General features: G+C 39.2%; 5 protein-coding genes across 18 annotated transcripts; all 5 read left to right on the top strand.

The window, feature by feature from the left end:
* Window positions 1–14,278: 14,278 nt before the first annotated feature.
* Window positions 14,279–31,522, top strand: c9orf72 (C9orf72-SMCR8 complex subunit). 2 transcript variants are annotated; one of them, XM_040137702.1, is made up of 12 exons: window positions 14,279–14,408; window positions 15,466–15,961; window positions 17,875–17,970; window positions 20,160–20,224; window positions 20,836–20,908; window positions 21,745–21,861; window positions 22,857–23,092; window positions 23,251–23,308; window positions 24,125–24,234; window positions 24,479–24,530; window positions 24,616–24,660; window positions 30,327–30,422. In XM_040137702.1, the coding sequence occupies exons 2-10, from the start codon at window positions 15,515–15,517 to the stop codon at window positions 24,525–24,527; spliced, it is 1,251 nt and encodes a 416-aa protein (XP_039993636.1). In that variant the 5' UTR covers window positions 14,279–14,408; window positions 15,466–15,514; the 3' UTR covers window positions 24,528–24,530; window positions 24,616–24,660; window positions 30,327–30,422. The 2 variants fall into 2 exon arrangements, with proteins under 2 accessions (XP_039993636.1, XP_039993635.1); XM_040137701.1 differs by lacking the exons at window positions 24,479–24,530; window positions 24,616–24,660 and having other exon boundaries at window positions 30,327–31,522.
* Window positions 31,523–36,030: 4,508 nt separating this feature from the next.
* Window positions 36,031–109,870, top strand: kiaa1109 (KIAA1109 ortholog). Of its 9 annotated transcripts, none has more exons than XM_040137647.1 (90): window positions 36,031–36,151; window positions 39,112–39,247; window positions 42,012–42,128; window positions 43,583–43,661; window positions 43,777–43,841; window positions 44,743–44,917; window positions 45,616–45,697; window positions 45,876–46,069; window positions 47,266–47,345; window positions 47,671–47,821; window positions 48,283–48,439; window positions 48,900–48,978; window positions 49,934–50,025; window positions 50,214–50,331; window positions 50,506–50,661; window positions 51,316–51,413; window positions 51,680–51,864; window positions 52,754–52,860; window positions 53,013–53,242; window positions 53,450–53,668; window positions 54,154–54,291; window positions 54,967–55,143; window positions 55,931–56,059; window positions 56,683–56,802; window positions 56,939–57,270; window positions 58,112–58,362; window positions 58,702–58,942; window positions 59,159–59,650; window positions 61,117–61,390; window positions 61,492–61,629; window positions 61,790–61,860; window positions 62,056–62,229; window positions 62,899–63,019; window positions 63,224–63,373; window positions 63,935–64,062; window positions 65,461–65,663; window positions 66,001–66,201; window positions 66,340–66,551; window positions 67,339–67,490; window positions 68,076–68,226; window positions 68,434–68,586; window positions 68,837–69,077; window positions 69,283–69,431; window positions 70,112–70,343; window positions 71,004–71,165; window positions 74,052–74,236; window positions 74,695–74,870; window positions 75,019–75,616; window positions 76,945–77,143; window positions 78,118–78,381; window positions 78,785–78,878; window positions 81,141–81,347; window positions 82,056–82,291; window positions 82,595–82,839; window positions 82,945–83,050; window positions 83,655–83,752; window positions 83,951–84,139; window positions 84,287–84,455; window positions 84,948–85,159; window positions 86,221–86,304; window positions 87,287–87,485; window positions 87,803–87,862; window positions 88,018–88,244; window positions 89,266–89,442; window positions 90,022–90,152; window positions 90,299–90,422; window positions 90,579–90,691; window positions 91,207–91,297; window positions 91,719–91,778; window positions 94,131–94,399; window positions 94,575–94,790; window positions 95,092–95,272; window positions 95,366–95,555; window positions 95,900–96,061; window positions 96,194–96,333; window positions 96,825–97,020; window positions 97,666–97,866; window positions 98,178–98,354; window positions 99,430–99,567; window positions 100,155–100,400; window positions 100,598–100,751; window positions 102,349–102,506; window positions 103,442–103,631; window positions 104,098–104,315; window positions 104,657–104,908; window positions 105,103–105,306; window positions 106,126–106,320; window positions 107,018–107,152; window positions 107,935–108,118; window positions 108,910–109,870. In XM_040137647.1, exons 2-90 carry the CDS (start codon window positions 39,142–39,144, stop codon window positions 109,124–109,126), a joined length of 15,549 nt encoding a protein of 5,182 aa, XP_039993581.1. In that variant the 5' UTR covers window positions 36,031–36,151; window positions 39,112–39,141; the 3' UTR covers window positions 109,127–109,870. The 9 variants fall into 9 exon arrangements, with proteins under 9 accessions (XP_039993581.1, XP_039993586.1, XP_039993583.1 ...); XM_040137652.1 differs by having other exon boundaries at window positions 95,366–95,462; XM_040137649.1 differs by having other exon boundaries at window positions 86,221–86,277.
* An 8,510-nt stretch (window positions 109,871–118,380) lies between these two features.
* Window positions 118,381–124,184, top strand: zgc:113274 (uncharacterized protein LOC552925 homolog). The gene is given in 3 exon segments (XM_040137376.1): window positions 118,381–118,636; window positions 118,639–118,752; window positions 123,886–124,184. Coding segments are annotated over 3 exon segments (669 nt in total).
* On the top strand, window positions 124,003–202,833 carry sntg2 (syntrophin, gamma 2). Of its 3 annotated transcripts, none has more exons than XM_040137656.1 (17): window positions 124,003–124,498; window positions 145,615–145,752; window positions 145,849–145,924; window positions 146,080–146,133; window positions 148,287–148,330; window positions 150,465–150,506; window positions 151,671–151,758; window positions 153,905–153,993; window positions 164,104–164,228; window positions 174,666–174,795; window positions 176,681–176,719; window positions 177,854–177,970; window positions 183,799–183,870; window positions 184,196–184,405; window positions 200,453–200,545; window positions 200,998–201,108; window positions 201,755–202,833. In XM_040137656.1, the coding sequence occupies exons 1-17, from the start codon at window positions 124,430–124,432 to the stop codon at window positions 201,881–201,883; spliced, it is 1,626 nt and encodes a 541-aa protein (XP_039993590.1). In that variant the 5' UTR covers window positions 124,003–124,429; the 3' UTR covers window positions 201,884–202,833. The 3 variants fall into 3 exon arrangements, with proteins under 3 accessions (XP_039993590.1, XP_039993591.1, XP_039993592.1); XM_040137657.1 differs by having other exon boundaries at window positions 145,868–145,924; window positions 146,080–146,137; window positions 201,755–202,832; XM_040137658.1 differs by having other exon boundaries at window positions 145,873–145,924; window positions 201,755–202,832.
* A 3,805-nt stretch (window positions 202,834–206,638) lies between these two features.
* Window positions 206,639–229,886, top strand: tpo (thyroid peroxidase). 3 transcript variants are annotated; one of them, XM_040137150.1, is made up of 13 exons: window positions 206,641–206,901; window positions 208,291–208,375; window positions 208,478–208,638; window positions 208,959–209,082; window positions 210,936–211,065; window positions 211,974–212,174; window positions 212,844–213,335; window positions 221,316–221,574; window positions 224,988–225,158; window positions 226,265–226,502; window positions 226,616–226,824; window positions 226,945–227,118; window positions 229,598–229,886. In XM_040137150.1, the coding sequence occupies exons 1-13, from the start codon at window positions 206,811–206,813 to the stop codon at window positions 229,609–229,611; spliced, it is 2,349 nt and encodes a 782-aa protein (XP_039993084.1). In that variant the 5' UTR covers window positions 206,641–206,810; the 3' UTR covers window positions 229,612–229,886. The 3 variants fall into 3 exon arrangements, with proteins under 3 accessions (XP_039993086.1, XP_039993084.1, XP_039993085.1); XM_040137152.1 differs by lacking the exons at window positions 208,291–208,375; window positions 208,478–208,638 and having other exon boundaries at window positions 206,639–206,901; window positions 210,901–211,065; XM_040137151.1 differs by lacking the exons at window positions 206,641–206,901; window positions 208,291–208,375 and having other exon boundaries at window positions 208,525–208,826.
* Window positions 229,887–237,358: the final 7,472 nt, after the last annotated feature.

The following is a 237,358-nucleotide window of genomic DNA, read 5'->3' on the forward strand; positions in this document are numbered from 1 at the left end:
GGGCTCTGGGTATTTAATAGATGGCAATTTGAAAGTTGTAGTGGAATCTTGTATTGTTTAGTTTTTTTGTTGAAAATGTTTTCAATGTTAAGGGAAAAAAAGGAAAATTAAGGGCAATTCTTTGTATTGCAGGGATGTGTTTGTTAAACTTGTGTGATCCTGTTGTGATAAAATGTTCAAGGTTGTATAATTGTTTTCATATGACAAATTTATGGGTATATTTTCAAATTGAAATAAATCTTAATCATACCCCTAAGATTGGAGTTCCAGTAGTTTAAAATTTTATTCAGTGACTTTTCAATGACCTGAATATGTTTTAAATCATTTATATACTACAGTATTATTATATTATTCATTATTTCTAATTCTAATATCGCCATGATATTTAAAAATATTCCTAAAGTTAGTCTGAGTATCACTGAGTATTGTATTAATACAGTGCAGTCCTGAATTTACCAACTTTACCCTGATTTTTGCCTTTTATATCAAGTCACATAGTAAACGTTATGTTGTAGCTACACAGTGTGTTTATGGCATTTTTACTCATGAGGTCAGTATAGTATTGATTTGTCTGTTTATGTTTCTTCCTTTGATTCTTGCAGGCTGTTTTTACAGCGGACTCGACGTGTCCTGTCTGAAAGGTTAAAAGGGCGGAAAAAAAAGGGGGCTATTTGTCTACCAGTTAGCTGGTACAGGTATTAACGCACTCGTCAAGCTGAGACACTTTATTCACTGTCTTAACAGGTCAAAATTTGAATTTTTCCAAGCAAAACTAATGGCATTCCTGTCAGCCTCAGCTCTACTTTGTGCATAGTGCATACACAAATGTTAGTGTGCTAACACACAAAACTAAGATCATGAACACCATGTAAACATACCAGCATAACATCAGCATATTTGCATTATCGTCATTGCGAGTATGTTTGCATGCTGACATGTGGATGTTTGAGGCAGGAGTTGCTCGGTGACGTCCCCAGGCCCGAGAAAAATGGAGAGCGACACAGAATCGCAAGGCTCCTATGCCACTGAGGGCTGTCTTGAAGGGGAGCTCTTCTCCCCTCGAGAATCCATGGTGGTACCGAGCCGTATCAATATGAGCCGTTGGCTTCAGCCCCAGTATTGCCCAAAGCCAGAGTCTCAGGTGTTTCTGGGGGTTCAGGATGATTTAAGAGAGTAAATGGCGCGTTGGGCCATTTTCAACCCAAGAAAGGCCGATTTTTATCTGGCAAGAACTGACAACATCAACACCAGAATTGGATGTTCTTCATCACAGCACAGGCATATCATTTAATTCATAGCTGAAAAAACATGTTTAAGTGTGTAGTACCTCTTCAAAGTGTGGGTCGCCCACTTGATCTCTAAAAAACGCATAAGACAACATTGTCACACCCCCAGCCAGTGTGGTCTCCCGCCCAGGTACAGCTTCACAGAGCTGCTTGCGTGGCCGTAGATTGTAGTAACACAAGACCTCCCCTCTTATATCCTTATGCCTCTCCAACCTCTTTCCCACATGCGTGCCTTCTAGCTTGGACTTAATTGGCAGGTCTCCTCAAACAGCAACAGAGACATGGCATTGCTGGCCTACAATCCGATAGAGATTGCACACCCTGAAATCTGACGTTGCACCACGCTTTCATGCGGTCTAGATGGCAATTGGAAAACTGCGACTCTGTGCAGCTTTTTGCCGTTCACACCGATCGGAAGACATCAAAACTGGGACACGTGAGGGAAAAACATCAGAACTGGGACACTCTGAGCTGCGGCATGTATGTAGCCTAAATAGCCTGTGAGCAAGCGAAACCTGCCACATTACATGACCTAACACCTGCTTAAAGTGAAAATCTACATGACCTACCGCAGGTCATATCAGTATATCCTCCTCCAGGCCGCATGCTTCACTGAGAACAGGCCTCAACAGCTGCCTTCCTCACTGCCCCACATGACAGTCAGATGAAAGGAAATGCTAATTTGGCATCCTGCTCTAACAGAAAGCTTCCTTTATCAGACAGCATTTGATGCCACAATGCTAATTGTAAAAAGAATTTCTGCCTTTTGTGTGTGGAAGCTCACAGGGGATATTCAGGCTGCTGCTGTGGCATTATGAAGACAAGATCAAAGTTTCTCCAATGGGCTTTTATTTCCGTTGCAATTTCCCTTTTACCGACAGTGCTGTAAACAACAGAGAGGAAATGTAATGGATCTATTACTGTATAGTATCCTCACATCATTTCTCTCGTAGACGGAGGATTTCCGAATCTGTTCTTTAATGATCGGAGCTTATACAAGCAGTTAACAGTCTCTAATTTATATTAGAATGTAAAAGCTTACGCAGCTCAGTGATCTGGCAAAGAAACACTGTGTAATTAGCTTCGATTTACGCCTGCGATTAAGTCCTGACTCATCATTTACCGCAGTAAATATACAGTATTATACCAGCAGTTTAAGTGAATTAAAAGACTGAAGACTGAAGCGTGTGTTTGCTGGTGATCAAGTAGAGGTGCGCACGCTCGGGGCCATGCGCTCCCTAAATGAATAATTTCACACATCATGAAGGATCTTCAGAAAGAATCACAACCTCGCAGCTGCATAAAAGACCACGCGTCAACGTAAATCAGAGACTAGGTGCTGGGCTGCAGCGTCAGTGTTGAGTGTAGCTTGGTTGTTAAAGAGGAGCTTCGCCACACTTGACATCCAGGTTTCCAGGCCATCGTAACACGGGATCTTTGATCTGTTGGCCAGTGACTGAAATGTAAAGAATTTGTTTCGGTCTGTTAGGTAATTTTGCAGCGGGGGGTTATAAATTCATCCTGGCTTATGAGATCATCTGTCTGATATTTGTGTTTTCACCTGCGTTTTTCTCACTGGGTTTAAGTGGCACCTTTGGAAAAAGCTGATGACACATACTTCTGTGATCACCCACACAGTCCTGATGAAGCAGGTTACAGTTTTTGAGTGTTAGACTTAAGAATAATACCTCCAGATATTTTTATTTACAAACTATAACTTAAAATTGAAAGTTGAATATTACAGAGAAATACTTAAGATTTGAGACCAAATGTTTAGGGGCTTTAAAGGTAAATTCTACTGTTTTGTACATTTGCTATCTTTAGGTTAAAATAAAATGAAAGAGAAAAGATTCAGTGATTCCCCATGAAACTATATCCCTGCTGATGTGCATAGGCTTTTGAAACAGATGATAGATTTTTATGTAGGAAAATTCTATTTACATAAAATTTAAATGTAACAAGTAAGTATATAAACAAAATGTGAAAAAAAAATCAAAATTTCTACAGACTTTTTTTTTTACGTGTCCAGTCACATTTTTGAATGGGGAGGGGTTTGCACTAAATTTTATTTAAAATCCATATTTTTTTCCAGAGTTAGTTTATTTACCACCGACCTCGTCACAGCTTATCAAAACTTACATCCCTGTAATCAAACTTACTAAAATACTGATCTTCTTCCAGACTCCCCCCGCGACGTCGGTGCCGGTTTTCATGCACGCTTCACAGGAACCCCAATCGATAAAAAAATGCTGGAGTTTTGGTGCGGTGGCTCTTCCCGGTGCTCTGGGGCTGGCTGATGATGTTCAGACGATAATGAAAGGTCAGTCGCTAATCGAGCTGGCCTGCAGCGATGGCGGGTTCACGCCATGCAGGATCCCAGGAGGCCCTCAGAGAGGAGCTGCAAAAGCGAAGTGTTATTGCTTCCTGGTTTTGATGGTGCTGGTGTTGGACTGTTGTCAAAGAAGCTGCTGCTCTATAGCCACACAGCTGATCCAATTCTCCTCAGACCATCCATCTACACAGGAGCCTTCTTTGCATTTACAGTATATTATTGCAGATGAAGCAGGCACATTTTTATCACTCTTCCCCTCACTCTTTATAAAAACTACAAGAGTACTAGTCCAGTTACTGGTCTATCAGCTCGCACACAATTAAGAATCAGAAACGCAAGAAAAAGCGTTTTGAAACTTATTTCACTGATCATTTTTTCTGTGTCATTTTGGAAAGAAATAGGCACATATTCAGACAGAAGTGATCATCCTTACTTAATGGTGTAAAACTTAGACAAGTAAAACAGATGGAGCTGCTTTGTGATATTGTTTAAAGCTCATAAAGTTTAAAGCTCAGCTTGGCTTCTTTCACAGCGTTTTACGTTTATTCATCTGAAGGCTGCTTCAGATGATATCATTTTGTGATCAAGATGAAAACTTTCACATTGCTTTTATGGGACTTTTAAAAGACGAAATAACACATTATTCATCTTACAAATAAAAAGTTAAAGCTATAAACAATATAACACTTAATACAGTCAAGGATTTTGCCACTAAGGCCACTTGGTGTAATATGACCAGTAACTCGGTGGCTAATAGTAGCTAATTGTGGCTAATTCTATTACTTAGTCAGTTTCCAAACTTTTTGACTCTTCTTTACATGTGTAAGTGTTAATGTGTGTTCGGACCAAATGCGAAGTGAATTTTCCACCCCAGCCAAGCATAAAAAAAAAGGAAAAAGCACATAAAAACAGGTGGATGGAAACATACTTTGCGACATTAGTGCAGCTATTTTCTTTTTCAGTGGAAATTTAAGTATGTTTCATTTTATTCTGATCGTCAGTGGTAGTAAAAATAAAAAAATGCACTATCGCCATTCCGCTCCCCCCATTTAACCCTGCGCTGATCAAAGTCGAGCACCACTCACCTCATCTCTGTGGAACTGCCCCATTAAAACACAGCTTGTGGCAAGTGTCGGCGAGAGGTGAGGTGTGAAAGATGAGAGCAATAACAGAAAAGAAGCGCATCACATCGCACCAGGAGTCGACCCCCGGGGTGCGGCTTGAATTGATATGTCGTCCAAAGCTCTGGATGTAGAAAAGCTTCAAAGTGACGTCATTTTAGACACTTCTCCCATGAGTTGTGTTAGCCTGGGCGGGGAGCTAATGAAGACACCCTCCCCTACGGAGCGTTATATCCGTGTAAAAAAAATTACAGCTGGGTGCCTGGAGGTATGCAGTGTGATTTGTGCGGAGGCCATGGAGAATTACAGTCACATTACAGATGTCCTCTGGGCTTCACTTGCACGCTGTGGGAACACTAGCCCTGTAGGCAGCTAAGTGTTAAGCCGGCATATACTCAGCAGCACTGCAGTGTTGCGCTTAAAAAAAACCAAAACAAAAAAAACCCCCGGAGCAATACCTTTATTTTGAAGGATAAATTACGGAGGGACACATGTCATTTACATATCGGCGTATCTTATCAGTGCATGTTCGTTCACTTTTCACTGTTGAGCCGCTGTTAGCCAGCGAGGGAGATCAATGATTATAAATGATTAATTTGCGAGTTATGACTCCCTGCCCCGTTTTCTCCCGCAGACACTAAATCACTGAGGAAGAAAAGCAAAGCTAGGTCCTGATTAATTCAAACATTAATTCTCCTTACAACAAGCCTCCCAGTCAGCTTTAAATAGGCCCATTGTTCAACTGAAAGTCGCTCTCACAAGGCAGAGTCGTCTTTTCATGGCAGAGTTCTTGTCAGTGAATCACCAATTAATTTGGTGCATTCTGGGGGGCTGGCCAATGGCGGTGTGTTTTACACCAATCATATGTATTGCAAGTGGGTTTAAACTCAAAGATGTGACCTACATGGAGTCCGCTCGGACTTTACATGGGACGCTGACAACAAATTTGCTAACTGTTTGTAATTAATTAACTTAGGAATAATTAAAACTCTTTTGAAAGTGCAAGAAATACCTTGTTCTAATTGGTCCGAGAAAGGTCCTTCCCCCGTTTAGCGCTGGTTGCGTGTCAGCCAGCAGTCGAAGTGATGAGGCAGAAGTCAGCGCCTTTACCGGATGAAGAGGTCACGGCCATGCTTAGGGGGTCAGGAGAGCTAATTAGACAGAATGAATGATGGGGACCTGAGGGGCTAAATGCAATTACCAACAGAATGAAAGGCATAAGTAGAGCAGATAAACCCATGAGATTTCTGCTGATGAAAGTTTAAATTTTTTTAACATTAAGCCCTGAAATACCTGAAGTTAAAATCAAATATATGCAGCGCAGTAACTGTATGTGGGTAGAGCTTGGCGATAGCAGGAGGCTCGCCACACTAATAGTTTTTGGCTCATTACCACACAGCACACACTCTGATAATCGTTAATGCATCAGAGTTAGTTGCGGGGATGAATATGCCTCCCTTCTGCCAGGGAATTTATAGACGATCTGACAACTACGATGACTATGTCAAAATTTGCCTGCCTGCCAAATTAAATGATGAGCCAAAAAGCTGTGGTAAAATCGGGGTAACAAGGATCACCTGCTCCTAAATATATACGTCCCTGTCTCAGCAGGTGCTGCAAGATGAGTTGGACTGAGCCTGCAGATGGCAGAATGTCACTTCAAGCACGTCTGGAGAGCGAAGCAGCCTGAATAATCATTATAGCCCGTTCAGCTCCTTCCCAAAAAAGGGAGCAATAAGCAAAAGAAGTAGAGGTGCTGCATGTTTCATGTTGATTGTTTGATCCAGGATCAAAGACACATGGGAAATCCAGGCGGCTGTCTCCGCATGGCCTGCTTCCAAAGACAGTCACCATGTAGAAACCACTGGGAGTCCCTTAATGTCTTGGCAGTGTATAGGAAGGATGTCTGGAGGAATTTAAATCCGCAGAAATAAGACTGGGGTTGACACTTCACAGCGTCTGAAGGCACAATGGTAATAAGAGCAACAGGGCATAAATGAACCCCTAAAGAAAGATCTCAACACATAAAACAAGAAGAGTAGTTCATACAAGTAAGTCAACTTGTCGTGTTTGTGATGTAAATCACACTGGCGTTTAAAAAAAAAAAAAATCATAAAACATGGATGCTGACATTGGACAATTCTGCCTGAAACTGAATAAAGTTTTTTTTATGTCCAGTACCAATGTTTCTGAACTTCTCACTTTGCATGGCAACTACAGTATCATTAAGGCTAGGGGAAGACTGTGGTTATGGCAAAAAAGCAAACAAAAAGGCAAATGTTAAATGCAAATGTTCGACTGACAGACATTCTACACGCCTATCCACTTACCAAAACTCCACAATTTGACTCCCTGCCTTGCTGCATATAAGGTGCTCTATTTTCTCCCTTGTCACTGAACGTTGGCACTGGGTGTAAAATGTGAGGCGTCAAACCATCCAAAATTGGCCGTCGTTCCTAGGATACTGGGCTGATGAAAACCTACGTGCGAAATAGGACTACACAGTGTTGTTGCGTATAGCAATAGAAAGATATATTAGTAATGTTTTTTTTTAAAACTAAAATTTAGTGAATGCGTAAAAGTTCTACAGAATTGCAGTGAATTCTGTGCCTGGCAGCGCAGGCCCGAGTCCTGAGTAAAGCAGCCCCACCAGTTCCCTCTGGCTCTTGGACATGGGGAATTGGAAAACCACCTCAAAGGGATGGGGGAAGCTTTTGTCTTGACCCAAGAAAACCTGCGAAAAAAACACTTAGAAAACAGCAGGTTGATAGTAGTGGTGGTACATTGAAAGGGGGATGGACTGGGAAAACTTAGAGATGGGAACTTTGCTGTAGAGTTCTGTGTATCACGGGAAAACGCATTAAATGACACGTGAAAGGGAGACGCTTAGACACTGTTTGCTGAGTTCCTGGATCAGCTGCTGGTGGAAGGCATTCTCCCATGGAACTTTTGGTAATATGTAACTGCGGCCTCATTCATTTCCACTGCTGAGTTTGGGGTTCATAGCCAGAGATGGCAGCATGTTCATGTCCTTTTCACCATGCATCATCCCGACTCATTCAGAGAGAATCAGCGAATGTTAGCCGCAGATACTCAACTTAGCACACAAATGCATATTTGCGTAAGCGGGTGAGCAGGAAACACCAATATCAACAAATGATACAATCCCGGCCGAATGATAGAGCAGATTCAGGTGTTTAAAGGGCTCACAGCTCACAACAAATAGAGCATGATGAGCACATGTGAGGCATGAAATCCCTACACAAACACAGCCAGCAGGGCTGGACCAGACAATGACTGGTGCCTTTGAGCCCGAGGTGCACACTCAGTTCATGACTACAGCAACAAAAGCTCATATTAAAATACATAATGGCACCCGAAATATAAAGACAGACAAGAGGTGTCTGAGGTGTGTGCATGAATTCTGTCTGCATTTGAAGCGGAAACTGATCAGACCTGAAGTGATGCATTAAAAATCAAAGAAGGGCGGAGCTACACTGTTGTCAATAGCTTGTCCCGCTTTTAGGGCTAGTTCAAGGTGAAATGTGTCACTAAGTTTAAAGCATTCAGATTGTCAGTGCAGAATATTGGCTTTTAATTTCTGCTCTCACAACCTGCCTGGGATGGTTTGGGGGTATTGAGCAGCTACTGATACTGACACTGACACTGATTTGTATCGATACGGTCAAAAACTTTTGAGGGGTTCTGACAGATTTTCGGGAAACAGAGTGCTAAGCGCAACACTAAGTTTTCAATGTTCATATAATGTAACATTTAATAGTCAGATATTATTAGATGCGTTTATAATGTCTCTGACAGTTCTTAACATTTAGCAACCTGGGGAGAGCAGATTCTTTATATCATTTACACAGGCTCCTAATACTATGAGTTCTGATTTTCATTTTGTATTATAATCTACGCAGAGACTATTAAAGCTCTTCTCATCGATCATCATAACATCTCATGATCAGTCTTTGAAAGAGCATTTGAGACATTCTGTACAGTAGCTTGCAGCGTGACTCTGTTTAGCTGCCTATTCCAAAATACTTTTTTTTTTTTTTTTAACTCATTATAATGATTGGCCCATGGCAGTGAGCCACAGTGCAGCTGGGCAAGAGAAAATGAGGTTCTTTGAAGTTCTCTCTTTTGAATGGCAACACAGATCGTTGTTGTTGTGCCTTGTTTCAAACCTGGAGTCTGCTTTGAAACCACACAAAGGGATCGGGCTTATTATGGCCCAGTAGCCTGTCCATACTTTGCCTTTTTTAAAAATCGAGGCGTAATTGGAATTGGCAGGATCAGCCTTTACTGAGCATGATCATGAGCTTGACAGACTTTGGATATTCATGATCATACTCATATGATTCATCTGTATCATTTGTGTTCTTCTTCCCACTCTATTTGCAATGTGTAATCATGTCAGTGCTTTTATGTTGTCTAATCTTATATGTCATTAGGCCCAGCGCAGCCTGTACTCAGCATGTCTAGTTTTACCACCAATAAGTGTGATATTTTCAGAAGTAACCCAGGAAAATAGGAGGTTATTTCACAAAGGGAGGGGAATAGGGTGGCAGAATGAGGGAAGCTAGGATTCATGGAGGCCCTAGAGGCTCCTCTGAGGGCAGTTTTGCCCCATTTCTCGTGGCCATGTAGGTTAGTGAGGAATGGACTGAGGTTAAACAGATCCTAATGGATGTTGGTGGTGGGCATCAGGCTGCTGGCCTGGGCAGAAACAGGAGCCCGTCTGTCTGTCTAATGTCAGATGAAAGGAGATGCTGTGCTGTCACTGCGCTCAATCACATCTCCCTAAGCAAAACCCGTGACGCTAATGAAGTGAACCGCAGACACAGACACAGCCGCAGACTCCATAACCTCAGAGCTTTTAGCACAGATCACTGCTCAGTCATCCAATTTAGCTCTTTGTACTTAAAAATCCCCAATTAATTGTATTAGCAATTCATAGGGTATTTACTGTGCCAAACACATTACAGATTCATTTGAAATGACTTACCGAGATGCTATTAACTGACTAGACTGTCTTCATCAAGGCTAGAAAATTAACATTCTTACCTTAAAGCTCAGCTGGCAATAATGAGATGAAATTTATTTGAAATTAAAATGATGACTGAAAATGAACTTGAAGTGTTTTTGAGTGTTATAACAAGGCCTTTGTATCCAAGTCAAAAGGAAAAAAAAAAAAAAAGCAGACCGCCAGTTAAAGGGATGTCACATAATGACAACTAGTGCCTGTTGTGATTTTGCTGAGAAATTTCAGTTTTAACAGTTTAACAAGTCTAAAAGTCTACATCCATGCTAACAGCTCTGTGAGGCACAGCGCTATTTGGAGCTGAATGCTGATGTCAGCATGCTTGCTAACATGCCAACAAGGACAGTGATAATATGCTTCCGTTTAGCAGCTATAATGTTTTACCCTGTTAACCATCTTAAATTAGCATGTTAGCATGCTAAATTTGGTAATTACCACTCAACATGAAATGTTGAGGTAAATCTTGAGGCAAATCAATCAGTCAATACAATTTCATGGCAGTCTCTCTGATAATTGTTGACATATTTCAACTCAGAACCAAAAACAGGAACCTCGTGGTGGCACTAGAGGAAAAGTCAACGAAATCCTTAGACTTCATCCTGTGGGGACCATGAATGTCAGAACGAAAAAAGCTTGTAGCTGTTGAGATATTTCGGTCCAGAACTGACAAACCAACAGACCGACACAGAGCCATGCTGCTCGTTTTGCAAAAAAGAAGGGATCAGCTGGACAGCTATTTGCTATTTTTATAGTGAGTAATGCAATATTTTCTTCATCCGATGTGAATTAATAACCCACACACTTTTCACTAATGTAAAACGTCAGCTGCAGGAAGTCACTGCTGGGTCAAATGTACTGCAGACCGAAACAAGCTTATAGTCATTAGCATGCAGGTCAGAGCGTTCGCATCTGGCTAATAATGTGTAAAACTATGAAATGGAAGGTTTCATGTAGTGAGTCATTATCATGACAAAGAAAAGTGGCATAATGTGGAGCCAGGGCTACTGAAAGTTAGATAAATGACCAATAATTCTTCCCACTCATCATGGGCTGTGAATGGTAAAAAAGGCAGCGCATACAGATTTGCCTCCCTCTCATTAGGGCACATGAGGATAAAATGACAACTGAAGACAACAGCACCACTGCAGAAAAAGTCTGCTCACCAAGTTGAATGATGAGCGAGGACGAAAGCTGACTCATACAAATTTAAAATAAAGCCTCTCTGCTGTCAAAGGGAGCAGAGTCTACATTCACAAAGTTGCTAACACAATCAGAGAGGCTGAAAAGCTGAGGAAGATAGTATAATGCAATCTTTACAAGTGAAGAGTAAATCCAGGTGTTAAGAAAGGATGTGGGAAGGTGTTGAGAGTGCATAGAGAGACCAATAACACTACATAAACTATAGCTATGGATACAGTGCTGGAAGCAGCGTAAGACTGATATAATTTTGCCAATATATCACACAAATATTTGCCTCTTTATTATGGGCGGTTCTTCCATGAATATGACTATGTAAAACCGTGTGTACATTTTTATTTAATGACATGTAAACAGTCAAATTAAGGACAGTGAATATCAGGATACTGGGAATGAGTAGTTTTAATGCAAGAAATATTATTATCAGCATCAGCTTTAAAAATTTAGATTGGTTAAGGAAACACGTTGACATTTTGGGAAATACACTTGCTTTTTTTTCCAGCTGAGAGTTAGATTAGAAGACCGATACATGTTTGTATGTTAAATATGTGGCTACAGCCAGGAGACTCAGGTTAGCTTAGCCTAGCATAAATACAGGAAACGGGGAAAACAGCTAACCTGGCTTTGTCGAAAGGTAAAAAAAAAAAAAAAAAATCTGCCTACATCTCTAAATATTACTTTTTAACATATTATATCTCATTTGTTTAATCTGTACAAAACGTTAGTGTAAAAATAACAAGTTCTGGTTTTACGGGGGTTTATGTGTTGTCCATTTTCTTGGTCAGCCACAGAAACTTCCCGGAGCTTTTTGTATGGCTAAAAAGACCAAGATATAACTTGTTAATTAGTGAGCTTTAGAGGTGTGGGTAGGAAGATTTTTCAGGCTAGCTGTTCTCCCCTGTTTCCAGTCTTTATGCTAAGCTAAGCTAACCGTCTCCTGGCTGTAGCTTCATATTCAACGGACAGATACAAGAGTGGTACTGATTTCTCAAAATCAGTACCACCCAAAAAGCATATTTCTCGAACGATTCTCTTAAACCCTAACCTAAAGTATATGAGATAATGACAACATTTTCACCTTTCACATCTCTATCTTTAACAAAATAGCGAGTGCCATTACTTAGCAATGTATTGTATAGTTAGGGAGTTCTTGTTTTACATCTATTTAATAAAATGATAAAGATCCAAATTTGTGACTTTAATACTGCGGTTAGGACCTATTCAAGCCACTGAGAAGTAACAGACCTCTAAAAACAGTGGTACTGAAAGACACGAGGATATTGTGGATGACATACGTGATTATCCAAGCCTTGGTACTGGTGCAAAGAAACTGTGCAAGCAACAAAGTAACGCCATTACATTGACGGTAAATTGGTTATTGGTTGAGTCTGTTCTGACTGTGGGTTGTTAGAGAGTCTGATTTCATCTTTGTGGTAGTCTCCAGCCACAAAGCGATCCAGGAACCTTAAGGTGCTTTTGAAGATGAAAAGAATTATAACATGGAGGGAAAAAAATCTTGAGGCACTTTTATGTAAAGTAAGGTGATGAGGTACATTAAAATCCTTTTAAGCTGGCATGATTATCGTTGAAAATGAAGACCACTTTTTACTTTGCAGGGCCTTCATCAGGGCAGAGATAATAAAAGACATACAAATAAGACCTGGTTCGATGTATAGACAATCCACCAGTAATAAATTAGAAAAAAAAACTAAATAACATAACACATTAATATTAAAAATGGCTCTACAAATATGCCATCGTTCCTTTTTGAAAAAATGTGTCCCTTTTGTCTCTGAAAAATAAAGAGAGGTGGGAAGACTTCACTGAAATCAGCCTCTCACCTCTGTTGCAGTGACGAGGCTGCAGGGCTCAGAGTGCAGTCATATCAGTGGGGCAGCCAGGAGGCACACAGTTCGGAGTGGCTGTTGACAGTCAGTGACCTTGAAAACTCCAGCAGGAGCCAACTTTATCTCAGAAGATTAGCTGGCTGACCGTCCAGAAATTGTCCAAGTTTGCTGTCGCTGAGCTCTGTGGAAAAAAAAAAAAAAAAAAGGTCTTTCCGTGGCTTGTTGTTCATGTGGTTCGTGGACATTCAGTCATCGAGAGAAGGGCTGGCAATGGGGCAAACACTTTGACAGGATGCAAAAGGTTAGGCAGAGAATTCCTCAGGAGAAGAATAAATAATGTCAGCACTGGGAAAGGATGGAAGGAAAGACACATAGAAGGATACGACACAAAGAAAGAAAACTTAGAGCAAGTTTTCTTATGTCCTGTATATTCAGAGACATCAACACCTAACGACTATACCTACTCCTGTCTGGATGCAAAATGAGTCACTACATTAACATATGTTTTACTCTACCTAAAATCTTTACAGGAATAGATCGTCATTTTGAGAAACACGCTTATTAGATTTCTTGCAGAGAGCTCGATGAGAAGATCCACACTTCTCTCATGTCTGTCCGTTAAATATAAAGCCACAACCTGCAACCTGTTAGCTTAGCATAAGGACTGGAAGTGGGGAAGCAGCTAGCCTGGCTCTGTTCAAAGGTGACAAAATCCACCTACCAGCACCTCTAAAGGGACCCGATTAACATGTTTTACCCGGTGCATTTAATGTGTACAAAAAATGTAAGTGTACAAATGACAATTAGTGCTTTTGTGGGGTGTTATGTTTGGGTTATTTGGGTATAAAAATGTGAATTAGGTGTAAGCTCAGGTGTGTTTACGGTGCACAGATTAATATACAGTGCTGAGAATGGGGGTGAAGGTATTTGTGGTCGTACATTAATTCAACCAAGTTTCCGTGAGGGGAGGGGCTCCCTGGACAACTGCAATGGATGCACTAATCCTTAAGGCATAGGAGGAATGAGGAGATTTTAAAGTTCTTATAAATTTGATGATGTCAGATATATCCTCAAGGAAAATAGCAGCCAGATTCTCTTGGGAGATGTCAGGAAAGCAATTTACAGTGGTATGATTTAAGGGGGAGGAAAAAAAAGGGAAAACAGTGTTAGGTCTCCAGGAGTTAAGTGGGGTGCCATTAATGTGGTCTCACAGTACCCTCAGAATGATGGACTTAACACAAAGTGTTTTGCCTGCAGATACAACCATTTATATGGGCTGGCTCCACGTAACTGAATTTAAATAGCTAATGTTTCTGCGGGCGGCCGCCTGGCATTGAAAATGACATCATTGACTCAGCGTCCAGTGCCGCGCCTCGCTCGCTAGGGGGAGCCGTGGCCCCCCTGGCCACTGTTGACGTAGCGCTGACGTTCCAGGAAGTGTCTTCGCAGCTGGCTAATCTCCGTTGAGGCGCCGCGTGCTGTGGCAGTAACAGAAAAAAACTGTAACGATGACTGGACGGCAACACTTGAAACTTTTCCTATAGAAGCGCTGTGGTCAGCACCAAAGAGGCCGAACAAGTAAGTCACGGCGATGTCAATCCAGTGCTTCCCAGGTCACTGTTGGTTTGGCTGACGCTAGTTAGCGGGCTAGCCTGGTTTCAAAAGCCTGAGTTAGCCCGACTACAAAATATTGACTGGATAAATACCCGAGTTAACGTTCTTTCGTTCCTTACTCCTCCTGTCTTACTGACATTAAGCTGTGTATGTTAACTAGCCCAGCCTTAATGGTTGCGTTACTTTGCGATACGTTAGTCTGGGGTGTAAGGCTATTTACGTGCTTTCTTATTTGTGAAAATAGGTTATTCCATATGCATAAACTGTCAAAATAAAGCCACATCGCTCGCCGCGGATATACATAGCTACCTGATCTGAACAGGACAAGTACAAACCTTAATCACTAGGGGATCCTGGTAAATTCGAACTGCATTCTGTCAATCAGACAGCAGTTTCATTTATTATTTATCGTCATTTAAATGTGTCTATTACGCCTGATCTGTCAAGCCCTCAGGTAAAACACCTAACACTTTAATCTAGGGAGTGGTTAGAAAAGTAAAAATAAAAGGAAATATTTTGCAGTAATGCAGTTCTAATATATATGTAATATATGCCGACTTCAACAGAAGACCACAATGGTTAGCATAGGCTTTTGGCTGAGTATCCAATAGATGTATATTTTGTTGAAAATGATAAAAGCTTTGAATTGCTACACCTTTGAACGGAGTTTGGTGAAAACTTGCAGAAGACACGCATTCATTCATGTTCAGGTTTTCACATTTGTCAACCTAGACATTGTCAGAGAAGGAGAAGTTGCTTCTGGGTGCGAAGCACAAAACAAATCACTTTCATTTTCACAGAGAAGTATTATCAGATTTACTAGATTTCAAAGTATGTTTTCATTAAGCCGACAAAGGTTATATCTGATCATTGTGCAATTCCAGGATATGGCTCGTGGTATTGGTAGCTGAAATTCAGCTGTTTAATAACAATCTACTCTTAACTAATTTGACAGTGGTGTAATTTACTGGTACCATAAACACAACTGTTGTTTTTTTTTTTTTTTTTTGTGTTGGTGTAGGTTTAATATTTAGCTGTACAGAAGACACTAACTCTTCCAAACCACTCCAATGTCTTCTGGCTGTCCGCCCCAGTCACCTGCTGTAGCAAAGTCTGAAGTAGCAGTAGAAGGAGAATGCCCGTTGTTGGCTGCCACCTTCGCCTACTGGGACAACATCCTGGGACCACGGGTGCGCCACATCTGGGCACCAAAGGGTGACCAACTGATGTTCCTCAGCGATGGAGAGGTCACCTTTTTGGCCAATCATACACTTAATGGGGAGATTCTGCGTAGTGCTGAGTGTGGCGCCGTGGATGTGAAGTTCTTTGTCCTGGCAGAAAAGGGCGTCATCATTGTGTCTCTAATCTTTGATGGCGAGCTGAAGGGGGACAAGAACACATGTGCCTTGTCCATTATCCTGCCTCAGACAGAACTGGCCTTCTACCTGCCTCTGCACACCATCTGTGTGGAGAGGCTAAAACACGTCATCCGCAAGGGGCGCATTTGGATGCAGAAGGTACCAGCTGATCCCTTGACTTCTCACTCCTCGACATGAGCTTAGTGTTTAAAACTTTATCTAACCATAGCTCCTGATTTTAAAGGGGTATTAAGTAATCTTTCACCTCTGTTCCATCCATTTGGGGTTGCAGCAACATTGGCAGAATAATAAAGTTGCAGTCTCCTAACACAGAGGAGTAAGTTAGCTAATTCGGTCTGACAGCTCCTACAGAGAAAGCTAGTGAGCAGGTAATAATAGGGGTAGACAAAATAACTAGACTAGCAAGGCATCAAAATACATCACCACTGCAGACACTTCTGTATGGGCCTGTTTATCATCTCCCGTGTTCCCGTGCATATGTTTATCACATCCAGTGGCCTGTACTACAAATACCCAGGATATCGTTTTGGTTATCTGGCTTCACTAAGCCTAACAACCGCAATCATGCTAAATGTTCAAAATTACAGTGGTTATCAGCTCGGTAAGTCAACGCAGTTTTTCCTGCGCGTGTTCACGTGAAAGGAGCGGCGTTTGCAGCATATGACCAATCGCAAACATGGACAAGTCTACTGGGAGCAGAGCGGCACATTTTACAAACGAAGAGCAAACTATAATATTAGACAAATGCGAAGAAGTTAAACACATAATCCAAGCTAAAAGAAACAGTTGCAGCTGCCAAATGCAAGGAGGATAGCTCGGCAAAAAATTGGCGACTGTGTGAATGCATAAGTTAATAGGCTTATGATATCCCTGCCCCCTCATTAGGGCACAAGTAGATCTGACTATAATTACATTTGTGCAATCCATTAAATTAATGTGTTGCTTAGATGTATGCTTATGGCATGTTTGACAATTTTAGCCTTATTCTTTCAACTGCAACCCCGGTGGTGTCAAACAGACTTGGGAGCAAATAAAAAATAAATATAAAAAAAGATTTAAAACCATAAGTAGGTTTACTTTCATATCTTATATCTTAAGTACAACAAGTACAAGGCTTTAGTGCGTCACTCAGTCTCTGTTGTAGGATGATATTGGTATACAAAAGGACAAATGCACATTGCCTGCAGCCAACAGGGGGAAAAAAATGAAATGGAGAAGACCACCTCCATAGATAGAGTATTTTAGTAGGTTTTTAGTTTTTCCTGATACACCTGTCACTTGGCCAGTTTGGAGCTCTTTTAGCAGTTTTGTGTTGCTTTGAAAATTGTATACTGTACGTCATAGCCCTGGTTGGCGGGGCCCTTATAGCTGACAAATACTGCCTACTGGCTTGGGTCTTCATCCTCAGTACTTTTTTGGCACTGACCAAAAGTCAGTTCTTGCATAGCTGCTTGCTTTGACATTTGGGAAACTGGACTCCTACTGTTAAATAAAGAAGGGTATTGTAGAAAATCATTTCTTAATGTAACATATCGACAGAAGCATTGTTTTGGTATTGGTACCGGTATTCCCACTAAAATTTTCAAACAATATCCAACCCTGACTGTTCTTTAACCTATTATAATAAACATATTTAGGAGCGTTTTGTAAATGCGAATAATAATTGATCATTTACTTAAGAGTTGAAGTATCTTTATGTGTTTTTTAAATCTGACCTAAAATCTTTTCTTTTCTTAACATAAATACTTAATGTAAACAGTGCAATAAACAGTGTAATCAGTGCTCTCTGGGGGAGTGTAACATCGACCCGGCTGCTCTATCGGTGTAAATCTAATGTGTATTGCTTTGTCTGCCCCATGTATATCGCCATGCAAAATATTTCTTATTTTGAGAACGAGGTGTCCGGCTTTCGAGTACAATGCAGAACAGGTGCACAAATGAGTTATGAAATCCTGAATGATAAAAAGGATTATCAATGGTTCTCACACTCAGCTGGTTTTAGTATTTGTGCCGTGCTTCCGTTCACTGTTTCTTCTTTCCTTCAATGTCAGGGCTACAACATCATCTCAGTGTTGAGCTTGGAGATTGTCCCTATCATGGAGCTGTTGGCCTCTATGAAGACACACAGTGTGCCAGAAGATATAGATGTGAGCAGCAGCAGACAGACAGGGATAGAGAGACACACACACATACACACACACATTCACATTCTCATTCTTACCCACTTACCATACTGATGATTACTGTTTGTTAAAAAAAAATTGTTAAAAATTAATGGCTGCTCGCATAGTTATCATTCATTATTTAATCCAATAGCTTTCAAGAATCTTGCCACCCAAATTTTTTTTTAAGGAGAAGGTAGAGTTAATACAGTTAGATACATAAGTATTTGGACAGTGACACAATTTTCGTAATTTTGCCTCTGTACAGCACCACAATGGGTCTAAAATGAAGCCATCGAGATGTGATTGATGCGTAGACTTTGAACTTTTATTCAAGGGGTTTAACAAAAATACCACATTAACCCTTTCGGAATTACAGCCATTTTTATACATAGTCCCTTATTTTCAGAGGCTCAAAAGTAATTGGACAAATCGACATAATTTAAATATAAGGATTATTTTTGATACATGGATGAAAATCCTTTGCTGTCAATGACTGCCTGAAGTCTGGAACCTGTGGACATCACCAAATCCTCACTTGAGATGCTTTGCCGGGCCAGCCATCCACCTTCAGCTCCTGCTTGTTTGTGGGTCTTTCTGCCCTCAGTTTTGTCTTCAGTAAGTGAAAAGCATGCTCAATTGGGTTGAGATCAGGTGACTGACTTGGAGATCGAAGAATAGTTTTTCAATATTTCTTTGCCTTGCGAAACTCTTGGGTTGCTTTCCCAGTATGTTTTGGGTCATTATCCATCTGTACTGTGAAGCACTGTCCTATCAGTTTTGCAGCATTTGGCTGAATCAGAGCAGATAGTAAAGCCCTATACACTTAAGAATTCATCCTGCTACTTCTATGTGCTGTCACATCATCAATAAACTCTTGTGACCCAGTTTCATTGGCAGCCATACATGCCCATGCCATAACACTGCCTCCATCATGTTTGACAGATGATGTGGTATTCTTTGGATCATGAGCCATTCCTTTCCTTCTCCATACTCTTCACTTTCGGTAATTCTGCTACAAGTTAATCTTGGTTTCATCGTCCAAAGAATCTTGTTCCAGAACTGGGCAGGCTTTTTTAGAGGATCTCTGGCCAAGTCCAATCTGGCCGTTCTGTTCTTGAGCATTACTATTGGATTGTACCTTGCGGTAAACCCTCTGTATTTACATTCATTAAGGCGTCTCTTGATTGCAGACTTTGACAATGACACACTTATCTGTGTCAAGAGCGTTCTTGACCTGGCTAGATGTTGTTGTTCCAGGTCTTTTGGTGTTGCTGAGCTCACCAGTGCATTCCTTCTTTTTAAGAATGTACCAAATTGTTGATTTGACAACTCCTAAAGTTTCTGCTATCTGTCTGATTTAGGTTCGTTTTGTTTTTTCAGCCTACTGATGCCCTTCTTCATTTGCATCAACACCTCTTTGGACCGCATATTGAGGGTTCCCATGAACAGCTACCAAATGCAAATTCAACACTTGGAATCAACTCCAGATCTTTTATCTGCTTAATTTGTCATTAAATAATGTGAGAACAGGCCACACCAGGCCATGAAATTGATTCAGTCAATTGTCCAATTAGTTTTGAGCCTCTGAAAATGAGGGACTAAGTATAAGTACTTAATACTATATCTTTGTTGAACCACTCGAATTAAAGCTGAATGTCTACATTTCAATCACATCATGATGGCTTTCAGATCCACTGTGGTGGTGTACAGAGGGAAAATTAAGAAAACTGTGTCACTGTCCAAATATTTGTGGACCTAACTGTAGCTTAACATGTAGATTTCATGGTGGCAGGAACTGAAAGGAGCTCAGTAGCATTTTAATTCTGAACAAAACCTGTGTCTCTAACTTTGGTAAATTTCCATTGTTTAATTCGTTCACTCATTTAAATTACCTCTATTTCCAAGAGATTTGAGTTATCCAGGTTTTCTGCCTAGATTACCAACCAATCTGATTCGACACATTTGATCCTTTCTGATATGCAAATACATGTAAAAAAGCAGCACAAAGAAGCTCCCCAGAATCTTTTTTGCTGTTTCCTACACTGTTACACAATGTTGTTTTTGCATCTTATTTTCATGGCAGGGCCAGTAAATGTGCCCATCAGCACTTTTGTCTTTGTTGAGTCCAATTTTTAAAAAAATGACTCATTTGTTTTACTCCCGCTGAGTAGATAAAAGACACGGTACTAAATGATGATGACATCGGGGACAGCTGCCACGAGGATTTCCTCCACAAGTAAGCACTCCAGCACAGGCAAATGGAGACAGATGATGAACCATCACCATTTAACACCCATCAACCTTCCAATGATGAGTAATGGCTCTCCACTTAGCCAAAGTTTCCTCCAGAGGAAGGATGAAAAGCTAAATCACTGTTTAGTGTTGAGAGTCCGGAAAGTCCATCCCGGCAATGAAGCTCCTAATTGCTCAGAGTTGAAAAGGATTAGTTCAGAATCCTGTGGAGAGGACAAAGTATCTGTAAACTGGTGCTTATTTACTTGGATCTAAAGCATCTTTATAGCTGATGTCTAAAGATTCTTAATAGGAATAAAATGACAATCGCTGTACTGTTATAGTATTTGAGCTAAGATTCAGTCTAAAAGTAATCATGCTAGAATGTCAGCCAAACTACACGAGTAAAAGGGCAAATTTAAGGATTACTAGGCTAATGTAACTTGCCATTGGCCCAGAGCCAGTTACCATCTGAATTCATCCTCCTCATCCTCTCATAAATGTTTTTCGGAGTCAGTTCCCAATCATTATTCCCAAACTCTGTCATTAATAATTAGAGTAATGCTAATCAAGCTAATTGTCTTTAATTTGCATGTCTTTGTCTCTTCGGTTCAGGGCCATCAGCTCTCATCTGCAGACTTGCGGCTGTTCAGTAGTAGTTGGAAGCAACCCAGAGAAAGTAAATAAGGTAAATATACGATTGATTAGTGGCTGTACACAGTCAAAATTTGTGACCCATCTGCATAATTTAAAATGTTTTTAAAGTGTGCTGTTGTTTTGAGTTCAATGAGGCCCTCGTGCAATTTTTCATCCTGTTTCTGCTTGTGTCAGTATTTTTGAATGTCAGTCTGGGCTTGGCAGTACAGTTATAGCTCCAGTTGTGTCCAGAAAACCCAAGTTGTATTGTGAAAACATATAGGCTACTGAAAATGAGCAGATGTCTGAATTAAAAGAAGACAAGTTGGGCACAATAACCGAGAAAGAAATCTGATATTGCACATCATATACTGTTCACAGAAGTCTACAGTTGAAGGTAGCTACAAGCAGTTTGCCCAGTGAATTTTAAAAGCCTACATGGTCTTCATTTGTAGTTTTATCAACTTGAGGCCTGAATTGAGTGCCAGTTAAATCAAGACTTTTGCTTGTATCTAACTGCTGGCCTCAAGCGTAATAGCAGATTAAAGTCTATAATCAAAATGTGGCTTCTTTAGTAAATTTTGTGCTGATTGTGTAAGAACCATTAAAATCAAGATAAAAATAACAGGCCATTTATTTGCTGCCTATATTTTAAAAATGTACAAATAAATAAATGTATAATTTCCTTACCTGTTATAGTGGCAAATAGTTTTGATTATGTCACATTGGATGTGTTTTGTTCCAAAATACGCTCAAACCTGTTTTTCCTTCACCTGAAATCTAGTGGATTGACTTAGTTAATAATCAAAAGCAGGATTTCTCCGAAGGCCTCTTCAGCTGAAGAGTTAAACGGTCACTGTGTCGATTGACAAGTCTGTTTTCTTGCAGATTGTGAGGACTCTCTGCCTCTTCCTCACCGCGGTGGAGAGGAAGTGCTCTCGCCTCTGCAAGGCTGACTCTTCCTTCAAATATGACACAGGCCTATTCGTTCAGGGTCTGCTCAAGGTAGCAACCAGTTCCCTTTCATTATACAGTATGATGTGATTTGAATTAGAGCCTGGTTATTGTTCTCTGTTGTGTCTGTTTGTCTTACCCAGTCTGTTGCTCTGATTTCTTTTTCAGACCCGACACTGTTGCACTAAGATCTTTTTATTACTACATATCACAAGATCCAGATCTGTTTTAATACATTGAGCTTTTTTACGTGGTCTTCAAAGGTTTTTATTTTTACTCAAGCGACTTCAATGTGCACATTAAGGTATTGACATATCTAGCTTTGTTCTTAGTTTGCTCTACTCTGTTTAGCTTAAACCTGCAACAACGTTTTCTACTATTACTGGGGGTCAAACGCGGAACAGAATTTCATGAAAGTCGGCAAAGTTTAAGGTTTTTTGAGAAATTGCCACACTGTGTGCCGCTGTTCTGGGAGGCAGGGAGCATATAATGCTACATAGGCAGCAAGTCAACAAGAGCAGATGAGAACACCTAAAGAAGCAGCAGAGAGCTTGGTAGAGCTTATTAGTTCAGTCACAAAGAGCCAGTACGGTACACACTGGCTGTGTGGGGGAGCTCCTGCAGGATCTCATTAAGGATTTCCATAAAAAATGCAGTGTGAAACAAGAAAATCTGGCCACGGAAGACAACCACAAAAAAAAGATACCGGAAGCTCCCTGCTTGCAAAATATAAAATTATTTATTTAAACCTCTTTGCACACATGACATGGATATAGGATGTCTGTGTAAACCTACTCTGATGTTCAGCCTTTGCTTATGGCATTTCTATATATGCGGCTGCTTGCTTTCCGCTTTTGTTTCTTCATATATAAACAAAGTGTTCTGTGCTGTCTGCTCTTTAAATTGGGACAAGACCTGAATACCATGAATTTGCTCTCACACATAAAAATATAACCATACCATGGTGTAAGATTAACCTAGAGTTGACAGATTGTGAATTTGTTCTTTTTATTTATTTATTTATTTATTTATTCAATTATTCCCAGGACTCCACGGGCAGCTTCGTCCTGCCCTTCCGCCAGGTGCTCTACTCACCGTACCCAACCACTCACATTGACGTCGATATCAACACAGTGAAGCAGATGCCGCCGTGCCACGAGCACACGTACAACCAGCGGCGCTATATGCGGTCCGAGCTAAGCACGCTGTGGAAGACAGACAGCGAGGACGACATACCCCCAGACACAGTCATTCACACTGACGAAACCTTCACTCCTGACCTGTAAGCCCCGCACATATCTCTCGTATTTCTGTGTGAGATGAAAGTTATAGTTCTACATTATTAATACTCAGCTTTATTTGCAATATAATACATACACTATGTTTACATTTTTTTCCCTCTTAAACTAAGTATCATAACCAGTATGGCTTTTTTCTTAGGAATATATTTCAGGATGTCATGCATAAAGACACTTTGGTGAAGTCGTTTATAGATGAGGTAAGAATATAGCCACACTTCTTTACATATCATTCTTTATTGTTTCTATAGAAAGAGAAAAAATATAATAACAAACGTTAATTTTCAATATCCACTATCATTTAGAAGAAAAGTTACTTCTATATCCATGAAGGAAAAAAGTCATATTCTCTATACTACGAAACCTGCTTAAGTTAACAACCATCCAAAACCAAGTACTTTGAAATCAGTTCACTTTTAATTTGATTTGAGTCGTCATAGAAACCAAATTGGGGCATATTTTGAGTGTTTCCAAATCTCATTATCGTTCGAACCATTAACAAGAATGTTGCAACTCTAAGTGAGGTTTCAACCAGCTGTTGCTTGTTAAGTGGTTTTAATGTGAAATCACCAAGTGGAAATTAATTTAGTGGGTTTTTTAGTTTTTGTTATCTGTGACAAACCTGTTTGTTTTTTGCAGCAGTCTATAGTATTGTGAAGGTGAAAGTGGCCGATTCCCATATCTGCCACACATCTAATTTTGTTTGAGGTGGGCTCAATCAGACCTTGATTTGTATTTGGCTGCAGCAAATACTTTAAAAACATGCTTCCACATCACTGATGTAATCTCTAGAGCCCATGGATACAAAACCTTAGAATTTATTCCCAAGGGTCACAACCCACCATCCATTCCCTTGTAAGTGCTCCTGGACTTGCGGTTACAAGTTTTTCTCACGACAACAGCAATATGTGTCTTTCTCAAGGTTAGCACAAAGGAAGAGGGAGGGTGTATTATTCCAACCTTTTGCAGCCCAGTTGTAGCCTGAACTACTAACTGACATCCTGTGTCGTACCCAGGTGTTCATGCTGAAGCCGGGCCTGTCCCTGCGGAGCACCTATCTGGCCCAGTTCCTGCTGCTGCTCCACAGGAAGGCCCTCACGCTGCTCAAGTACATCGAGGACGAAACGTAAGAGCTGCTACTAATAAGACTTGAAAACAAATAACAAAAAGGATTAATGTGTGATGGCAGGCAATAGACCACCACACTTGCACACACTGAATCACACCATATAAAGAAACAAAAAATGTAAATATCAAAGCTGATAATTCACTTGTTTTCTGCCATTGTTTTTGCTTTACTTTACTGCACATAGTCATGTCAGTGATTTTCTGCATCTGTTAATATTATCCCCACGGTTTCGATCTACAAGGGGTGAGGCTATGGAAACTCCCGAGGGACAAATTACAAACACAGAATGATAGGTAATTGACAACATTAACTCCAGTTGAGAAACATCTGTTGGTCCTGGGTGAGGACCCAGCTGAAACAAATCTCAAACCCCTCTAGGTTGATGGACAGTGGGGATGCAGGAGCGGAAAAGACTCATGCAGGGTGAGAACACACTCTCAGAGCTCCAGGGCAGAGAGGTGCATCCTTTTACTTGCAATACCTGTGCACTGCATTGAAACGCATGGGAATATGGAAAAAGTTACTCTGATTCAGTTGACTGGAGGTGTAAAGCAGATACTTGACACAGATGAAGATGAAGAGCAGTACATCAGACATAGAGAAACTGAAACATATGCTCAGGTTACCCTGCAGGCTACTTTTAGCAGGGGAAGTATTGCAAAGAACACAGGTACCTTTCTGCTGAGCAGTAGAAATAACTGATATGATCACCCTCACTCTGTTTTAAATGTATAGCCCTGATGTGCTGCACAAGACATCTACAGGATTTTAGACACAGTTTATAACATAAATACATACACAGTGAATACATGAGGGATTTTACCATGCTAATTTCTACAGATAAGTCTTGAGACATTTGAAGAAAGTAAGGTCTGAACACACAGACACGACACACAATTTTTTAGATCCAGTGTGACTTGCAGCTCCGGAGGATCTCATTATTTCCAATGTCCACGGCGAATAAACTTCCATCAGTGCACTTAGAAATCATAGATAAAAAAAGGCTTCTTCTAACTCCCGAACATGCTTGAGAATCATCACATTTTTAAGTTTTCTTCAGTATCAAAGTAATCCAGTGATAGTTGTCTGTACATCCATGGATACATTGCAAACAGTAACTGCTAATAGCTAATTTGGCATACACTTAGTAATGCACTTTTGCCAAAATGTGAATGAATATAGGCTAATGGGGCTCAAGTTGTAGCCCCAAGCTAATCTGCTGGCTCCATGGCAACACTAAACATCCTGTTTATATCCCCCAAAGCTCCCAAATTATGAGAATTGTGGTTCTAAAACTCAGAGCATGATTATGCCCCAAATAGAAATAAGTTGAAAGAGTTGTTTTTTTTTTCCCCTTCCCTTCTTCTTTTTTTTTACCCCACCAGTGTCAGATTTGTAAACCTCTGATGTAGGAAGTACATACTTAACCGCAACCGGCAGTCTACTGTCATGATCTGACTTTCTGCCTCTGTGCAATACCACAATAGCAGACATATTCTCACTTGAAAAAAATACTACGTCATGCTTTATCAGGAAAGGGCTAACATCATGCACAATCAGAGGTGAAGTTTCCTTTCTACTAAAAGATGTGTGGGCATCTGAATAATTTCAGTATCCCCTCGTTCCATTTTTGTCCTTCAAAATGACAATTCTCATTAGGTATATACAGTGTATGTGGTGAAGCGCACAAAAAGTCTATCCCGGAGTTTAGCACCAGCAAAATGAATTTCCAATTTGATAGTAATCCAAAGAGATTACTTAGGTTTGAGGACATTTGCAAAGACCTTTAGGAGGTCAGGGTCTTAGTGCATAGAAACAAACTGTGAAATATTAGATTAAAAGTGAATACACTGAAAATAATACATTCAAGGGCGAAGGACTGTAGCAATGTGCTACACTTGGCCCTACTGAAAATATGAATAGTAAGACTTTCCATCCAAAACACTAATACAAGACAGGAAGGTACCAGTATACCTGTTTTAATTGGGTGGTTGTAGTCAGTAGCTTTTTTTTTTTTTTTTTTTCAAGCACTGAAGATATGCAGAGCAGATTTAGGCTCGTAGAATAATCGCAAGAAACTAAATGTTTTGGTTTTGGTTGATTAACTGTTAAAGCCAATTATGCAAAAATTGCTGAATGCTCGCTTTCTGCAGTATTTTGGATCTTACGATATGCATCTTTTCTCTATTTTATATCATTTTAAATTGAATAGATTTGGGTTTGGACTGTTGGTCAGATAAAGTTGGATGTTCAGCAGTTGGAAAACATCACTTTGAGCTGCGGTAACTTATGACTGGTGACAAAGAAAAGGAAGAAAAGGTTTAGCTGAGTCATAAATGAAGAAAATAATTACAGTGCTAGTTTGTATGTAGGAAAAAATGTGCGAAGCATTCACATTGGGAAGAAACAGGGAAGAAGTGGCAGGCTGTCTAGCTACACAGGGTAATGAATTCTCAGCATCACCCGAGAATGGTAGCTTCCCCATCTACGTGTAACGTAAGTGTTCAATGAAGTGAATAATGTGTTTAGTAAGAAAATGTTGCAAAGCGCATGCCATTACTTTCCCAGTCAAGACAGCCACGCAAGGCTGAGAGACTCTGGAGTGGAATCAGCAATGACAGTGCCCCATCATCATCAAAACACTAAATGATGTTTTTATGATCATCATTTGATCACTGACAAGAACTTCTCCTTTCTCTGGCCCCCTCCGGCACAGAAATGAGACCGTATGCCAGGTTGCAAGGTGACCTAGTGACTTTTGATGACCTTACATCATATTTGCGTTAATGCACCTTTAGACAGTTCACAGAACATTCACTCAACAATAAAACGAGTTACAAACCAGTACTGTAGCTTTACAGTCTACAGTCCACCGAATTCCCCTCCTCTCAGGCACTTGGTTCAGTTCCTTGTAAAAGAACTAGGAATAATTGTATCTCCAGTCACGCTCTAGTCCCATCAGGGTTACAGTAACCACCTTCTGGCTTAGCCCCAGAAGCACCTCCTTAAGCACCAACTATTCATCTGAAACTCTGCAGTCCACCATGTCTTTAGCTTCCCCAATTTTTTTAATGCTGACCTCCCTGTGGTGACCCGGTCATCGCTCCATCTGGGCTTGACTCATCTCCTTCTGTGCCTCCTATCATAGGACTGACCTTCCCACTCCTTCTAGGACAGTAGTCACTCCCTATTCCATCTTCTCGTTCTATACAATCTTGCTGTACTTGTTTGCTAGAGACATGTGAAGACCTCAGCAAGTGCTTCTTTATTGTGTATAAGCCTTTAAACACTCAAGAATATTTGTAACGCCTGGCCCAGGCTTAATTACTTATGATTGGTTACAAAGTTGATGAACTTCAGACTCTTGTTCAACTTTTAATTCAAGAGAAAAATTACATTCTGTAAATGTTAGTATTCATTTATCAGTGTCTGGATGCTCAGGCTCTAAGAAAGCAAACCAAAGGATTCTCTTTTTTAAAATTGTGAGGACCTGTTGCAATTATTTGCACTCAAAATGAATTTCGTCAAACACTGCATAGTACTAATTAGCTACTTGGTGAAAAATGTTACACTGGGCTTGTCAAAAGTGCTTGAATTGCATCAATGAAGGCAAACAAGCCTGCATGCACACAAAATGCTTATATAACTAAAATTACATGCACAAGAAATTTGGCTGTACCAGTTTTTGTATTTTGGTCTTTCAAAACAGAAAATTGATTTTGTGTCACCATGTCAAACATTTTTAAGCTGTACCGTATAAGATTTTTTTTAAATTAACCATGGATCAAATGGCTGCACATAACATGGGAGATGTTACTTAAACTGACAAACTTAAATAATGCAAAGGTAAGAGTGAAAGTGCCCAAGGAAAAAAGAAAAGTTTAGGTCACCAAAAACTGAAACATAATGTAAATTTCATATAAACTAGCTTTTTCAGGGATCAAGTAATGGGTTAACTTTCTGCTTTTTTGTAGGAATGCAAGTAAGTGAAACCTTGACAGTTGTAGCAAACATTCCTATAGGTGCCCTAACTTTTGTTGATTACTTACTAACCCTCTGTCTGTACAAAGGCAGTGTTGGAACAAACTGTGTTCCTACATCCTCTGATGCATTATTAGGGTCAACACTGCATTGCAGCAGTACAGTTGTATTGTATATTTCCATTAGAGGAACAGAACTAGACGGTTGCTTCACATGATGGAAGACCAGCACAGTCTCCAGACATAAACCCCCTGGAGCTGGTTTTCGATGAACTGGACAGAAGATGAAAGCAAAGCAAACTACAAGTGCAACACATTCTTGGGAACTTCTGCAACAGCAAACTTTCCAAACAATGTTTCATTTCCATTGTAGAAACAATGCTATGAGGGTGTTCGGCCGCTGGATTAGTCAAATATTTTGTTTAACAACAAGATTCCATGATTTCTTGTTTTTAAAATCTTCAATTGTTTATTTGTTCTGTGTGTTCTGTATTATCAGAAACACTGAGACATTGAATTATGTAAATTTAAAAAATTTGGAAAAAAGCTGGAAAAAATTGAGGCATTCTAAAAATTTAGATGAGTAGTGAATATCAGCTGTACACAAACTCAACTCCAAATGAATGCCAGTATTACTTTGTATCGGCTGGATTTGTAAATTAGCAACTGTTTGCTTACATGTTACCCATATCAAATTTATAAGGTGTTAATCTGTCAATGTTGTGATTATAGCTTGCTTTGCTGCCTCCAAGTGGCCAAAAATTACTTCAGGAAAGATCTAGGAAGTCTGCAGCAAAAACTTTTAAGGTGTGTTCAGACAGAAAGTGAAGTGAATTTTTGCTTTGCGTCATTCACGCTATTACAGCTACGACGTTTGTTTTTTATTCAACTCAAACAGCCAGTGTAGCGAATGTACAAACGTTAGCTGTAAACTAGCTAGCAGCAGATGCACCAGCCATGCCTGGGGTTTGGAGCCTGTCTGTTTGTATTCTCCTGAGCCTCTGGCTGAACTCGTGAACTCACCACAGACTCCAGTTCTTTCTGTTGTCTCTCCATAATTTCTCTGTAAATTTATTACACAGATTCATAAAGCCCCCAGGCAAGTGCATACCTTTTGCTCAAGTTTAAATGTTTTCAGTTCGCGCAGCTCCAGGCATAATCGAGTCTAATTGTGTCTTTCCGTTGACTTTGCATGGCATAGCGCTGCCTCTAAAATTCTCTTCGCATCCTTTCTGTTACATTCGAAACCTTGAAATTTCTTGGAACAGCGATTGTGAAGCTCAGATTTTTTTGGAAAGATTTACTCATAAACGGTGGTTGATCCACAATAGTAGAGGCACAGTTTTAAGTTCACAAAGAAGAGGTTTCTCTGAAGTTGAAATTCAGGAGGAAAAACAGTACAACATAAGTGTTTTACCTTAGAACCAACATATCAGACATGATGCATAAAGGGAATCTGTATTATTGGAGCGTACAGTGAACGAAAATTACAGCTATGCACCAAGTGATCAAAATTCTGACACGTTCAGCTTGATATGTTCAATTGTAGATCAGGTGGGAAATACATAATCCTTTTTACTCTGTGGGGATTTCCTAAAAAATTGCCATATTCTGTCATTTCTGAATTAATATCATTTATATAATACAGATATTCAACAGATTATTTTTCTGAATAATAAATTACACAAAACATTACTTTGACTTTTTTCTTCTTCTTATGTCTAAAACACTTGAAATATCTCCAAATATGTTTTGAATACCATGTTTTTTTTTCTCCCCATACATGGTAAAAGCTTGAACATATCTCACTCCAGAGGCAGCACTAACTACACAAGCAAAACCATCATTCGTGTGCTCGTGTGAAAGCATAAAAGCGGTTTTGTTTATGGTGTTGCTACAGCCTGAGGTCTAAGGCCGTACTATTTTACAGGTGCCTTGACAAGATTGTTTATGCTCAGTTGCCATCCTGTAGCAGCATACATAATTCATTGTGGCATGGAATTCCTGTGCACAGCTGCAACCCAACTAGATGCTAATGCAAATCCTCTGACCCTGTGTATTGTTAACAGTTAACCCTTCAGTAAAATGTCTCCCCACCTCTCTTCACAGGCAGAAAGGGAAGAAGCCATTTCGTTCCTTGCGCAGTTTAAAGACGGATCTGGATCTGATGGTGGAAGGAGACCTGAACATTGTAATGGCCTTTGCTGAGAAGCTGAGGGCAGGACTGCACTCGTTTGTGTTTGGAAAGCCATTCTACACCAGCATGCAGGAGCGAGACGTCCTCATGAGCTTTTGATTCTTATTCTTCACCTGCACTTTATTTATTAGACGATTAATGAAAACAGATGTTTGTGTGTGATTGTGTATTTGTTTTTATTGTTACATGAAGGCATGCAAATGTGTTTTCATGAGATAACCATTAGTCTGAATATTTCTTTCCGCTCTGCCGAAATGAAAATAACATTTTGTCTTCCTTTTGTATCTTGCTCAATACAGGGCATGACTTCAAAGATTGATTGTTACTGCTATTATGAGCCATTAGAATTAAAGTTTTGATATATTGCCTTGATCAACTGTAAGCATAATGGGAATTTAATGTTTTTAGAAGACTTAAATTATACTCTGCGGGATGAATTATTCATGTATTCTATGCCTTCTGTTAACAGAGGTTCTGTATTAATTTATGGTGTTAAAATTGGCCGAGGTGCTCACCAGGACATTTGCAATTTAATTTAAATTATATTTATGAAAATATTAGTTATCAGTTTCTTCACTGCCTTTGTTATACAACAAACTCAGTTGGCCTTTGAACCTTTTGAACTTTTGGATTGCCCTTTAAAAAAAATTCAATCAATGACCATTTGTGCTCATTGGGAATGGTGCAGATTTGGGTGCCATTACAAAAAGGTTGTGAGTAATCATAAAGCATGAGGATTTCATTGAAGAAATTAAAAGGGCACTCTAATCAACCAAAATCAAACAACATACACCAGACTTCAGAGAAAAAAAAAATTTAAAATTCATAGTAAATGATCTGGATCTGCCGCAAAGTGTAATGGGTTCTTCTCTGGCCCATGCCCCGTCCCTCCACCAAGGTGGGTGTAAATTGGTTCAATACTTTTTGCGTAATCCTGCTGACAACCAGACACAGGTAAAAACATAACCTCCTTGGTGGAGGTAAAAATACAAAAGCACCGTAAATTAAATCTTATCACAGTCCCTCCTGGTAAAGCAGATATCTTTTTGTAGCTGACTGAGAATGTAAATATCTTTACCCAGTTGTGCATTAAATGGATTTGCACTGATTTTTTTTTTTTTTTTTTTTTTTCTTCTCCCACAGCAACAACCCAGCTATTTGCTGTTAGGATTATGAGGAAATTTGCATGTTAAAGACAATTTATATTATTTGTTTTAAGCAAAAATACTACAAATTGAAATACTACTTGTTTCCAAAAATATTACGTTTATTACAAATGTATGAAATACCAGACATCTTACCTATTTTGTTCCCTTTCTTTTTACTTTGACTTATTTTACTTTGTCTGAACAGTGAATTTCTGTCTGTTTGTTCAGACGGGGCAATGAGTAATAAACACTGTAGTAACAAACTTCACATCTTTTACACTGTTTTCAGTTCCTTTAGAATTATTGAAACTGGCGCATGGATTGCATAAGAATGGACAAAACAAATGTTGACGGTTGCCATAAAAATTCGCCAACCATATCAACCAGCAAGCTCTAGATTCTAGAGCTTGCTGGTTGATATGGTTGGGCTGGCAAAATTTAGTACATTTTCAGCTTCTAGAGTGTAGAAGCTGAAAATGTACTTTTCCCAAAGTCTCTTTGGATTTAATCACAAACTTTGTCTGCTCATTTGGATGGAAGAGGCAGCCAATCAAAAAAATAATTTAGGAAATTGCTGTTGTGAAAAGGTACATTAATGGTCAGGATATATATTTTGTCTATTTATTCAGCCAATTATTTATTACATAATGTCTTATTTTTATTTAACATTGAAAACTTTAAGTCTCCATAGAATCTGACCTAAAAAGCAGAATCATTAAAATACCAGGAAGTATTCTGACACTAAAAAGCAGCCACAATAAAGCAGGGTAAAATACATGCAAACTGATACTGTTTTCCAGTTTTGGTTTTAATAATTACACACACACACACACACACAGTATATAGGGAAATATCTGGGCCCCTCTAACTGGAATTTATGTCCATCCTCTCCAGCTGGGCCCTCAGAATCAACACCAACTTTTACAGCGCTGCAGATGAAAATGGAAATCTTACTCAAACATCACTGGCAAGCTCAATTTTTGGTTGACCTACTTGACAAGGTTAATGGAACTGGGTGTGCCAAATGTACTCTGCATTTTTTTGTTCAACCGCAGAAAAGTTTTTTAAATGTTCAGTCCTTGATGTCCTGCTGTAAAGGTGTTGATAAATTAAGTCATAACATCTAGCAAACTGTTGTGTGTGTCACGGTGGAAATACTGTAGATATCGTGTTGAGACCTGTTGGAGGTCCGCAGTATGGATTGAAAGCAGCACTGGTCCTGAATCAACCCTGAGAATACCCCACATATCAGATCAGTCGGATGAGGTCCATTTGGGAGCTGTATCTGTGACTCTAACCACCTTTTCAAGATGTAGCTGAATAACATTTAACAATATTATAATAGCATTGGTCTTTGGGGTCAGAAAGTATTAAGATTGAAGTAAAACAGTAAATTTATCAGTGAGTCATAAATAATTACCAACTTAATTGAGGCAATTCATGAACAGTGAAGTCCTTCAAAACCAGACTGCAGTTTCTCTGAGATGTGGTTATCCATAAATGATATCATCTATAAAGAAACTGCTTTCTCTAAACCACTGGATGAAAAAAAGTCAGCTTAAAGATTGTAGTCAGTCTATAATTGCCTTGAGCAAGAAAATTATAATTAGGTGTCCCCTAGAGGGCCTAGAACTGCAGCACATTTAACTTGAGGAGAATGAACCAAAAGTGAAGGAGGTGTTAATTACTAATAGAATATCAGTAGTGACTATACCAAGAACCCCCTTCAGGAATTTAGTAGAAATAACATTCAGAAGACAGGAAAAAGAATTCATGTGAGAGGTGGTTTCTTTTAAAGCCACAGCCAAAATAGGTTAGTCTTGGGGGGAAGGCTGGACTGGCAGGGAAAAGCTTTGAGGCTGATGTTTGGCACCTTTTCAGTAAAACGACTCCTACAGGTTCTTTGGGAATGCTTTGTTGTTGTGACTGGAGGAAGGCATGACAGCAACTTCTTTTATTAAACAGTACCCTAGTGTTCTTTCATTTCTTAGAGATAACACAGAAGTTCGTGTTTTGTCCTGTTTTAACTGTTTCTGGTGCTTTGACATTCAATTGTTTTTGAACAGAACAGAAAAATCAAATGGCCCCTTTCTATCCCTTTTCAGCTACTTAAGATTCAAACCACTTTAATATCTAATTTGTGTTAAGTTGAGAATTTTAAGCCACTTTAATATCTAATATGTGTTGAATTGAGAATTTTAAGAGTAGTACTGATAGAAGCTGCTAAAAAATCAAAGAACCATAACAGCCTAGGTGAAGTTGTCTGTCAGAAGGGCTCAAATGAATAGACAAAGCAGAGCTCCAGCTCCTGTGATAGCATTTCTAGCCATGCTAGCGGCATAGATGCTTTGGTCCAGACTGAAAAGCTATTTGACAACATGGAATTTTGCACAGAAAATCATTGTCCCCAGAGGATCAATTGCCTCTTGTGTCACCATGAGATTGACATTTTTTATTTTTGTACTAAAAATATCTTGATAACTATGGGATGGATTGCTAGATATTCATGCTACCTAGAGTATGAATTGTAATAATTTTGATGTACACCTGAATTTTCCTTTAGCGCTACTAGCAGGTCAAAGTTTTTACGTATTAAGTGAAATATCGCAACATCTACTGGATCGATAAGCACAAAATTTAGAATATTCATGTTTCCCAGAGGATGAATCTTAAAGACTTTGGAGATCCCCTGACTTTTCTTGTAGTGCAACAATGAGGTTAACATTTGTGGTTTTCTGTGAAATGCCTCAACATCTATTGGATGGATTCCCGTGAAATGTGGTACAGACATTCTTGTTCCTCTCAGTACGCATTATTATAACTTTGATGATCCCTTCATTTTTCATTTAGCACCATCATCAGGTCAAATTTAAATATGTCCAATACAGTATTGTGGTGTATAACCAAATAATTGGCAAACTAATGACATTCCTATACTGTACTTTGTGTTTAATGCTAATTGGCCACTTTTAGCATGCTAATACTCCAAACTAAGATGGTGAATATGCAACATTATACCTACTGAACATCAGGATGTTACTACTGTCCTCTCAATCTTTTTTAAATGAGTCAGAAACCTGACATCAAATGTTAAATATTTTTATAACATTAATAAAGAACAATACATGTCCACCACATGTCCAAATATCAATATTAGAGTATCTCCTTGCTTTGAGAGTGAAGCAGTTTAGTTCCTGAGTTGCTCAGAAGGTTCTTGGTCCCCTGGGAAAGTCTCTGCTGTGAAGAGCCCTCCTTGTGAGCATGTTGCCTTGCTAGCATTAGCATTTAGCTCAAAACATCACTATGTCTATGTATAGCCTCACACAGCTGCGATGGCTGTAGACTCTTAGTCTTTTTTTAACAACTGTACAAATCTTAATCAACATGTAAGATTTAAAATATCCATAGCTTACATATGGGCTTGGTGGCAAACTAAATGTATCCTTAAGAATACAGTAAATACTCTAATATTTGTATATATGACATATATTCTTTGGCGGTATATAACCAAAGAGGAACATTGTAGAAAAATGTTGGGACTATTTACGAAACTAACATACACAAATATTAAAATGGCTGGAAAAATGAAAGCGTAATTGTTGTATTTATTTTTTTTAAATAAAAACCTTCACTGTTCCAGAGAAACAGGATTGGCCTAATGGAAGTCAGAGGAATATGATTAAATCTTGTCAAAAGGAAATTTATTTGACAAGAACCTTAAAGTACAATTTAAATTAAATATCTACAATAACAGAATGGGGAACAGCCTGAATTCAGAGTGTTAATTTTGTTGGCCTGATCAGCTTATACATTACAATTTCAGTTTCATTATGATGGCAGGTAACAACACTATCAGTGTACTGGAAAGGCTATATTTAGAGATGCAATATTAGTGAACAGTAAAGTTTTAATTCAACGCCTACCATGCACAATTACCCTGCTGAGGACTCTTTGAGACATGTAGGCAGGGGATGGTCCATCCAGCACCATATTTCACTGCTTCAGAAACTGAACATTTAGTCTTTATCAACCTACTGGCCAGAGGCCTTTTTTTACTTAGATGGAAATCTCCAACCCGTCTGTATCATATTCACAGAATAGGGGAAATATTTTCAGCTTAGAAGAAAATGGTCCACATTGAAAATGAATCCCCTCTTCGTTTATGCAGAAAAGGGCTTGATCTACGAGCTACACGGGAGATATTCTCTCTTTGCTTTATGCTTTTAGTTTAACACTATGAAAAATCACCGGCTGATCAAGTGCACCAACACAGCACCAAAACAATGCTTGTAAGATCCCACTACTATAAAAACATTCATGTTGATTGGTAGCAAAACTTGTCCGTCAACTATGTGCGTGACCAAGCTCACGCTTTCTTCTAATTGGTCAGTCTCTGGCTTCCCATTTTTCCTATTGGACGGTTTCATGACAGCTCTTGACAGAACAGGAAGAGTTTTTAACTGGCTGTCTGCCAGGTAAATATTCAACAGAGGATGCTAGCAATACCCATGTCTGACACGACAAAGGGACAGCAACTCCTGAATAACTGGAGCAAAGATGAAACCACATGCTTTATCGAAGACATTAAGGTATTTTACGATCATTAAGAGACTTGTTTTCACAGTTTGAATTTGGAGAAGTTAAAGGGTGCGGCCTACTGTCATTAGCTTTTTAGCTAACCACCATGCTAACGTTATAATATTTAGCGGTTAGCTTAATAACTGCATTATCCACAAGCTAAAACGTCATTAGCTAAGGCGCTGGCTGGTTGTACTGGACGGACCAGCAACCTTTTGTTGCAAAGATAGAAACACCTAAAAAAAAAAAAAGAAAAAAGAAAAAGAAAACATGTTAGGCAACAGTTCGTCTTTGTTACTAGTGCTGAAGTTAATGCTAAGGAAATTACTCAAGACCTCGGATTAGGTAGGTGTGTGCTAAATTAGTTTCAGGTATGGCTTTGGGTTCAAGATCATATCTAAGTCAAGTGAATCATTAATATAGCAATCCATGTACGACTGGCTATGTTGAACTTTAGCTTAGCATATAGCGTTATGTCAAGATAGAAAACTGTGGCGATGATAGCTTTACCAGTTAAATATGTAAACAAAGCCAGAGACTGTCGAATAGCCAAGATAAGTTACTGCCCTCTGTTTCCTTGTCATCGGCATCGTTTTGTTTGACGTTAAGCAACATACATACCCAAACAGCACCGAAAGTTATTTAGATTAAATGTTCAAACTGATGCTTTTTGAAACACATCTGTCCCGAGTAAATCTCTCCAGCAAGTCCGAGAGGGTCAGGTGTCATTTCAGTAAGGTGTGTATTTTGCTGATAAGCAACGGCAGGTTTAAGTAAATTCGCAGGTTTTCAGTGCAGTTTGGCGCGGTGAGCTGAGTTAAACCTGCCAGACATCTTTGCTACAGACTAGTATTGGTTTCGGGTCTATCCAGTTATTTCTGCTATGTTGTAATGAACATTGATATGCTTACAACAACAGTGACAACATTATAGTCTTGAACGTTAGCTTGTGTACCTGAGATATGTTTTGTGATTATCTATGCTTCTGCAGTTGTTGCCAGACTCCCAAGCAACATTGATTTTTTTTTTTTTTTTTTTGGTCAATAATAAAAATATCTTGGTACATAATCCAGTAATTTCTGTTAAGACGTTCTGTATGTTTCCCTGTTATGTCTGTACCTATTATATAAACAGTTATTTCCCCAAACCTTCCTCAGGTCTGTTGATAGGTGCTGTGTTTGGTCTGATGTGTACAGTATCTGTTGGGATGCTGACATAAAAACGTTTGGGTCCAGCTGTGGAAGTTAATTAAAAATGGGCAGGTAGTTGTTGTGGCTGACGGAGTTAGTCTCCTTGGTGTACATAAGTCACAGCTTGTAAATCACAACTAAAAACGCTCTGGTAACTGTGATGAGTCACAAACAGCAGTGATCCTTCTGGGATGGCAGCATAATCTGTGCATCTTGCATCTCATAACTCATGTAGGTGATTACCTAAAATCTGAATTTGCCTTACAGGAATATCTGTGCTGTGATCCACTCAGATGGACTGAATCAGAGTTGGGTAGTGTGTAAACAGAATTGGATTAGTATCCGGCAGGCAGCTTGGTGTTAAGTCCCCTGTGAGATTTTAGATCCTCGGTTGAATTACAGAATGTTAACAGATAATCATATTTTGTTTTGTAAAATAAGGTATCTGTCAAAAGGAGAAATTTAGAAACAGTATTTTCTGTAAGAAAGAGAGCTGATTTTGGTTACATCGCAGTGGTTTTACTGCCAGCGTCATTTAAAGTGGATTAGATGAGGATTGAGGTGGATTTTGTTTGTGTGTGTTAGTTTGTTTGTGTCTCTAACAGTATTCAAGCTTTTGACTCTTAAGCATGGGCTGACGCACAGCATACACTTGTATGCGCGCACATGCGTGCAACACCCGTCCACCAACCCCTGCTACACGAACAAAATAAAATAATCCTTCCTGTAGAAGCAAAGTTCACGTCGCTAGTTACAGCCAATGTCCTCATGACATGCAAAGTAGGTGCACATATACAGTTAGGTCCATAAGTATTTGGGCAGTGACACAGTTTTCGTAATTCTGCCGCTGTACACCACCACAATGGATTTAAAATAAAGCAATCAAGATGAGATTGAAGTGTAGGCTTTCAGCTTTAATTTGAGTGGTTTAAAAAAAATATCAAATGAACTGTTTAGGAATTACAGCCATTTTTATACATATTCCCTCATTTTCAAAAGTAATTGGCCAATTGACCGGCGGTTCATCAGTTTCATGGCCAGGTTCACTCATTATTTCATGATAGATTAAGCAGATAAAAGGTTTGGAGTTGATTCCAAGAGTTTAATTTGCATTTGGTAGCTGTTCATGGGAACTCTCAATATGTGTCCCTCAAAATGAGGGATACATATTGAGAGCTGTAGCTAGTTCTGATCACGTGTTATGCATAACAGACATTTTGTTTAAGTTCCCAGTGCTCAGCTCTTTTGAAGGGGGGGTACTATACAAATGAATTTAAGTCTTTAACAATAATTTAAAAACTGCACAGTACTATCTTTTAAGTGGTTAATGCATTCATCCATGTATTTTCTGCTGCTTATTTGGGTTTAATAATTAATTAATACAATTATTATTAGGAATCAATACAGCTGGGAAGTACTAAAAAATGTGATTATAAAGTGATATCTTTAATACCTTGGGTGGTGAAACAGGTATTATATAGCATTATATTTGGTATTAAAAAGGTCTTAAAGTCTTATATTTTATATATATATATATATATATATATATATATATATATATATGCCACCATTTTAATTTAAGACTTTTTAGTTTGCTGTCTTTTCCTGGAAATCGAATGCAGTGTTAATCTGTGCATTAAAAAAATTAAAATATATTTTCTCTGTAAAAGTTTCCCTCTTTGTTTTTCTTTGCTGTATTGCACATATTCTTATTTGTTTTTGTTTTTCCACTTAGTTTTGTTCCTGTGCCACAGCAGTAATCTGACAATTGACCTTTTTAGTTTCAGACACCGCACTGAGAGCCTGTAGCCATGGAAGGGCATTTTGCAAAAAACAATGAAAGCACCTTCCCCAGCTTTGTGGATCTGGATGACTTTCTTACCAAGCACAACTCGAACTTCATCTGGCTCCTAGTTGGTAAGTGCTCCGTCTCTGCACTGTGGTAAAAATATTGATATATTTACTATCAAGTTGTATCTTAGCGGCCTAGCAGTTTCATAGAAGATGTGATGTTGCTTCCTTATGTATAAGCTATTATGGAAACTTTTTACTACTTTTATTTGTACCTCATTTATTAAACAAAGTTTTTGTAAGATGTTATCCTGTTAGGTACAATTATTGATTATTTGGAGGATGAATCATATTATGTCAGTCCCTTTCACTCTATATGAGTGTGCTGGCTTTCGATAAGACAAATTTAATAATGTGTTAAGCACAAGAGATTGTTTCAATTTCATTTTAGAGTAAGTTGTTTTTGAAATTGGTTAAATTATGTAAAATAAACTGAAGTTTATTGCACTGAGGGAATGGTATAAAGTATGATACAGCTCTATAATATTCCCTAAAGTGTTTAAGTTTATCTCATTTCATCAAAGATTTTAATTAGGATTTGCTTTTAATCACTTAGTCATCCTGGCTGTATCTTTACATTGTGATTTAATTCAATTACAGTATGACAAATGATAGTTTCCAGTTTTTGCTCAGTCCGGGTGCAGCTCTCAGTAGGCCAGTGACATTGCATGACTCACAGAAGCTGTTTTCTTTGTATCACCGGAACATCCTCAACCTGGGGGAAACAGGAAAAACAAAAATTTTGAGAAAAAGAAAAAAAATCAAACAAAACCTTGAGTGCAGCAGTGAAACCCAACTGGTCAGCCAACATATGAAAGAATGCATTAGCATGAAAACGTTTGGGCACCTCTGGTCAAAATTTCTGTTGCTGTGAATGGTTAAGTGAGTAGAAGATGAGTTGATCTCCAAAAGGCATAAAGTTAAAGGTGACACATTCTTTTCAACATGTCAAGAAATATTAGTGTATTGTTTTTGTTTTGTACAATTTTACAGTGAAAAAGGGAAAGGAGAACCATACAAAAGATTTGAGCTCAGATAACTTTTACCAAGTTCTCTGACCTTAAGTAGATTATTAGGGCTACGGCTGACTCACAGTCATCATTAGGAGAGGCCAGGTGATGCAAATGTCAAAGCTTTATAAATACTCTGATTCCTCAAACCATGTCTCAACAATCAGCAGCCATGGGCTCCTCTAGGCAGCTGCCTAGCATTCTGAAAATTAAAATAATTGGCGCCCACAAAGCAGGAGAAGGCTATAAGACGATAGCAAAGAGTTTTCAGGTAACCAAAATGGAAATTAACAGGAACAATGGAGATTCGAAGTTGAGGTCAGGAAGACCAAGAAAACTTCTTTTTTTTTGATTTGCTGGAAAGGCAAATCGAAACCCCTGCTTGACTGCAAGGACCTTCAGGATGATTTAGCAGACTCTGGAGTGGAGGTGCACTGTTCTACTTCCCAGCAACACCTGCACAGATATGACCTTCATGGAAGAGTCATCAGAAAGAAACCTTTCCTGTGTCCTCACCACAAAATTCAGCGTCAGAATTGGGCAAAGGGACATCTAAACAAACTCGATTCATTTTGGAAACGAGTCCTGTGGACTGGTGAAGTTGAAATAGAACTTTTCGGCTGCAAAGAGCAAAGGTATGTTTGGAGAAAAAAGGTGCAGAATTTCATGAAAAGAACACCTCTCCAACTGTTAAGCACAGGGGTTGATCAATCATGCTTTGGGCTGATCTTGTGGCCAAGTTGCACAGGGAACATTTCACTGGTAGAGGGAAGAATGGATTCAGTTAATACCAGCAAAATCTGGGAGTAACCATCTGTAAGAAAGCTGAGGATGAAAAGAGGATGCCTTCTGCTACAAGATAATGATCCTAAACACACCTCAAAATCCACAATGGACTACCTCAAGAAGTGCAAGTTGAAGGTTTTGCCACGGCCCTCGCAGTCCCCTGACCTAAACATAATGGAAAATCTTTGGATAGACCTGAAAAGAGCAGGGCATACAAGACGGCCCAAAAATCTCACTGAACTAGAAGCCTTTTGCACAGAAGAATGGGCAAAAATCTCCCAAACAAGAAGTGTAAGACTCTTAGCTTCTACAAAAAGCGTTTACAAGCTGTGGGGTGTTACAAAGAACAGACCATGCAGGGTGCCCAAACTTGTGTTATTTTGAAACTTTAAAAGATTGAAAAATAAAAGTAATCTTGCTTAAAATATTAAAGAGATGTGTCATCTTTGACTTAATGCCTTCTGGAAATCAGTTCATCTTTCACTCATTTAGCTACTCACAGTAACAGAAATTTTGACCAGGGTTATCCAAACCTTTTCATGCAACTGTAAGTAGTTACTATATTATTTCCACCTGCATTACTATATTCCTTAAATAATAATGTTTTTAGGTGGAATTTCTCTGTGTGAATGGGTCTTTGTCATGTCAGGAAAAGTAGCACCTGGAACACTGCATTCGGAGGACATATCATGGTTTGTTGACCTTTATAAATAACAAGGTCATTCACAAGTATAGTTAAAGATTTGGACTTAGCAGAGGCAAGTCAGCTTTACTGATCATACTTGAAATTATAGGCCTGTTTTACTGTTACTGTATGTTCACAAACATTACTGATGTAAACAAACATTTCCAAGCCTCAGAATTCATTAAAAATGTTGTTTAATATTATTTCTTGTATTAACAAACTTACTGTATCAAGCTGAGAGTGATAGCAGAACTTCTAATTAAAACTGAGCTTTAGTTCACATGAGAATTCATCATCTTTTACTGACAGAGACCACGTTGTGTTTTTTCTTTTTTTCTCTCTTTTCTAGCCACCATTCTGTCCTGTGGATGGATTATCTACTTAACTTATTACAACTCCCGCAACATTGGCCTCATCCTCACCCTCATCATCAACAGACTCTACAAAGATGGCTACATTCACATTGGTGTGTTCATCAGGAGCTCCGACACAGTGATGAATAGGCAGGGGAAACGCTGCCAAAGCTTCCAGTTAAAGGCGTTAACTCAGGCTGCTGAATATTTCATGATGAGCCAGGTTCTCTCAGTGATTATCTCCAACGAGCCTGAACAGCAACCAACACCTGACTGAATTTCTCTGCATAAATGACACAGGAATAAATTTCTAAAGCACCTTGAGGCCATTAATTCAAGTGTAACTCAGTATTCAGTTATTTTTTAGCAAGTGATTAGGTTCTTCCAAAAACATCAGTTTCTTTACTAAAGAGTAGATCTTGTCGGGTACAACTGCTCCGAAATACAACCCTAATTACAGTACTCTGCACTCCAAAAATCAACCAAAACAGAGGCCAGAATATGTCTTAGTCATGCCTAGTGAATTGGCAAATCCTTATATTTACTTAGCATCAGAGCAGTGTATGGGGACAGGAATCTGCAGCCCACTGGCTGTGAGTAAATAGGAAGTACAAGAACCATTACCAAGGCAGCATTAAAATTCTATGAGGAGTACATGGCTTAGTTAACGTCTCATGCCAATATGGGTTTTTATAAAGTGAGCAGTCACCTGTGTGACCCGGGTGACTGATAACTTTGTAATTTCTTTTATTGATTTTTCGAAGTTCTGAAGGAGGTTGTTCCACTGTCCATAGGTGGCATTTACAAAAAACATTGTAAGGGCACCAACATTTACAGATAAACAGAAGCACAAAACGTCAGACAAACAAAACAAACAAAATTTGCTTCTGCTTAGCAGGTTTGAACATGCTTTAAGGTTTGTCTTTTCATGGCCAAGCCTGACTTGAGTAAAAAGCCCTGCATAGATTTACATAGGAGGCACTGACCAAAACGAGCTTTCTAATGATATGGTCTTTGGCCGAGTTACATACCCTGTCTTCAGTCAGACAGTGGAAAAGTAACAAATAAAACAGGAGGAAGCTGGAAGCTGGGATGATTATAGTTGAACCACTCAGGTGTTATTTTTCTGGCATGAAATAATTAAAACAGAGGAAGAAATGTTATGAGCCACAAAGGATTAAAGAAAGAAAATCATGTTCAGTTTCCTGCTCATCTGTCTTGCTCAGTGACAGTCTGTGACCTATCTGTTGTACATTGAGATGCTAATTAAGATTATTTTTTTCTCAATGATAAGAGAGAGAGAGAAGGTAATTAAATATCCCAGCAATTCACAGACAGTTGTTTTCACCAGGGCTTGCAAAACCATCTAATTACATCTTTTGTTTAACATTTTAATTAGCTGGTGTGTTGACCTGAATTCAGACCACTGTGATCACACGCAAACGGGTTTAGACTTGCTTTTGGAAACTGTGATAATGTTGCATTTTTCAGTCAGTATGATGAACAATATTATTATTGTTGATGAAAATATGATCCTAACACTCTGTGTCTGACCCCTTCTCAACAGGCTCCTTCTCCTTCTCTGTGCTGTCAGGGAAAGTCATGTTCAGAGATGTCTACTACATCAACCAAGACATGTCTATCAGGTAACCTGACCTTTGGTGCCTTGTTTGCTTCTCCTCTGTACCTCTATCTTATAATCTTATAGCTTTCCTACTGATTTTTTTGGTCCTTTTTTTTTTTTTTTTGTATGTGTAACAGGATACAGGATGGCTTCCTCATATTTCGTTGGTGGAAAATGTATAACCCAAAGCAGAAACAGCATGGTGAGTTGACTGTGACTATCCTCTGAACAATTTATGTTGTTTTTTAGATTCATCCTAATAAATGCTGATGAACTCAACTGAGGAGTTTGTAATAAGCCTGCAGTTTAGGATAAGCTTTAATGATCTCTGCTTGGATATTTATATATGAATATTTGCTTGTTTTCTTACGCTTCTAAGATAGTAACTTGAATATTTTCTGATTTTGAATTGTTGTTTGAACAAAATAAGAATATGTCAACGTGGCCTTCAAGATATTGTGATTCATTTTCACTATTATCTGACATATAGATCTAATGATGAAACAATTTGAGCAAGAAAGTAACTGTTAGATTATGAAAGTAATTTGTAGTAGCAGCCCCAGTGTAAATCTTAAATAGGTTTTTCCTTTTTTGATTCTGTTGATATTTTTAATAAAACTTAATATTTTAAAGCTCCCAAATTCTTGTTTTAGAGAGAATAGCTGTATAAATAAATAGGTTATGGAAGGACACATGAACTTATAGAGGGGTAACAAATTAAAGGACAAACCAACAGTAGGGGACTTTTTGTGTTGGGCCACCACTAGCGGCCATAACATCTTCTAGAACACCATTCTTCCAGAAGATATTCCCTCGTTTGTTGTTTTGATGATGGTGGTGGAGAGCGCTGTCTCACATGTCAATCTGAAATCTCCTATAGGAGTTCAGTTTGGTTGAGATCTGGTGATTGCGAAAGGCCATATATGATTCACATCATTTTCATACTCATCAAACCATTCAGTGCCCTATGGATGGAGGCATTGCCATCCTGCTTATCCACTTATTTTCAGCTTTTTCCTTTAATTTGTCACCCATCTGTAGATGGAAGAAAGACCGATGCCCTGATGATGACATTTGAGGTGTCTCTTATCTTTTGTCATCAGACCCCAAGGCAGAGACCAGGCTTTACGTGACAGTTAACGGCTTTGAGTTTCACGTCTACAACCGCACCGACCTCTATGCCCGCCTGCAGGAGACCTTCGGACTGGAACCCACGCTCATAACACCCAAAAAAGAAGATGAGAGGGGGCGAGAAGACAGAAACAAGACCCTGGAAAGGTAAAACTAAGGCTTCATCAAGCAGATTTTCCTTCTATTAAATGTTAGGCTTTTTTGAGGGAAAATCAAAAGTGTCCCTAACATTGATTTGAAGCATTAAAAATAACATTTTATGAATAGAAATTCCTGATTGCAGAGTACTTACAGTATTTTGCTTCTGTAGGTGTCTTAACTTAGAATGATATAAAAATGTCTCTGAGTAAATGGCCTATTTTTTTGATTAATAATCCACAAATCGGAGCAGTAAACCAAAATAGAGGGTCATAAATATGTATTTATTTATTTATGTTCCATGTTTATCATCCTAAAATCGTCTTAAAATGAAAAAATATATACTCACATTGGTAATTGCTTAGTGTGAGTTTGATACTTTGTTTTCTTACCAGTATTTCACTTCACTTCACCAGCACAATAATTTTTGTGAAAAGCTGATGATGTTGTTGGGAAAATTTGCAACAAGGCCAGGATCAGCAGCTTTCCATCAGAGAAGATGGAAGTATGGAGATGTGTAACCAGCAATCTGAATAAGCTGAACATACGTACTCCCTTTTCTCTCTGTTCTCACCAAATGCATTGGAAGTGGAGGCACAGAAAACATCTCTTATCATTTCCCTCTGAAAGCCAAATTAATTGTACTAACTGGAAATGTAGTACTACTAAACTGTTGTAAGACTGAATGTCTTCTGGTCTTTTTGTAGTGTGAACATCAAAGCAGAGAGTCCAGACCCCACGTCGTCTTGGCGCTCCCTCATTCCTGTCATCAAAGTTAACATCAGCACCGTAAGTACCTCAAGAAATTCACCAAAAATTGCATGGAATTTGGTCTAAGGGTCTTTGGGTCTAAGAAAGGAAGCAGGATTCCAGTTTTAGAAATAGCTTGTTTAGAAAAACGTGAAGAAGCATCTTTAAAGCATGTAGGCATCGTTATTTTATTGCATGTGTGTTTGTTCTCCTGTAGGGTCGCTTGGCATTTGGGAACCACTACCTCCCACAGACTCTTTGTGTGAACTTTGAGGATGCCTTCCTGACGTACGCCACCAAGCCCCCATCCAGCCACCTGGACCAGTACATGCACATCGTCAGAGGCTCACTGGAAAATGTGCGTGTCATGCTGGTTCCTAGTCCACGTTACTTGGGCATGCAGAATGATGAGTAAGTCCAAGTCATATACTTTTTAATTTATCTGAGTTTCTCTGTAAAATAGCCTATTTTCCAAGGCTTGTAGTTCAAGGAGTTTTGCCGTTGAAATTCAAGGGTGAAATTTATATTAAAGTAATACCAAATAGATTAAATCATGTAACACACCCTCAAAATTTAGTATTTATTTATTCAAAGCAATTTTTGCAACGTGTAACCATCATCATTTTTCAACGTATGTTGTTGTCAGCACTAAAACTATTGTCTCCAAAATGGTTTTAGAGATAAAGCTCTTGCCTGAAGAATATTAACTTCAAAATATCCTTGGCCAGTCATTTTTTTTAAGCATGCCATAATAACTGCAGAAAATTAGATCCTTATACAGTTTTAAAATGGGTAATTCGGTGCAGCTCTGTTTCTTCCTATTTACATTGCAATATGTAATGTGTGTTATGAATCTTAAAAACAGTCAGACAGAGGACTCACTCTATATTTCTCTGCTTGTTTGTATGAAATAAAAACAGAATATAAACTTTTTGTGACACATTTATAAGGCGTTCATTCAAAATAAATAGTGTTATTTGAGTTGTTGAGTTTTTTGCTCTGAGCACTCTTCACTGCGCTTAATGCACGACTGCTTTTGCTTTGCTGAGTGAAGGAGCTACAGCCTTCTTAAAGGTTAAAGCTACTGGATATAGAATAAAGATTAGGATGTACGTGCCTAAATTGATCAATTTTAATACCAAAAATTTGGCAGAATGTGTCACCAGGCAGCTTTAACTGCACTGCGTAATAAGCTGGAATGCCATAAAGCATTATCCCCACTTAAACGGAATGAAACCACTTGGAAATAAAAATTGCCTTTTAAGTTTAAGGAGTCAGTCTCAATAAAAACTTGGCAACTGTAGCCTTTGGAAAAGCCATCAGTGATTTCAGCCCCCAGCAGTTCTTGTCATCTCTTAAAGCTTTATTGGACTGTCCAGTGAGATGAAGTAAAAATATTTAAGAGGAAAGCCAATGCATTTATCAAATCCAAATTGACTGTCTTCTTGCCAGACTCGAGCTTTAATACGGACTGAATATTTAATTGTGTAATGCTTTGGTACCTTTGAGGTACCTGCTAACCTGCTGTGAACATACTTGTGATTATTTAGAATTATCTTAGATTAGGCTACAGGGGTCATACTGACTCAGTGGATTTGTTTTTCTAGACCTCCCAGGCTGATGGGTGAAGGCTTTGTGGTGATGCAGTCCAATGATGTTGACATCTATTACTACCAGGATGAACCCGGTATGTACGCACACACTAACACACACAGACAATTGAAAAATGTAATCCGACAAAACTAGCAGTGGTGCAGGATTGCAAAAAATAGTCTTTTCTCTGAATTAATTCAAAATGGGACATTTGGACATACCGTATTTATCTCTGCACTGAGTGGGACAGATTGGCAGTGACTGATTGATGATGTCAAAATTAATGCTGAATGTACAATATGTCAACCAGTAAACTTTTAGTAATAAAGGAGTTCTTTGGGATCAACTTTGTTCGCAAGTCTTTGCGTACAGTTGTTTGACATCCGTTCGTGTGTCTTTCTGTGTGTGTGTCATCGCAGGTCTGGTCCCTGTGGAGCAGGAGAGTGGGGAAGAGGCGGAGACGTGCAGTGAGGATGATAAGCTCCAGGATTTGCCTCCATGTTGGGGTCTGGATATTGTCTGTGGAAAAGGAACTGACTTCAACTATGGGCCTTGGGCAGATCGCCAGAGGTGTGTAACAAAAACAGAGAAATAATAAATCTATTAGTCAACCTCAGCGTTATCAATAGCATTAGCTATAAAAGCTGTTAAAGTGTATAGTGTATAAAAGCTGTTAAAGGCTGTTAAACCGAAAATTCTGCACCACACCTGCACCATTTGTTTTATAAGTTGATTTTCAGAGCCAGTTCTCTGAGCTTTTGAAGGACTGACCTTGGCAGTTACACACCAAACACTTTACCTGGAATGGTAAAATCTATAAATGACATAAGCTGGATAGGACAGCACAATCTTTTGTGTGTATTTTAGCAGCATATTACAGATATAAATATAAAAGATGTAAGGTGAGGGCTTTTTTTTTTTCATTTTAGACTGATGTTGAAAGTTTACAGCTCATACTTTCGAGGCTTTAGATTGGAGCTTTGCAAACGTGGTCTTGCATTTACATGAGCATACTGTATCTCATTGTTCAGGGACTGTCTGTGGAAATTCTTCATTCCGGCTGACTACCAGCCAATGAAAGTGACCGACGTTGCCCAGCCAGGAAAACCCAGGCAGATCCAGGCCTTTGAGCTCCGCATGAACATCATTGCTGACGCCACCATCGACCTGCTTTTCACCAAAAACAGGGTGACTCTTTCTTTCTCTCGTGTGCTTTCTTCTCTGTCTCTTCTCTGTCTTTTTTTTCTTTCTTTTTTGCCAAGCCCTTTGATCTTTCTTCCTCTCCCTGACGCTCCCCTTGTCTTTGTCTTTATGCCTCACAGTGTTTTTAGCTATTGATATTGGTTCATGTTTTATGCTTTTTCAAATTTTCATCCTGCAGACGTGCAGGGATTTCCACAAAGCTAAGTATGTGAGGTGCATACTAAATAACAACATAAATGCGTGTTGAATAAAAACATAACACGGCTTGTGTCAGGGATGACCATAATTTTGTTCAGGTTAGGTGCTTTTCTTTGGTTTTTATTTATTTATTTATTTATTTATTTTAAGGCAGTGGGGCACCCTGTCTAATATTTGGACATGTATGATTTATCTGTTTGCTCTTACCCCCCCCCCCCCAAACCCTCATCTTCATCTCTGTTACTAGGAAACCAATGCCATCCATGTGAATGTAGGTGCAGGCTCTTACTTGGAAGTCAACATCCCCATGACTGTAGGAGAGAACGGTAAGTGTGTGTTTCACAGAAATAAAACCAGTGGACCAAAATGTGATGTCCCACTGGCTCGAGGACAAATCTTGTTCATATATAAGCACACATCAACTCAACGGTTTTCCAAGTCATTTGGTCATAACACAGTTATATACATTTATATACACTGATTAATGGCTGAACTACACTTATGATTTCTCAAAAGTCAGGATGAACACATATTTTAGGATGTCAAAAAGTGATGTACAATGAGAATTAAATATTTTTCAGGCTGATCATGGCAACTATCTATTTATTTAACATTTATTTACATTGAAATGTATCTTGTACATGAAGGATCTTTTTTAAAATGTGTGTAAATGACATTGAAAACCTTTTGGTGGAGACCAAGGAAGGAGACCAACATTTGGTGGAGACCATGGAAAACCCAAGTCAAAATGGGCACGACTCTGAAACAAGTCCAAGACATCACAGAAGTGAACGTACTATCACTGTGAATTGTACGCCAGTGTAAATGTCTTTCTTTGCAGTTCTCCATTGTTCTACGTTTTCTGTAAAACCATGCATGCACTTTGTAAAGTTTGTGCCTACTAGCAAGTTGGGATGGTATTCCGTTAGTGAGCTTAAATTCAGTAATGAAGTTTTCCACACATTATACAGAAATGTAGACCAAAGATCAAGTAAAACCATCAGAAACCATCATTAAATTTAAAGCGGTATCCAGAATAATGCAACTGAACCCCGGGAACATCCACAGTCTTACCACTGATAGTTTGAGACACATCTTATAATTTATCACACTGAGCAGATAATATTTCGGCAGTCATCAGTCAGTGCTCTCCCCTGTCCCCTGAAATGTAGTTAACATAAGTAGCTTTTGAAGTTTTGTTGGTAAAAAGCATCATTTGCAAGAGCTCCGGCTTTTGAGAATTGATGGTCTCGCCTTTCTGCTTCTGTCTTCTGCTCGCAGGCTACTCTCCCACCATCAAAGGTCAGCTGCTTCACGTGGACACCACCAGCAGCATGCAGTACAGGACTCTCCTGGAAGCCGAGATGTTAGCTGTGAGTAGCAGGCAGTTATATAAGGAGCCTTTCAGTTGACTTTTCTGCAGAGAAATTGGAAATGTTGGCACTTGTTAGCTGCGTTAAGATGAAAGGGAGATTTCAGCAAAAGCAATGTCCAACTTGTGAATGCAGAGCAGTCGCTCCGCCAGGAGTGAAATCATGTCCTGCATCTGCCTTCATTTCAGTTCCACGTGATAGCCAGTTACCCTCGGGTGTGGAACATGCCTCAGTCATGGCAGTGTGAGATTGAGGTGTACAAGGCCACCTACCACTTCATCTATGCCCAGAAAAACTTCTTCACTGGTGAGTCCTCCAGCAAACACACAGGACAAATTACAGTACATCCTGTGCACGATAACACACGTATTCGGACATTCTGTAATCAGATAATTAGTATTTAGTGCTTACCATTTTAATAGTAAAATGTATGAAACTTCCCCTTTTTCCATCTCATCACTGTTTCTTCTTTCTTGTTAGATTTGATCCAGGACTGGGCAAGTGACAGCGCCCCAGACATCTACTCCTTTGTGCCCTATTCCTGGAAATTCAAGATTCTTTTCCACCAGTTTGAGATGATCTGGGCGGCGAACCAGCACAACTGGATTGACTGTTCCACCAAGCAGCAGGAGAATGGTAAGAAAGATGCTCTTCTAGATACAGATGTTTTCTACTGTACATTTTTTACTCAAGAGCAAGATTTCTTATGACCCGATGTTTTTGCCAAAATTACATGTAAACATGGTGAAAGAAAACATTTAACTAATATATTCGACTTTCGTAAAGTATTTTATACAGTTTACAAGTTAAAGTTGGCAGTAAGTAAGATGGAGGTGTTAGGCTATAGAATGTATCCTATATTAAAGTACTAGAAATTCCATGTTTGTTCAGTCAGATGCTTCATTTTCTGCATTAAATGTTCTTAGTATCTACATTAGATTTCCGGGACATTTTGCAAATACAAAATGTTGAGTCAGACCACAAATCATTAGCTCATGTAAGACACATACTGTATGTACAGATGTTTCTGTGACAAAAAAATAATAGAAGATGATAGTAGAGAGAACTAATTTAACTGTAATCTTTATATCCTCAACAATGAAATGCCACAGAATTCTACACGTCTTACATTTACAGCAATTTTTATCTAATGAGCCATTCACTCAGAAAGGAATGATTTCTAAATACCTATTATGAAATAAATTGCACAATTTTGTCCAATCTAGAAGAGATTTTATAATCTGTTAAGATTGAATCGTTCAATTTACCTGCATTATCGATCTTTTATAGTGTACCTGGCAGCGTGCGGCGAGACGCTCAATATCGACTTCACTTTGCCTTTCAATGAATTTGTTCCAACCACCTGCCACACCCGCTTCAGTTTGAAGGTGAATATATGTTCCAAAAATAGATGTCTGTTCAGTGTCCATATTTTATTTGAGTGTCATTGCAATGTTTCCCCCCCCCCCGTCTGGAAAATATATCTATAGATGACTGCACATACTGTATTTTTTCATATTGGTTAGATGCAGATTTTTTTTATTTTTTTCTTAGATTGAAACGCTTTTGCTATGCGCCCACAGATGTGAAAACTTTGACACCAGCTATGAATATGTTTGGGTGCGTGAACGTACACATGCTTTGTCCTCCTCAGGCGGAGGATACAGACATGAGACTGTCCCTGCCAGAGTGCCACCCGAGCCGCTACCCCCTCCTCACCCTGGCCAAAGACTACCAGAACGTCAAGCTGCCCCCAGATATGTTCATGCCAGGGGAGAATCAAGGTGCCCCCCCTCCCAAACCCACAAAGTCTCGCTGGAGGAACATCACCCACGCAGAGTGAGTTAGACCTGCGATTTCTTTCTCTCTAGCAGTGGGCAAAAAGTGAGCATGGTAGCAAAGAGCTGGGTGACTCACCATCGTAACACTGACTCACATCAATACTTAGGTAGAAAGGTTGCCAAGGTAGTAGGTGGTAACCTTCACTTTTCATGCTTTGGTTAGTTCAGTTGCTGTCTGTTGGTTTTTAAGTCAGATGTAGTAGCCTGTTGAATAGGGCTGTTTGAACATTTTGGATCCAGTTCTGTAAAAAAAAAAAAGTGTTCCATGTAGTGTCCTCAGTTGTGTGAAAAATGATTACGTTTTTGACCGACTGTCTAATGTTTAGGTATCCAGCATTTCAGTTGAAGATATGGGATATAAACTCTTTCTTTTGTTGGAGCTTGCACCAGTATCAAATGAGTCCTTTTCCATTTAGACCCTTAATTATGTATAACACTAGTCTACATCCATCTTAGTCTGCATCCCCTTTAGAGAACGTTGCAAAGCAGGGTCTGTTTCCACATTGTAAGCACCACTGTAAGGGTTAGCGAAAGTTCAAAGACAAGCTGTAGAAGCATGCATTGTGCACTCTGTACAAGATAACTTAACATTGAGATAATTTATTATGTATCGCCCAGAGCCAGACTATACTGATGTAACACCGCAGGACACCCACTTACCCCCTGGGACGTGTCGATCGAATTCTGTGTGGACCGGTGCACTTGGTGCTGCAGTGAAGTCAAGCGCAGCCCATTTACCATCGCCTGTCTCTAGTAAAAGTCCACATGTTGAACGGTTCATAAAGCAAACAATGAGCTGGAAAATCCACTTGAAATGGCGATAAATTCAGCCTTATGACTGTGTACTGAGTGTACGTGTTTTTTTTTTTTTTTCTTCCTTATATTAGAGGTGGCTGGGTGGATTGCTGGAGTGTGCCTAACTTTTTGCTCATCATTGACTACACCTGGCACCCCATTTATCCCCAGAAGGCGGATGAGCAACTCAAACAGTCATGTAAGCTCGCTGATCTAGTATCCATTTGTTTCTAAACTGTAAGACTGTGGCCTGTGTAACTTAAACTATTTGAACTATCTTTAAAATCCTCTGTTGGTCACCGTATCAATGTTTTAAATAATCTTATCTCACTTGCTCGCTTCGTTACCTAGTGTCTGAGATGGAGGAATCAATGCTGTCAGCTCTGCGTCCCCCGGAACAGACATCCGTACCCCACAATGCCACGCCACGCTTCACCACCTCTTCGTCAGCTGCTCACAGCCGGGTGCCCACTGACCCCTCAGAGCTGCCCCCTGACAGACTCCATGTGGAGATGGAAATGTCTCCAGATTCTCAAATCATCCTCTACGGGCCTATGCTCCGAGCACTGATTTCCATCAAGGTAAAGAAGTCTTTGAATTATTTAGTAATAATCTTTTTTTAGTCAAAAATCTGTTTTAATCAGTGGTCCAATTCATTAACAAAGAGACACAATGTAGATTTTAGTTAAGAGCCTACAGTAAGCACCAGGAAAGAACTGGTATAAGAGAGTAGAATTTTCCAATCCATCAAACAGCTTTCAAGCCCCCCCCTGCTACTGTTCCCACAGGAAAACTATTTTGGTGAGGATGACATGTACACAGACTTTGAGGAGGCGGTAACCAGCCCTGTGTTGTCCACCTCGACCTCCTCGGGCCTCGGCTGGTCTCCTCTGGGCATGGAGGACAGCGAACAGAAGGAAACTTCAGACCTCCATCCCCTGGACCTGCGCCCCTGGGACATCACTGTGCTCATCAACCTCTACAAAGTCCACGGCCGACTGCCAATGGTAAGATTGATGACTGCCAACAGTTCGGTTTAATGGTTTGGCTTTAAAAAAAAAAGAAGAAAAAAAAAGAGGGAGACAGAGAGATCAGTGTAGAAGTAAGTACAGCAAGTAGGGTTCTATCAAAGATAATGAAACAATTCAATCACCACAGTGTGAAATAAAAATGATGAAAATGTGCACTGTATGCAAGAGAAGCTATAGGGACATAAACACAAAATTTTAATATAAATTTGAACTATATCAATAGATGAAAGACATCAAGATGCTGTATGCAAGTTATAAAAAAGAACATACGAGAAAATAAAGTGTGCAGATATACATTTAAGCCCACTTCATTTACCCTCCACTGTCTCCTGGCTTGCAAGAAGCAATTTTTTTGATTTAAACCTGCAAGTCAAGCTTTTTAATTCGATTCATGTTTATGTTATGAAAACTACTTGATGCACGACTCCATGGTGTTTGTTTACTTTCTCGGGTGCCTCCAGCACTGCAGCAGCGAGGGTCCCGAAGGTCCATCAGGCTTCTTGGAGCGGCTGTGTTTTGAGATGAAAAAGGGTTACAAGGAGACGATGCTTCAGCTGCTCTTGTCTCCCATTCACATCTTCATCAGTGACAACTACCAGGTATGAAACACAACTACACAGCTGCCTGATACTGCTTGTTCTGGCCCCGTATGGTGCAGACATTGTTTTACCTTTAAATGTTATTCGTATGAGAGCATATAGTGAAAATAAATATGTGTCTTAGAAACACACCTAATGACATAATTCTACATTTTTCAGTTAAAAGCATAAGAAAGACGGTGTTATAAAGTAATACAGACTCAAAAAAACAGGGAGACAACACAGTCTGTGTGTTTGTGAAAGGGTGACTCAGTCCTTAAAAAACACCCTGAATAAAGCTGCAATCAGAGTTACATAATGTGAATCATGCATGCACCAGCCACATGTTTGCATAAGCAGCTGTATATTGTATAAACCTCACAGAATTTCTAAGCTTTAGCCATGAATTGGATCCTGTTTCCTGCTCAGAGTGAATAACTTTTCCCTAATCCCTTGTCAAAGAATGTGTTCTCCTCATCTCTCTCCACTGGTGGAATAACAAGCTCTTTTTACAGCATGTGTAGGATTATTATGGAAAAAAGTCATATATTTCACTTCAGCTTACGATTGCTTTTAGCGACTGCAAATTACCTTGATGTTTTTTTTCAGTTTCTGAGGTTTGACCCAAACTTTACAAGGCAATGATTTAAGCTGAAAAAAAAGTGTCGGTATGTGAATCCGTACTTTTGCCCCCAGCGTCCCACATCAGACGGGGTCTTGAGGGACGGCCACCTAAGTCTGTCTGGCCTGCAGATGAGGGCCCATGCCATGTTCTCCGCTCAGGGCCTTCCTCTGGGCACTGACACGCTGGAGTATGCCTGGCTCATTGACATGCAGGCTGGGGGGCTGACCGGCAGGGTCACTGTTCCACAGGTGTGTGTTCCATTGGCATGTGGGAGTGATAAAGGGTAACATGTATGTATGTGCAGCCTTATGTTATGATTATCTTATGGTTCTTTGGGTCAGCTGTCTGCGTGAGTGGAAGTGAGAGTGTGTTTGTACTCGTACTTCTATCTGAGGACCAGTTTGAGTTATAGACCTTAGAGTGAGGACATTTTGGGAAAGTGAGGACATTTTGGCCAGTCCTCACAACATCAAAGGGCTTTTTGAGGGTTAAGACTTGGTTTTAGGGTTCAGGTTGGAATCAGGTTTATGTTTAGGTTAGGATTAGGGTAAGGGTTGGGGTTTAGCATTCAATTGTGATGGTTAAGGTTAGGGTATGGGGCTAGGGAATGCATTAGGTCAGTGAGTGTCTTCACAAAGATAGAAGTACAAGTATGTGTGAGTATGTGTGAGTGTGTGCGTGTGTGTGCGTGTGTGTGCGTGTGTGTGTGTGTGTGTGTGTGAGAGACTCTGGTCAGATACTTGCTTGTATGAACCACCTATACAATATAATACTATCCAAGAATAGCTCGCCACAGATACTACTTTTATGAATTTATAATGTTAAGTTTTTGTTGAGATTGTCAGAAGAAATCATATTTTTTATGTTATAGCTTGTGCTGGTGTTATATTTGTTTTTGTATCAGGTTTTCCTTATGCTTTGCACACCCTGCTCAATGTCTGTATTTATTTTACTCTTGTTTTTTTTTATTCTGTGGATTTGCTCTTGCAGTAAGTGTATTTGATGATGTTTTGCTATTGTGTCTGTGAATATTAGCTGGCCAGTATGATAGAGTGGGGTGAAACTTTCCTTTTCCACGTGGTGTCCCGAGAGTTCCAGCTAGAACAACCCAAGCCTTCTGTCATCTGCCAGCATGGCGTTGACCGTCGCATCTGCGATGCCAAGGTACAAACACACAGTATACCATGAAAAGTCTGAGCCTCATTTCTTGACACATTTTCACTTCCTCTGCTGTACCTTTCCAGCTTTGTTTTAAACTTGTTAGCAGCTGTGAGTGTCTGAATCTCACACATCCAGCTACTAAGTTAGCTCATTATTGCTGAAAGCTTTTTTTGATCATATTTAAATTTTTGGTCAGAACTGTCCATTGTGAAAGGAAATGTGCAAATGACATCAGATAAGAAACGGAAACTTCTGTAAACTTTTCTCTAACGATGCATGACTCAGAAAGCAAACTTTTACACCGCTGGAAAAACGGAACAAAAGCCTCTTACACTAACTTATTGATCTACTCACGGCAGCCATACATAGCATGCATACAAAACAAAGAAGTTGAGAGAAAGCTTCATTTTGTGAAAGTTTCTTTCACAAAATGTCTTGTTTGTATGCGAATATAAACAAGGATATTTTTAAAAACTCTGTCTGAGAGCTCTCATTAGTTTTTGACAACTGAGCAGTTGTCGCTACAGGGTTTGTAGGGGTATCTAAAGCTCATTCAGACTAGGCTGGAGATGGCTTCCTTGTAACCATTGAAAGGTTTCTGGTACTAAATGATGGTTTGCTTTCAGCTGAGCTGCCTGCCGGGTCACTGTCGCACATCAGAGGAGCTGAAGTACACTATGACCAGACTGGCCATGGATGGAGTTGACCTCTTCATTGTGGAGCATGGCTGTGCTGCCAACATCAAGGTAATTAGCACCAACAATTTTTGTACTGTAAAGTCATTTTTTCTAACTGTTCAAACCCATGTCAATTTAAAAATAAATGGAACATTTTAGGTATGTTTTCAGATCTTTCAATTTTCCTTTCTCTCTGCCTTCCTAGACGGGTATTATTCGTGTAGCCACCTGCAACCTGCACAATCAGGCAGTGGGAGAAGGCATAAGTGCTGTGGTGCAGGACGTAAACATCCGGCAGTACATTGAACAGCAGCAGCACAGCGAGGTGACCAGGCTGCAGCCGTCTGGACAGGGTCAAGGTCTGGGTCAGCCGTTAGGTCTCGGGCAGCCCCCTTTGCTCCGGCGCTCTGTCTGGCTGGAGGCGGGTTCAGTCAACCTGAACCTCATCACAGCAGACATTGCCTTGGCTGCTGACCACCCTGCCAAATGTGAAGTCCAGAGGCATTTTCTGGAACTACACGATGCTCAGACCAAAAGGTAGGAAGCACACAATGTCATTTGTTATTTACTTTTCCAAGCACTTCTCACATTGTGTGCGCTACCCCAGAGCATCTCTTCAGCATTGTGGTGTCCCTTGTTTAGGTCATAGGCAACTATTTTTCACCCTTACTTCAATTTTTGAATTCACTTATGAGTAACAGCACTCTTTAATGTAATCAAGGGACTGTGGTATTGGTAAAAACACCATTTATAGACATGTCAATGCTGAAAATTCTTTTTAAAGTGGAAATGACTAATTTTCTGTATCACACCTCTGTAGAATGAGTCACCAGCACTAATCATGGTGATGTTCAGCTCATAATGTAAAATAGATGTACTTGAACAAAAACATTGTGGATTCTTTTCCTGTCATATTCAGTGATCCAGCTCATTATATGTGATAATTAGGAAGAAGATTGTCCACCTTCTGTGATAAACTTAATAATTTAAAGTCTCATAAAAGCTCTGCAGGGAAGCATTATCAGAAGAGACGTTCTTTTTCTAGCTTGTAGTTGGACATGACATTTCTTATTACTGTAGCTAAATGTACTGTATGTGGGTTATGAGAAAGAAAAACGGAAACTTAACAGAACAAAGAGACGTAAAAAAGGATTAGCAGATGCTGACCAAGAAAGGCAGACTAAGGCAGACATACCAGGCACTTGTAGATACAATGATGCAAGACTGGACAAATTTTTACAGACAGACAGCAACTACATCAACAAAATGCCATTCCCTTACAGCGGCCCCCACTACCCAAAATCCTGTCTATTTTTAATTGCTGCTCTCTCCAACATTTTCTATTATTCTTTCTTCCTTTTTTCCCTCGTTTCCTCAGACTCTGGTTCCTGTGGCCAGAAGAGGCTGGTGTTCGGAACAAGCGCAGCAGGAACCGCTGTGGCTGCCTCGGAGGCTGCAGGTTCTTCGGAGGTACCAACATGGGCCTGGACTTCTTCAGGCTGGAGGAGCTGACGCCGTCTTCCTCGTCCGCGTTCTCCTCCTCCAGCTCTGAGTCAGACATGTGTTATGGCCAGTCCTTGCTGCAACCTGGGGAGTGGATCATTACAAAGGAAACACCCAAAGTGGATGGTATGGATTTGCTGTGATTTATTCTACATTTCCTTATAACTTGAAGAGGAGTGTTTCTCCTGCAGGAGTTGCTTTAGGGGGTTTTTGGGGATCCCACAGAAAATGAAGAATAGTTACATCGACAATGCTTTAATTAGTTACTAAAAAAAGAGTAAGAATGTTGATCTTTGTCTATCTGGGGGTTTATTCCATGAGAATTTTGGAAGTAAGTATAAGATCATATTGAGCTTTGCTTATTGTCTTATCTGTATGTATTGCATCTAGAAGAGATTTAGATATTTGTTAACTTAAATCTAGTTAAAATACCAACATGAGGGTGTTCTCTCCCTGTTTTCTTAGGGAGAGTTGTCGGACTAAAAACAGACATACACTCGCCGTGTCTGCCTCCTGAGCTGCCTGAGAGGCGGGGTCAGCAGCACCTTAGTCTCCAGGTGCCCCAGCGCTCCCACAGCTCCGCCTCCTCGTCTGAAGAAAATAGTTCATCCAGTGCTGCGTTGCCCCTGCTTGCCGGAGAGAGGGACACCCCCTCGCCAAGCACAGAGGAGCGCATTTTCCCCATGAACAACAAAAGCCCTGCTGAGTGAGTAACATGCAGAGTGACATACTTTTTTTTTATTGTTGTCTACACCAAATTTACTGTAAAATGTGATGTATTTTAACATGAAAAAATGTTTAGCTGACAGAGCAACTATATGGCATCACAAGCAAGATTTTCAGCTTCTTTAATTATAATCATTGATTTTTAATGTTAGTAATGCTTTCTAAATATTAAATTTTTTCCTGGTACTTTTTGCAGCACCCTAGGGGAGGTCCCAGAGATCTCGCCAGTCTCACCCAACAGTTCCCAGGACCGCTCCTCAGTGCGCTCACCCCTCTGCTCTCCTCTCAAGCGCCAGTCCTCTGTACACTCAGGTCGGTTGGGCAGCACCAAGAGCCTCTCAGCTGCCGTCTTCACCGACAAGCCTCCTCCAGTGCTGTCCGGAGGCGTCCAGTTCAGCAGCGAGGTCTCCCGCAGCGATGAGAACGTCCTAGATTCACCGCGTCAGCGCAGAAGCTACGGCTCCTTTCCCTTCACGCCCTCAGCGGACTCCAACACCTTCCATCAGTACCGCTCTGCTGACTCGAGCATGTCTGTGGCTGACAGCGAGGCCTACTTCTCCGCCACTGAGGACTTTGAGCCAATCAGCAGCGCTGATGAGGGTCCAGGGACGTACCCTGGCCGCAAGAAGAAGCGGAGGCAGCAGATGCAGCAGCCACAGCAGCCTCCATATCATATGGAGAACTACAGGTCAGCTGAGACAATAACATAATGTAGAAAATGTAGCATGGAATATTCTGCTAATGGCGCTCAGCTTCATTGGAGCTCTCAAAAGTTCTCAAAGATAAAAACTTTCAAAAATTTGAGAGGAGACTGGTTGGATGGCCAAATCTCAGGTACAAGGTTAAGTGTGGCATTACGGTGTTGAAAGATTCAAGACTGCTCTCAGTAACATCAAAGAGTCTCTTATTTCTCATCTGTAAGACCAGATGAATCATGAGCTGTCTAGCAAGTTCTGACTCTGCCAGACTGCTTCAAGTGTAACCCCTTATGAATAATATTAAAGGTCAATTCTGAAGGGATTTTGCCCTTTACGATTTACATGTTAAGATTGTGATGATTGCACTTATTTTTTATTTTTTTTCCCCCCCAATTTGTAAGTTTATATTTAAGGATGTTGCTGTGGAATTGTGATGGTATATTTATAGTTTTATTAAAAAAATCAAATTTTTTACATTTTACAAAAACAAATACTGTATTTCCAAACTATATTTGAATAGAACAATAGCATTTTGCCTCTTTTAAAGTTTTATTATAGCTAGAGTTAGAAGCAAATAACATAGACAACCTTTTGCCTCTTGAAAACAAAAAATAATCTGTTGAAGATACTACAGCAGCGAGAAACCACTGCAGATTGGAATGAAAAACAGGCAGTACACACTTGCGTCAAATGACTTCTGATGACTCACACTGACAACTTTGCAATGAATGTAAAAAATGTCTTTATGGCACATTATACAGGAATACATAAATGGTAATATGACATTTTTTATGTTTACTCCCCAACAAGTTTTGAATTTTATTGTGTAAAGGAACTCTGCCCGAAGTGAAACACATTGCAGCTTTTATTTATAACTTTGATTTGATCATGTGTGGATGGATGTGATGAAGAGGGGTTGTAGCAAATGAGATGTTTGATCCATGGGCAGCCACTTACTGCTGGTGTGTTCTGCAAATTGGATTTCAGTCTTGTTATGCAACTGCCTTGTCATTTTTATATTACCCAAAATGTTCTCACTCTGATTTCAGCACACTTTTTGATTGATATAGCCGCCACACAAACACAAAGAATCCATTCGGCCCCATGAAAAGTTTCTACTGGCACAAGCCTGTACAAACATAAGGCTAAATTCAAGAACATTAGAGCATATACAGAGAAGAAGGGTCATAGATTGTGGCATGAATGCTTAAAAGGTTATTTTCAGCATTGTTTAATCATTGCTGATATATTGCACCTAAATGGGAATGTATAGCTACATTATGAAACGGAACACTCAAAACAGTTTTGAGGGTTACAGGTGTGTCATTCAAGTGCAACATAATGTCATTTTCCACCAAATTATCTACGGTTGTATAGTCAAAAGTTTAGGCAATGAGTGGCTGACACCGCACCATGACATCTGATGCTCATATTTCAATATTTTGACTTCCCGCAGCCGGAGCTCCATCTACCACAGTGTTGAGGGTCCCCTCACCTACGTTCTCAATGGAGAGTTGATCACTGAGCCCCGTCCTCTGCCACTGCCGCCAACGTTGCCCCCAATTCCGCCCCAGCCCCTGCCCAGCCACACATCCCAGGCCTCTTTTGTCTCAGCCCTGGCCATGGAGGAGGAGAGCTCAGTGGAGGCGGAGAAGACAGCTGAACCTGGACCGGTCACCCGACAGCCACACGTCATGGCGTGCTACCAGAACTACCTGGCCCACTACCAGGTAACATATTTCACTTTTGGCCTATATCGCTGCTAATTCTTAATGTCACTGTGTTGCCTTTTTTTGTCCAGTTTAATATATTTGTACTTCACCACTGCCAGGTGTCAAATTGGTCTGTCAAGCAGCCCACAAATAAGAGGACCTCCAAGTCTTCTCTGCACCGCCCCTTAGATCTAGACACGCCCACCAGCGAAGAGAGCTCTGCCTCCTTTGACCAGCTCTCTGTGCCCAGCTTTATGGTCTGTGACCAGTGATTAAAAGTCTTTAGTATTTTATGTAACATTTATTAGAAAATTTAGAGTTTTGTGCTGGTATTGGATGTTAAAAGATGGTATCTCTGCATCCCCAATACACCAAGTACTTCAGTTGTAGGACATAACATTTTCTTTTACATTTCAGGTGATAAAGCAGGGTCTGTCAGCCAGTTCTCTACTGGATAGAGGAGTTCAGCTGATGGGAGAGAATAACAGGTATTTAAGCCATGTTTGTTTCTCCATCTCACCTTTTTAAATTTCCAATAAAACCATGGCCACTCACTTTGTTTGTGTTTTTTGAATTTGTATACTGATTGCTTCACACTATTTTTTTCAATTAGCAGCCTGTGTTTTGATTGCTTTCTTTAGCTGTACTGCATAATCAGAGATTGTGTCATCGTTTGTCCACAGCACACCATATACCCCCCTGGATAAGAGAGCCATGGAGAACACAGATGAGGACACAACAACAGATGACTGGACCCTGGAGCAGCCTTTAGCTCAGACAAGGACCACTGCCATTGTGGAGGTGAAGGGGGCCATCAATGTGGTGCTCACGCCCCTTGTGGCTGAATCCCTGGACAGGTAGCAACCTGGCTTCATACCGTGTTTTTGCACATGTTCTGTCATCACTCATTATGTCTTGATTTAAAATGTTGTTTGTCTTTGTTCTGCAACCTTTCTGTTTCTCTTCTGTGCTTTCTAGACCAGACCTCCCTTAAAACTAGACTTTTAATCTCAGTTTTAAAATCCTAATTAAAAAAATAAGAAAAACTGATGGTTGACTCAAAGTCTTTCTCACACTGCACATTCTTAGTAAAGGGTTATTTTTAGCCTCAGGATGGGATTTGACCTTAAGTCAATTTAATCCCCATGCATACTGCATCTTGGCTCTAAAATTCTGCTGACAGTGCTTCAGAGTCTGATCTCGTTCTTGGTTGTCTACCAGTGTGAATCTTTAATTTGCCAAAGGCTAACAGTGCTAGGCTAACAGTGTTCTTACAAGCACGTAGCTCCTGGCGAGTACAATGTGGAGATGGATAAACTATAGCTAGAAGGTTGAAGACTGGCGAGACTTCAAGTTTTGACAAAGTAAATTTGATGATACTTTTTATGGCTAAATGAGATCTGATAATGACTGTGCAGTTTGCGTTTGTGAAGTCTTTGTGTTTTTACTAATGTGTTTAAACATCAACAAAATAAAACAAAATATTTCTGCTGTGAAACCGTGTCTGTGTATTTGCTATGTTCCAGATATATAGAGTCCATGGTCCACTTTGCCAGTATTCGACACCCTGCAGCAATTCTGGACGACCTGCATGGGAAAGTCCTCAATGAAGCCTACCAGATCAGCAAGTCCACAGTCACTGAATCTGTAAGTATAATTAGTTGATCCAAATCAGAAAGTAAAGGTTGTTCATTTGGTAGTGACAAACCTTTCTCTCTGTTATTTCTAAACAGTGTGAGATAAGTGTTTCTCTTCTAGATGTGCCATGATTTGACAACAATTTATTGCATTGAGGCCCACTTATCTGCCTTGTGACTGATGTCTAACCCATTTGGATCTGGATCCACACAGAGCCAAACAGGCAAGCAGGAGCACAAGCTGTCCAAGACAGAGGGCACGACCCCTGCCTCCATCAACATCTCCCATGGCCAGACGGACCTGTCCGTCAAGCCAGATAATGTGAAAATCAAGGGCCTCCAAGCCAACGTCTCCATCCCCAAGGTGAGACCCATGACCCTGAATAATAAGAGGCCAGCTCTGACCAAGAGAGGTTCAAGCGCAAGCACAGAATCATGAGTGTTGCTGTACATCACTTTACATTTTAAATGTTAATATATGAAACACTGCAGTATGTAGAATAATATAATGGCTCAGCTCATAAAGCCACATTTTTCCATTTTTCAAAATGTAGATTTGAAAACATACTAGTTGCCTTTCTAAAAATACTGTTATCTATTATGTCTCTAAAATAAAATAGAAAAACCCACTTTTTCTTTTTCTGTTCCACTGAATGGAGGTTAAAGTCTGCTTTTTCTAAACGTTTGACTGGATATATAAATTACTTTCATTTGCAGCTATTGCAGTATTGATTTTGCTTTTGCCCCCTGTATATCTTCATTTAGTGAGGAACAAAACAATATTATATTTGGGAAAAGTATCCTCACACACAGTATGACAAAGGACTTTTAAGTTATTTTTTAGAGAACAATAATTTACAGCACAGTGGTGTTTCTAGTACAGCTTGGTTTAGTTGTCTTTTTGTTTTGTTCTCTTTTGGTGCAGGTGAACCTTTGCCTCCTGCAGGCTTCTGTAGAGGAGGGGTCACCGTCATGCTCCAGTAAGTGTGTCACACATGTGTCTCTTGTTGCGCTGTGCTTCGACAGGATTGCCACCCAGTTCAGAATGAACAGGTAATGCCTCAACTACTCCTCTTGTCATTGTGTATGTGTGTGTTTGTGTATGTGCACACTGACTAAGCTTTTTTTAGAGCATGTCCACAGGGCTAATACACCTGCCATAAATTATGCTTTAAATGCTTTAAACTGCCTGCTGGTTGGTCATTAGTCAAGAGTGTCTATAATGCACAATTTGGGAAAGAATTAACCTTAGGTACTTAGGTAGAACAAGCAACGAAGAATTGGACACATAAAGTGACTGAAAGCAAGTTTCATGACTATATGACTGTAGAACTGCAGTTTGGCAGGGAAAGTCTGTATCAGTTGAGCAAACCAAAATCTGACCGTCACTGGAAGCAGCTTCACCCGGTTAGCAGAAAAGAAAGTGTACTACTCGCGTGTCTGTGGAACTGCTAATTTAGCATGGCGGTGTCCAGAGTAGGGAAGAAGGTGATGATGCAGTAGCGGAGGTTTGAAGGTGAAGATTCTGTTGAAGTTGAGATTAGTGGAGCCACGCAGAGACAGAATGGGACACCTATATCACGGGTAACAAAGGAAATCCGAAGTTGCATTCTAGTGACTGTCTTTATAGGGAATGTTTGGGACAGAGGTTCAGAGAGATACCTGGCCAATGCGTGGTTGCCTTTCCCTCTCAGTGGTGGTGTCACGCTTACACCCCTTCTGGACACACTGTCCTGTAGAGGCCAGATGTCGCATGCTTAGTTGTCTTACTTTTAAGGCATGTTCCTAAATAAAAGTATTTTATTATCAAATAATTAGAATGAATAAATTAATATTCAAGGAGTTGGGTTCCCTTTTCTTAAAATCCCACCTTGAAGGACAATCCAGGACAAGGACAAGCCTCTATGGCAGCTGAAGTAAAGTTGTAGAGGTCAACCAAGAGTCACAGCAGGGTGCAGCCCCCCTGCTGCTAAAGATGTCTGTGTAGTGTCCAATAGTCTTCTCCAAGGGAATTGCAGGGTCGTTATCTGTCACTTGTGAATCCGGTCTTATCTTCTGCTTCCTCCAAGAGATCTTTAATTTTCTTTGAATGTAAACACCAGATAGGTTTTAGAGCAGCTTGATGGGCTCATGACTACTTTACAACTTTGGGACAGGAAAAAGTCCTGAAGGGGGGGTTCATCTTCGGGGGTAGCCTGAAATGCATTACACCTGAAAAACATCTGTCTCTTGTATTGTGCTCTAAGGTATCCTTCATCATTTTTGTTCCTATTCAGCTATTCATCTTAGATCCAGTCAGGTCAATTGTGTTTTGTTTAACAGATTTTTTTTGTGCGCAAGTAATCAGAGTACAGAATTTAAAAAAAGAAAAATGAAAATTACCCTTCTCCCTGATATCCTACAGCAGTCAAACTCAGATACAAACACCAATTTGCTTTCTGCTTCTTTCAGGGGTATCGTAGAAGAGACACCCAACACCACAGAACATGGCCGACCCTCCGTCATGTTGGAGAAATACGCTTCGGCCACCAAGATGCAGCCTCAGTCGTCTGGCTCTCTGCGCTCCAACGCCGGCATCGAGAAAGGCAAAGAGATCGCCGCTAGGCTCAACATCCACCGTATCCACAGTCAGCTCCGAGGCCTCGACTCCACAGGTTGGTCCAGTAAAATTACTGCCCTCTTTGATCCCTTGTGCCCCTTTTTTTCAAAGTTGGACATTAGACTTTTCCATTACCTTCAGCCTGTAAAAGCTATCCCATACACAGTGTACCCGTACAGTACCAAGTAAATAAGTGTTCAGACCTTTTGACTTTTTGTACATTTTGTGCGTCACTGTGCAAAGTTGTTTAAAATGTTTCCTTTTCTGATTTTTTTTTTTTTTTTTTTTTTCCCCCTATTCCCACTTTTTTGTGGAAAATTTTCAAAATTGCGGGAAAGAATACAGAAATATGGAATTTTCGAAGGAATTTTCAGTTCCTTCTCTTTCCGCAGATATTGGCACATGTGCTATCACAGCCATCCCCTTTGAGAAGTCCAAAGTGCTGTTTGGCCTGGAGGAAATGGAGGAATTTTCACTGGTAGATGAGACAGATGCCCAGACAATGTCAGGTGATCTGGGCCGTTCCACAATATCCCTTGAGAAATGGGGCTGGATCATGTTTGAATGTGGAATTGAGAACCTCACAGTCAAAGGTAAACCATCCCAAACTCTTTGAGCAGCAGTCATCACTACATTTAGGTCTTAGGGATATGAAAAATTTAAAGATGAGTCTTATCAAGAAGTAGGGAATTTGTGACTAGCTTTTTGAATGATTACACTTTGTGTTACAGGGGGCCGCCAGTCGGGAGCCATTCTTTACAATGCATTTGGTGTGATGGGACGCTCAGACACTGGGGGGAAGACAGGAATATCCAAGTCCAACGGTTCAACAGGCTCTCAGACAGGAAGTGGTTACAGCACTGACGTTTCTGATGACAACCTGACACATGATGCTATCAGCCCTGCTTCTGATGTCAATGAACACTCGGACTCAGACGACCAAGTGAGTTACTGGAAAATGCTCATATAGTGAAGAGGATAACCCCCCCCCCTCAGATTTTAAGCTCAGGTTTAAAAAAAAAAACTAGGTCCAAAGATCCAAAGAAAGATCAAATTTTCTATAACCTTACCCAAACCGTAAACTCTGCTGTATTTCAGGAGCTCCAACCCAATTAATATCTATATTTTACCATGGTATTTGAGTACTATATCCCATTATAGAGTTGAGCTCAACAATTTCTTTTACCAGTTTTTCATAAGGTCAACCTATGGATATCTTTTTAGTACTTCTGACAATGATGTTAGATTTGTCCTATATCTCAAAATTTCCTTAATGTGAGAAAAAAATTGGTACCTAGTATTTGCACCCATTAGCCTACTGTGTTCAAAAAGACTCTAAGGCAAGCTAACAAGTTCCTAAATGTCACATAAAGTGCAGGTGGATGTTCACAGAGAATCAAATTTGAAACAAAAGGTCATTCTCAGACTAAAACTGGAGAAAATGGAGAAAAGCTGATAAATATCCCCCAAACATACAAATATAACTGCCTATTGCCAGTCTTTGATTCAGATTAGAAGAATTGTAATCTTAACACAAAATTAGTACACTAAGATTGTTTCGTGTGTGTATAAAAAAATTAGACATTTTTGAAATGATCAGCTTGAGCGTGATCAGAGGGAGAAGAAAGACATTTGAGCAATCAAACTAGATCCACTCTAATCTTAAAAACAGGTCTTGATAGCAAATAGTCTCACCCACCTGTTAAACCCTGTTTTCCTCTGTTCTGTAGGATGAAGGGGTCGAGTCAGACGACCTGAAGAAAGACCTCCCCCTCATGCCCCCACCACCTGACTCCAGCAGCATGAAGCTGACCATCAGAGAGATCTGGTTCAGTTTTGCTGCTCCCACCAACGTGCGTTCACCTTCACAGGCCATCTCCAGGTATGACTGCACTGACCCACGTGGATCCTCTTATATAAATGCCTTCACATTGTTACAGGAAGTCAGTGATTTGTGCTTAAACTACACAAATACACAGTAGGTGAACTCATTGGTGAGTTCAAAATAAAAGCAACCACATTTCACCATCATCTGGATGAAGTACAGAAAGCTCACCAGTCGTTTGCTCTTAGCCTCAGTGGTGTGGCAGCAGGATATTATCACAAGGACAATATTATCTGTTGGAGGAGGTTTTGATAAAAAACCTCCTCTCTTATGTGCCCCTGGCAACGGTTGTCTGTGGTTGTCAGATTTGTCAGCTTCACAGGCCATCAAACTGGAAGGGTCCACAAGCAGATAGTGCACCATGTAACTGGTGTCTGTAGATGAGAATAAAGGGAAAAAATGAGTTCTGAGCCATTGCAAGAGAAAAAAAAATTTACATATTAACTTTAAATAATACATTTGTTAGAGCTATCAGCATTGTATGTGAAACATGGGAGAAAGCAGGAAAAAATGTTTCAGAATATATCAGAGAACAGTAATTATTCGGTGATTAAAGATCTTCTGACTCTGTTGTGTTTACAGGCAGTTGAATCTGCTCAGCACAGCCACACCTGCCATCGGAGCCTGGTTGGTTCCCATCGACCAGCTAAAATCTTCTCTACGCAAACTGGACATGGAAGGCACACTGCGCGTGTGTGCTGTTATGGGTTGCATCATGACCGAAGCTCTTGAGGTCAGCATGGCATGTGTAGACACAAATAAATAAATACACTGGGTAGCCCATGAGAATGTCCAGTATCCTCTGGTTGAATTATTTAAGTAACTTTTTGTCAAACAAGGTTTTTATCTCCTTGAAGTTCACTTGACAAGTTTACTTGATATGTTTGTGAAATAGGCAATTTTAACTTTGCTTGTATACATTGTGTCATTCCCCCAACAGAAAAAGAGCATCCACATCCCGATCCGGAGCAAGTACAACCGCGTGACTAAACGAGCTCGCTACCTGCACGAGAATCCCTCCTGTATGCTTTGTAATATCCTGCACCGCTATCTGCAACAGGCTGACTACTCTGTCATAGAGGAGGCTACCATGGTTAGTGTGAGGCTTCTGAATCTCATACTTTTTCATTGCTTCAGTTTTGCACAGCTCTTAAACTTTACCATGTATAGTTAAATGGCTCATAAAATTAGGTAATATGGTCTCATTTGGACCCAGGTTTTAAAACACCAACTGGTAATTATTGTAAGTGCTCTTGGCTCCCACTTCACAAATTAAATAATCCTTTATCAGGCTGAAACCATGTCAATAATCCACCTCTTTTCTCTTCTCCTTTCCACCACAGAATGACGGAGTCCCAGCCCTTGTGACGCTAAAGAAAGGTCTGGTAGCTCTGGCCAGACAATGGATGAAATTCATTGTGGTAACTCAGGGCTTCAAGGCTATTGGTCTGATGAGGCCCAATCACCTCACCAAACCCAAGGAGCCTCAGCAGAGCCTGGGTGAGACCATCCTGGGTCTGGACAACGGAGCTGCTCTGCAGAGTGACACCAGCGCTGATGGAGCTGAATTTGAATTTGACGCAGGTGGGAACTCACAGCTTTCTATATTGTGTTAAATTATGTTATGATATTATGTTGACCAACCCGTCTGTTACCACAGATGGTCTGTTAAACTCCGAACCTCTACCTCTTCAGTGTTTGCACAGACATAAGTATGAATCTTCAGATTTACTTTTATAGCAGTCACATGGGTCTTCTGGGAGTTTTATTTTATATAATTATTGTGAAGCCACAGTGAGTGAACACACCATGTTGCTTGAGGGAGCATGCAGTCGTCCCCCACCAAAAGAAGCGAACTCTGGTCCTGTCAGCGGAGTGGAGATCATGAGGAAACTGTCCAAGACCCACACACACAGCGAGTCTGCACTCAGGATAAAGGTATCCATTTGAGAATGAGTGTAACTGTGTGTCCCAGTTATGTTCAATCACCTAATGAATGTAATTTATACATGAGCATACACATTTCCGTGTGCATTTACATTAAATGCCAAAAAAATCAGATGTTCCAGCTTCTTAAATGTAAAAATTTGCTGATTTTCTTTAGTTGTCTATGATAGTAAAACAAAAAACAAGCAATTTGAAGACATTACCTCAAGCTCTGGAATTCTGTTAAAGGCCTTTTTCACTATTTTCTGAAATCTTATAGACCAAACAGGCAATCATTATTGATTATCCACAGATTTATCAATAATGAAAATAATCATTAGTTGCTGCCTTTAAAAACACTTATGTGAACGTTATAGAATTCATTAAGGAAATGAGGTTGGTGTGAAGCAATCCCACTGTTGGAAAGCCAGGAGGGATCAGAGCTGAGTACGGAGATGTTACTTTCCTCTCTCTGTCAAATTAAATCGTGATGTGTTTATTCCATTTTGGGATCTGTTGAGGCTGTTGAGCTCTTTTGTCAGTAAAGTATAACTTGACTTTGGGGTTTTTTTTCTTTTTTTATAATGGTGCTAGACACAATGAAATAAAAATAAAGCCACTATTAGCTTGGAAAAAGTGATCCAGGGTTAATATGACCTCCTTTCAGTAATCTGGACTTTTGTAATACCCAGGGCTCCCATCCATACCAGTCGCTGAGCTACACCAGCGGTGACACAGCAGCTGACTCACCCGCCCATGTGAGCCGTGCAGGCCTGCCAGCCAAGGACAGCCCCAGGAAGGAGAGTCTACTGAGCAATCTGACAGGCAGCTTTCGGAGTCTGCACAACCTGCTGGAGGGCACGCCTCAGAGGAACGAACTGTCTGCCGCCACTGCAGCCAAGAGCAGCTCCCTCACTCGCACAGGTACTCGTGCCTGAACCACTGTGGCGTGTGGAAAACACAGCGTGTGGAAAATTCTGGCAGCCATTGGTTACAGGCGTGAACTTGATTTTTAGTACAACATGTAACAGTCTACTGGCCATTTTTGCTGCAATGCTGACCTCTATCGTTCAGCAGTGTGAACAATACAAAACAAAATAGACTCACAGCTCGGTCCCTCCTCGGGCACATCCCCACTGTGAACAAATATGCGCAGTCAGTGTGCCATGAGTTATTTACTTTGTTTCACTAACATTCAGTAAACCCTGCTGATATCACCTTGCGTCATTAAAGCCGAAATACTACATTTAAGCTTTTTGTGCAACACTGATTGTCTAGGAAATAAACAGAGGAAAAGAAAAACACCTACATGTTTTGAGTCTGTATCGAAGTGTAAGACCATGAATACTTATGAGATAATGTCTGTTTAATGTAAGAGCTTGAAAACTATACAAACCCTGTCCTTGTCATTGCTTTTGTAACCCCAAATCAAACACATATTAACCGCATGTGCCACTGCGATGCAAGATGAAAATTATCATGAAACAGCAGTTGCTAATTGTGTGATGTCCAGTATTTTTTTTGTTTTTTTTTTGTCTGTAACATGACGTAATGTGCTCTCACTGTCTTTCTTCTTGGTCTTAGGAAACAGCTTAGGAACAGACATGCTGACAGAGCACCCGCTGCTGTCAGAGCCCTCCTCTGTCAGTTTTTACAACTGGATGTCCAACGCTGTGGGCAACAGGACTGGAGCTGGTAACCATGAGTCCCCGGTCAACCGCTCCCAGCACAACAGCCTACAGACAGGTCAGACATCGTGGACCCGAGATGAGGGGGGACCATGTCAAATTTCCAAAATATGTGCATTATTAAAACTAGTTACAACAGGACTAGTTACAACTAATACAACAGGACTGCGATAAATCCTCCCTTCCTTAGGGTTATAAAGTTGAGTTTTTACTGAATCTCTTGGAAAAAAGTGTTGATTTATTTTAATGGTTATTTTGGAGGCTGCTGTTTGTGGCGCTGTTGAACTGTACTGGGTTATACCGAGAGGTGTTCCCAATATTTTGTCGATCCCACTGATGTGAATTAAGGTTGACAAAATATTAGGTACACGATTTTATCTAGCTGTACCTATATAAATAAACTGGCATAAATAAACACTTGCCATAAATCGGAGAGTGAGTGTAGATGAATTTAAGCACTTTCCCTGACCTAGAGAAACTGTATTTTTACTGAAGAACTTGACTCAAAAATCAAACTGGGTCTGATATGGATTTATTTTATTACTTGAGTAAGAAAATCAATCGCAATTGTATTTTTGCATCAGCAAAGAAAACATTTGAAATGATTTACAGACTGTGACATCAGTCTGTAACTTTGGGTAAACCATTTTCTCACGCATACAGGGCCGGTAAGGGAAACAGAAAATATACAACAGCCGAATAACAATGTTAGATGATATGTGGTGTAGATTAAATTACTTATTCCGCCTGTTAATAATCCTAATAACATGCTTGTGTGCTTGCGCTCCAACACGATTTTGCTTCTAGTGACTGTGCATAGTAGTTGTACTGCTGTGATAAACCATTTGCAGTTTGCAGAGCTTGGCTTCCTGTCTAAAATAGTCCGACACTTTAGATGATCCTATGCGAGGTTTTGTAGCTGCAGCTTGGTTTGACCGGGCGCAGGGTCCTCAACGAAACACACGAGAATTTTGAAGTCGATCAGATGAGCTGTTGTTGAGAAAATTGAAGGACAGACAGACTGACAGACAGAGATTCCTCCATTTATAGTTAGATGTAATTTTTATTCAGAGAATCCTCACAAATTGGGGATTTCAATTCATTAAAATGAATTAATTTCTTTGGAACCTAACTGGCAAAATGCTGCTAATTTTTTTTGTTTTTTTGTTCTAATGCTGTTAGAATAGATACTAACACCTTCACACCTCTACTCCAGTAGCTATAAGAGCTGAGGAATTCAGTTCAATGTCCTTATAATGTTGTTTTACTAGACCCGCTGGATTCTCCTGTCAACCACTACCAGTATCAAGCATTGAACACAGTTAACAGCCAAGGAGGAGGTCAGGCATTGTTGCTCAGTGTTGTGCTGATGGTGTTGGTGAACTAATTAGCTCGCTAACTGAGTAGAGTAGTTTGTGTACTGTCTTAGCTAAATGTAGAACTCTGTCAATCTATCCTGCTAAAAATTAAAAAATAAAAAAAATAAATAAAAAAAAATCAGGAATGTTGTTGTGTGAAAAAGACTAGACTACCTTCATTCCTTTTGGGGGGATATTTATTTGTTACAGAAGCAAAGACATAGAGAGAATTTTAACAATAAATACTGTACAACAATGTTGGTTAAAGCCACTACATATAGAAGCTTTTCTGTGATTACAGTGTGTTTCAAGTTCTTCCGAGGACAGAGTTCTTTTTTTATTTACGATCGAAAAATGATACAAACTCAGTGACAGTGTACATTACTGTCTGCCACCGTTTTTGTTTTTGATACTGCCATTGTCAGAATTTTCAAACTCTACACATAGTGCCTTTAAAGAATAAGGCCCAGAGCAATTTCTATTTGCAAGCTAATCTCAACATCGTCTTCATGAAGCGCTCTATAGGTGGGTAAGAGGTCACAGCAGTTAAAACCAGCATTTCTTTAAGTCAGCATTCAAGTAGAATGCAAGGATACCATTTTTCCTTCTCCAGTACCAGTAAGGATACCTTATGCTGGATTAGTATTGAGTACCGATCAAGTACAAAGGCTCTTTTCTCCTTGATTGGTTTTCAAATCTCATAGGTTAATAGTGACCATCTAGTGCAGCAGCCTGCTCACAGCTCAGTAAAAATGGTCTGGTTGATATAAAATGGTGTTTGATGTCATTCAAGTTAAATGTTAGCTTGACTCTGTTAGACTCTCTCGAATCCCATGCCTGTTTTGATGCATAGACAAAGTCATGTTGTTTCCTCCCTGACACCTTCCCGCTGACCACACTGTGAGAAACCAGAGCAGAGTTTAGTGACCTGAAATTTTGTGCATCCCTCACAGTGGTGCTCTTTCCCACTCTCTACTCCTCTGCACTCCCACTCATCCTCTGAGTTACAAACAGCCTCACTCTGCATTTGTTTCATCCTGACTCAAAAGATGCTCATCACGTGGAATCCACCACATGGGTGAAGAGATATCCCTTATTTTACAATTTAGCAGAGCAGTTTTGATTTGTGTGGGTTCAATTATGTGTGAAATGGCTGGATTTGTGCCCAAAACAATGAGCTTTATCATTATCTACTTACTCAGGTGTCAGTCAGTGACAGCGTAGCAAATTAGACAGGGCAGTTCCTCACAGGCAAATTAGGTGAATGTGATGAGGCTGTTTAGATTGTTCATCAAATGGCCATAAAGTTTGTCTTAACACTCTCTTAACAGTATTGTGATTGTTGCCCTCTATTTATTTCCCTCTAACATCTTTGTTATGAGGAGCTGGAGTCCTTGAGTGCTTCATCCTACAGCACTCACTGTCGTTGATACTGTATGTTCACAGCCACGCTTGAACTGCACACACTGCCACTGCTCACATGCTCTGGCGAGAACACATTCTACCAAGAAAATGCAACACTAGCCCCCAGGGCCTGCCGGATCTTACAGAACATGTATCCCAAACTTCTTTTCCACCACCCTCAGGTGGGACGTGTAACCTTCCCACAATTCCCTCCGCGTCAGACTTCAATACAGTGCTCTCCAGCGACCAGAACACCCTGGATGGGACCCACTCCCAGCATTCCCAGCATAGCACCAGCCAGGACGACATGGCTGACATAGAGGAGGGCAACCAGTGTCCGGCTGCTGTTCAACTGGCCGATGCTCAGGTATTATCATTATGTCTGTCTGAATTACTATATTTGTTGAATTATTGTGCTTTTCATCTAAACCTTCATTAGGCAGGGAATTAACATATTGTCTGCAGCTCACGTATAAATCCGCAAACATCTAACTTTGAGGTTTTAAAATTGGTTCAGAAATTTCTTTTTAAATGACAAATCACAAATTACTATCATCAATTTGTGATGATAGTATGGAAGGCAGAAAAAATTGAAAAACGAGGAATCCATTTCTGAATAGTAGTTTAAACAGTATAAGAGTATTAGGCCTGTGTGACCGTTTTTGGTGATTGCGTGTAGTACATTACTGTGTGTCACATTAGGCTTTGTCTTATCTTACCAATTTTTATCTCGAATTCATAGGTAGATGCTGGAAGCTCTGTTGAGTACAGTTGAGTACAAAGACCTGTCTTCATTTTGTGTCTTTACGGGATTTCCCCCCTCAGGTTGTTTTCAAGCCTTTGCTGAGCTACACAGGCATCCAGGCTCAGGACACTACTCCCCTTAGTTACAAGATGTATTTTGGAGAGCACCTGTCTTTTTCTGGCAACCTCGAGTGTCTCAGAGCAGACATCGTCGACTCGGACACCTCCAAAGATCGCAAAAACAAAAGATCAAAGAGGTAAAATGATTCTGAAACATATCATACCAATATTACAAAAGTTACTTGCTTCTTATATGGTGGTGTGTGGTATTTGCTCCGAATGGAAGTATAGAATGTCTGCTAACTACATACATAACCATTCGTCTTTGCCTCCGTCTGTCTATAGACAAGGCATGGTGAACCTTCCTCCACTAGAGTTCAAGCCAGCACTGCTGATTGAGACATTCAGCCTGAATGCAGTGGTGATGGAGAAGTCAACGAGCGCTCCGCAGGGCCCCACCGCAGCCCCACTCTCCTTCCACGACCTCAACCGCCGCCACTACAACACATTCCACTGTGATTTCACTACAGCCTGCCAGGCCATCAGCCAGCGTGTGGACATGGCCCTGGTGCGCCTCATCCACCAGTTCAGCACCATGATCGATGACATCAAAGCCACGCAGACTGACATCAAGCTGAGCCGCTACACTGCCGGCTCTGCTTCCCCGACGCCCACCTTCAAGGCCCGGCCCTACCGCCACTTCAGGTCGTCAGACTTCAGCCGCAGCTCCCGGGGCAGCCTGAATGGGGCAGGGCGCAGCGGAACCCAAACGCTGAAGAGGAAGAGAAGCGGGGCTGGAGGAGGTGGTGGAGGTGGAGGAGGAGGAGCAGGGGTTACAGGGGCTTTACCACCTAACGGACCTCCATCAGGCGTGGACACGTTGGGGAGAAGGGAGCCTCGTGGACGTAGCTCCCTCGGACGTTCCGAGCGACGCACCTCCAAGGTAATGATAATGATAAATTCAGGTTTACTTGCATTATGCATATCACAGGTTCTCTGAGTAGCATGACTGAGATGTCTCACTAGGGGTATGCAGGGGAGTGTTTGTTGTTGTGAAAGAGAGCTATTACTTAGGAAGCTCTTCTGAAAACACTGGCACAAAGCACTGGTTGAGGGCGTAATTTCCACAGTCACATAATGGTAATGACAAAAAGTCCTTAAATGGACAGACACATTAATAAAAGGACATTACATCTGGTCTTTTGTATTTTATATAATTTTTCAAAAAATCATTTAAAAGACTATAAAACTCTTCATTGGAATTAGATTGCTTGGCATCAGCCTATGCTCAGACTTTGTTAAAAGTCTAGAGCTTTTCTATTTCAACACCATAAGAACTCAAAATGAGTGGAAGGTTGTTTTACCAACAGACATTGATAATTACAAACACTGCAACGGGAAATAAACTTGGGATCCATTCGAAACAGTGAGTACATTTCTCAGACACAACAACCACGCACTTTGTCGGATTATGTTAAATCGGTTTATTTAGAGACCGCATTCAAGATCAAATAAAAAACACAGGAATGATCAAATTAAAAACGCACCATAATAAGGGGATGTAAGTAAATTAGTAAAAGCATAGAATATCCTGATAAAATCCTAAACACAACAGAATTGCACAGAGAACACGAAAAATACAAACCAAAGACAAAGGTCTCTATTATTCCTCAGTGACATGCCTGTCTAGACCTTTGAATATGAAGCGTAAAATCACAAAATTCATTCATTTTCTACATATAAACCCTAGAGGGAGCCAGTAGATTACAAACGCCTCTCAGAACAGGCAGCATTCACTGAAACCCTTCCTTGGTAAGGAAGTCTTTCACTCAGTCTAGCTGGACAGTTATTAAAAGGAAAGTTATTTTGCCTTAGCAGTGGGATCATCAGCTCTAATCTTTGAGGAGCTAAGCACTTTATGACGAAGAAGAAGAGGTTTTCATTAGAGTAATAAGATGTATCAGAGGGACTCATGACAGACTTCAAGCACCTTCCACGGACATGATCTAAACCAGGTCTGTTAGGAACCTCTGTGTGCTGACATAGCTGAGTTACCTTCCTGTACTCTGAGGTTCATTTCACAAGTAACTGTTGTCAGATGGCAGGTTTCATCAACTGTGACTTTCGTAAAAAGCTTACAGTCTCATAACTATACGGTTACAGGTGATAAAATCAGAAACAAGTCAGCCAGGGAGATTGTTTAGTGTTCAGCAAGATGATGCATATTTCTATTTGTAATTTATAATGTGGAATATTGTATAACGTCTTCAGGTGTCGAGGAAGGGCTCCCGTGACGTGGCGGACCACATGGCAATCCAGATGGACGACTCAGACTCCATCACAGTGTCAGAGCAGAGCGAGCCATCAGCAGAATGTTGGCAGAACATGTACAAGCTGCTCAACTTCTACTCCCTCATCTCCGATCCCACCGGCATCCTGGAGAAAAGCTCCCCAGAAAACTGCCTTTCAGGTGGGAATCCGCTTGCAGCAGTCAGTCAATTCTTTATTTTTGTCCTCTTTTCAGACCCCTGCACTTTCTTTCTGCTTCACTTTCTACTTGTACCTACCAAACCGTTTTTCCACACAGTATTTGCACAAGATCTTGCTGTACTTTTTTTTTCTTCCCTTCTTGGCAATTTTTATCCTTTCAGTCCTTCTTTACATTTGCCCCCTCTGCTTCTTACAAGCCTTCCTGTTACATCTAGCATCATTTCTTGACACTTCATTTCTTTTTTCTTTGCTCTTTTTTTGTTCCCACCTTGCTTTCTTCCTGACCTGAGGTACACATTCTTTCATCTTTACTGTTTATCACAGCTTAATTCCTCATACGGTCATATTTAACACGTTCCCATTACATTGTATGCATCCTACCTGTACAAATGCCCTTGTACAAAATTCCCTATTTTGTTAGACTGCTGTTATTTTGCACACAGTTAAAACTTGCTGTATTTATTCATCTTTAATTATGTATTCTTGGTTATTACATCATAATCCAGTACTTTTCTGTTGTGTCATATTTAATACTTAGCATTTGCTGTATCATTTATTTCTTTCCAGTCAGTTTATCCCTATTTTACCTTTTTCTGTTGTTTCTACCTCACTTTCCCCTGAGGAGTATAAGACAGTAGCTTTTAGTGGTGGGACAGTGTTTACTTGTTTCAGTGAAAAAATGGGTTCCTGAGGGACTAAAACTTTGCTCAGTCCTTTTTTAAATTTCTGGTGCAGTTGTCATCACAAGTGAAATTTAGGTCATTCGAATATGCCACTTTTTTTAAACCTGCAGTTCAACAAAGACTGAAACATGGTGTACTAAAATTACTCTCCAGAAATAATGACTAATCTTCACAGAAGTGTTTCTAAGAAATAGGTAACAACGGTATTATTGTGTAATGTGTGAATCTGCATCACATGAGATCAGCTCTTCTACACGTATACTTTCTGCAGAAGGTGGGCGTCGGCCCTCAGAACCGCTTTGCAAAGTGATCTTTGAAAACGAGCAGCAGGACCCCACCACACCCAACAAGCCCCCAGGTACAGGCGGGAGGCGACGTAGCCTGGTGAGCTCTGAGCCCCAGCACGTCACGCTTATAGTGTTCGGCATCGGCATGGTGAACCGTACCCACCTGGAGGCCGACATCGGTGGGCTGACCATGGAGGCCGAGCTCAAGAAGATCCATGGAAGTTTCACTCTGAAGGAGAAGATGAAAGGTGAGGCACAGATCAGTTTGGATATTACTGGGTTAGTGTGTTGTATTGGCTTTTTACTTTTTTACTTTGTACTGACCTTAGTTTCCCTACTTCATTATGGAAAAAGGATTACTAGAGTTGTAGTTGTAAAAGTTAGAAATGATTTCAAGCATTAAAGCCAGTCTATGGTTGATAGATTTATTTTTAATTATAAAATCTACAGTCCTAACTTCCTCTCTTCTTCTGTTTGAGACTTAAAAATTTTAAAGATACAAAATACAATTCTTATGTGTTGATTTAATGGTTGATTCCATACACAAAACATATTGACATCAGGTTGGTTGACGCATTCCTGAAAAAAACAGTTAGACAGTCGTCTACCTTTTTGTTCTGTTTGATCTGATCTTTCTTTTTATGGTCGCAGATATCCTGCATCAGAAAATGACTGAGACGTGTGCGTCGGCTCATATAGGAGGGGTAAACATCGTCCTCCTGGAGGGTATAACCCCTGACATCCAGTACGTACAAATTCTCCTTCAGTTCAGCCAACTAACAAAGTGATTTCACAATTATTTAAAAAAATCAAGACTTTTAAATGTGAAGGTTTTTATGTCTCATGTCGAAAGAGAGTTTTTGAAAAGAACGTGTAATTGTACTTTGATTTGCAACTTCACCTAACATTTTTAAGAGAGTGTATTGATCCCAACCATCTCTGCATGATGGTTTTTTGATTGAGGTTTTGTTTTTTGTGCATGTAATAATGTTTCTCAAATTAGTTGGAAATTTTTAATGGATTGCACTGATGGTTTTTTTTCTTTTTTTGCTTTTTATTAACAACTTATCAATATTTTAGGCATTTTGATTCAATATTCTTTTATTTTTATTCGACTTTAACTGTGGTTGCTAACATTTAGAGCTTCATTAGAACTGCAACTTGGCCTAAATGGTTACGTGCTTTCTGAAAGATACTCAGTACTATCAAAATAGTGAGTGAAGTCAAGAAATGCCTTGCACTAACTTGCACAAGAACAAAGCAGCAGAACCGTACATGGATGCTTAAATGTTGTGTCTACAAATACCTTTGAGAATCCCTGAGTTTAAACCAAAAAGTAAGTGCAGTATTTTTAACAAGCACTGGCGTTCAAACGACTCCTCTCCAGCCAGGTAATTTTAACAACAGCAGTTTTTGTTTTTTATTGAAACCAATTTCCTCAAAACATAAACCCTCTAATCAGGTTACAAGCCTTGTAGTCATGCATTCAGACAGGCTGATGTATCTCCACACTGCTTTGATTCAGTTTAGAACGTACGCTGCTGCTTGAGTAAAGTGTTTTTCTCATCTCATTCTATTTAACGGATGCTCCCTCTGTTAAATTATAACTGAAACTTTCCATGTTTTATGCTTCAAACTGTGCCCATGTGTTTAAATTTGTGTATGCCTGACAACTTGGCACTTTCTAGTCTTTAGTGATGTGTAGAAATGCCCGAGATCCAGATGTAAGTAAGAATGATTGCAGTCCCACTCACATATTTCCCTACTTGTCTGCTTGATTCAGATGTACCCAGCTTCCAGAAGCCCTTCACTTAAGCTATAACCTACAACAGGCCCCAGTGCAGAAGTAGTGGGCCAAAACTAAAGTATGGTGTTTGCCATATTAGCAGGTTGTCAGCAGTTGTTTTGACATAATTGTATTCCAGATGCAGGTTAATTATAACATTAAATTTAACACTTGTCCTGTGCGATGGCTCAGCTAACCAGAGCATTTTAAAAACTTAACCCAGTGCCTTGTTATCGTATATAGAGCTAGTCATCTAAAACAAAAACAAATTCAAGGGAGCACTAGCCTCAGAGCTGACCACATTTTCACTTGTAGGGGCCTCGTCAGTGTTTTGCCTGTGGAAAACTACTTTCTCACCTTATGGTGTCTCAGAACTGTTTCACACTTTTTACTGCTCTTCTTCTTTTTTTCTTTTTTAACTTTCCTTTTCTTGGCTTTGTCTTCCAACTACTTGCATAGACTGGAGGATTTCCCAACATCTCCCACCAGCACAGCTAAACAAGAGTTTCTGTATGTTATTACTACCATTTAGAGCCCACATGCATTAGTACATCGAAAACTGCTCTAACTGTACATCCTTCATTTGTCTGCATCACCCGTCTACCACATATATTTTCAGTGAAGTTTCCCAAGACTTTCCTCATTAAAAGTTTGTGAATGAAGCCACTTTCACTGGTTACATAGACTTAAGGGAAACTATTACTGGTGATATAATGAAAGCAGAAAGTTGACGAGTTCAACTTTTTTGAAGTCAATTGTGAATTTCATGTGAACCCGTGCAAGAAGTGCTCCTTTCCTAATGTTTTCAGTTTAAACAAAGACTGAAATATCTTACAATCTGTCTGATATTTCAGCATTCTATTTCAGTTTCAGTTGATTAACTCATTTGTAAGCCGTCTAAAATTGTAAGAACTGTTGTATTTGCTACAAAAGCCAGGATAAGAATCTGACATACGAGACCAGACATTCAGCTGCCATAGTGTACAATTCATTGCCTTATTCATTCAGAATGAAATGTCAGTGTCAGTGTCGTGATTTCTCATTCCACCTGCGCCCAGAAATCTCAATGCTTTTCTGAATTTGCATGGTGTTTCACTGTTTAATGTCCTCTCAGTAATTCCACCTACGTTTCACATTCATTCATGTGTCGACATCAGCTGGGGGGAAAAAAAAGTTCATTTTTTAGTCCTGTTGCTCATTCCAATTCATTCTGTGTTTCAGAACTGTGGTCAAATGCAACATTGCCAAGTCCCAGGCCTTGTACAGCGCCCAGCGAGGACTGAAGACCAACAACGCAGCTGTCTTCAAAGTGGGGGCCATCATGATCAACATCCCTCAGCACCCGGCCACTTTGCACAGCATGATGGTCCGCAGCTCCCACCAGCTCTCCAAACAGATCTCTGACCTCATTCGCCAACCCTCCAACATGTATGTTTTCCTCATGTATCTATCATTTCATTTTATTTTTTTTATTTTAACAAAAAGTCTCATTTTTTTGGCCTTGAGATGAACGAGAAACTAACGCTAAAATGTTGTACACTTAAAGCTATATTTAAATCCAAACCTTTAAATACAGCTACATATGTATGACAGATTCATATGTTTCATATCTGTCATACATATGTAGCTGCATTACACATATGAATCTGTCATGCAGCAACTAATGTCTTTAGATTGTACTCCATACTTTATAAAATCCTCCTAAGAAGTCTTTCATCTACATAAAGGAAAGGTTACTACAGCATACCCACACTGCTTTCAAAGCCTGCCTGTGGTCTGTTTCCATGGCAATACTGAAATATGTTAATATATTGTAGAGTTGTAGGTGTGCGTAGGATATTAAGCAACTCCCTATAATTTGCTACTCACTGGAATTGAAGCCAGCATCTGCAAGGCTCCGGACAATAACAACCTTTTAGCTAAATCAAAGCAGAAGCATACAGTTTTTCAGTTTACAGTCTAACAACAGTTTGCCCAAAAAGTGTGGGATTGATGTGATGGCAAATTTGATGCTCAGTCCAGTCCAACCATTAACATAGCAAAAATGTGTTGACACTGCACTTCCTTCACTGCATTAGTAGTTAATGAGCCAGTCCTGACTGAGTGAATGTTTTTTTTTTTTTCCTCCACTTACAGCCAGCCTCCCAACAGAGAGGACACCCCCACCCCACAACCCTCTGACAAAGCGTCCAGCATCAATCAGACCCCCGTAGAGGCCAACGAATTCCCCCAGCTTCCTGAGGGCCTGGAGAAGAAGCCCATCGTCCTCAAGTTCAGCGCCATGATGGATGGCATCACCATCGGGGCTGCCCTTCTGCCCTCACTAAAAGCAGAGTACAAAATGGGTCGCATGAAGAGCCATGGCATGACAGGTGTGTGCGAGAAGACACCTGTATGATTTCCGTTTTTAAAAAATCATAAGAGAACAGCTTGTTTTTCCCCTAACATTACTTTACTTTTAACTGCCTTTGTGCTTTAATTACATCCATCTCTCTGTTTAAAAAGTTAGATTTTGCTCCCGATATATTCTTTTTTTATTCTTAAAATGCCATTTTAGCGGAAAAACTGAATGCAAAAATTCAACTTTTTTTTCCTTGCCTGTCATTAATATCACAAGGCAAAAGAGCAAGTTGTAATATTATAACTTTTCCTTTCCGTACTTCTCTTGAATTTAGGGGCACAAACCAGTTTCACCTTTGAGTTGCCGAGCCACAAGCTTTGCTTCCAGTCAAAAGTGTCCCCAGTGGACATGTCCGCCATGCCACCATCAGCCAGCCTCACCCTGCCTCCAGTCACTATGTCAGGAGAGTACATCATGGAGGACCACGAGAGCCACTCGGACCAGGGCTGGGGACTCGACGACTTCCCAGCAAAGCAAGGAAACTACCTGCAAGGCAACTACCTGCGCTGTGTGGCTGAGGTAAGATGATCCAGATGGGATATTTCACATTTGTGTTCCAGAACAGAAAGTAAGAGCTAATTAGCCACCACGATGGACCACATACTCGTCTTCTCTGATGTGCAGATTGGTTCATTTGAGCACAACCTGACCACAGACCTGCTCAACCACCTGGTCTTCCTGCAGAAAGTTTTCATGAAGGAGGTTAATGAGGTTATTCAGAAGGTGTCAGGTACTGTAACTTTTACAACTTTTCCATAGATTTGTTATACTTACTTCAAACTTACCTCATTTACAAATTCTAAGACAAAACCTAAATATTTCAGTGGAAGCTGTACAGAACTATATCCTTTTCTTTGCTTTTGTAATGGCCCAGTTTTCCACTCAGATCAATAAAGTTAATCTAATCTTAAACATCTTACTGTTCCCCACAGTATTCTGTAGCCTACAGCTGCTGCTTAAGTCACTGAAAAAAATCAAATTCCACACAGCAGAATGCCCAAGGCACTGGCACAAATCCAGTCATGTTCATTTCCACAACAGTATTGATATTAATTTGTTTAACTCCCTAAGCTTGATCGATGTAATTCCCCAACTGAGAGAGGACTGTGATTTTTATGCCATTTTATGGTTAAGATTAATGGTGTAGCCTTCAGCTGACTGTGTGGCAAGTATTCACATCTAGGAGTGGTCTTTAAATGTAGTTGCAATGGATCACTTCAGCAGATATTAGACCTCACACAGACACTATAATCCTACCATATCACGTTATCCTGCATTTTTCAACAGCCTATGAGAGCTTGTGAGGTTGATTTGTAAACTTCCTATTCATGCAGGAGGAGAACAACCCATCCCATTGTGGAATGAGCACGACACCTCAACTGACGCAGACAAGCCAAAAATCCTGCTGTATTCACTCAGCCTCATGTTCAAGGTATTTCATGTTCTTCCTTTTGCTATGAAACTGCAAAATAGCACATCGGTCACACTGGGAGAAGCAACCAGGTGAAGATTTTGGTCCAGACCTTGTGCTGCTTTGAGTTAAAAAAAAGAAAAAAACAGTAAAGTGTTGTATTTTGAGTGTCAGTTGAGCTTTGAGGAATTTTCTGAATGCCATTCTTCTGGTTCACAGGGAATCCAGATGACAGCAACCACTCCTTCCATGCGAGCTGTGCGCTTTGAGACGGGCCTGATCGAGCTGGAGCTATCCAACAGGATCCAGTGCAAGGCTCAGCCCGGTGGCAGCAGCAGTTACCTGAAACTGTTTGGCAAATGTCAAGTAGATCTCAACCTGGCCCTCGGACAGATAGTGAAGCACCAGGTACAGAGCAGCCTTACACTGGTCAAATAAGTGTTTTCAGGCAGGTTGGCCTACCCCAGTTACAGACACAGAATCCAAGTTTTGCTCCTCTTGTACTTAATTATAGTAGATGGCTATCTGACGCCCATCTCCTATCACTTTTTACAGGTGTATGAAGAGGCTGGCTCAGACTTCCACCAGGTGGCGTACTTCCGAACTCGGATCGGTCTCCGGAATGCTCTGCAGGAGGAGATCAGTGGCTCCTCAGACAAGGAGGCTGTCCTCATCACACTCAACAGGCCAATTGTTTTTGCGCAACCGGTGGCATTTGACCGAGGTTCGGTTTACTTTTAGTCTACATCACACCTAACTTAAAAGGTTAATACTGGTACAGTTTACCTTGATGAACTGTATGAAAGAATCAGTACCATTGGTATATACTGTATGTATATTAACTACTGTATATTGAAGTCTTTTATCATTGGTGCTCACTGTCTGGATCATGCTCTTAAACAATTAATCTACTCAGATTTGACATAAAACTTTGTTCTTCTCAGTTATTTTTGTTGTGTGGGAAGAAAGCTGTGAACTTGTTTGTTGACACTGAAGACATCCTCGAAGCAGCAGGAACCTGGAAGTTTTGTATTTTGACACTAAATATAGCTCCTATAAGTATTCTACCAAAGGAGGGCATGTTGATGGAATGGTATCTGATTTTCACACACAGCAAAAGCAACCATGAATATCTCTAAACCCGACGCGACTTATTTACATGACATTCACAATCCAATTTTATGTTCTCTCTACCCTCCTGTGTGCCCCCCTGCAGCTGTTCTCTTCTGGCTGAATTACAAGGCAGCGTATGACAACTGGAACGAGCAGCGCATGGCTCTCAACAAGGACATCCACATGGCCACAAAAGAGGTGGTGGAGAAGTTGCCGGGCATCCAGCAGACCTCAGCTCAGGCCTTCAGCACCCTCTTCCTGCAACTGACTGTGAACGACCTGGGCATCTGTCTTCCCATCACCAACACATCCCAGGTACACTGCTCTGCTTGGTTTTGATCTGCCAAAGTCACCATTGCCGAATTGTAACATTTTTACATCTGACCTTCTGGTTGTAGAAGTGCAAATTCATATATTGTGCTTGCTTGATATGTAAACAATAGCAGGTTTACAATCTGCTCGCTTCAGGTTCATTTAGTAAAAATGTAATACTTACACATGCATTTTGATGGTGAATGCAAATAATGTAAACAGAGGGCTAAAATCTCTTGGATAGTTTTGTCATCTTTGATGATAGGTGTTTTACCATTGTTCAATGTCTATCAGTGTTTTCACCGTTTGACATATAAGCCATGGTTTGCTTCCTTTAAAAGCATGTTGTTTTTAAGTGTTAAAAATACTTTCCCTTGCTTTCAGTAGGAATGTCATTCTAGCTAAAGTCAAAAGTTAAAGTATTAAATAATGTTTTTTTTTTTCTTCTCTGCGGGCACTTCACAGCATTTGCCTTTGCCATTGTTCATGTAGCCTTGAGAGGCACAGTTGCCATCTTGTTCTTTATTTTCCTAAAAAGAGCAATTCCTCTGTTTTCAGTTTTGATATCAGTGTTTCCCCTACCGTAGCTGCTGGTAGGCTGGCCGGCCACAAAACATGCGTTCCCTCCCACTAAACTGCTGCACCACACATTCTTGCTCTCAGTGACCTCCGCAATTTCATCTTTTGATGCAAAGCAAACAATACACACATCCAACATGCGTTAGATTTACCGCAGCGTAGATTTAGTTAGAAAATTCATGAGAGAATAATGGTAGTGCTGTGGTTGTTTTTTGTCCATATAATGCATCTTTGATTCATGATAAATTCATCCCTGCACTGTCAGCTGCTCTAGTATTTGCCAGACTGTGGTATAATTCTTCCAATGTAGAAGGTGCTGTCACATTCTTTGTTTTCTACTTAAATGTTAACCCTACACACTAATACAATATTTTAGGGGAAACACTGGATATTAATGAATGGTCCATGTCAGTTGTCTTGTTATACTTACAGTATGTCCATAGAGACGAGATATACCAGCTGTTATGTCACACTTATTTCCATAGAGAGGACAAGTACCAGTTACGGAGGGCATCAACTCTGAAGCTGGGTCCAGCACATCAGTAGGCCGGCATAAAAATGCACGAAAAGTAACCCACAATTTCTTACATCTCTTGTGATGGCTTGTTGTGGAACAATGACTTACTGTGATCAATACTCTTCCATGCCACAAATACACTGCATCACAAGTGCTCTTCTGTTTAAAACTAGGTCACACCACTTTGTAAAAATCCAATTTCCTCCACAAAGCTGGCATAACAACTAATGAAGCTTGAGCTGGTGTCTGAGGTGTTTGGGGTGTGTAATTACTAAAACGAGGTTATGCCAGTTGGTTTCCAGAGTATTGCTTATCTGTTGCTAAAATGGAAACGATAATTTTTCAGGCTAATCTTTGCGAGACTGCCATGAAATTGTATGAAATTTTATACCTAACACTAGATCGCGGACGATAGTGCAGTGGTGCGCATGGCAGGCTCTGTAGTGTCTACTCTTATAAGAGAAAGCATGTGGACATTTGAAAATTACCTGGATTCCTGCAGTAATTGCCCCCAAAACTGTGGTCTGATTTTGATTCAAGTCATAATAATAAATAATTGGAGAGTCAGACGGGTAGACGTACAACTCCCTGCCTCCAGTTATGACGGAGATAATGATCAGACCGCTATTTTAGGTACAACGCAGAGTTAATCCAGAAATTCAGGTAATATGGACAAATCTTTTACAGTCTTGCAATTAAACACATCTAACAAACTGAAAAGCTTGGTAACATTTCACTTGTAGGTGTATTTACAGGGCAGTCACTTGCAGGTTTTGCAGAAAGCATAATCATTTTGCAAAACTGTAATGTCTTGATTAGAAGTAACCTCCCAAAGTATTACTTATTTAAATGTATATGAAAATAACTGCTTTTAATATAATTTTATTTAATTGATAAATTGGCTATACAGTAAAGCAGAATGAAATGTTACCAGCTAAATGTGCCTTTTCCAAACACATGGAAGTGGGTTCTTTTTCCATGTACTTAACCCTCACTTGAGGCCTGTGTAACCCCTCTCCCTGCCCCTCCACCAGGCCAACCACAGCATAGACTTTGACGCCGGCTCAGCTCTGGTCCTGACCATTGAGAGCACACTGATCACCGCCTGCTCCTCTGAGTCCCTGGTGAGCAAAGGCCATTTCAAGAATTTCTGCATCCGCTTCGCAGAGGGCTTCGAGACCTCCTGGGACGACTGGAAGCCTGAAGTCCGAGGGGATCTGGTCATGAACGCTTGTGAGTGAGGCATTATATTTAAGTCTGACATTTGTCACACAGATGGTTAATTTTTTTCTGTTTTGTTTAAGTATTGCAAGTAGCATTTTTAAACACAAATACTTAAAAGTTGAATTTAGTCTATTTTCAGAGATAACAATATGTTAAACAAGCATAAAGTACAGAGAGAGATTTTAACTGTGTTCTAAATGGCCCTGTTATCATGTGATTGATAATCTGGCCTCAGTAAGTAGAAACAGAATCCTTATGTGTCTTTCCATTCATGTAGCACCTCTGAAATATTGACTGGCTTTTGTCTGTATGTGGTCGTTATACAGGTGTGGTCCCTGATGGTACATATGAAGTGTGTTCCAGGACTACAGGGCAACCCTCTGCAGGCAAGTTCTTTTAACTAAGCTATAGTCCATAAAATATGGATCACACCCTAGAGCTGCAGACAACTGTCTGAAAATTTTATTTTGCATTAATTTCATCCACATCCTCTTCTATTCTTGCTTTCCCCTCCCTCCTCGCATCTTCCTCCTCAAAATAGAGAGCAGTAGTGCTGGTACCTGGACCCTCAATGTGCTTTGGAAAATGTGCGGTATTGACGTTCACATGGATCCCAACATTGGCAAGCGCCTCAATGCTCTGGGCAACACGTTGACATCACTAACAGGCGAGGAGGACAAGGACGATATCGCTGACCTGAACTCTGTCAACATGGCGGACCTTTCAGATGAGGACGAGGCTGACACCATGTCACCCACCATCCACATGGTCTGTTAATAAAGGGTGCATGTACATCCTAGCATTTAATTTGTGGTAGGAAGAGTGCTCCAGTATTATTGATATACTGTTACCACATCAGCTAGATTTAGCCAATCCTGTTGTTATATATCACTTTTCATGTAATGCTAAGAGAAATATGCAGTTGTCAGTTAGATCAGAGGTTCTGTTTTGTGATTATTATTATTATTATTATTATTATTATTATTATTATTATTATTAGGAAGTTCTCAGAAGCGAAGATTTAGACTAGAAGAAGATTTCGCAAGGTAGAAAAGAAAAACACTGAATATAAGTAGCCAACTTCAGCTGTTGCGCTTACTACTGATTGTTTACACGAGTTCCAGGAATACTTTGACATTTAGGGAACTACACCTATTTGCTTTCTTACCAACGGTTAGATGGGAAGATCTCATATTTGTATGTTAAATATAAGGCTACAGCCAGCAACCAGTTATCTTAGCTTAGCACAAACACTGGAAAAGGGAGTAAACAACTAGCCTGGCTCTGTCTGAAAGTAAAACAAATTCATCTACTAAGCCCCTCTAAAGCAACAATTTATGGTTTTATGCGGTGTTATGTGCTGGACTGTTTCGTGGCCGGGCACAGCTGGCAACAAGACTCGAGGAAGTCACTGCCTGCCCAAGAAATAGTCCGGCACATAACCCTCTGTGTTGTTTTTACTCTTCGGTTTTCGTAAAAATTAAACAAACGAGATAAAACAGGTTAATTATGAGTTTCAGAGGTGTTGGTAGGAATATTTTGTAACCTTTGGAAAGAGGCGGGCTACGTGTTTCCCCGTTTCCCGTCCTTGTGCTAAGCATAGCTATTGATCTTCTCATATCTCTCACCAAGAAAGCAAAAAAGTGTATTTCCTAAAATTCAAATGATACCTTTTAATATTTCCTCAAAACATTTGAAGAAATCCTACATGGTTTACTTCAAAGCTTCAGAGGGTAAAGTCTTCTACTCTTCCAGCTGTCCATCCATCTGTCCCTGCCGTTGTTTACAGAGTCCAGAGAGCCAGTTCAGCCCTCGGCTGACCTTAAGGAAGCGTCTGGTAAACCACATCCTGGGCCTGAGCCCCAGGCCTCAGAGTGTATCTGTCCCAGCCGACTACTTAAACTGTGCATCGCCTTGCCTCCGAGCAGGCAGTGCCAGGGCCCAAAGACCTCTCTCCTGGGCCTGTGTATGTAGTGATATGTAGTGTTAAACTTTCCTCTGGGCTGACAAAATCACTTGTGAGGTGGCGTGAAATCTCACTCAACTGCTGTTAGCAGATGAAGGCTGTGGGATCCAAAATGCTGAGCAATGCTGTTTTCTGCTTTAGTTGAATAGCATAATAATAGAGAATAGTCTTGCTTAGCATTTGCTTTCACTGCACTCTTCATTAAGCTATAGTGATGGGTGAAAAGAAGTAAATTAGTGGTACACAATTCCTGTGGCAATAGAGCTGTACTTTCTTCCTTTTTCACTTTGAGTGGAATGGTGATGGCGGTGGTGGGGTCTCGCGTTTACTGACATTTTTTTTTATCACCCATGATGTGTGGATCGAACTACATATAACCTATTTTGATCGACTTACAACAGTAAAAATAACTCAGCTTTAATCACAGATTTGGGAAGGATGCATTCTTAATTACAGCAGCTGCCTGGTAGAAATCTTTCAGATAAAAATGATTTTGGGGGTTTGATCAGCAGGTTTGTTTTGTCATTAGTCTTATTATATAAATGTGTTTGGGTGTGTATCATTGCTCTAACCCAACAGGAGACCATTGACCCCAGAAGGCAGATGGTTATGGGGAACCAGGTGATTGACGCCAGAGGGAGGAAGTTCACCAAGAGGGTGGTGGACATCAGAGAGCTGAACGAACAGGCCAAGGTCATCGATGACCTGAAGTAAGTCATTTGTTTTTACACAGTTGTTCATTTTATTTTGTCTGATCTGATATTGACAATTCTAAAAGGTTCCACTGGTGACGGAACGTCTGGCATTTCATTGCTATCCTGTTAAAACTATCTGCATCCTCTTTTCATAACCACAGGAAGTTGGGGGCCAGTGAAGGCACCATCAACCAGGAGATCCAGCGCTATCAGCAGCTGGAATCTGTGGCCGTCAACGACATCAGGAGAGACGTCAGAAAGAAACTGCGTCGCTCCAGCATGAGGGTAAATGCTCATCTATTTTCCATCCCCAATTGGCAGTGTATTTGCCTCATCAGTTTGAGCACATTCAACTTAAAATAATACAAAATAATGCCAGAATTTGGGTCTCATTTATATTTTATGGGACCTGTTTTTGACTTTGTGTTTGTTCCTTTCCAGGCGGCCTCTCTAAAGGATAAGTGGGGTCTTGGCTACAAACCAAGTTACAACCGTTCCAAAAGCATCTCAGCAGCAGCAGGCAGACCACCTCTAAAAAGGATGGACAGACAAAGGTGACAAACAATAGCAGGAGTAGCCACTTTCCCTACTTTCATATTATGATAGAAATGACACCGTTAAGGGAGCTTCATCTGGCATTTACCGTAAACAAACAAGATCAAGTAAAATCTGTCTCAGACCACTGCTGTTGTTGTTATATGTTTTTGAAAAACATTTTCCATTGAGCCTCTCACAAAGAGGATGAGGTGACTCAGAAATTAGAATTTAGTGTAGAGGAGAAAAGTGTTCATTTCATTTGTTTATAGTAATTACGCAGATATCGCAAAATTAATGGACTAATGATATTAAAACGGTTCACACACTGCAAGACCTTTAGCAATGGAAACCCATTATCTCTGGGGTAGAATGAATAGTAAAAACAGCTGAAAATAAATCAAATGAATAACAAGGAAGAAGTATATACTCAAACCAACTATAAGCAACTTTATATTGTGCCAGTGTTAAAACTTGACATATTTGTATATGTGCATCTCATGCTACTTGGCATGTCATTTCCCTGTGTCTGTAGTTCCAGAATAGGGGATGTGGATGATTTACCGGACATCCGTGTGGATGCTTCCTCTCCTGGACCCCGGGTCACCTTCAACATCCAGGACACGGTAAACTTATTGTTACAGACATCTTCCATATATCATATGCTCTTAAAACAGAGAAAGCTATAACACATTATTATTATTTTACATATTCCATGGCATTTTTAGATGTGCTTTTGGCAAATCTGTTATAACCACATCAATATATAATGCAATGAGAAAATGTTTTTTTTATTTTTGCGGCATTTTATGTTGACAGTTTGAACATCATCATCTCAACCTCCATTTTTGTGTGCGTTTGTCACTTTAATGGATCTCCATACTACATGATATTTACATGATACTGTGACTCATATGATGTCATACGATCATGGGTTGTACAGTTTATTTTACAGGCGGCTCAAAAGGAGGGACCGTTGTGCTCTGAGAATTTTTGTTTTCCTTTTTGGATGAGCTCCTTTTTAATAACTCTTTTGTTCAATTGAAGATTAATAATCAGGCCTTGGACTCTGCAAATTCACCTGTCAGTCCCGGACGGGTATTCAAGGTATATGGTTCAAAAAATTAAACCTAACAAATTAAAGTACCTAACCAACACCAACAAATACTACTTCTGTTTCCTCTTCTCCATTTGTAATTATTTTGACATTGCTGATTTTGAATATGCAAAATCAAAACAGGATGATGAATTACTAGCTTCTGCTACTTACCTATACAACAATCTTATATTGGACATTGTGCTAATTTGCATAATAACTTGTTATCATGCACCTTGGCTCTATAATATTAATTATGATTTATTCCTGGTGCACAGGAATCACCTGGATATACTGTCCATTTAAATGTGGCACCAAATTAAAAGGAAAGCTCCACAGTCTTTATTCTTTGTCTGCTGGTAAAATACCAGTGATGCTGCATTTCCGAGTTTGTGGTTGGAATGCTGCGTAATGAATTGTGGAGTGGCAAATTTTCATCCTGTCTTGAAACCGCATAAAAATCCAAATCAACTTTTCTTGATCCTTAATACTTGGACTGATTTCTAACAACTATGCATGGTTAACCTCAGAACCACAGTCTGTCAGCTGTTGTTTGTCACAACAGTAGGTCCTCTCTCACACCTGACAATACCAAAAACTTTATGCTGATAGAGTAACTGTTATTGTTAGTATTATAAATCCACCGATTTTGCTCTACAGGGGCTATGTCTAATATCAGTTATTGCCTAAAATCACAAATTATGACTGTTTGATACAATTAACATAAACAGAATGGGGGAAAAAAAAAAATATTGTTAGCAGTTCCTTTCACCCCCACCTGCCCATCTCAATGACATTTCTCTCGTTTCCTCCCTGAACATCCGAAGACTTCAACAGTATAACCTTCCTGTTTTTGTGCTTTAAAGCTATTTTATTTGTGCCATAAAACATTTAATAGGTTTCCCACCAAAGTGCACATTGTGTCACATATTGTAAAGAACAATGTAGCAGATTACAGTCCTCTGAGCAATCCTCATGTTTGTTCAAGGTAATTACGATTGTATATGAATATTCTGCTTTTTATAATTTATTGATGTTAAAATGCTCCATATGAGACTAGACAAATCTAAACTGTCTGTGTGGCTGAAAGAAATAACTTGACATTTTTGGGAAATACATGTATTTGCGTTGCTTTCGATGCTCTGATAAACCTCCGCACTCCTGCGATCTTAACGGGCACTCTGGCATTGGGGCTGTCAGTAAAAATACGTCATGTAGCCACTTGACTACTCACTAATACTGCAAGTATGGGTACTGGGACGGACCCAAAATCCAGCAGAGGCTCCAGGAGACTCAAACTGTTCCTTTTAATTTTGCAAACTAATTTGTAGCCAAAATCCTCATAGGACCTATGGACTGACTTGACGCAAAACCTATTTTATACCAGAAATTTTTAAGTGCAAACGCACCTTTTTATTAAGTAATTAAAAATTGATAGTAAATTTATGAGAGTTTTATTTTTCCTATGCCCAGATTGAATGTTGGTGAATCTACCTGCAGTGGTATTTTCCTGCTTGGTGTAAATAATCAGATCTTTTCCTCCAGTTCCTCCAGTCTTTCGTAAAAGATGACAGGCCCAGACTGACTCTGATAAAGGCTGTATGACTGTTTGTTTCATTTCCTTCTCTGGTCATTTGACCTTAGCCACCCACTTACTTCCCTTGGCCACTGACTTATTACAAAACTTGTGATTAGATTAATAATGTGCTAATGGTTTTCTAGACTAATAAGCAAAGAAAAAACCTACCAAATCAGGACAAATAATGTTGAGCTGACCCTCAGACTTAGACCTACACTTTCATCAATGCTCAGCAGCAGTCAGCCTCTGTCAATACCTGTCTGAAGGATCTGTGGTTACTGTTGACAACTGGGCTTTTTCTCCATCTGTCATTGAGGACAGTAGTGTCTACCAGTAGACACTTTTGGGCATTTTTCCATGGTCACCCGTTTGAGATTGTGCGTCACCTTTTCTCCTGTTGGGGTGTCACATCCTCCTCATCCTCCTCTGTGTCACACACTGTCTGTCTTTCACTCCTTTTCACTGAGAGTGCATGACCTCTTAGTTCCTCTGAGAACGGCTGCAGGCTGGTAGTGTTCTGTCACTGGACATGTAGTCATAAAATTGAAGTAAAATACTAAATGGCAATAAATAAATGGGAAAAAAAACCAAACTTATGATCAACATGGTCCAATCTACAGAACGCTATCTCCTTCAACGTTATGATTCCTTGGCTACCTTCCTACTGAGGACATCAGCTGCATCACCAAGATTGTCGGATTGATGTCTTGAAGTGGGAAGAGCTTTATGCAGACATAAAAGCTGTCCCCCTTGTGTGAGTTTGACTTTCTGCCCTTCTCTGAAGTTTCCTGAGGAGACAGAGGTGGACCTGTTGTCCGTCACCATTGACGAGCCATCCCATCCTCATCATCACCTTCATCTTCATTCTCCATCCCTTGTCGAGGGCCAGCACTCAGTTTTCAGTGCCCCCGGCACCCCTGCTGTCTTCTTACCCACACTTCCCTTCCAGCACGAAGACATGAGGCGCGACGACCTGTCCTCTTCCTCCTCCGAAGACTCAGAAAAGGAGGACGAGTTTGAACGCGAGAGACTGTCGAGCTATCGAAGGCCTTTGTGAGTTATCTTATTGTTTTGTTTTTGTCCACTCCAGCCTTCTTCTGATAATGTTACATGAAAGGAAGCACCATTAAACTCACATTATAATTGCGTGAAACCTTTGCTTTTATAATTTACCGTATGTTTTGCTTTCAGAAATCACAAAACAATCCTGTTTACCATTTGTTTTCAGCCAAGCACCTCACAGGAAGACCTCAGGCTTTTCTGCTGTGAGTCAGCTGTTCAGCGAGCGCTGGCCGAGCACACCTGCCAACCGCAGCTTCAGTGGCCCAGCAACTGAAAGAAACATTGACTTTGAGCTGGATGTCCGTGTGGAGATTGACAGCGGGAAGTGTGTCCTTCACCCCACTACTCAGCAACCTGAGCATGAGGACATTTCCTTCAGGAGGTACAATGAAATGCATTTTACTCATTCTGAAAATTACAGAAATTACTTTCAAATCTGCTTTGCATTCCCTGTTGTGAGTCATTTTTGAATTAATGTCTCATAAAAAGTCAAATTCTACATTGTGAAATGCAGTTGAATGATTTGCCAGATAGAGTTTTATGCTGTACCTGGAACAGCAGTGACAGCTTGTTCTCAGTGGATACAAGTACAACTTTGTATATTCATCTTACCAAACAGAATAAGGCATAAGCACACTTTCCTTCCTCATATGACAGGACTCTTCTCCCTGTGGGTTTTGTAGGAGCTGTGAGCGCAGCCTCAGGAGTCTGGACCAGGAGTCTCCCCCCAAGAAGAAGAAGCTGCAGCCCACGTACAGCTCCACCACCCATCTCTTAGCTGGAAAGAAATGTCCCTCCTCTCTGCAGACTAAATCTAATGACATGGAGACCACAGTCTTCTACATTCCAGGAGTAGACGTTAAGGTCGGCTTCTCCCTCGGTGTTCAAATTTTCTACAAGTTTCTATTCTGTACTCTATTTATTTTTTGTGCTTTAAATGATCATTCTTTACCCCAGCTGCACTACAACTCCAAGACCCTGAAGACAGAGTCGCCCAACGCCTCACGTGGATCTTCCCTGCCCCGCACTCTCTCCAAAGAGTCGAAGCTGTATGGTATGAAAGATAGCGGCCCTCCCAACCCTCCCAATGCTGTCCAAACCAAGACTAACTCGCTCCTTCCTCCCCCGCCCCCACCTATTCCATCAGGTACTGAGCATTCCCTCATTTTTCATTGCATGCCCTAGCACCATCTGTAATCACCAAAACTAGTGTGCCACGTATCTCCGATCTGATGATTTGCATCCACACGTGGACCCAGCGAATGAAATGCATGTGATTTCATCCTTTATTTTAAGGCATGAATCCAGAGGGCACCTTTGATCAAATGGGCTCATGCATATTGATGTGCACCACAGAGGGAAAGACACCAAAGACAGTTTATATGTTAATAGGATTCGAGTTTATTTGAAGTTTACAAAATGAACTTCCAGAAGCGTTGCAAACCTTTAGTCCAGGCTAGAGTTGACTTTAACTCCCATGTGTGTCTGCAGCCAAAGGTAAGGGCAGTGGAGGGGTAAAGACAGCCAAGCTCTATGCCTGGGTGGCCCTCCAGACTCTGCCAGAGGAAATGGTCATCAGCCCCTGTCTGCTGGACTTCCTGGAGAAAGCACTGGAGACTATACCTATCACTCCTGTGGAGAGGAACTACGCAGGTTGGTTTGTTGCATCAGCTAATCATTAAGGACACTACTCTTCGAGGACTTACAATGCCTACTTATGCGGCTGACATTTATTGAAAACTCTTTGTGGATGTCTCTGCCTGTGTATTTGTTTTCCTCAATCAGCTGTAGCTTCCCAGGAGGAGGACATGGGTCAGTTCGATACGGTGGAACAGATGGAGGAATCCACAACCTCCCTGGTTTCCTCTTCCACGTCGGCCTACTCCTCCTTCCCTGTCGACGTTGTTGTCTATGTCAGAGTCCAGGTATGGACAACCTTTCTCCAGAGTGCCTTTCTTTCACTAAAATCTTAATTAAAGATTTTCAACATTAAATAATACAGTAACCAGAAAAAAAAGCATTTGGGAAATTCATTAACATTTTCCATCATTCATTTGGTCCAATTGATGGGTTTTTTGTACAACTCACGGGGACCTTGTATCCAAGTATTTGTTGTAGCCTGACATACCTTTTCCTAAAGCACAGTTATTTTCTGACATTTCCATAAAATCTGGTAGAGATCTACATCAAATGAGTCATGCTCTCTCCAGCATATATTTGATGCTTGTGTAACTGTCTCCTTTTCACTTGGGTATACTCCTGAGCACATTTACTTCTCAAACGTGAATCTATTCAAAAATAACTGAATCTAAGATATGGACGCTATGCTTGCAGTAATTTTTCAGCATATTTTTTTAAATATCTTCAGTACCTGTTTGTTTCCGGCTAAAACATTAGCTATCATTTGTGTTTCCAGCCCTCACAGATCCGCTTCAGCTGCCTGCCCATGTCCAGGGTGGAGTGTATGCTCAAACTGCCCTCTTTAGACCTGGTCTTCTCCTCTAACCGTGGAGAACTGGAGACCCCAACAGGAGCCCACCCCACTGACGGATCACACCCGCCCTCCTCCACCCCGCCGGGGCAACATATCCCCAAACCACCTCCCAGTAAAGGTGAAAATGACTTGGCATTTTAGTTTCATCAGAATAATGTAATAGTCCTCTTACGTGTTCAGAGATATGGGAAGAATAAGACGTATTGAAGTCAAACTATTTTACAGTCTATCACACACTGTGAGCATATCTATTAGAAATCACTCCATGCCATGTCTGGGCCCTGTGTGATCTAATGTTGCTCACAGCTTGTTCTCTTGCATTCATTACTTTGCTCTCCGGTCTGTCTTTTTTCCAAATCATGCAAATTCTGGCACTCTTTTTTTTTTTTTTTTTTTTTCCTCGCTGCATCTCAGGTCTCATTTTGTATTTAATCCAGTCACACGCACAGTACATGTAAAAGGGAAATGACGATGTATTAATATTAATATTATGGCATGCCATTAATATATATGTGATCCATGAACTTTGTAGCAGAAAGTTCATTTGTATCTGTGCTCTAATCAGCTTACTCCTCTCTATTATGAAAATGTTACTCATTTGTGTTGAAAACAGGCCACTGATAGGTGTCAGACTTGTGAATTCTGATGCAGTTCCCACTGTTGATCGTCAGATTTTAGTTAATTTATTTCCATTGTATGTGACTTCTCTGTCTTACCTCCTCCCTGTTTTTTTTTTTTCCCTCTCTCCTCTGCCTTGTCCCAGCGTCTCCGTTGCTGGGGAGCCCTCTGGGCAGGAGCCGCCACAGCAGCAGCCAGTCGGACCTAACCGGCCCCCCGAGTAACTCCTCGGGCCTCAGCTTCACCGCCTGCATGTCTGACTTCTCCCTCTACGTCTTCCACCCCTATGGCGCCGGAAAGCAGAAATCTGCTGTCACAGGGTTGCCTCCGGGCTCAGGGCCATTAGGTATGGGAATAGGGAAAACTTGCTGCAATTTTCTCATGTGCTAATGATACGAGAATACAGTTTTTCACAAAAATTCGTGTTTAATATTACTGCTGATAAAGACTTATTGCTCTCTTACTCTGTGGATAAGAATTGTGTAAAATAAACGTACAAACATATACTAGGTCTCGTGTAGATGGGAATAACTATGACAGCTTTAATGCTAAGGAGGTACAGCATTATCTCATTCCACTAGTTGTGTGAAAGGACACCAAGATAGAAATTAGATTCAAGTGTAATGATCATCACGATTATCGCTCTTTTTCCCGAAGGTACAGTAGATGAGGAGCCGTCCTCAGTCACAGGAAGAAAAGACTCTCTGAGTATCAACCTGGAGTTTGTGAAGGTCAGCTTATCCAGGATGAGGCGAACTGGAGGCCCCACATTCATTGAGAGCTTCATTCCTGCCAAAGGTGGCAAAATGGACACCACCCTTATCAACATCTCAGGTACATCGTCAGCCCTGGAAGAAAATAGCCTCATGCATTAGATTGTATTAGTATTCCTGTTTAGTCTGTGCAAGGTTCATTTTCTTGCTAGCCCAGGACATTGTGGTAAATTTGAATGGAATTTTCTAAAGGTTTATATCAGGCAGGGGACGTGAGGGAAATTTGATGAATCAACAATAAAAGATATCAATACTAGGCCAATTGACAAATGAGTATGTTGAAATATGTATTACAACACAGATTTCAGGTATTTTATCTGTATCATTTGTCTGTATAAACCTGTTTAATAATGTAAAAAAAAGCTGATGCTCATAGCATCACAGGTGCAGGCTGATGATGCCACTGGCCTAAAACGCTTATAAGAAAGAAAATCGTCACATGTCAGCCCCCAGCGCTCTCAGCATCTTCCAAGGAACTTCATTTTCTTAAGAACTTTTAGACCACTGTTCAAGGGAGGTTTCTGCTAAATCTGCTGCTTCCTCTAAAAAGTAGAATTTACTTCCGTCATATTTTTTTTTTGTGTTTATTTTATAGTGGACATAGATTGATGTCTTTTTCCAACTTTGTTCCAGTCCAATTCAACAGGAAGGTTTATAATATCAGTTCAGGTGTTTGAATCCAATGCATAGTGTTAAAAATACATACCAGCACTGTTGGGTCCTTTTGCATGTTCACTTAATCTAAGACTCAGGCAGCTTTATGTAATCTAGCAATCGCAATTGAGGACATTTGGTGTGATATACAACAAAACTGAGTAATTTCAGTGTAGGATCTTTAGGGGATATGACACACATTATTAGGCTCAGTCAAAGAATTTTATGTCAGCAGAATCATGGGAACCTTGAAAAGTCGGGGATTGATAAATATATAGACCAAAATGAGCGTTTGAGCCGATTTATTGAACATTTTAGAAGCATAGAAATGACAGTGGATGAATTCACCTTATCAATCTTTAAATGTCAGGGTTAGCAAGTGCTTATTTTTCCCCCTGTTGTTATAAGGAGCCTATGTTTGCACTGGAGGACCTTTTAAAGGAATGTCTCATATGTGAACAAAAGCAATTTTCACCCCGTAGCTGTGTGTGACATCGGCTCGGCTTCCTTTAAGTACGACATGAGACGCCTGAGCGAGATCCTGGCCTTCCCTAGAGCCTGGTACCGGCGAAGTATCGCCAGACGCCTCTTCCTTGGAGACCAAACAATCAACCTGCCAGGTGACTTTGTGAAAACTAACTGGATTTATAGTGTTGTGCGTTGGTTGGTTGTTGCAAAAGTATGGTGGGTTTATGCCACTCTGCTGATTTGTGGAAAATAACCACTTTATCTGAATTTTTGCCAAAATAAGAACAGCGCTTCAGCTGTAAAATTTTAGCTTTTATGTGTCATCCGGCACAATGAACAGGGAGCTTTATGCTGACAGTGCTCCCTTGTTTCTTAAATTTTTAATTTTTCCCCAAAGTGGCTACTTTCTGTCTGTTCGTTGTTGGCCTTAATGAAAGTAGTGCTACAACTTTTTTTAAAAACTGAATGATGCTGTAATGACAACAAATTAAATAGCTAATATTGAGAAAAGAATAGAAGGAAGAGTTTTACTTTATGCAGAAGTATGCAAGTAAATTCATGATTTTTCAAACATGTAAAGCCTTCATCTGTCTACCAACCTCTGCGGGCTTAGCTTGTGTTTATTTTTAATATCCCATCACACTGACCTTCCTTCGGACAACATTTCCTCCCATTGCTCCATGTTGACATTTTCAAGGCTGTCCCTCACTTACATCTCTCAACCTTTACCTTGCCTCAGCCTCTGGCCCCGCCACCCCCGACTCCGCCGAAAACGTCACCCAACATCTGTCCCCCGAGTCCAGCCGGAAAGCTTACTGGAGGACATGGGATGGCAGCACTGGGACACAGCACATGCCCCAGTCCCCCAACGTCTTTTCGGAGCACTCCACTGGAAGCAACATGTCCCCAGGCAGCCTGGGCCACCTCAAGTCCCCCGCACCTGGTCGCACCCGGAGTGTGTCTGATTCTTCCGCTCCTAGGAGAGGTGGTTACTAACACTCCTCACAGTTTCCAAAATATAGAAAGTGATGTAAAAACACCTTGTGCTGTAAGTCAGAGTGAGTCTTGATACAGAGGCACAATTCAGATGTTAAACAGCAGAGTCCAAAGCCAGTAAATGAAAGTGGATAATTGCACAATGCTCGTGACTGCCTGTTCTAATCTTTTTTCATTTTTGTCCAGATTCGGTGACAAAAACATCCACTCCCTCCTTCAGTAAAAATGGTAAAGCAGCAGGTCAGCAGGGGGCGCCGTGGGAGACGTTGGTGGTGTTTGCCATCAACTTGAAACAGCTCACTGTCCAAATGAACATGAGCAACGTAATGGGAAACAATACGTAAGTCACAGCTTCAGCACTTTTTCATGTAGATGCTCCACCCTTTATGTCAGAAATGTATCTTTAGATACATAAGGTAGATAAGAAGATAAATGTGAAGGTAGGGTTAGGAGACAGTTAGCTTATCTTTGCTTTACGACTGAAAACAGCTGTAATTTCATATTTACCATATGGACGCGAGAGCGGCATCGGCCCTATTTATCAAACTCCTGGCAAGTGAGTGAATAAGCACATTTTCCAAAATGTCAAACTATTTCTTTAAGGATCATATCATTTATAGGATATTTTCATCCTAATGGTCATAGATAGGAAGATAAAATTACTGCTTTGCCACAGTTAAACAAGTTGTCCGATGTTAGACATGTTTTGGCTAAACATATAGGTGAATCTATAGTTTGGGTTTTTTTTGTACATATGTCCAGAGGTATTTCTGAAAAGTATTTACACATATATTAGTTGCTGTTTTTATGGAAGATAAACTGTTATTTCGTGTAACCCTATTCGACGAACTTTGTTTCATAGTTTCTCCCTAATGAAAACGAATATTCAGGACCGCCCCTGCAAACACAGGACAGATGATGCAAGAGTTAATAAATATTTATACAGAAACAGACATCCGTACCTCTTCCACCCTCAGGGCTGGTTTGGCTAAATCCTCTGAGTGTTGCTTAAAGTTGGCCTCAGACTTGAGGTGGAAGTAAAAGTTGTGGCAAATGAGTCTAGGAGGGATTCATGTCACCCAGGTAAAAGCTGTGATAGATAACATAGTTATAACACTGGCTGGAAAACACTGCTTTGGTGTGTCTGACTGTCTATGGAGAAAGTACAGGTGAAATAATACGACGATGCTCAACATTGTGAGCATCTTTTATTTACATTTAAATTTCTAGTGCTCTACAGATATGTCTTTGGGGTGTCTCCTTTCTGACTTTGATCTCCCGCTGTACCTTCATTCAACATCTAATATTCCAGCACTAATGTCCCTTTATTTCCCACCCTCATGGGCTCGGTTCATCTCCTGCACACTGTTGTCTTTTACTGGTCACCACGACATGCAGCCCTTACATCTTTCATCTCTACAGTTAAGGCAGAATCGCAGAAAATCCTGCTGAATCAGTGACAAACTCAGCGCCCTCATAACTAAGGCAGTGCTGCTTCATGAGCTCTGTGTCACCATAAAGTTTAAAAACATCTCCCACTCTGGAAATGTGTGGGCTCTCTCCTGCCTCTCCAGCTCTAATTACGTTATATATGTTTTCAGAATATTCTTCCGACGTATAAACTTTACTGCATTGGTTGACTCCTTGTTTAAAGCAAGAATTGTATCGACAAAAAAGCTTGACCACAAAGCTGTATTCAGACATTAGCAAATGGTCTAGTAATGGCATATTAGCTGAAATACATAATGACATGTTGACTTGTCAGTCAGATTCAGCACTTGAGGTTGACGGGTCTTTTTCTTTTCAGTTACCTTTGTTTATTTCCCTGTCAAGTCCTTGCAATGAGTCATTTATGATTCATATAGAGCACTTTATTACATTAGTACATTATTCAGCAGCGTATTAGCAGCGCTCACAGTTGTGTTTGTCCCCTCTAGCTGGACAACCAGCGGGCTGAAGAGTCAGGGCCGACTGTCCGTTGGCAGCAACCGGGACCGAGAGATCAGCATGTCTGTCGGCCTCGGCCGCTCCAAGCTCGACTCCAAGGGCGGGGTGGTGGGTGGCAATATAGACGTGAACACCCTGGAGATGGTCTGTAAGTAAACAAAGCTTCAACTTCTCAGACATCTGGTGTTTTTTTCTTTTCCTTTCTGCACCTCGTTAGCAGCTCTTTTTCTAGCTGAGTATCAACTGTGGATGCGGAGCTGAGCCAGAGTTCAGTGCAGAGCTCTTACACAACACTGGGAGCTGTACAGTAATAAAAAGTAGACATAAAAACACTTTTGCACTTTACTCTCACTTTTCACTCTCATATATAGCATCCAGAATTTAAATGAGCTAATAAAGGGCATATTTACATTTTGCAGACATTTTTAAATAGAATATATTTTAAAATGAGTATTTCTTTTGACATATATATTTGCATAAGTGTATTCCTGTTACTGTATTTTTCCTGCTGCATATAATACAAAGTTTTACTTCATGTAGCAGACTGCTCTCTGCACTTTTAGACTGTTTTTTGTAAAGCAAACTCTTACTGAAAATGAAATATTAGAATTTTTGCCCATGAATAAAACAATCCTTGATACTGAAGTGAGCTAAATCCTTACAGGGAGATTTATTCAATTTAAATAAATGAATTCAAAGTAGAACTGCTAAATTAACCACCTCATTTTAAACTGAATCATGTGTGAATGTTTCTTCGTCAAAAAGTAGAAACCAAGGTGTAATTCGAGTGCCTTTGCTATTTCAAGTTAATATCTTCATAGCATTTTGGAGAATTTTTGTTTCATTTAAGTGTGATATTCTCTGTCTTGGCAAAAAAATCTTTGCAAAAAACTGACGGGGTAAATAGATTTGCAATCCATTGTATGTTGTTGTCCTAAATCTATTGCTAGTTCACTTTAAATAAACCCTATTTCCTTTTTCCTCAAAAAGTTTCGCCAAGATCGGTTTTACTCTCATCCAGTTTGATTGCCATTTTTCTGTACTCAGTGCTGTAGTGCCAACCACTTAGTTTCTGTTTTGTAGCCCACATCTCCGAACACCCGAACCAGCAACCCAGCCATAAGATCCAGATCACCATGGGCTCTACAGAGGCAAGGGTGGACTACATGGGCTCCAGTATCCTGATGGGAGTGTTCAGTAACGCTGACCTGCAGCTGCAGGACGAATGGAAGGTCAACCTGTGCACCGTCGACACCAGCCTATCAGAGAAAAGGTATGAAAACACAACACCTGTGGTTCTTGATATTCAACACGTTACCATATTATTGAGCTATTTGGCTGATTTTCATAAAGTGCAATTTCACATTAGTCATATTTAGTCTCATTTATTTAAACTGTGTGTAATTACTCATTAAGCAAGGTAAAACCACTGCCTCCAGTGCCAAATGTCTGCATTTGGAGTGCTTGAAAATGCAGGTGCCTGTCTTCTCCATTAGAATCACATTACAGTTTCTTAAGGGAGGAAATACAAACCCATCAAAACACAGAAAACAATCGCGAAACAGACAAATGTTGACAACTTATTGCCAGCAATTCAGAGTGCTTTGCAAACAGTGTAACAAAAATGATGCCTGGACTGGAGCGCATGTGTTTATGCCTGGTATGAACCCCAGAATTACACCGGATTAGATGCAGTATTCATGGCCCCCCCCAATCTTTTCTCCTCCTCTCCTTTCCAGTGAGATCTTTGTCCACGGAGACTTGCAGTGGGACATTTTCCAGGTGATCATTTCACGCTCCACCACACCAGACCTCATCAAGATCGGCATGAAGCTGCAGGAGTTCTTCACTCAGCAGTTCGACACCAGCAAGCGTGCCCTTTCCACCTGGGGCCCCGGCCCCTACCTGCCCCCCAAAACCCCCATCATCAACCCTGACAAAGGAGCCGCTGAGCTTTGTAAGCTTGCCTTTTTCTATACTGCTGGGTGCAATATTTTATGCAGACTGTTGCATAATAAGGTATGCACCGCAAGTGTCTAAGGCTGCTTGTAGGAGGTGAAATGATTTGTAATTCTAATAAGCTTAATTTGTATAGCACTTTTTCAAACAGTTGACAAAGTTGTTCAACAACTGAAAGTAATCGAACATGCTCATGAGACAAGTAGAAGCAAGCAAAAAGTTCACGCAGCATAGATTTGAAAAGATGGGAGGCTAAATAAGTTCCAGTCAGAACTGATCGGTCCTCCTACATCCTCCCTGCTTCTCAATTTGTCTCTCCTAACTGTCTTTGTCACACAGACATGGATGCGGCCCATCACCGCCACTGGCCCGGCGTGCTGAAGGTAATCGCCGGCTGCCACATCTCCCTCTTTCAGATGCCTCTGCCTGAGGACGCCGTGCAGCTGGGCGGTTCAATGAGCCTCCACGGCAATCACATGACCCTGGCCTGCTTCCACGGGCCCAACTTCCGCTCCAAATCGTGGGCTCTGTTCCACCTGGAAGAGCCCAACATCGCCTTCTGGACTGAGGCTCAGAAGATCTGGGAGGACGGTGAGGACAAAATGTTCATTTCAGGGACTTACATAGTTTAAGGGGTATTATTTAGACTAGATATTCAATTGACCAAAGAGTCACAACATTAACTGATAATCATCATTAGTTTCAGCTGTAATCAATATTTACATTCAGTTTTGGCAATGTAATCTTTTCTTAATAACGGACATTTGTTTTTGTTTTATATCCAGGCTCCAAAGATGATTCTACCTACATTGTTCAGACACTAGATTTCCATCTTGGTCATAACACTATGGTAACAAAACCATGTGGCGCACTCGAAAGCCCAATGGCCACCATAACCAAAATAACCCGGCGGCGGCATGAAAACCCTCCACATGGTGTTGCCACTGTCAAAGAATGGTTCAACTACGTTACTGCCATGAGGAACGAAGGTAACCAAATATTTTACCTGTAAATCAGTTGTATTGTATCCTAATCTCATCACACTTTGGGCTACACGATACTTATTCCGGCACCTCAACTCGTAGTATTTGCCAGATCTGAGGACTGATCCGGTACCAGTGCCCTCTTTTCCCAAATTCCAAATCTGTAAGCCTCACCGTGTGGAACTCAGTGGGATTATTTTACGTCAGGGTTTGCCATGGCACTAAAAGCAGTCAATGACCTGCTGTGACACTGAAACACTGAATTTTATAAAGACACTGACAAAGGAAGCGTATTAAAGAATAGGTTCACAGTTTTTCAAGTCCTTCGTAAGACAACACTCTCATGCCCACATGAGCAGGACAATGGAGCAGTTTTTAGTTGCGGTTCCTCCTGTCCATGCTGGCCAGGAAGAGATCCCTCACTAACACAATTTAAAAAATGGAAGAAAAAAATAAAAGCAAATATGAGGCTTTAGAAGTCGCACTCCAAAAACTGTGAACCTGCTCTTTTTGATGTGAATTTGTCACTCATAGCTGATACAAGATCCACTTAATAGGGTCAGCGTCAGAGCCAGTATTGAACCTACATATGTTTCGGTACATATACACTACCCTCATACTTCAAACTTTTCTCATTTTCAGACGGCTCTGTCTAAAAGACGCCAGACAGCATTTTCTCCCAAGGAGCTACTTTGTGTCCGCCTTGCAGCCGCTGCCTGTTATCTTGAATGTAAAATAGGTGCAGATAGTATTTAACGAAGCAGAGAAGTGTGAACATGACCTTAAACTCTAAAGCGTTTTGACACGTCTTATCTCTCGCTTCAGAGCTGAACTTGCTCAGGAACGTGGAAGCCAACAACCAAGAGAGCGGAGTGGCTGCCAAAAGCTCCAGTCTGCTGAGCAGCTTCCGCAGCTCCCCCAGCTACAACCACGAAGCAGAGACAATCTTTGCTCTTCCCAGAATGCAGCTGGACTTTAAATCCATCCACGTACAAGATCCAGATGAACCCTCTTTAACAGGTACGCAACAAAGTAACATAACGCTGCATCAAGGCGATAATCCATCTGCAGAAGTCTGTTCATGCGCTGTTTTTGAAGGTCAGACGAAATCCTTTCATCATGTTAGACAGCAAATGTGGTTTAAATTGATGCCCTTGACTAACGTGACCTCAGCATCATCATATCGAATTTACCGCACAGTTATGTTTTATTTGTGGAACGAAAGCTTGTTCTGTTTGTTGAGATGTGGTCTCAGTCCAGAGTCAGGTATCGAAATGTTTTTTTAAAACTCGTACATCTCTTCAAAACCAGTTTCTGGTGTTAAAGGAATACTGTAAATTGTCAGATAAAAGCTGATACTCAAATAACGTCCGAGTCACCGACATGGCCAGCCCCAACAAATAAAGGCCTGTCGCTGGCAAAGGCTGGCTGACTTTGAAATATCGACTGCTGAAATCTAGGAATGAGCAGTTCAAGTTTTGTTTTTTTGGTTTTTTTTATGAAGCTTTCAAACTGATATAAAAACTGAATACAGCAAAAGACAACATTAATCAGTAAATCAGTGAAGAACAAAACAAATCTGGGCTCATATAGTAGCTAATCTGAAAAAGAAAAAAAAAAATAGGGTTTTAAAATAGAGCCTGTAAAATGTATTTAAGAGAAGCAATGACTTGTCTTTGGTCCAGATCTTTTATCTTTTTGTTTTGATTTGATCCAGACTCCGACAGCAAGCCCAAGGTGGAGTGCAGCGTTGTGACCGAATTCACCGACCACATCTGCGTCACCATGGACGCTGAGCTCATCATGTTCCTTCATGACCTGGTCTCAGCCTACCTGAAGGAGAAGGAGAAGGGTTTGTGTTGTTTACGGCAGTCATTCATTCATTCAGCCTGGCAGTGAGAAAAGCAATGTTTAGTCATTTCTGCCATCCACGCTCTCTGGGGCAAATGCATGAGTCATCTACAACAATCGTAGCTTTGAAAATCTTATTATTCAAGGGGGAAAATAGCCTTCAGAGTCTGCGAACGAGGCATTGTTCTGCACGCCAAGAAAACCACTCGTCAATCTATGCAAAGAAAAAACAACAAGGTGGACCACACCTGTCTGCCTGTGAGCCTGCCAAGCTGTTAGTATGCCGCCGGACACATTTTGGAGAGCAGCGTGAGACGCAGGCAGCTGAGTCTTATTTTCACACACAGTGGGGAGGTCAGGGAGCCCAGTGCAGGCAGCATTTTAATGGGCTTCCTATTGTCACATGGAACAAATGACCACTCTTAATGCCAATAACCATGCATTCTTCATGACAATGGCAATAGTGCCACGACTTTGTTCACTTGATTCCGCAGCTGAGTAAGGAAGAGAATGGAGGCAAGAGGGGAGGGTTTTCATCGCTGTTTGATTAATCCCGATTAACTGAAGTAGGGCAGATGGGTATTTGAATGTGAATAGAGTCTAGATCTGTACTATCAAGGTGCCGACAGTGCTTTCAGGGATATTAATGAGCGTTTATTGTGCTCTACTTCTCGATGTCATTGGTGAAGAATGCGTGTGTCTCGTTAAAAAGAAAACACGTGGGCAGTGGAGCATTCAGAGCAACAACCTTATTGCTTCTCTTCCTTCCCCTGTTCTCCTCAGCCCTTTTTGCCCCGCGGATGTTCGCGGCTCGGCCAGGCCAGAAGAGCCCCACAGCCCTGCACGAGGAAAGCTCCACGGACAAGGACAGGGACAGGGACAAGGACAAGGACGACGGCATCAACTACACCACGGTGGACTGGAGGGAGTTCATGTGCAACACCTGGCACTTGGAGCCGACTCTCAGGTCACGCTCCACTTGTGTGGAGTGGCTTTTGTTTTATTTTTCTCAGCAGACACACCCTTTCTGATGACGGTGTCGAGTTGAGTCACAGTCACATTCATGAATAATGCTCACTCAAAACCAGCAGAGGAGAAAATAAAAAACAGCATTCGTGGCACTGGAAAGGCGTAATTCTTCATGACACTGTGCCCACACCAGATTTTACAATGACGCCAGACCAGACATGCAAAATCCAAATATATAAGGCTGTCATGCATTATCGTATAAGACTATTAAGTTAAAAAGAATAATAAAAACAAATACAAGCAATCCTAAACTAAACTTGTTCACTTAAAGAGTGACTTGGTATCCTATATTGTACTATTTATTGTATTGTATAGCATTACAACTATTTTCTGTTTGTAGTAGCACACTGAAATCCCATTTCATGCTGTTTTTATTACATTTGTTGGGTTTGTGGGGTTTTTTTTTTCCCCTGTTGCATTCAAAACCTCAGTGGAGGTCTACTAAAGTTTTGACACAGTGCTGTGAACAGCTGTCCAGTGAAAAGTGGTGGAAGAAGTATTTCCTTCTCTTAAGTAAAAGTAGCAATACCCCATTTTAAAAATGTAAACAAAATAAACTCGAAAAGTTCCGTATTCAAAATGTAAGTTTGGAGCGAAATCATTTGAAAAGAACAAGTTACAAGTAACACTTCTTAGTTCGTCTTAGTTGAAATAATCATCAAGTAATTATTTTCTACTCTCTGAAATACATTTAGTACTGACTAAACGAAACTTTTCCTCTTTCTTCAGGCTCATCTCCTGGACAGGACGCAAGATCGACCCAGTGGGTGTGGACTACATCCTGCAGAAACTCGGCTTCCACCACGCCAGGACTACAATTCCCAAGTGGCTGCAGAGGGGTGTGATGGACCCGCTGGACAAGGTGCTGTCAGTGCTCATCAAGAAGCTGGGCACCGCCCTGCAGGACGAGAAGGAAAAGAGAGGCCGCGACAAAGAGGAGCACTGAGGGAACACTCTTACCTCTGTAATCAATGCTGGGCACACACTCTCTACAGGTCACACACACTGGATTACTGTATTACAATGGCTACTATTGTACGACCCTTTGTCAAACAGGCCCATTTTACCTGCTAAACCCTGTGAATTTCAGTACAGTTAATCATTGTGGTGCACACCACTAGCAGCTCTGACTGAAGCGTTAGGCACCGCTGTTATTTCCTGTATATTTTGAACAAAGTAGCAAATGTTAGTATTATTTGACTGCTTTAATGATAAAACCCTGCCTCTTTTACCTGTTGTAAATGACCTTACTGAAATCGCTTGAAAGTTTGTTTTAAGGTTTACCAATATTTCATGAGAAATGATTTCTTAAACCATTGCCTTTTCTTTGTTTCCCATGGAACACATGGTAGGTATGCTTTATTGTATTTTATAGCGTAGTTTTATGATATTTAAGACCAGAAAAACAGTTCAGTGACAGTGTACTTGAAGATTTTCTTGAGGTGAACAAATAGCTACTACGAGGTTATGGCACATCATCCACTCAGTCATGAGGATGACATGAGCTTGTAATTATAATTTGAACCAAGATCATTATTTATGGGTACGTGAAATGCAAAGTCTATAACATGTATTAGCTTGGTGTGTCAAGCTTATTTTTGTCTTTTTTTTTTAATCCATACAGTAGAACCAGTGTATATAATTCAATTTCTTAAATGTGTTGATTTCCTAACTTAATAAAAATATTACCATTTAATTATAGATGAAGCCGAGGTCTGTTACTTTGAGATGTTCAGTTGGGTACAACTAATACTTTCACCAGATCTATTTTAAAATGATGTGAAACGTCTTTCAAAGACGCACTTTGCAGTTTTCTCGTGATGAGGATTCTTTCTTTTTACCTGTGAAAACATTTTTCCAGTCTGAAAAAATAACCCTGATGATGTCAGAGCGATGTCAACAGGGTCAAGACCGAAGGTTTACCAGGAAGGGAGGGTCCAAATTTCTGCTATTGGTTACATCCTGGGAAATGTAGGATCCAGTATTTTTGGAGCTTGACTCATACCAGTGACTAAAAATCCTGCTATCTGAGCCTCTGCTGCTTTCGACCGTTCTTTTTTTTTAATCTCTCGTTGCATATTCAACCGAATGGACGTGCAGTTCTGAATCGCAAGAGCAGCCCTTTAACGACGCTTGGTTTCTTTAAGTGGCACCCTTTTTATTATCTGAAAGCCATTGTGGCTTGTACTGCTTATTTTCCAATCTGTGAAATGCATTACTTTGTGTGCCAGGTGTTTACAACATCAAATCAAACTTTAATTAGCTGGGAACAGGTCATGTTTTTTGAAAACACTTCATATTGCTCGAATCAAAGCTTTAATTGCATCAGTGGTAATACACTTTCTTTCTTCAGGCAGAAATTTGTTTTTGCTCCGGGTTTTTAGGTCAATTAATGAGTACATGTGTAAGTCTACACAATTCAATCAGTAATGTATAACAACTTCTGCTAGTTTCCTCCAATGTTTTTCAGAAAACCTCATACCCCGATCCATAAAATGCCTGCTGTGCTCGCCGCAGGGTTTTTGTTAATACAGTACTCTGACTGTAGGACCCCCCCCAACAGCGCTAATCTCTTCCACTGTGATACCCCCCCCCCACCCCTTCACCACAGGCCATGTTCCACTTTTTGGTTCCATGCCATGGTTTTGCATTTTTGATGGTGCGACGACGGGTGAAGGAGAGCTGGGTGGCACTGTGGGGAGGCAGAGAACTGCCAGTTACCTCTGTGATGTATGCTGTGAGATTACAGCTGTGTCATCTGAGGAATCCCAGGCAGCTCAGCGTGAGAGCGCACTCAAGTCTTTGCTCTCGCTTGCCTGGGCTGGACATTATTCTTGATTTATAGTCTGCCTGCTGCACACGGATTCCCTTGAAGCGATTTCTGTTTTGCATAGGAATGCTACACTGCGTTTCTTTTATTTCCTCCACTTCATGGAGCTACAGTGAATACATATTAACATGAAAGCCAAGTGAGTGACCAGTAGATGGAGTCAAAAGCCAGTCATCCCACAAGATGAACTCATGATACATCAGCTCCCTACAGTATACTGTCCTGCTACTGAATTATACAGTAGAAACAGAATAGAAGTCTTCACTGAGCTCTGGGATTTCCCGTCAGGGAAGACTGACATAAAGCAATATGAGACCAGCACATGATAGAGACACTCGTCATTAGTTGTGGGCAAAGATTATAAAACATCATGAAAAGATAATTATAATGTGGGAGAGGTAGAGTTGAAACATCCTGAAATCCGTTTGAATATTTCACCTGCAGAATTCAGAAATTTTTAATATAAAGGGATTTTATGTTTTGAAGTGAACCTGATATTAGTTGAGCTTTTGACAGTTTCAATTATGCACATTCTCTTTCCAAAATAGAAGTCTTCATTAGCAGGGAGCTGAAAGTGAATAGAAACTAAACTGAAAGGATATTTTTAAAAATGTTTTAAACCTGGTCAAAAGGCCTTTTAAACTTTGGCCTACACAATAAAATGTGCGCAAATGAGAACAAAAAAAAAAAAAAAGAATACACTCGTAACACGCTTCATCTTCGTTCACATATAAGAAAGGTTAAGTAAAGGTTTGAGTAAGACTTCTGTACCTATTTCTAATGAGATACCCTTAATAAAGTGTTTATACATTGTAAATAATGACTTTGTAAATTGTTAATAAATCATTTACTAATTCTGCATAGATTAGAAATAAGCAACTGATGAGAACAACTTTTGGGTCCCTTTTGCTGCTTACTTCATCAGTAATACGTATTTTTGTTTTTATTTTTTTTTAAAGGTACATTCATTAATAACTTGTTAAAGGAAAAGTTCAATAATTTGGGAAATACGCTTATTTCCTTTCTTCCTGAGAGTTAAACAACCGATCGATACCACTCTAATGTCTGTTATGTTAAATATTAGGCTACGGTCAGGAGACGGTTAGCTTAGCTTAGCTTAGTTTAGCTTAGTATTGGACTGGAATCAGTCTAACTGTGTCCAAAGCTCAAGAATTAACACAATGTATCACGCTTGTTTAATTTGTACAAAAACTGAAGTGTAAAACTGAGTAGTTGTAATTTTACAGGTTTTTGTGCACTCAGCCAAGAAATAGTCCAGCACACAAACCCCTGTAAAACAGCAACTAGTCATTTTTACGCTTTGTTGTTTAATTTGTATAAAAACCGAAGATATAACATGTTAATTAGTGAGCAGTACGGGTGTTGATAGACAGATTTTGTGACCTTTAAACAGAGCTAAGCTACCTGTTGCCCTCTGTTTCTGGGCTTTATGCTAAGCTAAGCTAACCGGCTGCTAGGTGCCTTCTACTTACTGGGCAGATATGAAAGAGGTATCAATCTTCCTCATTCAACCAGTTCATTCTCTGCAATAAAGCCGAGAAAGCAAATAAGCAAATTACCGAAAATGCTGAACATTTTACTGCAGACTCAATGGCTCAGTTGAAAAACCCAGTAGGCTTTATTAATGATTAACCAGCATTTTAAAACCGCATTATTACCAAATAAGAAAGCTAAACAGCAGCCAAAGGGAGTTGTTACAATATGACAACCCAAAACTCTTCTTATCATGGCTTTGAACGGATTTATAAGGCATTAATTAATGGTTTATTAACCAATAGTAAAGCCATTACTTACAAATTCGAAATAAATGTTGTCTTATTAAAACTTGTTTGTGCCTTTTTTTGTGTAAGAATTGGCCAACTGTCAAGTTCGTACTCCAAACAAATAAGGGGCAGCATACTACAAGAAAGTTGGGATGTCAAACCCCTATCGTGAGACCAGGAAATGCACTCCTTGGTCCCTCCTCCCCCTTCCCCTCTGTGCCCTGTGCCATAGTCGGACTGGCCGTTGGGCATACTGGGACAAATCCCATGGGTTGCCACCTGTGGTGGTGGACCATCAAAAAATGCAATCTGATTATGTATCATCTGGTTATTTAATCTATACATCAGAGCATTTTGAGACATTGACTATCCTAATGATTTATATTTATCACATCTTCTTCAAATCATTACCCCGTTATGAAAGGGGGAACAGCAAAGAGTGTTTGAAACCTCTCCAAAGCCTGTACCTTGCGCGACAGAGCAAACGTGCCCATGTGGGACGGTAAAGCCCAATCTGCATTCAATTGAATCGTGCGGAGCGCTGTTATGATGTACAGCGACGAAACTGTCTTAATAGAAATGAGCAGACTGAGATTTGAGCCACTATTTGATTGAGATTCTAAGTGCTTGTTCCACTTCATCAGCGTTACCTTGATTTAATAATTCAACCGAACAATATGGTTGAACTGTTGAAAGGAGACGCTGGCAGTTAGTATAATAGTCTGAATGTGACTGTTTCTCCAGCACTCAGTTAGTGATTCTCATGGTTGAGCTGTGAAACGCCGCCACACAGAACAGATTAGTGTCCTCACTCACTTGAAGTTATTCAGAAACGCATGATCTAATGATATAGTTACTCTGGATGGCATTGCCCCGGCCTCCAGCACCACCGTTGGGAATCTCGGAGTTCTCTTTGATCATGATGTGTCCTTTAACTCCCACATAAAACAAACTTCAAGGACTACATCTTTTCACCTGCGTAACATTGTAAAAATCAGACACATCCTGTCTCTAAAAGATGCAGAAAAACTAGTCCATGCTTTTCTTTCTTCTGCTGGATTATTGCAACTCCAGAATGCTGCAGCGTGAGTACTGACAGAAACTGGGAAAAGAGATCATATTTCTCCCGTGTGAGCTTCTCTGCATTGGCTCCCTGTAAAATCAAGAATAGGATTTAAAATCCTCCTCCTCACCTGCAAAGCCCTTAATGCTCAGGCAGCATCATATCTGAAAGCGCTCATAGTACCCTGATACCCCACTAGGACACTGCGCTCCCAGAACGCAGGCTTGCTTATGGTTCCTGGAGTCTCCAAAAGTAGAATAGGAGGCCGAGCCTTCAGTTATCAGGCTCCTCTACTGTGGAACCATCTTCCAGTTTGGGTGCGGGAGGCAGACACCCTCTCCACGTTTAAGAGTAGGCTTAACACCTACCTTTTTGATAAAGCTTATGGTCAGGACTGGATCAGGCTTGGCTTGAACCAACCCCTAGTTACGCTTCTACAGGCCTAGACTGACGGGGGACTTGCCATGATGCACCAAGCTCTCCTTTCCTCCTCGTCCTCTCCATCTGTACACATTCATATCCCATCAGTGCTTGTTGCTAACTTGACCTCTTCTCTCTCCCGTAGTTTTGTGCTTTATCGTCTCTGTCCTCTCTCCTCCTATCGCTTTCTGCAGGTATTTCTGCCCCTGGTGCTGCAGACTCTGGATCTGTGACTACAAAAACCACCTACTGTCCCCATGATCCTGCTCAACACCCACTGCTTCAGATATTCCGATTATCATCATCCATATTATATTTAGTCTTATTATTATTATTAGCCCAATTATGTGGTACCTGTATTGTGCTATGTTCTTTCCTCCCTCTGCGTCAGGCCGCTGTTTTCAGCTGATAGCTCCGCGCTACCTTTAAACACATTATTGCTAGGATTATATGCTAATCTTAATGTTGCTCTGTGTCTGCTGGATGTCACTGTATCCCACCCGTCCAGAAGCCGAGAACTGTCTGTGAGGCTAGGTATTTAGCAGACATTGTGAAAGAGCTGAGGAGGATCTCCCACCCATCTTTTTTACTTTCCGCTAAGCTGAGTGCCGTCATTCTGCATCTGCACTCGTTCAACATTGGCAGAGACTGTTTCAAACCAGTCAGCTCTTTGAGAGAAATTGCACACTTTCAGGACCAGGGGAAATGCCACACCACCAACCACTCTCACCTGTAACACTTGTCAGACTTGTGTCTGGCAGCGAGAGATAAAGTCTGTGTGTCCATCCAAACGAACCACAGCCGGCGCTGACACAGCCTCATCAGCAGAGAAACACACGCAAACGCACGGTGGTCCAGAAGGGCCGGTCTAAGGCGAGGTAACCGGGATGCGATGACGGCTTGGTGCATGAATCTTCGTGAGCAAATGTCATATGGAGAGTCAGTTCTATTCTTTCATGTGCATCATTTATGCACATGAAAGAATAGCAGGAAAAAACAATATTAAATACACTTCTTCACGCGTTAGCTGCAGATTTAACCTCCCCAAGCCTTTGGTGCTTTTGTTTTTTGATTAATTCATCCAGACTAGTGTTTTAGTTAAACAGTTCTCTAGGCACAATGTAAACTTTAGATATGTCTGCTATCTCACAGCTTGTTCAGCGACCTACAATTATTCAGATTTGTGTAAACAAGGACATGTTTGTGAGGTGTTGCATCCTGAAGCCTTATGGGCTAATTACCACTTTTAAAAAGGTAATGAAAATACATGAATATACTTGATCAAGATACTGATGTTCATCTTTTGGCTGATACTATGTTAGCTCCTTTATTGTGTCTTTTCAATCAAGAAGTTCTGACTAACGTCTTCAGAGTCAGCCAGGATCAGGAACACTCTTTGATTCAGGATCTCTCTCAGAATTCATACAGTATAATGGCAATAAGTACAGACTGCAGGGCAACAAGAACTCACCTCAGGCTTTTAAAAACAAAGCGTTTTGAGAAAATTCTCCTCAGATTTTCCGATGACCCCAGATCTCATGGACTGTCCCTACTTATCTTAAAAAAAAAAAAATGAAATGGATGCAGCCAGAAAACTTACTCAGTCTTAATTCTTTTAGACCTCAGTGCAGCATTTGAGATTTGATCATGAAATTTTAATCGACTCACTTAAGCACTAAGGTAGGTATCTGGCTGAGCATTGAGCTGTCGCAGATCCCAGCTTTCTGAGAGACCTTTGTCTGTGAGCCAATTCATCTCTCAGAGGCGCCCAGCTCCCTAAAAAGTCCCACACAGATCAATTCCAGGTCCTGTCTCTATGTCCCCGTACAGTACAAGCTCCCACGTGGGAATGTATTTAAATAAAACTGTATGTCTCTCCATTGTGCATAGAAAATACCAATTTATACATGGTGCTACAACTTAATAACAGCAGCTCCTGGATGCCATACAAGTGAAGGACTTAAAAAAAAAAAAAAAAAGGAAAAAGTGAAAGAATTTCATTTTGACCTTTAGTTTTGACCTTTTTAGTTCTGTTCATAATTGGAGATTTAAAGGTCAGCTGTATTATATGTGGTTGTAGGGCCTATTCCTGTGTAGTACTGTCTGGCACAAAAAAATTGTCTTTAGAGTGTAGTTAGGGTAGTAGATAGCAATGTATTGACAACCTAATTCCATAGTACTATTAGATCTGTGTTATTTTTGGAGGCAGACAGTTTTATTACAAGTTTTTTTTTTTTAACTTTTCCTCTGCCTATGGCTGATTTTCATTCTACTTTTATTGAACAACAGTGACCTTTATTAAGGCTTTGGATCCCTGAGGTTATACATTATTTGTAGCTCATAACTTTATTTGGACAGCACTTTGAAAATCAAGGTATAAAACAAACATCTTGATAAAAGATATAGAAAATATGATTACACAGGGAGAAAGAGGTACAGCAAATAGCTCTTCATTGCATAAGATTCATAGAGAAAGATCCTTTCTGAATTTATACAGTCTCTGTCCTGGTGGTTAAAATGTCTTACACTTTAGTCTAAAGTTTAGTTTACTACTTTAGACAGGACAGGAGAGGGAAGGATGACAAACAACAAAGATCCCAAGGCAGATGTGAATCGAGAGCAACACAAGCTCATAATTGCGTTTTAACTCAGCAGGAAGCCACTCAATCCATCCGTGCTGACAAACACCTATCAATAATGAAACTGATGGGAAATGGAGAGATGATTTCCTCTGTTAGCGTCAGTTAAAACCCTGTCAGCTGCCAGGCGCTGGAGAGGGATTTAACCTAAGCAGACATTAAGAGAGTCACAGTTGCTTCTGAACAATGAAAATGTTTCAGTAGATTTGTAAATCAAATACACTGCCCTAAAAACACAGAGTACATTAACTGCAGAAGCAGTGAAGCTGAGGAAAAAAGGGTTTAAAGTTTTCAGGTGGGACAGCAGACTCTAAAACAGATAGAATGGTTATAATCATTTTATGTCTTTTTTGGCTGATTATTTTACCCAAAAACCACATAATACCTAAAAAAATGCAGTTACTGCACTCTGCCTTTGGATGATCTTCACTGTGTGCTCATAGAAACTGCAGTATCACCAACAAACTGTGCTCTATCAGCTTTGTTATCCATTTGAACTAGTTTGTTTAACTATAGCTTGATTATTATTTACAGCCCATAGCTTATATGAATCAAAATGTCATTTCAATAAAATGGATGCTTTTCATTTACAGATAACCACTATAGGGAATATCCATAACTTTCAGTGTTAGCTAAGGCTAGCCGCAGCTATCTCGCAGGCTGGCTTTCACGAGATCTAGCCCTCTTACTGTAGCTGTCTCGCTGGCTGTTTGACTATGGGGGGCAGCGCAGTAGGTGCGGTGACGAGTCCAGCAGCACGCATTACCAAGCAACAGTGCAGTAACTGCGTTTTGGCTTGGTTTTTAGGTCCATGTTGTAGCTACTGCAGATTTTAAAAAGCTGTTCTCACGGAAATTACACATTGTGGTAATTTGTAATATTTTTTATATTGTAAAACACATGTCAGAAAGTCAGGTAGGGGAGAGTGGGTGAGCCAGCGGACAAGTTGACGCACCCCCTGTATCTGGACAACTGTGCAAATGATTTGACATGTGACCATAAATTCAGGAAGCACCCATCATTTCTATCTTGCTGTGATGGCAGGAAGCATACAGGAGAAGTGTTCAGTATTTTTTGGTTTTTTTTGTTTGGTTGTTTTACACAAAAAACTGTTTTTTGCGTGTCGTAGTAAATTTTCTACATGTCAGTCATAATTACTGTTATGTCAAAGCAAATTTCTCCAGGTCTTAAAAAATGTATCATACATGTTGTTGATTTGCTAACATATAAAACAATGTGAATCACTTTACTAAAGATTTGCCTGAATTGCTAAACTAGGCAATTTTTTCCAAAACAGCGGCTATGGGGCAAAGTGAGCCAAAGGCTATTGGGTAAATTGAGCCAGTGGTTCAACTTACCTGACCATAAGGCAGTTCCGTTAAGTCTCTGAGGTATACGATTGTATTTCAATTGAGTATTACACAGCTGCTTTGGTTTGTCATATGTCATATGTTAAAAGGTGTCATGCCAAGAACATACAAGAGGAAAACCAACTGGGGCTGAACAACCCTTGAAGAAATGGAGAGAGCAGCCATTGATGTCAAGGGCAGAGAACCCAACAGATCATTGGCAAAAGACAGAAATATTGACAGGTCAACACTGTGGAGATACATAAAAAAGAAGGAGGTTAAGGATGTAAAAATAGTAGGGTACATTGGAACAGCAGAAGCAAAGAGGGTCTTCACAGTAGAGGCAGAGAAAGAGTTTGCAGACCATATCAAGAGGCTGATCAATTCCATGGCCTTACTCCAAAGAAATGCTGTGAACTGACTGGGGAATTGGCAGAGAGAAACGACATTCCTGTTCCCGACAACTGGAGAGGGAAGTGTTTAGCAGGTAGTGTATGCAAGAAATTACATGAATCAGTAGGTTAGCATAGAGTAACTTATCCTGTAGTTTAAAACAGTATAATGATAGAATGAAGAATGGCCCACTTTATAGGTAAAGATTGGTTCGTGAATTTTATAGCATGCCACCGTCTCTCCTGCTGTAGGCCTGAGGCGACATCTTTGGGAAGGCCTACAGCCTTTAATAAAACAGTCAGGGAGTTCTTTGACAGTCTGACGAAAGTGATGGACAGGTGACAGAGTTCATAAATTTGGCTACATTAATAACTAACTATTTATGGCAACTCAATACAAACAGTTAAGTAAATTTACAGCAAACTGGCACACATGTTTACCTACCAGCTATAATTACCAGGGTACAAGGACTGATTAGTTGCAAATACTTTTTGCATTGTGTGTAAGGTTCAACTATTCTGATTCTCACCATTGCTCTTTTCTTTGTTTTACAGGCATAAATTCCCTCCAAACAGGATTCATAATGTTGATGAAATAGGTGTTACAACAGTGCACACACCAAAGCAGGTAGTAGCAGAAAAAGAAAAGAAGCAAGTGGGCGCCATCACGATTGCTGAAAGAGGAGAACTTGCCACTGCGGTCTTTGCAGTCAGTGCTTTTGGGAATGCAGTCCCTCCCATGTTTATCTTCCCAAAGGTTAGATACGGTTGAATAACACCTCCGAGATCAATTGGTACCTCCACCAGATCTAGCTGGATCAATGAAGACACCTTTGTTGAGTTCATTGAACATCTGGTTCAGCACACCAAGTGCCCCCTAATAACCACGAGACCAACATTTGAATGAGGGCTTTGGATATAGCGAAAAGAAAAGGTATTGTTATGCACACAATTCCACCCCACACATCCCATCGCCTGCAGTCTCTGTAAAAGAGTGTTTATGGTCCATTTAAGACCTATTACAATAGAGCTCTTGATGGGTGGATGAGATCCAACCCAGGCAAAACATTCATTCATGTCAGCAACGACATCGCGGAATATCTCTTCTGGATTCAGGTCCACAGGGATTTTCCCTTACGACAGAGGTGTTTTCCCTAATGCAGAGTTTGTGCCATCCATGGTGTGGGACAACTGTGGGACTGTTTGTTAAAACTAAATTGCTCAGGTTTAAATAAAAAAAAAATCAGAAGGTCAATTTACCCCTAGATGTCTCAATTTGCCCAGTGTCTCAGATCCACTTACCCCCAACCTGAGGGATGTTGAGCCACAGGAGCACTGTTTTTTTGACAAATCATTTTTTCTGGCAGCTCTGTCATAGGTGGATTCTGATCATTTCATTTGAGAGGAGCTACTCTAGTACACTCTTGTGAAATCTGGACTTAAATGATAATTTACTCATGCACCCAGGCACCTTATGCCTAAAAAAACAGGGCTTGGTGGAGCAAGACGATACACTTTAAGGACTGAATGTTAAATTGCAAAGCATTAATGTGGAGAAAAAAGAGTTTTGACATGAGCATTAGGAAAATTCTTTAGTGGTTTGTATCTTTGCCCATGCGAAAGAACAAAACATACCTTGAAATGACCCTATTCCTTTTTAAGTACTGTAGACCGTGTGTCCACTTTCCGATAAGATTTGAAATATAGCAACTTTTTTTTAAAAATATAGCAAAGATTGAGAGGATGACTGACAGAATAAGAGAAAGTATGAAACCTTAGGCTGAACTTTTAGCAACCCTGCCCGTTATTGTGTGCAGAGGATTACTGTCTGATGGATTCCCAATTTGAATAGAAAAGGTTGTACTGTACACGAAAGATAGAAGCTGAACCAATTTAAAGCAGCGTCCTTAATGCCAAGCTAAAGAATTCAGCCACACAAAGGCTGTGGTAAGAAATGGAAGGATTAAAACACGTAAATTCACTTACATTAATACACTAGATGCTTTAATCAGGACAGCCCCCAGTTCTGGTTATTGTTCGAGAACCAGACTGAAAGGTTTCAGAAAGGCAATACTTGTCAAAAACTCAAGTTCTCCTGAGCTTCTTCCTCTGGAGGAAAAGTTTAGAATGGGTTCTGCAAGATGTTCCCAGTTCACCATCACAAACACCTGTTTCAGAATTTAGTGGGAACAAAAACAACATTGTGGGAACATGTGCATCATTCGTCTCACTCACAGAGTTAAACAAAGGTCAAAATAATGGCAAAGGTCGAAAACTCAGCAGGCCAACCAGCAATGATTTCTGAATGAGGTAAGGGTCCCAAGACTGGTTGTCAACATTTTCAAAAACAGAAATATGCCTAGAAACAGAGTACGCTATGTAAAACACAACCCCAGAGAAGTGAGCAATCCAGATACAATATCCGAAAAAGACAGTCTCTTTGAAGCTTTGACACAAGGTTTTCAAAGCCCCACAGAAGTTAAAGATGCAAGAGAAAGATCTAGAGCAATATGCCTGCAGCTGAGAGAGGGGCCGAGAGAGCTTTAAAAATAACTGATTGATGGTTGGACATATGGTTGGAGACAGTGAGACCAGATGATAGAACTATATCATACTGGAATATCATTTCCCTTCATGTTAAGGGAATTCTGAATGTTTAATTTCATAGCAAAAGGTTACAGCTACTGAAATGTTGGGATGAAATACAGATATCTTATGACCTTGAGCTACAGATTTAACAAAACTGAACTTAGATGCAGAGGTAGTAATCATAAAAAAAATCGCACAATATTAGAACTCAGTCATAGCACAAGAAGACTGCAAAATTGCAACATACATAGATACATATATACGTCTATACACTAAAAACAGAGATCACACAGGCATTCATATTTTTATATACTGCCTGGAGATAATAAAACTATTAAAAAATTTTAAATACATTGAACTTAAATCAAGAAAACCCTCATCACTCATTTATTTTCTTGCCAAGTGCTGCGTGAAAAGGTCAATGCCACTGTCATATCTGTTTGATAAGAAGTCTGAAGCTACTGCCAGCAGGCAGTTCGCTTAGCTTACATTAGCATAAAGACTGGAAACAAGGGGAAACAGCTAACCGGGCTCTATCCAAAGGTAACATAATCCACCTTCCAGCACTAAAGCTCATTAATGAACATGCTCATCTGGTTTATTTAATTTGCACACAAACCGAAGTGTAAAAAAAAGTGTCTTTTTTATGGGGATTCACTGCGAAATGTCCTCCATTGGCCCATTTTCTTATCTTTGGGCGGCTGTGACTCAGGAGGTGGAGCGGGTTGTCCACTAACTGGTGGTCCAATTCCCGGCTCCTCCACTCTGCATGTCAAAGTGTCCTTGGGCCAGATACCCCCAAATTGCCACCGATGTATCATTGGTGTGTGAATGTATGTGTGTATAGAAAAGTGCTGTATGAATGTGTGTGTGAAGGAGTGATTGAGGCATGTAGTGTAAAGTGCTTTGAGTGGTCAATAAGACTAGAAAAGCGTTGTATGAGTGCAGTCCATTTAGGGACAAGCAAGGCTAGCTATTTCCCCTTGTTTCCAGTCTTTTTGCTAAGCTAAGTTACTGTAAGTTTTTGTACCGACACAAGACCACCACTTATTATTTTTACTCTTCAGTTCACAACATGTATAACGTGTTTGTGAGCTTAAGAGGCGCTGGTAGGCTTATTTTGTTACCTTTGGATAGAGCTAGGCTATCTAGGCTATCTATTTCCAGTCTTTAGCTACTGGCTGTTTAGCTTAGTGTGCTCTATTGAAGGTTCATCCAAAAGTAAGCGTTCATGGCCTTATTTCTTCTTGTTTTGAAGAGTTTTCAGAGTAACACTGTGATTGTTTTTGTCCTAAAGTCCTTAATTCAAGCAGAAAATCGCTGGGTCAGAAGCAACCAAAATGAATGAATTCAAGGGACTCCTGGCACTGCGGCTGAGCCATTTTTAATGATCCTGTTGTAAACAAAATCCCGGGGCCTTTTGTGTTGTCTTTTATGGGTCGCTGTGGTATAGTTTGTTTTAGTTACTTGTTGAGCTGAATGGTTCTTTTTGCAATTCCTGTTGAAATGGAAAGTTTTATGTTGAGGCCATACAGAAGTGAAGTTTGACACAGGACATCAGCACTGTTATCAATGTATTTACTAAAGGAGCCATACCACATTCAGTAGGTGGAAAAGCATTATTGTGTCGAGAGCATTAATTAACACACATTACTTTTCTTTGCCATTACAGGGATGTATTTTAATATATTAGCTTCTTTATTTAAAGGGTCCATAAAGTGTGGTATACAAAACTGTGCTTTTTGGCTCTGACTTTTGATTATTCAATTCATGAATGCTGTTTTTTCTTTCTTTTTGATTTTTCCTTTGCAGCCCTGCTCTGCCTGTACAAATGTTTAACTAAATCTCTAGACTGCAAACTGAATTCCTCAAGGCCTACAATGTTTGAAGTAGCCAAGAAGAAGTCGGGGGATGGATTTTGCTGAAATCCATAACCAGTGCTAATACATCATCTCATCAGATTTTGCAGAAAAAATATAATTCCAGGAGTCGATGTCTGTGATTGAAGTATGAACCTAGAGAAGCTTTCGTAATCACACCTATTCCAATCCTCTGAAGATGCCTTTTCATACTCTGATGATAGCGCCATGCTGTAGCAGTCCATCATTGTAGCCCTTCCAGATATACATAAACCTCTAATCCTGAAAATGAAAAAAATACAAAGGAAAAGTCTATCATTACTTACAGAACTGTAATCACACAAAGTTCAACCATCTCTCGGGTACTTTGTGCACTTAGGTGTTTGAGAGTCTCTATTTATAACCTGTATTGCTCCTGCCAGAGTGATGCTTATGTGCCATACACTGTGCATATATACTGCGGAAATCCAAAGTAAGTCTGAAGGTTGTGGGAGTCAGGCAGCAGCGATGGCTCCCTCGGGCCAGTGATAAGGAGTGTTCAGACTGGCTAAAATAATCATCTCTGACCCATCTCCCCTCCACCAGAAAAACGAGCTAGGCCCCGTCCCCTCAAGCCTTTAAGTGTTCCCAAATGTCCACAGAAACTCATTTGGGCCAGTATCCATTTTAAGATTTAACATGCTCGAGGGGGGGGGTGGCAGGCTTCACCTGCACACAGCGTTGAATGACTTGAGTTATGGCGAGCTCTACCTTGATTCTCACGACGCTGTTTCCGACCAGAGCCAGCACCGAATCCAAGACCGGTTTCGCTGATTGGAGTGTGTGTGTCACCTCCGCCGCGGCCGCCACTCCCGGCACCAATTAAAGGCGCACCAGTGACACGTACGTCGGGGATTTGGGCCGAACGAACGCCGCTGCGGGCCCGGGATTCCAGTGCCCGCGAATGGGTTAACGTCCTGCGGTTTGACGCAGGAACGGTTAATGGGAGGACAGGCGGCAGGTGGAGAGACATGCAGACCGGAGACCGGCAGCAGAGGAGCCCAGCGCGTGCTGACAGTAGGGCTGAGCCGGAGAAGTAAGCGGCGATCGCCGTTTGTCTCTGCAGCGGGCAATAGAGTTGTAATTGCGGGATACAAGGAAGCTTCATATATACATTAAAAGAAAAAAAAAAAAAAAGCCGGATAGAGCGTGTAGGCATGGTTTCTCCGTCTGCCTCTGTCGTTGAACGGGACGCCGGTGAATAACACTCGCAGTCAATTGCTGGATAAATGACTTGAGAAACTCTCGTCGAAGTCAGCGGACAGAGAAAGCGGTTTCATGGGAAATGAATGTGACCGGGAAGCAGCAGCCTGAGCTGATCGAGCGACCCGCCAGCCTCTTGGTTCCAACTTCGGCAAGTAAAACCCGTCCATTAAGATTTACCCTGAAAATGAACTTAAATGACACATCGGTTTGCGCCGTTCCACGGAGATGTGCTATGTGTATGGGCAGCTACAAGGCGCGTACACGCCGTTTTCTTCTTTGATACGGCAGAACTCCACCTCAAACTCCAGACCTCCTTTAAAAAAACGACTGTTAAGCATTCCTTAATTACAAGTACTTGTCAGTACTTGGCTGGCTTTGAGATATAAGTCGTTTCCAAAGCAGTAGCAACATCTACACAGTTCGGCATATATTTAATCAACTATGGCGCTCTTACACGAACCAACTTATAACTTTTATGAATAGTATTTTTAAATAATTCGCTGTCCATCTCCGATGCAAATAGCGATACATCTGCCGGGGCGGGTTTGACTGATGTGTGCCGTGCCACAAGTTTAGAACAAATTTCGTTGAAAAATCGGCAGTGCATCGTGTGCCATTTATTGTTACGTTTATACCGAATCCACCAGAAGACTATGCCGATTTCCAAAATCCCCTTTGCCTCGTTGTAAAAGTCATGCCATTTGCCCCACAATCGAGTACACATTAAATCACTAGATGTGTGGCTGGAGGCTGGTGTGACGTTCCTTCCAGGTGATGAAACGGCGCGTTTTTTTTGGATTGCGGTCTCTCTGTGTATGTCTTTGATCAAAATATAAATCAGTTTCAGTAAGTACCAGGTTAATGTACTGCCTGCTCGTTGTATTGATGTGGTTCCCCGTCATATTATGACTATTATTACCACTAATTTTGATTTGTCAGGCACAGACATTTATACACTGAAATGAGCTTCCATAAGGGCTTCGTATTTAATTAGGTACAGTGCTGAGGCTAGTTGAACCAGAAAAATGATTTTGATCTCTTTTAACAGCCTTTCATTTCCTCTATGTAGGCAACTTGAAGCAAAATGCAACACACATGGCATCATATGTTGCCTAAAACATTTAACCAAACACAATCTAACCAGAAATGGGGAAAATGACATTCACATTACACCTGATGATGTTGATGATGATTTGTTGGTCTGGATTTTTCTACATCCTTCCCACCTTCCACTGCTTTCCTGCAACCATCAGTCAAATTTTTTAAATGTAAAGTTTTATAGTATTTGCTTCAGCTAAAACAGATCCTCTTGGGCTAAATATGACCCCTCATCGGCCTGTTATTGGCTCCGCTGTGCACATAGCACCTGTAATTTCAGCATTCCTCGGAGTCCTGCGTTGTGGGCACTTTGTGTTCACAACGCGTTTGCTTTTAAAACTGGAAAACTGATCCTCCAGGGACACAAGTCAGCAGCTTAATTCTGCTTAGAGTGTGTTCACTTTTCACACATATCCCATTCTCCATTTAGCACTGACTGATGGCTAAAATTGTACCCTAAGCAGAGTTTTCTCTTTCCCTGGCAATTTACGTCAACCCTTACACACAGGTTATGTCAGCCTCGTCTCTTAATTATTTGCTTTTGGAAATTGCCTTCCATCAAAATTCAGCTTCTGAAAAAGGTCTTTTAAAAAATCTTACATTTTGTTTTCCGAAACATGAAGATACACCAACTCTAGTTCAGTGATTGGCAACCAGGGCTAAATTAGATTAAAGTGCTGGAGAGGCACTCCTCTCCTCTTTTTGTTGTCACCATGGCACACTGGGTGCATGTCAACAAATATTATTTGTCCTTTAATCATCAAGTTTCTCAATCAATATTAGTATGAAGATTCTTCTTAATCCAGGGCACAGGGGAAGTAAGTAAGAGGTAAATCAAAGGCAGCTTGCTATCTGGTGTAAAAGGTGTTTCAACAGTCGTTGATACGGCAGACTAGTTCCTCCGGTCCAAACAGGTCTGTGCCTACAGTGGAAGTGTGCATCAGTCCTATGTGAAAACTTGAAAATGCAAGACGTAAGTTTCTGTTGAGATAATTCTAATTCTCATTGCAAAGGCTACAGAGGTTCTTGAGTTGTATCAGCTAATTTTAAATCTGTTACATAAGTCTGTGTGTGAATTCCTTCCTAAGATCTTGGTAAATACTAGATAGTTGCAAACTAGTCATTTACTAATCAGGTTCCACATAGTCCCATTCGGGGATCCACTGCATGGGAGTCCCAGAGGGGGTCCAATAGAAAAGCTCAGGGGAGCGGCTGTGCGTTGCTATTGAATGGAGGTGGGGTGGTTAACCAGGTGTACATTTGCAAATCCAACTAGGTAATCTTCATCTTTTTGAAGTCCCTTCGTTTGTCGGACCGAAAAATATAGCTTGAAAACACATCCAATAAAGCCTAAATCTCACCGATTGTGTCGCTGGTCAAAGTTAGTTTTTGAGTGTGGAATGGGCTCATTGTTGCCCCTTCTTGCTGCTGAGGGGGAAAAAAAAGAAAAAAGGGAAGAAAAAAAAAGCCCACTACAGCTGTGGTTGTCACTAACCGTGAAGTACCAGCGGGTGTTTTTCTGCCCTCCAGCCTCAGGGAGCAGTTATGAGCCCATCACGGCGTAGTGCAACACAACGAGGCGAAGAAGAGAAACTTACGTGGACAAGCAACACAAAGGGGAGACTTATGCTTTATGGGAGGAGTTTTCAAAGAGTTTTATTCAGTTTTGCCAGAAAGATGGTTTTAAGGATAACTGTTTGGTTTTGCAAATACGCGTATGGTTCTCCTCCACTACAAGGGAGACGTAAAAAAAATGTCTTGACTAGTAAAGTCTTAGTTTACTAACTCACTTTTGTAAGTATGTAAACATGTCACTGTAAGATTAGCATCACAAGCTGTAAAATAACTTCGAAATGTAGAGCTTTGGGGGGAAATTATATATAAAATATACAACAAAACAGTCGGTCTTTTATAGGTGTTACTTTGTTTTATTTATAAACAAGGAGAAATATGTGTATTAAAGTTAGCAGTATTCACACTGCTTAGAATGAGTGCGAAATATCCAATTATGCTAACCTGGTGGATGTTATTAGGTCATTTAGGGAAACATTATTAGCATTCCATTTTTAAATTTGAGGTATTTTGTGTCATTTTTATGAAATGTATTTTACGTTTATATCATTATTAAGCATTAGCATTGTATCAAGTGTGACCCTCGAGTCAGATGTGTTGACTGTATTTCATATAATTTCTTTTTCTCTTCAGTCTAAACTGATCTTACATTGGCAAGCTAATGTTAGCTTTGCCACCTGGTTCAGTAGCTACATAACTGTTAAACGTGGAAGTCAATGGGTCTAAATATTTATAAACAACAAATCTCAAAGTAAGAACTAGTTTGTGTGGTGCAGCCTGTTTTAATTTAGTATGCGTAAATGTCCATGTAGTAAACACTTATGCTATAACTATGCTAAACTTACGAAGCTGCCGGTGCTACTTGCTTGTTGCAAATTTTAATCCCAGGATGTAAATCAAACTTACATGAACCATGTGTTGCCTATGTAACAATTTCACAATTTCACAGTCCTCCTGAGTAGCAAGCATGACAGCTTCCTCTGTCAACACAATGTGAGCAAATATGCTCAACAATACTGCCACTAAAATATTTACAAAGACGAAGTAATTATTCACACTCAGCCTTACAGAGCTGCGCTGACTGTTTGTGATATCGACTTTTTGGTCAAAATAACCTTTACAGAAGCAGCAAAGACCAACCCCAAACCTAGATCACTACTAATGGGATTAAATAGAAGGGGATCCAGTATGATTATCAGACAATCAAACTTTGGCTTGTCCCCTTTTTAAAGGTCTAGACAATAAGTGACATGCGTGTCACATAAAATTTCCACCCCCCTGTGGTCACACTCCGGAGGGTTTCTCTTGGCTTGAGCTGCAGAAGCGTAATTATACTGCAGTGGAGTGTGACAGTTGATGCTTTTGTATTCAGGAACACAATCATATTTTAACCTAATCACTCCTGTTGGTGCATGAACATGTATTCTCTTTAGCTTATCATTTTTTCTGGAGCGACTCAGGTAATTGGAAAGGACACAAAACAATCAGAATTAGTATCGGAAAACTATATTTAAGTTTGTTAAAAAAGGTTATAGGTAGTCTCTTTAATTGCCTGAACAATATTCAATTTTCCTCTTATCACTGGTGTCTGGCTCTTCAAAATGAATAGGCTAATTTAAGGACCCTCGGGCAAGTATGCAAACACGTGGTTGATGTTGTTTGACCCCCTCAAGCATTTCCTCTTTACACTGTATTACAGGTTTAGTAATACTGTACAAAATCATTATATATTGATATCATTTCCTGACAGATGGCTCCACAGTTTTACTTTAATCTCCTTATAGCATATGAACTAATGGCATGAGGAACCCATGAGAGTAGTGAAATGGGCCAAAGGGCAGATTCCAGTGTTACATCACAAATTAGTCTTTTTTTTTTTTTTTTTAAAGCTTATAATTAGTCCCTGTAGGAAGTGCAAAGATACATATATAATACAGCATTATGCACAGTCATATTCCATTATTCAGCTGACTATAAAACCATCGCAGTAATTAAAGTCTTAATTAGGTGGTGTTAGGTGGTTTTAAAATGACATGAGGATATGTAGTATCGTAAATCCTGATAGATCAAAATGAGTTGTGCTGCCACTGTTTAGAACCTTTCTTAAAATGTTTCCTTAGCAAATAAAAGGAAACCCATCCTCTGAATTATTAATACCCACAGTGTTTCATTAGCATTTTTATTTAGATTCAGGGCAGGAAACTTATGCATTTTAATGTCGCCATTCATTTCCAAGTGAGATATGGAGAAAACTACCTTGTGCCTTTGCCGGCTGATAGTGGATTGTTGTGGACACGTTTCTCACCACTTCAGACAACTGCACTTAAGAAATGCGCCAGAAGCAATAGTTGTTTTGTGTCTAAGTTAGAATTTGTCCTTGAAATAGGAATAAAAATAATTTTGGAAACATAAACAGTCCCAGATTAGTTCCTCAAGAATACATTCACCCCAAATTACTCCTCCCATAGTGCTAACATAAGAACACCCAACCCCCAATCGAACCAGACTCCTAACTTTCACTGCATTGTTCAAAATGCATTCCTTATTTGATTGTCTCTGTATTATATGTGCAAGAGAGAGAATGACAAAACAACATATGTATTATACTCTAACATCAAAATAAAAGGTTCATTTTTGGAAAATCTGAAGACCAGTGAGACTAATTTCCCTCATGTAGTTGTTATCTCTCACTCTTGCCTAACCGCATGCAATAATCTCACACATGTTGGATGGATTTGGGGGAACAGAGGCTATCACACAGTCGACCACGCCGGTATTTGAGCAGTAAAGCTCTGCGAGACAAGCCTATTCCAACAATGAATATACAATATAGAGGAAATACATCAAGTGGTTTTGATTCCCCACAGAGCCACTCTGAGTGGAAGATTGAACAAGGATGACTGCGGGAGATGTATAATACCACATTTCTGCGAGTTTGGTGCATATGAGTAGAGCTTCATCCTGACTACAGTTTATTGACCGTGCAGGATATTGACATACAGCGTGGCACTGCATACAGTGGATTTACTAACGCACAGGGAAATTATCTACCCATTGCATGTAAGGTAATTCACCTGCAGCGTAATTTAAAGCAGGATTTGTGACACAGAAACATCAAACAACCTTGTTTGCCATGAACAGCTAAACTCCCACATCATTACACATCTAGTGGCTTTCCTGCAAATCCCTTCTTTACATTTCTAGTCTCTGTTCAGACAAATATGTGTTGCTCAATTGTTGGTGAACATATAAAACAGATTTTTCTCATTCTTAGTAGCTGCATTATTGCATGAGAAACTTGGAAATGTTCATTACCATTTTGTCGTTATTTTTGATTGATTTACTTTGAAGTAATGTTTTGAAAGGAAGTATGCTTATTTGCTCTCTTGTAAAGAGCTAGATGACAAGATTGATTCCACTCTTATGTCATATGTATATGAAGCTACCACCAGCGGTCGGCTAACTTAGCAAACGACTGGAAACGGGGTAAAACAGTTAGCCGGGTCTGTCCAAAGATAATAAAACACACCACCCAGCAACTCTAATGCTCACAAATTAACATATATCATATAACCACTTGTTGTTTTGACTCTTTTATTTATTGTACGAATTAAATAAATGATACTTTATAACATGTTAATGAGTTTTTAGTTGCCTTTTGTTCCCTTTGAACTGAGCCAGGCTGTTGCTTAACAAAACGATAAAAAGTTAGTTATATGATAAAGAACAACAGACTACTTTATAGTAGTAGTATTTTAAAGTTGCAAATTTGGGTTATGAAAATAGCTTTCTTACAGTAACCATTTGATCCGTAAGAAAATTTAAAAAGGTCCTAATGTTTAGTAATATATTCACAATTTATGTAAGACAGAAATTGGCAGTGAAACCTACTGTATTTGTACTGCTTTAACTCTATCTCCAGTGTAAGTCTGTGAAGAGTCACGCACTGTGTATTTACAGTACCACAGTCAGAAGCTGCTGCAGATTCATCTAGAACGTCAGTCATAAGCTCCTTCTGTTTTCAAAAATACATTAAAAAAAACAGCTTGTGGAAATGTGCTGCAGCATTGATGAACATAATCCATCGCTGTAAATTAGATGACCGAGTGTCTTTTTCTTATACAACCTTATAATGAGGCACAATCATTGTAGTTGTATTTAAAATTGATCTGTTCTGTGGTATCTGAATGTGAAGACAGTTTTTCACATTTAGTTTTACCTCTGTATTGCTTCCACTCCTAGGTGAGAGTGCATCCCGATTGAAAGAAGTGAATATAGTTCCAGTAAATGTGGTAATTAGCAGTGTGGTAAAGCCATGTTAGGAGAAACTATAAAATTTGTCTCTAAGAAACATAAACTATTCTTATAAGTGCACCTGCATCTCTGGGCTATTTGTGGATGGATTTTTGGAAAATCCATTCATAATTTTAACCTTTCTTACTTTAAAGATACCAGGCAGGATAGCATGTTGGTATTTGCAAACAATAAGTAACTTTACCAAGTCTGGCACGATCTCTCAAACGTGTGTGTTTGCATTTGATGAAATTTACATGTTGGCAAAAATGCAAGCTTGCAATTTGCAAATTATGTTTGCTTACACTTTTGCTGTGGAAGCCAGACCTGTCTGCATATCAGCTAGTGCAAATAAATGAGAATATGACCCTTATCCATTTATTTTTGATAGCTGTTATAAATACAGAATATACTTTGTAACTCTTTGTTCAAGTTGTAGATGTCGGCTTGAATTTTTAAGATAATTAATGATAAAGACAAACTCTCTTATAAGAAATCCCAGATAAATTTAGATGATAAATTTTAATTCCTGTGTTACTGTAATAGCTATTTCACTGCTGACACAACCCCAGTGTACTTTTAAAAGAGGACAAGCTTTCATTCTCTTTTTGCTTTTTGCTTCTCATCCTCTCTCCTAGATCTGGGTCTGATTTTCAAATGTGAAGATCTTTAAAGGATCGAGATGAAAGTGCTCAGCTTGACAAAAGTAGTAATTGTGACACCGGCAAACATTATCCAGTACTTTTCATACACATTGCTCCGCTGTTTCCTATCTGGAAGAAAAACTGTTGTTGCAGTGCAGCTGAGGCTGTATGTATCCAAATGTGTCAATCTAACCTTACTAGTTGACCATAATGAGAACATCAGTGTCTAAAACTATGATTTATTAATTGGCACAGTTGTTAAGTTTCTTGTCTTGATGTACAATTGGGTCCATTTGATATGGACAGTGACAGTTTTCATAATTTTATATCTGTACACCACCAGACTGGGTTTGAAACAAAGCCATCAAGATGTGATTTAAATGGAGACCTTCAGCTTTAATTCAAAGGGTTGAACAAAAAATATCACATTAACTGTTTAGGATTCCCAGCCATTTTCATACATAGTTTCTCATTTTTAGAGGCTCATCAGTTTCATGGCCTGGTGTGGCCTGTTCCTATGGTATTTCAGGACAAATAGAGTTAATTTAAAATAGTTAATTCCAAGTGTTGAATTTGCATATGGTAGCTGTTCATGGGAACTCTCAATATATGGTCCAAAGAGGTGTTGATGCAAATGAAGAAGGGCATCATTAGGCTGAAAAAACAAACAAAAAATTTTTATCAGACAGATAGCAGAAACTTTAAGAGTGGTCAAATCAACAATTTGGTACATTCTTAAAAAGAAGGAATGCACTGGCGAGCTCAGCAACACCAAAAGACCTGGAACAACAACATCTAGCCAGGTCAAGAACGCTCTTGAGGAGATAAGTGTGTCATTGTCAAAGTCTACAATCAAGAGACGCCTTATCGAATGTAAACAAAGAGGGTTTACAACAACGTGCAATCCACTGGTAAAATTCATCAACAGAAAGGCCAGATTAGACACTAGAAGATGTGATTGAAGTGTAGACTTTCAGCTTTAATTCAAAGTGTTTCACAAAAATGTCACATTAACTGTTAAGGAATTATAGACATTTCTATACATAGTCCCTAATTTTCAGAGGTTTAGAAGTAATTTAATACTCAAGAACAGAAAGGCCAGATGAGACTTTGCCAGAAATCCTCTAAAAGAGACTACCCACTTCTGGAACAAGATTCTTTGGACGATGAAACCAAGATAACTTGTAGCAGAATGATGGAAAGTGAAGAGTATGGAGAAGGAAAGGAATGGCTCATGATCCAAAGAATACCACATCATCTGTCAAACATGATGGAGGCAGTGTTATGGCATGGGCATGTATGGCTGCCAATGAAACTGGGTCACAAGAGTTTATTGATGATGTGACAGCACATAGAAGTAGCAGGATGAATTCTTAAGTGTATAGGGCTTTACTATCTGCTCAGATTCAGCCAAATGCTGCAAAACTGATAGGACAGTGCTTCACAGTACAGATGGATAATGACCCAAAACATACTACCGAAGCAACCCAAGAGCTTCTCAAGGCAAAGAAATGGAATCTTCTTCAATGGTCTGATCTTAACCCAATTTTGCATGCTTTTCACTTGCTGAAGACAAAACTGAGGGTAGAAAGACCCACAAACAAGTAGCAACTGGAGGCGGCTGCAGTAAAGACCTGGCAAAGCATCTCAAGGGAGGATTTGGTGATGTCCACAGGTTCCAGACTTCAGGCAGTCATTGACAGCAAAGGATTTTCATCCAAGTATTAAAAATAATCCTGATATTTATAATCAAGCCGGTTCGTCTAATTACTTTTGAGCCTCTGAAAATGAGGAACTATGTATAAAAATGGCTGTAATTCCTGAACAGTTAATGTGATATTTTGAATTAAAGCTGAAAGTCTACACTTCAATCACATCTCGATTGGCTTAATTTTAGATCCAGTTTGGTGGTGCACAGAGGGAAAATTACGAAAATTGTGTCACTGCCCAAATACTTATGGGCCAGCCTGTATATAGTTATATGTTTTAGACCATTCAGGGTGTGGGCTTTGGTTTTATTTTTCAGCCCACTGGTCAAAGCTCAAGAATCATGGCTGAAACTGTATTAAATCCATGATGAGGCGTTTGTTAATGTTAAACTGAACTAATGGAACTAAAAAGTTGATTGACTGGGGAGGGCTGTAAGTCGTTTAATGGGAGAAATTTGATTTGTTGCATTGCAGTTATTATGCATGTTTGACTTTTCCAGACCAGACATGTGATTGATCTGGTCAAAAATGTCTGCATCTGGAGAGTGTTGCACTGAGGACTGGCTGCTGGCTATGTCTGTGTATCACCTGTCCCTGTGTATGTGTGCCACTTGAACCTTGTGGTGCTGTTCAAGGTTATCAATGTCTAGAAAGTTTTCTTCCACTGCAATCAAAATGAACTCAAATGTCAACTATCTGCATATCAGAAAGGAGAGATCGAGGTGGAAAAAATGTCAGGGCTATTAAGATATGCAGGAGAACCATGGTTTATGAAATTAGTGTGTGTTATACCGTTAATTTTGTCAGCTATTTTTTGTATTTAGTCTTAGTCTTGTGTCAAATGTCCTTGTTAGTTTTTATCATATTTAGTCAACCTCATCCTGGGTTTTTAAGTCAGGTTTTAGTTGAATAAAAGTCTGGCCATTTTAGTCTTTTTAATCATCAGATTTTATTTTAACATTTCAGTCAATCTATTCTAGCTAAAACCACATTTTTGTTGTTTCAATCAAATTTATTTCACATAAGATTTTCTCATTATAATCTAAGAATGCAGCTTTACAGAAGCGTGCAGCAGTTGTCATATGAAATTGAAACCTTTTTGATTTTAACAAAGTTAAACAACAATTACATCTCCCATGAAAAAACTAAAAGCACAGCAGTGTGGGTACATGCATCACTGAATCTTTGTTTCAGTCACCAACGCTCTCTTTTGAGGTCATTTTTCCAACTTTCTAGTTGTAATCTCTGTTGTCTAAGAATTTCTACAGCGTTCAGTCCTCTGTCCTGCATTTGTTACAGACATGTCTGAGCTAACTGTGAGTCCTCGACTCGCTCATGAACTTGACTCTTCTGTTGAGCAGTTCAGCCCGTGAAGATCTAGGGCTTATGGGAAAGGGTGTTCATTAAAGGACATTAAAAACATGAATACTGAATAAACAACGATATTAGATTGTTTTTTGAAAAACCTCCATCCTTATCTAAGCATGAAGCAAGCCAAATAATGACTATTTAGACAGAGGCTTTGTTCTAAGGCTGAATTTACAAATGTAGTTCCAAATGTCAGTGGGAATTTGAAGGAGGTTTTCTCACTTCTGGAACTTTATCCAGAGTTCATGTTTCACTTCAGCTCTCTATTAGACTTTTCCATCAATTACAACAACCATGTGCAAACTAAAGCAGCAGTCACACCATAAAGTGACGTTTGCTCGTCCACGCGAAATTGGTCAGTCCAGAAGCTTGGTGATGTCGTGACTGCTCGCAGGGCTAGTTGGTGAACTGCTGTAGCTGCTAAGCTAACTGTTAGCGCTAGTCAGTCTCAATAGCTCTAGACGTTCTGTGTTCTCTCTACTGTTCTCTTTGCTTCTGTTCACCATTTCACACCGTTTCGTTCAATGTAAGGTTATTAAAGAGGGAAAATAAAACTCTCCGAGCTAATGAGCTTGCTCACTGACCATTAGCTTGTTATCTTAGCTTGTTTGCTAACGGGTCACTAAGTTCACACAGTTTATTCATAATGTTGTCTGCACGCCATCTTTTGTGAAGCAGTTTGCACTTGAACAGAATAGATTAAATAAAAGTGGATGGTGCAACACAACAAATAAGCTACAGTAGCTTCTTCAATTCTCTGTCAAAGATTGATTTTGCCCGCTCTGATCGCAGTAATTCCTTGGGATTTATTTGATTTTTCCGTTCTAAATCCTGGTGTGTGTGTAGGCCCTCTGAAGTCAATAAATGACTAATATACAGTATAAACTAATGTACTACACCCGACAAAGCCCAAAGTGTTGTACTATACAATGCACCATTCTACAATTCAGAGAACCCGATTAGTCTGTAGCAAAGGAAAATAAGCCACATAATGTACAGTGGGGTCCAAGAGTCTGAGAGCACTTTCCATTGAAATGAATGGGGAAGTGGTCTCAGACTTTTGGACCCCACTGTAAGGTAACACATTGAGTGCATTTACATATGCACAATTATCCTGGCTTCGTGCCCTATCCTGTTTTTGATTATATTCATGAAATGGTGTCTACATGGAACATGAAAAACCTGATTATTCACATAACATACATGATCATAACGAGATCCAGGTTTCTGATCATCTGCCTGCAGGTGTGTCTTGATTTCTCACCATCTCAGCCACTATGAGATGGTTCAGAAACCTGGATTAGGTATTTACATGCCACAGCATCATGGTTTCTGTCACAGTACTCTAAGCAGTATATCCATGTTTTTCAAAACAGGTATAAGGTGTTATCCAGGTTTCTGAAACCGGGATAAGCTGTTTACATGCACAGAACAAAACCAGGATACTAGTGTGCATGTAAACGCACTCATTAGTAAAATGCCATAACCATTTTGAATAATATCCAGAACCAATTGCACAAGTGAAAATTTATCAGTGAGGCCTAGATGTGTGACTTCATGAGTCATCCAGAACAGCCATTCTCAACGTTGACTGGTTAGACACATGGCCAAATAATCTCACCTGAACGGCCCCTAGGGCAAAAATGATCTGTGGGTCCCTGTCAACACCCCCACCACCACCGTGTCTTTGAGCATTTTCTACTGTATCTATCCTGCCACCTTAAAGGAAACAAACTGAACAATTTCAGTACATGTAAGTATATAAACTTGAATAAGTAAAATATTAAAACTAGTTTTTTCTCTTCTAGTTAATATTTTTTGGACCTAGTTTCTGGTCGTATCTGACAAGTTCCTATACAAACAAATCTCACAACAAACCCTCTCTCTTCTTAGTCTTTTTCTGTTAGTAAAGAGCAATGTAGAATATATTAAAGTAATGTTATTAGCAGGTGCTGACTCTCAGTTTTGCCAGTAAAAATTGCAAACATTGATGGATTAGATCAGGTGTAGCAAATAGCTTTAATTCTTCGATGACTAAAATAAAGCTTTGACTGCTGTCTGGTTAACACACTTTGCAAGCACGTTTCTCTCCTTGGCCACTGATTCTTGTGAGTGAAAGAGAAATGTTTTAACATTATGACTGTGAGTGGACATGGGCGTGTATCTTTGTAGTTCAACAAGACCAACAGGGAGTAGGGATGAATGAATAAATTAATAGTTTTTATTTTAAATGTCATACAAAGATGCCCAGTCCGCATAACTTACAAGACACTACTTACATTACATAAACGGGCAAGAGAAAAAAGACGAGAGGGTGGTCGCTGGTAATGTCATGTCAGATTCAGAAGAATCTCAAAGTTAAACTTGTACACACATCAATAATTTAAGATTATAAATGTAATAGTTATGCACTGGTATCTCCAGTATTAGGAGCAAGCACTTTGTAAAATTTACGGTCTGCAAAGTAATAAGGCTAAACCTGTTATTTAAATGTGTCAGACACATTTAATCAACTTTATACATTTTATGCTGCTCCTGTAATTTACAGATTGTAGCTACAGATTTAACGTTATTTAGGCTGCCACTAAAAAGTGTTTCAGCCTTCTCGGACAACAAAAGCTGATTACTGATCTAAATTGAATCTTTTAGGTGTAGTTAGTTACCTGCAAAAGAGGAAAAATCCTAATTAGATTTGATAAGGCATTCGAAAGGATTTCGGGTTGATAAAATGCTGGCAACCCCAGCCTTATTTTTTAAAGACAGGCCTTAAGATTAGGTAATTTTGCAGTACCTAGTAAAAGTGTCTGTATCTTTCAGCTGTGGAAATGTCTTAGCTCTACACTGAAAAGGTACTCAATGCACTTATATGGTGCTGTGTGGCACTTATTGAAATAGTCGACTCGTGTACTTTAATCCCTCCCATTGGAGCCACAACTGTGAAACCTTGGTACAAACACACTTAATAGTTTAGATGATGGTTGAGACAGTTTGTAGCCGCTGCCTCACACAATTTAGAGGTGGTACTGTTTAAAAAAAAAATCATGACATTTCTCTTGAACCTTGTTTCCTTGTTGCTTGCTGTTTGTAAAAAAAAAAAAAAAAATGTTCGTACTTAGTCTGTTTGCTCTTGCAGAACAGCACTCCCCCGTCTCTGCTTAAAGCAGATACACTGTGGATAGCTGAACACAATCTAAATTAAAGTGTGGAGGCCAGTAGTCTGTGTAAATATTATTCCGGCCACCAGTTTAAGAAGTTGTTATCAACTATGGTCCCGGCAAACTCTCTAACTTTTGCACTACGTGTTTTTCTGCTCAAGAACACTCTACTTGAATGTCATAAATTACAATATTGCAACTGAGTGAGAATCAAGAATGCATTAGCTTTTGAGGCAGAATAGTTTTCTGTTAATTTTCATCCCGAATCCTATGCTGGGATCGCTGAGCCCTCGTTGACCAAAAGCGGCAGTGATCAGAGCCCATGATGAGCACATGGTGCCTGGTGTCCTGTGGTGTTAGTTGCCTGGTAAAACTGCAAGTGCTTGCCCTTTGCATCTCTTCATTTAATCAGTTCACTGTTGCTCACTCGTTTTATTTTTCTTACCATTTATCTGACCTCATTATTAACCTCCACCATTGAGGTTATATGATCACCTGGATCTTTTTGTTTTGTTTGTTTGTTTATTTGTCAGCAGGATTAGTAGTTGCCTGTGTTGTGTGCAATGGCTCTGTGTGGATGTCCCCAGTATTACAAGCAGACCAGGGTTGTGTCGAAAACTCAAATTGTTGCACTCGCGCATTGCTGACCTTTTTATGGGGACAGACAATTGCTGTGCTGGGAGATGGACAAAATACTTTAAGTGTATAATAAAGAGAATAGGCTTAAGATGTCCAGCTTCATATCTTATTTGATTCATCTTTACTGTGCCTGGTCTCTCTGTAATGGAAATAAAAGTATCAAATCAACAAAAAGACAGTCTCTCTCCTCCTCGAGCACACCACCGATGGGATCTCCACTGGTGACTTGTTCATGAGTGAAGTGTGACCAATCTGTCTAATCACCACGTCAGGTCAAATTGCACTCCAGTTCATGGACTCAGAGTGTGAACCAGGTACACAAGGAGAAGCTTCAGAAATCAACATTCAGCAACCCCTGCTGAGATTTATTAGGCTTACCCTACTTCAGAATAACAGAACTACAAACAAAACCTTTTAAATGGCCTTACATTAGATTAATTTATCTAGACTGATCGTGCGAACATCAAGATTGTTAAAGGGTAAACATGTTTTGTTTTTGTTTCTTTTGTTGTTGTTTTTTGCATTTAATAAAGTTGAGATGTTCTTTGAAAATCTTTTTTACTTTAGTTGCTCATAATTTATGTCACTGTCTGGGAGCGAATTGAAGATATCAAGTGAGACCTTATGCAATGTGTCAGACTGATGCTGTGATCTCTGAGTTTGCTCACCTTCTATGTTTGAAGACACCCCTCAGATAAACCAGTTCACCGTACATGTTCAACCTCGGGCAAAATTTGTACTTTCACCATTTATAATGTTTACAGACAACTTTATAAGTGTTGCTTTGATTATCCTTCAACATTGTACATAGATTCCCCTCTATAATACTAAGGACTCAGTGACCTTACAAACGGTATAATTTCCGTAAATTTTTAATTTATCAAGGCAACTTGGCAGAGTTAACTTTAATTTTTCCCTCAACACCTTCTGAAGATAGCTTTTTTTTTTTTTTTTAACTTCAGAAAACGTTTAAGGACTTCCTTACCCAGCTGTCTCTCACTTAGTAGGAATGTGATTTAAATGTCTTCACGGGTTCAAAATTTTGGACCAAATCCAAAACAAGCCTGTGAAAAACTAATCTGGTGCACCGTAGTCGAAAAGAGTAGCAACACATTATTTTCCCCTGCACTTTACAGAAAACTCTACTAAAAATAGCATATTTTTCTCCTGTCATGTTCACGAGGCACAGCCTGATCAGAGCTGATCATAAATCCACTCTCCACTATTAGACATATTGACACACAAACCTCAGACTTGCTGCAGTTTAGCAGGACCCCACCGCAATTGATTAGTCTGGACTAGAGATGGGTTCCATATCTGGTTCCATTTTGGATCTGGGTCCAAGTTGTTAAAATACCCGAGTTCATTAGGCTAATAAATCCCTAATTCAATCTTTCAATCATGATCTCTAGATAGTCTCTCTTGCCACTTTTCTGAAACTACAGGCATCTTCAAAGAACATAAATGTATACAAAGATGTGCTAGCTCAGCTGACTGACTGAACATGGTGGTCCGTCTTAAATCTAAAATTCCAAAGTGGATACACTTATCGGAGGTCAACGAAATACATGCAAAATGCAGTTATTTGAGAGGGAAAACTGCTCTGCTTAAAAGATATGATTCATCCACATATTAGAAACAAATACAGCTTCAAAGAATACCATAGGCTTGAATTAAAACCTCCTAGACAGGGACAGCAGAACCACAAAAACTGGACATTTTAAGCCTCATAAAGACAGGATATATTGCAGGATGGTTGTATCGGATTGCATTAGGTTGTTTGCTTCACCCCCCACCGTTTGGCCATTAAGATTGTAAAAGGAAGAGAGGACACGATTTGAACACAGTCAGCCGGGCGAGTATGATATGCTGTCACAAGATTTTAACTCAGTTCAGCTTTGAATATATTGAGAATACATGTTTCTGCAGTGGTTGTGTGATGTGAATGTTAACAGTGTTTTTTCTTTCACTGGAATAAAGACTTTCTGACAGACTGCCTACAGAGAATATGCAACCATCGTGTGGTGTCTAACGAGATTGTTTTGTGTACAGGTGTCCCACAAGGCTGCTTTTATTCCCTCTATTGTTTTCAGTCTAAACAAATGAGATGAGATTGCAAGATGGCACCATAGTTGCAGTCACACATGAACAAGCTGGCAGAAGCACATTGCTGCTAAATGATAAGCCCGAGAGCTGGTACTTTATTTGGGAACATCACTTCCCACTTCCCACACATTTTCCCACGCTATGAAATTCTTTCTCGAGGGCCCCATTACTAATTTAAAACCATTTAACTAATCCACGTTCACCATAGGAATCCAAAACACCCGCTATTGCATTCAAATCAAACTCAGGTCAACAAATGGCTAATGAATTGTTTTAGGTCTTCCTAAATCCCCTTCAGATAAGTCTGTCAAGCCAGTATTGTAAACCATTCATCGAGCCAAGCGATGTTTTCATTCAGATGTCAGAATTCACTTCATTATTTTAGCTCCATAGCAAGCATTAGTACATTGGTTTAGGAACAATTGCCCAGCCCAGCTGAAATTTGAATTCTCCAAACTTTTTGAGGAAATACATACTGTAATGATACAAAAGCTATTGTTCCTATTTTTCTCATCAAAAATATATACAGTTTGTATCTGTGGAAGTTTCAACCCTGTTGATGGGTGATTCAGTAGTGACTGACATCTGAGAACCAGCTTTGCTTGGAGATGCACTAGTAACTTCCGTGGTGTGCTACGGCTTTGCACCGTATACCGTTACTAGAAAGGTAAGCAGGTAAATACCCTGCTGTTAAAAACAGTACTATACTCCATTTTATTAGTGCCAATACTTTAAGAATTACACTGTTTTAATAAGAGCTGTATTTCCTGAGTTGTGTTGATGTGTGACAGCGGGGCAGTGTATGTGCAGCACTCTGCTTCCACTCTCGGCTGTAAAAATGAGCCGTTCACAAGTATGCAGATCAACAACACCAGTTATAAATGATATATTTATACTGTATCAGAACTGGTAATGGTAATCGTGGCATGTACATTTTTGTCAAAATTAATATTACTAGAAAATGCACTCAGTAGAGTGAAGACCTCCACTAAGGTGGTGTATTGAGTCTTATTTCAAATGCATATATAAATGCAAATATAAATTTAACTATCAAATACATCATATAAACTCAAAAATAGGGGACAGCAGATTACTGCTTACCATGTAAAAGCGTTAATAACATTATGACCTTGATGTAATTATTTACAATAATCCAATTATAAATGTACTATTTCAAATGTCAAACACATATGTATGAAAAAACAAACAAGAGAACTCTTAACAGCACATAAACTACAATTTTATTCAGCCTGAAAGTATTAAACACAAAAGACTAACTGTAAGTCTGGCACTTCATGGTAACAGTAAAGCTGTAACCCAGGATTATTAGCCAGTAGTGAATGAAAGTAGACTGAACACAAAAACTCAATACACCACCTCAGCAGAGGTCTGCGCTCTACTGAGTGCATTGCTTGTTTTTTATTTTGTCAAATTAGTTTTGAGGTCCATGGTATCGTTTCAGTATCGGTAATGAGATATTTAGGCAGATATCGTATTAAAGTCATAATTTTGGTATCGTGACAACACTAGTGTGCTACTGACAGTATAGCCTATGAATTTTGATAAAAGGTTCCCCTTTTGACTATAACTGTTAGCAATGTAAAATGTCTCTCCCTTTACAATTTTGGAGGACCAATTATGTTGCTAAGTTTGTATTCCCCTTGGAAACAAGAAGCTGGTTAGCCTAGCTTGCTAACTTTAGCACTGATTCCCACTACATTATGTTATGTTTAAGTTGTGCGTAATGTTTCTTCTGCATTAGCTCTGAAAACAGGGCATCGAACTAGTGTTAGCTGCCTGTCTTTTGAAGGTCTTGGCAAAAGACCAGTTTGTCATAATCAGCTGCAGGTAGTCCTGTGACCTCAGCATTTTGTGATTTGAATCCTGACCCAAATGGAGTGACAAAGTAGAGAGTAGTGAGATGTGAGACTGGTTTCCTCTGTCATCAAAGGCAGTTAATGAGACTAACCTATGCTGCCTTCAAACTTGTACACTTGTTTTGTGTCTCTTGAATGTATCCACCATATATTTCCACAAAGCCTGGAGATGAAGCTTTAATTTATTACTTGTCCTCTTAGGTGGGAACAGAGCACAACCTTTATTCCACAGTCTCTTAAAGGGGAATTGGTTGAGCTCACCCACATTATGATTGTCAAACTTTTCCACGCACTCTTTATATTTCCCGTTTCTGCGTTTCTTCAAATAATCATTCATGTAAAAAGAATCTCCATAGAGCCAGCACTGTCTTTGAGAGTGCCTGTCCTCAAAAGCTCTTAAAAAAAAAACTCTGGATATTTTTTACCCGAATGCCAAACATGTAATGATAATGAAATAACCTTCATTATTCCCTTCTACATATGAAAAATAAATTTTCCTTGTTAGATGAGGGTCAGGGTTTCCCATGATGTGTATTCGAACAATCAAAATATTCAAGCCAAGTATAAGTAGTATTGAGTCCTCAATGACTTTTCCCATAATTTTTTTATGTATTGCTACACGATGGTAATGGTTAGTGTGAAGCATTGATAAAAGGGTTAAAATTGTAGGGTACTTTTACATAGTGCACTGCTTAGTATCAACAGTGTTGTAGGAGGCATTTGATAATACTTCAGCCAAAAGGGAAACCTAGTGGGTTAAACCTGCAACAGTCTCAAATGAGAGAGGGGGTGGACACAACAACTGAAATACAAATGGGACATATTGCAATAAATCACATCTTTGTGAAGCCCATAATGCTTAATTTCTGGTGGGACTGCGTTGAAAACATAGTGATTTTACTCTATTAACCTTTTTGAGGCCATTGCCCTGGGTGGCATATTGGACTGCATTGTATTTGTGTTGCAGTTATTTTATAGTAAGCTGTTTTTTAACTTCAGTCAAGTCACATCAATACAACTGGCAACTGTTTTCCATTAAATATGGGGTGTTGTCCTTTAATTTGTTTATATGTCAGATCATCCATCAATCTTATTGACTCTTGCTGCTGGATTTTGATGAAGCTTGGGGAAATAATGTAACTCACCGCTTCAATTCAGCATCGTTGAACATAGACCAATGTAACGGGAGGGGTTTAGGCTGGGGACTTAATTGTTTCTATATATGATATATTTAGACATCACCAGTAGCATCATGACAAAACTTGTGGAAATTATTCATCTCACCGCTGTATTTTGCCATTTTCAGAAATTGTATAGACTGAAGCAGCTATTCTTAGAGATTACAATAAAATGGCACATCGGGTTTCATTGAACGTGGAGCCTTCCATGATTACTGTTGACTTTATTTTACATGCACTTCCATTAGGTTAAACAAGCAAGGGTTAGTCTGCCCAGTAATGATAACCTATATCCAACCAGGGGACATTTGTACTCCAGACGGTACTTCTGGAGTTACCAGTTGGTACGTGGAAAGATTGTGGATTAGCTCAGAGTCTACAGCCCTGCTAGCGGCTCTATGAGACTGTAATTATTCACAGCAGTGCTTAGAGCTAAATGCTAAAGTCAACATGCTTATATGCTCAAAATGACAATAGTAACGCTGGTATTTAGCAGGTGGTGTTTAGCATGGTTTACGATGTTCACCATTTAAATTAGTCTGTTATGCTAAAGTTTTTCTAATTAGCGATAAACCAAAGTGGTGAACTGATTGCCATCCAGTCTGCCAGGGTGCTACACGACTAAATTTAGAAATTCTGATTTGGTTAAATACATTTGTGTTTCACAAATTGGTTTGAGGCTCATCTTGATTATATCTATTGTCATAATAACAGATAAACTACCAGCTACGACAGGGTGACAGCAGAGGACAGGCTAACCTGACTAAGATGTAACACCTTCTATCCCTGAGAGTGCATGGAAAGTTGTGAAAATAGACTGCTACATGGAACAGCTAAATGGTTGAAACGTTTAGTTTCTGCCACTCCAAGTGCTAGTCATATAAATACAAACTTACTTATTGTAACAATATCCACTGTATCCAATTTAAATTCAATTCAAAAGAACACATTTGGAATGAAGGGGGTACTTGAGCTCATTTTAAAGGGGTGTGGGGTATGTCAGACGAAAAGATTGGGAACCACTGAGCTATACAATCTGAAATGGGACTCAGAGCGTTTTAGAATGTAAAGAAACTCAATCTGGCAGTCATTCACTTAATCTCTAGACAAAAAGGTTCAGGCTGTTTCTAATTTATTAGAGCAGCTCAAGGGTTTGGCTGTTTTTCATTTGGTGTTTGCAGATAGTACTAAGCAGTGAAAGATCAGAGAAAATGCATTAAATTCAAGGGTGGGATTGATCTGCAAAGGGTTATGTTTATAGGTATTTGTTGAATCTTCACCTACACAGAGATAGTCATTATGTAAAGTGTGACGTCTGAACTGTGTTCTTTTATCTGAGTTGTCATTTCTGTCCTCAGAGTTGAATTGTCTAACAACTTCCCGAACTTTTTTTTTTTTTTTTTTTTGCAAGATAAAAATATGAAATTCAAAGCATGCATTCGTTTTTTTTTCTCTTACACAAAAGGTGCATTCTTTCACACTGTCAAGCAAAACCAATTAACCCAAAACTAGACCAGCAGAATGGGGTACACAAATGACACATTGAGAAAAGAGGATTAAAATGTTCATTGTGTACATAATTGCTCTGCTTGGTAAAATGTCAATGCTCTTCTCAATTCCAACAGACAAAATCTGGAATTGCTTTGCTGTACAATGAAGAAACCAACAATACCTATGATGTCTGCCTGAAATTGACCAAAGAGGTATTAACCATACAGAAGTTGGATGTGGTTTGCACAAGTGGAAGTGAATCCCAAGTAAATGTAAGTGCGCCTGAGGGCTCAAGACTTGCATTGTAATTCATGCCGCATAACTCCAGAATACTGTTTCAATGTTCACAATATCCTTTTGCCAATAAGAAACTCCCACTTTCTAAAGCACAGAACTGTTGTACTGCGAAGACAAGCGACTGGCGGTCTGGGCTTAAGCATCAAAGTAAGGAGATAAGTTTTGATTATGGAGAGACTAAAGTAGAAATCAAAAGGCTTTGGGTTGCAGAGATGAATTGTTTGTCTGAAAAAGCAGTTTTGGCAGCAAATTTCACACCTGAAACTCAATAACAATCATTCTCTTTCTTTCCTGCTTTTCAGGGAGGTGCAGAGCACAACGTGCCTGTGGTTATTTCAAAGATTTTCAAAGATCAAGTAGGTAAGAAAGTATTTAATCTCACTACTATAATTTGGATGTGGAAATGGTTTTCAGTGCATTTCAGTGCATGTCATTAATTATGTTGATCAGACAAATGTTATTGAAATTCGAGGGAGATAGTGGATATTTTACAGGTGACATTTAAAATGACAATGAAATTTTGAGCATTATGTGAGCATCATAAATTTTCATATTTCTTGTAGAAGTAAGTGTCAAGACATAATCAAAGAAAAAAATTGTCTAAAGAAATGTGTTTATAACTTGTGGAGGGAGAGGTACCTTTCTAAAGGAAAAGTTCAATGGGAAATACTCGTGTGTGTGTGTGGGCAGGGGGGCTCAGCCAACTTGAAAGACCCACTTTACCATTAGGTTGTGGTGTCTTGTGACGATGGGCTTCTTCTCCTGGGCTTTTTCCAATAGAACAGGGCTCCGTGATTTCACTATCACATCAAACTGCTTAATGATGAAATAAATTAATCCTGTCTTTTAAATACATCTGGGTATGTTGCATTCAATTTTGCAATAATCCACCCAAACCTGCTTCGTGTGGGATGAGTCCAGGCCCCAGATTTGCTTAATTGTTTTTAATGCTACTAGTTGATAATGTCAGAAATTAGTTCAGAAGGCTTGAATTTAAGAAATAATAAACGTGTATTTAGCTAAGGGACTAGGATTAATATTTCTGTCCAGACACACGCAACAAGATGACACCTAGCATGCAACAAACCAAGCCATTAGCTTAGCTCTTTAGCGGCCCTCTGTCTTTTGGCATCTCTGTTTTTAAGCTAAAGTTTATCATTGGAGGTGTTGCTAACATCACAGAGCAGTGGTTTTGTTGATTTGCTTTTAAAAAGACGTTTATGCTTCTAGACTGGAGAAAATGTAAATTTAAAATTCTTTTTGATCATAACCTTTATTTCAAAGGCACTTCAGTGACAGGTTCTACAGGATGTCATGGACATATTTTTTTGTTATACAAAAGCAGATTAAAAGTAAAATCCTTCACGTACATTAGTGTTAGGTGTGCTAGACCACCGCAGAAATGGCGGCTTGTTCACTTCCACCTCACTGTGATGACACGGCTTCTGGATGTATTGTTTGCTAAAAAATACTTCCAGTACTTAACTCCCTTTACAGCCCAAAATTACAGTTTATACATTTCTTTTCCTGTACAGGTTCTACAAACGAGACATTGTGTAAATAAGTCACCTTTAGAGATGTTACTAGGTTTTTTTTTATTTTTATTTTTTTACTTAGTACACAGCTAGGCTAACTCATGTCTTTCTGCCAAGCTAAGCTAAACGCATCCTGACTCCACCTCTTTACTTAATGCACAGACTTGAGATTGGTATCCATTTTCCAATCTAACTCTAAAGCGACTAATCGTTTTCACCAAAACGTTGAACTATTTGTTTAAAATTTGACTTTTAATAGGTTCGGCTCTCCATTTACACCTACTGGTAGAGTAGGAAAAATAAGCTCTTTTCAAAGGGGTAACCAATGTATAATGAGATTTCTTTCAAGGAAATAGAAAACAAGTTGTGTGTATGGTTTTACATTTGTTATTCATTTTGGATAGTGTATCTCCACTAGGGCAGTTATTCAGCCTACCTACAAATTACTATGCAAAGAGAAACACTATGAAAACTAAAGATTAGCCGGTGTGTTAGAGTGTATTTGACCATGATGTTTGTTAGATGGAAGAGAAAATACTTCATCATGTTTGTCAGTTAAAATGTAAGAACCGATGACTTCTCAGTATCCTGCTGGGATGCAATATCAAAGCATCATGTGAATCATTTTCCTGTAATTTGTCTTTTTGACCACAACCTTCTTAACGCCTTTTTGGATAAGAGGGAATCATGTCTTCATATCCCAGAGGATGCCAAGAGCCCTTTTCTCAGGGCTTTACAAATCTTTTCACAACAGAGCTTTCATTGTTTCCTCCCATGCTGCTGCAAATGAGTTTTTCTGATTAGTTTCAAATTTCATGCTTTCCTGTGTTCTTTCTCTGAGCTGTAGGATGTTGCCCGAGATTAGTCAGACAGAGACTTTGATTGGTATTTCCACCACATTACCATGTATGAAATGAGCAATTATTTTCTAATGTTTTCATTAACCTCTGACACTTGACAATTGATGCCCACAGCCGATCAGTCGGGGAAGCTGTTCGTCGGGGATGCTGTGTTGCAGGTTGGTACATCAGTTCGTGACTTATTTGCTTCAAGGTTGATTTGGGTCACAGTCAAGAGTGGCAACTTGTTGCATCTTAATTTTAACCCTCTTTTATTTTGACAGAGTGTAATTTCATTGAAGGAATAGGAATAGAATATGTTTTTGAATTGCATGATTTTAATCGGGTCTTTTAATCTCTTCATGCTCTTTTGAAAAGATAATATTGTGGTCAGATGCTGTATACTCTTACTGAATCATAACACATGATTTCAGTTTAACTAAACAAACATCTTATTGTCATAGATGCTCTGGCACACTAGTCATAAGGTCACTAAAAAATAGTAGCTTTTGTTCATTATAATCATCAAAACCCAAAAGTGTCTAGTATTTACTCATTTCATGCATTTAATCTTTTAAAAGGTTAATGTGAATCTGTAAGGAGGCTTATTGGGTATGCTATTTATCTGGAATATCAAGTAGATCCATTTGACAGCCAAGCAATATTAAGATTCAGACTGTTAGTTATTATGATTTATATTATGTAATGTTTGTAACCCCCGCCTTTGGATCACCACTGTTTCATACAGTATTTATTTGCTATATGACTTATCTGAATAGTCAAGCTGCAGAATATTGCATCTATTTGCATATGTTAAGCCATGGGAGGACTGGCAGCAAATCGAGGGGCGGGTTTACGGATTTTTGAGTAAACTTTTGAACTTTTTACTCATTTACTGATTGAAAGAATATGTTAAGACCCAAATCCAAAGCCTTGGTTCTCTGCAATAATATTCATTATTAATAGTTACATTTTCCTCAGTGTAATCAATGAACACCAAATGGAACAACTTTAAATATTTTAACATAAATAGGATGGATGCAAAGGATGGATTATTAGACAATGGGGCCCCCCACTGCTCCTATATAAGAGCAAGACACCGAGTCTCTTCAATGTTTTGCATCTATTTTATGGTCGTTTTGTGTCTCTGTGGTCATTTTGTCTGGGTTTTTTTTTTTTTGTCTCCTTGTTGCGAAATTTACACCTCTGCGCTGGGGACAGCGGTGGCCAGAGGCATTATGTTTTCGGGTCGTCCGTCCCTCGGCCCCATTCTCGTGAATGCGATTGAGGGAATTAATTGAAATTTGGCACCAGCGTTCACTTGGACTCAGATGAGCTGATTAGATTTTGGTGGTCAAAGGTCAACTTCACTGTAACCTCACATCTGTCCCATTGTTGTGAACATGATACATAGGGAATGCCTGGAGGGAATTTCATTACATATGGCACAAACATCGACTTGGACTAAAGAATAAACTGATTAGAATTTTTTCGTCAAAGGTCACTGTGACCTCACAAAACAAGTTTTTGGCTATAACTCAAGAATTGATATGATAATCTAACTATAAATGGAGGAATCTTTGTCTGTATTTTGATTTTCTCGACAACCGATCGACTTCAAGCTTCACGGGTGTATTTCTGAGGACCCAAGTAAGGGCAGTGTCGACTGTGATGTTTTTTTGGATGAGCGGTTCTCAAGAGAGCTTCAAATATTGCTTTTTACAAAAAGGATGAACTACACTATGATGACAGTGCCGCACCCGGACAATTTACAGCGTGCACATGTCAAGGTTTTAAGAAAACTCAACTGCGACAGCACTTTCTAAGCCGTCACCCAGATACTGTAGGAAAGGAGTGGAGCAGCCAATTCCAGAAATGATGCATTTACTCTAGCAGTGCTAGTTGACACTATGCCATGACAGTGTATTGTATAGGACCCAAAGAAAGTGAAGTGTCGAGTGTAAAGTTGCTTGGATGATGCTCTCAAGAAAGCTGCAAGCCGGATTAAGTCAGGCCAAGCAATCAGCCTATACCAACAGGCACGTTTTGAACTGGCACTGCACTAGTTATGGTAAAATACACTTAATACCTTTTTATTAAATTCTTTCACTTCTTCGCTACATAAAGTATATGAGTCTGGACAGACATGGTTGTAACATGCAATTTAACTGGTGGTTGGAGGCATACAATTTTGAGGTGGCAATTTTAGTTGCTTTTGTTTTCAGTCATTTTTGTGTCTCTCTTTAGTAAGTGTACTTTCCCCACTAAACCTTTACTTATTTGCTTTTCCACTCTCTCTGTTGGTTTCTTTAGGTCAATGGTATCAATGTAGAGCACTCTACTCATGAGGAAGTTGTGAGTATATTTGTCACAAAAGCCAATACCTTGCTCCATCCACCCATTCTTCATCCCTGGTCATCCTTCCGCCAGGTTTAACACCAAATCCTAGTGGTTATCAACAAGGAGGTGCCCCTCAACAATCTGAGTTGTCATCTTGGCAGGAGGCTGTTTTTCTTTTGGTTTACACTCTGACAAATTGAAAAGATTAAAAAGGAGTAGATCAGTATCAAAAGCTGCACAGGAATTTCACAGGAGTGTTAAAATTTGGCAGACTTTTTACACCTGGTCTTCAGCTGTTTTTTTTTTGTTTTGTTTTATTTTGTTTGTTGTTTTTTTGCTCAATTTCTATCTCCAATTAAGCTTATTACTTTGTTAAATATTTCCTTTATGCTCTGCCACCATCTCCCACACATGCATGCACACACGCAAGCACGCACACACACTCTTCCCATGTCTGTCATCTCTGTCTCTTCATGCAGCCCCAAACAGCTGTTCACAATGTTCACCTCCAGAGCATCAAAACGCATAATGAGCAGTTTTTCTTCAGAACAAAATTCAGAGCTTTTAATGGCAGGCTGTCACAGTCTCGGCACTGATAGATGCTCCGGCTAAAGTAACAATGGCTACCACACATTGTTGGAGAGGATAGCAAGTAACCTGATAGCATTTAGAGGATGTGGAAATGACCTTAACATGTTAGACGTTACATGCACGTGTGTCCTTTCCTCTTTTATTTTCTCTCTTTTCCAAGATGCATGGAAGACAGATTTAATATTTCATCCTTTAAACCTAACCTTAATTGATAGTTTTAAAGAGGCATTCGCTCGACATCTTTGAGGACATATTTAGTATCGCTTAGACATCAGATAATCAGAGTGTAATTACTTTGTGATGTCAGCTGTCATTTTGCCACCGTCTGTCATAAGAGTAGCGCCAGGCTTCAAGTTCTGCCTTTGATATAAGTGAAGCCACTTCAGTCAGGCTGTAACTTATGATTACACATTCTTCCCTCCTCTACTTTTCTATTTTGTTTGCTCAGGCTGTGTACAGCTTGACATGAATGTGGCTTGCTTCATTTATATGAGATTAAATTTTATCTCACGGCATCACTCACAATCTCGCTCTCGCGCTATGTATCTCTGTCTGAGTCTCTCTCTCTCTCCCTCTCGCTCCTGTCAGGTTCACCTCTTGCGTACTGCAGGAGATGAGGTCACCATCACTGTTCGCTACCTGCGAGAAGTTCCATCATTTCTAAAACTGCCCCTAGGTAAGAGTCAGGTCATTTTGACGGCATATAAGCTCACAATAAACTTCATTTCAGTGAGCATTTTCAGCAATAAAGCAATATTTCTAAAACAATATAAATATATATTTCTAGGAGATTGACTTTTTGCTCAACTTAATGTTTTAAAGCTGTTTAATAGATGAGCATTTATTTCACGGTAACAAATTGTCATGCTCAGTGGCCTGAGGTGAGCAGTAATGTCAGAAACAGCCAGAGCTGCAGCCCCCATGCTCCTGTACTTACCTTCAGCAGCTTGAAAAGATGAAAACCGAGACACTAAAATCATTCATGTGGAGCCGGTAGAAGGTGCGAAATGAGGTATGCAGGTGAGGGCTGTGAGAAATTGACGCAGTTTCTATGGCCAAAGATGGTAAGTTTTGGAAAGTTCGGTTATTTTATGATTTGAAAGAAAGTGGTACTACTTTACTTCTTACTTTTACCACTTACTACAGTGAAAGAATATGTATTTTATTGTGGATAGTGATTGTACAGCTCAGTGTGATCACTCAATCGGCATGTCTCTAGTTATTTTAGTTATTTATAACTATGGGTATTTTACAACTGAAAATTCTTTGGTTTTGGACTGTTGACAAAACAAGACATGATGACATTGGTTTGGGTTCAAGGAAATTGTAATAAGATCTTTCACTGGTTTCTGACATTTTATAGGCCAAATGATTGGTCGATTTAATTGAAAAAAAATAATTGGCCAATTATTCCATTATGAAAATAATCATGAGTTGCAGCCATGTTGGATTGACAGTGGCCCGAACATAAGTAAACAACCCACCGACTGTCATCAGATTTAAATTTCCGATATTGCTAAATTCTGATTGGTGCTCAGAAGTACGTGACACCACCTTTTTCTAACTGAGCCCAGGTGTGGCTGAAAATGTGCTCATGTAGAACCCCAATGCTCATAGTAAGAAGCTGACGGAGAAACTGGTTTTCAGGGCATTGAACTATGTACAGTACAATCAAATCATTTGAAAAAATTCTTCATTCATGTCCACTTACGAGCTTTCTCCTGACCTTCAAACCACCATTCACTGTTTTCTTGTGCAGATGGAGTTGTGCTCAGCTGTCTCCATGACAACTAGGCAAACTCCTGGAGAGGAAGCCCATGAAATGTGGCTGACGACTTAGGAAAAAGATAGTAAGCGAAAGTTACGAGTAAGTAACTTTAATTTAGCTAAATACTGCAAGTTCGGGGAGAACAGCTAGCCTGGCTAGAACAAACTTTAATTTTTACAGTTTTTGAAAGGATTAGAAAAACAAAATATAACATGTTAACTAGAGATGCTCCAGTTTCATATTTAACTGACTGTATGTTTCCCAAAACGTGAAACTATTCCTTTAAAATCTTAGCAAAAAATATAGTTAACATAGCCAACACAAATTTGATATGGTGCATCATCAGTCTGTAGCACATGGGAATTGAATGTTTATCTGGGGTTACAGATGTGCACAGTCGGAAGTTAGATACAAACATTCAGATTGCTGAGCCACCAACAAATGACTTCAGTGTCTACCAGCAAACTTTATAATCGTTTTGAACAATTTACCTCATTATGAAGACATAAATTGACATGCATGAATATTTAAAGCTCAGTTGATAAACCACCACATTCTCCCATATTCAAAGTTAGAGCTGAGAGCAATCGGAACCTCATTTCTTGTGGGAATGTTAACATTCATAGGAAGGCGTCAGTTCAGAGATACTCGGGTTTTGCTGTAGGCTGTTTGGCCGGTGAATGGTGTTTTGTTGCATGAGAAGATTGAAGTCGTATTCACTCTACGCCGTTATTTGTTTTACCGTGGCACAAATGACAAGCAGGAGAGGCCAGGAGCCGTTTGCATCACTTTACTGAGTGTGACCGAATCAGCAATGCCAATCTAATATCATATCAAAGAGCCGCATTTGTCTCTTTTTTTTGATGCTGTCCGTGATCTACACTGCACCCCTTACAGGCAGGAGAGCCAAATAAAGTCAATGATAAACCTTACATTTTAACACTATCAACTGAACCCCACGGTGCTTTGAGATCTGGGTGAAACGCTCGTTTTATTTTCTTTGTTTCTGAATGAATAAAATAACAGACACGAATCATTCTCCGTTCTGTCTCAGGTTCTCCTGGGCCACCCACGGATCACAGCAGAGTATCCTCTCCACTCTTTGACAGTGGCTTACATTTAAATGGGAATGGAAACAACACAGTAAGAAAGATCTATTTGATATTTTATGTTTAATGTTGATTGGATTGTATTTGGTATTTAGTTTTTACAAGTAATTAATATAGTTTCATATTCAATTTCAGCAGACTAAGCCAAAGCAATCAGGAGTTGTATATTCAGTGGTTAATTTGGTATAGGGTTAAAACATAATTGAAATTGTGCAGCATTTACAGTGTAAGGATCTTTATCTGAGGGGCTCATTCACTGCAGTAATTACTACCTTTCTAAAAAATCTGTTCCTAAAATATCTTGTCATACTGGATCACGTGAATGTTAAATGAATATGCTTTTAAAATCTGCAGTTATTTTATACATTTTGGAAATCCCATAAGTGGAACTTTAGATCAGACCTACAGTATGCTGTGTACCCAAGAATGTATTTATCCTGAAGTTTATCCTGCTCAAAGAGCCTGTTCTTCAGTGCCTACACGTACCAGAATGCATTGTGTGTGAGGATTTCACTAGTGAACCCTCTGACTATTCTGTCTTTGTATGTTTACTGCACTGCTAATTAGGCTTCTTAGCGTATCTGTACAGCGGCAATAACACTATATGTCATGACAACATAAAAAATAATCTAGGATGTGTGGTTTCAAAGGCTCGGGCGGCGCAGCCAACAACTTAATCTGGCTCCTCTAACAAGGAATAGTTAGCAGCTGTACACATACCTCAGCCAAGGCTGCAATGCCATCTGAATTCAAATAGAAAATGTCTGGAAATGTTTGATCTGCATCACAACACACTTAGTTGTTGACAGTCAAGGGATAAATATGCCAGGTTTTTTCTTCTAATTCCAGTTACTACAATTGTTAGGGAGGAAGTAATGACAATATGAAATAATGAAAACCCTGAACACCCACACAGGTGTTGTCTCTCATTCTAGCTGAGGTGCTAAATTGTCCTCTTATGGGTGCGACAAATCTAACAGGAGAGTTGGCGAGATGTGAATCAAGCAAAGCGTGTAGAGCAGTCTGATGTCTCCATTTCTGTGCAACGAAAATGCAACAGCAAATACGCTTTGTTGGAAAGGTAATTGTGACCGAATTACATTTTCTATTGCGGAATGAGGAAATGTTTTTAGTTTACGTATTTGGCAAGTTGCAAATATGTTTATACTGAATGTTTCAGTAAAATGTTCACAGACAACATGAGCAATGTCTAAAAATAGCTTTAGGTTATCAAAATGTTTACCAGAGTAGCCAGCAACCTTCTCGTTGGCAAAATATTAATTGTTTTTTTTTGTTTTTGTGAAGTGAAGACAGTTTGAAGTATTCATTGTCACACACACCCACTCTGCCCTTGAGTTTATATCGGCATCAGAATCAGAGAAAAACAAACAAACCGCAGTTTACAATAAACTCACTGCATTAGTGACCAAATTTCCCTTAGCAGTGGAGGAGCACTACGTGCACAAATACTACCAATCAGCTCTATTCATTGACTATAGAGCCTCTCTGTCTTTATCATTTTAGCTAGCTCAGCGGGGCAGCAGCAGCAGCAACGCTATCAGCAGCAGCCGGAGCCCATGCCTCTCTATGTGGACTGTGGCTCATACAAATCTGCTTTGACTTTGACATCTTATTAAATGTGAAGTAATCCATTATGTCCTCTGTGCATATATGCGAGGACGGTGTTTTGGCTGTCCATGATGTGGGTCCCAATCACGATAGCTGACAGCTGTGGAGATGTTCCCCTGGCAAAGGCAGGAAAATTAAACTTATCTCAGCCAAACTCTCCCTGTTGTTCTTCCAGCCTTCGCCAGTGTTAAAATAGGTCGTAGTGTGATGGAAGTAAACTAGGGTGTTAGCTACTGATGCAGAGAATATTGGCAAGTTTTGTGGATGTCATGAACCCACGTTGTAGACGATTCCTACATTGAAAGTGTTAAAATCAGCAAAATTATCCGTAACTTGTCAATGTGTACCTTTTAAGTAAAGTCTAATCCAAAATTATTACAAAATTATTATTCACTGACATGCTGTGGATGGCTCAGTTATATATTTTTTAAATATATAATTTAATCATATATTAACTAAAAACTGGTCCTGTTTTCAAAGCTCTCCAAAAAAAACTGAAAAAATAAAATTACCAAGTGAATTAGTTTCATTGATAATTAAATGTTGAATGTATTGAATATTACACTGTGTTTATTCATTTCCATCTCATGTCTACAATCACATGATCGATGTGTGATCTCTGCACATTGCGGCAATAGAGAACACCTCTCCAAAAACACCAATACCTCCTGTGTAAAACCATGCAAGAGTTCAAACTGTGACAGTGGTTTCATGGGGGGAATGGGTTGAAAAGAAGTGCAAAAAGTAAAAACCATTTAGTCCGTTCTCTGCTATCCTGCACAGCTGCTATTGGCTCCTTAAGCTTGCTTGAACTTGGAGAGATGATGGCTGTGATTACAGTTTATACTGCTGGGATGATAGGAGGGAGTAGTTTCACTGTAGTAGCAGTTGATTTCACAGAGGGATTTTTCAATCTTACCAAAGCACAGTGTGATACAGTCAGTTCACCACTTGTATTACCAGGACAAATTCAGCACTGGCTTCCAAAAACATGAAGTAAATGCCCTTCATTGCTGTGTCCATCTTAGAAGAATGGCTCAGGTTGAACTCATAATGACAAAAGATAGTAAATAGATAAACAACTGTGATGCTCATGCTGCGGAAATATCAAGCTTTGGCTTGATGTTATTTAACTTTTTCCCCAAAGCCACAATTTCACTGTCTTATTGGTAAAGCCTCAGAAAATTGCATATTAACATGGTAATCTATAATGAAAAGAGTAGCTGTAAAGACTGCATCTTCGGCTCGTCATTTCACATGAATTATTCAGAGAAATCATGAAGGATAGCAGGTGGCCACTTTGACCTTTCATTGATAATCTAGATCGAAACTGTTTCCATTTAAATCCCTAGCAGGAGCTGGAAGGCAAAGCATCCTTGTGCTCAGGGCCTTTGTATGGGCTGCATTTTTTTCAATTCCCAGTATGTGCATATGGTTTATCTGTGGAAAAAAAAAAGACCCTGACACATTCCTACCTATGCAAAAACAAACATTAATAGGTCAGCTGACTATAGCAGGGGTCTTTATATTTAAATTCCTCATTGAAAACTAGGTGGCTGACAAACACATTTAGCCAGGCCTAGCCTAGCCTAGCTCTAGCCCCAGAAATAACTTAAATTTAAGGAGTGAAAACACAAATAGCAAGAACTGGCCTCCATTTAGTTTTTGCTCATGTTACGTGAGATTCTTCTTGCCTTGCAAATAAGGACTATTATGTGAGTGGTTGTTTTTGCTCTTAGAGTAATTTGTTGTTGTGTTTTTTTGTTTTTTTGTTTTGTTTTGTTTTTTTCAAGTTGTGAATTCACTTTAATGTTCAGAGTATAATGATGGGAAGCCTGCAGATAGAGATTTATAGGAAAGTAGGGCAAGTCATAACTTTTTTTTTTTCCAAAAGGAAAAAAAATGGCATTACATGCCATTGGAGCAACTGTGCATCATACGAAAGTAGTGGAAAGGGTCATTAAGCCTGAGCTTGAACAGGGGTTTGAATGGTAATTGACCTCATGTGTGCTACAAAACTTTCCACATTCTGTATATTAAAAGAGATTAACTGGATGTTCCTTAATTGATTTTACTGCTTTTAATTCTCACTTTTTAACAAAGGTTATGATTTTCTCATCTGCGAATTTTGCTCAGAAAAAGGTTAGTGCTGTTTTTTTGAGTGTCTAACAAATAATCATTCATTGCGAAAATTTAAAGCTTCACTAATCAGTATTTTTATAGAGACAATGGAGCAAAGGACTGTGTAATGTTAAAGAAGTCACTTGTTCTAACAAGCCCAATGAGAATTATCACCCAACTCTGCAGGTCTTCTTAGGCATTTTAGACTCTTTCAGCTCACTCTTTTGGTTTTACTGTCGGCAATTTTAATGGTTTTGGTTGACTCTCACCGCTCTCATCAGCTTTGTTTCCAACCACGGCAGTCAGCTGTTTTTCAGCAAAAAACTGAATCTTCCCATAGTTAGCAAGATAGTTAGCAACCGGCTAGGGAACATGGTGGAGCAATTAGCTGCTAAAGAGCCAGCTGTCTTGCTCAATGGAGACCAAGACAGAGCTTAATGTAGACTGACTTACGTTCGTCAGGTGCCCAGAAACACCTTTCCAAATGAATTCTAATGTTGGTCTGAGTCTGCTGAATGTGTGAATAGGCAACTGTTTGCTAACACTTTAGCCATATCAGCCTTATAAGAAGAGGTACAAATGACAATGTCAGTGCTGTCTTTTTAGTTCTTTTGCTTAAAAAAAATTATTGTTGCTTCTTTTATAATCTGCCGCTTACAGTGTGCTGTGTCAGAATGTCACTACAATTTTATGAAGAAAATCTATTATTTACAGCACTATCAATGTCCTTTTTAATGATACTTTAAACACCCTGAGACACTTTAACACTTGTAAATTTCAGGGTCTCTTTTATTGTTTCAAAAAAAACCAAATGCTACCACAAATTAGATATTTTCAGCACATGAAGTTAAATAGGATATTTTTGAACAGTGAGCAGTATTAGCAGTAAATGCTTTTGATGCAAGTTCCTCAGAACCGAAGAAGGACTTCTTTCTAGACTCATCATTTTTCATCAACAGTGAACCATCACACAGGGAGAAATGGTAAAGAGTAAAAGACAGTAATTTCTCCACTGACACAAGACCCAATAAACCCAAATGCAGAGCAGCAACAAGAGGCATGGTGGGGTGAGGTGGATGATGCCCCCCTTTTCTTGACAGAAAAGACATTGCTCTTTTGCGGGAGGTATCACTCTTAATACCTGTGCATTAAATGGCTGTATGCTGCGAGGCCAGCTGAGATCACTGGGGGATGTCAAATTCGTTCTGGAAAATGTGGAAAAGGAATTGAAAACAGGGGCGGCAAGTTAAGGGAAAGTTGATGTAACAAAAAAAAGTAAATTGCCATACCTCATCACGAAAGAACTCCTACAGTACTTCATGGCAGCAGTGAACCACCACTCTTCCTTTAACCTCATGTAATGATTGGTTAATGCTGAAAGCTTTACAGTATGTAGCCCAATAATACATAGTAATTAGTTCATTCTTACATTTATCACCTAGTAATTACTTTTTATTAGATAAACACCTGGAACTTACCTCCAGGTAAAATTTAAATAATAATTTAGCTAATGACATTGATTAGAAATACACAATTAATCATCAGCACGTTGCTGTGTCTTAACTTTCTCTACTCCCTTCTGTCAGGTTTTTTGTGTTTGTACCCAGCACAAGTTAGTTGGTCATTCTTTGTTGGTAAATGTCTCTTCAATTATTGGAAGGATTGCCCTGAAATTTTGTGGAGAAATTCATGTTTCTCTAGGGATGAACTGTTATAACTCTGGTGAACCTCCAGTTTTGTGTCTAGCGGCCTCATCAGGTCAGGTACTATACGTTTAGTGCTAATTGCCAGGTGTTAGCGTGCTATTATGGTTAATTTACAATGGTGATAATGGTAAACATCAGCATGTTAGCATACAGATTTTGGAATTTGGCTCAAAGCAACACTGTGCCTAAGTAGGCTATAGCCTCACAGATCTGCACAGATCACAGATCTAAACACTTAGTTTTGTTGGAGTCTTCACATTTCCATTGTGACTGTATCTCACTGACCGCATGTTTCTTGAAATTTTCCCTCTCCAAACACTCACACACATCTTTTCTGTAGGTGATTGAGATTCACTAAGCTTGCCTTGACTTGGCTCCCTTGACATTGAAATGACTTTGCTTTTCATTGCACCCTGGACCATTTATCTCATTGATTTATTTAGACGCTTTCAAATATATAATTCAATTAAATGAATTAATAATAATTATGCTTGGTTCATGTCATCCCTGAAGTATCAGTATCCATGAAGGAGTGGCTGACTGATGTGGTTAAAAAAAAGAAAAAAAAACCCACTGTGGCTTTAGTTCCTGTTTTTCAGCTCTTCAGTGGAGGCAGGTGCTGTCAGTGTAATCCACTCTGACAGCCTGATAGTTTTCTATTTCCTGCCACCTCACCGAGACTTGGCAGAGCTCCACTTGAGAGTTAACTCAAACATTTTGTTGATGATAAATTCTTTAGAAATGTAGTAATTACAGGTGAGGAGCTGACAGGGGTCTGCATGCGACATGTTGTGGTTCGAAATGATGTGCAAATCACTTTGCAAAGGTAGCTAGTTTTCCTCTGCTTTTCACTCTTGACTACATTCCAGCCAGAGGCTTTTTTTAATACTCTGGTAATATGTTCACCCATTTTGAACTCAGGGGAAGGCAGGGGGTTTGGTTCTTGTAGAATGAACACGCACCTTCTGTACCTGTGCTGTGTGTATAAAGATACAGGGGGCTACACCAGATTGTTTTTGTTTTTGTTGAGTTTGTAATGACAGATAATCTTTAACTACAAGAATGATTCATTGTTTGATGCTGCTAAAGCTTCAATTACTGGAACCCCGAGCTTTTTACTCATCAGATGATGTGTAATGCATGTGTTCTTCATTAAGTGTGGCGTGATTTGCATTTAAATGTGGCGCTCTTCTAGCTTTCAAAGCTTTTGTCAACTTATTGTGCTTCAGGACCTTGAGAATTTTTGATGCACTAGCATCAGTCTCTGACGGGGCTTCGATAAAGCTTTGAATTTTGAACGATTTTTAGATGCATCTGTAATACGTTACAATCTTTTGTTTTGTGCTGTGATGCCACAATTTTGACTTCGCCATTTATGAACAGTTTTTGGTATCACTGAGGTTGATTGTGAGTTGATTAGGATGAAGTCTGAAAAGTTGCTTGTCGGTCCAGCCAGACATGGATCAGTTTTCATGGATTTTTCCGTAAATCCATAATGGCTGCCAGAGTCAGAGCCATAAAGTCAAGATTTTGGGAATAGTTCTTTTCTCTTTCACTTGATAGCCACATATAAAGTATATCACCCCAATTGCCTTCTGTCATTTACGTGAACTAGCCAAGATATGCCCCTTTTTATCCAATTCAGAGCTGAAATCCATGTTCATGCTTTCATAATCTCTAAAATCGTCTATTGCAATGAGCTTTTCTCTGGTCTACCTATGACATTAACAGCTGGTTCAAAATGCAGCTGCCAGAGTTTCTATACGATCTGATAAGTTTGATCATATAACACCTGTATTAAAGTTTTAAAAGCTTTAAATAGACCGGCTACTTCCGAAGGTACATCTCCAGTCTTATTGCTACATTCACTCCATGTGATTTATGTTCTGTTGATGCTGGTTATTTAATTGCTCATAGATTTAACAAAAAAATCTTAAAGGGCTAGAGCCTTTGCTCATAGAGCTTCCCTTCTTTGGAATAAAGTCTCTATGCAAATTTGAAAAGCAGGCTATATGAAAATTTTCAAATTTAAGCTTAAAACCTACCTTTTTCCCTATGCTATGGCCTTTCCAGTTTCAAATTGTTTAACTGATTCTACTTTAACTATATACCACAATTATGTTACTGTTGCCATATGAACATTTTTTCTTTTGTCTTTTCCCTATGTTTTTAACAGGTTATTAGATGCTGTGGCTGTGGTTGTGTGGTTTTTGTTTTTGTTTTTTGTTTTTTTCAGCTTTTTGCTGCAATCCACCGGCTACAACCAGACTGCTCAAGCTATTCTCTCAAATCCTCAAAGGAAGGACTGTAATAGAATTTCACTTTGCACAAAACATTTGGTAAAGGAATTTAACTTCTGTGACAAAGAATTCAATTTTTTCAACAATATAAAATAGTACTGACATTTTAGCCATCATGAAAACACATTCTTTGTAAAGGATGTCCTCACTGTATACAGCAATCACTCATAATTTTATTTCACTTATATAAAGCCTTTAAGCCATTGTCAAAAATAATGCTTTAGCACAGAGGAGTTTGAATGTGGGACAGTGTTTGCAAGCATATAGAGACCTAGCTATTGCACACTTTTCCCACCCATTCCCATTCTTAGCAGATTCTAATATAGAGAAAGATGTGTCGACCTTTATACTGAAAGTGAATTACAGCGGATTGCATTCTAAAGTGTAATAGTCTCACTTCCTGCCATGTGTATTGTCACCATGAGAAAGTACCCATAACCCAGTATGCAGCTTTCAAAAAAAAAAACCAAACTTGTTTCCTTGACACATAAAGACCTTTGTTACTGCTGTGTGCCAGGTATCTTTAAGCTGCAATTTGAGCTTTTCTTAATGCTCATTACTGCCTATGAAAAGCCCAAATGCACCTGTGTATTTGCCTGTCAGAAGCTCCCACTGCAGTTTCACTGTTTTCAAAAATCCATTAAACTGAGCTCACAGAGACTCCCTGCTGCCAGCATGAATGTCTTCCATCAATTTAAACAGCAAGTGTATTTTTCCCAAATATGACTTAATAACTCAACAACACTTGCAGCTGAGATTGTATCAGAACCTATTTCATTCTGTCATTAATGATGAAAGTATAAATGTAGCCTACTGTTACTTACTTTTGAATGTATCTGTAAACAGCGCAAAAAATAAATAAATAAAATAATGCTAATGAGCCCTTTTTTTTTTTTGCCAGTATTGCTGACTTTACTGCTATCTGTTATTGGTAATATTTATTAACTTTTCATTTTTAAATAACTATTCTTATTTCCTTTTGAATTTTAATATCTTTCTTTGGGCTACTTATTGGTATTCAGAGAAATGGCTGTAATTGGAGTAGGAAGAGTAGCTGTTTCTCAGGTGACAACTAAGGAGGAGTCAAATGAGTAAAAATAAATTCCAGCTTCCTCTTTGAAACCAAATAAAAGCTTTTGCCCAATTTTCCTCAACTTTGTGTTGCTTGATTTTTTGGCTGTTCTGATAACGAAGGATCTAAATGAATTAGGGCTTTAATTAATCATTTTTATTATCTATTAATCGCTTATTTTTTCAATTATTCGCCTAGTCTATAAAATGTAAAAAATAGGGAAAATGCCCATCATAGACTATGACTATTCGAAGCACATACTTTTAATTATATTAAATTACAATTTTTTTTTTATGATTTTACGCAGTAAAATTGAAGTATCACAGCAGACACATTTATAAATGACTTCAAACATAAGTGACTTTAAAAACTTTAAAAATCTAGCATACTATATACATTATGAACATCTCTCTAATGAAAGGTAGTAAATACCATATATACCAACATAAAATGTAAATAAGTGGTTAAAGATAATACACAAGATGAGGAAAGTTGGAATAATAAGATAGCATCAGCATTAGCATCTCAAAATACAGCTATTGCAATTACAGCAGCCTAACCAAAGTTGTAAAATATGTGTGCTACAAAGTAAAAATGTCTTGTATTTTTGCTTAATAAGTAACCTAAACAACTTTTTATCAGAACTGTTGGCGATTTATTTTGTCAACCAATTAACTGTTTCACTAAAGTCAGAGTTCAATTTCATCATTGAAGCAACTGATTTAAGTGACGGGAAAAAAAAGATAAAGTCAACAATTAAAATATTTCCAGTTTCATATCTGGAGTAAGTAAAAATCACTGAATTGAAAACCTTAGTGTAGTTGTCACTGCTCTGCTGTATCTGCTCCATTAACAAATGAAAGACACGATGACACGGTGGCTGTGAAGAGAATTTCGGCCTTCAAGTTTCAGTGCAGAGTAAAATAAGATTTTAAAATACTTAATTAAATTTGCTAAGTAGACACATGGGAAAAAAATATGAGTGCTGCTGTTTGTAATGTATCTGGAAACCAGTTGCAGACTATGATGTCAGTTGAGACGAGCCTGCAGTGAACAGACAGTGAGTGTATACAGTAGCAGGTCAGGACTTGAATCAGGCAGTGACAGTTAAAGATGCAAGTGTTTCCCCTTGAAGGAATTCTCGGTGCATTATTTTGTTGTTTACCTACCTTACAGCTGATTAACCTGGGTTAAGAAAGGAATACTTTGTGCACGCAAATGATGCAGCTGATGCATCCTGGCCAAATTCTCAAAGATCACAAGAACTTGGCGAGGGAAACGGCAAGCTCATCGCATTGTTCGTGTATTCCACACAGGCTCCATCACCCCCTTCACCCTCAGCTAATGAACCAAAGTATGAGAAGCGCTGGCTGGATGCCGTCTCCCTGCCCTTGTTGATGGCCAGAGTCTCCAGATACAAAGCTGGAACAGATAAATTAAGGTAAGGGTAATCCGGCATGATATAATTCACCTCTAAAGTGCACAGTTCAATGAGCACAGTTGTTGGCTTAGCAAGCACTTTTCATTTAGGCGGGAGGATGTTAATACCAATATCTATGCACAGGCATAAACGGCTTAAAAAGGTCACCGCAGCTATGAGGCTCTGGCTCAGAAGGTGTGACTGAGAACACTGGTTGTGGTTTAAATGCATTTGATTATCATGCCTGTCCTTTTTGTATTGATTTTCCTGTGTACAGTGGTTCACAATTATTTTACTTTAGAAGCTTATCAAATCAGAGTTTTCTATTTCCAAAATGTGGGACAGAACAAACCTAACAGGTGTATTGTTTAACATTGTCTAACATTTTTGCACTCATAACTGACATAAAGCATCTTAATATGCAAGGCTGAATCACATTCAGTTATTCCTTCACATCGTTTGTTTTTCTCAGACTATTAACCATTTAGTTAGGTTATAAATGTTTTTGTATTTTTGTTTGTTTCATGTCACTTCATGGCTGATAACAGCTCACTTTTATTTGTGTGTAACAAACTGACAGACCCCAATTAATTGTTATCAAGTCTGACGGGCAGGGAGAAACCAAATGCAGACACAAAGACAGGCTGATGCAGTGGAGTTGCTATGATGGATGAAATAAGGCTTTTACATGCAGATGGGTGGACTGGCAGGCAGGCAAGTATACAGACCATACAGGCAGGTACAGACAACAGGTAACTAAACACAGGTAGCAGGCACATAGGAAAACACTTGGAAACATAAACAGACAGTCCAACCATGAGTTGGTGGTAATGGCAGGTTTAAATACTGGCTGGGGTGCCGAGGAAACTGGGAACAGCTGTGTAAGTGGGCAGGGGCGCTCAGGTGTTCGATAAGGGGAAACAGGTGAGCAGGTGGATATGAAGACAGAGTCTGGGGACATTTGATGTACGATTGGAGAATGGCAGGTCTGCGGAGATGATGGGGAAAAACATGGAAGTGTTGTCCATGTCTTTGAGCTCAGAGAGGAAATTCAGGTGTTTTCGCAGGAGGAGCGTATGCATGAAGTTGCAAGGCAGAGACAAGCACCTCCCTCACCTGGCGGACAAGTTCAGCACATTCATTCGAAAGCTCAACATGTGGGGCAGGCCACTTGATCAATTCAATAATGATTCCTTTGAATATTTTGAAACCAGTGATTCTTAAGCCACCACAGTGGTTCCATGTCTTAAGGAGCACATTTCTTCATTGAGGGAATTCTTTCAGAAATGCTTCCCAAACAACAGTACTCAGTTAGACTGGGTCAGAGATCCCTTCAATCCAGCAGCATCTGCTGATTTCAGCCCTGATGCAGTTAGATGTCAAAGTAACATCTGACTGCATCCTGAGGCTGAGGTTTACAGCTCAGACACGGAGTGATTTCTTGCTTGCTCTGGAGAGGGAGTCCACACAGAGGGCGGAGGGCTGTGGGCATTCTGCTTCCTATCGCCACGTCCTATCTCTGAGAGATCTATCTAGAGACCTATCTCTATCTCCTCACTAAAAAAAAGTACAGATTTAAGCTTAACATTGAGTAGGACTTGAGAGTGGCAGTATCAAGCCTGCAACCCTGTTTTGAAAAGATGTGCAGTGCAAAACAGGCTCATTGCAGCCACTAATGGGGTTGAAAATACTTGAACTCTCACTAGTTGACTTGCTCATATTTCTTGCAAAATATCTGCATTTCTTCTTTTTTTTTTTTTTTGTACAGATTGAATTTTACTGTTATCACGCTAGCAAAGTGATTGCAAATTTTATTTTAATTCTCAATTTTTGAAAAAGCACACAGACTGATGGGGGAATCTAGTGACAAATGTCACAAAAAGTGGTTTGATAAAGTTGAAATGGTAGTTTCATGATGTGGAAGTTACTTCAATAAAGTTAAACTCACCATTTTGAGGGGAATGAAAATTGTTCTTCCCTCAAAAGGGGCATAACAGAAAAAGTTTGAGAACCATTGGCTTAGAGGCAGATGGGTGTACAAGAAGGCAGGCAGGTATAAATACAGGCAGGTAGGCAGGTACAGACAACAGGTAACTAAACACAGGTAGCAGGCACATAGGAACACACTTGGAAACATAAAGAGACAGTCCAACCATGAGTTGGTGGTAATGGCAGGTTTAAATACTAGCTGGGGTAATGAACCGCGGACAAGTGAGCAGGGACAGGAGTCAGGGGCCCAGAGGAATTAAGGCACAGATCGTGACAGTTTATTGGACACCTAATTGGGTATTATTCAATTTCAAGCCCTGGGCGTCTGCCAAAGATAAGAAAATTGTATAAAACACTGTACTCTTTTGGTGAATTAATCCATAGAGGTTGAAGATGGTCAGTTACAGCACGGCCGTTCTACTTCAACAACACTTGAGTTTGGTTTATTTTCAAATACACAGCCTAAAACGTTTTTTTTTTCCCAAGGCTGGGAAACGTAAGCTGTAGTTACACTCAGAAGAATACAAGAGAGAACTCCAAACAAATGCTTGATCTTTGATAATGGTAGTAATTATGATATTAATTATAGTAACATTTATTATCAACATCATTTCAACAGCACTTAAAGCTGTAAGTGTTTTTGCTCAGAAGAAGACAAAGCAATTAATTATAATCTTGACTTTAAATCCAGTTTGCTGGTTTTAATTGCTGTGACTAGTTTGTGTATTTAACTTTTTAAATAGCAGCGTATGTTTATATTAACTAACTTTTAGTTAACATCTATATTTTTTAATTATTCTTTGCAGAACTTCAAGTACAATTAGTGGTGGAAAGTAACAAAGTACATTTACTTAAAAAGTACTGTACTTAAGTATACTTTTGAGGCACTTGTACTTCACTTGAGTATTTTCATTTTATGCTACTTTATAATTTATAGATTTACTATAAATAAATTGAAAAAAAGACATTGGATTAATAGGCCAACATGGTTATTGCATGCCTTTTAAAACATCCCGTGGAACCATATAGGTATACTTAAAAAATAGTCTTAAAATGAATGTTTGATATATTCTTGATTCAGAGCAGGAGTGCAATTTGTAATTTTCCAAAAATAAGTGTGTCTGTTATCCCCTTTGTCCTAAATAAAAACAATGGTTCTTTCATTTTAGTCATTCAGTCATTAACACAATAACATATGAAAGAAACATTGACCAATTAAAATCAAAAATAGCCCAATTTTACAGTCACAAAATGCATATACTGCAAATCTATTTTAAAAAAAGCATAAAAATGCAATTCAAACATTAGGAGATTATATCAGATCTCAAACTGTAATACTATAGCATATACTGTACATTCATAACAGTCTTACAACCAGTTGCTGGCTTTGACATTTTTTCTGAGTGGTGTGTGTATATATACACAGATGGGGGACATATTAAAGGAAAAACCTAAAAAAATGAGTGGAGAAACATAGCAAATGCAGTTGCCTCCACACAGGGCCGAAGGGGTCTCTGAATAGTTTGATGAGCATGAAAATAATGTGAATCAAATGCTATGGCCTTTCCAGTCACCTGATGTCAACCCAGTTGAACACCTATGGGAAATTTTGGACGGACATGTTAGACAGCGTTCTCCACCAGCATCATCAAAACACCAAATGAGGGAATATCTTTTGGTAGAATGGTGTTCTACCCTCCAGTAGAGTTTCAGAGACTTGTAGAATCAGTGCCAAGGAGCATTGAAGCTGTTCTGGTAGCTCATGGTGGCCCAACACCTTACTAAGACACTTAATGTTGGTTTTTCCTTTGTCACCCGTTTGTATCTATCTATCTATATATATATATCTATATCTATCTATCTATATATATATATATATATATATATATATATATAAGATATATCTATAGATATAGATATATATATATCTATATATATATATAGATATATCTATATATATATATATATATATATATATATATATATCTATATATATCTATCTATCTATATATATATATATATCTATCTATATATATATATATATCTATATCTATCTATCTATCTATCTATATATATATATATATATATATATATATATATATATATATATATATATCTATATATATATATAGATATATATACAGTATATGTATGTATATGTGTATATATAAATATCCCGCAGTAAAACAGCTGCTCCTCATCTGTAGCACAGTCCACAGTCTGACGAGTGTTCACATACCTGTTCACATCTGTCAGATGTTTGGTCCAATCAGCAGTTTAATGACTGCTACGTATGAGTGAAATATTGAAGAAATGTATTGAGGAGACTTGGAGCTTTAGTCACACTAAACCTAATAACCCAATGCTGACTCAGGAATATCAGGGTTCAGTCAATAAGGAGCCCTGTAGGCAGAGAGCACGTCAATATCAGACTTTACTATACAAAATATGGCTGACATGGGTATATCAGAAGGCACAAATAGAGCAAATCAATGTGGATGGTGACAGGGATTAAGACATTAGAATCTTGACTTGATGATCTCCAAGGAACATGGTCAGACTTAAGTTTGTTAGGTTAGATCATTCATGATCTATTACTGTTATGATCCGTGACTGAAAAAATGTGTTTACTAGTTGACAATGCATAATAATTTGTCACTTTATTAGAAGAGTTACAAACTGCAACTCAGGGTTACTGTGGCTTCATACCTCAAATACTGAAAATTCCAGTGAAATCATTAAATATGCATTACATTTTCAAACTCCTAAAATGATGATAATAGCCGTTTTCTAATTCACTTTTCGCTCAAAAGCTTGAAAGGACCACGTTCTGTTTGGGCAAACACCCGCTTTGACAAGCTAAATGCCAGAGATTCCTCCCTTATGGCAAACATTTGCAAGTGAACACCCTCATCCCAGTCCTTTTCGAACTACAGGCAATAACTACGTAACATGGTTCTTAATGTCTGGTGAAAGCGCTCAAGCGCGCCCTGACTCTCAGGATGGTATATACTGGAGTGGCAATTGTTTAATTTTGATTGCTTCAGCATCTGAGCAAAAATATGCGACATAAAGTTTGAACCCTGATCTGTTTGTACAATGTTTGGCAAATCAATTGATGTAAAGAACTTTGTCAGAGCCTTTACAACGAGGAGTTAAAATCTTATTGGAATTACAATCTGGGTCACAAAGTTCCAGTTTTATGCAGCAGAGGGGTTCAATGGTGTCCATTTACGCATGAGCAAACCGGTCCTCACAAAATAACCAGATGACAAAGATTCAGCTTTCTCACCGGCTAACGCGGCCTCAAATAAAGGAGAAAAACCAGCATCGTTCCTTTGCTCAGCAATTAACTGGTCACAAGACAGGGAAAAATGTTTTTGCACTCGTGTTATCACTCTCAGCAGCTTCTGGAGAAAACGAAGAGGAAGAAAAACTGTCACTCAATTTAATTTCCTCCTCATCCTGTTTATACACAGATCTTGTAACAGCACAAGCTGCAAAACCTTAGGAAACTTCTGAGCAAGCTCATCCGGAGACTGCCTAATGGGGATCAGCGTCACTTCAGGCGTATCCAGCACCTTTCCCCCCTGCCAAATCAATCCCCATAAAAAGTCAAACACCTTAATTGGGAAACCAGGACACACTTCACCTGACACAAGGTCCAACTCCACCAAAATTTTATGCAGAGGCACACCTATGTCTTCCATGCCAAAACACTGGGACATCAGAACCCACAGCAGACTCATTACTGAATGGCAAAACTCCTGGGAGGCAGCAGCCCCCCCCCCCCAGGATCCTCACAGGGACCTTAAGACTGCTACAAGGCAACGAGACAACACCATCCATAACAAATGGAGCAAAGTCTGTCAAATCACTGGACAGTTTTACAGACATCACAGGTTTGTCTAAATTTTTATCAAGTTTGTTTAATAAAACTACTGGCTTTGCATTTTGCTTTTTCAACACAGGGCAGTCCCTTTTTCTTACAGTAGAAGCACAGTACACTGTCCCTTCCACTCATATCCTCCTTATCAGCCTTAACCTCAACCTCTAAGGGACCCGAACTTCTGCCACCCTCAGACACCCCAACAAACCTTCTGGCACTATCTGCAGTTATATTTTAGTATGACATTCATAAAGTGTCTCGGGTTTAAATTTAAAAGTTTGTTGTTAAAAAGTCAATCGGAGAGGTCTCACTAATGAATGAAAGAGCTAAAAAGACGAGAAGAGTGTTGTGATGGTATAGAATTTTCCACAATCTGGCAACCCAAGAGGTGTTCTTATTAAAGGCTTATAACTGATCTAATGATCTGATCTCCTGTTTAAATCTATTACCTGGACCTCAACTCAAAGTCTCCCTCAAAAGCCAGCAAATGTGTTTTTCTTATTGTCTCTTCACTGTGATGTTTGAGCTTCACTGTGCAGATAATGTGCAGAGTTTGACTCTTGAAAGGTGTTTTCACAGTCATCTGCTAAAGACAGTAAGTTTCTCTGTGCTCACGTTACAGTTGTGTACCTACAAGCAATAGGTATTTTGTGACATCACAGCTAGGTTTGAGCCAATCATGGTCCTGTATCACAAGCATGATGTGGAAAACTGAAACCTCCAGTTAAAATGAAACAGCATTTGCATATTCATAGATTCTGGTTTTTTCTTTTTTAATGAGTTGTGTAACAGTTGCAGTAAGTAGCTCACATGGGGGCCTTGATTTGGATAGACCAAGGCAGCATTGTGTGTATTTGTTAATTTTTCTTTTTTGCGGAATGTCAGACAGTTAAATCCTCCAACAAACTTTCTGAACATATTAGTCACCAGTGACTTGAATTAGTGCCTTCAGGAACAACACCTCTAAATCGACAAATCATTCCCCGTTGAAGGGTGTTGATGTTGGCCAGTGTTTTCACTCCTCGTTGCAGCATGAGGACCTGACATTAGTGCTGATGGGAAGGTTTGTTGACGCTCATGCTCTCATCTTATGTCGATGTGGACTTGTTGTTGTTGTTCTACCTGGGAGGTTATACAATTTTCTAGTGATCCTTGCTAATAATCGCAGCAAGGATGACAGAAATATTCTCTACAAGTTTTCCCTCTCGATTAGCCAATTTAAATCCATTTTATGAGGGGAATTGTTCTTGTGATTTCATGTTTAAAAAAGGAGTCTGAAAACAAGGCCACATTGATAGCAAACATTGAAGAAGTGGAGAGCAGGCCTTGTTTCTATGCGCACATTTTACTGGCCACACAAAGGTGTCAGAGCAGCTACTCAGTCTGACAGTGAAGTATTCTCAGCCTTTCGTTTAACCTGTCAAAACGGATACTGTATATTTGCAAGGTAAGGAACCTTGCAAATTAACAAGGCTTTGCCTTCCACACTGTGTGTTCCTGGTTGGTTTCTTATCAAAAAGTGAGCAGTAATTTGGATACAGTGTTAGCCATTAGTTATACATTCATTTCTTAAAGTTGTTATACTTAAGATTTCAGTCTTGGACAACAAACACTCCTTGATCCACTGACTTGCTTTTTGATGAATGACTGTGCCACAGCGCCAGCCGTGATGACCAACACATTGCTTCACAATAAAAGCCACCACGAAATGTGAAGCAGCAGGAAGATGTTCTGCTTCCTTTCTCAGTGACTTAATACAGCTCTGAGAAAGTGCTAGGCATGTGAACAGTAAACAGTTAAGCTGTTACCAGATGAAATTGCATTGGAAGATGTGCCCACATTGTTTTCCTGTACATTTCTCATGTTTAGGGAGAGTGTCTGAATCCAAAGCAGGAATGGTGGACTCTGCCACCACCAATAAAAACCGCTATTTAGAGGAATAATTAATACATGTAAATACATTGAAAGGCTATTGCAGAAAAAATACAGAGCACAAGTAGTATCAGAAATGGGGTTTGATTACATGAAAATCTCAAGGATTATCATTTTAATTACAGGAATGCTTTGATGATCTAGTCCTGTGTTTTTATTTTAGCTGTGTGTTATTGGTTTGATCAGCATAATAGATTCAAAGATAAACTTACATCTATGTATTTCATCTCAAAAGCAAACATGTTTCTCTCATTAACTACGCTGAAAACGAAATGCTTCAAAGCCTATCTCACTGACTAATCGGTGGATATGGCACATTTTCCCTCTCGTTGCCATTCGCACCCTAACTAACAGCTGGAATCCTCACAAAAACACTTTTCCCCAGTACATTCTTCATGTATCATCCTGCTTGTTGACTAGGTGATATGTCTCTGCTTTGTCTCAATGGATTTATTACTGCCCAGTCAGCAGGCAAGACACAATAATTTGTGCTGTTGGGAATGGTGGAGATGTATGAAAGAATCACACTCCCTAGATCCTATGTCTCTGTGAGGATGTCTGTCCTGTTCAGTGGAGGTGGAAGGGCTTTAGCAGCTCCTCCTGACAGGGTTGTGTTCTCCTGACACGGAACCGCCAGCTGTCCGTTCCTTTGATTAATCTCTTGGTTTGGAGCTCTTGATTCATTGCACTTTCATCCCTTCTCACATTTCCCCCATTGCTGCACAGTCTCAAAGGTTCTGCATTACTTGAAAATTACTGGTATACTGTAGAGTCTGCTTCATCAGTTGCTCACTTTCTCCGCAGTACAGATATTTTGGCGTTGCTGGTTTGCAAGACAAAGCATTTAAAAAAGAATTCTGAACGTTCATTAGTGATGTTTCATAGTTGTACCAATCACAGAATAAAGATAATTTGAGTCAGGCACACTGGCACATAAAAGAATTTTTGCCCTTGTTAAGTAAAAAAAAACATTTAAGTCCAGAGAAAATCACCGTTGGAGAACCACTGGGTCAGTACACAGGCAGCGGAACATAAGATTTTAACAAGCTTATTGCAGATACAGTGTGAAAGCCATGCTCACCAGAGGATTTGTGTGGATTGCTGACTTTGTCACATCTAACCTCGAGGAACTGCTGTATTTGAGTTAGGGAGAACTGGTTGGTTAAGGAGCTGTCTTAGAAGATTTCCCTTTTCATACTGTGCATTCGACGCCTTTCTGTTGTTTCTGTATTTATCAGGCTTCATCTCACGTACCTCTGCAACATCTCCCTCCTTTTCATGCAACGTTTCTCAAAGCCTGAAGAATTTACCCCCTAAAGTTGCACGAATGGGACTGCTTAACCATTACATGACACTGCTTCCATGTTTAGTGACAACCATCTCTGAGGATAAAATTGTCAGCAGTGTGCAAATGCAGTGAAATTAAATGTCAGAGAGTATTACATTTTGCTGATGAGTGCGATCTCTCGTAGCTGACCTCATCCACACCCCATCAACAGAGAAATTTAATTGTGTTAGTAAGGCTTTGCGCTTAACCTCAAGGCACTCCCAAGAGGATGATGTACCCAAAAGATGCCAAATATAAAGTAACTTTGTGCTGTTAAGAAAATAAAATCCTCATTTCAACCTTTAAATGCTTTGTGATTGACATCATATTTTGACATCTCTTAGCCAGTTTGGGAACATCGTGCAGAGGAATCTCTTCAGTTCTGTTACTTGGAATAGTCAGTTTAAATTAGATATACCTTTACATATCAAAATATTTACAAAGGATATTCCATCACTGTTTTATTTTTTAGGCGCACTTCCTGAAATGCAGTGTAGTGAGTTTTGCTGTTAAAGGAATAGTTTGACATTTTGGGAAATAAACGTGTTTTCTTTCTGGAGGACAGTTAGATGAGAAGTTTGAGACAATAAATACAAAGGTACAGCCAGCAACATGTTAGCTTAGCTTAGCATAAAGACTGGAAACAGACAGAGGTAGCTAGCCTGGCTCCCTCCAAAGAAAGTTACGGCTACCAGCCAAGAAATAGTTTGGCACATCTCCCTCTAAAAGGTTGAATTCTCACGTTTACACTTTGATTCTTGTACGGATTAAACAAATAAGATACAACATGTTAATTCGTGAGCTTTAAATGCTTTTTAGACCTACAGCTAACCTGCTGCTAACACGGGTGGTATCGATCTTCTCATCTATCTCTCCTCTGGAACGCATATAGGTGGATTTCTCAAAATATAAAACTGTTCCTTTTAAGCTTTCGACTTCAACTGCAACTTATATTCACGTGCCCTCCCACACTGTGCAACACACAGGACTTCAGTCCTTTTTCCTTTTCAGTTTGAGCCATTAGCTGAGCTCTTCTTTTTCTCTTGTAGAGGCATTTAATTGAATTCTAAAAACTGCTGTAACCTTACCAGAAGAAGAAATATTGTCACAAATATGACCAGCATTGCTGAGGATATGTAAGGACTCATGACATGCCTCTCCAGAGCACCTGCTGCGGAGATATTTTTATAATTATGTGTCACTAACCCATCAGGCTCATGAAAGAAGCTCTACTGTATATAATGTAGTAATACATGTCTTACAGCTTAAGTACAGCAGAAGTAACGCACTGCTTCTAATTTTGGCCTCTACATTCCACCAGGTCCAACAGTTTTAAAGTCTTCGCCTTGGATGAAGCCAGCACCAATATCCTTCAATTTTGCACTGCAGCAGAAAGCACAGACTGGCTCCAAGCAATATCCACAAATATCAGTGACTTGACACAGGAGAACGTAAGTCCATCTCTAAACAGTAGACGCTTATGTTGGTTCTTCCCGTGACTCTGTATTGAAAATGAAGGTGAAAAGAACAATGTTTGGTATTTGTGATATTTTAAATATGCGAAAACGTGAATGAACTCGTATGACATTGAAGTGTGTTTCTTGGCATAATTGAATATGTAATTCAATAGATTTGTCAGATTTTTCACATTTTTCTTTTTTACTTACAGAATCTGGTATATGATGTTGTCTGAACTTGGTTATTTTTACTAATATAAATAGGCAGATTATCAGTTTGTGGTATCACAAAATTTCAGCCAGTGATTTTTTTATTTTTATAATCTACTACTTAGTGGATAATACCATCCATATAAAGAACACTAAAACATGTAATAAATATGTTTTGTCTGCTTTTCTAAAATGTTTTTTCCCCTCACACACACTAGTGTAGCATGGTTTTAATAGACCCTTCCTGACAAGCACTCATTGAGTCACAGTGGCACCTCTCCTCCTCTGCTGACAAAAAAGAGCCTTTCTCATACCTAATTAATGACTGCTAAGTAGTCATTGGGCATGTGCACTTCTCTCTCTCATTTCCTCCGGTTTCACTTGGATTATCTCACTGATGATGTGATGCATTTTTGGTAAGGATGCAGACGTACTGTATGCCCTCGCTCACCGATTGCGCAGCTGCCTTTTTTAAAACGTGTGATTAATTCATGCCTGCATCACCTAATTACGGACGTTTGAGTGTGATTGCTAAATGGCCAATCAGGATGTAATTGTGTGTGTGCTTTGGGGGAGAGCAGAACTTTTGTTTTAATGACCTGCAACCTTTAAATAGACTCTGACACCATTGGGGTCCCTCATGTGGATGACTTTCATCCGGTTTGGTGGAGGATTATTTGATGTTTTTTGATGTTCTTCTAGAGAGACTAAAGCAGAAAGAATTGGGCACCCTTTTAGTGCCTAATAATAATGATAATTTCAGGTGACAATGTACCTTCTGTTTGTAACTGAGTTGAGACACAGGAGCAACTACCATGCTGACTGTGTTATACTGACACACCAGGTGTACATTCAGTGTGAAAATGTTTTGCACTGGTTTGCAACATTTCGCTGCCTGAGTGATGTTTTTTTTCCAAAGAGAGGTGCATTTTGAAACAGCCTTTGAGATACGTATATGTTCCTTTTTTTTTTTTTTAGGCCTTTATAAATATTTTTAATGGAACAAAAATGGTTAAGTGACCTACAAAGCACACATTCAAAGAGGTAAGATTTGTTATAGAGAATTTAACTTTAGATTTCTTTTCAGACTCAAGGTAACCTTTAATGGTCCTGCATCTTAAAGCAAAGATTATAAGTGAAGAAATTTAACAGCAACTACTGTGTGGATAGATGACTCTTAAAGGTTCACAAAAAAATGAAAAAGTGAAACATGCTTCCCTAGGTAATTCAACAATGCCAGCAGCTATACTTTTTGTCAGTAACATCAGTGGTCTCAACCATGAAATGTTAATCAATCAAATACATTTTATCACTTGATCAGTTGCATTTTATGAGAAAACGCTTATCACCTTTGTTGTTTGAGTTTTCTCAAGTAACAAAATGATTAAATGAAACTGCAAGAAAAACATGTTAGTAACTTAAAACAAGTTGCATAAAACTCAAGTGGTGAGCAGAGCTAAATTAACTAGACACACAGAATGGAAACAACTTATGGAAATGTGAGAGTTCATCAAAGAGCTACAAAAAGATTTGTAAATGCAGAGTGATTAATGACTATCATAGTGTCATTGCCAGGGGTTTTTAGGGGTCATACCTTTATATAATGTTTCATGGCTTTGTGTAGTTGTATATGACACTGATTGTCGTTTTGTTTTATTTTCCTTCTTAGATTAAGATCATCAACAAATACTGCGCCTCAGATGATCAGGTATTGTAATGTGACATACCAGTCTAACATATCTTTTTGAAACCAGATTCATAATTGCTACAAAGTCCACCTTTAATTGACAGTTATTGTATAGGTACACACACAAAACACTGAGAGAGGCCAGAATTAAACCAAAAATACTGCAGTTTTATGGCTTGCTGCTTAACCACTAGGACAACCCTGTGAATGTGACAGTACTCTTGACAGTAGGAGTAAGAATAAGATTTTTTTTTTTTTAAGGATATGGTTTGTATATAGGTGGAGCACTCATCTAATTCAGTATTATACTGCATGACCCTTTAGACCTCAGATTTATTGAATGTGGATCAGCTCTCGATGACCTGTCCTGATGGAGATGTCCGACAGATGTTTGGACCGTGACAGTTAGTGGGTTTTTGATAATTAAAAGATCATGAGGTCTTCAGTAAACGCCAGCCGAGGACCATCGGTGTGCAGATCCTTAAGAATTGCATGGTCTTACACATTGAGGGTTTCCACTTGTCTCCCCAGATGTCTAGTTGGTGGAGCTCCCTGTTCAGGCAACCCCTGTCTACAGGAAATGTTTCTCCTCTGCATAAAACTGCACTGAATCTATGGGGCAGTATTCCAAATAAATACAATTATTCAAGCCAGTAAACCATTTCGAAAACATTTTGGAATGCACCTTCATCAGTGAAGCATTCACGGGCTTAATTTAGTCACACTGTTTATCACTTTAAGCAAAGCAGCAGAATCATAAGTGAGATGATATTTTCAGGAGGGAGTCGAGACCAGAAGATTTAGGGGAGGTTGTAGCAGATGAATCAGTACACTACATACACAACAGATATGCTGCTTAAAGGAGAGCAGAGAAACATCCCCAAGTTAATCTGGTGTAAAGCGATGGTAAATTGTTGCAGTGCAGCTGAGACTGCAGCATCACTGTACAGAGGGGAATCTTTTTAAATGTATCATTTCAAAGCTGCATCACTGTAGGTCTTTTTTAATTTATTTGCTTTGACAGTGCACTTTTTGCTATACAGGTCTGTGTCCTCTTGAGCAAGAACAGATTATTTATTTATTTATTTATTTTTTACCCTTTTTTTTAATCAAAATGGCAAAATTGTGTACATGTCATCCGCTACATCTTTGCAGATTGTTCACATGGGCTGGGCATGGGAAAGCCCCGAGGGCAGCGCTGCTGGTCGAACTGGAGAATTCAAGTTCTTGGCACTGAGAGGACCATATTTTTATATCTTCAGAAGTCCACCGGTAATTAGTCTTTTATCGTTTTCCCGTTTTGTACACTTTTCACTTCTCATTTAGATCTCTCTAAAACATTTAAAAGAAACACTGTGGTTTCATTTCAAGATCATGTAAAATGGTTTTGTCCAATATCTTAATCATATCACACTGGCCCACATGACTTACACTCAAAACAGGTACAAATAATCAACTGGTACCCTGGGTTCAGCTCAGCATAGAAATTTGTTCAGAGCGTTTTTTGAATTTGTTTTTGATCTTGAGAAAAGTGATAATTCTCTGCTGCTGACTGATCTTTGATTACCCCCCCACTGTCCTGCATGGTTTTTGTTTTTGAAAACAAGGTGGCAGCATCTATAAAATACTGTATGCTTCTGTTATAATTGAATAAGAAAAGACAGCCATGCAGTAACTGAAACTAATTATATATTAATTTATATTTGTTGTGATCATTGCAGACTGTTGGGTGGCAGTGAAACGAGATGTGCTTCTTGCTACAAAATGGTTATTTTCATTTTTTACAATTGAAAGTTAATTTATAAATTGGGATGTATGACCATAATGCATTAGCAATTGAGTGCCATGTAGGACTCTAATGACTCTAATGTGGTTGAAGGTGTATTAATTAATTAATCATTGAAATTAACGGACCCTGTGTTTGATTTGGCTGAAAATTTGCCTGCTACATTCTAATTCTTACCATTGCCATTACAGCTCTAGAAAGCTTTGATAAGCTATATGCACACCCCCATTCAATCACAAAAACCGAAAAACTATCTTAATCTGATCCAACATTATCTTGAATTTTAACTGTTGTATGAACTGTACGGGGTTAAAAATTTACAGCAAAACTCCATGGCTCAGGTAGAGCAGGTTGTTCACCAATCACAGCTGGCGTTTCAATCCGCAGCCCATGTGTTTAAATACCTTTGGGCAAGACGCTGAACAACAAATTGCTCCAGATGGTCAGGCCAGCACCTTGTACGGTAGCTCACTGCAATCGACGTGTGAGAGTGTGTGTGAATGTAAATGAGAGGCAAACTGTAAAACACTTTGGATAAAAATGCAGCCTTTTGCCATTTGTATGCCTTATACCTTTAGCAAACATTGTGACTGAAAACAGCCGCTGTATTATAACAATGCCAAGGGGTTTTGTTGGTGAGGGTGTGTGGTTTCAGGTACTGTGAGACAACCAAATACAATTCAGGAAGTCCTGTCTGAGTAACAGAATAATGCATGTAAAGACTTCAGATGCCAAAACATTGCATAACAGTTAATATTACTTACAGAGAGGATTGTACACGTTATCACAGCAGCAGCTACATGCAGTTCATCAGCATCATCAAAGTAGCCGTAGTCGCAGTAATGAATACCCTCATGGATTTATAGTCTTCATAAAATGGTCTCAACACATGTAAAATATATTTGTTTAATTCTAAGATATGTATCATAGCTTGTGTGTGTGTGTGTGTGTGTGTGTGTGTGTGTGTGTGTGTGTGTGTGTGTGTGTGTGTTCATATATATACATATGTGTATATATATAAGATACTGTTGTCCTGGCAAGAATTTCGGCAGTTTGCACAGTTACCTTCTGGATGCTGTGCCAAGGTTGAGTTTGCACATTATGAGTTGTTAGGTCTCTCTTAGCCCGTTGTCCATACTGTTGGAGATCTTTCGTCACCTGTAAACACTGTTTGACAAGCTATTGTGGCTCACCCTTTCTATTTTAAGGGTTCCCAAGAAGACCATGGTGTTTGTGTTTTTCTCTTCTAAGTTTAACAGGCTGTGAGAGGTTTTCAATCATGTACTAAGCTAAACGTTGAGGACAAACTCCAGCCTATGTGTTTGCGGCCATTTTTAACTCCCAGGTGTTTCCTCTAACACTTTGAGGTTTTATAAACTAACATTTTGAGGGCGTTTCAAGAAGGACCTCTCAACTTGTGACAGTGATGGCAGTGTTTCCGCTGCAGCATCTCCTTTGACCCTCCACCTTTCAAAAAAATAATACTTACTTTCTGTCTTGCTAAGAGTTAGATGAGAAGATTGATACCACTCGTGTCGGCATTGTAAATATGAAGGTACTGCCTGCAGACAGTTAGTTTATCTTAGTTTAACATATCTTAGCTCAAAGACTGGAAACAGGCTTAAACCGCTAGCCTAGCACAGTGACAGGAAGTCACCCAGGAGAACTCTGCACCCAGCCAAGAAGTCCAGCATATTACCCCCCATAAAACCACAACTTGCCGTTTTTACTCTTCATTTTTTTTTCTTTTTTCTAAGCTAAGATAACCAGCTGCTTTCTGCAGCTTCATATTTACTATACAGAAATGAGAGAGGTATATATCTTTATATTACATTTTCAGCAAGAAAGCAAACAAGCATATTTCCCAAAATGTCAAACTATAGCCTTTAAGATGAGCAATAGCCTTTCTTCAGTTCTGTGACATAGAGCTAAGAGGGTCAGCCAGGTGTATCTCAGCCAGCAGTCCATTGCTGCTGGAGGATTCTGCCCACCAGACTATTTGGTGGAAATGAAGTGCTTCATCTGGCAAGGATAATGTGGATGCTTTATTCAACTTTCATATCTATGCATAATGTAGGCCAATATGGATTACGTGCCTGCTGGAGACCAGTGCGTTTCATCTCGATTTCTGTCTCATCCAGTCTGCTCCAGTCTTCAGCACGGCCCCATAGAAGACCTCCTTTCTGTAGCTTATTACACGGCTGTCTGACCGGCACATACTGGCAATTTTCTCTCTACGTTAACATTATGTGTAAGATTAGAGATGGTCACTCTAGCTGTTTGTTTCCAAGGCAAGGACAAGACTCTGGCCTTGTTTAAGATGAGACTCTCAAACTGGGCTGGTTAATATCATCAAACAGGCCTGGGCGGGGTGGGCAGTCTTTCCTCCTGCTAGGGGGCATCGCCACAGCAAAAAGAGAACTGTCACTGTTGGAGATTTTTCAACAGTATTGTGGGTGATCACTTTATCTTCTCTAGGGATCTCAGTTATCAATGTTCTGTACAAAAGTTTCCAAATTCTTGTTGGATATAAATGGTCATTTGTAGATATTGTCATTTAAAGATTAGCAATGTAACCACAGCTGGAAGTAATTTCCTTGTATAATATTCCCAATTCGAAACCATTGTCAAACCTCTGCAAAGAGACTCTTTAGCATTAGGGCATTTTCTGTAATGAGTCATATAAGGGCCATTCTCTAAATGCTTCAGGAAATGATGTTTCCTTTACACAGAACATGCCTCGGGCAAAGAATGCAATGATTTTTCTGTAGCAGAGTCAACCTTCTGTCTGAAGTTGAGGAAAACTAAATCATTTTTTGAGCCTTTTGTGGAACTTTAAAAGAAAAGAAAATAACTGTAGCTTGGGAGCTTGCGAGATCTGCAGTAAACTTTACCTGAACGCAGAAGAGTTTCAGAAATTAAAAGTGATGTTTCACTTGATACAGATTAATCAGTTGGGACCAACAGATAATGTTGACAAGCTTTTAGTGAGAGAAGTCATGAGCCATAATTTGAATAGACTGCTTTTAGAATAATAGATGTCCTGTGAGGTCATTGAAATTACTAGAGGCATCACTGTCTGTTGTGAAATTCCAGACCTGCCCTCTGGCTTTTGTTGATATGTCTGTAGCCAGTATCCCTGAGGTAGAGTAGGAACAAAGTATGTCCTGGATTGCATTAGGATAGCATTAGTGCATGTACTCTAGTGAAACATGCCCTGGAAAAAAAAAAATCTACTGAGAAGCTTCTTGTCGGTGTCAGTTAGTGTGCATGCCATGTAATAATGTGCTCAATGGTCAGTGTAGCATGCTGCAAACTGTTATCATAGCCATTCATTTAACCAGGGGATATTTGAAGCAGCATTCTAATAACTCTTTGACACCAAAGTAATGTCATAGGGAAAAACTCATGTCTGCCAGTGGTATGAATAAGGACAATTAAGTAATGTTCTTTCAGTTTGATTAAGCCTTTACATGTGTAGCAGTTCTTGGGCTATGTTCTCATCATCCCTCCATATTGTCAGGCTATAGACAGCCGAAGTCACCTCTGCTGCTAATGCTATCTCTTGTTGAGAATTTCTTTCACTGGCCTTTCTGAAAATGTGAAACATGTCCCCATCTACTACAGCACTTGCAATAGAAGTTGAGCCTCTGTGAACTCTTAAAAGAACTACAGCTCCCATAAAACTTTACCAGCATGGCACTCATCACAGCTGGGTTTCTTCCATATTCATTATATCCGTTGCTCTCGTGCATTGTCATTTTCCCGACATTTTGGCTGGACTTGCGAAAGTGAGGCTAACCTGAAAAACACTGTGTTTACAGAAAGTGTTTTACAGACAGTGTTGACTTTTAGATGTTTTTTTTTTTTTTTTCTCAAAAAAGCAACTACTGACAAATCTAGCAACCTTTTGGACAGACCTGAGCTACCATATAAGAGAGTCTTATGTAGAGTCTTCAGTATTGCCCCGCGAGTGCAAGGTCGGGTTTTCCCCCTACAGGCACACCTCTCTGTGTCTCTCATTCAATTGACTGCATGGCAGCTGACACAGACGTGAATGAGCTTCTAACTTTCTCTCTCAGCGATCATTTTACAAGTAAATGTAGCCGAAATCACAGCACAGCTGTTGTCTTAAACTTGTGCGTATGGTGATTTTGTCAGATGACATTGCGCTGATAAAATCAGAATTTTAGCAGTGCAGAGCAGCAGCTGGGAATGGCTTGGAAGTGACTGCTGGTTAAAATGTAGTCTTAATGAGCCGCGTTTCAGTCACTATTTCATACTTGTTCCATTCTCTGAACAACAGAAACAGAAAAAACATTTAAATGGGAACAGCTTTATTGGGAATTCAGCAGTTTTAAATTATTGTACACAGTGGGGTCCAAAAGTCTTGAATGGGAAAGCGAACAGATAAAAGGCTGACACGAGGAAGAATGCAAATAGAACATGATGATTTCATGAATATCCAAATTACCATATTGCGTCATCTAGCAACATTCATCGACTTTTCAAGCAAGCTTTCCATTGAAAATAGTTGTTTACAGCAGTTGCACAACTGTTTTCAACTACGCAGTCCAGCCATATCCTAGGTTTTGACCTAGTTTTCTAGGCTTTAATCTATGTTGTCTGAAGTGAGCCAGCATGCACAATACCAGGACCTTGATACTATAAATGGAATACAGCCATCATTAATTTGATTATTTATGCCTGTGCTTTTGCTACTGTGACATGTCAGAGCAACATCTTTGAAAAAGGCCTCTTCTGTTGAGCTGGCTAATCTGCAGGGGTCTAGGGCTAAATCAGTGTTCGTTAAAGGCTGCTGAAAACAGAAATTTAAAATAAATATTTCATATTTCATAGTTTTTTTTTGTTGTTTTTTTTTTAGTTCTGGCTGAGGTGGAAGCTGGACGCTGGCTCTCTACAGTTAAAAAAATACTGTATATATCTTCTAAATTTGTGAGAGGTGATTTTCAAATGAGTATTTTTCTGCTTGAACTACTCTCCTGTGCACAGCCTGTTTGTTGTGTTACTACAGTAGTTCTGCGGGCCTGTTCATTTCCTTACTTGTAACACCACTGCCATACCTTAGCCTTAATGCAAGTGTTACTTTCTTGATGTTAATTTTTTACCTGTGCAGAATGCAGAGAGCAGTATAAATCAATTTGGTTCCCTGACAGTGGCAGTCGTCCAAGCATTCACACAGCTAAGCTCTCTGGTTTACTTACTTGTTTTTCATTTTTGGATAAGGAGGTGCTGCTAACTTGTTTCGATATACTGCTTCTTCATCTGACACTCCTTCATGTCTATTTCTCAGATCAATGCTGCTGACTGGGGACAAGCTGAAACAACGTATAACCTCTATGAGGTTCTTTTCAAGGTTCACAAGGTACGTTAAGAGCAGGGTACTGTGATGTGCATCAGGGCTGTTGAAAATTTCATCACTGCAGTTTTCATCTCAGTATAGATGGCTTTTTTTCCCCCCCATTATAGCGGATAGAATAGTGTTTCAGGGTTCCGACTAAACAGGGCTCTCATCTCCTGAGGTGATATTCCTGTTTGACAAATCAGGATATGGACCAAGTTTTTTTTTTTAAAACTTAGATTAACTCATCCATTTTCAGTCAGTCATTTTATTCCACCCACTGAATTAGCCATTATGAAGTGAAGAGAACTTTTCCCCAACATGTAATAATTAGGATTTCGTGTTACAGCTGTGGATGGCAGAAGACTGCTGGCTCCAGGCAAGACTCTACTTAGGCCTGGAACATTCACCTGAGCAGCAGGACAGCGAGTCTCTGTGCTTCAGCATTCTGGTCGGTCACGGCCAGAGCCACACCTTCAGGGTAGAGCTGGCCACTGACCTGGCTATCTGGGAGAAATCCTTCCAAAGAGCTGTCTTCTTGGAAGTGCAGCGAATACGAGTGAGTATTTCCACATATAACATGGGAAATTTTTTTCTGTTACTAAGAAGCCTAAAATTTGCTGAACACTACTCGGATTAAAGGAGTTCTCAAAGCAAGAGAGCCTCTCATAACACATTTCCCCAACCTCAAAGGGGCCAGATGAAGCATTTGATGATGCAATTAAGACCACTGCACTTTGGGTGCTTTTAGTTTGGTTTTTAAAGCTAGCAGGCAGATAAGTACCATCAACAACCTTAGATGACAGCTAATATGTATTTTGCGAAATACATATTAGTGTTGGCAGAGTCTCAAAATAGAACATTATAAGCTATTTATGCCAGAGCTATTGTATAGAAATGCATTTAGTTGTACTGTAAGTGTTCCTGTTACTGTATCCAGTCCTGCAAAAGTCCATTTCATTAACTTGACAAATACAATACATAGCAGCTACACTCATATAAACATTAACTTCACAAAATAGAATGACATGATGTCCATAATGTACATACAATATAACATTACATACATTAGATACAACACAAGACACAGATAAGCTGAGAGAAAATATACACTACTGTTAAATTGAATCAGATCCATAATAGTTAAAAAGAGTAATACTGAAAGTAATACTTAATCTAAAGTTTCTTTTCTAAAGATTCCTTTTCAATAGGATTTTAAAACTAGACACACTTTTTTCCTTGGGGAATGTATTCCATTTATACATTAGCTGAGTTATTCTTAAATAGGAGTTTGTTTCAGTTTTGGTCAATGTAACCTGTCCTCCTGCTGCACATCCAGTAAAATAGTCACGTGTCAATACAAAAAGGTAGATTTTTGTACAAAATGTATGGGGTCTTGTGAGTATATTTCTGAAAAAAAAGTAAGGAATACAGTTATCTGCTACTGTACATTTGATCTTAACACATTGAAGCGCTGTGCAGGCTGCTTTGTTCTGTTAGAAGTACTCGACTATACTTCTGGATAGTAATAGAGATGGGATAAAACCAAGAACTGAGTTAATTATTAAACTGTAACTTTTGTAAGTATTTTGAACACCTTCTGATTACAGCAAGACAATTTCCAATGTCAGCAGTGCTGCCCGAAAAAATCGATGATTCGAATGATGAGTTGAAAAGCCACTGAGCCCCTGAGTCCATTCTCACTTTTGTTAGTGGCACTGCCACTCATTACATTAGTGTAAAAGACTTTGAAACTAAATTTGGTGAACTGGTCACATTTGGTTTTTAATCACTACTGTCCCATCCGACCACTAATTTAATGCTTCAACAGTGACAAGTGGTTGCACGTGATGAAAATCATTTTCTGTTGACACATTATGGGTTCTGGGCTGTTTTAAATTTTTCTTATTAAAAAATTAATTGAATTTGAAATTGACATTTGGCCAACACTCTGTTTTCCATAGAAGTTATTGTTACTTTGAATGCATTTAGCGTGAGTAACCTAAAGAATTAGTCCTCACCTCGATGAGCCATTAAATTGCCTCTTAAGCAAATACAGTATGTGTCAAGTGTAAAGGCGATCAGCTCTTGTGCAGAGTGCATTGTTAAGCAGTTCTCAGCAGCAGCTGCCTCATGGGGATCAAAACATGAACATGAAAGTTCATTGGAAAATTTAGACACAGAGGATGAGTCCAGGCCTTATTTTTCTATCTCTTCCATCTTCGTGTTCAATTTGTGTTTACATTTTTATTACTTACTTCACTATGCTTCCATTTACTGTCCAGTATACACATACAGGGCCACGCCCACATTAAATTTATGATTGCTTGATACCTGTGTGTAATGTGTTATTATTTGCTATTTTTATTGTCATGAGTAAGATTGCTCAAACACTTTGATGCTACTTACAGTACATACTGCATGTACTGTGGGAAATACATGTACTGGGAAATACCTCCAAGTGATATTAACAAATATATTATGTGTGATTTTTTTTTTTTTTTTAAGTCTCCATTGGGACTCACCAGGTATTACTAATTGAGGAACTATGTTAACACAAGTGTAAACATAGCAGGAAATCCAGCAAAGTTGACATAAAATAATCAATATTTCCTAAGATAAGCAAGAGATATCCACTGAATTGTGTTGGTGGTTATTTTGTAAATAAAACATATATTTTGGATGGAAGTATTTCAGTGATTCAAAAACATTTTGGAGCTGAAGTTCTGAATGGTTTTACTGTGTGTTCTTCTAATGTTTCCGCCTGAACAGAGCAAAAAGCTGAAAGCCAGTAAAGTAAGTAAGGATGAGAGATAAAAAAAAATTGACACAGAGGGAATTGTTCAGCCAAACACATATCAAGAATTTGTTTAATTACAGTCTGTGTGTTGTAGTGTTTTAATTTCTTCTCATGCCGAATTGTAGAAAAGTACATTATGTGGTCCCATATGATCAGAGGGAAATCTGCCAAGAAAAAAATGCTCCCACAAATGATGGAATGCTTTAAGTTTGTGAATATACACAAGATCATTGAAGACAAAATATAATTCACTTTTAATCTCTGTCTGTTATACGGACAGGTGTTCTTATTATTTTGTCCACCCTATTTATATTAATGAGAGTAGTCCATATTACAGAAACCTCTGTAAAATGCAATACAGTTCAACAGCACCACAAACTACTTCTCCAAAATGATCATAAAATGATCATACAGTTGAATTGACAACAATAATTTCAATAAAAACTGTACATTATAACCTTCATAAAGGGAGGATTTATTGCAGAACTATTGTATTAGACTGCATTAGACCTAGCTAGGTGTTCCTAATAAACTGCAAACTTTGTGTCTGCATGTGTTTGTATTTGTGTTTCTGTTTGGGTGTGTGTTTGTGCGTGTGCGTGCATATATAAATACACTGTCATGAAAAGGTTTGGGCACCGCTTTACCAAGGTCTCAGACCTTCATTAGCTAGTTAGGGCTATGAGTTGTTCATTGTCAAAGTTAGGAAAGGCCAGGTGATGCAAATGTCAAAGCTTTATAAATACTCTGACTCCTCAAATCTTGTCCCAATAATCAACAACCGTGGGCTCCTCTAGGCAGCTGCCTAGCACTCTGAAAATTAAAATAATTGATGCACCCAAAGCAGGAGAAGGCTATAAGGAGATAAAGTATTTTCAGGAAGCCGTTTCCACAGTTCGTAATTTAATTAAGAAATGGCGGTTAACAGGAACGGTGGAGGTCAAGTTAAGGTCTGGAAGAGAAAAAAGTGTGCTGAATTTCATGAAAAGAACACCTCTCCAACTGTTAAGCACGGGGTGGATCCATCATGCTTTGGTTTTTTTGTTTTAGCCACTGGCACAGGGAACATTTCACTGGTAGAGGGAAGAATGGAGTCAATTAAATACCAGCAAATTCTGGGAACAAACATCACACCATCTGCAAAAAAGCTGAGGATGAAAAGAGGATTGCTTCTAAAACAGGATAATGATCCTAAACACATCTCAAAATCCGCAAAGACTCCCTCAAGAGGTGTAAGTTTGTAAGGTTTTGCCATGGCCCTCAAAGTCCCCTGACCTAAACATCATCAAAAATCTTTGGATAGACCTCAAAAGAGCAGTGTATGCAAGACGGCCCAAAAATCTCACAGAACTAGAAGCCTTCTGCAAAGAAGAATGGGTGAAAATCCCCCAAACAAGAACTGAAAGACTCTTTCCTGCTACAAAAAGCATTTACAAGCTTTGATAGTTGCCAAAGGGGGTGTAACTAAGTACTGACCATGCAAGGTACTCAAACTTTTGTTTCAGGCCCTTTTCCGTGTTTGTTATTTTGAAACTGTAAAAGATGGCAATGAAAAATTAATCTTGCTTAAAATATTAAAGAAATGTGTCATCTTTAACTTTATGCCTTTTGGAAATCGGGTCATCTTTTTACTCGCTTTACTATTTACAGTTAAAGAAATTTGACCAGGGGTATCCAAACATTTTCATACCACACTATATATATGTGTGTGTGTGTGTGTGTGTGTGTGTGTGTGTGTGTGTGTGTGTGTGTGTGTGTGTGTGTGTGTGTGTGTGTGTGTGTGTGTATGTGTGTATGTATATATGTATATATATAATACTGTACACGTAGGCTAACTAATAACCCACAAACTACCACTGCTACTAAGACAAACGTTAAAATGTGTTTTTTATTTTATTTTATTATTTATGAAACACATTAAAACCAATTTTAAACCTGAATTGGGCGCTGCTGACTAATTTTAGAATAGGGCCGAATTTCTACCAGATCGGTTATTGTTTGATGTGCAGTGTGAGGGGGGGCATTGACGCCTATTTATTCAAGTGAAGTATCATCAATTTGGTTCTGAGATGATTTAATAGGTTTCTGGCAAGTCGGACATTTTGGTTGACTGTCTTGCAGTTTGAACAGTTACACGGTTAGGGCCATGTTGTGACTAGTCAATTTATCCATGCATTGTGAGCACACACCGATCAGGCAAAACGTAAAAACCACTGATTGACATTGATTATCTCATTTCAATGGCGCCTGTCAAGGGATGGGCTACATTAGGCAGCAGGTGAGCTGCCTAATGTTTATGTGTTGGAAGCAGAAAAATGGGCAACTGTAAAGATCTGAGCGACTTTGACAGGGACCAAATTGTGATGACTAGACGACTGGGTCAGAGCAGCTCTAAAACGGCAGCTCTTGCACGGTCTTCCCAGTATGCGGTTGCCAGTACATACCAACAGTGGTCCAAGGAAGGACAACTGATGAACTGGCAACATGGTCATGAGCACCCAAGGCTCACTGATGCATGTGGTTAGCAAAGGCTGGCCCATGTGGTCCAATCCCACAGAAGAGCTACTGTGGCACAAATTGCTGAAAACCTTAATGGTGGCTATGATAGAAAGTTTTCAGATAAGACAGTGCATCGTAGATAGCTGCATATGGGCTGCATAGATGCAGACTGGTCAGAGTGCCCATGTTGACCCCTGTCCCCCATTAATAGCACCTACATTGGGCACATGAGCATCAGAACTGGACCACGGAGCAAGGGAAGAAGGTGGCTTGGTCTGATGACTCATGTTTTCCTTTACATCATGTAGACAGCACATGCATCGTTCCTAGGGAACTGATGGTAAGGCAAGCAGGTGCAGGCAGTGTGATGCTCTGGGAAATGTTCTGCTGGAAAACCGTAGGACCTTGCATTCATGTGGATGTTACGTTGACACGTACCACCTACCTGGCCTGTTTCATCAGGATAATGTGCCCTGCCACGCTGTTGTTCAGGAATGGTTTTAAGAACATAACAAGGAGTTCAAGATGTTGACTTGACCTCCAAATTCCCCAAATCTCAATCTAATTGAGCATCTGTTGGATGTGCTGAAAAAACAAGTCCGATTGTTGGAGGTCCCACGTCACAATATACAGGAGTTAAAGGATCTGATGCTAACGTCGTGGTGCCTGATACCATAGGACACCTTCAGAGGTCTTGTGGATCCCATGTCATGAGGGGGACCTACACAATATTAGGCAGGTGGTTTTGATGTTATGATGATCAGCGTAAAGTCACAGATTCTGGCTGAACAGAGAGGCCGATTAATACGTGTGTTAAACATTCAAAAAATTTAGTGTCTGCTCAGCTTTATCTCACTCTTTTCTCTTTATCCACTCTGCGTGTCACACATTCACATTTTCTGCACTATCCAATTGAATTAAAAATTAAATTATTTAAATTATAAAGTATTAGAATGATATAAATCAGATATTGAGCAGTGTCTGTCTCCAATCGTCAGATGACGGCGAAGTATTTTCAACAAACACTAGGTCTTAATAACGGACAACTCAACCCACACCGCTATTTGATGAGGACTTCATCAGCACTGCTTGATTCTTTCCTTTTCCATCTAACAACTGTTACTTAACTGAGTCAGATGAAAAGAGCAGGACTCTTGAAACAAGAGCCACCTACTATAAAGAAATGTAGTTATAAACACAGATACAGGGTTCCTGGCTTAAAGCGCTACTGTAATCATTCATGGGTCTTATATCTGTGTCTGTAGTAGCATGAGTTTCTTATTGAGCTTTTAAAGACTCAACATACCATTTAATCACAAAATGTATTTAGGAATTAAGAAAGTATGCCACATGTCAGGTCAGAGTCTTCATGAAATGGCCAGTGGTGGCTTTTATAATTTTACCCTATTCCCACCCTTTCACCCCTAAAGTGCAGCCAACCAAAGATAAAGGCTAAAAACACTATGAAGCCGGAGGGCTTTGGTGCTCAAGACCCTTAAGTAGGGACATTTATAAATATTACAAAGCACAGCACCTGTCAGAAGATATTTGAATCACTAGCAAACTGAAATCCTTTCCGGGTCAACACGGGAAACAGATATAATTACATTGCTTCCTATTTCACCAGTTGTCCTTTAGAATAGTATATGTGGATAAAACACCAGCAAGCAGCATGGCTGACTTTGGCACGGGACACTGGCTCTTTAGTTAAAACCATCAATGTGAAAGACTTAGGGACCATGTATAATCCCTTTTATGTTCACAGGGCTCATGTGGTCACTCAGACTTTAGAGTCAATTTCACTGGACTCAGTTACATTCTCCAGTTAATTCTGCACATTCTAATTCCCAGAGATTAAATGTAGAGAAGACCTGTATGTCTTTATATACAACAACATGACATTTTTATTAGTGCGCAAGTGAAACTAAACATATGTAGATGAAATCCCTAAAATATCTCCTATTCGAAAAATGTTACTGAATGAATTCTGTGGTTCTGTTGATAGATCTCTATTCCAGTTTACAAATGTTTGATTGGAAAATCTGCTTCCCATACTGCATTTGTTATTGATGTGAGTGGCATCCTCTAGAATGACAAAGCCACTAACAAGCACAATATTAAGGAGGTACAAAATAAATTAAAAATAATTATAAAAATAAACAAGTACAGTGTTAAAATCTAAGGAAGTCTACTCCTGTTTGCGTCATGCAGTGTGTGACTGACAGTACTGTATGCTTCCCATTGAAAAGACTAGAGGAGCAGCTGTTTGTGCTTTTTATCGGAGGTGGGGAAGTTAACCAGATACACACTGGCAAAACCAACCAGATAGTCCTGATGTTTAAGCATTTTCTCTCATAGAACCAAAACATTCTGCATAAATCTCGCCTTAAAAATGCCCTGTGGAGTTTTCTTGTTAACAAAGTAAAGTTATGTTTACAATCAGTGTTACTTACTCACAATGTATGTGTTCGTTTTTTAAAAATATTTTAAATTGTGTAATATTGTGAAAACCTGTGGCATCCATGTGTATATTGCATGAGGACACATGTTGGTACCCATGCATGTGTGTCCTCATGCATGTGTATGAAACTAACAAAATGGGCCCATAGTGCTACCGATGGTCAAAAAACTCCACAGGGTACCTTTTAATGTGGCTTGTCCAAGTTTGCCGCTGAGGGGGGAAATGGGTCTCCATCCCCCATAAGGGGCATCAATGAGACCATTCTGTCTTGGCGTACTCGAATAAGGCGTAAATGCCACACATAAAAAAACCTATTAAAGGGCTTTCACAATAAGGGTTTCATGTCTTTTATTTAAAAAATTACTAAGAATTTTAAGTGGTAATGCATAAATATGTGCCTTGCGAGAACAGAAAGCCTGAGTAGTAACTGTGTCGGGGCCTTTGTAGTCTTAAAGCTGATTGCTGAAACCTTGTATTTCCATTTGCATGTGCTAAGTTGGAGATGGGTGGTGAACCTAGCTTGGCTGTCAAATGCTATGCAAGTTTCCATAAAATAATGGAAATAATAGTCTATTATCATTAATGAGAATGATGAGAATTTTAATAACACAATTTGTAGGAGAAATGTATCATATTGAGTAGTGCTATATTAAGATTAAATAGTTAACTTTGCAGTGGATCCTTAAGAAGCTGAACATTTAATTAGATTGCCCATGTTTTGTCTCCTGTGCACCTTGTGCTGCATGATATATGGAACCAGTACAGTAGGAGGAAAAGAGGTGCAGGAGCAAAGGTTTCAGCACTGACCAAGATAATAATCCTGTGTGAAGGATCACCCTTTTAGCTAAAGGAAGAAAGTTACTAAGAAAGTCCAAGTGAACTGGTTGGATACTGTATATGTGTTTAGGTAATGTTAATCTATTTGGATCACTTGCTGCAAGCAACAAATGCCTGGACATTTACTGTACATTAACTGGTGGTGTACAGTATATCAACAAATGCCGGGACATATACTGTACATAAACTGGTGGTGTATTTTTTCTGGCAGAAAAGCAAGCTGTGGGATGAATGAAAAATGGACATGTTTCCCTCTTTCTTTCTGCTATAACCATATCAAGTCCAGATGCAGAACTCGTCTGCTGCACTAGGCAACATTAGCCTCAGAGGGGAATGATGATATGCAGGAGTGCTTGACGATGCAGTCAAAGAGTTAGCGCTTAGCCAGCTAATTGTGCTGAATCTACTCTGGGTGGGACATCAGTGTCAACTGTCAAGTTGCTAGTGATGTTCGGGACAGTTTGAAATCAAGTCTGAGTGACACACATCTCAAACAATGTAATCTGATATCAAACTACTGTCATACTTGAATGCTGTTTAAATCTGATTAACCAGAGCTTTGATTTCAAATTTAATACAGCCTAATGTGCCAAAATCTGACTTCTTGATAGACTGAAAGATTTACATATGTAATATTCAAGATAGACCAACACCTTCAATAAAAACAGTGATGTTATGAGAGTATCTCTCTAAGGGATTCTGGAGTTTGAAGTCAGGGCTGCATGGGCAGCCCCACCCCCACATAATTATAAAAGCAGCATTTTTTCAGTCTTTAATGATGCAAATGTGGGACACCATCCTTTGGGAAACCAATGGAAGTGATGAAGGATTTCAATTTGCCTGTGATTCTCTGTTCTCCAACCAATTAGGCAAGCCTCCTGTGGCTTCTGAGTAGCACTCAGCCAGCGTAGTCTGACCTGCAAACTGACTGGATGTGTGCATTACATAAACATTGCTGATGGGGTAGGATTAGGGGGTATAAAGGACAAAATTGTCCAGCCTGCATTTTCCCTCTGTGCATTTTTTTTCTTTTTTGGCGATGATGAAACCCAACATGGCATTGATGGGGTCTTTAGCTCACAGATACCAAGTTGTGTCATATTTCCCTTTTGGGGTGTCCTACTGGCTTAAATGGCAAACAAACTTGCTATGCAATTTTGTGATATTCTCATTTTCATTATAAGTACATGATATAAGTGACACCCAATAACCCCTAAGGTCATGGTCCTAATATTCATTATCAAAGACACAGCCCAGTCAGCTCATATTGCTAGTTTTCTTTTTTATTCTTTTCTTCATTTTTTGTCTTGGACAAAACATGTACAAAATGGGGAAAAAAAAAACTAGAAACTGAAAAATAGAAAACAAGTAGTAATGTAATTTGCCTGCAGCTGGTATAGGTCAAAACTGCGGAAGCTGTAACTTTCTTTGCCTGTAGATGGCGCACCTTAGTATACATGTGCATGTCTAAAGCGTTGTGCTACTGTTACTCTTTTTTGTAATTGGATGACAATGGTGGCAGGCGCTTTGCATAAATGACACTTTTTTAAGCAGTAACATAATTTCTTCAATAATTCAAGGGATTCCAACTGCATTTTTTTAGCATTAAATATAACTCATGGTTTACTTCATTGTCACAGCCTCTTGAAGATATTTAAACAAGATGAAAGGCATATTTACATTATCATGGAAAAACAGCTTTTGCTCATGCCTCGCCATTGTTGTGTATGTGGTGTGTTGCAATGGCTCTGTGTGAAGTTCCAGTTTGTTAGAATTTGACAACAGCTGTACTGACCTTTGTGGGCAAAGCCAATCACTGTTGATCACTGCTTGAACTGAAAGATGTATGAAAAAATGTGTCTGTTTTTCTGAATTTCCAGAAGTGTACAGTAGCAATCTTGCCCTCATATGCAGACTAGACGAAAAGGATATTCACCAACTGAAAAATTAATAAGCAGATGAAGCCACCAGGTTTGCATGACTCTCTGAAACATAGCAATCTCCTGCTAACAACATTAGCACTGTAGCTGAGCCATTTCGCGCAGCACCCCGAGAGTTTCAGAGTGGTAAATGCTGTACACCATAAGGCATAGCGACGAGCTAAATGCTAATGTTAGCATGCTAAAATGTTCACAGTAATGTCAACATGCTGATGATTAGCAGTTATGTGTACTATGTGAACAATTTTAGTTTAGCATGTTAGCAAAATGGTATTTGCTAGGTAGCACTAAACACAAATGACAACTGAGGCTGATGGGAATGTCACTAGTTTTTCAAGTTTTTAAAAAAAATTTTATTTAAAATTATAATTTTTATTTACTTTTTATTTTATTTTATTTATTTTATTTATTTATAAATAAATAATAATAAAAAAAACTTATTTAAAAATTTGACTTGATGATGGTGCTAGATAAAAAGTCATGGGATCACTAAAATTATTACAAGTCATCCGGAGGGGGAACATGAATGTTTGTACCAAATTTCATTGCATTTCAATGCAATAGTTGTTGTTCACTCTGAACCAAAGTGGTAGCTTGACCAACAGGAAAAAAATGTTGAAACATACAAATGAGTTGTTTGTTATAATAAGGCATTTAGTTGTTGTGTTGTAACTTTCAAACAGCAAGCATTTGATAGACAGCATCACGCAGGATGAAGTCCACACCAGCCCAACCCATTTTTTAACAATGCAGAGAGTGGCTTTGGACAACGCTAGGTCCTCTCAAGCTGAAGTTGAATGGTTGAAGTTCTTACCTTGCTGCAGTGATGTATACATGGTGTGGTCAGTGCACAGTGACATCACTATTGGCTGTGGTTAGAGGTACAACAGAGGACACGTTTGACCATACAGAACCATACCCAACAGGTGTTATCAGAGGTGCAAAAATTTGCCAAGTTTTAACCAGAATAGGTAAAGGAAACAATGCCTCCCAGCATGTTAAATTAGTCTATTACTATTATACTGGATTTTTTACTAATTTCAGAGATGCCTACCTTAACCTTCTTCTCGTCTCGTCACACCTGTCCTCTCTTTTATTAAATCCCTCACACATGCCCTTACTTCTGTCAGACTTGGCTAAGGAGATTTTCTTAAAAAATATTTCATGTTGCATTACAAGTAGCTAAGTCCCACAGAAAAATCCCTTCCAATTAGTGAAGTGTAGTCACCGCTCTCCATATCACAACACAGTCTTACATGTGGTGACAGCAGGAACTTAGCAGCTGGCCTGCCACTGTTTTTTTTTTTTTTTTTTTTTTTATATCCATGTCACAGCTGAATTCAAGACACCACTAAAAGACGGGGGTTGAGGCCTAAGTAATAGGACTGTACAGTCCCATGCCAAATTCACTGCACATTGCACGCTATAATTAAAATCACCATGTCCCTACAGTGTTCTCAAGTGAAAGGAAAAAAAAAAAAAAAAAGAGGTGGATATAAAAGAAAATATAACAAACAGAAAATCAAAATAAATTTCTGATATTTATATTCAAATTGAATGGACAACACAAGACAAAAATGAAGGATATTGATATTCAGAAGGATATTGTTCCACAGAGAGCAGACACATCAGTGCTTTCTAAAGACCTGTGAAAAGAATGTTGACACATGCTTCTTTTTGTTGCAGCCACAAAATGAGCATTAAAGATTTATGGCTTCCAAAATGGATTTCCTCTGTCATGTGTCTAGACATTATCAGGAAGTTTCACAGGATGCAGCTTTTTGCAAACAACTCATGCAGGACGACAAAAAACCAGATTCTCTCTTGTTATCGGATCTTCCAAGCCTAACGTGTCGGACTGGCACTTTAAAAAAAAGCTCTCCACTTGTAAAATTTACATATTAGCAAAGTGAATATAAAAAAAGGGATTTTAAATCCAGAAATTACAGTTAAAACAACAAGCACATTTTTTTCTGTATGAGGATTCATGACACGTTAATGTTTCGTACAACAACTTTTTTTAACACTGGGAGGTGGATGAGACAATTAGATTACATGGGTTGCTTTCTACAAAACCAGTTTACAAATGACTCTTTTTTTTGATACCCACATTATCCGAATCTAATGTAAGTGCAGCAGTGGAAATGTGTGAGGCAAAGTTCAAAAAGTATTTCTGGCCAATGTTAGGAAAGTCATAGCAGTTAAAGGCTAAAGTGAAGAGAGAAGTTTTTAGTTTTCCTTAAAAAATATTTAGCGAGCTGGCTTGCCTGGTATCTATAGGTAGTGTGCTCCAGAGCTTTGAAGCATAATTGACAAAGGCTATACCCCCGAGAGGAGGACTTTAAGATCAATTCTAAATGTTACAGGAAGCCAGTGGAGAGCAGTTAAAACTGGACTAATATGCTCTCTCCTCTTGGTTCTGCTTAAGCGCTGAACTGCAAAGTTTTGAAGTCTGTTTTTTCTGGGGGGGGGGTTTGTTTTTTTTTTTTTTGTAGAAAGTGCATTGCAGTAATCAAGTCGGCTTGCAATAAAGGAATGAATCAGTTTTACAGCATCTTTTTGATATATTAATGGTGTATTTTACCTTGTTAATATGGAAATTGAAGCTGAGATCTGAATCTAAAATAACACCAACACTCGCAACCTCAGATTTAATCCAGGGAGTTAATTTCCCTAGATTGTTAAACAGCATTGCTCTTATGGTTTTAGGTGCCGACTAGTAGGGTTTCAGTTTGGTCCATGTTGAATCTTGTTGAACTAAGAAATTATTGCTCATCTATTTATTTATTGCCACAAGAGAGGTAGTAATGGAGTTTATAGCTGCAGCTTCATTTGGCTCAGCAGATATGTACAGTTGTGTGGAATCCGCATAACTATGGAAACATACATCATGCTCTCTAATGATGTCACAAAGTGGCAGCATATATAGTAAGAATAATAATGGACCAGGGCAGTTCCCCTGTGTCACCCCAAAGAAGATATAATTTTTTCCAGACACATGTTCTCCAAGACTGACCTAAAACATTGTTCCTTTGATGGATGGGGTTAACCAGTTTAACACCCAGAAAGACCAACCAACATTTCGGGACGATTCATTGGGATATCATGATCAGTCATATCAAACGCTGCACTTTAGTTCTAAGAAGACATCAATTGAGACCTTATTTTCATCAGAATTTAGTCTGATTATTTTATCAAGAGCAGTTTCAGTGCTGTGGTATGTTCTAAAGCCTGAGTGCATTACCGTCTAGGTTGGGTATCTTCAGTAAGGGTTTTTCAACAGCTGTTTTAAAGGCATCTGGGAAAATACCAGTGTTGAAGTGAGGTATGGATAATCTTCAGCACATGAGTTGAAACACTGCCGAGCACCCGCTTAAAAAAAGTTCTGTAGGTATAGGGTCAATGACGTGGAGGAGTTACACTCAGTGACAGTCTTGCAAAGCTCAGTTTATGTGACAAAGGTGAATTTGCTCATCGTTACATCTTTTTCACAGGGTCTGTGCTTACATCAAAAGCAACACTGGCTCTAACTGAGGTTATTTTGTTATTGAAGAACAATGCAAGTTCTTCCCATTTTGATGCAGAGAACTGTGGGCGTTGGGGACAGCATTGACTAACTGGTCGATACTGGAGAATAATATTTGAGAATTTCCATTTTTCTCTGTGATAATCTTGAAAAAGTAATCCTTTCTTGCTTTTTTTATGGCAGTCATGGCTTCTTTGTGTATGTTACAGTGAACTGTGAGCCTAGCTTTTCTCCATTTTCTTTCAGCTGCCTGACAGATTCTGTTAATCTCATTAACACTGTTATTGTTTAACCACTGAGAGATTCAGGCAATCGACTTCTTTTGAACCTTGAGTGGAGCAGCAGTTTTAAAGCCGATGACAAGGTATTGTTGAAATTTTCAACCATGTTTTTAAAGAGCAGTCATAACTGTATGGCTCAAATGATCTCATAATATTAGAGACCTTTGCTTCAGCCTTGCCATCTAGGAGTTGCTTTTGAACCAAAAATTCGCTTTTAGTCTTTAAGATTAGGTTGGCATAAAATAACACAGTGATGGTCAGAAATAGGTATTTCAAATACTGAAATATTATCAATGGTTAGACCTGTTTATCAAGTCTAGAATGTTACCACACTGGTGGATGGCTTAATTTACATGTTGGGTGAGTTGTCCAGTAAATTCACAAGCTCCTTATCTTTGGAGTCATGCTTTTTATTAATATGAATATTCAGGTCTCCATTCAGGATTAATATATCATATCTAGTGATACCAAGTGAGGTCAGCTCTGAGAATTCCTTATAGTGATGATTACCTTGGTGGCCAATATAATTTAATGTTTAGCACTTATAATTGAGTTCAAGAGCAAGATACAGAAATGATATAAATTCACCCAGTGTATTATTATTACACACAAACTGTAATTATAGAGAAAACAGCTGCAATCCCTCCTCCTTTCCTGGCTGTCTGGCTGTGTACGCTATCCTTTCTTGCACACATTCTTGTTTGGGTATGGCATCCCAAGGCCATGACGTAGGTTGGCACCAAGTAGTCTGGATCCAGTGATGTTTGGATGAACCTCATCAGTATTAAAGTGGTCTTTACATTTCCAAAAGATATTAAAATTGTCAATAAGCTTTATCCCATAGGTGAGGCATGCTGATGTCAGCCATGTATTCAGGCCAAGGAGTCTAAAAAGGAGGCTTGAAGGAGATTTGATTTCTTTCTCCGTCCTTCGCAGTATGTCAAAAGAACCAGCAAGGATAATAATCCTCATATTACTTGGAGGTGCAGAGAGGATAACTGTCAGCAGCTCTGTTAGCTCCCTGACAGATGTGTCGGCCATAGTTAGATTTTCAGTCTTTTCCATTCTTATATGCTTGGTTATAGAGTCCCCAGACAGAATAGTGTCTGGCTTATCAGGTGTGGAGTTAGCAATGTTTCCTCTGGCCCTCAGCCTAGTAGTAGTTTAAGGGCTATTTCTTGGGTTTTGGTTAGCCTTTATGGTAGTGGTGTCATTGACTTCCCCGGGTTCAGCGCAGTTAGTATTAGCACATATTTTGTTCAGTCAGGGGATCATACCTATTTTGCAATGAGAGTTCAGGTGGTGGAGTGAGCGTTGGGGTCTTTCATTTGATTTCTTGCTGGATTTGCCTCTGCAGCAGACATCAGACCAAGTCCTGATTGGAGTTGATACTTTATGTCTAGCCCCCTTGCTGTGCTAGTAAGAAGCAGGAAGGCTGGTTTGGGAGTCTCCGCAGCTAATCCAGTGGTGTTAGGACACATCCAGGGGAGCATGTCTGCACTGTTTATGTTATTATTATGTTAATTATATTTTTTTTGTGGAGAATTTACACCCGTACAGAGGAGCTAAGATATAAATGGATGGAGCAACACAGCTAATAAGACAAGCTTCCTCCATTTTGGACTCTCCAGCTCTCTGTTCCCTCCGTTAGGACCGTTTGCTAGCAATTATGCAAATTTATCAAAGTTCACTAAAGTTGATTCCATAAAACGGAGTTGATTTCACTAAGAAATTTTTAAATGCTGGTGTAACTGGGCATTTAGACCATAGGTTATATCAAGGATCATTTTATGAGTTAGCCCTGAGTGTGTAATTATTCAGTGAAATTGAGTATATCCTTTATAGACCTTTCTTACAATGGATGTTTTGACTGGTCAAACACTGTGTAACTAATAACAATGATAATGGCTGCATTCCCCTCAAGTGTGCCAGTTCTAGGTTCTTCTTGAACACAGATATGGCTTATTAACACAAAACAGTATGGAGTCATTGTTATTTATACTAGTAACACCTGTTCTTTTTCTGCTATGACAACTCAAAATATTGCAGGGAGAAAAGCCTGTGTTAAAGAAGAATAAGTGCTAACACTGAGTATGATGAATACTAAATAAATTATTTATTCATCTCCTGGTAACAGTGGACTGCATTTACTGCTACAAATGTGGGGAAAAAATTAAATGTACCACAGCATTATTTGCACAAAATTTCATTACAAAGATATGAAGATCAACATGTTCATGGGTATCAATTCTCTCTCAACAGTCCAAAAGCTACATGTGCAGCAGCCAGGGGAATGTATTGTGCTTCACTATAGATTTTGGATTGGGCTTCACCTGCTCAGAGGGCACTTCAAAGGTACAGTATTACTGAGTTCACAATTGTTGTTGACATCCTGGCTCTGTGCTGCCCTTGCCTTGCTCTTGAGACTGTGGTTGGACTATTTTATTTCCTGTATTGATACACTATTTACTCATCCACTTAAGCTTCCAATGATTTTTAATAACTCTGAAATACCCGCATTTTCCCAAAACATATAAAGATAGCCTTTCAAATGTCACTAGTTTCACACAATGGACTTTTCAGATGGTGGGGTATTGTTATTAAAGGTACATTGTGAGATTATTTTGGCAGTCTTGCTAAATATTGAGTCAGCGCTGCAGTGGGTATATTTTATGTTCCTTGAGTCACTGCAAGACTGGTACATGTTTCCTCAAAGCATTATTGCGCATTAAAATGTCAGTTCTTAAATGGTGTGGTAATTATTGAAACCCATGTGTTGCTGTGTTTTATAATCCCTTCCCTTGTAGACTATACTGTGGCGATATAAGTTCTCTCAACTTAAAGGCTCCTCTGATGATGGGAAAACCAGGGTAAAACTCCTTTTCAAGAATGCTGAAAGCAAGCAAATAGAAATGAAAGTAAGATAAATATTTTTATTTTCATCGAAATTAAAGGACCAGTGTGTAGGATTTAGTGGCATCTAGCAGTAAGGTTCAGATTGCAGATTACTGAATACCCGTCCCCTCCACCCTCCTTTTCCAAGCGTGTAGGAGAACCTACAGTGGCCTTCGGGTGACGTCAAAAACAAAAAAGGCCCTCTCTAGAGCCAGTGTTTGGTTCGTCTGTTCTGCGCCACTCTGGAAACATGGCAGACATGCTCCGTATTTAGATATGAAAAGCTCATTCTAAACTAACGAAAACATAACGATTCTTAGTTTCAGGTCATTATACACTAACGAACACACGCAGTAATTATGAATATTATATTCCATATCTGCCAATTGATCCCCATAAACCCTACACACTGGTCCTTTAAATATGTAAAGTGACGTGTTGAAATTTAGTTGGGTTATTCTGCACTAGTTATTACTCACTGATACTAATGGACTTATAGGTAAATTTATTGAACATTTCGTAAGGAACCTTTCCTCCCAAGTATGTTGTGAATTAAAACAGCCCACTAAGATTCAGTTTTTGAAGAGATCATACATTTAAAAATGTTGTATTTTTAATATGAACATCATACAACAATTGATTTGTCCTTGACTTTTTTTCCCCCCACAGGAACTAGAGTTTGCTAATCTGACAGCTGTCCTCCACTGTATACATTCTTTTATCGCTGCCAAAGTGGCCTCCATGGACCCTCTCTTTATGTGCAGTCAAAGCTTCCCTGGAAATTACATGAACAGTTAAGAAGACACATCCACATCGTCATGTGCACCTGAGGCAAATCGACAGTATTTTATGCACAGAAACAATTTATGTATATCTTGTTCTTGCTATTTTTGTATGAACTACTGAAAAATATTTGTAAAAGATTATAGAGGTAGATAATGTATGAATTAAAGATGGAAGGAAGATGTAATTAATTTTTGAAAAGTAGAAAAAAACACAATCTAAACAGATTCACGATTCTTCCATTTATTTAAGTTTTTCCTTTCATTACATTATGAACACTGATTCTGAGAGCAGGTTACTTGTCTAATCTGTCACTTTGAAAGGTAACACCCATGGGACCATATGGTGCTGTTTTTAGGAAGTACAGTTTTAACAGTCTACATGAATCTGATGCGGGCTTATTATCATGGGAGGAATTCACATTTGCCACAGACTCTCACAGTAGAACCGTAATGAAAAGGTAATCATTCTCTGTTCCCAGTTCCTCTTGTTTATTTAGTTCCCTTTTGCCATGTCTGTGAAAAGGGAGAGAAAAATAACACAATCATTTTACAATATAATGCAGTCTAATTAGCCTCCAAATAACCACTGAATTGGATCAACACCGCTCTGATATAGTCCCAACTAAAATGAAACATAAGAAACTTCACACAGGCAGCATTTACTGTAGGGCTACTGCATTGGCTTGGGCTAAATTGTATGATGTTTGTGCTATTGTCTCCATGTTTTGTATCTAATAAAACTAAAATGCCTGAAGTCCACATCTCTATGGCTAGTGATGACATTTCACTGAAATGTGGCATTTCAGCTTTAAAATATTGTTAAAGACCCACTTTTATCAGCTGCCGTTTTAATACAGTGGGGAATAAAAACTGTCTTCAGTTGCTTTATGTAATGGTTTCAATGTTACTATACATATTTGCTGTGTTTTCAATAAACTGCTCATAAAGCAAAACTGCCTAGTGTACGAGACATGTTGCAGCTCCCTGTGGGTTTATATTATAACTTTGAAAGTGGAGGGGTGGCAGTGGATATAACTTTATTATCTGCTAGCCCAGTCAATAAAACTGCACACCTCATGCTTAGGTCTGTCTCAGTAGTATGTTTGGCTACTGAAGACAAAATATAAAATGACTTTCTTTCCTAAAAGGTTTATGTTTACTAGAGATTGTCTGATTTTGCTGGGCTAACCTGTCCCAGTCATTACCCAGTCATGTGTAATTTGGTATAAAATGAGCTAGGCTGCAGCATAGCACTCATTCAACTAATTGGTTCTGTCATCAGGATGGTATCATGAGATTCGGTACGTGAATCTCGTATCATCTGGATGACGGGGAATATTTCAAAATTACGCTTTCTTGCTGAGAGTTGGTTGGTTTCCAAGAGGTTATGTTTTGGACTATTTCTCAGATGAGCAAAATAGCTTTCTGACATCGCCATGAGGTTTCCAGGCAACCAGCAGAAACTACACCTAACGCCCAGTAAACCAGGTATGGAGCTGGTCTGTGAAACGATCTTGAAGAAGTGGCCAAACTGGGTGACTACAACTTCTGCATTCAGGTGATGAACAAAAAGCATTTTTCCTATACACAATCATTGGAAAGGAAGTGGCTGTAAAATGGTGAATACATTTTTAAGAGAATCACAAATGCCCAGAAATGACACGAAATCTTATCACAATTTCATCCATTCATACCAATATCATTTGGAAAGTCTAAAGGAGCCGTAAGATTGAATTATTTTATCCCAATGTATTTGTGCGGGGGGGTTAACAAGAAGTCAGCTGGCTTGGTCAGTTGAAGTCTTGGATGCACATGCTCTCAACTGGTTTGACTGGAGAAGGACCAAGCTGGAGGCATGACAGCAGGAGACTGAACCCTGGTTTTCTGTGGTGATTTTTACCTTAAGTGCATAAATGTCCGTATATTTGCATATTGGGCAGAAATGGCCACAAGCATGAAAGGATAAGGATGTTTTATTGTCATTCCAGAACATGTTATACATGAAAGGGAACGAAATTAGGTAGTCATGTCCAAGTACAGGTAATAGCATAATAAAATCAAGAAGAGAGCACACAATAAAACAATTAAAAATTAAAAAGTGAATAAATTTAGGTATAAAATGAGCAGAGTGTGGAGATAGGAATAAGACTGTAAAAAATGTAAAAGATAAAAACATTGGGCAAGTGGGCCCAAGTTGCAGCAATGCCCTGATATAAAACAACAGTAATCATATTAGCAAAGTGTTCTTAAAGTGTAGACTAACCAGTCTCAAATTGCAGCAGTGCCCTGATACGGAGTAGTAATAATAATAGCAGGAATAAAAACACAAGCCTGGAGGTCATACATTATTTAAGAGGTAGCTCAAAGGATTGATGGTCACACTGGATCAGTTTTGGCCAAACCTCCTTGATTTTTTTGACATCTGTTTTCCTGCCAAGGCAGTTGGTTTTAGGTTGCTGTGGTGCATTGACGACATTGGTGGGTAACCACATGGTGATGCTAAGAATCTGTTCACTACCTCGTATGTTATTTAGCAAATAACAACAGGACAATGGTTGTCTGTTTTTATTAGAGGTACCTGCAAAACTGGGCTTGACCAGCCCTGGGAACCTTTTCTAGCTTTGGTTTTTAATGCATTATGTGGGCCAAAGTAATTGTTAGATAATTTAGTCACGGAGGATACAGGGTTATTTAGAGCAACAGAAAACCTCCGAACCTTTGATCACTGATAATAGGTGATATGAGTTGAAGTTGACTTGACCTCATTAAAGGAATACAAAATAAACCTCAATATGTTGAACACTGACCTGTCCAAGCCTGTTTTCTGATTTTAAAATGGAGCATTTAGATAACTCATGTTCCATGAAGCAGGAGAAAATCTGAACCAACTGCGGAGTTTTCACATACTGTGTGGTTTTGGGGCCAAAAGCCGTTTAACTTGGATTTCAAATTGGATTCCACATTTTTTTTTTGTAGCTATTTCCTCATGATTGTCTGTGGTTTTTCAAAGGCATCTTCACAATGTAAATCTCTGTATTGTAAAAACAAAACTTTTCTGCCTAAAACAGGAAAAAAAAAATTATATATATAAATGAACCAACGAACCACATAAGAAATAAACTGAAATTTATCATAGATTAAATGGATTAACTTTATTCTGTGTTATGACAGTGTCATAAGAGGTGTTCTATTATTAAACAGACATGCAAGAAAAATATTACACTGACCATCAGTAACCCATAGCCCTGGTAAGCTGATACCAATGTTTCAGCTTTGACACACACTCTGTAATTTTTTTTTTTTTTTAAAGGCATCATCAGGCACCTCAGAGGTAAAAAGAGGGCAAAGAATTGCACCAGCAGTGGTCAGAGAGAGACTATCATCAAAACTGACTAACTGATATTTAATGAGATATTTGAATAACAAAACGAGACTATAGTGGAAGAAATTATCATAAAGTGGATTCAACACCTCCTGACAGAGAAAAGAATTTATTGTGCTTTCATAGTATTGGATTGCAGTATATTGTACAGGTGTCAGATGTTTTGTCTATCCACTATTTAACAGGAATTATGCATACTCTGAGTTGTGCATAATAGTCTGCCTGATACCACAGTGAGGACAAAATATTCAGATATATGGCACAAGTTTTTCTTTGTATGTTTCCCGCTTCATTCTCAACAAACTACAAGAATCATTTGCTGGGAAATTTGGGCTTAAACAGTTCTGTGTTGAAGCTAAACCAGCCACTCTGATAAGAATAGTGCACAGACAGCCACCACTGAGATGATCTTTAGCCTGCTGCTGAAGTCGCAGACAGCTGCTGCCCCACACACAGCATCATGAAGTTGCATCAGCGCCATGTCAAGCTTGAATTTCAAGTACACTGCTCAACTATCAATGGGCTGTGACTCTCACAGGTGACTCCACTGGAAGCATTGGACCCTGAATGCTAACTGAAGTATTTGTGATGAGGTGAAGTTTCCAGGGCAACTTCAGGACCACTGCCCTAGCCTTCTTCACTGCTAGTGTTCCCTACAAAAGTTAGAAAATAGGCTCAGGAGGATGGAGGCACAGTGAAGGAAGAATGACTGCTGCTGATAGTCTGCCCTTTTATTTAATCAATTATGTGCTTGAAGTTAAGTTTTAGGGAAAGATACAAGTTCTATCCCGTAAATAATTATGCTCCAAAGTGTCAGTATCAGAGTAAGGTCTTTAATAAGACCTGTGTAAACAGTAACTACAGTATTCATCAAGGGCTACGATATTTTGACTGCGTCATTTTTTAATTAATTCAATTAATGGTGTGATTATTAAAAGGGTAGGGTAGAGGGCTTTGATGACAGCAGATGTGACCACTTACCATACTGTACATATACAGATATAGACAGTAAGTGCTATTTATGACAACTGAACAGGCTTAAACATAGCTCACCTCCATTAGTGGTACTTCACTTTTTGCTTGGATGGTCTTTGTAGCTGTAGATAGTTTAAGGCCTGGCCACACCAGCCTTTTAAAATGCTGAAATTTTGCATCAAAATCAATACATTCCATTAGAGTCACTAAGTTCAGTGGATATGCTCAGTGGAGTAAAACCCATATGAACTGGCTATGTCAGGCTACATATGCAAGAGAAGCATTGTTCTACGTCAGTATTTTGTCATGTTTTCTCTGGGATTGTTACATAGAGTTCCAGGACATACCACATATCCAAGTGGCTGAGATAATGGAAGGGAAAAAAAGTACTTTTTCAAATCATTCAACCGAGTACAAAAGAAACACTGAATCTCTGAGTAATTCCAGTGAGGGCTGGTTTATTTAACCTTGGTAATGGACTCCATGCTTTATCTGTATATAAAAGGACAGGTTTGACAGGGCACACAGCAGCCAGATAAGTCTTTATTATTCCCTGACTCGTCTACTGTAAACTGCCCACAAAATGGCATGTTTTTTCAGTTTAATTTTCCATGTAATGTTGGTTTGCATGGCTCTCCCAAGTTTTTCAGCTGATGAAGCCAGACATTTCAACTGTAAGTAAATCTTTTTTCATAAATGCGTGTGCTGAAATCTTTTTTCCCCTTAAGTATGTGGTAATCTATGATAACAGTTGAAGGATTGGAGGGATTAATTAAAATGCAGTTTTCTGTGTGCACTAAACTACACAGCAGTCATAGACTGGCAAGAGAGAACATAAAATCTTACTTATAATAAATAACTACTAATAAAGCATAATTAGGTTTTTATTCATTCCTGAGGTAAATATGTACTGGAATTGGAGAAGGGAGATAAAGTCATAGAAAAGGATAGTCAGCTTTCTTATGTTTCTTTGAACTTTTTTCTTCTTGTTTTGTATGGAAATTCAAAGTACTGTTTACACGTCAGCAGATTTACTACCAAGGCTGACACACTGACATGAAAAGTGAAAACTCTGCATACAAGGCTGTGGAAACCCTCTTGGTTTTTGTGTATTTATGTAATGACACTTTAGATACATTAAAATAACATATTTACTGACATCTAACATGCTACATGTAACACTTGTAATCAATATGGTTTGACAGGCAGTCAGTGGTAGAAAAAAGATCAGATCTTGTACTTGCATAAAAGTACAATTGTCACAGTGTAGAAATACTCCCTTACTGGTAAACCCCATTCAAATTCCTGCTTTCGTAAAAGTACATAAGTATTATTAGCAAAATGTACTTTAAGTATCATTGTAAAAGTACTCATGCAGCAGAAAATGTCCCTTGTGACACATTATATATGACATTATTACATTATCATTATTAATGCATTAATGCACAAGTAGCATTTTACTGTTGTAGTGGTATGGTGGGATTGGCTTTAAATACTTGATATACAGCAAGGTATTTAATCCAGTGGTTCCCAACCTGGGGCTCAGGCCCCTCTTCAAAGGGTCACCAGATAGATATGAGGGTTCCTGAGATGATTAATAGGGTGGAAAAGAAGACCAAAAAAAATTCTGCTACTTAAAATTTGTGTTCATTTGTCCTTTCTTTTTTGGTGAAATATTGGATAATTTGACCTCTTTCAGCCTACAGTTTTTTTTAAATGAAACCATCTGAAAGGTTTAAGTGGATATCACTCTGGTGGAACTGCTTACAACTCATAGACTTGTGAAACGTGTGGCAAGGGTTTTTAGGGGCCCGAAGTAAGGCACAACATTTCTCATTTCTCTCTAAAATGTACAGTAGAAGTAGAAAGTAGTGTCAAAGGGAAATACTCAAAGTACAAATGCTTTAAAATTGTATTTAAGTACAATACTTTAATAAATGTACTTAGTTACTTTCCACCACTTACAGTATACAGTTAATGTTCTGGTTACAGACTGAGAGCCCGTAATGCCATTTTAACTGATTTTTGTGCTTTTTTTTTATTTTGTACTGTATATCTTCCAGCCACATCTATCAGAGAATTGATTATCTCATCATATCAAGAAAGCCTTCAAATTGTAGATGAAGCCTTATTCCACTCTAGACAACGGTAATAAACTATCAAATGAATTAACATATTGTCTGTCTCTATTTTAACTGCAAAAAATACCTTCTCAAAAACCAACAGAAAAAAACCTATTTCTGTGCACAGACGGAGCACGCCCTCCTCGTCCACGCACATGTTTACATTCCTTCGGCAAACCGAGCCTGAGACCCTGGAGACTTCCCGAGCTGCAGAGGTTTTTCAAACAACTCTGCAAGTCCTAAAGAACAGAGCGAGACAGAGATATAAAAGGGATGTCCTGGCACCAGGTAGAATTGCTCTCTTTCATTAAATCGAGGATCTCACTGTTCAACAAAACATTAGAGACAGTTGGACACCTTGGACTCAAAGCAATAACACAACCACAATTTGCAATTGGTCCACTGCTACTTTTCTTACAATTTTAATAGTCCACCAGAACAACAGATAATTTAAATGGACACGGGCTACAAAAGAGGTATATTCTCAGTTATTGTTTCTCATTTGATAGTGTGTTTCCTCTCAGATTCTCTATGCCCTTAAAGCGCAGAAAGATTGAATTCCAGTTGATTTTTTTTTGTGTTAACTTTACTATGTCACTTTGCTATAGAGTTTCTGTCATGGGAGGATGTGGAGCTGATTGCAGAGCTGTCCCTTTGTCCACCTACAACACATCCAAACATCTGTCATCTTAACTCAAATTACCGTTCCATATCTGGAATCTGCAATAACAGGTAGATAACTGTCTTCTCACCTTTTGATAAGTCAAACAACCAGGACCATATTTTTATACAGTAAAAGACATTATAGTATAAGAACCAGTAATGGGAGGCAGATTCTTTCTGGAACTAAATCCAAAGTAAATCCAATTTTAGATAAACTATGTACAGTGAATAAATAAGCATTATCACCATTTGGGAAGAATGTTCTGAAAAGTGAGATGAGTTAAAAGCCATTTCTCATGGTTTTGGTAATTCCAACCACCACGTCTCTAAGCTGCTCTCAAATTAAAAAAGCAAGCACCCAGTTTCCCGTTTTAATGTCAAGCATGTTCTCTGCGAAATTGAAAATGAAAAATCCATCTCACATACAGTTTCATTTTTATTGTAGCACTTTGGTGTATAATAAAAACTATATGTCATTACAGTCATTAGAGATTTCATTCACTTTTAGCAGTAATGGTTCATTTTCAAACTTTAAAATGAAAATAAAACTTGGATTTTCAAATTAAATGTTGATTGCGCCATACTAGTATTTGCTATTTTAATGAATGATTTTATTTTAAAATTGGCAGTTGAAATTTCATTGCTCCTCTACTGTATGCTGCTTTTACCCAGCCCTTTCTCCTCAAAAATGCATTTACTTTATATACAACTAATTTGCTACAGCAAATGCCTGCATGTTTTAGAGGAAACATAAGGCGCCCAGATTATGTTCTTAATCATCATAATTAAAAATACTGTAAATCAATGTATCTGGCAAATTGCAAAATGTTTATACTGAACTTAATAAAATATTCACTGGCAAAATTGGTTTTTCTATAATATCCACATGGTTTTCTTTTGATACTGAAAAAGTCTATTCTACATTGAATCAAAGCACGAGATAAGGCACATTTGCTTTATTGACATTTAACCCAAAACAAAATCTATTTCTAATTTAACCAAAAAGCAGCTCAATTCCCCCTATTATAATGACAACTGAAGGGGAACATTACTGATTTTCAACATCAAATATTGTTTACAGGTGTTGGGCAGTACTACTGCATATATGACAAAGTTGTATGAAACCTTTTGTGGCTCCAGAGGGAGCTTTGTGAAGTCTTATATATTGCTGAAATTGATGACACTTGAGTCAGCGTAGGTTGGGAATGACAATTCTTCAAAAAAAAAAAAAAAAAAAAATCTGGGCGTGTGGAGTTAGAAAGAAGTGAACTGACCAGACCTCTGTAGCCTGCTGCTCATCTCTGCTTGAGACTAGAGGCTCATAAGCCACTACTAGCATAATACACCCTAACCTCTGACTAAAGTGTTGGCAGTAGACATTGCATTGTGGTTAATGTAGTTACCTGGTTTTTGCAAGGAAAAGGATCGTGTGGAATAAAAAAGATGATATCTCTGGTTTTGCTGCATCGATTCTGACCCTTTCCTTTATTAACTGTCCATCCTCATCTGAAGGTCGGATCAACTCTGATCGGACTGTGGCTTCTTCTTTGTTGTATTTATATCAGCCACTGTTGTTGCTTCTCTAACAGCAAGGGTTTGCTGAAAAAAAACCCCACATATCAGCATATGGTTTTTCCAAAGAAAGAAAGGTACCTTCATACTGTATGATCAAAAAAGCAAAAGCACTGCACCTGTATCACTATTGTATCAACCAGTGATAGAGAGTATCAAAATATTTAGCAAATCCCTCAATTAGCTAACCTAGCCTAAGTAGTTGATATTGATTAGACGTTGGCCAAAATGTATTGTCTTAAACTCTCTCTGGCCATTTGGAGAAAGCCAAATGCTGTTGCATTCAGTGATTGCATATATTGTTTTGTATTGCAGCATTTCTGGACATGCTTCATGATTCTTTTTGTCAGGCATAATCCTCTCTGGGGAGCAGCCAACACTGCCTTGGTCAGATGGCTTCCAGCTGAATACGAAGACGGAGAGAGAGAACCCAAGGGTTGGAACCGAGGACGGCTGCATAATGGATTCCAACTTCCCCCGGTAATCTACAAAATGTTGGTCTGACGGACACAAAAGTCTTGGTGGAGAAATTAGAAATGAAGCAAGCCCAACCCCGCAAACCTGAGTTAATGTTGCATTCCATTTATTTTCCTCACCTGTTTTACAGCAGATAAATTCCACAGCAATTTAGGAACAGCAGAAGTGTGTGTGAGATGACACAGATTACAGCTGCATTTGAATATTATGGCCTTTAAAAGACATTATTTCCATAGCTTGAGAGGAGCTGATTTCCAGTCGTGTGGATAAACATTATTTCTCTCAAACAGAAGATGAAACTGTTACGCTGATATTTGCATTGAATTTAAGTCTTAATTTATGCACTCATTACCACACAGTGAGAGTGAGGTCTTTTAGAGGCAGAACTCATGAAATATGCATCAGTTGTATCCAGCCAGCAGTTTACATCCATATATAGGAGCTATAATTTACCAGTGTTTTAGATAATTAATAATCTTTGATCCTAACCTTTCCATTTCTTATAAAAGAGGGTCAAGTTAATCATATCTTGGGTGCCTAATGTACTGGATAACTCATTTTTAATCAGTTGCCAAAGTCTTTTTGATTTGATATATTAGGACATGAAAGAAAAGGAGTTGGCCAGAACATATCACAGCCTGTTTTTTTTAGCTTAAGCTATTTATCTATTTATTATATAAGTTAAGGATTTAAAAAATGAACTAATTTACACAAACAAGTTATTATCCATCATAACCCCTGACTGGGACACGAAAGGCCTTCCCCGGAATGTGTGTTCATTTCCATTTATGATGAAAACACTGACTGATAGATGGCAAGTCATGAGAGATGGTTGGAGGAAAATGCATTTGCACACTGTAAAACGTAGTACTCAGTGTCATCCAAAATAACAAATCCTACTGTGTCAACAGCCAAGGGAAATCAGCAAGAAAATAGTGAAGAGCTCCTCTAAAAGAAAAGATGACATCTATTCTCACCTGCTGGTAGAGTGGGGGCAGTACATTGACCATGACATAACCTTTACCCCTCAAAGCACCGGCAGTGCTGCTTTTTGGACTGGGATGGACTGTTTGAACATGTGTGAAAATGTGCATCCATGCTTTCCCATTCAGGTAAACTGAAAGCACAACAGTCTTTCTACATTTTGCTTATGTATCGTGATTGCCTTTATCGTGATTGCTCTCTTGTCACAGTCCTGTATTTGAAAGAAATAGTTCCACATTTTGGGAAATATTATTCGCTTTCTTGTTGAGAGTTAGATGAGAAGATTGATACCACTCTCCCATCGGTACATTCAATATAAAGCTAGAGCCAGCAACTGGTTACCTTAGCATAAAGACTGAGCAACTGGACTTATTGACTTCCCACACAACCAGTGGAAACTCCAGGAATTTACTGCTCTTGATAAAGAAATAGCCCCACACACAACTATCCTTAAAAACCCAAATTAAATGTACAATTTTGTTTTTGTATCGCTTAAACAAATGAAATATAACACATTTATTAGTGAGTTTTAGAGGTGTTGGTAGGTGAGTTTTGTTACCATTGGACAGAGCCAGGCAGGCTTTGTCCCCCTGTTTCCAATTTATGCTGAGCTAAGCTTGGGCGGACATATGGGACAGACATAAGAATGGTCAATCTTGTCATCTAACAAGAAAACAGAAGAACTATTCCTTTAAAATTCCATGCTCACAGCAACAGATACATTTCATAGATAGCTCAACAGTATTTTATGCTGCTATTGAAACAGCTTGTCGTGAATTATTTTGTCTTCTCTACAGACACGTGAAGAGCTCTCTGGTGCACAAGGCTGCATGCCATTCTTTCGCTCCACACCAGTCTGCTTTGTCAATTTTGGTTCAGATATTGGACAAGCTCTGCAGCGACAACAGATGAATGCCATCACATCGTTCATTGATGCTTCGGTTGTGTATGGCCACACTCCAAAGCTGGAGAGCTTCCTCCGTGACCTCTCTGGCCTTAATGGGAAACTTACTGTCAACAACCAATTCAAGGATCCAAAAGGAAGACCTTACCTTCCTTTCGTAGCCACTCTGCCGTCAACCTGTCACCAAGATCCGCAGGGGGGGAGAGTGGATTGTTTCAGTGCTGGAGACAGTCGGGTCAACGAGGGTATACCCCTTACCGCTTTGCATACATTGTGGCTTAGGGAACACAATCGAATTGCAGAGGTACTGAAACGCATTAATGGTCACTGGAGCCCAGAGATGATATACCAAGAAACCCGCAAGATTATTGGAGCCCTGCACCAGGTATGTGACTAGTAACTTAAATTGTATTATTATGCCAAAATTATGCCATTATCGATCAATCTGCTGATTTCTCCACAAAATGTCCAGAAAAAAATGCAAAAATCCGTCCATTTGTCAGAGCCTGAGCTGACACATTTAAAGGAAATGTTGATATTTCAGGTAGCTTGCTGAGATTTAGATGAGAGGATTTATACAACTTGTATGTCTGTACATTAAATATAAAGCCGGGAGACAGTTAGCTTTGCATAGAGACCTGAAGCACAGCCTAAGAGTTAGCCTGGGTCCGTCCAAAGTTAAAAAATAAATGAACCCACCAGCAGCTCTTAACTTTCTTAATTAACTTTTCATCTTGTTTATCTAAACCAGAGATGTTAAAAATGAAAAGTTTAAACTTTACAAAATGCTGATTTGGACAACCTGAAGTCAAGTGCACAAGTGAAGAAATAGTTCCAGCATGTAATTCTAACTACAAATTTTTCTTTTTGAAATTTCTGGTGGGGGTGATATCCATCTCCTCACCTAACTCTTGGCAAGAAGACAAATAAATTGTATTTCCCAAAATGTCAAACTATTCCTTTAAATGGCTTGACCAGCAAGTCAAAACCCAAGATATTACCTCTACAACTGTAGATCAACTGTTGATCTATCATGACTAGAAAACCACAAATATTAACATTTGAGAAGCAGAAACCCTTTTGTCTATAGAATGACTTCAATCAGCTAATGAGTATTAAAATTGTTGCTCATTAATTTTCTTTCAATCAATTACTTATTTTAGCTCAAATTTTTTTAGCTCAAATTCAGTGAGTAGTGATATAAATCTAGTACTGTTTCTTCCATGCAGAGTAGAAATCAACCCTCTGTGCCAAATATTTTAATTTTAACTTTTACAGCTAGAGCAAAATGTTACATCTGTAACATCAAAAATTCATCCAACTTAAAAATAAGTGCAAAAAGTATGTTTAAAAAGTGGCTTTTGGTCACCCGTTACTTGCAAAACAGCCTCTGAAAAGTAATTCAGTTCTTCAGGTCGAGATGCCCTAAATGCTTTTAAACAATTTAGCTTAACTTGCAAACTTTCCAGAAAGAGTCACCTAAGATTATCAAAGAAAAAAACACGTTTGTTTTTCAACCTGCTTGTCAAGTCATAATCATAGGGATGGCATATCAATAATGAATAGATCTGTACATTGCTGTAACCACCTGTAGCAATAGTTAAGTAGTTTCCTGCTGCAACCACTGTCATTACTGACCACTGACATGGCAGGTCCATGTTTTTCCTGTAGTTTCTGTGCTGCAGTGGGTTTAACAATGAACGGATTTTGTTGGACTACATGGAGTAGAGCAGATCTTCCTTACTATTTACATGCCCATTACCCCCCATGAAAACACCATTAAAAAGGCAGGAAGATCAAATTCCATACTGGTGGTGTAAAGGCTAATTGTGATACAGAGGCAATGATAATTAGAAATCAAATGGAGGTCATGCTGTGGTTGGTATTTGGTCAGGACTAGTAGAATTTTGATTGATTCACATGAAGAGTTTGTGGACTGTTTATACCTTACAATCTGGATGTACTGCACTAGAGCACCATTACTGTTAGATACTGTTGGTGACGATTGGAGACACAACTGTGTGATGATAATAAAGCAATTCACTATCATTGCCATAAAGTCTCTATTGAGGAACACAAATGATGCCTGAGGGGGAACAACTAATCTAGCCTTCATGATTGTGGAAATTTATTTGATCTGCAGATGCCAGTTGCAATCACATGTTATTAAAGAAGCTCAAACTGATATCAAGGACGTAAGGAGGGGTGCTGTTGATGTGTTGTTTGAAAGGACACAAGAGATTATTTCTATTGTGAGGTAAACATGACTCAGGGTCATTAAAGGGTTGACAATGAAGAGAAAAATTTGCCTTGACTGGAACCTTTGCAGAGATGAAAATTTAATTCTTGCATTTATTGTTTTGATTATACAATGCATAGGATTGATAGAAATATAGTAACAGTTTACAAAATCAATAAGAAGATGAATTCATTTAGAGTTTTAAGACCTGATTTTAAAACTGTGCTGTGCTGCAATCTGTTGAATTTATAAAGCTGGCTAACCACATAGTTCTGAATAGGGGTAGGGTAATTTATAAATTATGTCGCCAAAATTACATTGACCGTTTTTTAAATTTCCCTTTTTGTACATATGCATTTAAAACAGTACATTTTGAATCAAAAGGGAAACACATCATGCAACTCTCAGTATTTACATCAGCCTCGGTACATTCATTCAGTACAACTCAGAGCTTTCCAGCATTTTGTAAGCACTTGTTTGTAAGTTTAGCTTTTGCTATCATAATGTAATAATTTAAGCCACTTGGAGTGAATAATATTGAATCATTAAACAGTACATCAGTTATTTCCAGGAATTCAAATGGCAGCAGCTACATTCCACTAATGAGCACAAGATGAATATTTCACAAAAGAAAAATGCTAAAGCAAAATGTATCAGAAAATAGTTGAGAAAACAATCTAACCATAGCATTTGATGATATCAAATGATTTTCCATGAACATGAACTGTACAAACACCATCTGCTGATGAAGATCATATCATATGATTGAAAGCCCCAGAACAGCTACTAAATGGACCTTGTGGTGATATTGTTTCTGAACTGCTGTTACCAGGGTCAAGAATGAACTTTGAATCTTAGTTATTGTAAACCATATGACATCATTGCTAATGGATGTAAACTAAATTGTCTAGCTAGGAGCAGCAAGGATGCACTCATCGTGAACAAAAACTGATAAAGATGCTGGTTATAGTGAGTGTGGCACGACTGCTTGTTTTCGTAGCATTTATATGATGTCTGAAATGCAAGTTGAGCAAGGCAAGATAAAGCTAAATAGTGGAAAACGTCTTCTATATGAGAAGCTTTCTTCTGATATAATTGGTTTAAAATTTGTATGAGCCCGATAGCTGCTGTTTCAAGTCTGATGTTTGTAAGAATCCACTAGGAATCTGCTGCTTTTTTTGCTGTCTCAGCAGAAGGATCTTTTACAAATCACCTCAGTTGTGACGCTGCAGTTCAAAGTGACTACAATCAAAATCTTTTGTACTAACAATTGATTACATGACTACATGTACATGGAAGACTTTACTAGTGATGAAGGCAAAGAGAATGATCACCCAACTCTGCTTTTTTTTGTTCACTCCCACAGATCTCACAGTGACCTTTGGCCTCAGCAGGCAGCCGTTTTCAGTGAAAAAGCTCTAAAACCTACTACCCTACACCATATGGCAGACAGACATAGTTAGGCTAAGCTGGTGTAGTGTTTAGCAGCTAAAGAGCCAGATGTTTCCCTTTGGAGTTGGTAGAGACCAAAGCAGAGATAAAAGAGAGGGAGTAGTGAAAGTTTGGAGGAAACAAGTCCAAATGAATACTAATGTTACTCCATACAATATCTGCAGGATGTATGAACAGGCAACTGTATGTTGACACATTCGCCATATCAATTTATAAGATAATGGTATGTTTACAGATTCTTTCTGCTGCCCCCAAATGGCAAGTTTAATGAAAGTCTATTTTGAAATATGTGGAGTTCTACCACAAGCTAGGCAAAATTTTATTCCCACCCTGTAGATTATTGCTGATGAGAATCAAATAATGGATTGTATGACTTAGATATTAACCTTGTTTATGTGGTTTGTGGTTCTTTCCTTTCTTTTTAAATCAGAAAAAACTGCCTCTGTGTTTCAAATTAGAAACATGAAACATGGATAAATATATATATATATATATATATATATATATATATATATATATTTATATATATTTATATATATATATATAGAGAGGAACATAAATCTGTAATCTTTCAGATTTTTGGGGGGGCTTACATTTAACTACAGAAATGGATTGACAACTGCTATTTTCAAGTGACTCAGGGACAATACCAGAGGAAAGAGATTTACAATTTTAAAAAGTGATGGGTCTAAAGTGGAGGGGGTTCTTTAAATAATTTGTAAGGATGAAGGATAAAAGGCAGGTACTATAAAGGATTTACATACTCCAGCTATAACCACGACCACCTTGCAAAATCCTCGTATTGGAAGTGGAGTGAAAAGTAAGGGACTATCTGGTCTGACCAGGTTGCAAACCGACAGACTGTAACCGTATCCATTTTTTCATATAAAAACAATCTCAAGGCTGCGATGAAGAATAAAGAAGTACCAAAGCTCTATGTTTGTGTTTCTCAAGAGAAGAATGTAGAATTTAACAAAATGTTTGTACTTTATTGCCCAGCTACCAGTAGATCATTACTACAGGCAAGCTCCACTTAAGTATATTAAATAATAGTAAACAGTCAAGAAGTAAACTAGTCATACCAAGTCAGCACACACTCAACATGACTTCCTGTGACAAAAGAAACAGATCGTCAGACTCAGATATACAGTAGTTTTAAGTGCTGTACAAAGATTAAGGAAAGCAAAACACTTCCATTGAAGGTACACAACAGAATCACTGAACCACAACTATAATTTCATTTTTTTAGAGATCCTTTGAACCTTTGCCAGTGTGTTTGCCATCAAGTTGTCATCAAATATCTCAGTAAGCCACGACAGTAAGCCAGCAGGACTGTGCCAGGACACTGAAACTAGGCCGATCTAGTAGATCTACTGTATATTGTTTTTAATATTAGCATCAAAATCTTTGCCTTTAATGTGAAAACTTTGCTAGTTATCCAATCTTACTGAGAAAAAAAAGGCATCCAACTCTGCAAACCCTTTTCAGCTTTTGCAGCTGTTCCCAGGAAACCAGCTCACACAGGACGAATGTAATGTAGGATGCTGTTTTCACTCTGCATTCTTCTTGACAAGTCACTGAAAAAGCACTACTTTAATGACTTAAAATATGTACTCTCACAGTAATTACTAACAAAAAAACTCACATCCAGGCCATGGGTTGTGTAATTATTCAGGAAATGAAACATTACTGTTAGAAGTGTTTTAAGGCTGGTGCTATGAGATGGATGTCAGTGGATGTGTGTCTGCTTAAGCACGTGTTCTTACCGTCTATATCTGTCGGAATATATGGAGTTGCAGTAATCTAACCAGGATATGATAAAGGCACGGATGTTGGTGTTCTTTGCAGATAGTAAGGATAGAATTTTTGAAATGTTGCAAACGTGATGGAAGCATGATTGGTCAACAGTTTTCACATGATGGTTAAAATTAAGCTTGTTGTCAAAGATAACGACTGAGATTTATAAAATGAGATTTAATGCAGGATGACAAAGAACCTAAGTGGGGGGACGTGATCAGTGGAAGAGTGTGGGCCTCATGATAATAACTTCCTATTTATTTGAGTTTCATTGAACAAAGTTTTCTGCCACTTTGAGGCAGGATTATGTTTGGCGCAACTGTCTTATGTTGTCAGAACCCAAAGAGAAATACAGTATATGTTCATAAAAATGGAAACATATGGTGCTTTTGAAAGATTTGATCTAGAGGTACTATAGCATATAAATGGAGAATAATAATGGACCAGGGAAAGAACCCCGAGGCCTTCCATGAGTGAACTGGGTAGTGGAGGATTTACAGTCGCCTATGGCCATACAGAATGTCCTTTCAGAGAGACAGGAATAAAACCACTCTCCAACTGTACTTGATATCCATAGCCAGTGCTTAAGGCATTTAGTTAAGATCAAGTGGTCAACAGTATCAAAAGCCGCAGTAAGATCTAAAAGCAGTAAAATGGATGTTTGGCCACAATAGGCTGCTAAAGGAACTCTAAGGGCTGTGACCCAATCTAAAAATCCAATGAAAAAAGATCAGTCCTAAACATTAACATCTAGTCAGTGAGCTGCTCTGCTGCTATTTTTTCCAAGACCTTAGACCGAAGGCTAAGATTATATGTCAGATGGAAGTTATTTAAAATGGAATGATCTATAGATGGCTTTTTGAGAAGTGCTTGAACTATGGCTAATTTAAAATATTCAGGCCTTTTACCAGTAGTAAGCAGGAAATTGATTATGGCTAAAATAAATGGACAAATATCTGATAGAAGGATGTATTATGTGGTCTATCCATTCTATGGTCATAAGTTATTCTTGTAATGCAAGATAACATTCAGTAAAAATCTCACAATCTTTTCAAAATGCGTTTAGGATTGGATATTGCTCTGAGAAAACACTGAAAGAGGCCAGAGGGGAGCCGGCAGGTGAAACTCTTCATATTTTCTTTCCAACTGACTTTGTGGGGGCAGCCACTTGAAAACAGTAGGTTGAGGGAGGGGGAGGAGACTCTACAAAGCTTCCAGAAAAACAATTGGAAAGGTTAGAGGCTATTTCAATATAAAGTGAAAGCCTATTATTTGCAGGAAAAAGGAAATACAAATGATCAACTACCAGCATCTGAGCTCATTTTAACTTCTCAGTTGTAGTGCACACAATTGTAGAGCACAGTTGTCAAGGCTATAGCTTATCCACCATGTAGTGTAGAGGAGCAATATCATTATGTTCTCTTTAGTTTTTAAGTGGGCAGAAGGATAGCAGAAGGATTATGTAAAAAGCTTTGACAGTTTAAAGGGCCAGACCTTTGCTGTTTGGAGTGTTTCAGTCCATTAAGTAAGAGACTTGACTGCTGAGGAGCACTGCATTTTTGAGCTTAGCTGCCAGAAAATAAGATCAAAAGACAAACATAAAGCAAAAGTGGACAGTAGAAACAAAGAATAATGTAAATGTTGCTAATTTCTTGTATTAAAGTGATAGTGCAGCAATTTGTTAACGGATTTCCATTAAGATGGGTGGGCTTGCGATAATTAAAAAGAAACTCCACACCCCTCATTTTTAAGACAAACTTCCGGTCATACGTTTATAGTCTCTAACCAAAACAGAGATAACCCTGATGATATAATCAGAAGGGTTTTTTTTGGTCATCAATATACTTAGTTCCTTTCCACCACTGCATGGATGACTGCTGCCCTGACACTGACTCCTCATAGCAGACCAGAATAATCGGAAGCACTGCTGCCTGAACAACACGAGTCAGTCTAGGATGTGTCCTCCTGTCACAGTTGACAGGGTGTGCATCAGTTTCAGTTTGTGCAGATTTCTGCTTGCAGATCACTAATACTAAATAAACACATATTAGAACACAATATTTAATTCTCTCTTGAGGGTTCCAGTTGGTATTGTTTTTAGTAGTTTTTTTATACTCTAGGAATCTAAGCCTGCACTCAAATCAGTCACACAGCAGTTTGAGACTCTTGCTATTCAGTGAGTCATTTCAGCTGATGAAGTTAAGTTATCCAGTCTTTGCTATCATTCTTGCCTTAACAATTAAGAACAGCCAACATGACATTTCTCAGTAGCAAGGTTGGTGCTGCCACTAATCTGTCTTTACACTAGATTGGAGGCAGCACTATTTCTTAAAAGGTGTCTTCAAAGCAACAGTAGGTGAATTCTGTCAGGTACTAAATCTTAGTTTTGGAACTTGAAAACTGACACCAAATGAGTCCAACTAATGTGCGTATATTTGAATCTGTGCGCTAGCATGCATGCGCACTGTATGCATTTGTGTGATACTTTATGTGTTAAGATTCTGGTGGTGAAGTGAGGCCTTTATAAATAATAATGAGGGCAGATGAAATTCACTGCAGTGACCTGCGAGGGAACAAATGTGCATTCATATACCCAACTCGGGATATTACAGGAATACTCCTCTCACTGGAAATCCTATAGGAATTCCTTTTAGCTGTATGCATACACATGCACAAGATATTATTAATAATAATTCCAGACAGGATACATTGTGGTTATCTGTTAAGTGATGTTCTTATCCATACTCCATGAGGTAAATTCTGTGGCTTTATAGCCTGTAAGTGATGCCCACAGTCCTTGGTTTTAAGGTTTTTTTTTTCTGACTACCTAGAGATCCTTTTTGCTTTGTGATCTCCCATTTCTTTTTTGACTTTCAGATCATAACCATGAGAGATTATGTTCCAAAAATTATTGGCCCGGAGTCTTTTGAACATTACATTGGACCCTATGGGGGATATGATCCAACTATGGACCCCTCAGCCTCCAATGTGTTTGCCACGGCTGCATTCAGGTTCGGCCACGCTACCATCTCACCAATCTTCAGGAGACTGAACGAGAGCTACCAGGAACATGAGCACTTCCCCCACTTGAGACTACATGACACATTCTTCAGTCCATGGAGAATGGTCAAAGAAGGTCAGTATACACTTATGAAGCTGCCTATTGGAACTAAGAGCATACCCTGCAAGCACACTAGACACAACATAAGAAAAGGGAATGGGGAGGGAATGAAAAAAACACCTTATTTAGGTCAGCTGCAGTGTTGAAAGTCTGTCTTCGTGTTACAATTGGTTGCTTACAATTCTACTGACTCACACATGTTAGACCACTGAATAGACATATTTTTAACTACAGACTATGGAAACCTGCAGCAATATGTCATACCAAGTACATGGCCTATACAGTGTGCTCCATTTTACACACTGCAGGGACCTTTTCCACTAATTATCAGTACATTACAAACTGGGTCTTATTCTCATTATCGTGACCATTCCAATCATGGATATTGCTAACTTTGCACTCACCACCTCTGTTGTGGAGATTCAGTTAACACACACTGCAACAAAACAGCGTATATTGTGACAAGAAGTTTTGAACTCCCTAAAGCTTTTGGAATATACTTAAATCCCCCCTTCAGCATGTGTTTTTTGCTGATTTTTACTCCACTTGGTTGTTCGGCCTTCACTGTGCAGAATGATGTAGGTGCAGGTCAATACTATTCATCTCCTGAAGTGGAAAGTTTTTCTGTGCTCACTTTAAATCTGAGTTTAAGTAGTGTACAAGCAGGATTTTGTGACGTTGTAACTACATTTGAGGTTAGTCACAGTCCTAGCTAACACAATGTGTGATGTGGAGACCTGAAACCTCCAGTGTCCAGCAATTAACTGTCTGAAATGAAAAATATAAGGAGCAGATCAAGTTTTTAAGAATTTTTAACAAGGTAAAACAACTTTTTTTTTCCACCCAATTTTTCAAAGTGTGGTATTTTCACATGTCTTAAAACATGTCTGGAGGATCTTAAAATCTTATTTAAATAATTTCAAGTGCTTGTCACTGAATAAGACGGAAAGAAAACAGAAAAAATCCTGCTGGATTAGCTACTGTAGCAAACTGCATAGAGATAAACTCAGAGGAAACCAGACTAGGTGCCTTTATTCTCAGTAGTAATGTCAAACGGTATGCCTCCTACTGTAGTTGTTCAGCTGTGTAACTTAGATGTCTTGAAATGAAATATAAAACACTTTTGTCATTTGCATCTCTCCCTCGTCTTTTTATTAATGCTAACCTGCCTCAAAAGTTAAAAAACAAAACAAAAACAATAACAAAAATCCAAAATGTCAACTGTAAAAAAATGTCAATAATTCGCACCTATTAGTGCCTTTATTTGATAGTTGACAGTCTATAGCAGAACAGGAAACAAAGGCAAAGAGAGAGGGGTATGATATACAACAAAGGTACGTATATGATAAAAGTATCATCACCTTCTACGTTGACATGGTGAACTTGTTTGCAAACGGTTGATTATCTAATCATCCAGCAGTCACAGAGCCACACGGCAGGCTGTGTACAGTGGGTTTTTAGAGCTTTTTCGCTGAAAACAGCTGCCTGCTGTGGCTTAAACCGATGCCATGTGAGCGGTGAGAGTGAACCAAAACAGTAAAGTTGGGATCCAGACAGTTGAACATGGGCTTTAACTGGCTATAAAGCTCTGCAAAGCTGAGGGGAGCTGCAGATTCAGCTGGTAATTCTTTGATTGAGTGACCTCTTTCACATTGTCTTTGTTCTCATGTTGTCATTTGATGCATTGTAGTTATAAAAAAATATTGATTGTAACCGCTTTAAAACTTTAAGATGCATTTTTCTTTTGTAAAAACGATTAGAAAACCATATACCACTGTTCTTATCAGTCCAAATTCATGTTGCTTAAAAAAATAAGAATATCATATCCCCATAAATTCAGAGCCCACAGTGTAGAAACTAACCACTAGAAAATATCTGTGCAAGATCAACAAAGGACAAGTTGATTACAACTGGTTTATCCACATAGTCAGCCTCAAGTTACTTTTCCCGACTGAGGCCCTCCCGAATCACAGAGCTCCTTACTCTGTGGGACCAACCTCGCTGCCGAGAAATGTCATGTTGGCTTTTTATTTGTCCACGATCCTGTTGCTTTCACTGCCATAAGCTTATGACCATAGGTGAGGGTTAGAAAAGTGTAGTCTTCTCAGCATCTAAGCTCAGCTCTCACCTCACCACTTCACAGAACCTCTGCATTACTGCAGTCATGTCCAACGCCACTTACACCTAAAGTACAATATGCTGCTAACACTCTGTTACATAGCAGAGTGCTGTGTCTGTCTCTTTGTGTGTGTGCAGTCCAATTACACAGTTACAGTAATGTCACAATGTAGCTATCTTTGAGTTTATGAACAGGATAGATTAAAGGTGTGAGCACATACACACCTCCACACAATGATCCTTCCAGCTTTCTATATCTTCTATCTTTTTTTGTTATTTAAGTTTTTACTGGCTTTTCTGTTCAAGAGAAATAGAAACAAATAACCTGATACAAAATACAAGAAATAAGGGATAAAGACAAACTTAACAAATTGACAGCTTCCTCTTAACAATGTTAAGACCAAAGAACACACATACAAGAACATTCTACTTGTATGTTAATTCATACAGAAAGAAATATTCATGAACAATTAAATGAAACATCAGAAAATAATTTAAATTATGGCAGGAGTGTAATGTTTAACTCTAACACACATGTTCTCCTTTTATGAAGGCCAAATCTGATTCCAAACAAGCAAATATTACTCTTTACAGTTGTCTTTAAAGTTGTCTCTCATCAACTCAAATGATGCATTCTTTTTCATTAAGTTAAGCCTTTCTCTATATTCAGGTCAGACTTTGCTTCTCCAGTTACGAAGGATAACTCTAGCAGCTGAAATAAACCCTGTTAGGCCTAGGGCAAATGCAGATTTGGAAATCTTAGTTACACAAGATGTGCAACCTAAGAGACAAATATGAGCTGAATGCTGAATGATTATAATTCTCAACATTGTACTCACTGAACACCTTTTGCTCCAGTGGCTGAAGTCCATACCTTGCTGCAGTGATACAGTGGTCAGTAGTTTTAATGCCGAGCACAAGTGTATTCCTTTTATGAAACTGTGTGTTGTTATGATAAACAGCACATTCATCCCCAACAGTCCATTCATGCTATTTGCTCAAATAAAACGGTTTGGGTAGCCTGGGGGACACAGCAAATCCAAGCTAAGGACTGATACACAAACCTGTTTTCTGAACAGAAAATAGAAAATAGATAGTTTTCTCTATCCAGAGAAAACTGTACCCATCCAACTATATATCCTCTGTTGTTCTTGTATTTTTGGTTTCATTTTTTACAACAGACATGCTGGATTGGTAAAAATAAATGTTAACAGAAAACATACTATTCTCAATATGTGCACTTAGAATATTCTTGCATCCCACGGAAAAAAAAGAAAATGCTATGTTCTATTAACCGTTTTTGTGTCTAGGTGGAATTGAACCAATCCTGAGAGGTATAATTGGAACTGCAGCAGCAGCCGTTAGTGCAAACACGCTGATGGAAGAGGAGATAACGGAGAGGCTGGTCGTCCCTAATATACTACAGCACATGGACCTGGCTTCAGTAAACCTGCAGAGAGGACGAGATCACGCTCTCCCAGGTTTGTCCTGGGCTTAGAGTCAGTGCCATTCAGTGGCATTCAGTTAAGCCTGTCAAATCAGAGTGACAATCAATAAGCCAAACCCTGTTTAATTCTAAAAGCTTAAGCATTTCCTTTATTATTCCCTATGTCAATACACTTAAGCCCTTTTTTTGTTGATAAATTTCTGATAACAAACCATCTCACTGTCAAGACATTCACAAACAAGGTGATGTTTACGGGTATTATACACTAACTTGAGTAGACAAGTCCTATAAGCAGCTTGTCTCTAAAATGTGCTGCTTCCTGCTTCTTTACAGTGATGACCATAAGAACTGAAGAATGATCCACCAACCCTGTATATATTTTTGTGGCTCATAAGTCACAAAGATGCCAAACTGAACTGGGTTACAAAAGGCTTAAAAGCTTGATATGAGTGTTTTCACACTGAAAGGTAAAAAGACCTCAAACAGCTCAGTCCAGTGACTGAATTGACAATGAGCTGACAGTCACAACATTCATACATGTGTGTTTATGCAGCGCTACCAGAAACCGTTTTAATGTTTCTGTAAAGCTATTAAGATTCTAAAAGAATAGTTTAAGATTTTGGGAATACAGAGGGCTTTTAGCCTAATAACAAGAAACAGGTGGGAAACAGCTAGCCTGGTTCACCCCGAAGGTAACAAAATTCACCTTCCAGCACCTCTTAAGCCCACAAATTCAAATTTTATATCTTGCTTGTTTAATCAAACCCCCCCCCCCTGCCCGGAAGCCTATGACAATATCCCAGGACGTCACTGTGCTAAGAAATAGTCCAGCAATTACCCTCTGTGAAAACATGACTTGTTGCTTTATATTTTGGTTCGTGTATGGATCAAATAAATGAGATATAACATGTTCATTTGTGAGTTTCAGAGCTGCTGGTTGGTGGATTTTGTTACCGTTGGACAGCTAGCTACTTTTTCCCCTATATTTCCAACTCAGCTAAGCTAACCATCTCTTAGCTCCAGCTTTGTATTTATCTGACAGACATGAGAGCGGTCTCAGTCTTCTCATCTAACTCTTGATGAGAAAGCAAACTGTGAACAAATACGTTTGTTTTCTTTTGTGCTGAAATTACTTTTTAGGATACAATGATTGGAGAGCGTTCTGTGGACTGAAGTACATTAAGACATTGGATGATCTCACAGAGGTTGTGAGAGACTACAAGGTTGCTGAGAAGATACAAAAAACATACAAAAATCTTGACAATATCGATGTATGGGTTGGAGGACTTGTTGAAAACTTTTTGCCAGGGTCAAGAACTGGTCCCCTCTTCACTTGCCTGATCGGAAAGCAGATGAAAGCGCTTCGTGATGGTGATAGGTACATTAATATTTGCTTAATTTAAAAAATGAAAAGAAATGAAGGCTTCAGTTGAACATATTTATTGAAAAGTTTCATTTTAAATGGCGAGATCAACCTTTTTCATTTTTCAGGTTTTGGTGGGAGGCTGAGGGTATATTCACCCAGCATCAGAAGGCTGAGCTTTCAAAAGGTTCTCTGTCTCGGATGATCTGCGACAACACCGACATAAGGGAAGTCCCCTATGATCCTTTCAGATTTGGGAAATACCCCTCTGATTATGTCTCATGCAATCATATACCATCAATGAATCTGGAAGCTTGGAGAGAAGAGAGGAGTGGAGGTGGGCTTGAGAAACTGTTGGGCTTGTCCTAGCTCTATTATTTAAAAAATCATACACATTTCTTCGAATTTTATCATTCCACTGCACATTAACATGAAAAACTTTTATCACTTATTCCAGACTTAGAGCAGTGTGGCTCTCCAACAAAGATAAAGAATGGGGATTTCATATTGTCCTCTACATCTGGCAAACTGGTTGCTCTGTACTCCTGTTACCATGGTTTCAAATTAAAGGGTGCTGCTTCAATAGTTTGTGAGCGAAATCGGTGGAGTGATCAACCCCCACAATGTACAGGTATGTGAACCATTGTTGACGTGTATTTGTTTGATAACATCTGTTTGTAGTGATGCAATGCTGTCTATGTGGAGTAATTTAACATGAAAGGGAGGTTCCACTGTCAGTTGGTTGATAGCCTATCCTTAATGTATGAACTGCTGCATATTTAAACATACTGTATACGGTGTACTCTCCTTTGTAAGATTTGGTTCAGCACCAAAGACATGCCTGAACACATACAGTATACAGTAAATCATCAGACCTGCAGTACTGTTGTACTCTTGTCTGGATGGTGCTTTACTGCTATCTGCTGGTGCTAATGGTGTAAAGGCAATGTTCCATAGGAAATATATTGGGAACAGGGGCCTTTGTGCAGCCCTGTTGTCTTTGTGCAACTTTGTCTTTGTCCCATTTGCATCAAAATGCAAAAAGTTAGATGGACTCTGAATGACATCCACTTTTTATGAAGACATCAGGTTTTGAATGAGGTTAATCCACCTTTCAGGCAGCCATTTATGTCAAAGGAATATAAAATGCCTTCAGAGACCTGAATCTTGGTTGAGACAGGTATTCCATTGCAGTGCACTGAGTGCCTTTTCAAATTTTTACAAATTTGATCACTGAGTGGTAACGGATTCGAGAGCAGGGGCTGTTTTCTTTTTATTATGATTTCCTTTTTTGACTAAAAAACTTCTAGGTAATTGTTTACAAAATTCTTTCAATTATTTCTGAGAAAATTTCCCATTATTATGTGTTGATATGAAATTTAATTTTAATATTTCGATAATATAATGATGAGAAAATAAAAAACAAACAATTTTGACTGTGATCACAAAGCCTGCAAATCTTTCTTGTGGCATTGTGATTGATGATGTCACTGGCAAGTGTAGGTGGGTCTCTCATTAATATGTCAGTATTGCTGAGGGATTTTAAGCCTTTCAAATGGTTCAGGCACTCACATAAAGCTCCTCTTGATTTAACGCCGATTATTCCAGCAGTCTATTCCCAGATACTGCAGATCATTTTACAGCAAACACTGCTAATAGCTCAAAGTTTATTTCCTGTTGAACTGTTGCTATTATCAACAGCTGGCATGAAGTGAACTTGGGTCTGAGGGGTTTCCTAGTAACATGTGTCTGTGAAAAGGTGTAAAATAAAGCATTTTAACATATTACTTAATACTGATAATATATAATCAATATTTTTAATGCAAAATTACAAGATATTTTATCTCATAATTATGAATAAAAATTCTCATATACAGTATTTCTCTCATAATTCTAAGTTAGGGTTTCTCACAATTATGGCATGCTAATTCAAGCTAAGTCAGTTAAGGGAGTCACAGCTACAGAAAACATGCAGCCTCATTTGTAGATTCAAAAAGGCAGGCAGCTAGTCTCAAAATAATACTCTTAAAAGTGGCTAAAAGGGATAGTTCGACATTTTAGGAATTTGGCCTACACTTATTTTCTTGCCTTTCTTGCCAAGGGTGAGATAATAAGATTGATACTGCTCTCACGTCTGTCGGGTAAATATGAAGCCACAGTCAGCAGCTGATTAGCTCAGTTTAGCACAAAGATTGGAAACAGGGAAACAGATAGCCTGGCTCTGTCTGTAAGTTATATCTCAACTGGAAGCAGTAACCAGCAGAGACTTCTGGAACTATCTTTCTGGAACTAGCTGTATCCTGCATTTTTCAGTCTTTGTGCTAAGCTAACCAGCTGCATGCTTTAGCCTTATATTTACCAGACAGATTAGGGAGTAGTATGAATCTCCTCATCTAACTCTTGACAAGAAAACAAATAAGCATATTTCCCAAAATGTCAAACTATTGCTTTATTTTAAGTGGTTCTGGAGTGGGTCCACTAAAATGAAGGATGGCTTAATTTAATTACAGTGTATTTCATTCACTCTGAAAATCTCTAACGGCCATGACAATGGCAGTTTGACTTGGTACAGATTTTAATTTTGGAAAGTGGCACTGATGTTACTGGATCTCCTCTTATACAGGGTTACACGATTAAATACTAAATCAGCACCAATAAACATCTTAATGCATGTGTTCCAGGCAAAAAATGTCATCAGATGGGCAACTGTTGCCTAATATATTTCTTTGAAGTGGCTGTGGGACAGTAAAAAAAAGGCTATTTCTATTCAATTGTTCTCCCCCTACTTTGTGTGTATAGCACCAGTACTTCAAAATCTGTCAACCTTCTGAGATAAAATTTGTCATGGAGTATGTGAGGAAATGTTGAGAAATGTGCTTTAGAGACAGAGGACAACACCATGTGTTTGGGCCATGAGCATGCATATTTTCCAGTGTACTCACTGAAGCTGGGTGTTAACACTACAACAACACCTGTCATTCTTTGTTAAATCAAAGTAAGCAAGCTAAGGCATGGAGAGGTTCATGGTATGGCATGGTTGATAGCTGTTGGCTGGCATCATTATTATGACGTGATATTTAAATTACAACACTGTTTTTTTTTCCCCCCAGGGAATCATCATTAAGTCGTTGACAACGCAGTGGATCCAGAAATGCTTCATAGTTTTATATTCAAACCTGGGAACATTGATTTCCTTGCTCTATGTATACTAAAGGATTTTGTTGATTAAGAATGTGTTTTTGGAAACATGGAATAAGACATGTTTTAAAATTGAAGAATTGTAATGATTCCTGGCAATATCCTGTAACTTGTTTGAAATTTGGTAGACTTTTAATCTCTGTCATTAAGTATAGTAAGTTTAATTTTATTCACCATAAAAATATACACACTAACCTGTGAGTCGAAGCACTTTTTCTCATGCTTTCCTTATACTGCATTTGAAATTGCTTTTTCTCTCTGAATGTGACAATAGTTTTCTTGACGACATTAGCTTCTGAAAACAAAACAAAACAAAACAAACAAATCAGGGCCTTGTGATTAAAACTCATACCACATAACCACAATGCACGCAGGCTGACTCCTGGACAAAAGACTTTTATTGCATATCATACCCCTTTCTCTTTGTTTCCTGTTACTTAACTGACAAGGCAAAATGCCAAAATGTAATATTGAAAAAAAAAAAACCTCTTGCTACATTTCCTAATTAATAAATCACTACTATATTGTGATAGTTCCAACCCTGTCTCTTGGAAATAATGTTCATTAACTGCTAAACTGTTTTCCCAGTTACGTTGTAGTGGCAATTGCTGGCTGGATTACACTCGGAGGCGGCACTTTTTTTGGAATGGATGAAGCGCTACATCTATTAACAGCAGTGGAGTCACCAGGAGGTTGTTGGGGTGGATGTTGGGTGCACGTCTGTCACATCATAGACAAGGGTTCATTTTCACAGTCCCATTTGTGGTTAGGTTTGGACAATGAAAGCGCTTTTATTAAGGTTAGGGAACGATCGTGGTGAAATGTAAATCAACACGTAGTGTCTGAAGTCATTGTGAACTTTTTCTGATTTAAATCAGACCACAGTCTTTCCCTAACATTAACCAAGTACTGTGAGTGCCTAAACATAACCATAAAGAAGTTTAACATGCTGTGGTCACTGCATGTAAAAATCATATTTTCTGTTGCAAATTACTCATATATATTAATATAATTTCTAGGAGACAGAGTTGCAAAGTTCTCATGTGAGCAAGTATTGCGGAATATAGTATGTGTACTTCAAAAAAGGCCTTCCATACAATGTAACAGCAACATGAGCTGATGGTTGACCTGTAACAAACCGTAAACCCAAGTAATACCTTTCCTTATGGCAATCCTGCCCAGTGAGTCATACATGCCACCTGTTACCAAATACATATAAAAACCAAATCTATAAATTGCCAAGGACATGACTGATTTACTTGTTTGCCTTGCAGTGTTATTTGAGAGCCAATTAACCTAGGCGACAGTATGTACCTTGCCAGGCAGTATTGATAGATGGATAGCCCTGGGAACTAAATTCAACAAAAAGTCAATTTGCACATTCGTGTTTACATTTCCATGCATCTCTACAGATTAGCAAATTAGATCAATAAAAGATTAAAAAGTAATGGCTGTGTTTGAGGTCCAGTTAAGTTTCATTTCTCTGGCTTGCTTACTCTGTAATTGGCCCTCTCGCACTCTTTATCATGCTTTTCAGGAGGCTGTATAGTTTAAACATAGATGACATTATAGGAAATCCATGTCCCATATTCTAAGGGGGAATTCAGACAGACAACAGCCCCGTGTTAAAGCAGTGCAGAGGGCTGTATTGTTGTTTAAGCTACCGGTGAGAAAATAAAATATGATCCAGGACGTCCCGTTTGAGTAACATTAATGTGTTTAAATGCTTAACAGATGTCGAGACACAGCACAATGGCAGCATTACATGAGGTGAACAGAAGAAATAGGACCTTCAAGTTACACAGTAATCTATCAGGAATGTGCACTTGCATGTACTTGACTGATCAATGCATTGTCTTACGAATATCTTCACCTTGCATTGCAGCAAATGTTGAGCCTGGTACTACCATTTTGCTGGATTACCCTACGTTGTTTTGCTGGAGCCCCCTGCGTTTGCACTCCTGCTGTGCCAATGGAGTGGTTCCTTTCAACTGAATGAGAGGGCTGTGTTTTTCCACACAGGCCTACTGTCAGTCTAACCATGGCCTAATACTGGTACTAATAACATCCAGACGGTGCAAAGCAAGATTACCAGTATCTGCAAAATATTCCAGTCAATATACTGTACGTGTTTCTACATTCACCAGAATAAAGAAAAACTTTTAAAGTTTAAACTTTTCAACATCTGTTTAAAACTGTAAAAGTGCCATCTTTCGTAACTACCTACCTGACTACCGGATTGATTTCATGTGTCATTGAACTATGTACCACAACATTGCACCTGCAGATATTCAGGTATCCTTACTATAAGGTGAAAAGAGGTTTCAATGTCTGTAACAACATGCTAGATCACTTTCAAATTCCAAGAAATAGAACAATAGTTTGAAAATACAGTCGGGAAAATTTCAAGGAGTGAATTGCTATATGGATCAAATACAGAAATGGCTACCAGTATACTGTTAAAATCATTGAAAACCATCAACAATTTGACTATAAAAACTCAGCAAAAGAATTCAAACAACCTTTGATAGCTGTTTACAACAGAAGGAACGGTGAGCTTTGCGAGGAGAAGAAAAGAACACAATGCAGCGCTAAAGGGGGCCTTGAAATCGAAATTGGAAATGAATAGGGAAAGATTGTAAATGTGAAAAGAAGTCAAATGTAACATTATATGGTAATGTGTTACAGGACCTATATAAAATATTGGAGCACAAAGTCAAGAGGGTTTACACCTGATGTTGTTGATACCACCCACCACCAAAACTCTGAACATAGCACTTGCCTCGATCACGTCCAGGAGGCTTTTTAACATTCAAGTCCTTTGGCTGGTTTGGTCCCAGATTTTTTACACTGAGCTTTTCTAATCATGTCCTCCGGCTGAGTGGAGTGACTGAGCAGTGAATGAATACTATTTTCAGAAAATTGTTCATATATATTAGCCATTGTTGCTACTAGCTGGTCTGACAGCTAGAAACAGGCGGGCATGTGTGGTTAGACGTGCCCAACTGTGTTGCCAGGTTGTTCAAAAACATCTTTATTAGCCAGAAAAGAATATGAATATTGAAATAATAAGAAAACGTCTGCACTATTACAATCCAGCCCAAAATTTTGTCAACCCACCCAAGCTAATTTTTACCAAGATAATCCATCCTAAAGCTGCCCACTTGAGTGGAAAATAGTCCAATCTGGTATCATTTCTTGTATAATTTCTCCGCCCCAGATCCTATTATTTTTCCCACAGGTGTCAGCCAATCACATGCCAGGAGGAGATGCCAAACATATTAAACACACCAAAGAAAAGAACGACTTCTGCACACAAATAAAGATTGTTGGCCATGCCTTTTCATTATTCATTGCATGTTACTGTACTTAAGATGGTCTATGTGAGAGTAAAAACAGAAATGTATACACACACACACACAACACAACAATAAGAAAAACGATTTTTCATTTAAATATGTGTTTCACAATTGTAAATGCAGGAGGGGCAGTGCCCTAAATAGACCACACGCCCCTGCTTTATATAAGTACATGGGGGAAAAAAGAGCTTTTTGAATTGAAGATTTTAATTTTCAAGCAAATTGAATTCTTCATTCTGTGCACCATACGAAAGGATATAGTAAGAAAACAAAACAAAACAAAACACACTAACTAAAAAAATGGGTTACTTTTATTCTGCCCAAAATGATCTTTGAGTATCAAACAGTCACTCTCTCAGTCAGTGTTTCAGTGTCAGTGTTTCCTATGGTAATGAGTTTTAATTTATTAGCAGTGGAAAATAAAATGTGAATGTTCAAGAGCTTTGTCACTCCACCCTAGTAACTCTGTTCCCATCTCACCCTAACAGCTCTGGTCTCATTGCACTTTAACAATTGGGGTGTGTCAGATACGTGACAATTAAAAAGCATCGAGAACATGGTGCCACAGTGGAATGCTGGCAGTCGAATTCACTGTTGATCGGCAAGTTGGTTCTCTCTTTATTTACTCTGCTGAAAAAAGGGCCTGACATCAATCAGCTGTGTCTTTATTTTTCATGTACAGCTGTCATGGTATTGCCTTCACATGCTGTTTTAAAGCTCTGTTAAACTAAGAAATGCTGCAACATGTACACGTAACTTAACTCACAGTGACATGAGGCCAAATAAGTATGACTAGTGTGACAATATTTGTTACTGTTTTGTCTTGAAAAAAATAATACAGTTTAGATAACGTGGAAATTTGTTTCTTCTGACACATATCTCAGTCACATAACTTTATAATTCAAAAATTCAGTAGCATTAGTACTGTTTTACATGTTTCTGATGTTTCAAAAGAAATTTAATTTTTTTTTCTAATGTTTGTCTAATCAGGCAAGACATGTGCCACCATTAAGTTTTAGCCTATTTTAGAGTCAAAGGCATGACCATGACAGCTGCTACCCACATTGTTCTCTGGGACTCATTGACATTCCCCGTAAACTAAAACACTTATGTAGAGGAGGTGCAGCAAGACATTGATTTTATATTTAAAGACTAAAATGTTTGGACTTGTTTAGAAAAATCAGCAAGTCTGTATTTTGCATGTACTGCACACCAACACAAAGCTGGCTCATGGACAAACTCTCATTCACTAAAGATCAACTGTAAGATTTGCATTTGACAGCGTGAGTGAATATATGGTTAAAATAAATAAATGAACAAAAAAAAAGCACGAATGATGATTCAGGTGTACCCTTGTGCCATGCTCTGTACTTATTAAAACATTCATATTTTCTTTGCTTTTATTTTACCTTATACTGTGACCAGGCCATTCTTTGCATTTTAATTCAAGTACACCAGGATGAACGAATGAACATGGGGCGAAACTTGAAAATGGCTATGGAAGCTAGCTTGGAAAGGACACAGACCTCAGCTCTCTTTTTAATCTTTCCTACATCCATGCTTGGCAGCAAAAGTTTATTGAACGCCACTATGTGCAGAATTTGAAAATTGCAGACTTCAGCACTCCAGAGTGGTAGTATCAGAAAAGACATTTTGGAGTGACTACGGTATGACTGCTTCTTAACGTTAAGCAGCACATTGGCAGCACGACAGCAGCTGCACTCCTCCTTTAGTGTCAAAGTATTTAATAACCCAATCACTGATGTTCACTCAGAAGCCTTTTAATAGTAAAGTGACATGGAAGATGGTGGATCGAGGCCCTACCAATGACGGACAATGCTCATGGCGGACTGCTGGGTCTCTGTAAATAATATTGTAAAGTGTATGGTCTAGACCTGCTCTATATGAAAAGTGCCCAGAAATAACTTTTGTTATGATTTGGCGCTATATGACGCTATATGACTTGACTTGATCATGTCATGGTTGCCTTAATTTAACCAAATAGGTTGCAGATCAGTAATTCCTCACATGATTCATAATATTGGTTGTTTTGATCTATTTTGTCATTTTGAAATGAGGAAATATCAATTAACTGGTATACAGTACAAAAATATTAGCATTTCCATAAGCAATAACAATAGTATTATAATAATGATCACTTATAAAAGTCATAGCCCATAATTTCTGTTATACGTTTAAATCATTGTACAACTGACTGATATTTTTTACACTGTGCTGATTTCATCCAAATGGAATTTGTCAACTTCTTACAGAACAATCTAAGACATTCTCCGAACAGTCTTTTGTTTCAGACTCTGGAACAAAAGAAAAGATTTCTGATTTTCTTTTTTGTTTTTTTTGCTCCACCCTGTTACCTGCTATACCTGCTTCACCTCTGGTCACAACTCTCAGTTTTCTCTGACAGAGTACAGGAGACAGATAGGTGAGCTCAACCTGTTGTACATCTTTATATTGCTTATCTTACTGTCTTACAGTCCAATTTCATATTTTCTTTTTATTGTTTAGGTAAAAATAATTTATTCTAAGCAACTTATAGAGAGAGAGAGATAATTTTAACAGTGTAGATTTTGTCATTGGATGTACTTGATTTGATAGGGTATGAGTGGCGCAATTAGAAATGTTTATAAAACATAAATTACTTTACATTACCTCAGTAATGTGTGAGCTCAATTATATTATTACTAATTGATTAATTTTATAATTTTCAATTATTATACATGTAAATGTTTAGTAGAAATAGAAGACAGATCATGGTATTTTCCTTCCTTCATTTTTAGTTATATAATGAAAATGTAACTAAAATATAAATATTAAAACTAAGATATATAAAATAGCAAATGAAAATAAGACAAATTCAGCAGTTTGAAATTGCATGAGGAGATGCATGTTTTCTTTGTACGTTAGACTTTTGTTTCTATTGAAAGCTACAGCTAAATTAATTATATTGAACTGCATTTAATTTCTTTCAAAACAAAGATGCAAAAATACCAAGGGATGAACATACTTCTGACTATGATTATTTTCCTTTCTCCTAGTATTCCTCTTTGTCTTCTAAACTGCCAGTTAAATAATCTGATGATCAAATATGGTGAACAATTGAAAAAGTGACTCGAATAACGTTCTCACAATGGGTGGCCCCAGAGCTTCAGCGACAGTTCTGCTACTCTCAGCTGTGGGGTTGGTTGGTAAGTGCCCCCCCTCCCTTTTTTTTATTGCTCTCTTCCAAAATACAGATAACGATCACCCACTGTTGTTCTGGTACACATGATAAATATTTAAATTAATTCCGTGTATTTCTCTTTCATTCCTTCAGTATGTCTATTGACCCTGGTCTCTGCAGTTGTAAGTCTGTTTGGTTTTATTGCAGCACTAGATGTATACTGAGTTTTTGATGTCTCACTTGTACAAAATACTGAATAAATATGCTTTGTCACTATTTTGTATTTTAGTCAAATGCAACATCAGGTAAGAAGAAACCTCTCTTTACTCAGCTTAATCAATTCTTAATTGTCACGTTAAAAATGTAATCCAGTGTAGTCAGACTGTTAATTTTATCATTTATATTTTGATATTTGTAGGGCCAGGTTCACTGACATCTGAGAATAGGTTAGTATGCAAATTTCTAACACAACATTTTGTTATTTACTGTTTAATCTAACACACTCACATGTCAATGTCCAGCAGGAATATAATTTCAATTATAATTTACTTTAACGTTCAAGGATTCATTTTTATTTTATTTTATTTTGTTCTGATAGCAAAACCAATCCAAGCAATGGTCACCAGGAAACTTGCCAAGCAGTGAATCTTCGAGATGCCAGTCACAGAGTAAGTCTTTCACAGTTCACATTAGTAAAAAATTAAAATGCCCCATAAACCCAATAATATGTGTAACTTTTCAAAGTCACCACCAAGCAGTGTTCATAAATGACACCCCCTTGTGTTCAGTTGTCAAAATTAACAGATGCCAGTTACCTTCCTATGTTCTCTCTTATGTTCTCTGTAGATATCTGCTGCAGTGGACACACTGACAGGGGAGTTATCCTGTCAAAGGAGAAACTTAGCAGGAAATAAGTCGACGGAGTTGGAACAAAACCTCAGACGGATTGTGGAGTCGACTTTGAAAGTCTTCTTTGACCTGGTAATATATATATATATATACAGATACTTAACATGCAATATACAATATGCATGTTTTTTATTTCTCATTTAATCCTAATTGAAAATATAGGTCTATCTGTGTTTACAAACAAGACTTCCTTATATCAGTATATAAACAAGTCTTTAACAGTA

Source organism: Xiphias gladius, chromosome 10 (genome assembly GCF_016859285.1).
Source record: "Xiphias gladius isolate SHS-SW01 ecotype Sanya breed wild chromosome 10, ASM1685928v1, whole genome shotgun sequence".
In the NCBI taxonomy this organism is placed as follows: domain Eukaryota; kingdom Metazoa; phylum Chordata; class Actinopteri; order Istiophoriformes; family Xiphiidae; genus Xiphias; species Xiphias gladius.

Excerpts from the sequence above, each read along its gene's own strand:
- c9orf72 (XM_040137701.1), top strand. The coding sequence starts at position 15,515 with ATGTCTTCTGGCTGTCCGCCCCAGTCACCTGCTGTAGCAAAGTCTGAA. Across the intron at positions 20,225-20,835 it reads CACGAGGATTTCCTCCACAA|GGCCATCAGCTCTCATCTGC; the intron begins GTAAGCACTCCA and ends TCTTCGGTTCAG. Across the intron at positions 23,093-23,250 it reads GAAACCTTCACTCCTGACCT|GAATATATTTCAGGATGTCA; the intron begins GTAAGCCCCGCA and ends CTTTTTTCTTAG.
- kiaa1109 (XM_040137647.1), top strand. The coding sequence starts at position 39,142 with ATGGAAGGGCATTTTGCAAAAAACAATGAAAGCACCTTCCCCAGCTTT. Across the intron at positions 85,160-86,220 it reads CCATCACCAACACATCCCAG|AGAGGACAAGTACCAGTTAC; the intron begins GTACACTGCTCT and ends TTATTTCCATAG. Across the intron at positions 90,692-91,206 it reads AAAAGGATGGACAGACAAAG|TTCCAGAATAGGGGATGTGG; the intron begins GTGACAAACAAT and ends CTGTGTCTGTAG.
- sntg2 (XM_040137656.1), top strand. The coding sequence starts at position 124,430 with ATGAATGTGACCGGGAAGCAGCAGCCTGAGCTGATCGAGCGACCCGCC. Across the intron at positions 151,759-153,904 it reads ATTTCTAAAACTGCCCCTAG|GTTCTCCTGGGCCACCCACG; the intron begins GTAAGAGTCAGG and ends GTTCTGTCTCAG. Across the intron at positions 174,796-176,680 it reads GTGACTTGACACAGGAGAAC|ATTAAGATCATCAACAAATA; the intron begins GTAAGTCCATCT and ends TTTCCTTCTTAG.
- tpo (XM_040137150.1), top strand. The coding sequence starts at position 206,811 with ATGGCATGTTTTTTCAGTTTAATTTTCCATGTAATGTTGGTTTGCATG. Across the intron at positions 213,336-221,315 it reads TTATTGGAGCCCTGCACCAG|ATCATAACCATGAGAGATTA; the intron begins GTATGTGACTAG and ends TTTGACTTTCAG. Across the intron at positions 225,159-226,264 it reads ACGAGATCACGCTCTCCCAG|GATACAATGATTGGAGAGCG; the intron begins GTTTGTCCTGGG and ends ATTACTTTTTAG.